Below are 278814 nucleotides of genomic sequence, written 5' to 3'. Positions count from 1 at the left end.
TCCCTCTGGCTCTGTGCCCAGGGCAATCCCTGCGGGCTCTAGAGCCGCTGACCTAGGATTGGGCGGAGCTCCTGAGTGGCTCGTTTTTCCCTCCTCACTCCGCCCACCCGCACTTGACCCATCTCAGGGAGGCACTAGGGGTCAAGTGAGGCAGGCAGCAATGGCCTGAAGGAAGCCTGGGCTTGTCAGCACTTTCCATGCTGGCTGGAGCCTGTCAGGAACCGGAATCCCCCCTGGCAGGATTAGACCTGGCTGCTGGTCTACCAGAGGCCCAAGGGAGAGGCACTGCGGGGGTGGGGGTGGGGGGGACACAGGAGTCTGGCTCCCAGTGGTGAGGCCTCTTCCAGGGCCTCCACCTCTAGGGGAACCCTGTGTCCCATCTGTGGAATGGGAAAGGGTAATAAGTATGATACTGGCAGGAGATTTCCCTCCAGGGAACACTACTCTCAAGCCAAACTCCTCCCCCCCCCACCCCCCAGCTCCATTAGAAATGGTTGAGAGGTCCCCACAGAGCCACCAAGAGTTTTCCCTGCTGCTGGCTATTTTGGTCCAAATACCGTGGAATTGATAAGCTCCCACGGAACCAAAATAACCCAAGGAACAGCTGTTGGGCAACGGGCCCCCAGAGACCCTGCCCTGGTCCCTGGCCCCCACACAGATGGGTAAAGGCTCAGATTCTAAAACCATAAGAGCTAAGCCTCAGCTTTTTTCCAAAGGTACATGCAGTTTCGATGCCTTCCGATGGATCAAAAACCTGAGCCTCTGGGACCGAGCCAACAGCTCAATAGATGACAGGTGTTTGCAGAAGACCGGGGTGGGGGGTGGGGAGGAGGGTAGGTGGAGAGTTCCAGGGAACAGCTCCTGGGGTCCTCCAGCCCATTTCCTGCTTCTTCTCTGAGCCACCATGCCAGACCTTCGGAATCCTCTATCTGTGCCCCTACTTTCCCAGGGTCCCCCGCTTGCCTTTATCATCCCCAGGTGCAGAGGATCCACCCCGACTCTGGCATCATCCCCTTGAAGTGGCAGATGCGGGAGCGGGGGGGATCATCTCAATCCTCCTAGAGTGGGGGAGCGTACCCCAGGCTGCATACATGATGTGTTACTTCAGTCTCAGACAAAGCACAGGCAGGTGGCAGAATAAAAAGGTCCCCCTGTTGCAGCTCTCCAGGAGTGCCCCGCACCCATCTGTGACACTCTCCACCTCTCCAGTCTCAGGCTTGGTTTCGGCTGCTCACTCCGGTACTGAGGAGAGCCTCTTTATCCCTGGCTTGGGCCCTCAGGATCACAGCTTCATGGCATCTGTGTTTGACTGGGTTCCCAGCTCACACGTGCGGACCCGTGCCCCTGTGTGCCTTTGTGGGCACCAGCTCTTCCTGCCAAGGAGTCTGGCTGGCTGCGGCCCTGGCCTGGGAGTCAGGCTCCTGAACCTGGTCCTGGCCCCACTGCTAGTCACAGAAACGTTCATGGGCTACCTGATCTCCCCTGGGAAACATTTCTTAGCCTGGGGTCCCTGGACTCCTTGGCAATGAACACTTTTCTGAATTTAAAAAAAAAAAAAAAAAATCAGGTGAAACCGGGCCTTTATCTGCAAGGAGGCCACCCAGAGTAAATGCTGCAATTTTTGGTAATGGACTTGATGGTAGCCCTGATTCTTTTGTGCTGTGCAGAAGCTGGCATTCACGGATGACTTTGATTAATGAAAACGGAGATGCGTTTCTACGTAATAAATGCAAAGGGTTTAGCAAGGGCTTTCAAAACAGGGGTGCTTGGTGGTAAAGTAAGGAAAGGGACTTCTGCTAATGAAACTGTTGAGAAATACCACTCCTGGCCTGGATCTTTCTCATCTTGAAACTTGGGAGAAAATACTAGCTCTCCTCTCTTCCACAGACTACGTAAGACCCACATGGGGAAATACTGGTAGGAAACGTGATCTGAAGAGAATTTAGAGAAACTGCTTATAAAAGTGGCTCTAAGTCCTGTTATGACAAGAACGCCTTGTTTCTTGCTTTGAGTGTCCCCCAAAGTCCCTCAAATACAAATCTAAGCATTTTTCATTAATATCAGCAGGAGAAGACTCAGTTGGGGTTCACGGGGAGCTGGGAGGGGCCCCCCATGTTCCAGGACTCCTATCCCTTGGGAAAATGCAAACTTTGTCACCTCTGATTTTCCCCAGGCAAGGAAAACATAGCTCTGACCTCAGCAAGGTCACACCATGAGTCAGTGATAGCTGCTGGAAATAGAACACAGGCATCCTGACTCCCCAGCTGCTCCAATCACCCTGCTCCCCCCCACCCCCAGGAAGGGGGCCTCTTACAGCCGGATGGGAAAATGTCGCAGGTGACAGGGACAGACTTTCGGAGATCATGTGTCAGCACCTTCTTTGTGATTCCTATTCAAGAGGCTCAGAACCCGATGTGGCAAATACCCAAGGTATTCTGATGTTTTCAAAACCCAGGGTCACGCCTTCCCCAACTGGCCAAGCAGAGCTCCCCACTCCCCCGGTGTTCCCCGAGCTATAGCTACGTGGCCCTTCTCGTCTTGTTTCATAAGTGGCATGTCTTTCTCCCTGCGAAGTTGGGTTTTGGGAAGCTACGTGGACAGTGGCCCCCAGAAAATCCCCTCGTGGGCCCTGCTTCCTGTATGCAGAAACAGTCCTTAGTCAGGAGGTTTTCCCCCTTTGGTTGGCAGACTGACCACTAAATTAGCCAAAATCCTAGGCCCTACGTTGTACACAAGATTGTTTCAGTATGGGCTGTGCAGAAGTCTGCACTTAGGAGCCGATGCTGGGTTTGAATGATGAACGTGGCTGGTGTTGGTGATGTCATTTGGGTTACGGGTGTGTATTGCCTCTGATGAGCAAAACTGTTTGGGCAGGAGGCAGGAGGACACCCAAGAGCCCTAGGAAAGGAGACATGTTCTGGCCCTTTGCTTGGGACAGCCTGAGTTCATGGAGCCGGCTCTCTGCTCCGTGGGCACTGCTGTGAGTCTGTCCCCCAATTAACGGGCCAACTCCAAGCTCCTCTGTTCTCATCTACGGCCCTTTCTCATCTTCACCACCAGGGAGCACTATCTGCCGCCTGCAAGGTGGGGGGGGGCGGCCAAACCCAGCTCCATCTCTCCTAACCTCTAGGTCTCTGGCAAGCCTGGACCCACTTAGAAGAAAAGCTCCTGCTTTTAGCTTCTTCCCTGGAGCCAGGAAACGAATCTTCAACCAGCTTAAATGAGAGGCAGTGAGAGCGTAATGGTTAGGAACGTGGGTTTGGAGAACAGGACAGAACAGGATCAAACCCTGGCTCTCCCATTCATGAGCTCTGTCACCTTGGGCAAATTGCTTACCTTCTCAAAGCCTCAGTTTTCCCATCTGTGAAATGGGATAATCCTAGTACATGGGGTTGTTAGGAGGATTAAATGAGGCATCTATCAAGAGCTTGGTGGTGAGACTGTCACAGCAAAAGGCAGCCCCATAGTTACCTAACTTCTTTACTTTTCACCCAGGTGTTCTTCAGGCAAAGTCCTAAAATGCTTGTTTGTCTGGAATTTATTTGTTCAGAATGCCCTAAAATTCTAGGGTCAGTTTTCAGAAGTCTTCCTTCCTTGAACCATATTCTCCACTCCAACCGTAGATCATCTGAGGGACAGAGAAACACGTATGCACACGCGCATACACGTATGCAGGCATGCATGCCTACCTTCACTCTCTCTAGCTCTGGCTGACTTTGCGAGCATGGCTATAGGTGAGTGGCTCCCCAACCACACCCCCGGTTCACTGGCTTGATTGGTCTGAGCGTGGGCAGCTTAATAAGAGGAAGGATGTGGGGACAGTCCCTCAGTCCTGCGCAAGGAGACATCTGTTCTCTGCTCGTGGCTGGCGCTCCTAATTCTAGCTAGCCATCCAGCAAATGGGTGACCTTGGGTAGAGCCAGAGGACGTTGCGATGGTCTTTCCCTGGAGGAAAAAAATGCAGAGCACATGTCCCAAGAGTCAAAGGCACCCTCATGCCATGATGTCACAGCCAACTCAGAGGAGTCATCCCCGGTTCCTCTTCACTTGTCCCCACCCCCTCCTATCCATTGGCAAGGCCACCTTGGCTGTCCTTCTCTGCCTTTCCAATGTTACCTCCTTAGCCCAAACCAGCATCATCTGGTACAGAAGTCCCCACTGGCCTTCCTGCTTTCACTTTGCACAACCCCCACCCACACTCCCAATACTTGAGGAAGCCAAAGTGATCCTTTGAAGTTATGCCTTAGACCATCTCACTCCCTGTTTAGACACCTCCGATGGCTTTCTGTGTGTGTTCAACAGACTTTTAAAATGACACACACCCCCTAGTCTGTGACCTCCCCCCACCCACCTAAGTATTTTTTGACTTGGGACAAGACCTGTGATCTACATCTAATGAATAGAATACAGCCAAGGTGATAGAGGTCATTTCTAAGGTTCTGTTACAAGAGACAGTGACTTCTGTCTTGCTACCAGACCCTCTCTGTTCCTTCTTTGGCTTGGGCGTTCCGATGAAGCAAGCTGCTGCGCTGGAATGGCCCGTATGGTCGGGAAGTGAGGACGACCTCTGATCAGTAGCCCGTGAAGAACCATATCTCCCCAATAACCACGTGAGCTTCAAGCCAGCTCTTGAGCCCAGCCAACAGCTTGATGGCAGTCTAGGAGAGCCCTGAAGTAGAGGACACAGTGAAGGCAAACCCAGATTCCTGACCTACAGAAACGGTGAGATAAAAAATGTGCTCTGTTTTAAAACATTACATTTTGCGGTAATTTGTTACACAGCAATATCTAGCTAATGCACTATAGCGCTTAAAATAAAATCCTACCAGACCCTGTGCAGTCTTGGTCCCAGGTGCCTCTCCTGACCCATTTGGGACCTCTCTCACCTTGGCTCACCACCCTCCAGCCACTCTGGTCCTTTGTACCTCTAATTCATCATGTTCATTTCCACCCCTGAACTTTGCACGTTCTGTGCACTCTGGCTGGAACTCTTCCCTCTGTTCTTAGCATGGTTGGTGCCATGTGGTCATCAGGTTTTCTTTTCTGTTTTTTTTTAGAGAGAGAGAGAGCTCATGTGCCTGAACCTGAGCATTGGGGAGGGGTAGGGGAGAGGGAGAGAGAGAATCCCACGCATGGAGCCAGACTCGGGGCTTGATCCCATGACCCTGACATCATGACAGCCCAAATCAAGAGTTGGACGCTGAACGGACTGAGTCACCCGGGCATCCTGGTCATTAGATTTACTCAGTCCAAATGTCACCTACTTAGACTGGCCTTCACTGACTTCCTCTCTCCCAAGTTGCTCTCTCTGCTACCCTTTTGTTTTCTTTTCTACCTAGCTTGATAGTTAGTTTACTTATCCACTCTACCTTCTGCCACCAAATGGAGCTCCTATGAGGGCCATAATGTTGATCCAGTTCCTAGAATCAGCCCCAGAACATGGGAGGCACTCAAAAATGTTTAATTATGTTAATTGCTACATGCAAGTGACGCTTCTCAACCAACCTACCAGTTTCTCAGTAGCTTCCGATGGCGTCTCACCTGAAGATGTCCATGCAGCTCTTCTGGGCAGGAAGGGCCTTCATCCCTCCAAAGCCGGCCTCGACTCTGGCCTCATGGAGGGAAAGGCGTCTGTGTCAGGGGCACAAGGAGTTCCAGCGACACCTCTACAGTAGCCTGGGAGTCTGGGACTCCTCCAACCGCATTACTAGTTCCTCTCCACTCCATCCAAAGCCTGCAGCAACCCACAAACGGATTTATGGATTTATCACATCTACTTTCCAGCCTTCACAATACCCTCTTTCCGCCTCGGATCTCAAGTTTGGCTCAAAGAAACTTGGCCTCCTCCAGGGAGTCCTTCCAGGATTGCCCTGGACAATTCCCTGGTCCTTATTCTCCATCCTGGGAGAACAGGTGCCGCGCTGGGTAGGGCGATACACAGACAGAGCAGGCACAGCCTTATGCTTAAGGGGCCCGTGGCTTAGGAAGCAGCCGTGAGAAGAAATAACCTCAGTTTGGTTAGAGCTCAGGACTTATACTGACATGTAAGTCTAGAAAACTCTAAGTCATACTGTTTTATTAAGCACACCACATGGGGTCAGTAAAGTTGGGTAGAGTCAGAGCTAAAAGCATTGGCCCCTGGGCCGGTCAGCTGCATTCAGATCCTCATTCACCATTTCTAGACTGTTTCTCTTCTGCAAGTAATCTCGCAAAACCTCAATTGCTTCATCTGTAAAATGGGGATTCATGGTAGCCCCCGCCCAGGGTTATTGAGAAGATTAAATGAGATAGTGTAGAAATCAGCACGGGGCACAACATCTCAAAAGTAACAGTGTTTCGACACTGTCATCCAGACACTTCCTGTAACAAACATCTGTCCTTGCCTGATATTCACAAGAAAGACACCGACCTGGGTCCCGGAGAGACAAAGATGGAGTAGACAACGTCCGTTCTCAGATGACTCACAATCTCCTTGAAGAGACGGGATGCAGCAGGAGCAGACAGCAAACAGTCCAAGGACTCGCTGTCTAGGGTAACCGCCAAGAAAATCTCATGGGTTCCTAAATGTCACAGAGGAGTTAGGGATGCATGAGTGGGGAAAGGTACGTCTGGACACTGTTGGCCGTATTTTCCGAATCAGACCATGGAGCACATGGCCATGTGGCTTCATGCTTCTGTACCCAGGCACACAGCCTTCCCTCTGCCAGCCCACCTGGCAGGCTCCTGCTCACCCTTGAAGACACCATGCATTTTTCCAAGTGGCCTTGACCTTCCCAGGTGCTGCCAAATATTTCCTTCTCTGCGTCTCTTGCTCTCCGGGCTTCTGTTATTGTTCCTTGCATGCAATGTGACATTTATTGATGATACGCTTGTCTCCCCTGCCGGATGGTTAGTGAGCTCGGGTGTGAGAAGAAAAGAGGTCCTTGTGAGCAAGGACAGCAGAAAAAGGTCCTTGTGAGCAAAGATCGTGTCTGTTCCATTTTTTTAAATCTTGGGACTCAGCATAGGGTAGGACCCTCCCTGGGACACTACACCCAGCTCAGTGTCTTTGCTGAAAGAGTGAATGAGGGCAGACTGGGATGAATGATGGTTCTGCCGGATGGAACGACCGTCGGACAAAGCATCTGAAGCCTGAGCTGCTTTGGAGAGCTCAAGAGGTAGGGGTCTCTGTAATCATGCTACCAAACTATTTGTTGAACCCCGCAAATCCTGCAGCGTGCCCCATGGCCCCATAGCTTCCGCTCCTTGCTCACACCCTTCCTCACAAGCATAATCACGGCCAATCCAAGAATCCAAGCACACACATTAACCATTTATAAGACTGCAAAACAGCCCCTTGCACCCATGATCTTAGTGGGCCCTTAAAGCAACGGTCAGGTGTGCAGGCCGTGGGTCCTTGTGTCCGTTTTACAGAAATCAAGACTCCGGTGACTCCACTGTTCACAGCCGGTGAGCTCTTCAAACCAGGAACAGGCTTCCCGGGTTCCCTTTGTGCCTCCCGTGTCCTCCAGTGTGGTTCTGTAATAATGCGAGACGAGTCCGTGGCTGTCGAGTGGAGGCGCTGATGGGATGCAGGCCCTCAGAGCCTGGCGTTTCAAGGTTTATTTTGGACCAGCCACACATCTCTGATTGCACAGCGGTGTTTAAGCCGTCCGCGTGAGCCTCCCTGAGCCTCCCAGGCCTCCCCGCACCAGAGCGCACACAGCCTTGCGCGTGCCCCACGTGCGCACCTCCGCGTGCCTGTGCGCACTTCCCTCCTCCCAGGTGTGTCTTTCTGAGACAAATGGTATAAAGCCTCCAGAATTCTTTCTAGTAAATGCGGAGGCACAGGGGAGGCTATTTTTATGTGGATTTGTATGTGATTTGCATAAATCTGCATGTATCTCCCCAAACCGACACACTGAGCTCGTGAAGCAAACCGTTAAGGGGTGAATCCACCTTCATTCATGCCAGCCGATGGCAGAAGTTGATTCGTCCGCTGTCTTAGCTGCCCTGGCTATTTTTCCCCCCTAAAATTTCTTAATTTAGCATGAAATCATTTTCAGGGGGTGCCTGGGTGGCTCAGTCCATCGGGCACCTGCCTTCGGCTTGGGTCATGATCCCAGGGTCCTGGGATCAAGCCCCATGTCAGACTCCCAGCCCGGCGGGGAACATGCTTCTCCCTCTCCCCCTGCCTCTCCCCCTGCCTCTCCCACCTGTCCCTCTTCTCTCTCTAGCTATCTCCCCCTCTCAAATAAATAAAATCTTAAAAAAAAAAAAGAAAAGAAATCATTTTCAGTATTACTGAAGACCTCAAGGGTGCAAAAAACATGACATTTATACAATAATAATAATTAATAATAATGGCCCCTAACAGGGAGCTCTTGCTACATGTTAAGCATTGCTCTGTGAGTTGTAACTATATTATCTTTTTGGTTTCGTAACTATAATCTTCTCAGTAATCCAAATGGTGAGTCCCATCACTATCCCTATGCTACAGGTGAGAAAACTGAGGTCCACGGGGTTAGGGTGACATGCTTGTCACTGATTCAAACACGGGCATCCAGCTTCATTTATTTATACAGCAAATTCTAGCTCAAGCCCCTACTAGGAGCCAGGCATAATTCCAGGCACTGGAAACACTTCGGCGAACAACAAAAAAAGAAAGTCCCAGCTGTCACAAAGCATTAGGGTGCATTAGTTAGGGCGAGGTTGGGTCGCTGTAACAAAGAGACCCTAAAATTTATTAAATCAAAGAACAAAGAAGTGAAGTTCTCTCTTGAGTAGTAACTCAAGGTGTGTTTCCCAGGTCGGTGGGCTGCCCTGCTCCGCCTGGTCCCTGGGGGAGAACCCAGGCTCCTTCCAAGCCTCCACTTCTCCACCTGGTTGGGTGGAGCATGGCGCCGTCACACTGTGTCGCTAGCAAGAAGATGGGGTGGGGCACAGAGGGGCTAGCTCGGTGTGCTAAAGCCTAGGCCTGGGGGCAGAGGCAACAATCCTTTCTGTTTCTTTGCTGTGAGTGAAACCTAGCCCCGTGGCCACCTCCAACTTCATGAGGGGCTGGGGAACGGGGTCCCGTGGGGGGCCAAGGAGGATTGGAGAGTGGACCCGGGTAGGCAACCAGCAGCACGACAATCACCACGCAGATAACTCTATTGCATGACGTCACATAGCGATAAGGGCAGTGAGGAAAGATGAAACAAGAGAAGGGACCAGAGGGAGATGGGGCCGGATTTGTCGACGGTCACGGGCTCTTTATCACGGTGCTGAACAGACCACCAACCACAACCAGGTTCACAGCCCTGGTGCAAGCTTAGGAGAGCCCCAGGCACTTCCCGAACCAAATAGGGCCAAGTCATGTCCCGCTGAGTAACCAGAGACTCTGGCCAAGCCACAGGTTACTGGACTTGACCTTCATGGAGTCTCTCGTGCCTTTTTTCAAGGTGTTTTTGTTTATTAGACATGTTATTCTCATTTTTAAAAATTGCTTACGGTGGCTAGGCAAGTATCGTCATTCCCCTTGACGTTGGGGGAACTTGAAGCTTGAGCGTGTTTAGTTCAGTTAAAAAATAAACTGTGGGCACCTGGGTGGCTCAGTTGGTTAAGCGACTGCCTTCAGCTCAGTTCATGATACTGGAGTCCTGGGATCGAGTTCTGCCTCAGGCTCCCTGCTTGGCAGGGAGTCTGCTTCTCTCTCTGACCCTCTCACTTCTCATGCTCTCTCTTTCTCTCATTCTCTCTCACAAATAAATAAATAAAACCTTAAAAACAAAAACTGTATCCAGCTCCTGTGTGCCAAGAACTGGGATAAGAAGGCAAGTGGGATATAATCCCCCCCAAGATGCCAGGGAGGGGGTTTGGTGTGGTATAAGACATGTAAGCAAATAATATATAAAACGTGCTGTGATCCAAGTGTGTACAAAATACAGTGACATCAAAGAGATAGGTATGAAGATAAGAGGAAATAATTCTGCACCAATGGGAGGGATCAGGCAAGGTATCGTAGAAGAGGTGACGGCTTACAAAGTTTTGAAGGATGAGTAGGAGTTCTTCAAGCAGATGGTGAATCTGTTGTTCTAGAGAGAAGAACCATATAAATAAAGGCACAGAATTATTACCAAATGCTTCAGAATTTAGCCATCAATGTTTGGGAAAGGGCTCACTGAAATTGTGAAATCAATGCTGGAGAAATCAATGCTCCTGGCTCCTAATCCTACACTACTGTTTGACCTTTGCTAGCATATGTCCCAGGGTCTGGTGGTCCAATGCCTGGAGGTTGAATAAGTATTTGAAAAGCTCTGATCACAGGGCTACCAGTCCCATGCTTTTATCCAATAACAGTAACCAAGTGTCTTCTAAATGGACTTGGGCACTGGGGATACGATGACATTCCTGGGTGGCCTGATCCCCAATGTGAGATGATGACCGGACAGGCGCTGGCGGGCTACACCAGGGAGACCATTGCATATTCTGAGGTCAGGAGTCTGGGCTTAATTCTGAGCTCTTGTAAGGTTTTATGCTGATGAAAGCCATAACCGGGTGTGCCTTTCAGAGACAGGACTATGGGGACAGTGTAGGGCTTGAACTGGAGGGAGGCAAGTGTGGAGTCAGAAGAGAGGGTTCTAGAAGAATTTCACAAAAATTCAAGGGGGAGGTGATGTCACCAGCACTCCTAATAATCTACCCAAGACAATGGAGGTCCACCCCAAACCATCTAGCCTCAGGGTCCCAGCAGCATTATTCACAAGTGCCCTAAACTGAAAACAATCCAAATGTCCACCAACGGGAGACTGATCAACAAAGGTGGCATGTCCATTCAACTAATTAGCAATAAAAATGAATACTACTTAGCAATAAAAAAAAAGAAGGAACTACTGATCTATAGCATAACATGAACAACTTTAGAAACATTATGCTCAGTGAAAGAAGCCAGACAGGAAAGACCATCTATACTATAGGACTACATGACATGTCCAGAATAAGAAAATCTACAGAAACAGAGAAAACATCTGCCCATAGAAAACAGTGTCTGTGAGGACTAACACACAGGAGGATGCTTTTTGTGATGCAGTGTTCTGAAGCTGGACCATGGTGATGGTGGCACAGCTCTATAAATTCATTAGAAATCACTGAGTTGTACATTTACAATAAATGAATTTTGTGGCATGTGAATTATATTTGAATAACATTATTTAAAACAAGGCGGATGACGGGGTTCGGTGATGGTGGGGTCTGGACAGTGGGGCATGAGAAGCTGGAAATCTCTCAAGGAGCCGATGTGAGAGACAGGGTTGGAGTGGAGGACTTGCCCACCCTGGGTCCCACTGACCTGCCTTTGGGACCCCAAAACCCACTGCCCTGCCTTTTCTTATCCTCACTGCTCAATGCTTCATCTTCAGATGGGAGCCTTGGATGAAACGAGCAGGAGTTAGTGCTGGGGGACACCATGCAGCCAAGAGGGCTGTAGAGAAGAGGGAGGTATATTTCTAGGGACTTGGCCTTAACCTCAAATGGACTTTGGGCTGGTGCGCAGCTCTGGGCTGAGTAGAGACCCTGAGACCCTGTCATGTGGACCATCCACAGTCCCCACCTCTTCCCAGGAGACCACGTGGTACTGGAGTGCCATTTACTAGCTGTAGACTAGCTGAGACTGCAAGCCTTCGTCTTCTCACCCACGAAATGGGCCAACATCCCTCCCTCATAGGACTGTTGTAAGGACTAAGTTCTCAGGAGGTGCCACATTTGGACTTCTCATTTTCCGGCTACTCTTAGCAACAGCCACCATCCCCCCCGCCAGGCACCTGTCTTCATGGGTCACCAGAGACCTCAGAGGTGCTGGCTTTCCTAGGTCTGCTGGTGGCCGTGGAAGCTCTGGGAGTGCCCAGCATGGCTCCCGTTCTCCAGCTTTCTCGCCACGGCCACCCTCCATTCCCACCTATGGAATATACCAGTCCCTGCTTTTTCGGAGGACCCACTCATTTTTGAATCCTGCTATGGGTAAAATTGGATTAATAAGCTTCCCTTAGCAGGAAATGCCTTTGCCACAGATGTGTTTATGGAGATGCTGACCAGACGGTGTGTCCTGGCACCAGCTGACCCCCTGCAGAACCAACCCGGGGGTCTGCAGGACAGCCACATGGCGTGGTAAGCTCTTCCTGCTTACCACAAAGCAGAAGTCTATGGGGATGGCCACTCCTGACGGTGGCGAGGAGCAGCGTGAGCGTGGGAAGCAGCATGGTCGCGGACACAGTGGAGGATTTAAGTCAGTGGGGGATGGAGACTGAGCAGCCATGGGGCTGGCAGGGCAGATTTGGGGCTGGGGGCTTCTGGGTGTCCCTCGAGGTCCCTGCACTTCCAATGACTGCCTATTCCCTCCTATCTATGGCTGAGGCCTTCCCTGGCAGAGGATAGGATGGGCAAAGGAAGGCAAACATTCAAGGAGACATTGAAGTTATTTGGTAAACAGCCAGTTGGTGGTATTTTCTACCTGTGGTGTCCCATTCGGGCTGCCATTAGGGTGAGAGCCACGACCCTGGTCAGCCAAACACGGGCTGCCGGTCCAGGGGGACTCAGCGGATGGGGCTCTGCAGCTACGTTCAGACCCCACAAACCAAGTAAGCAGCCCAGCTGGTCCCAGTCACCTCCAGCAGCGCCCAGCTTCCAGGCAGAGCCTCCTCTCCTGGATCACAGGGCCCTGTCTTCATTGGGCAAATCTTTACTTCCTACCTATTGTGCAAACCTCCAGGTGCTAAGCAGCGCTCTGCGAGCACAAACGGGTCTCCCACGGGGCTCTTTGGGGCCCCAGAGACTTTGTGTTCCTTTCAGAGATAAAATGGTCACAGATCTGCTCTGCCCATGTCTCCCCACTCGTGCAAGCAGGACCATCAGCCCCCATGCTGTGGTCCAGGCTGCGAGGGCAGGCGGGGACTGTGAGCCCCCAGCTCTCTCCCCTCTCTGTCACCTGCCAGTTACATGAACTTGAGGCAAATTATTTAAAGGGTCTGGGCTTCATTCTCCTCCTCCATAAATTGGGAGCCGTAGTACCCCCTCCAAGGGTTGTGTGGGGATGAGAAAAAAATCATACAAGCTTCGAACCGCACTTGGTAAGTCTGAGTTCTAATGTTATAATCATTCTTCACCATTACCATTATTGTGTCTCTGACTGCTGCCACTTCTCCCACATTCTCTGACACCGAGACCCCGCGCTCCTTTGCTGTGTTTCTTGTGTCCCGATCCCCTTCCTCAGCTGACCGCAGCCGTGGTCTGGGAGCACGTGCCTCATGGTCCTGGCGGTGACAGGACGTTTCTTCTAGCCGGTTTCCTGTCTCCAGTCTTTGCCTCCACCTAAATCTCACCCAGCGCTCTGACCCCCATGATCTTCCAAGGAGAGATCTGATGTTTGCCTAAAGCCTTCTAATGACCAGAAATGTGCACAAGGATGTTCACCACGTTATTTATAATTGAAAAAAAAAAAAAAAAAACGAGAGAGAGAGAGAAAGGAAGGAAGGAAAAGCAAAGAAAAGACAAAAACACAACCAGAAATATTGTCTTCGTCCATTCAAACTGCTATAAACAAATTGCTTATGTTTTACAGAAAACAGAAGTTTATTTCTCCCAGTTTGGGAGGCTAGAAGTCGGCGGTCAGTTGGTATCTGGTGAGCGCTTGCCTTCTGGTTCCTGAGTGGCCATCTTCCTGCTGTGTGCCCCCAGGATGGAGGAGCTCCGCGGGGTCTCTTTGATAAGGGCGCCAACCCCATGCGTGAGGGCTGCACTCTCATGACCTAATTCGCTCCCAAAGGTCCCACCTCTTAGCTGCCATCTGCTTGGGGATAAGGGTCCCAACATATGAATCTGCTGGGACCTCCTCCTCTCCCTGATCTGTCGCCCCCTTCCTGGGTTCCCCGCACACCACGGCTCCCGGGGGCCACAGCGAACCTCTGTGAATGCAACTCAAGCCTCACTGAGTAACGAGTATTGGCTTGCCGGTCTGTCTCCCACTTGAAACCTGTACAGAGAGAGATCCTAGGTGCCCGTGATCACCGTGGCGCTCAGGAAAGGCCCCTTGTTTTACTATGTAGGGCGCCCCAGTTAGAAGCCCGGACTACATGTCAAGGGTTCCGTGGTGTCAAAAGCAAAGAAGTGCCGTCCTGTAAACTGCAGTAATTGTATGACACATTCAGCCTCTGCTGGTCCTTCTCAAATAACATTAAAGGGGATTCAGGTAACGAGCCAAGGCGACCCTTGACAACTCCGTCTCTGGCCAGTTCTCTCGAATCTGCACAGCTATTCCAGAACACCCCTGGCCCACTTCCCTCCTCTGTTCTCCCCTGTCCTGTTGCCTGTTTCCGCCACTCCTCGTCCCCGTCTGGTATCTCAAGAGCTGAGAAATGACAGCTCGCTCCCAAGAAGGCGAAGAAGAGGGAGAAGGTGAGCAGGGGAGACAGAGTGTTCCTTAGCTCCCGGGGCCCTGGGGATGGGGAGGGGCTCTGGCTCCCGGAGAGCACATTACAAGCTATGGGTTAAACACAGATTCAGCACTGGTTTAGAAAGGGGCACGCTCACCTTCCTGATTCCGTCACAGGGTGTGCGCTCACATTTAAGCCGTCTTTCTCTTAAGTCAGCTTTCTTAGCAATAAAGAGAAGGAATGTTCCATTCCTCTGGCTACTGATGGATCTCTTATCCTCAGGTGATTCAGAACCCTGGTTGGGGTGCAGGAAGGTATTTTTCTGACCTCCACGAACCCCATTATCTCCTGCTCATGCCTCCTCCTTTGTCTGTCTGTTCCCTGCAACCTTGACCAGGACACACTGCGACCCTTCCTTCCTTTCTTCTCTAAGCTGTTCGGGTGTCCGTTCAAAAACCATCACTCCCCAAAGCAACCCTCTTCCTCTCTGGGCAGTGGTAAGAGTTAGGAAATCCCTGGTGTTATCTCCTTCCTACTTTTATCAGTTGGCTCTTGCTTGTTTTCCAGCTGAGTTCCAATCTGGCTTTGCCTGAAGCTGTAAGGCTAGCCAGCGGTCTCTCTGACTGAGTGCAGGGCTTGCTTAGGAGTTCAGGAACACTGTCTTCTCAAGTTTGCTGCAACGATCAGATGGAGTGATCCCTTGAAGCTTCTGGTAAATTCTCCAACGCTTTGCATATGCGAGGTCCTCTTTCTCCCGCGCCTCTGAAGCCCATGTCACACCCATCCTTCAGTCAAGTATGAAAGAGCAGAAAATTTAGACGCATCTGTTTTCCACCGATAATGTTCCCTTTTTCAGATATCATAATAAATCAGAGGAGTTCCAAGTTCTCTGGGGTTTGAGGAAAGTGCACTTTATACCAGTGCTTTCGTGAAAATCCTATCAGATGACTTACCCAGAAGATTATGTGTGTTTCTTGGCCAGCCTGCAAGGAATTCTTGGGTTATGTGTGTGCCAAGAGGTTTTGTTCTGAATTTTCTGCAAGGTACTCTAAACAAGTGTCATTTTGTTTATTCTTTCAAACATCAAACATCCTGGTTGCCTGACTGGACTCTGGGGAACAAGAAGATTTGAAGTCTATGCTGCAGGCTAGTCTCTGAGCGGGGAAAATGAATTCATTTCCACAGCAGATGGAAATAAATTACACCAGCTCCAAGCAAGAAGTCTCTTGCTCATTTATCCTGCTTTTTCCACGAAGTGCCAGTCCCCCTTACCTGCAATGCTGCCAAAATTCTGTTTCTGGGTCTTGATGATAATTTATGGCATTTCTAGCAGGATGGTCCCATTTGGGGGGGAATCTTTGAAGCAATTTACCCAATTAAGTTAGGCCCCATCATGCTTGATGTGCTGCTAAGTGTGAATCATCTGGGTCTCCAGAAAAATCACTCCACGACTTGGACACATAAATAAGCAAAATATTTTGCTGACATAAAGGAGGTATAGCACACATCTTACAAATAGCAAATCCCACAAGACTTCTTGTAAATTCCATACAGCCAACTGATTGTTACAAAATGTTTTCACTGATTTTTGTAGAACTCTTGATCTGTAGCAAACCTCTAGTTGCAATGCAACCATGGTGGCAAAATTCCTGGTTGACCTGACTCAGCAAAGAAGTTGCTTATGTTGTTGATGATGGACGGGCGATCCAACATAATGCCTATTAATTGATCTCTTTATTTGCATTAGCGAGAGAAATAAGAGTAAAGCAAAGCACAGGTGTTGAAACTTCATTTAATGATGCAAGAGACTTCCTTTCCGAATCGGTTCTCAAATACTAGAATATTTCCTCAGTACTTTGTGTGAGTCTCAATATAATAATCACAGACAGAACACGCTTTTCAGTTTATCAGTTTGTTGATTGATTAATTGATTGATTGATTAGGGCAGGGAGGGGCAGAAGGAGAGGGAGAGAGTCTCAAGCAGTCTGCATGCCTGGCACAGAGCTCGATGCAGAGCTCAGTCTCAGGGCCCCGAGATTACGACTTGAGCAGAAATCCAGAGTCACCAACTGAGCCCCCAGGCACCCCTGTTTTTTCCATCACTTTTAAAAGTCTATACAATTTAGGGGCACCTGTGTGGCTCAGTGGGTTAAAGCCTCTACCTTCGGCTTGGGTCATGATCTCAGGGTCCTGGGATCGAACCCTGCTTCAGGCTCTCTGCTCAGTGGGGTGCCTGCTTCCCCCCCCCCTCCGCCTGCCTCTCTGCCTACTTGTGATCTCTCTCTTTCTGTCAAATAAATAAATAAAATCTTTTAAAAAATAAAAGTGTATACAATTTTAAAAGAAGAAAGTAAGTCTGAATTTGTAGAGTTTTCCAATTTCTTCGGTGGAAATATTCACATCACAGCTGAGGTCAAGCTACCAACGTGTCCTCACTAGGCATGGAATTGAGAGGAAATGTGCAAGAGTACGACATTTAATAGACTTTCTACCGTGTAGACTCAGTAGATGCAAATAACCCCAAGAGGACAGATAATAGTAAGTAGTGAAATCATTAGACAATGATGAGTTTTAAATATTTATTACCTTTTCTTTCTTTCTTTTTTATTTATTTTTATTTATTATTATCTTGGAGGGGAGAGTGATCAAGTGAGGGAGGGAGAAAGGGCCAGAGGGAAAGAATCTCAAACAGACTCCTTTCTAAGCGTGGATCCTGATGTGGGGCTCGATCTCACCACCCTGAGATCATGACCCGAGCTGAAATCAAGAGTCGGATGCCCAACCGACTGAGCCACCCAGGCGCTTCTCTTTTCGTTTTGTTTTGTTTTAAATCATTTTAACCATTTTAATGTTACATGCCAATAGCATGAAGAACATTCACGGTGTTGTACAACCAGCATTACAATTCAGTTCCAGAACTTTCTCATGGCCCCAGATGGAAACTTCATACCCAGTAAGCAGCCATTCTCCACCCCCTCCACTAGTCTGCTCTCTGTCTCTGTGGATTTGCTGACTCTGGATACTTCTGGCTTCTTCTTCTTCTTCTTTTTTTTTTTTTAATTTGATAGATATCATAAGTAGGCAGAGATGCAGATGGGGGACAGGGAAGCAGGCTCCCCGGTGAGCAGAAAGCCCTATGCGGGGCTCGATCCCAGGACCCTGGGATCATGATCTGGGTCGAAGACAGAGGCTCAACCCACTGAGCCACCCAGGAACCCCTTTCTGGCTTCTTTCACTTAGGATGATGTTTTCAAAGTTCATCCATACTGTATTGTGGATCAGTAGTTCATTCTTTTCATGGCTGACTAATATTCCACTGTTCAGATAGACCACATTCCATGTATCCCTTCATCCACTGATGGACCTTTGGGGTGTTTCCACCTTTTAGCTCTTCTGAATATCATTGCTATGAACATTTGTGATGGCATTCATTTTTAATATAATTTACTTAATTATAAATTTATATAATTTCATGTTAATCATGGTTTTGTGAGACACCTGTGTTGGGGCACCTGGTAGAGCATGTGACTCTTCATCTCAGGGTCATGAGTTCTAGTCCCATGTTGGGCATGAAGTCTACTTAAAATAATAATAATAGTGATGATGATGATGATGGAGATGGTGATGATGGTTGTGTTGCCAACCAACCTGCAACATTCTTGAACACTTAAAGATTGGCCCTTGGGTGTGGGCAGGAGCTGGCCCCAGTGTTCTGCTGGTTGTCACCATCTACCAGCCTATCTGTATTCTGGGATCAGTGCAACCTTTTCTTTGCTTTGTCATTCTAAGCAGGTCACTACACTCTCTTGTCTTTGGTCTCCTCTCTAGAATGAGCCTCTTAGCTAGGTGATGTCTAAGGTCCCTGCCTGGGGTAGCTTCTCTCTAATTAGCAGCCATGCCAGGTAAACAAGTGAAATGAACCCACAGTAACCTACCCCCGCAGTTCAGGGGCTGAGCAATGTGCTTCTGCAGGTTAGGGTCATCGGCTACATGCCCCTGAGGGACGGGTTTTGACGATCACCCCTCCAACCTGTTTTCCTGTTGGTGGATTCTGCCCCTTCCCATTCTCAACCCAGTGTTTTGGGTACTGACCTAATGAACATTCTCTTCTTCACCAAACTCTACTCAGACTCCTCGGAGCTCTCCTTCTGCTGAGTCCTTGGGCATGTTGTCAAGGGTCCAACTGGAACAAGAATCCTGCTCCATCAGCTTAGCCAGAATCCCTACCCTCAGTCTCTGCCCAAATTCCGCACCCCCTTCTTCATTCCCCAGGTGACTTGTGACCACCCTGGCCTGCCTTCAGTAAGAATCCTGCTGGGTCAATCTAGCCAGAATTTCCCCTTAACCCTGATGTTTCCTCTTGGCAATTTTCCATCCACTGACAACACCCCCCACCCCCCACACACCCCTGCTGCTCCTTGGCTATAAATTCCCACTTCTTGTTGTATGGGGAGTCAAGTCCCACTTCTCTCCCCTACTGCAAGGCCCCATTGGAGCTGTCCTGATGCTTATTTCTATAGTCTCGAACAAATTCTGCCTTACCATGTTAACAAGTGTCATGGCTTTTTTTTCTTTAACATATCCCTTCCCATCGCAGGTAATGGGGCCAGATCTAAACACATGACCCAGCTGCAAGGAGATGCCAGCAGCTGTTTCGATGGGGCTTTTGAGAAAGAAAGCCTCTTCTCCCTCCGCTGAGATACTATGATGTGAGGGGATGGTGCTTGCTGTTGCTGGGGCCATTTTGTGGCCATGATAAGCATTTCCTAAGCACCTCCTGTGTGCAGGACCCTGAACCAGTGTGGAGCCTGTGAGCAAAGGGAAAGAAGCAGAGTGGAGGGGCCCCTGGGTGGCTCCGTCGGTTAAGCATCTGCCAAAAGCATCTGCCTTTGGCTCAGGTCATGATCCCAGGGGTTGAGTCCTGAGCCGGGCTCCTGGTTCAGTGGGGAGCCTGCTTCTCCCTCTCCCTCAATCCCTCCCCCTGCTTGTGCTCTCTCTTGCACTCTCTCTCTCTATCTCTCCAATGAATAAATTTTTAAAAATCTTTAAAAAAAGAAAAAGAAAGAAAGAAGCAGCAGAGTGGAGGGTCCTATGAAAAGGCATGTGGTCCCTCTGGACTTCGCAGTTACACAAGCCAGTAAAATCCTGTTTTTTTTCCTTGGGCCAATTTCCGGTTTAAGCTGGGTTTTCTTTCTCATGCAACTTGAAAAAAAAAATGCAATCAAAGGATACCACCTCCATGAGAATGAGAGCTTCACTACTGCTTCCATCTCAGACCAGCTGTGGTCAGTGCCTTTGATCTGAAGAGATGCTGGGGATTCCCACTGGTTCTGGGGATTCCCACTGGGAATATTAGAAAGCCCATCCCCTGTGTAACCCGAAGGATCATCTCTGGATACTGTGGTGTAATTAATAAACATTAATATAATATGATTAATATGTAATTCATATAAAAATATATTTGGTCTTTGTCCCTGATTCCTGGCACAGTGCTCCTAAACCTTTGGCATTTCCTGAATGATAGGAGTGTATTTGGTTACTCATTACTAACCCCTTTAAATCCCACCTGTGTTTGTGCCAATGCAATGACTCACGGTGGGGCTCCGAGATAGCCTCAGCATGGGACCAGTCACCAGAAAGACCGAGAACTTTCAGCCCCAAGCCTGAACTCTGGAGAGGAGAGGAAGGCTGAAGATTGAGCTCTGTAGGAACTCATGGACAATGTGAATCACAGAGCTTTGGGGCTGGGGAGCATATGGAGGTGCTGGGAGGGCCGTGCCCCAAAACAAGGCTTTGTTCTCATGTCAATGGTACTTTCTTTTCTCCCCAGCCTTGCATCGCTGCCTCATTGCAGGCTCATGCATTTTTCCCAGCCCTTCTTTGAAGCAGATAACCTTCTCAAAGCTTGGAAGAGACAATGATTCATGGCTTCTCCTGTGGCCAAGAGACTAGCTCTCTCCCCAGCACTTTACAGATGAGGTGCATTTCAGTTTGTTGATGAATGGGACAGAGCATGACCTCAGAAGTACTCGGGTGGTGGAATGGAACGGTGAGTGAGCACAGGTAAACCTAAAATCACTCAAGGAAAGGAACAGATTCAACTAAATAAACTAATTTTGCATGTAAAGAACTATGCCAGCAAGAATACAGAATGGGGAAAAGGCAGTGTCTTTAGTAAGTGGTGTTGGGAAAACTTGGACAGCTACATGCAAAAGGAGGAACTGGACCTCTTACATTTTCATATACCAAAAAAAAAAACTTAAAATGGATTAAAAACTTAACATGTAAAACCTGAAACTATTAAACTTTTAGGGGAAAACATAGGTAGTAAGCTGTTAGACATCAGTCTTAGCAGTATTCTCTTGGATCTGCCTCCTTAGGCAAGAATTACAAAAGCAAAAATAAACAATTGGGACCACATCATAATAGAAAGCTTTTGCACAGTGAAGGAAAGCATCAACAGAATGAAAGGCAACTTACTGAATGGGAGAAGATATTCACCTATGATGTATCTAGTAAGGGGTTAACATCTAAAATATATAAAGATCTTCTACAACTCAATATCCAAAAATAAAAATGAAAGACAGTCCTACTAAGAAATGGGCAGAGGACCTGAATAGACATTTTCCCTCAGAAGACACCAAGATGGCCAACAGGCACATGAAAAGGTGCTCAGCATCACTCATCATCTGATGAGATACCACATCCCACCTGTGAGAACAGCTATTTCCAGAAAGACAGGACACAAATGTTGGTGAGGATGCAGAGAAAAGGGAACCCTTGTGCACTGCTGATGAAAATTTACATTGAGGCAGCCACTGGGGGCTCCAGTAGCGCAATCGGTTAGCGCGCGGTACTTATACGAGGCAGCCACTATGGAAAAGAGTATGGAAGTATCTACCAGGGCACCTGGGTGGCTCAGTGGGTTAAAGCCTCTGCCTTCGGCTTGGATCATGATCCCAGGGGTCTGGGATCAAGCCCCGCATCGGGCTCTCTGCTCAGCAAGGAGCCTGCTTCCCCGCCTCTCTCTCCTGCCTCTCTGCCGACTTGTGATCTCTGTCTGTCCAATAAATAAATAAAATCTTTTTTAAAAATTAAAAAATAAAACTACCATACTCTCCAGAAATTCCACTTCTAGGTATTTATCCAAAGAAAATGAAAACACTAATTCAAGAAGACATATAGGGGCACCTGGGTGGCTCAGTTGGTTAAGCATCTGACTTTTGATTTCCGCTCAGGTCATGACCTCAGGATCATGAGATAAAGCCCTACACTCAGCTCCATGCTCAGCACTGACTCTGTTTGAGAGTCTCTCTCCTTCTCCCTCTTCCCAGCCCCTCTAAAATAAATAAATAAAACCAAGTTAGAGAAGCAACTTAAAGGTCCACCAATAGGTGAGTGGACAAAGAAGATGTGATATACACACACGTATACACACAACAGAATATTAAAGGAAAATGAAGAATGAAATCTTGCCATTTGCAACAACATAGATGGACCCAGAGGGTATTATGTTGAGAGAAATAAGTCAGACAGAGAAAAACAAATCCTATATGATTTCACCTATATGTGGAATCTAAAAAACAAAACAAACAGAAAGTGGCTCATAGATACAGAGAACAAACTGGTGTTACCATATGGAAGAGGTTGGTGGGTTGGTGAAAGAGGTAAGGGGGATTAAGAGTGCAAACTTCCAGCTATAAAATAAATAAGACACTGAGATGTACAGCATAAGGAACATAGTCAATAACACTGTAACAACTTTGTATGGTGACAGATGGTAACTAGACTTATGGTGGCAACAATTTCATAATGTCTATAAATCTCAGTTACTGTGTTGTATACCTGAAACTAAAACATTGTATGTCAATTATTCTTCTATAAAAATACAGAAAACATGTCAGTAAGTCAGTATTTATTGAACACCTCCTGTGTGCACACTAGAGTCCTGCCCCAGCCCTGGACCCGGTACCTGGGGTAGAAGATGGTGTGGAAGGCATAATTCCGGACCACAGGCATGAGTTCTTGGCTCTCAGCAGTCACTAAACCCTAATCTTCTCATGGCTGGCTCATCATGGAAATGCTCTTAATCATCACCGGGTTTAAGGGAGAAGCACTTAGGCAGAGCCACTCAAATCAGATTGGAGATGCTGAATTTGGAAACTCTCCAGTATCTATTAGGAGGCTAACTGTCTAACTCTTTAGAGAGCAAATGACCTCAGGGGACGGTATATCTCACCACCTGAGAGGGTGGGAAGAGGTGACGGGGGAATGTCTCATAGGAAGTGACACCTAACTACCCATTTCCTATCCTGTTTCCCAGCCTGAGGGGCAAACTCCCTCTGGGCATCTGGTCTACCCTTCACCGGCAAACGCCAGGCTCAAGTTCGCACACGTACGCACAGAGGGTGAATCGAGGCCTTTTGCTCAGCTTAATCACAGGCCCTGTAAGAGCAGAAAATGAGTGTTCTGCATTGTGATTCTCCATCTCCCACTCCTGATTAGTTATTCGGGAGCTGTTGATGGGTGACACTTGCCTTGAAGTTGGGGCGACTTTCAGTATCCTGAGATGTGGAACGTAGGGAGAGAGCTCTCTGCACAGAATAACAATGCATATTGAAAAAAGAAAATAGCACCACTGCTGCCTTGGAAATAGGAACGTATCTTTGATGAGAAAGCACTTTGCAGATGAGGCTCTCAGGAGAAGAAGTTTTGCGATGATTATTTCTGAGAATGTACCTGCAGGCAAGCAGCTATTTTGCCAAAAGACTCTCATTGTCTGATTATGAAGGAATGAATGAACAGGAAGGGGACAAGGGGACCTCTTGTCTCATCTGGATATGCAGACCCCTCACTTTAGGGAAGAGATGTGTTCCTGAAAAGTCAATGGCAAACTGGAATTTTTATAGCCTGAATGATTTTTTTTTCCATTACTTGCCTTGCAAAATGGGTCCTCGGAATATTCTAAAACTCTAGGATGTGTTAAAACCACAGCTAAGACTGCAGCAAATCTTCGAACATCATCACTTTTATACTTGGAACTGACCATTTTCTTATATTAAAAAAATACATTTTGAAAAACTAAAAAAAACATGAAATAAGATGCTAGGGTTATTTCTCCATATGGTACAATAACTTCCATGTCAACCACCATTTCTTGAGCAGTTTCTAAGTTTGGGGCGCCAGGAGAGACATTTTTACGTTGTATCTAAATTAATTCCCAGCACAACCTGTGAGCTAGATATTATTATTATTTTCCTTTTCTTTTCTTTTCTTTTTTCTTTTTCTTTCTTTCTTTCTTTCTTTCTTTCTTTTTTTTTTTTTTTTTTTTTTTTTTTTTTTTGGATGCAGTAATGAAGTTTACAGAGCATAAGTCACTTACCTATGTTCATGCACCGAAAATGACGAAGCTAGAATTCAACCCAGGTCTGGCCGCTCTGGGATTGATGTATTTTCCCCTCCACTGCTGGTATGTAGTTTAAAGGTCTAAAGTAGAACACTGGAGCGCCTAGGGGGCTCAGTCATTGAGCAGCTGCCTTCGGCTCAGGTCATGAACCCAGGGTCCTGGGATCGAGCCCCACATCGGGCTCTCTGCTCTGCAAGGAGCCTGCTTCTCTCTCTCCCATTCCCCCTGCTTGTGTTCCCTCTCCCGCTGTTTCTCACTGTCGAATAAATACAAAAAATCCTTTTTAAAAAAATAAAATAGAACACCGAATAAAATGACCCCAACAACAACCTCAACTGCTAAATGAAACAGATCTCAGCCCCATATTCAAACAAGCTTCTTTCATAAGAGTCCTTTAGAAGGGTAAGAAAGCAGCCCCACATTTTGTTGCTCAGATCTCGAGTCCAAACCATGCATGAAATCTTTTGCCTTTCCTAACAGCTTGGGCAATACTGAATGGGTGATGGGACAAAGACCCCACCACTCAAAGCTCAGCTGGAAAGGAACAAGAGGGGGCCATATCTGCAGAGCCGATATCAGAAGTCAAAGTCTCTACAGCTAAAACCCGAAGGGCTGCAGAGTCTGGGAAGCCCAAGCTGGTGGATCCAGTCACTGGCTTTGCAATGTGACTTTCTAAGGGTGTCAGTGTTCCCACTTGGCCATCGTGGGACAGCTGGCCTCCAAGACGGCCCCCAGCAGCTCGCCTCCAACCATCCTGGGATTCATACCCTGGTGTAGTCCTCTCCCACACTCTACCGAGGTGTTCTATGCGACCAATAACTTACGGCATGTCAGTTCCTGTACTTGGTTAAGAAAAGACTGAAATTTCTGTTTCGGGCACTCACTCTTGCTCTCTGTCTCAAATCCTTCTTTCTGGGGAAGCCAGCTGCCAGGCAATGAGGCCACGAAGTCAGGCTACACAGAAGACCCCGTGGCAAAGAGCTGAGGTCTCCTGAAAGAAAAGCCTCCGGCCAACAACCACAGAAGTGAGCTTGGACGCCCCAGCCCCAGGTGGCCAAAGCCCCATCTGATCTTGACTATAACCTGCAGAGAGGTCTTGAGCCAGAACCACCCAGCTAAGTCTCTCCTGGATTCCTGATCCACAGAACCTGTGAGATAATAAACATTGGTTGTCCAAAGCTGCTAAGTTTGGGGCTAATTTGTTTTGCAACCAAAGAAAACTAATACAGGTTGTTCTCTTTCAAGAGCTTGCCCATCGCCTACATCAGGGAACAGCTGTCTGGTGAATGGCGTCCCTTTGCGGTGGGGTATAAAACCCACACAGCTCTATGGGGGTTCCTGCCAGGCCTGAACCAGAAAATGGCCTGATGCCAGGGTTTTCTGCTGGGCGAAGTGAATGTGGCAGTCTCTCCGAAGATTACAAGGGACAGAGGTGGTGGTACAGCGGCTGGTTTTCTTTTTTAAAGATATTTTATTTATCTGACAGAGAGAGAGAGAGAGAGAGAGCAGAGGTAGGCAGAGAGGTAGGCAGAGAGAAAGGGGGAAGTGGGCTCCCCGCTGAGCAGAGAGCCCGACGCAGGGCTCAATCTCAGGACCCTGGGATCATGACCTGAGCCAAAGGCAGAGGCTTAACCCATTAAGCCACCCAGGTGCCCCCGATGGCTGGTTTTCACTGGGGCTGGTGGACTGGGGCTGGGTTGCAGGCAAAGCTCCAGGGTTTAGGTCATCCTCTCTCTTCCTGTCTCGGGGAAGTACCTGCAGGGCATGAGGGTGTGTGGTGGTCAAGAGTTTGGGCACAGGAGGGGCGCCTGGGGGACTCGGTTGAGCATCCGACCCTGGATTTCAGCTCAGATCATGGTCTTGGGATCGTGGGATGGAGCCTCGGTGGGGAGTCTGCTGGAGATCCTCTCTCCCTCTGCGCCTCCCCACACTTGAGTGCGTGCTTTCCCTCTCTCTGAAATAAATAAATGAATCTTAAAGAGAGAGGAAAAAAAAAAAAAAGAGCTTGGTCACGGGAGTGGCACAGCCAGGTCTGGTCCATGTCATTAGGGAGTGAGCCGGTGGGTAGTTTCCTCTCCCTCTGGGACTCCCATTCCTCAGCTGTCACATGGGAGTCATCGTGGCACCCCCCACCCCCCAGAGTGGCTGGAGCTCACAGTGAGTTCACACACACACACATATTGTACCGAGTTGAGTCTGGCACCTACACAACAGCAGGTACCATCTTTCTGTTCACCCAGGTGAGCCCCCCCAGCCCCCACTTGTCACAAGAGCAGGTGCTCAACAAGGATTCTCCAATGCATTGAGTGAGAGGCTCCATTTCTCCCAAGAGGGAGACAGCCCTGCCCTCCAGTTCCGGGCAAATCAACCAACAACAAACAGTAAGAATAATCATGGTAATACAGCCATCTTTTAACTGAACAGGACAAAGCACTCAGACCAGTTGGGACCCTTAGTCTCACAAACCAGCGCCTTAATTCAGACATTTTTTTTTTTCCCCACACTGGAGAAATTTCAGAAGAAAATTCTTGACCCCAACCCTCAGCAAAATATAGAATCAGAGGCAGCATCTGTGCCGTTCCAGATACTGTTGGAAGGTTCTGGATGATTCCAACCCAGAGTCGCACATGCATACATTTGGCCAGTAACTTAAGCCTGTCTTAACTGGAATCAAGCTGCCGAGTGCCCAGAAGCTATCAGTTGGCTTGTCTGGACGGTAGGCCCTCCCCCTACATCAGGGATCACCTCGGACAGGTGCCAAGGGGAAGAGAAAATGCCGCACATTCCTCCTCTTCTCCGGCTTCTGGACACAGGGCAGATCAACCTCTGACTTCAGAGGGGAGTTCACGCCCCTTGTTCTGGAATTTCACATTGACCATGCCTTGGACAGAGTGGGCCCCAAGATGGACACACAGTGCTGGCTGGGTAGGGGAGCTTGCTGGCCCAGCCTGCACTCGAGCACCCAGGGTAGCTTTAAAAAGAACAGAGACTTACCCACCTCCTCCCAACTCCTGTACCACTGTGCCTTCCTTCACTAAAACCCACGGGCCGCGGCGCCCACAGAGCCGGCTCTGCGCTCTGAGCCGGGGCACACCTGAGGGCAGACGGCGTGAAAAGAAGAGACAGACAACAAACTCAGAGAGAACAAAACCATCAGGTCCTTTCAGGCACGGAGGGTGTCATGAGAGAAATTCAACAGTTCCAGGAACAAGAAAGACCAAAGGCGGGGCTCTTTGGACAGGTGGCCTGGGAAGGCCTCTCTGAGGAGGTGACACCTGAGCCAGGAAGACTCCAGCCACTAAAGGAGACAGACGTGCCAGGAGCAGAGGGTTGTAGCTAGAGGCAGGACCCGCCACATGATATAGGGGACCCGGGGCGAAATGAGAACGTGGGGCTTGGTTCCAAACTTATGAAGCATTTCAAGATGGTGACAGCAGAGCATTAAACGAACCGTGGAGCCCCTCTAAGCTCGGGCCATGTGACTGCATGGTCACTGGCCTGAGCAATGGGCCCTGAGAGAAGGAATACCAGTGTGAGAGCCCCAAGGCTTGGCAGGCGGCCATACCTTATGGTCCTCACTCATCCCCAGCGCTCCCCCTGACCCCAGCACACCTGGTGTCCTCGTGACCTTTCCCTTGCACACTCACACCCTTCTCTGCTCCATCTGGAAGGCCACCTCTTCCCTGAGGCCCCCTGCAGGCGCCCCCCCCCCCCCACCCCCCCCCCCCCCCCCCCCGCCCCGCAGCATCCCCCATTCCCAGCACCTGCCCCTGGGTAGCCTCCCCAGCGGGAGGAGGGCATCCTTTGTGTTGCTCATGTCCTGCAGAGGGCCCTGCACGTGGTGCTCGAGCGTGGTCACTAGTGGTCGACTGAGTGAATGAGTTTATTAATTTAGAAGAAAGAGGGCCCTCCTTGAGCCCAGCAAATCTGAGCCCAGACCTTGACCTGAAACAGGAGGTTCTATTTCCAAATTTGGAACGCTTCCCTCTCATTTGATGTCTTAAAAAAAAAAAAAAAAAAAAAAAGTCAAAAAAAGAAAAAGAAGCGGCTGTCATCGGAGGCAAATTACAGCCTCCAACGCTTGTTTACGCTATATTTGTCCTGTCTCCAGGCGTCGTTCTGGGGGGACAGGAACCGGCCAAACGCGTCCTCCCGGCGTGTTGCGCTGCGGCGCCCTCTCGTGGCCAGGACGGACATTGCAGAAGCCCAGAAGCGATTTTGCCAGACTGAGGGAGACAGGGGATGGCTCCGATGATGGGAGATTTAGCCAAGAGGATGGGTGAGTTGCCAGGGAGGCTTGGGATGCTGAGGGCCTCTTGGGCTAGTGGCCTCCATTAACCTGGGCTCCTATTTATCCTGGATCGTCCCAAACCAGGACTGCCAAACTGCACAAGGATAGCTCTCCTGGACAGGAGACTGGCAGCCCTTGCCAGGGGAGGACAGAACACTGGGCCTTTACAAGGCTTTTTATGGTCCCTTCACAGGGCTGTTTTATTTACCTGCTGCTTGGATGAGGCCTAAGAAAAACCCAGAGCCACCATATAATTTAGAGCTGAGTACATGATGGATGCCCAGAGATTTAAAATTAGCCAAGTAAACTTAATACCGGGCATTATGCTTGCTTTCAAGCGCCTGGATGTCTGTTAGGGAGACATCACTTGAGAAGGACTCTTGATAAAATAATCAGACTCTATCCTCCCTAAAGGAAAAAAAAAAAAAAAAAAGACCAGTTCTGAAGGTGAACAGTTATCCCAAATATCTTCCAACCAAATCAGTGACTAGAGCTGCGTGTCTGTGTGCATTCACGTCCTGTGTGTGACATTATTTTGTGGTTGCACAAATTAAAGTGAAGTGTGGGGTGATTTCCAACAGGCAAATAAGTGTTTGTAATTTTATAAATGCATCTCACTTAGCTTGTAAAACCAAGGTCTTCCTCCCTCCCCCCCTCTATGATAGGTGAATGGTAGGTGGCAGGGGGCAATGAAGAGGCATGTCCTTCAGCACCTCTTGCAAGTTCATGATAAGAAAAGAGATGACATGAATTCACAGGAATAGTTAGCACATGAGGGGATGCCTGCCCTTATGCTCTTTACCTGCGTTATTTCATTTCATTCTTAACAACTTTACAAGGTAGCCACTACCTCTATTGACTAAATGAAGAGGCTGAGGCTTTGCATGGTTAAAGGAGTTGCCCGTGATCACGCGGGAGGGACCAGGATTCAAACTCTGGTCTGCCTGATGTGCGCTCAAGCTGCCTGCACTGTTTCCTCCCAAAGTAGAGCTGAGTCTACTGGGGTATTACCCCGCAGAACCTGTCATCTATTGGAATTGTAGGCAGTCAATCCAGAACACCTCTTACTTCCCTCAGGAGTGTGCAAACAATTGAGAAATAGACTATATTACTGATCTGTTCCTGTGTGACAAATTTTCCTCACATTTAGCAGCTTCAAACAACTATACACATGTGTTGCTCACAGCTTTGGAGGGTCAGGAGTCAGAGAGTAGGTTAGCTGGGTGATTATGAGACAGGGTCTCTAAAGAGATTTCGGTCAAGATGGCAGCCAGGGCTGCGGTCAGCTCAAAGCTCGGCTGAACCTAGAGGATCTGCTTTGAAGCTTAATTCATTGGTGTTGATGGGAGGCTTCATTCCCTGCCCCATGGGCTTCTCTCAAAGGGGGGCTCATGATACGGACTTCTGTATTTGGGCTTTTCCCAAAATAACTGATGAGAGGGGGGAGAGAGAAAGTAAGTCCCGGAGTGACACCACCATTTGTACCATATGCTAGTGGTTACGTAGATGGCCCCCTGATACAACATGGCACTCCAACAGAGCGTGAAGACCAGCAGCCAGGGATTACTGGCGCCATCTTGGAGGCTGCCTACCAGTGCACAGAGAAATTGGAAAGATGGAGAACACAATGATGGCTTTAAAACTAAAAAAGTGGGTGCCTCGATGGTTCAGTTGGTTGAGCCACTGCCTTCAGCTCAGGTCATGATCCTGGAATCCCAGGATCGAATCCCACATCGGGGTCCCTGCTCAGCGGAGAGGTATGCTTCTCCCTCAGCCACTCTGCCTGCTTGTGCTCTCTTTCTCTCAAATAAATAAATACAATCTTTAAAAAAAAATAAATAAATAAAGTGAAAAAAAAACCTTTAAAAGTGCATCAGAGGATGTGGCATAAGATGTGTGGCCCAAGGGGACTTTGTACTTCATCCTCCCTGAAGCAGACACACATAGTGAGCCTCCTGTCACAGCCGTGGCTCCCCCTGCGGGGGTGCAACAGGTCAGGTAGGCTTACTATGCGGAGAAGCAGAGGACACACCTTCAGAGCAGGACATTCTGCAGAGAGAACGGGCAGTTGCAGCAGCTTCTGCCAGCTGCCCGGCCCAGGCCACGTCTCCTCTCCCAAGAGGCTGGGAATTTGCCTCTCACAGACCTGCCCTCACCTGAACCTATGGCCAGGCAATGGATTTCTCACTAACACCATCCATGTTCCAGACCATTAGCTGTTCCACCCCTGCCTAGTACATCTGATGAGTGTTCTGAGAAGCCCTGTGGGCAGGGGATGTTTCTCTCTGTTGCTGACATCCCCAGAATCTGATGTGGTACACAACACATGCCACCATCATCAGCACCATTCTCCTACATCACTAAGTGCCCAGCATGTGCCAAGCAGCATGCTAATGCCTTCACAGCAGTGATCCCATCCATCCCCATAACCCTCTGCAACAGGTACTACTAGTATCCCTACTTAGTGGGGAAGGCAAGTCAGCCTCAGAGAAGTGTCTGTGTCTGTGGTCACCCATTTAGCAGGTGGCAGAAACCAGGCATTCTAATTCCACAGCCTTGCTCTTTTTAAAATTTTGTTCTTGAAATTCAATTAATTAACATACAATGTATTATTAGTTTCAGAGAATTCAGTAATTCATCAGTCTTATATAGTAATTTAGTTGGTTGAGCCACAAGACTCAGCCAACTGAATTACTATATAAGACTGAGTAATTTATCAGTCTTATATAATACCCAGTGCTCATGATATTACATGCCCTCATTAATCCCCATCACCCTGTTACCCCATCCCCCTAACTCCCTCCACCAGTAACCCTCAGTTTATTTCCTATGATTAAGAGTCTCTTATGGTTTGTCTCCCTCTCTGATTTTGTCTTGTTTTATTTTACCTTCCCTTCCCCTATGACACTCTGTTTTGTTTCTTAAATTCCACGTATGAGTGAGATCATATGATAATTGCCTTTCTCTGATTGACTTATTCCACTTAGCATACTACCCTCTACTCCCATCCAGTTGGTTGCAAATGGCAAGATTTCTGTATTTTGATGACTGAACATTTCATTGTATTTATAGACCACATCTTCTTTATCCATTCATCTGTCGATGGACATCTGGGCTCTTTGCATAGTTTGGCTATTGTGGACACTGCTGTAATAAACATTGGGGTGCAGGTGCCCCTTTGGATCACTACATTTTTATCTTTGGGGTAAAGACCCAGTAGTGCAATTGCTGGGTCTTAGAGTAGCTCTATTTTTAAGTTTCTGAGGCCCCCTGATACTGTTTTCCAGATTGGGTGCCCTAGCTTGCATTCCCACCAACAGTGTAGGAGGGCTCCCTTTTCTCTGCATCCTCGCCAACATCTGTCCTTTCCCGACTCATTAATTTTAGCCATTCTGACTGGTGTGAGGTGGTATCTCATTGTGGTTTTGATCTGTATTTCCCTACTGCCGAGTGAGGTTGAACATTTTTTCATGTGTCTGTTGGCCATTTGTAGGTCTTCTTTGGAGAAATGGCTGTTCATGTCTTCTGCCCATTTCTTAATTGGATGATTTGTTCTTTGAGTGTTGAGTTTGATAAGTTCTTTATAGATTTTGGATACTGGTGCTTTATCTGATAAGACATTTGCAAGTACTTTCTCCCATTCTGTTGGTTGACTTTTGGTTTTATCAACTGTTTCCTTTGCTGTCTAAAAGCTTTTTATCTTGATGAAGTCCCAATAGTTCATTTTGCCTTTGTTTCCCTTGCCTCTGGAGATGTGTCTAGCAAGAAGTTGGCCAGGGTCACAGAGGTTGCTGCCTATGTTCTGCTCTAGGATTTTGATGGGTTCTTATCTCACATTGAGGTCTTCCATCCATTTTGAGCCTATTTTTTTTTGTGTATGGTGTAAGGAAATGGTCCGGTTTCATTCATCTGAATGTGGCTGTCCAAGTTTCCCAATACCATTTGTTGAAGAGACTGTCTTTTTTCCATTGGACATTCTTTCCTGCTTTAGCTAAGATTAGTTGACCATAGAGCTGAGGGTCCATTTCTGGGTTCTCTATTCTGTTGCATTGATCTGTGTGTCTGCTTTTGTGCCAGTACCATACTGTCCTGATGATTATAGCTTTGTAATAGAGCATGAAGTCCGGCAGTGTGATGCCACCAGCTTCAGTTTTCTTTTTCAACATTCCTTTGACTATTTGGGGTCTTTTCTCATTCCTTATAAATTTTAGGATTATTTTTTCCAGCTCTCAGAAAAATATTGATGATATTTTGATAGGGATTGCACTGAATGTATAGATTGCTCTAGGTAGTACAGACATTTTAACAATATTTGTTCTTCTAATCCATGAGCACAGAACGTTTTTCCATTTCTTTGTGTCTTCTTCCATTACTTTCATGAGTATTCTATAGTTTTCTGAGTACATAATCTTTGTCTCTTTGGCTAGGTTTATTCTTAGGTATCTTATGGTTTTGGGTGCAGTTGTAAATGGGATTGACGCTTCACAGAGGACACGATACATATGTGGAAAGCCCAAAAGATTCTACCCCCAAATTATTAGAACTCCTACAGGACTTTAGCAAAGTGGCAGGATATAAAATCAATGCACAGAAATCAGTTGCGTTTCTATCCACAGCTTTGCTTTTAAGCTCTAAGCCAAAGAGGCTGTCAGTAAATATTTGTTGAAATACATGAATTCAAAAACAACTATGACTTGAAAAAAGGAAAGAAAGTCTAAAGAAGTAAAGTTGTTGAACCATAGCAAATTATAGAAAAAACCCAATGCCCATAGTACTTCTCCGAGTTCCTAGGAATAGACTTAAAGTGGAAAAAGGAACAACATCTTACAAAATAAATAATTAGTTTCCAATAGGCAGAAGCATGCACCAGGAGGTATCTTCCTTTTCAGATTGGAGCTTCCTCTTACTCCCACTCGCTTCTGTAAGTACTGCGTCCATGGTTGAAACAAGGTTGCTTGTTTCAGGCCTTAGCAAAGCAGGAGTAGGTAGGAACATATCCCCCCCCCCACCCTCCCCAAGTGCCCACTGGAGGCAGCTAGCACAGCGGTCAGTACAGATGGCTTGCTGGCAATGAGCACTAGGAAATTAGAATGTGTTTGTACTGACTTCCCAAGAAACAGAAGCCCCAAGTTTGTTTGCTTATGAGACAAACAAATGAAAGGCCAAGAGACAAGCTGTTTAGGGTCTTAAGGCCTTCACTCCAGTTGTTGGCCTGCCTGGGAACAAAAGGCCATTTACTGTTACCACCGGTGTCTTGTTTGCCTCTTATGACCCCACACCCCCTTCCAGCTGTGTCCCTCTGGTTACATCAACCTGTTTCCGTGTACACACAAAACCACAAGGTTTTGTGGGAGACGAGGTCTTATGGGAGGACATGGGGAGATATGGGGAGATGAGATCTCATGGAGAGACACAAGGAGATAAGAGCTCATGAGGCAATGTGTAGAGATGCGATCTCCTTGGGGAGACGTGGAGAGACAAGTTTTTGTGGGGAGCTGTGGGGAGATGAGGACTCACAGAGAGATGAGGTTTTGTGAGGAGACAAGTTCTTATTGGGGAGATGAGGTCTTGTTGGGGGATATGGGGAGAGGTGGGGACATGAACTGATCTCATGGAGAGACAAGAGAAGATAAGGGCTCATGAGGGGGCACGGGAAAATGAGGTCTCCTGGGGAGACAAAGAAGCATAAGAGATACTTACTCTGTGGTGAGTTGGGTTTGGATTTTGGTTTTGGATTTGTTTGTTTGTTTTTTGTTTTTTGTTTTGTTTTGACTGTCCTCAAAGAGCTTGTTTGAGTTTTGGAGTGAGTTAAGGCTTATGATTCAGAATACAGAGGTAAGTAGGGGAGAGATGTTGAAAGGCACTGGCCCCAGGGCTTTCATCACTGGGAGGAGGAAGGAAGCACTTGGGGCTGGCCTGAGAAGGAAAGCTTTCAGGGAGGACGTGGATCTGAGGAACCAGGAAGACACAATCAAGTGTTTCCCAACCCTCATTCTCTTATGATTTTTGTGACATTTGGTTACAGCCTGTCTCCTGTTTACTTAACATCTTCTTTAAATTGAATCATTTTTCATATATAAATCAATTCTTTTTTTTAAAAAAGATTTTATTTATTTATTTGACAGAGAGAGATCACAAGTAGGCGGAGAGGCAGGCAGAGAGAGAGGAGGAAGCAGGCTCCCTGCTGAGCAGAGAGCCCGATGTGGGACTCGATCCCAGGACTCTGAGATCATGACCTGAGCCGAAGGCAGCGGCCCAACCCACTGAGCCACCCAGGCGCCCTATAAATCAATTCTTTAAAAAAAAAAAAAACTTTAGGGGCATCTGGGTGGCTCAGTGGGTTAAGCATCTGCCTTCAGCTTAGGCCATGATCTCAGGTTCCTGGGATCAAGCCCTGTGTCGGGCTCCCCGCTCAGTAGGGAGTCTGCTTCTCCCTCTCCCTCTGGTACTCTCCCTGCTTGTGCACTCTCTCTTTCTCTCTTTCCCTCTCCCTCTTTCTGACAAATAAATAAAATCTTAAAAAAAAAAAAAGAGGTTACATGGGGCTCCATGCTCAGCACAGTCATCTTGTTCCTCTGCCTCCCCCTCTGCCTCTCCCTGCTCTCTTTCTAAAATAAATAAATAAAATCATTAAAAAAAAAAAAAAAGAATGAGTGAACGAAGATAGATCTGAAAAAAGTAATCAGAATGCCAAACAGACAAGGAGATGGAAAATATGAATGATAAGGAAGATGTAATGAGAAAGTGTTATATACGCCCAATTAAATTAGTTAATAAAGTTAAAACACTTAGAACAGTGACTGGCAATTAGTATCAACAAAGCCAAATGTTGGTTCTTCAAAAAGATTGATAAAAAACATTGTAAAATCTCTGGCAAGATAATTTTCAAGGAAAAGTCAAGGAAAAAAGAGACTTCCTAAATAAATAAAATCTGACATAGGAAACTGTAGATGCAGCTGAGATTAAGAAAATAATTGGAGTACACAGTAAGTATTATGCCAATTAATTGGAAAATATAGTTAGAATGGTCAAGCTAATAGAAATCATAACTTATCAAACTGACTAAAGGAGAACTAGAAAATGTAAGCAATCATATAATTATTAAGGATATAGAAGTTTGAATTAATAGTTAAAAATTGATCCAAAGATATTACACCAGTCCTGGAGACATTTGTAGGTAAAGCTTACCAAACTTTTGTTTTTGTTTTTTGTTTGGGTTTTTTTTTTTTTAAAGATTTTATTTATTTATTTGACAGAGAGAGAGAGATCACAAGTAGGCAGAGGCAGGCAGGGAGAAAGGGGGAAGCAGGCTCCCCGCTGAGCAGAGAGCCCGATGCGGGGCTAATCCCAGGACCCTGAGATCACCACCTGGGTGAAGGCAGAGGCTTAACCATCTGAGCCACCCAGGACCCCCCCCTTTTTTAAATTATGCTTTATACCCAACGTGGGGTTTGGATTCAAGGACTCCCAAGATCAAGTTACATACTCTACCAACTGAGCCAGCCAGGGGCCAAAGCTTACCAAACTTTCATAGAACAGATTATTGGAAGAAATATTTTCTAATTTATTCTAGAAGGCAAACAAAACATATTAAAGCCAGACAAGAATAAAGCTAGAAAGGAAAATTATAGAGCTGTTTCATTTAGGAACATCGATGCAAAAATTATAATTCAAACATTACCCATCTCAATCCAACAATCTACAAGAGGGTAAGGAAGACCAAATTGGGTGAAATTTAAAAAGAAAGCATAGATTAACATGAGAAGGATGTATAAACACAATTTGTCACGTTAACAAATTAAAGGATAGAATCATATCATCTTAGTAGATGCAAAAAATCATTTGAAAAAGTTAATACACATTCATATTAAGAATAGAAGGGAAGGGGCGCCTGGGTGGCTCAGTGGGTTAAAGCCTCTGCCTTTGGCTCAGGTTATGATCTTAGGATCCTTAGAGCCCCGCATCAGGCTCTCTGCTCAGCAGGGAGTCTGCTCCCCCACCCTTTTCTCTCTGCCTGCCTCTCTGCCTACTTGTGATCTCTCTCTGTCAAATAAATAAATAAAAATCTTTTTAAAAATATATTTTAAAAAATAGAAAGGAATTGGGGCTCCTGGCTGACATATTCAGTGAAGCTTGCAACTTTTTTTTTTTTTAAGATTTTTTTTTATTTGACACACAGAGAGAGATCACAAGTAGGCAGAGAGGCAGGCAGAGGGAGAGGAGGAAGCAGGCTTCCCGCTGACCAGAGAGCCTGACGTAGGGCTTGATCCCAGGACCCTAAGACCATGACCTGAGCCAAAGGCAGAGGTTTAACCCACCGAGCATGCAAATTTTGATCTTGGGCTTCTAAGTTAGAGCCCCATAGTGGAGGTATAGACAATTTTTTAAAATGAAATCTTAAGGGTGCCTGCGTGGCTCAGCTAAACATCTGCCTTTGGCTCAGGTCATGATCCTAGGGTCCTGGGATCAAGCCCATGTGAGGCTCCCAGGAAGCCTGCTTCTCTTTCTCCTTTTGCCCCTCTCCCCCACTCCTGTTCTCTTTCTCTCTCATGCTCTCTCTGTGTCTCTCAAGAAATAAGTAATTTCTTTTTAAAGGAAAATCTTTTAAAAAATAATAACGAATAGAAGGGAATTGCCAACAGCAAACATCATTCAAAATGGAGAAACATCAGAAACATTTCCTCTTACAACTGAACCAGACAAGGATGTCCACCATCCCTGTTTCTATTCCACTAGGGGTACTAGTCGGGGCAATAAGGCAAGAAGAAGAAACAAGAGCTTAAGGGTTAGAAAGCAAAAGTGTGGGTGCCTGAGTGGCTCAGTGGGTTAAGCTGCTGCCTTCAGCTCGGGTCATGATCTCAGGGTCCTGGGATCGAGTCCCGCATCGGGATCTCTGCTCAGCAGGGAGCCTGCTTCCCTCTATCTCTCTCTCTGCCTGCCTCTCCGTCTACTTGTGATCTCTGTCTGTCAAATAAATAAATAAAATCTTTAAAAAAAAAAAAGAAAGAAAGCAAAAGTGTCAGTATTCCTAGATGATATGATTTATCTGCAAAGATAGAGCCAAAAAGATTTTCAGATCTGATTGTTAGAATTAATAAAAAGTGTTTAGCAAAGTGGCTGTAAATGAGATCAATATACACAAATCAATTGCATCTTTATATACAAGCGACAAATAAAAACGTAGTATTTTAGAAGATGTTATTTACAATAGCAACAAAAGAGAACGTTCTGAGGAATAAATATAACAAAAGATGAGCAAAAAGTTGATAGAGAAAATTTTAAAACTTTCTTAAAAGATATTTTTAAAGCCTAAATACCGTGTTTAGCTAGAAATATGCAATACAAAGTTATCAGTTCTCTCCAATCTGATCTATAGAGTCAGTGTGATTTCAGTCATAATTCCAACAGTTCCAACAAAACTGGTTTTTGGTGTGTTTTTTTTGGCATTTGTTTGCTTTTGGTTGACAAATTTGAGAAGCTGATTCCAAAACGTATATGAAAGGGGACAGTGGGCTCAGTACAGCCTTTCTCAGTAGAGTTACTCCTGTAACACAGAAAATCAGTAATTATGTTCTCAATCTTCCTAAGGATAAGGGTAACCAATTCTATCCTAGAGGCCTAGGGAAGAAGTTATTGTACATATAACAGGCGTTTTAAGGCATTAGGTGAAGAAAAGCCGACTGAAAGGTGAGGGGGAGGAATTTGCCTAATCCCATATCGAGGTGTGTTATGAAGTTAAAGTAATTAAGACAGTGTGATATTTATGCAATTACAGACATACTAGCCAATGTAGCAGAGCAGATCCTCAATTTTTTGCAAATCCGATACATAAAGAGGACATGCAGCAGTTCTGTGCGTCAAGGATGGATTAGGCAACAAATCCTGAGACAACTGATTACCCACCTGGGGTGGGGATGGGGGATCCCCGACCTCACACAACCTACAAAATCCATTCCGTGTAGGACACCTGAGTGGCTCAGTCGGTTAAGCATCTGACTCTTGATTTCAGCTCAGGTCATGGAGCTCAGGGTTGAGAGATCAAGCCCTGCATTGGGCTCAGTGCTCAGCACAGAGTCTGCTTGAGTTTCTCTCTCTCCCTCTCCCTCTGCCCATTCCCCCCCTTGCACTCTTTAAATACATACATGCACATATACATACATACATAAAATCTTTTTAAAATCCATTCCACATGGGTCAGCAACATAAATCACATAAATGTGAAAACAAAAATTTGAAACCTCAGAAGAAAATATCAAAGAGTATTTTTATGACCTTGGAATAATGAAAGATTTTTTTTAATATAAGACTTAAAAAGAAAAACTTGACACAGTGAGCTACATTAACATTATTCCTTTCTGTTCACCAAAAGACATCATAAAGAGAAAGCCAGCGACAAATTGGGGGATATATTTGCACACATATCAGCACAAAGGACTAGTAGCATAGACAGAAAACATACATCTATTAAATTCCTACAAATCGATAAGAGAAAGGTGAACAACCTAATAATAAAATGGGCAAAAGAGGGACGCCTGGGTGGCTCAGTTGCTTAAACTGCCTTCAGCTCAGGTCATGATCCCAGGGTGCTAGGATGAGTCCCGCAATGGGGCCGGGGTGGGGGGGTTCCTTACTCAGCGGGGAGCCTGCTTCTCCCTCTGCCTGTTGCTCTCCCTGCTTGGGCTCTCTCTCACTCTCTGTCAAATAAATAAATAAAATCTTTTTTTTAATGGGCAAAAGATACAAACAGGAGTTTTACAGAAGAAAAATGTATATGATGGATAAACATAATCGGGTACTAATTTGCATATAGAACCCTAGTGAACTGTGCTATTTTACACCATCTAGATCCGCATTGTACAGGAGGTAAAAGAGCACAGACCTTAGAGCCACACTGGCTCTTCCAAGCCTTGAGAAGGCACCCACTTCTTCATGCCTCAATTTCCTCCATGTAAAATGGAACGTTAGCCCAGTAAAGCCTTATTGAAAATTGGCTCCCAAGCTGGTGCAACCACTCTGGAAAACAGCATGGAGGTTCCTCAAAAAGTTGAAAATAGAGCTACCCTATGACCCAGCAATCATACTACTGGGTATTTACCCTAAAGATACAAATGTAGTGATCTGAAGGGGCACGTGCACCCGAATGTTTATAGCAGCAATGTCCACAATAGATGTCCATCAACAGATGAATGGATAAAGCAGATGTGGTGTATCTATACAATGGAATACTCTGCAGCCATCAAAAGAAATGAAATCTTGCCATTTGCAATGACATTGAAGAACTAGAGGGTATTATGCTGAGCGAAATAAGTCAATCAGAGAAAGACAATTATCATCTGATCTCCCTGATATGAGGAAGTAGAGAGGCAGGGTAGGGGGTTGTGGGGGGCAGGGAAGGAAAAAATGAAACAAGATGGAATCAGGAGGGAGACAAACCATAAGAAACCCTTAATCTCACAAAGCAAACTGAGAATTGCCAGGGGGAGGCGGAGAGGGTGGTTATGGACATTGGGGAAGGTATGTGCGATGGTGAGTGCTGTGAAATGTGTAAACCTGGCGATTCACAGACCTGTACCCCTGGGGCTAATAATACATTATATGTGAATAAAAAAATTAAAAATCATTTAAAAAGAAAAGAAAAGAAAAGAAAACTGGCTCCCATCATCTACCCAGCCCTTGAGTCCGTTCCACTAACCTCACACTAATGCCATCTAATATCTTAAACAAGTGTGTTTTGGGGACCTCGTTTATGAAGTTACAGCAGGCTTTTACTGTAGTACCCAATTCCTAAGTTTGTGAAGGTTGCATGAAAATTGGTTTATGTAAAATACGGAATAATGCCGGACACACAGTATTATGTAAGGATTAGCTGTAGTATTGAAACATTTGACATTAAGTGATGGGGGTGTGGTTTGGAAACTGGCAGGGCTGCTGGAGTTAGTGGGTCCAGTGTCAATTAGAACAACGAATTACTTTGGAAAACAATGTAGCATTATCTTACAAAGTTAATGTCTTTGTCCTTTCTGGCTGCTATAACAAAACACCACATACCAGGTGGCTTATTCTCAATGAAAGTTTATCCCTTACAGTTGCAGAGTCTAGGAAGTCCAAGGTCAAGGCACAGGCAGGTTCAGTGTCTGGTGAGAGCCCACATCTTGGTTTGCCAATGGCTCTCTTTTCACTGTGTCCTCACATGACAGAAGGGTCAAGGCAACTCTCTGGGGTCTCTTTTATAAGAATGCTAATCCTATTCATGACCTAATGACCTCGCAAAGGCCCCAGACAAACACCTTCACATTGAGGGAATAGGTTTCGACACAGGAATTTGGGGGACACAGAGACATTAAGTCTATGGCAGTTAGCTGTGCCTATGCATGTGCACATTCCTTATAATTAGCAATTTCACTCTTAGATGTATGCTAGTGGTTCTCAAATTGTCATGGGCATCAGAATTGCCTGGGGGTGGGGGTCACTGGGTGGCTCAGTGGGTTAAGCCTCTGCCTTCACTCAGGTCATGATCTCAGGGTTCTGGGATTGAGCCCCACATCGGGCTCTCTGCTCAGCAGGGAGCCTGCTTCCCCCTTCTCTCTATGCCTGTCTCTCTGCCTATCTATGACCTCTGTCTGTCAAATAAATAAATAAAATATTAAAAAAAAAAAAAAGAATTGCCCTGGGGGTGTCTGTTAAAACGCAGATTGGTAGGTCCTACTCTCAGGTTTCCTGGTTCAATAGGTGTGGAGTGGGGCCCCCAAATTTGCAGTTCTAACAAGTTCCCAGGTGATAGTGATGCTGGTCCAGAGCTAACGTTTTAAGAGTAATTGGCTTAGAGAGATTCTCCAAAGTGGGGTCCAAGAGACGTGTACAGAAATGTTCATAGTAGTTCTGTTCACAATAGCAAAAACCAAAAACCCAACCCAAAAGTCCATCAACAAGAAATGAAAAAACAGTGATATTGCCTTACAGTGGAATATTACACAGCACTGAAAAACAATGACCTCTGTTACACACAGCAATAGAGATGAATATTAGCAACCTAATTTTAAATGAAAAAAGCAAGTTGCAGAGAAATACATACCTTTGGGAAACTTTTTTTGGGTTCAAAAACAAACAAATTAATCAGTGTTTAGATATATATACATATGTGATAAAACTATTTTAAGAAAATCAAGGGAAAGGTAAGTACCAAATTTGTGATGGTGTTAGCTTTGGAGGTTGGCAGAAAGGCTTTGGGGGGGAAATCCTATAGCGCTGGTGATGTTTTTTGTTCTTAAGTTGTGCAGTTCATTTGATTATAGTGCTTTATAATTCATGTTTATGTTACCTATTTTTCGCACATGTCCCTTATTCAATAATTTTTATAAAGGCAAATTGAAATGAGAATAACTTTCTCACTGTGATTCATCATTATTTAATGTAATGGAAAACACTTTGTGTGGGTATGAAAAATTACACACTTCTTGGCAGGGATGTGGAGAATGAGGAATTCTTTTTTCTTTTCTTTTCTTTTTTTTTTTAAGATTTTATTTATTCATTTGACAGGCAGAGATCACAAGTAGGCAGAGAGGCAGGCAGAGAGAGCAGAGAGCCCGATACAGGGCTCAACCCCAGGACCCTGAGATCATGACCTGAGCCGAAGGCAGAGGCTTTAACCCACTGAGCCACCCAGGTGCCCCGAGGAATTCTTTTATAGATGTTTTCACAGTTGTCTTCACTTTGATCCAGATATTGGGTATTAGAGAAACTTAACCCCTCTCAGTATCCCTCACTTGATCTCTTCTGGTTTAGAACAGTCCCCTAACATCAATTCCAAAAAGAGAAACGTTTAGGGTGCCTGGGTGGCTCTGTCAGTTTAATGTCTGGCTTCTGCTTGGGTTATGGTCTCAGGGTCTTGGGATCGGCCCGCGTGAGGCTCCCCACTCAGGGGGTGAGTCTGCTTGTCCCTCTCCCTCTGCCCCTCCACCCCAAATAAATAAAATCTTTAAAAGAGAGAGAGAGAGAGAGAGAGTGAGAAATAGAAAGGCTTAGTTCTTCAGGATCTTTCTTCCTAAACAATGTCTGCATACAGGGGAGATCTTCTCATGGGAGTAATGGTGAAAGGCTATACTTATTAGACAGAGTATGACAGCTCTGGCTTTGTCCTTGGGCATCTACCTTGCTTTTGGGCTTGACCTCTGTCCTTGCTGAATTGCCTGGTGATGCCATTGGTGCTGCCTGCTCTTAAGCCATGAGCTGGCATCTGCTATCATCACTGATTCTCAGCTCTGCTATTTGCTCTGATCTAAGATCGTTGCTGTGTGAGGTCTCCCTGTCAGGCTTCTATTAAGACCTGTGATCCTCTTAGCATCTCTCTCCCCTCTGGGAAGATATAAGGGACTTCCCACCGTGGGGCGCCAACTGTGCCATTTCATAGTCACCTCTCTGGAACCTGGACACCTCCCTCCACTGTGCCACACTTCTTCCTCCTCGCCATGTTGTTGGTTCTGGAAGCAGAAACTGATCCATGTGTTCTTGGGATGTGCCCTCGACTTGTCTGGGGTTTCTGTCTTCTTGCTGTCACCCCCAACCTTAGACAGAGCCCCAAGGGACCCAGGCAACATCTTCTCTCCCTTTCTCCTCCTTCTGCGTGCCTTGAATCTTCTGTCTCACGTCAGAAACATCCATCATGTCCTCGTGGCCTCCACTCTTTCTTTTTGTCTTCTCTTTGCATGGCTCTCCCATGAGCTCTCCCTCAGAGCCATGCATCTGGGTCAAGAGCCAAAGTATGGAAGAGGCCGGGCCATACAACCAAATGGTCGTCACTCGCCATAACTGAATTCAGAATAACCCAACCCGGGTCCAAATACCCCAGTTCTAAAACTAGATTTCACTTTTCACAGAGATATCCATATGATAAAAAAGACAGAAAGCCCTCCTTGCTTAAAGGAGGCTGCTTATACACCCCCGTTTGGAGTTGTCACCTCCTCGCCCTTGGAGGGGTTCTACAGCCCATAGACAGTGCACCGTCGTACAATTAAGGGTGATTAAGAGATCGTCTTTCCCCGCAAAGTGGAAGAAAAACAACAAACAGGGCAGTAGAGTCACGTTAGCCAAGAGAGCTCAAGTGAGCTAAGAATTTGAAAATTGATGTTCTTTAAACTTTGCTGCCCATGTCTGTCACCCGAGGGTCAACACCTCTCCAATCCCCATGCAAGATTGTCCCTCTGCTCCACTGACATCTTTTATCATTTTTATAACCCTTCCCACAACCTCCACATACCGCATTTACCTCTGTGCCTATCATCCGTCTCCCCCACAGAACGTGAGAGGCTCAGAAACGGCCACCCAGTTGCCTTAGACCCTGCCGTGTCCCTGGAGCCCAGGACACCGCCTGGCACACAGTCGCAGGTCCCATAGGTGGTTGTTGAACTAAAGAATACATCATCCGTATTGTAACTGCCTGCTGTTGGGGGCAGTCATTAAAAGGTGATCAGGTTCCCTAGCTCTGCTAAGGAAAACAGTTAAATCCCTCCAATAGGGGCGCCTGGGTGGCTCAGTGGGTTAAGCCGCTGCCCTCGGCTCGGGTCATGATCTCAGGGTCCTGGGATCGAGCCCCGCATCGGACTCTCTGCTTAGCAGGGAGCCTGCTTCCTCCTTTCTCTCTGCCTGCCTCTCTGCCTACTTGTGATCTCTCTCTGTCAAATAAATAAATAAAATCTTAAAAAAAAAAAAAATCCCTCCAATAACATCTCCCGGAAACTGTTTTGTGCCTCTCACACACCTCGGGATGCCCGCTTACATGCTGCTCTGATGCAAGAAAAGTCCTTGCTCTGTCGGAAGGCAGTTGAGGACAGGGTGGGGGGGGCGGGGCTCTGGGTATTGGACTGCTAACATTAAAGCTGTTTTCTTCCAGCTTTATTAAGTTTTAAGTCCTTTCCTGTTTTTCTATCACGGACAGACCCACCTCTTGGCAGAAACTAATGTCTGAATTTTTTGAATTAGATTCCCGAATGGTGATGAAAACAGATTTGGGACCTCAACAAAAGATTTCAAAATACCAGCAAAATCCAGGCTGTTCCATAGGGAAGCTAACTATTGGAGGGAGGCGGTGGGGGCGGGGGAGGCCTATCCTCTGGGCCTCTTGACCTCATCCTTGGGGAAGGCACTAGCAGTTCTGGGCAGGGAATTCCAGGCTGGGACAACACAAGGTCTGTGGTTGGGGGTTTGCTGTCATTGCCCTCAGCGTGCAAGCAGGAGCTGGTGGGATGCAGGAGGAGGTTGCTCAAGGCTTCAGCACACAGCCATGCCTCACAGGTCATTGATCTCATTGACACACAGGGGCCTCATCACTGACATTTCCACAAGCCCAGCTTTGGTTTCCACCCAGGGACACTGAGGGAGAGAAAGTGGGAAATGGATGTCTTCAAGGCCACCAGCCTTAGAGAGAGCAGTAAGATCAACACTGGCTTCTCAGGCCTGTCCCTACTCGACTTCACAGCCTCCCACACTGAGACGCATTCATTCAGATTGTTTTCCAAGCAGTACTGAGTCTCCATAATGAAGGGCTCTCTGAGCACACCAATGAAAGGAGCTTTCTGTGTGTCTCGGTCAGAATTGAAAAAAAAATGTCGCCCTCCCTCCTCCCCAGTGGTTGTCTGTCCATTAAAAACTCAGTGTTGATTAAAAAAAAACAAAAAACAAACATATAAAACAAAACAAAACACAAAACAAAAAACTGACTATGCTCCCAACCCATAAAAGCAATCGGTGACCGTCTCCTCCCAACCACCCCACAGACCGGAATTCAAATCAGTTGGTGGATTCAGCATTTTTTTCTTTGTTTGGGGGGTGGGGGGTGAGCAGGATGCAAATAAGTGATTTGTTGTGGTGGAAAAAAAAAATTACCAGTGGCCTGAGTGAGTCCTTTCTGCATTTCTTGTTGTGATGTGGAAGCAGCAGCCGATTTAGTCGATGAAATGGGGCGTTTCACCTCCCCGCGGAAGGGGACGTTCACACCCTTGGCCAGGGCAGAGCTCGGTGTTCTCCCAGCGTCTGAGGACCTCACCCTGCACCCAGCAGAGAGGCCCAAGGCTCCCCCAGGACAACAAAGCGCCCAGAAGCCTGTCAATCCACAGAGTTGAATGTTTTCCTTTTTGCTTCAAGCAAACGCCTGATGCTTTTAATAGACCCATGAAACATGGACCAACACACCTGGTTCCTTGTCCTCAGAAGGCACAGGGCCCTGCCCCGCCCATGAAGAGTCAAGGCTCCCATACCAAAATGAGGAGTGAATGTGGACCTTTGGCCCCGGGGGAGCAGATGGCATTGGGTGTCTGTCGGCCGGAGGACAGCCAGCTCCCGCCAAACAAACCCAGGAGATGTGGCAGGCGTGCCACACCCCGCATGTGCCAATGGCAGAGCTGACTAGGCTGTACTCATCCGTGTGTGTTTTTTGAATGAGGGAGTCAGTGAGTTACGATAGTAAATGAGCAATGGCATCCCGAGTGCTGTTAGACCGAATAAAATGACGAAATGGGTAAAATGTGTCTTTACCATCCCAAGGCTTCCTCCTTCCTGGCAAATTCCAAGAAACCAGTCCCCTGGATGCACAAGCAAGACCTGCTCTTGGTTTTGTCTTCACAAAGACAGGCTGGCCTGTGGCGTATCATGTGCCATTGATTCAGTCTCTGGGCTGGGCTGGAGCGGGTTGTGTTTGTACCCCAATCTCTGGGCTGGGCTGGAGTGGGGTGTGTGCATGTGCGTGTGTGTGTGTGTCCTGGATGGTGAGAATCTTCCAGCAGGCCAGATAAAATCTCTTTCCTTTTGCAACAATTTATGAAGCACAAACTGGAGGCGAGGGCTACAAAGATGAATGGATCAGTAAGCCCCTGGCTTCGGGGACTCCAGATAGCCTCGGGGAGGTGGGCACCATCGCTTAGAAGACGTTGGGCTCAGTCCTTTACAGCGGGATGGGGTTGGGTGGTCCTAATGCTGGGAGGAGGTCCAGCCAGGCAGAGGGACAGGGCAGGGTCTTTAAATTGGGGACACACACAGATTTCCCCAGGGGCATGCCAGCAAGGGAGCAATTTCTCAAATCCTCAACATCCATAAATGTTCCTCTAAAACCGTAGGGACAGATGAATCAGCATCTTCACAAATAACCCCTCTCCTGTTTACAAAAGACAGGCAGCTCCTTATGCAATCCCCAGTTTTATTATGGAGAATTTTCTGGGATGAAAAAAATCCGCTTTAGCTCTGGGGGCCCATTGTATACACTGGTTTTCCCTGTTTTCGCATGCATCCTGTTAAGGGTAGAGGATGGCCCAGGCTGGCTCATCCTAAACTCCAGATCAGAATGCCTTATACGGGGATCAAAGTTAACACTTGCCTGTGCTGGGACCTGCCATTCTGAGCTTCCTCCATGATGCACTGAAAAAAACTCTGGTCATTTCTGCCTCCTCTATCCAAAAATGCATACCTGAATCTAATCACGAGGAAAGATCAGATAAACCCAGACTGAAGGACGTTCTACAAAGTAACTAGCCTGTCATCTTCGGAAAGCATCAAGCTCAAGCAAGACAAAGAAAGGCAGTGTTTTCACGTCTCCTGGGGACGTGACAGCCAAGTGCAATGTGTGGCCTTGGATTTGATTCTGGAAAAAAAAAGAAAAAAGTCTATGAAGGATACAACTGGGACAGCCATCAAAATTTGAATACGGATTGTGGATTAGATAATAGTATTGTATTCATATTCAATTCTGTGCTTTGGCCATCCCACAACACTTACAAAAGAAAAGGTCTTTGTCTTTAGGGAATTCAGGTCCAAGTGTTTAAGGCTACAGGGCAGAACCTCCATTACTCTCAAGCGATTCCGATCAAAACCCATAAGCAAACATTTTAGATCCAGAGGTAACAACGACAAAGAAGCAAATAAGGCAAAACACAAAGAGGCGAATTCAGGTAAATCTGAAGTTAGGTCAAAAGAAAAAAAAATGCAAACACACAAGGAAATCCGGACACATAAAAAATTTTCTATTTTCCTGGTTTCCGCATTTTCTTTAATGAATATATACTTTTATAATGAAAAATTGATAAATGCACACCATTTTTTAAAAAAAGAATTTCTGGGAGTGCCTGGTTGGCTCAGACAGTAAAGAATGAGACTGTGCCTCTCAGGGTCGTAAGTTCAAGCCCCATGGTGGGTATAGAGTTTCTATATCAAAAAATTTAATAAATAGATAAAAATAATTTAAAAATAAAAATAAATTTTAGAAAAGAGTATCTGTTAGGGAGGCTCACTCTCTTAAGCATAACTGGAAAGTTTTCTAGATCTTCTATCAAAAAATAACCATATGAATGGATTAAAACTCATAGATAAAGTTTTCATGTAACTTTTTCACGGTCAGCACTTATTCAATGTTAACAAATTGTATCGTGGAGTATTTTTTCCAATGACAGTTCGTCTTCACCTTATTCCTTTTTATGAAGTAGTTAATATGTCCTACCTCCTGCTAAGCATATACTTACTTAACTCTGTGATTAAAGATGTCTGGTATCTTGTTTCTCAAAATTCTCTTTGGGGGTCTGCAAGGTCTGCAAAATCATGTGCACCCCAATGAAATGGGCATGAGTTGGATTCTGACTGTTGGAAGGGGCAGTCAGCCTTGGGGAGACCCCTAGGGGAGTTCTGGCAAATAGAAATCCAAGCCAGTTCTCCATCATTTTTGGAATGGCAGGATCCAGCCTCCAGGTAGGGTCCTGGTGCCGAGCACTCGTTCCCACATAGAACTAGGACATAATCCGGCTTCCCAGAGGGGTCCTTGAGGGACCCTGGACAGGGATCCTGAATAAGGATCCCAGGGATAAGGCCCGAGGTGAGGGCTGGACCTAACAGAGGACAAGCTGATGCCAAGTCCTCATGTACCGGACCAGCTGGGTGTCCTAAGGAGGAAAGGAACCAGTTCCACTGGGCCCATGCTGAGAACCTCTGACAGAGGGACTGGCTGAGGATTCCCGTGGGCACAGGGGGGCACAGGTGAGCGCTGGAGGATTCAAGAGGCTGAGAACCAGACAGGGCCCGGCAGAAACAACCATCCTAGCAATCATGGCAATTACAGTGTTGGTTGTGCACAGAGTCCTTCCAATTAGGAATAGCACGCCCATTTTAAAGATGCAGAAACTGAGACTTGCATTGCCCGAGGCCACCATGGAGCTGAACTGTTGAAGTTGTCTTAGAACTGATTCTAAAACACTCAGGTTCCTTCCAGCAAACCAAGCTGCTGTGAGTTCCTACAGCCCCACACCACTCCCCACCTGTCTTCCCCACTCTCCGCCTCATCCCATTCCTGCTAAATACATTTTGGACCCAGCTGTACACCTAAGTGCATGATTTACTCCCGAGTCACAGAGCTCACTCACCTTGACACCAGGTGCCATCTGGAGCAGTGTGTGTTGAGAAGTAAGAGAAGAGGCTTGAGAAAGCTTCCCGGAGAGCATGGGGAAGCTCTCGGACTCTGTGGGGGCCCCCAGAGCAGGCAGGGAGAATGAGAGATCCCGACTTCTACTCTCCAGCATCCCTCCACAGGGAGGCTCTCAGGTAAGCTCTGTGTCTTCTCCTTCTGCAGCCTGGTCCCCCACCCACAGGGGCTTCCTGCTCCCAAAAAGCAACTTAGAGACCTCTCCCTCTACATCTTTAAGCAAAACAGAGCCCTATCAATAGGCTTGAGTTGTGCAATAAAAGGACCTGCCACTCACTTCCGATGACCCTGGAATGTTTGCGTTGTCTCTAAACCAGTGATTCTCCAAGTAGGGCCCCGGGGCCAGTGTGTCACTTGGGAACTGGTTAGAAATGCAAACCCTCGGAGTCGACTCTTGATCTATAATCAGAAATTCAGTGTCTTAATTTAAAAAAAATTTGGGGGGGCGCCTGGGTGGCTCAGTGGGTTAAGCCTCTGCCTTCGGCTCAGGTCATGATCCTGGGGTCCTGGGATCGAGCCCTGCATCAGACTCTCAACTCAGCAGGGAGCCTGCTTCCCCCTCTCTCTCTGCCTGCCTCTCTGCCTACTTGTGATCTCTGTCAAATAAATAAATAAAATCTTAAAAAAAAATTTTTTTTAAAGAAGTTCTATGCCCACTGTGGGACTCGAACTCAAGATCCTGGGCTCAAGAGTTGCATGCTCCACGGCTCCACCAAATGAACCGGCCAGAAGTCCCTCGAGGTCTTAATTCTAACCAGCCAGTCCTCCACACAAATTTGGTACACACTTGCTTTGGAAACCACTTTGGGAACCCGTTTCCTTATGTAACGGGTTTTATCAGTGTTCTTACCCCAGGGATTATTTTGAAGATTAAATGAGATGGTGTTAGAGTTCCTGGTGAATGGGGTGAATATCACTGTTACCTTACCAGTCGCTGTTTTGGGGGGTCCAAACGCAAAGAATGGAGGAATCTCCTGGCAAATCCTCTCTGCTTGTTTCCTTCTTCCTCTCATCTGGGCTGCTCTCAGGCTTCCAAATCTGACACGCTTTATCAAAGGCTCTTTAGCCTAACCTCGAGTCACTCAGAGGCATCCCGGCTCCGACCCCTTTGCGGAGACCGAGACCAGCATCACTTCTCTCTCCTCTGATGTTTGCATTACTGAGGAAGGTCCATCCACTAGGTTCCTCCAGCCTCTCTCCCGTTACTCAAGCCAACAGCATCTGGACCATGTCCACAGACTCCTTTGGTCCTGTCCCTCCCCCCCTGCCCAGGATGGCCTCCAACACGACGAGGCAACTCCCTATGCCCTCCCCCTCCTCCATCCTCTACCAGAAGGTCCAGTAACAAACCTTGTAGAATTTAGACTCATTCCCCAACCCCCAGCCCCCCAGCCCCCACAGGCAGGTGCCTGGTTTTGGAGGTGGGGAGAGGGGCATTTCCTTGAGTAATAACCTAGCCCCAAGCGCCCCTCCAGATTAGCTGATTTTAACCCATTCTCTCCCACCCAGGCTTCCTTCCATCCCCGTTTCCAAGTGAAGAGAGTATCTTTATCTTTCTTTTATTCAACCTTTTTTTTTTTTTTTTACTTTAGAATGGATTTGCAACGTTTCTCCATCTAACAGGTTGTATCATTCCATCTGTGAACAAACATTCCTGATAATGCAGTAATAAGCTACTAAAAGATGGGGGAGGCAGCCTGATTATCTTCTCTGTTTTATCTCTACACTTTCGACCCCTTGACCCTGGGGGCCCTTTAGGTCAGATGTCAGCTCCTATCTTGTAGCTCCAAGATAAAACATTGTCTAGATCTTCAAAAATGCAGACTCTCCCCACCCAGACCCACAGGAGTGCACCTGCACTAACCACACCGTGGTGTTTCACATGCGGTTCGAGAAGCAAGGCCAGTGGATAGAGTTTATTAAATACCCCTGTGGACAAGTTCTCCTGTGATCCTGACTTAACACGTAAATTCCCAAAGGGCCTGATTTAAGGAGTTGGGGGTGGAGCCCAGAAATCTGAGCCTTTAAAGCAACCAACCCCTTGTGATTTTTATGACACAATACATTTGGAATCAGGGTCTGGGATGAGGATCTGAAAATAACGAATTTTCATTCCAGCCAGGAGTTTGGGGCTTTACGTCTTCAGGTTCTTTCTGTGGAATGGAATTTATGGCATCTGGGAAGGGGCAGAGACCACAACCCTATCGCCTCTTCTCAAAAAATTTTCTTTTTGGGACACCTGGGTGCCTCAGTCAGTTAAGCAGCTGCCTTTGGCTCTGGTTATGATCCCAGGGTCCTGGGGATCAAAGCCCCCAGCATGGCATCGGGCTCTGTGCTCAGCCAGGAGCCTGCTTCTTCCTCTCCCTCTCTCTCTGCCGCTCCCCCTGCTTATGCTCTCTTGTGCTCTGTCAAATAAATAAAACCTTTAAAAATTTTTTCTTTTTAAAAGAATTCCAACAGTTCAGAAGAAAAGATAAAAAAAAAAAACAAAAACAAAACCCACAAGTTTATCTGTTGCTAACACCCGGTACCTGAGATCAGGGCAAGATTGCTTAAAGCAGTAAAGTGGGGGCCACATTCCAGGATTAAAAGGGATGGAAGCAAACACAGATTTGGTGATCAGGTGGGTCCTTGGCCATCCCTGGGTTGTGGCACCTCACTCACTGCCCATGGCTGTCCGTCTGCTCGTCCATCTGTCCATCTGTCTGTTCGTCCATTCAGCACCGCAGCGCGGCATCCAAAGTGAGGAGAAGCCCATCTCCAACAACCTTTTTCTAAAACAGTCAGAGCTGGGGAGTCCGCCAAACTCCCCACCAGCTCTCAGGGGCAGCCCCCCACCCCCACCCCCGAGCCACTCTACCAGCCCGATCCGCCCCTGGCCCACCCAGATGAGGACAGACACTTAAAAAAAAAAAAAAAATCAAATTCAATATTTACAGGAACAATCCCAGGCTCGGTTGTAAAATTACTGGCCACACAAGGAAGAGTTTACTTCTCCTAACAAACAAACAAAAAGCCTTGTGACTACTCTTTAGAAAAAAAAAACACACACACACACAAAAAAACAAAAAACAAAACCCAAGAATAATTAAGTAAAATATTTTTAAAAAATAAAATAAATTGCTCACTGAGGCTCCCCCTTCCCCTGCTGTTGGGGCTCAGGGCTCTTCCCAAGCCCCGGGGCAGCCCGGCAGCTGTGGCCCTGTAACTTTAAACCTGGCCTGAGGTCATCATTTTAGCGCTAGCCAAACAGAGGCAGAGGGCGGTCCTAGTGAGCCCCAGACGGAGACCACCTTAGGGCCAGCAGCTCCCCGCCCTCCTAGGGAGAGATAAATGCTGACTCCTCGCAAAGTTTCCAATTGCAAAGTTTGCTCCTCAGCCGCGGAGGGAGAAGGAAGCTTGGGAATCCCTCCTGTGCTGGGTTTTGCTTTTATTTTTTTAATTAATTTTTTTTTTTTTTTTGCTCCCCGCCTCCCGGCCCCTGTTCTCTGGCCCCACTGGGCCTCTGACTACAAAGCTTTTTCATCTAACCCCCCAGCACAGAAACCAAGGGCTCGGCCCCACAGAGAGCAAGTCCACCGAGAAGATGTGGAAGGTGCCAGTTCTGCTCTTGGTTTTGGGAAGCTCGTGGCTCTGGGATCCAGCAGAAGGAGGTAAGACCCAGCAGAATGGCTCCCTGCCACCACTGCTGGCGGAGATGAGCGAGCTGAGACTTGCTGGAATGCCTGGGCCTGGTATTTGAAGTTGCCTGGGAGAGCTGAAGGGAGCTGGGAAGTGTGTGCGTGCCCCTGAGTCCAGGAGACCTGGAGAAGGAGAGACAGTGGTGTGGCTGGTGCCGGGGGCCAAAGCAATGGCTGAGTGGGGGTGGGAGGAGGGCCCACGCATCTCATCCACAGGCAGCAAGGGAGGGAAGCAGAAGGGACCTCCCTCCGGGGCAGCCCCCCTCCGCAGCCCCCTACTCAGCTCGTGAGACATAGGGTAGAAGGATAGAGACCAGGAGCCTTCCCCTGGCTGGACCGGGCTTTCCTATGGGGCTGTGTTTTGGAGGAATGCAGAAAGGCCTCAGAAGAAGTTGGCCCCCTGTATGGAGGTGAGGGGCCTTCAGCGATCGTTTCCCTATGGGGGCCGCCAGGTCTTACACCCTGCGCACCAACACTGGAAAACCTCAGGGCCCCATCCATGGGATGGTCTGGAAGAGGCCTCCGTTATCTTCCCTGGAGAGAATAGTGTGCACAGAAGGACTGGAGTGGGGGGGCTCCTGAGTATCGGGAAGCGGGGGAGGATGGTTGTGAACCTTGCCGTGTAAGTTGGTTTCGGGCCGTGTGTTGTGTTGAACTTGGCCAACATCAGTGACTGAATGAGTGTTCGCGTCTACCTTAGACCGTTCCTGTATTAGATCTGATGGTGGGGGCTCCCCTGGCCCTTTCCCCTTCCTGACTCCTACCTCCCCTTCCCATCTTGCTTCCTTCTGTTGTCCGTCAGCATTTGATTTGATTTTTCTTGGGCTTTTATTTTGATCTGTTTCCCCAACAGAATATAAGCTCCCAACAACGGAGCTGTCTTAGCCTTGATCCCCAGGGTCAGAAGAGTATCGGGCACATAGTATTTGCTCACTAAATACGGTGGAAGGAACTGTAAGCTCACTAGTGATCTTGGGGGTTGGAGGCTGCTGAAAGGTAAACTTCTACATTTTCCAAATTGAGGATAGAGGTGGGTCGAGTACCAGGCAAATCCTTCTTGGAGGGAGTGATTGTGTCTACCCCCTTCTTGAGGGGTAGACAATAATACCCAGCCCTGGGGAAATTACACAGGGCGTATGACTCTCTGCCGGGCTGTAGGCTTCCGAGGGACTCGAGCAACTATCTTTATAGGGCCATGGGCTATTCGTGGCCGTCCTATCTTTGGAACTTCTCTTTCCCTTGGAACACCCACAGCTCTGCACTTAACATTTCCCTTTTGGCGAGACCGTATGCAGATGATACCATTCTGTGCTCCCTGGGGCAAGGTGTGGGAGACCCCCAGACTAAGCCACATCCCAGGTCAGCTAAGGAGAGGCAGGCAGCATCCTCTGTTTGCTCCTAGGAAAGGGCTGACTGTAATTATCATTAAGCCAGTGTTTGAAAGTCAGAGGTCCTCTATCTGGAATGGTTTGCAGGAGGGGGAAAACTGACCTTAGGCATCTATAAATCTGGTCTGGAAAAAAACCAACCAAACAACCAAACAAAACCATCAGCTGCTAGTCGCTGCTAGAAACGGGCTGTTAAAGACAGAGCCAGCCCCCCATCTCCCACCCCCACCTCCCCAGGCTGTGGGGGGTGCTGGCCGTGTGTGGATGCTGAGTTGCTGGGCTGGCAGCAAGCATCTGAGGCGCAGGAGGGGTTTTGTCTGAGGATAATGACTGCAGCGCAGGGAATACGGATGAATAACTTCATTGAGCTGAGCTATTGTGGCTCCTGGGGCTGGGGGTAATTATGGTGATGAATTTTATTATCCTTCTCCCAGGATCCTACTCCCCCACTGGGTTTCCCTCATCTCGTGTATAATCTGGTTCGGTTTTGTAATCTGGTCCCATGTGTCTGTCTCTTTGGAACGGAGTGGATTCAAAGGAGCTCTGTTGTCCACACATCTGGCATTTTCCTCAATTGTCAGGCCCCCGCCCTCGTTCTGAACTTCCATCCAAAACGCCGACATCGGGGCCTCTCCGTGAGTTGGTTTATTTTGTAAAATTCTGCAGGCAGCCGCTTGCTGCGAGCCCGCACGTGATTTTCCGGGATGAGTCCACCCAGGATTCATCATGCGGCGAACAAATTTCCCTGTGATTTCCCCGAAATTCTTGGCAGTCAGTTTCGGTGTTCCTGAGGTCTTCAGGAGTTGCTAAGGGTTTTTGTTGCTCTGAAGGCATCTACCAAGCCTTGAATAAACACCAGGTCCATTCGAGTCTTTGGGAGGGAGGTCTATCCATTACACTGGTATATGAGATTCAAAATAGCATTTAACGGAGTAAAAGCACATTTTTAAGAAGTATCCAAGTGTGAGAAGGTGAAGTCCGGACATGGTGAGTAAGGCAGAATGCTGGCCGAGCTTTCTCTCTTTCTCTGGTCTCTGACGTGTGTGGTCCATGAGTCCGTCCAGACCAGAGAATTATAAGGACCCCAAACCTTGGCATGATGGAGTGTGGTCTGGCCGAGTAGGGAGGACACCACCTTACTCCCATTTCCACCCCCACCATGTGCTAGGAAAGTCACCGTTCCCTCATTTAATCATCTCCTTCAATTATATATCATAATCTTCAGAATATGCCAGAACTAGGATTCAAAAATAAGTCTAACTCCAAACCCCAAGCTCTTTCCAATATAGGACAAAGCCTCATGAAAAACTAAAGGTTGCACTTGAAATTAAAGATTAATGTCACTTTAAGCTCCTTACACATGAAAACAAAAAAAAGTTGGGGTGCCTCAGTGGCTCGGTGGGTTGAGCATCTGTCTCCGGCGAGGGCTTGATCCTGGGGTCCTGGGTACAAGCCCCCGCGTTAGGCTCCCTACTCAGCAGGGAGCCTGCCTCTCCCTCTGCTCCCTGCTTGTGCTCTTTCTTGCTATCTCGGTCTCTCTCTCTCAAATAAATGAATAAAGTTAAAAAAAAAAAAAGAGGAAAAATGTTAAAGGTATTTAAAAAGTCCTTTATGTTAAATATCTGCCGTGTTATTCCTGTAAGTGAAGATGTCATAGTGCATTAAAATAGGGTTCATTAATTCATTCCCCCAAAGGTAACCCAGCATCTCCTGAGCTCTTGGTACAGAGCCCGGGGCAGGATTTGAGCTGTGTGTGCTCTGGAGAGAGACACGCCTAACTTTACAAAGCATTCCCTGAAGTCTTCACCAGCAGAGCAACGGACCTGTGCTTTACATTCCGTTGGCTTATCTGAATATTTGTCATATTTCTGGCTCTAAGAACAGACACGCCAGGCTACAATGTATGGAAGTGGTTCAGGGGAGGACGTAGGAAGACGGGAGGCTCAGATACCTAGCTGTGCCCTTCTGAGACTCATTGGAGCGATCTCAGGAAGATTCTGCAGGGCTCTCCAAGGAAGTCCCTCAAGGAAATTCCCAGTGGGGCGATATGTTGGAAGAGAATCCAGTGATTGTGGGGATGGGGTGGAGAGCATTTCTATAGATAAGTCAACAGTTACGGAGATAAGTCTTAGTTAGGATTCCCGCAGGGGTGGGCAAGAGATAAAAGCAACTCTGGATAGAAATCTTGAATCCTTTCCTTGTCGATTTCATCAAACTTTTTGGGAAAGGAAAGAGATCAGGCATTTTCTCCGCAGGCTAAGAGATGGAGCAGGGTTAGGGAACAACGGGAGTTCTGCCAACTTCATCCGGGCAGAGAAAACAAGGTGGCTGCTTCTGTCCTTGCGGCACCCCAGGCCCCACCAACCACTGGCTCCCGGCGGGCTGGCCAGTCCCAGGCAAGCATTCCCTGGAGCTTCAAAGATAGGGGTGAGCAGGCTCTCCCTTCATTTTGTCTGGCCAGGTGCTTTTCCCCAGGGAACTGCTCAGAGGAGGTGGGTTTGCTGTTTGAGGGGAATCTCGCTTAAGTCCAGAAGGAAACCTGCAGACCTAACCCCCTCATTCACTAGTTATCAGAGGACCTGCAAACTGACATTGTTTAGGGCAACCCTCAATTTCAGGCAGGGAGAAAGAAAAAACAAAAATCAGCAAGCATAGGAAGATGGGCTCTCCACCTGTATCCAGGCGGATAAGGCTACCAGTGGCCCCCCACGCCACAGTATCACTGTGGACACAGTGGACACAGTATCACTGCAGACATGGGGTCATAATTGACATTGTTAGTGTTTGAAACCTGCAGGGGGATGTCAGTTACACAGACTACAGATGGGAAGTGGGGGAAAGGCGCCACAAGATAAGTAAACACATTATTGATGAGAATGCAGTATTTCCTGCAATTCATTACAATGTCTCCATTCAGGAGAATAAAACATGACTATAACTGACAGAAAAAGCTGTTATCTAATGAATAGTATCCTGCCTGAGGAAGAAAGGTGTCTGTTTGCATAGAATCCAGAAAGGGAGAGAAAAGGGATGAGGATTTGATGACGGTAAAGCTGCCCTGCCCAAGGAATTCATTTATTTAGCAAGTACATACTGAGTGACTGATTTGTGAGTCAGGCAAGGTACATGTTATCCCAGCTTACAGCTAGTATGCGAGATGTCCTACAGGGTGGCCTTGGGTGTTCTGATCTCAGTCACGGTGACTGTTCTACGATGAATCAGGGAGCTCTGTTCCATCACAGTCTGGAAATAATTCCATCTAAGAGCCCCACCCTTTGCCTTGTATATACACCAGGTATTTCAATCTTTCGAAGGGCAGTGCCTTGCTTAGCAAATGCGTCCAACATTGGAAACACATTTCCTGTTATAAATAAACTATTGGGTTTCCTGGCCTCTTGTAAGTTTGGCTAATGTGAAACAGCATCATGTGAGCTGGATCACCCGGTAATAAGATTAAATTTCTGAAACTATAAAGCCAAGGGAACTAGATTCTGCATGCGTGATGTTAACAGTAGTAACTATAATGGCTAACATCCACTGGCTTAGCACATTTCCAGCACTTTCCAAGCCCAGGTTCATTTAATCTGTGCAACAGACCTACGAAGCAGGAACTATTTGTATTTTATAGACCAGTGTAGAGGCTCAGAGAGGTTCAGGAACTTACAGGCAGACACAGGTAGTAAGCAGGAATGGTGTGACTGTTGAATCCAGGCAGCTCAACCCCAAAGCCCATGCTCCTAACCACTCAGCACGACGACCTCCTGTGCCCTGGCCTCAAGGCTTCCAAGGACACCCAGAAAAGTCGGTCAATTGATTTCTTCAAGTACCTCTTACAGCAGCAATACCACGGTTGTTAGATGCGTACTTCAGACTGAAGAAGGAGGCTGGCATTGGGGCACCGAACTGAAGCACATGGGCCTGCCCCCTTACGCATATACAGGGCATATACACGTTAGTAAGAACTTTAAGAGGTAGAGAAGCATTAAGTGGAATCGCAGCTCACAGAGAGAGGCAAAACAGGTGTGTGTGGTGTACGTGTATAAAGAACATAGAGACAACATAAAATGGCATGTCCTGAGCGGCAAGGGCCATTTTTGCTGCCCAGAGTTTGGCAATGAGATTTTTAGGCCATTGTTGGCTGGAGAAGGTCTTGGGGAGCAGATGGGGCTTGATCTTGGCTGTGAAAAATGGTGGAATTGGTTGGACACGGTGGCAGGGAAGGGCAGTCCAGGCAGGAGAGATTGCTTGAACAAAGGCACAGAAGTTAGAACAATCTGGAGTTTGTATGAGAAGATTCATGCCGGCTCGCTGGTGTTGGAGTGGGAGTAGTTGGGAAGAAGGATGAGTCCCTGCTAAGGGGGAGAGCTGAGCCTTTTTCTGTAGGCAAGAGGCAATAATAGCACATGGGAGTAAGGGGGGGGCCATGAATGGCAGTTGTTGGGGAAAAAAATGATGACAAGAACCATACGGGATTGAATCTAGTTTAGGGGATCACTGGGGTGGGGGTGTGGGGGTCAGGAGATGAGCAACTACGTGTGGTGATCACATAATGGGGGATGAGATCCGATTTGGGGGAATCCTAGCCAGCATGACTTAGAGCTTGGAATTTCCTGATTTCTTATTCTCTCATTTCTTGAGTCCCTACTATTCACCTCTTACAACATAACGTTATTAATTTTTTTTATTAGTAGATAATTCACAGATCATAAAATTAGCTGTTCGAAATTGAATAGGCAGGGGCACCTGGTGGGCTCAGTCAGTGGAGCATGCGACTCTTGATCTTGGGGTTGTGAGTTCAAGCCCCACGTTGGGTGTAGAGAAGACTTAAAAATAAAATCTTAAACGGAGAAATAAATTGAATATCAAACCATTAGAAGTTGCCCCACTTTCCCCTCTCCCCCATTTCTGGCAGCCACAGAGCTACTTTTTGTCTGTCTGGATTTGCCCATTCTAGACATTTCACGTGAATGGAATCTGACAATATATGGCCTTCTGTGTGTTGTTTCTTTCACCCGGCATGATTTCAAGGTTCATTCTTGATGTAGTGTGTGTGTCAGAATTTTATTAAACTCCAATGGCTGAATAATACTCAATCTGTTATTTGTCTATTCATGACCGATTGATGGATATTTGGCTTGCTTCTGCTCTGGGGCTATATGAATAGTGTGGCTAGGAGCATTCATGTACAAATCTTTATGTGGATTGATGTTTTCGTCTCTCTCAGGTATATCCCTAGGAATATAATTGGCCAATCATATGGTAACTATGTGTAACTTTTTGAGGAACTGCCCAGCTGTTTTCCAAAGTAGCTACATTATTTTACATTCCTACCAATGATGCAGAAGGGTTCCAATTTATCCACATCCTTGCCAGCACTGGTTATTTTCATGTTGTTTTGTTTCTTTTCATTTTTTGATGGTAGCCATCCTAATGGGTGTGAAGGGGTATCTCATTGTGATTTTGATTAGTATTTCTTTAATGACTGACAATGCTCAGTATTCTTTTCATGTACTTGTTGGCCATTTACATATCTTCTTTTTAAAAAATATTTAGTTTTAAGTACTCTCTACACCCAGCGTGGGGCTTGAACTCACAACCCGGAGATGAGGAGTCACATACTCCACCAACTGAGCCAGCCAGGTGCCCCCACATTTTCTTTCGAGCAGTGTCTATTCAAATCCTATTCCCCCTTTAAAATTGAGTCGTCTGTTTATTGTTGAAGTCTTTATATATTATGGATACCAGACCCTTATCAGACACAGGAATTGCAAATATTCTTCCCATTAAATTTCTTGATGGTGTCCACTGAAGCAAAAATTTTAAAATTTTTGAAGTCCCATTTATCTGTTTTTTTTTTTTTCTCTTTTATTGCCTGTATGGTTTGTATCATATCTAAGAACCCATTGCCTCATCTAAGGTCACAAAGGTTTACTCTTAGTTTACTTCCAAAAGTTGTGTAGTTTTAGATCTTACATTTAGTTCTTTGACTCATTTGAAGTTCCTTCGTACATGTGATATGAAGTCGAGGGCCCACTCTTTTCTTTTGCATGGGGCTGTCCGGGTGTCCCAGAACCATTAGTTGAAAAGGTAGCTTTTTCCCAGCAAGTTATCCTGGCACCTTTGTCAAAAATCAACTGCCCATAAACGGAAGGGCTTATTTCTGGACCCTCAAATCTATTCCGTTTTTCTAAACATCTATCCCTATGCCAATGCTACACAGTCTTGATTATTGTAGTTTTGTAGTAAGTTTCGAAGTTGGGAAGTGCGAGTCCTCCTACTTTGTTCTTTTTCAAGATTGCTGCGCACTTGATCTTAGCCAAAAGGCCGAGATTGCTTCAATTAATCACTGATACTCAAAGAGATATTTGCGTATCTCTTGCCCATTAGACAAGAGGGCGGTACCCATGTCTTACTCCGCACTTGAAAGGACACACGATTGGTACATAGTAAACATTCATCAGGAGGAAGAGAGAGGAAGCACAAAGATCCCAGTCTTGGGGCAGAAACAACAGAGGCAGGTGGTAGAAATATAAAAATCAGGTTGGAGGGATGATAGGTTTGGAACCAGTGTTAGAAGGAGGAGTTCAAGTTCAGGCACTCCGTTTTAGATGCAGGGACTTGGAGGTAATAGTAGGACATCCAATTTGATGTATTTGATGGGTACCTGGAAAGATCATCAAAAGGACATCAGAGGTACACCTAGAGACACAGTTTGCTGCCTGAACTCCTCCCCATTTATCGGATCAAGGGGAAAAACAAGGCAAGGAGGGTCAGAAGAGATTCACCCCAGCTAAGAACGATTGTTTTTTTTTTTACAATCTACCGAAGCACACTTCAGACTCCCCAGCCAGGCCCAGGATCAAGGCCAAGGGCAGCTAATGGAAACACGGCCACATTCTGCACATTCCTGTAAGGCCTCGTCCTCCTCCGTGCACAGCTGGGCTGTCTGTGAGCTACATGGGTGGATGGTGAGGTCAGAGCCAAAGGGGCTTCTCTTCACTCTTGCAACATCAGGGCCTGCTCAGCTGACAGCGCCGAGTGAATCAGAAGCTCGGTTTCCGAGCAGATGGCGAGCGATTTCCCAAACACTCTGCCACCCCGTTGAGATGCTCTGCTCCGGGGCAGGACTTCTAAAACAGGTTTTAGTCGTTTGGTTTTTCATGTACAAAACCGTCCTCTCTGTGAGGTGACCTTTCCAAAGGGCCGCTGGACGCAGTAAGTTCCAGAAAAGTTGTTAGCGAGGTGTTGACTGCAGTTTACAAAGCTGAACTTATTTCCTCTTTTCCTGAGAACATTCTGCTCTTGGTCAACAGAAAAAACCTCTCCCCAGGTTGAGTAATCTTGGTAGAGGTTGTAATCAGCAGCCTTGAGTTTTAACACTTGAGGAGTTCTGAGCCCCAAGATTGTGGTTGCGGCGGGGGTTGGGGGGGGAGCGGGGAAGCTGATCTGTGAATGCTGAGAAGTGTGACTGTCCGTGCGTTCATTCATTCCGCTCTCGGAGGCCATGCCGGAGGCTGGGCTGCAAACCTATAGCAGAATGGGATGCTGCTCCCAGGAAGCTTATGGACGCTAGCAGAGCAAAAGGAGTCAGTGTTGGTGCTATCAAGCCTCGCTCAAGTTTAGGGGGATTGCTTTCTCTTGGCATCCTGGGAAGGCGCGGAGGGAAGAATGTCTCACCTGGGCCAGGTAGACGAGTAGGTAGGGTTTAGATGGGCAGTGGAGTTCGAAGGATGAAACTGCAGGTGACCTTGGCATCCAGAAGCCCACAGGGCAACTTTGGTACCATCCCAGCCCTGGCCACGTGGCATAGAGAGCCTATGAGGGGAGCTGCAGAAAACTGACAGGCATAAATACAGCCTGCGTGACACAGTGGTTCGAGCGGGGTTAGGCGTCTAAGAGGCCCGATGTCTAATCCCTGCGTCACCACTTTCTGGCTATGTGGGCGATTTACTCTCAGCCTCGTGGTCCTTGGTTTCAATATGAGAATGACTTGAGCATGTAAGGCTTTTGTAAAGAGTGCTTGGCACCATGTTTTGGACATTCTCCAATAAATTCAAAATAACAACCATTTTTACAATACCCGCCTCCTTAGAAATGCAAAGTGGTACAGCCACTCTGGAAAACAGTGTGGATGTTCCTCAAAAAATTAAAAATAGAACAACATGGGCACCTGGGTGGCTCAGTTGGTTAAGCGTCCGACTCTTGATGACAGCTCAGGTCATGATCTCAGGGTCCTGAGATCAAGCCCTAGGTGGGGCTCTCTGCTAGGCATGGAGCCTGCTTGGGACTCTCTCTCTCTCCCTCTACCTTTGCCCCTTCCCCTCTTCCCTGCTTCCACTCTTGCTCTCTAAAAAAAGAAAGGAAGAAAAGAAAGAAAGAAAGAAAGAAAGAAAGAAAGAAAGAAAGAGAGAAAATAATAAGAACTACCACATGATCCAGTAATTCCACTGCTGGGTGTTGATCCAAAGAAAATGAAAATACTAACTTGAAAAGATACATACATCCCTGTGTTTATTGCAACATTATTTACAATAGCCAAGATACAGATGCAACTCAAATGTCCATCCACAGATGAATGAATAGAGAAGAATGGTAGATATAGACAATAGACTATTACTCAGCCCTGAAAAAGAATGAGATCTTGCCACTTGCAACGACATGGTTGGAGCTAGAGAGTCTAATGCTAAGTAAAATAAGTCAGAGAAAGACAAATACTATATGATTTCACTGCTCTGTGGAGCTGAAGAAACAAAACAAAGGAAAAAAGAGAGAAACCAAAAAATAGACTCCTAACTATAGAGAACGAACTTGTGGTTGCCAGAGGGGTGGTGGGTGTGGGGGGATGGGGGAAGTAGGTGAAGGGGACTAAGGGTGTCCTTGTTGTGACGAGCACTGACGAATGTGTAGAATTATGAGCCGCTATATTGTGCACCTAAAACTAGTGTAACATTGTTATAATTATAGTGGACTTGAAAAAAATTAAATAATAAGATAAAATACAATACCTCCTTGTTGGGTGGTCATGGAAAATAACCTTGAAGATTTGTGAAAGGCACACAGCAGGCCTCAGTTGACAGGTGGCTGGGAAGCCTGGTGTCCTGTCGAGAGGACTCCGTGTCCTGCTCCCTCCACCTGCTGGTGGCCTGTTGGGAGGTCTTGCTAGGGACCTGAAAGCTGAGTCCCCAGCCACATGGCCCTTCTCCTTTCTTTACTGCTCATGTTCAGTGACAGAGACCTTCAGAATGCTGTGTCTTTGGGGCATGGCATCTAATCCCCCCTCTTTGAAGTCCGGGAACACGGCTCCAAATCTTTTTTTTTTTTTTTAAGATTTTATTTATTCATTTGACAGACAGAGATCACAAGTAGGCAGAGAAGCAGGCAGAGAGAGAGAGGGGAGGGGGAAGCAGGCTCCCTGCTGAGCAGAGACCCTGAGATCATGACCTGAGCTGAAGGCAGAGGCTTTAACCCCCTGAGCCACCCAGGCACCCGTTCATGGCTCCAAATCTTAATCTGCAACATTTCTCCTGATTTTCTCTCTCTTGAGTTTCATGGAAGAGGCACACGTCCCCAGTGTTGACAGTGGGTGATCGCAGCTCAGTATCAGCCTGGGCCTGCAGGGGCTGCCAGGATGGGACACGCGAGTGGACAGGCTGCTGATCACTACACCTTGAACAGCAACACCACGGAGCTCATCCACAGAGGGGATTGTCCTATTATCAGCCAAGTTCAGGGGAAACTATTTAATAACCCTGAGTGCAGCCCAGTGGACAGCAGCAAGAATATTGCAACATAAGGGATAATTCAAAAGAAGTGTCAGAGTGTTCATTCAGTCGTTCAACAAACATCTGCTAACTACTTACCATGCTGCCAAGCACTGGGAATATGGGGCGGTTGTGGGCTTTAGGGTAACACTGTGCCCTGGAGGAAAACTATGGATACTGTAGGATACTGAGTGGCCAGGCCGAGCCCTCAAGAAGCCGCCTCAATTTTCCATGGCCACACTTTTGATCCGGTAAGCAATTTACCAAGAGCCACGGGAAGGGTGGGTGTCGAGGGGAACTCACTGGCCACATCAGTGATCATACTGGCCGCAGCCCAGTGTCTGCCAGGAGTTGAAGGCCGGCACACAGCTCTGGGTCAGCAAGTGGTTTTCAAAATTCCAAGGAAAGACTTCCTCACAAGGTCAGAGGATGGGCCAGCCTGTAGGCAAGAGGATTGATTCAAAAGATGTGGTAAATAAAAGCAAAGGTCCTAACACCTTTCTTCTGGTTGCAGAAGCCTACTTGCTGGTAACTAAGGGAGCAGCATCAAACAGCTAAATTTGGGCCATTTGAATTGAGATGAAGGACCCTATGAAGATCTTAGCATCAACGTGGGTGGTCTGCGGGGTGCTAGGAAATGTTGGAGCTGGCACCTTCCCACTGCTCTAGGTGTGTTTGTTTTCAGCCTTCTGAGAGCAAGGTTGAGACATGATAGAAGGGTGATAAGCACAAGCCTGTGTTGGGGCAAAGGCATAAAAGCAGGCACTTCTGCTTGTGTTTTCCAAACAGATGTTTTGACCTCTCTCCAAAAGCATTGCTTCATCCCAAATGTAACTGGGAGGCCAAGGGGGTGGAAATGCTAGGATCAATTATTTATTAATTATCCTACAGTTACTCCTACAGGGGAAAACCAGAACTTCCTAGGATGTCGTAAGAAAAAAAAAAAAAAAAAGAGCATTCTCTTTCTCAACGGTCCCAAAACCCATTCCATGGCCATGTAGTCATCCGTCTTCAAAGCTTATCTGGGCAGTGAGATGCCGGAGCGCTGAAGATGCTGGAAAACCTCAGGCAACACGAAAGATTGCCTCAATCAGTTGGCTGATGCCGCAGGTTTTCTTTGAAAATCCCGAGGATAACTCAGCTTGTGACTTCTTTATTTCTAAAATCAACTTTCTTCTTTTTTAAAAAAATATTTTATTTGTTTATTTGACAGAGAGAGAGATCACAAGTAGACAGAGAGAGAGGGGGAAGCAGGCTCCCCACTGAGCAGAGAGCCCAATGCGGGGCTTGATCCCAGGACCCCAAGATCATGACCCAAGCCAAAGGCAGAGGCTTAACCCACTGAGCCACGCAGGCACCCCTAAAATCAGCTTTCATAAGACAAAATCAGAGAGGCATGCAAAGCACAAGAGACTCTTAAGTATATAGGAAACAGAGTGAGGGTTGTTGGAGGGGAAGGCATTGGAGGGAGGGGGTAACTGGGGAAGGGGCTGTAAGGACGGCCTGTGATGAAATGAGTTCTGGGTGTTACAGGGAACTGATGAATCACTAAACTCTACCCCTGAAGCTAATCATACCCTCTATGTTAATTAATTGATTTATTTTATTTTATTTTATTTTTTAATATTTGACAGACAGAGATCACAAGTAGTCAGAGAGGCAGACAGAGAGAGGAGGAAGCAGGCTCCCTGCTGAGCAGAGAGCCCGATGTGGGGCTCGATCCCAGGACCCTGAGATCATGACCTGAGCTGAAGGCAGAGACTTTAACCCACTGAGCCACCCAGGTGCCCCCCCCTTTTTTTTTAAAGATTTATTTATTTATTTGACAGACAGAGATCACAAGTCGGCAGAGGCAGACAGAGAGAGAGGAGGAATTAATTGATTTTAAATTTTAAAATGTTGAAGTATATCTTTAAAAAGGTATAAAAAAAAAAGTATGGTTAAAAGTATATTATCTGAAAAAAAAAGTATATTATCTGAAAAACTACAGTTAATTTTAGAACTAAACATCAAAAGGTAAAACATAAAAATAAAATCAACTTTTCTGTTTTAAGATAAAATGCTTATTTTATGGAAGCTTCTCCTGCTGTCTGATTTTTGAGGCTTCGAGTCAGCAGAAAGAGGACAGCAGGGAGCTTCTCCCTCACGTGGACATGGAAACAGCAGAGGCTCTTCAACTTAGGGAGGGGACTTTCGTGGCTCTCTTCAGGAAACAAGGGGGAAGTCCAGGAAAGGACTCGGTGTCATAGTCCCAGTACATCCCTTCATACCCTGAATGTTGTATCTCCGCGGAGCTGTAGCAGGTTGGAAAATGAATTTTCAGGTCCAAGGTTTGGTATTTCTTTTCCTTTTTCTTTTTCTTTTTTCTTTTTTTTTTAAGATTTTATTTATTTATTTGACAGGGAGAGAGAGCTCAAGCGGGGGAGAGGTAGGGAGAAGGAGAGGGAGAAACAGGCTTCCTGCTGAGCGGGGAGCCTGATGCAGGACTCCATTCCCAGGACCCTGGGATCGTGACTTGAGCCAAAGGCAGGCGCTTGGCCTTCTGAGCCACCCAGGTGCCCCTGGTATTTATTTCTGATGGTTGGTGGGTGATGAATTCAGACATATCCTGATCAATACTTGTCTGTTTATTTGTTTGTTTGTTTTCCCCTTGCCACCTCACTGTCCTGGTGCAAGCGTCAGCTGCTCCGGCCAGGACAGCAGGGTAGCCTGGGTGGTCCCCCTGCTTCTGTCTAATCCCAGCGCCCTCCCCGATACACACACCCCATTCGCATGGCACTCCGAGGTGACGTCATCTCCTAGCTCCCCTTCACACACTCCAGTTGAAAGGAGAACCCCACCCGACGGGCCCTCCACACCTCCATCTCGCTTCTTCCATCCAGCCCCACCCCCCACTCTCTGTTTCTTTCTTTTATTTTTTTAAGATTTTATTTATTTATTTGACAGAGAGATCACAAGTAGGCAGAAAGGCAGGCGGGGGTGGGGGGGAAGCAAGCTCTCTGCCAAGCAGAGAGCCCGATGCGGGGCTCGATCCCAAGACTCTGAGATCATGACCTGAGCCGAAGGCAGAGGCTTTACCCACTGAGCCACCCAGGTGCCCCCACCACTCTCTGTTTCTTGAATGTACACTGCCCCAAGCTCATTCTGGGCTTCCGGGTTCGTTAGGTCATTTCTTCCCATCTGGAGTTCATTGCTCATTCATCAGCTACTTAGTGTATCCTATGGGCCAAGTATTTTAGGGAGAAGCCAAGTAGGGAAGATACAGCACAATGAGTGGTTGAGGGGGCACCTGGGTGGCTCAATGGGTTAAAGCCTTTGCCTTCGGCTCAGGTCATGATCCCAGGGTCCTGGGATCGAGACCCGCATTGGGCTCTCTGCTCAGCAGGGAGCCTGCTTCCTCCTTTCTGTCTGCTTGTGATCTCTGTCTGTCAAATAAATAAATAAAATCTTAAAAAAAAAAATGAGTGGTTGAATATTCTGCCACGTGTTTGAGGGTGTATAGGGGAGGTACTGATTTCAGTTATGGGGAGGGGGAAGGCCACTGCAAGGAAGTGCCCTTTGAGGACAGATCTAAGGGGGTAAAAGAGTGCTATCTTGAGATTTTTCTTGTTTGCTTATTGTGAGAAACACCCCCCACCCCCAACAACAGTACCTAAAATCACGAGACATCTCACCTCTGTCTCTAGTGCCCAGAATGGGGCCCAGCACTTAGGTGAACAGGGACTATTTGGGGATATAGAGATGAGCCTTGGGAAGGTTCTAGTCTTGATCGTTGCTGCTGCTTTAATTTGCAGAGCCAAGGAGAGCTGCTGCTGAAAGAGAAGGAAGCATGCTCTTAGAAAGCAGGTCACACCTGCCTTCTATAATCTACTATGTTGGAAAGCTTAGTCCCTAGAAGGGGCTCGCTTAAGGAACCTGAGATTCTGGTTCCTAAATAATTGGACTGGAAGATTCTAACCAGGTGGGATTTCATAAAGGAGGACACATGATGCAAGAAGAAGCAGTTGCTTCTGACAACCAGGATTATAATTTATGAAAGGGTGAGGTGGTGAAGCGGAAGGATGTCAGAACCCAGGAAGGGGCCAGCAGGTATTCTGGCTCATGGGGACACAAAGATGTCTTTTGTGTGTTGGTGAGTACATGGATGAGCCATTAAAACACTTGGCTTTGTGTCCACTCACTGACCAGGTGAACTAGGCAAATCATTAAGTTTCCAATGTTCGACAACTATTCTGACACTTGATAAAACAGTTGGAAGATTTTATTTAAGACTATTGCAATAGGGGAGAGAGATGGTTCAAAATACAGCAACGATAGCTGGGGAATTATAACCAAGGAACAGAATATGGGGGAGGGGAGATGAAAAAGTACAGAGAGAACACATCAAGGGTAGCAAGGGTTCTTGCTAAAGGCGAGCCTTCCACTTGGACATCAAAGGTGTGGAATGGGGAACTTGGTCAGGTGGAAGCATTCTCTCTCAGCTGACTTAGCAGGGTTCTTGCTGAAACTAGACTCTTGTAAGGATGGACAAAGAAACCCAACTAGAATTTGGTCAAGGAGAGATCTTTGTTGGCCTCACTTTCCAAATCTGATAAAGGGGACATTGATGCCAATGCAACTCACCCACGTGGCCATTTTGAAATGAAGTCAGTCAAAGGGTAATAAACAAATAAACCCTATGCGGTCCCCATGAGGGGGGTTGTTATAAAGCTGGGCCTCCCATGCGAAGTAGAACCTACGACTTGGGAAGACCTCAGTGCACTTCTGTTCAAGTGGCCTACCTACTCTTCCTGCTCAGTCTCTATACACACCTACACCCATGGTGCTGAATTCACGCGGCGGCGGTTAGTGGACTTGAGGAGGAAGGGGGACCAGACGGTGAGGGGAGCACAGAGTTAGAAATCAGTTCTGGAAAGGTATGGAAGAGGTATGGAAGTGAGGGCAGAAGGTAGTGCGCGGGCCATCTGAGCTGGTCCTCGTGCTGAAGGTTTACTCCCATGGCCGCGGCATGGTATTTGAAAGAAGACGTTTGTCTCAATGAGAGCTAGTTCTGAAGCAGTGGGGGAGAGAGGGTTTATTGGGAATTAACTGCTCAGTCTTTTGGGGGGAAGTCAACATATTACATTTTACATTTACATCATACTTCAAAAGAAACACAAGACAAGGAGAAATATTCAGTGTGAGAACAAAACCATAGGGACAATCTAGTGAGTATTCACAGAGGCTTGAGTTAGGGTTTGTAAGTTTCACGTCCAAGGGGAAAACAAGCTTAATGTTTGATTGGCGATGGAGCTCAGGACTTATAAGAGTGATGTAAATGCCAGCTCATCCAAAAAAAAAAAAAAAAAAAGGGGGGGTTTGTTGCAGCTCTTACAAAGAATATTTCCTAAGGTATAAACATACGAAACTGTAAAAGAGATGAATGCCATCAGAGAAAAATGGTCACAGAAGAAGACCTTTCTAATGGCCAAAAAATTAATGGAACAACACACCACCATTAACCAGGAATGTAAATAAAACCAGAAGATTGCAAACACTTAGCCACCTGGGTGGGTCAGTGGGTTAAAGCCTCTGCCTTCAGCTCAGGCCATGATCTCAGGGTCCTGGGATCGAGCCCCGCATCAGGCTCTCTGCTCAGCAGGGAGCCTGCTTCCTCCTCTCTCTCTCTGCCTGCCTTGTGATCTCCGTCTGTTAAATAAATAAATAAAATCTTAAAAAAAATTTTTTTTTCCTTGAGACCTTGGGACTATTACTATTCTAGTAACAGTTCTAAACTCTAAAATATTTTAAAAGGAAAGGATACCATAAAAATAGGTAAACTGGAATAATTTCTTTTTTTTTTTTTAAGATTTTATTTATTTATTTGACAGAGAGAGATCACAGTAGACAGAGAGGCAGGCAGAGAGAGAGCGAGGGAAGCAGACTCCCTGCTGAGCAGAGAGCCCGATGTGGGACTCGACCCCAGGACCCTGAGATCATGACCTGAGCCGAAGGCAGCGGCTTAACCCACTGAGCCACCCAGGTGCCCCTGGAATAATTTCTTTAGAGAGATCGGGCTTCAATGCAAAGAGGAAAGTGGTTCCCAATTAGCACTTTCAGGCGATAAACATCTCTTCAGTTCTTGCATGTTCTTAAGCTTGAGAAGCTGAAGGTAAAATTGATTTGTCCCATCTTTTCACGGTTAACGAAGAGGTTGGCCCAGCTTTTGAAAGAATAACACCTACACACAAATTACAAAGCAGATGGATGGATTGACACCTTATTTGGAAACTTCCATTGGTTCTCACCCCCAGGCTGGGTGAGGCTGGGTGAGACAGGAAAAGGTGTTCACGTGAGCCTGAGGGCACTGGGGCCAGAAGGGACACTGTTATTGTAGGTTCGTCACTGTGCTTATGTAAACAGCTGCGTGTGTGCCCTGTGCACATGCACGTGTCTTCAGAGGGAAAGAGAATCCGAGGATGGAGGCTTCAATGCACAATTTGAATTTCACTGGCCAAGGGAACAAGGCGTCCATCGGTGGCTGGAAACTCCGGGCAGCTGAGCTCGTAGGAGCTCTTCACCCGGGAAAGCCTTCAACCAAAAAAATAAGACAGACAATTGAAGATCTCTTGTTAGAGATCAGCTTTCCCATGGAGCAAAAAGAATGCCAGGGCAGTGTGACAAAAGCTATGCATCTTAATCATGACTGCCATTCTTCCTTAAAACACCCTTTGTCTACTCACGGTGAGGTTAGTCCTTGGCTCAGGGGGCCAAGTAAAGGAAGGAATTTTTATCAAATTACGTTTTTGGTGAGCTGAATGCTGTATGAAATAATTCAAACCAGCTTTACTCAGCACTTGATTTTTTTTTTTTTTTTTTTAAGCAAGGATGTTTTGTTTCGTTTTGTAAAGTTGGAGAAAGCCATGTAATACATGGTTTTGCTGAGCCGCCTCCAGAAAACGTTGCTAAAATTGATGATTTACTAACGGTTCAAACCAGGAGGGGAAGAAAAGAAAAACGGGATGTGGGTTGTGTGTGTGTGTGTGTGTGTGTGTGTGTTTAATAAGGACTACTTCCCTGGCAAAGGAATATTTCCCCCTTGAGCTCAGTAAATACATTCAACATTTGCCTAACATCACAGTCATAAATCCTGATGCGAGCCCCTCGCTACCCACCCCCACCCCAGCGAGCCACTAGGAGGGGAGGCAACACTTTGCATGCACTGAAGTATTCAGTTATTCCTAACTGGTGAAAGCCACTTTCCCCCAGATGAAAAAAGAAATGCATTTGCTTAGGGAGCTCATCCAAAGCTGTTGATCGATATCACTGGATCAGGGCTTCAGAGGCGAAGAGAAGGCTCCCAGAACCAGTGAATTTACTCTTAAGGCTTTCTCTATGCATCAGCACAGAAGTTGTGATCAAATATTTATTAGCTGTGCCTTTGGCTGGGCTTTCTAAGCACAGGGAGAAATAAGGTATCGGAAGGCGAGGACGGGATTGCTGACTTGAACACTGCCCGGACACAAACATCTACTTTTCAATTACACAACGAGGTCTCCAAGCATGCCCCCACCTCCCCCAGTCTCGCCCCTGGGACTTGTATGCTTGCTTAGTTTGCAAGTGTATTTAGTCATGGAATTTCCAGAGGATGGGGAGGGGGCCCATGACCAATGACTCAGATTTTGAATTCGTGAAAAAGGTTATTTGATGAGCTGAGAAGATGTCCCGGCTTGGTCGTGATTCATTTGGATCATTGCGACAGAGGTGAAAGAAAAGGCCACTGCTGCTCTCTGTCCTGCTCCCCTCACTCCTCCTTCGTGTGGAATTCAACCTGCCACTTCCACTCCAGCCATCCCCTGATCCTCTGGAAACCTTTCTCATGGGTACAACAGGGTCATTCATTCAGTGTTAATGCAGAAAAGCCCAGGCAAGGGACACTGAGTTCCCTTATTAGCATAGCTCTCCACGTACTAAGACTTCTGTTGGATATCTCAGCACCATTATGTACTTTACTGATTTTCCCCATAGATAGTAACCTCGACTATAAAATCAGAGGTTGACCGTACCTGTGAGGTCTATGGTCAGAACCAACGGTTCTCATCATTCAAGAAAACATCAGGCTCAAAATTAAATGGAAAGCAAGCTTGACTTTTAAGAGATTGGGATCTGCTTTTGGACATTCCGATTTGATATGTTTAAGATGGAGCCAGCAAATCGGAATTTTTAGAAATCTTTCCAGGGACTCTAATTTAGAATGTTTCCAGGTCTAAATGATATATTATTTTAAGATTTTATTTATTTTTGTGAGAGAGAAAGAGAGAGAGCACGAGTGGGACAGGGGACTGGGGAGGGGCAGAGGGAGAAGCAGGCTCCCTGCTGAGCAGGGAGTCCCATGTGGGAGTTGATCCCAGAACCCTGGGATCATGACCTGAGCGGAAGGCAGATGCTTAACCAACTGAGCCACCTAGGCATCCTTCAATGGTGTTCTGTTAACCTGAATGCACTATTGTATGACTTGTGCAAAATGGCATTAGGAGAAATCTGGTTCCTTACCGAAAAGGCGAAGCATACATCCCTTTGTCACCCTGCCATGGCAGAGGCGGGGGATGGGAGAAGCTTCATTGTTTTGCATTTTTATCCCTCTTTGCTTTGCTATGGAGACCACCAGGCCATTTTATGCGATGGAGGTACAGCAAGGAGAATGGTTTGTGGTAAGCTGCAAAGGTGACCCCCCCAAAAAAAATTCCTAAAAGAAATGGTAAAGAAAATAATCTAATTGTAGCTGGCCAGTTAGGTCTGGCCACACTATTTCTACCTTAAGCCCTGACCTAGTCTTTCTTTTTCAGCCAGCACAGTCCGGCCAGAAGATGACATAACAGTCCGGCCAGAAGATGACACGACACCAGCTGTAGAAAACAGCATGGTGACCCAAGGTGTCGAAGATAACGTGATGACCACAGGCACCAGCGAGGACCCTTATGAGTCTGGCTTAACAGCTCTGGTGAGTGTTCCAAGAAGAGTGGAATTTGCTCCGTAGGCATGTGATCATATGCAAGGATTTTTATGACTGTCTTATTTCACTTAGCATAATATCCTTATGGTTGTAACACTTGTGACAATGTCCTTCCTTTTCAAGGCTGGTAATTCCATGGTATGTGCCAAGCACATGTTGTGAATCCGTTCATTGGTCATTAGATGTTCGGGTTTCTTCCAACTCTTGACTCTTGTGAATAGTGCTACTGTAAAAATGGGTGTGCAAATACCTCTCCCAGACCTTGCTTTGAGTCAGGTATATACCCAGAACGGGGATGGATGTGTCCTATGGTAATTTTATTTTTAATCATTTTGAGGAACCTCCATCTTGTTTTCCATAGTAGTTGCACCATTTTATAATCGCAGAGTGCACAATGCTTTCGGTTTCTCTACCTTCTTGCCACTACGTTATTTTCTATACTTTTGAGAGTAGCCATCCTAACGGGTATGAGGTGATAATCTCATTGTGGTTTTAATGTGTATTTCTCTGATGACTAGGGGGTACTGAGCATCTTTCATATGCTTATTGACTGGATATCATCTTTGGGGAAAGGTCTAGGCCAGTCCTTTTGCTCATTTTTGGTTTTTTGTTTGTTTCATTTTTAGTTTTGATTTTTTTGAGAGAGAGCAAGCGAGTGAGCGTGCACGTGTATAAGCTGGGGGGAGGGGCAGAGGGAGAGGGAGAGAATCTCAAGCAGGCTCCACTCTTAGCATGCAGCCCAATGCAGGGCTTGATCTCATGACCCTGAGATCATGACCTGAGCCAAAACCAAGAGTTGGACCAACTTAACCAACTGAGCCACCCAGATGTCTCCTTTTTGCCCATTTTTGAATCAGGCTATTCGATTCTTTGTTGTTAAGTTGTAGGCGTTGTTCATATCCTTGTAAGTTGTGGGAGTTGTTCATAACCTTATCAGGTATATGATAGGCAGATATTATCTCCCATTCCATAGGTTGCTTTTTGACTCCGTTGATTGTATCCTGTGAGGCATAAAGTTTTTAAATTTAAGTGGTCTCATTCATCTAATTTTGGGTTTGTTGCCTGTGCTCACTGACATATTTGTTGAATGCTACATCGGCATGAACTTTGGAGTCAACAGAATCACTTCCAAGTCTTCTTGCTTGTTGGCTGTGTGATTTGGGGCATGTTGTCTAATCTCTCTAGGTCTCATTCAGACTATAGAACTATTAATAGGATTAATAGGAACTATTACAGGATTGTTTATAGACTAAATGAGAAGGTCTTTAAAGGGCCTAGCTACAGTAAGCTCTCCATAAATGCAAGTTATTGCACTAATTGGAGGAGGGAAGGCACTGAAAGATGATACAACATAATATGTACCAAATAAATCTTACAGGGAAAAAAATGTCATTCACTTTCAAGGGAGAGAAAGAATTAAAGCCCAGTGAATTGGTATTTTTTGAAGAATTAAAACCCTAGGAAGTCAACTTTTTAGATTAGATTAGATTAGTCAATTTAGTCATGCTAAATATTTAGTATTTATTTCTGGAGTACATTTGGTTTCATTCCTGTCCCCAGTCTCTCACTTCTGTTTGTTTGTTTTCTTGTTTCCACTTTAAATTTATGTCCTCATATATTTTATATATTCACGCTGCTTTAAATCTTCTATTATAAGGTTGAGTATATATTTGAAAACATTAGATCTTATTTCTTTTTTGCCTCATTTCCTTCTCTAATAGGTGCCAACAAATCCAACAAATACAGAGAGCGTAACAGACCTACGCATAGAGGATGGGCCAACTCAAGAAAGCACAGTTCATGCCAAAGAAGAAAGCCAGAGCACCACAACTGTATTGAATGTAGTGACTAGTCATTCCATAGGTAAGAAACTCCATAGGTCAAGTCTATAGGTTGATCTTCTTTTGTATAATCAGTATATACAAATATCCACGAACAAAGCTAGTGATTAGTAGTATTGGAATGCCAAGAGCGAGTTCTGAACCAAGCCTTATGTGCTAGGTTCAGATTCAATGTATAGAGTTGCTAAATTGAATTTGGTTTATTGAGTTGCTGAACAAAGCTCTCCCCTTTCAATGACAGCTAGTGATCATGTCCCCACAGGGACAAGTTAGCTACTGGCGTCATGTTGGGGATAGTAAGTTGATACAATGTTACACTAAGAACTTGGTGTTGATACTCAAGAGCAGGAACCTTGACCAACCTACGTAAGTTGTAATAGATTCTATACTAATATTTACCATCTCACCCTGAGTTCATGTCTGCACACACACTAAAAGAATCTATTCTTGGGGGCTGCACTTTGATTCATAGTTGGCACCTCCAGCTGTGTCAAAGACCACTGCCTTGGGTATTTGTCATTATTTGAGGTGTAGACCATCACTGAGAATGAGGAAAAATCATTGCCATTACAACTTAGCAATGGAAAGAAAGAGAGCCTTCTATTTCTAGAGCTTTCTTATGAGAAATGTGGCTATTTGGGATTTTTATTTTAAATTTTTTAAATTAAAATTTAAAATTGCCTTATTTTGTAATAAATAGTGTGGGAGAGGGAGAGGGGAAAAAACTAATCCTTCTATAACTGCAATGAGTGCTTGTTAATGAGCAATTTTAAAGATTTTATTTATTTACCTGAGAGAGAGAGTGATAGCCTGGAAGGGTGGAGGGAGGGGGAGAAGCAGTGGGGAGCCCGATATGGGTCTCAACCCCAGGATCCCAAGATCATGACCTGAGCTGAAGGTAGACACTTAACCAACTGAGCCACCCAGGCGCCCCGTTAATGAAAAATTTTATATAGATTATTTTATATAGATGGGTATTTCTTCCTTTCTTTCTTTCTTCCTTTCTTTCTTCCTTTCTTTCTTCCTTTCTTTCTTTCTTCCTTTCTTTCTTTCTTTCTTTCTTTCTTTCTTTCTTTCTTTCTTTCTTTCTTTCTTTTTTAAGATTTTATTTATTTATTTGACACAGAGAGAGAGACAGTAAGAGAGGGGACACAAGCAGGGGGAGTGGAGAGGGAGAAGCAGGCTTCCCACTGAACAGGGATCCTGATGCTGGTCTCAATCCCAGGACCCTGGGATCATGACCTGAGCTGAAAGCAGACCCTTAATGACTGAGCCACGCAGTGCCCCTAGGTACGTATTTCCATTTAAACACTTAGAAAGTTACTTTGTTGTTCAATACATATTTCTAGACCCAACCACCACTCTGGTTTTATTTTTTTTTTTAAGATTTTATTTATTTGTTTGACAGATAGAGATCACAAGTAGGCAGAGAGAGAGAGAGAGAGAGGAGGAGGAGGAAGCAGGCTCCCCGCTGAGCAGACAGCCCGATGTGGGGCTCGATCCCAGGACCTTGGGATCATTACCTGAGCCAAAAGCAGAGGCTTTAATTCACTGAGCCACCCAGGCACCCCACCACTTTGGTTTTAAAAACTCTATTGCACTTCTGAGGTTTTTTTAAGAATTGCTTTATATTTGGAGCACCTGGCTGGTTCAGTTGGCGGTGCATGAGACTCTTGATCTCAGGGTCACGAGTTCGAGTCCTTCATTGGACATGGAGCCTATTTAAAATTTTTTTTAATTGTGTTACATTTGTACACACAGTGTCCATAGCAGCATTATTCACATTAGCTAAAACATAAGAGCATCTCAGATGTCCATCAACAGAGACATGAGTAAACAAAACGTAGTATATCTATTTCATTCAGCCTTTAAAAGGAAGCACATCCTGATACCTGCTACGATATGGATAAACCTTGAGGACATTATGCTACGTGGAATAAACCAGTCACCCAAAGAAAACTATTGTAGAATTCCACTTAGAAGAGTCAAATTCATAGAGACAGAAAGTAGGATGGTGGGTGCCAGGGGTCGGGGGGAAAAATGGCTGGGGACTTGGTGTTTAATGGGGATGGGGTGTCGATTTTGTGAGACAGGAAGAGTCCTGGAGATGGACAGTGGTGATGGTTGCCCAAGACTGAATGTACTTAATGCCACTCAACTGTCTACTTAAAAATGATGAGGACAGTAAGTTTTATGTTACGTGTATTTGACCACAATGGCGGGAATGGGGGGGGCTCTTTATGAAGTACTTTGAAAATAAAGCCTAAATAAAGGTCACTCTGAAATGACAAAGAAACGGTGAACATTTAAACACCCGATAGAACCAAATAGGGCTAAGCAAAGAAAGAATCATTGATATAATTTGTCACTGGAAAACATTTCAAAATTTTGGAGAAGAATTGATCATTTGTTAAATAAGCTGACAGCTCATTAGCTGCCGAAAATGGAGTGTCCCAAGTTGAGTATTCTTCCCATCACACGAGGATACCTCTCCTATCCTTCAAAACAACATTCTCAGTTTTCTGGAAAATACTCATGATTCTCCTCCTATCCTGTCTCCTGCCCCACCCTGTCACAAAAAGTGTGACTTATGGCCCATTTCCACATAATACATCAGTGTCCCAAGAAATTTTCACATATGAGTTTAAATGTCATTATAAGCACTTGGTTTTTTAAGAGGTGATTTTATTAGGGCAGCAGATGTCTTTCCCATGAAACACCCAAGTACGATGATGTTCACATACGTGACACACTCTCATGACTACAGTCAGTATAATTGGGCTGGAGCTAGGGAGGATAGAACTAATAAGTTCTAATTTGGTAATGAATCTTCCACATTTTTTGGTAATATGTTTTCTGACCAATGGTGTCACTGATGTGAGAATGATGTGTTAGAGAATTCTGGAACTCAACAGCCACCATGTTAGGACACGATAAACAAACAGTTGACTTTTTCTACTGGTAGTTGGCAGCCAAATGGATGACCTTTTAGGAGCGATTCTGTGATACATTTGTTCCAGGCTGGCCTCAGACCCACCAGTCTTTGAGCCATCTGTGTGTGTGTGTGTGTGTGTGTGTGTGTGTGTGTGTGTGTGTGTGTGTGTGATGGGACAACACCATCAGCTTGAGCTCCATGTAAATGCCCCAGAGCCATGGCTTCAGCTTATGCTGGCAGAAGTGGGTTCAGAGACCCCTGTCCTAGGGCCATCTTGAAAAGGTGCCCTTTTTTAAAGAGTCTTGGTACAAAGACTTCTTTCAAACCCACACATTAGAAAAAGGAAGCATTTGTAGATGATGCTTTCACCTTTGATTGGAAAAGCTCTTGGTTATCTGCGGTATTTGCAAGTTATGAACTGCAGTACTTTTTTTTTTTTTTTTGAACTGCAGTTCTAAGGTGGGACCTGATTGATTGACTTCTCTCCTTTGTCTCAGTAAAGGAAAGCCCTTTGACTTTTCCTCTGTTGGCAAACCTGGTAAATGACCACCACCCAAAAGAGTTAAAGACTTGGTACGAAAAGAAGGTGATGGGAAAAACAAAACCAAACCAAAAACATTTACTCTTAAATTAGACATTGTGTAAAATTATCTGAAAGAAACTCACAACTTTATTGTTTACTTGCTGTGAGTTCACTCAAACCCATGCTATAGGTAAATGGGAGTAGTTACGTTGTAACTATTGGACTAGGTCTGGCTGCAGAGAGAAATCCTAACATAATAGTAACATAAACACAAAGAGTAATTCCTTAATTAAACTTGGCTGGGTATGTTGCTGCCCTATAAGGCATGGGTTTTGCTACTAAAGATAAAAACAGGGAATTGCTGTCAAAAGACAAATCAGTCTTCTAGAACTAGAAGAATCCCACCTTTTAGAACTAGAGTCTATTGCTCTCAAAATAAAATCCTTCAAAATAAACTTTATAACAATGGATGAGTTTTCTATGGTCTTGATATTAGACCAAGAATCAACAGCTTTGGTTTCTTTGGTTACCCAAACCCCATTTCTGTGGGCCAATTTCCCTGACTCTGTTCCCTAAAGTCGATGAGAAAACAGGAAGTTACACCAAAGTACTATGTACACATAGGTGTGAAGAGCGTTCATAAATTCAGTAATAACAGTTTTGAAGACAAGATCATGTCAGAACTTGCTTAAAAATCCTCTGATCCAATTTATTTAAGAAATTACATTCTTTACTTCTGTCGTGCTACCTTCCACTTAAGGTAAATTCATCTTTTGCCAATTGTTAAATTATAGTTATTATATCCTAATAATTCTGTATCATTACATCTCTTTCTTTACAGAGAAAGTAGGCACAGAGACAACAGTTCACACAGAGACAACAGTTGAAAAAGGTGGGTGAGATTTTGTTATCAAAATATTTTTATAGGAGTTTTTAAAAAGAAGCTTCTCTGAAACTAATCTTGTGATGAATTACATTCTTTCCTAGATTGTAGTCAACAAGAGAGGAATACAGGGGGCGTCTGGGTGGCTCGGTGGGTTAAAGACTGCCTTCTGCTGGGTCATGATCCCAGGGTCCTGGGATCGAGCCCCACATCCGGCTCTCTGCTCAGCGGGGAGCCTGCTTCCCTTCCTCTCTCTCTCTGCCTGCCTCTCTACCTACGTGTGATCTCTGTCTGTCAAATAAATCTTTAAAATAAAAGAGAGAGAGAGGAATACAGAACCCTCTGAGGACAGGTTTCAAACTTCTTTAAAGAGAGAAAAGAAAATTGCCTGTATTTGAAAACACGCAAACCACAAATGAGTCTCATCACTTAAGGACAACCATGGAGAATGGTGTCCTGTCACAATTTATTGTGATGAAGAATGAAAGTAGGGGCTCATTTAATCCCAACGCTACCTCGTAATTCACAGTGAAGCCATCCATTATGAATGGTATGCTGGGCAGATGAGAGCCAGGAACCTTTCCGTTCATATGGGGGAATGAGAGAAGCCCAGAGTTTCATCTCCTTCAGGTCAACTTCCACTGAAAAAGCAGAAGCAAATTAGAACCTCATTTGCTGTCTTCAGTGGGGCGGTGGTATTGTCAATAAATGACACATTTTATCACAGGCCTATCATTTATCTTGGTCTCGTGCTTTTTTTCCCCCCCTCCTCATTCAGATGGTCTGGCGACAGTGACCCTGGTTGGAATTATAGTTGGAGTCTTACTAGCCATTGGATTCGTTGGTGGGGTCATCATTGTGGTTGCTCGAAAAATGTCAGGAAGGTACTCGTAAGTAAATACTTTACAGGCCTGTGGTAGGTAAATGAGAGCGGGCATATCCAGATCTCCAAATCTTAGAGCTAATTGAAATCTCTAACTAGAGATCATGTTCGTGGATGTCTAGCTGACCAGTGGTTGGAGCATACAACTCTTGATCCCAGGGTTGTGAGTTTGAGCCCCACGTGGGGTGTAGAGTTTACTTTTTTAAAAAGTCAATTTCAGCAGCCCCTTACCTCCGTGAGGACTACATCTGAAGTTTTCCCCAGGAGAACAGGCATCTACTTGGCCCTTCTAAGTTTCCAAGAAAAGAGAGGTAGAGCCAAAGATGGCTATTTAATTGACTCCCATTGAGATCTAACCAAATTTGGCCTCTTGTCCTAGTTTTTCAACAAACTGAACTTGAAAGAAAACCCCAACCAAGTTTCAACTTGATACCTAATTGCCTTGCCCCAGTCATCAGAGGGAGGGAGGTGGCTTTCAGAAGAACGGCCACTGCAGAGCCCCGGCACCATGCAGACGAGAATTCTCCTGCTGTAGGGGTCCCCTCCCTCCACTTCTGCCCTGCACATACCCACACGTGGTACTGAACTCCTAGCAGTGATTATGGGTGAAGGGTAGGAGTTCTTCTCTCTATGAAAATTCAGAAGATTCAAACTCCTAACCAGGGGAACACTTTTTCTTATTTCTGTTGGGGAGATGATATATAATGGGAATTGGGGGTGGCAGAGAGGACAAGTGAGGGTTGAGGGATATGTCCCACAATATAGTCTCAGATTGATGTGCTTGGAAATGCCTGGGAACCTGCCCCTGGCGGTGTGAGGGCCAGGCATGCAAGAGGAATGAGCAGGGACAGGAGAACAGGTCCAGGTTCCAGAACTCCCAGATTTATACGAAAGGACAATAGGACCATGACTCACAGGATTACTATTCACAGTGCCAGTAAGAGAAGTGACAGTCACCTTTTTCTTTGTTTTCACAGGCCCTAAAGAGCTGAAGAGTTGTGCCCTTCTACCAACACGTTTGAAAGAGAATTTCCGACTTCCCCGTCCCCGGGCGCGTGGGAGAAGATGACCCATGGAAATCACTTGGCGGTCCCATTCCAAATCCATGGTGATCCCTCCGCTTACCAAAAGTAACCCAAGGAAAGACATTTCACGAGACTCGCTCCTCTAGGCATTTGTCTTCTGAAAATATTTTTAAATACAAATTTTGTAAAAGATGATTAAAAAGACAAAATGCATAGAAAATGGAGAAAAGCCATGTAAACTGATTTTTAACTAAGACAATATAATTTAATCGATGTTAGAAATTAGAATCCTGTCTCCGTTCTGACCATTCTCTGGTATTGTTAAAATGCAATCAAGTCTGGAAATATTTATACCGATGGAGTCCCTGAGATCGGTGGGTGCCATGCTCGTCAATGGCATAAAGCATTGTGCAATTTCCGCTCTGTTGAAATGTACACATTCCAGTCTAGTCTGGTCTGTTTTAAAAGCCTTAATTTCATGTGAATAATCAAGTAGAAAATCTAAACTTGTTTAATGTCGTGAGTAACTGCCTTTCACTGGTCCAGACAAATCATTTCCAAGGCACCCGTGTTAGGTTATAAACAGGAAGTCTATAGTCTGGAGAAGGGATTTTTGTTTCTCACAGTAAGTTCATCGGGCAGGCTCTAGGCTGGCGTATTGCCTTCTCCAGCGATGACTTGGTGACTCAGATTTGCTCCTACCTGCCATCTTCTCTTCCTTCAGAGGACCAGGAGCCAGAGCTCCAGGAGCAGACTTTTCTCTTCCCATGACCTAAGCCCTCCAGATTGGCTGCTTTGTTCTGGAATATGGAAGTCCAGACTGTGGAGACTGATGGAGGTTCAGTGGTGCCTGAGGCTCAGATGTTCCAGAAGCCAAGAACCATGGTCCCCAAACAGAAGGAAACCCTGTGCATGCCTCTGGCCTCATTACCTTCCGCCTCAGAGGAAACCTGTGGGACACGAAAATAGTACTGTAAGATAGTGATTTTAAGAAAGCATGTGGGTTTAAAGACTGGACGTAAACATAAAAGAAATTCTTAGTCTTTGTGACACATAGCACGCATTTCCGTGGGGTCATCACTGAAAAGGTCCTCAAGGTAAAGGAGCCCACGTTGCCATCTGGGGCAGGCACCATTTGCTCAGTACATTTCTTCCCGTAGGTCAGCTGCTTTCTTTCCCTCCAAACACCAAGTTTTTATACTGAGCAGACGAGCTCAGTCATGATGGTGGCTGTGCAGGCTTCTATCTTCTCAACTTGTACGAAAAAGTAAACTGTCCTTTGGAAAAGCACCTCCCATTCCTCTCTTTCTTGCAATAACGCAGTGATGTTCTCTTAAACAGCATGCCCTTCTGTTACCCAAGTCCGGCTGGTCACCAACCCAAGGTCCGTATTTAAACATCTGCTGATGGAGAGAAGGGGCTTTAGAAGGGCTTTGTGTGCTTCCGTATCTGTCTGTTTCAACGCTCAGATTCCTGAACGGGAGTCGGGGACAAAGTCCGTTTTGTCTTGCGTGTCCTTTCTTTTTTTCCTCTCACTGTGAACAACAACCGTCCACCCCAAGTCATACACTGGACCCGCTGCCTGCTGGGACAGGACCGTGGGTTTCTTGGTCACATCTGCGTTGGTGCTCCCCGCAGTGTAGACCTGTTTTAAAATAAAACAGATGATTGCGTATAACCATGAGTCAGACCTCTGATTGGAAAGATCCCTTCTGGGTCACGCTTTCGAAAATTTCTAGAGACTCTTATCAGCTGTGGAAACCTTTGCCTCTTCACTTGATGGGGTGCGAATTATAAGTGGTTACGGGAAATACATCCACTGGAAAGAAATAGAACTATGTCTTTCATGGAGGGCTCTGCCCAAGTGGAGAGGTGAAAGTCAAGCTGAGGCATGGGATGAGATAAGGTGGCACCGTGGCACTTATTTTGCTCTCCGGTCACCAAGGGTGGAAAAGTCCTGCCTGGCTCCTGATTTCCCTGCCCTGGATGGGAGCCGGGTCAGGGAGCCATTACACCTGCTCCTGCCAGTCCTGGCAGCCTGTCCCTCCAGAATTCCTGCTCCTGGGACATCTCATGGCTCCACGGCCCTCGGCTACAAGAGCTCTGCCTGGTCTGGAGACCGTAGTGGCCAGGCACTCAGCCTTTTTGCCCCTCTGTCCCTCTCTGGCCATCTATCTGTGGCTTCCCCACCTACCCTGTTCCACATGGACTCCCGGGCCACACCCTCGGTCTTCTCCCAGCCAACCCCATCCCTGCTCCTAAATGTTGGATGCCGGGAGCAGGAGAGCCCTTAGCAGCATGCCGTCCCCATAGTGCTCCATTTCTGTTATAAGTCAGGATTGTTGAATTTGGCAGACATCAGGAATTCTGAGTGCCTGTCTCCTAACTGGTGGAGCATAGCAGAAATTTACATATATATAAACAGGATTTGAGTGCCATTCTCTAGTTAACAACAGTCATCCCTGGGGTGACCTTTTCGGGCTAGAGTTTCTTCCTAAGAATGGCCATGAGATGGTTGAAAAAGCATTCCTTTTCTGACAGAAAACTAGCGATGTCCACCCAGCCCCAGAGACCGAGAAAGAGATACGGGAGGGCTCTTAGCTAGCTCACGTGTGCAGTCCCAGTCCCTTACCCGCTCCGGGCCCAGGAGAAACGCCCACTCACGGAGCTGCCAGGGCTGCTGGAAGTTCAAGGGAACCGCGTGCACTCTCCCATCAGAGGCGCCTGGGAGCAAGGCACGCTTCAGTGAACCGCCCCCCATGAAAGCCTGGTTTTACCCCCTGCCCTGCCCCCTTCTTTGTTTCAAGCAGGGAGAGCCAGTTGCAAACCAGGACTTAGTTCTGCCTCATGGGGCACCTTAATGACCGGGGAGAGAACAAGCCACTGGATTCCTGGCTGCGTCTATCTGCATTTTCACTCGTATTTACTTCGTATTCAGGGCATGGGGCTGCTTGGGACAAATGCTTCCATGGGGAAAATTGTGTAATCGGACATGAAACCTTTTTTTTTTTTTTTGACTAATTAAAAGTCCAGTGGAAGTGGGGCAAGCGGTTCCCCGGAACGTGGCTGGATTGGGCACCTACTTGGAACACACCGTTGTCCGCTTGTGTGTCAGAAGACTTGCTTTCCCTAAGAGATGGCACTTCTCCGTCCTCTTCCCGAAGCTTAACATGCGGTTAGACTGTGTCGTAGATTCTGGGTCCTTAAATTTAATACATGTAAATGACGTGGACACAGTTAATGGACAATGACACAGGATAAATTTAAAATTTCCGAGTTGGGGGCACCTGGGTGGTGCAGTCTGCTAAGCGACGGGCTCATGGTTTCGGCTCAGGGCATGATCTCAGAGTCCTGAGATCAAGCCCCATGTTGGGCTCAGTGTTCAGCAAGGAGCCTACTGGAGAGTCCCTCTCCATCTCTAAAATAAATAAATAAAGTCTTTTAAAAAAATAAAAAATAGGGGCACCTGGGTGGCTCAATGGGTTGAGCCTCTGCCATCGACTCGGGTCATGATCTCAGGGTCTTAGGATCGAGCCCCACATCGGGCTTTCTGCTCGGCGGGGAGCCCCCCCCCCACCTGCCTCTCTGCCTGCTTGTGATCTCTGTCTGTCAAATAAATAAATAATAAAAATCTTTTAAAAACATAAAAAAATAAAATCTCGGTGTTGAGGCATGAAGACAGACCTACTGCTGTGAAGAAAGTGAGATTTTTTTTTAAATTTTTTATATTTTGTTTTGGCTGGTCGGTCCAGAGTATGTGATGTGCCAGCCTGGATTCCTCACTACCCCCCCAATTATTCCCCATCACTTCCGCTCTCTCTGGGGCTCATCTTATCAGACCCTGACGGAAAACTCAATATGTTCTACCCCGGTATCCAAGGGCTCCAACAACCTGCAGGCAATCCGGTCCGCAACCCTGACACCGTGCTCTGCCCAACTGTTTCTTCCTGCTCCCATCTCTGATTGAGAACTGGTCGATTAAAAAGCCCGTGTGATGGGGCACCTGGTTGGTTCAGTTGGTAGAAGGTGTAACTCTTGATCTCAGTGTTGTGAGCTCAAGCCCCATATTGGTGCAGAGATTACTTAAATCCTTCTTTTTTTTTTTTTTAAAGCCAGTGTGATCATCCGAGCTCAGGATACTGGTGGCTCAGACCAGATGGCTATCGTGGACGCAGCATGAGGTGGTCTGGTTCTGGTTGTAATTGAATACAATGTCAACAGAGTTATCTGACAGGTTGGACATGGGATAAGAAAAAGTCAGAGAAGTCAAAGGAATCTTAAGGAGGACTTTGCCCTGGGCAACTGGAAAGTGGAGTTGCCATCGAGTCACTGGGGAAGGCGGTAGGTGTTGTAGGTTTGAAAGGAAAGAATAGGACTTCTGTCCGGGACATCTAGAATTCCCCTCCTGTGGTTCCTATGCATCACCAGCCAACACCACCCTATTTCCTGGCCTCAGCTGATAAACAACTTCCACAAATTCCCAACTTAATCACAGATGGGCCAGTGGTGTCCCCTAGACACTTCCAGCCTGCCGAAGCAGCCTCTCTCAACTTGGGTTTCTGCCCACACTGGCCCGATTGACTCTGCATTTCCAAGGCGTCACTGCCCGTTCCCTCTGGGCAGGGGTTGGTTCTGGAGGAAAGAGCAGGGGAAAACCATCTGCCTTGGAGCCTTACTATTTTTTCTACATGAAAAATAAAACCCGTAGAAAATAATACCTACCTCATAGAGCTCTTATCAGCCTTAAAATCATGAATGTTTACTGCCTGTTTGAAAAGAGTCACTGCTCAGTCATTAGCAGCAATTACTCCAACCCTTTTTGCTTCAGTTATTACAGCCTCATTTACTCTCCCTACCTCCCTGTGAAGTAGGCAGGAGATTACCCCCATTTTACAGATGAGGACATTGAGGTTCAAACAGGTGCCTAAAATTACAGAGTCACGCACGATGTGCCTGAAGCATAACCGAGGTGCAGGTATCTTGATTCATTCTCTGGATCTCCTTTGTTGGGTCCACATGGCTCGTTCCTTTTTCTTTCTTTCTTTCTTTTTTAAGTAATCTCTCCACCCAGCTTGGGGCTCAAACTCATGACCCTGAGATCAAGAGTCACTGGCTCCATCAAAGAGTCAGCCAGGAGCCCCCACATATCATCTTCCAAAATCAGTTGTTTCCCTTTCAGCTCAACGGTAGTGTATTTTGAAGACACAGTTTCCACAGCCAGTGGAAAAGAGGGAACTCATTTTTTAAATCATGAACTATTTTAAACATACAGAAAAATGCAGGAATGAGAGCAAAGCCCCACACGCCCACCATTCCGCTCTAGCAAATCCTAACTTTTTCTCATATTGTCTACATATTTTTTTTTTCCGAGAAGTAAATCCCCTGCACATACTGTCCCCGGGGTCCCTCCTGACATCAGTTCCTTCCTGTTCCCTTTCCCAGATGGCCCGTTCTCCTGAATCGGGTGTATTGCATTTGGAAACATGTCTATTTTCCCACTACTCTCCTTATCTTATAGGTAGGCATCCAGAATCAAGATACAGCATTGTGGTGCATGTTTTCAGCTTTAAATGCACGGAATCCTTCCCTGCAGCTTGCTTACTGGTCTGGAGGCCACAGATTTGAAATCAAGGCATTGGCAGGCATCAACATTGTGAGATGGATCCTTGTGGAGCACGGGGCTCCAGTGCGTCTCTGCAGCTGGTGGGGAGCACGGGAGCACGGGAGCACGACTAGATCAGCATTTACTCATGCTTCTCCTGCCAGTGGATAGTTAGGATGTTTCCAGATTTTTGTGTGTCTTTTTTGTTTTTTTAATTTTAGTTTATTTATTTATTCAACAGAGATCACAAGTAGGCAGAGAGACAGGCAGAGACAGAGAGGGGGAAGCAGGCTCCCTGCTGAGCCCAATGCGATGCGGGGCTCCAGCTCAGAACCCTGGGATCATGACCTGAAGGCAGAGGCTTTAACCCACTGAGCCACCCAGGCGCCCCAGTTTCTAAATTTTTGAATTGCAACCATGCTCTGACAAATGGGGTCATAATAAAATAATTTCCATGTTCCTAGGCACTGGGATTTTTGTCCCTAAGGAACAATAAAAGTAAAAGTGGGTTCATGTTTTGGATATTTAATTATCCAGATTTGACTAGGAATTATTTAGCATCTCTTAGAAGTGTGATGCTCAGAGGAAGAAGGTCTAGGCTAATTGGATTTAAGTGGGTAATAACTTCAAAATGATCTTTCATCCCTGTTCATCTCTTTTCTTGCCTGACCTCCTGATATTCTCTCCCGTAGGAAAACATTTTAATAAATTACATTCATTGTTTCTTTTTGAAATGATAGCAATGTCTCGCCCACCTTCCATAACAACATTTTTAGAGCTAGTCAATTACTTCTAATAAAAACAGAACTTCCTGAATTTAAAAATTAACTTTTTTTTTTTAAGTACAATGTGATATATCCGACGTTGGAAGAGGTTTTCTAATAGGTAGCAGAAAAGGAGTTTAAAGATGTGAAATTGGCTCCTGAGAAAAATCCTTCTGGGGACCCAGAGTCCGAATTCTTTCTGGGGAAGTTGTCAAAAATAGAAAGGTTTCTTGATAGTCACCTTCTCTGAAATGAAAAAGAAACTTCCAGGCACACAAAATTAAATTGCACATTTTCCTCATTGCCAGCAGAAAACCAGGAGTACGCTTGGTACCAACAGGGAAATTCTCCACAATTGTTTTATGAGCGCCACCTTCAGAAAGCAACTGGGGCCAACCCCACCTGGAGTGGTCGAATTGTGGTCCCCAAGATGGGAAGTCCAAGTCCCAACCCCAGGCGAAGCGTGGTCCCTGTGAAGGTGACCTTATCTGGACAAAGGGTCTTTGCAGCTGTAAGATGAGATCGTATTGGACTAACTGGGTGAACTCTAAATCCTATAACGAGGGTTCTTTTAAGAAGAGAAGACACAGAAGAGGAGAAACAGAGGACGAAAGGCCATGGGAAGACATAGGTAGGTTGGAGTGATGCCGTTACAAGCCGACGAACATACACCCCCACCCCAACCCAGAACTATCAGAAGCTGGAAGACACTGGAAGTCTCCCCTAGAGCCTTCAGAGGAAGATGTGCCTGCCAACGCCTTGATTTCAAATTTGTGGCCTCCAGACCAGTAAGAAAATAAATTTCTGTTGTTTTAAGCCACCCAGTTTGCAGTAATTTGTCACAGCCACGCTAGGAAATTAACACACCCCCTGAGTAGCCCCTCTGGGGAGGCAGTTCCCCACTGCCTATCCAGCCCATCCCAGATGGAAAGCAACCCTGACCTCTTCCTCTCTGACCTTGAGCCATTCCCTCGATTCTTCCAAACAATGGGATGGCAGCTATCATGCTTCCTTTGTGACAGACAGATGTTACTAGACCTTCCCATGCTGTCATTCCAATTTTTCACTCACATTGGAGGAATCCATGGTGAAAGAAATATGTAACCTAGAACAATAGGGAAAGCCAACTCCTGCCTGATGAGCGGAATTAAAGGCAGACCCAATGGCACTGATTTTCTCCACCCTTCGTGATGACTAACCTTCCAATGCCTCCCTCACTCAACACTCACCCTGCGTGATCCGAGATATTTTAATGAAATAAAACACCCACGGCGACTGAGGGAGCGTCCCGCAAACCTTCATGGCGCACTTCCCTGTGAGTCAGGTGCTGCCATAGACGTTCACAGCGAGAAGTATTATTCGAACAATTCATAAAGCGTGCCAATAAAAATACCCCTTTTTTTTCTGTGGCTAAAAGAAAAACTTTGTTTTCATAGGTCTTCATTCATAGATCTCCAATGGGATTAACTTTCAATGGCCAAGGTGTTGATGGAGTTACTGTCAGACAGCCGAGCACACAGCGCGGCAGAGATGGCGGCGGCCACCTTAGGAACTTCTGTGGTGTCCTCCCATCTCCCCTTTGTTCAGTCCTCTCCCCGAGGCTCCTTGTCTACGCTCCATTGTCATGGGCCTGCCCTCAGTAGGTTGCCAACCGAGTCACTGACAACGGCTGAAAAAAACCATGGTAAAGCGAAGCACGGGGTTCAAGTTGGCCTGCCTGGCTTACAGTCCATGTACAGCACATTACCTGTCTGTTTCCTCATCTGAGAAGATAGAAATGATGGCAGTCCACACGTTGTTGGCTTCTGGAACACATCCCTAGTATGCATGGAAGTGCTTTATAAATGCAAAGCAATGGGGGCTCCTGGCTGGCTTGGATGGTGGAGCACGAGACTCTTGATGTCGGGGTCATGTGTTCAAGCCCTACATTGGGTGTAGAGATGACTTAAAAATAAAATCTTTTTTTTTTAAGATTTTATTTATTTATTTGATAGAGATCACAAGTAGGCAGAGAGGCAGGCAGAGAGAGAAGGTGGGGAAGCAGGCTCCCCATTGAGCAAAGAGCCCGATATGGGGCTCGATCCCAGGACCCTGAGATCATGACCTGAGCTGAAGGCAGAGGCTTAACCCACGGAGTCACCCGGGCACCCCTTAAAAATAAAATCTTAAAAAAAAAAATACAAAGCAATACACAGGAGCAACAGGAGTTGCTGTTTCTTTAGCGGCCACTATGTCCTGGCACGTGCTGGACTCCCTACACGTGTTGCGACGAGTCGTGAATGTGGGTACCGTTATTGCTCTTTTCCAGGTGAGAAGGCCAAGTGTGGTCGAATCACCCAAGGCCACCCAATAGGAGGGGAAGGAGCTGGTGCCCCAAATCCACGGCTCCTTCCCTGGGCCACTGTGCCCAGGATATAAGTCACCATATCTAAAACAGGCTCACTGAGATGAAGATTTTTGTCTTGTCTAGAGAGATAAATTGGTCGAAAAATTTAAGGAACAAGTTATGTAACTCCCTCTCTCTTCTGGAAAACTTCACCTCACCGCCTAGATAGCTACTAGATTTGTTTTCCTTGTATCGTGGTCCATCATCTTCTTTAAGGGACTACGCATGTTGGGAATAGAATACTTAGGTGTAGTGGGTTCTATTTGGTGCCCCAAAAGATCAGTCCACGTCCAAGTTCTGTGAGTGGGATCTAATTTGGAAAAGGGGTCTTTGCAAATGCAGTTAATTTAAGGATTTTTATTTCTTTACTTTTTAAAAAGATTTTATTTATTTATTTGACAGAGAGAGAGAGACAGCAAGGGGAATACAAGCATGGGGAGTGGGAGAGGGAGAAGCAGGCTTCCCGCTGAGCAGGGAGCCCAGGGCAGGGCTCCATCCCAGGACCCTGGGATCATGACCTGAGCCAAAGACAGATGCTTAACCGACTGAGCCACCCAGGTGCCCCAATTTAAGGAATTTTAGTTGAGCTCATCCTGGATTACCCTGTGGGCCCTAAATCCATTGTGTCCATATAATACACAGAAGAGGAGACGTCACAGGAAGAAGAGGAGGAAGCAATGTGACCCCAGAAGCAGAGGATAGAGTGACCAGGACACAAGGCAAGAGACGCCAGCAGTCACCAGAAGCTGGCAGAGGCAAAGAGCAGATTCTCCCCTGCAGCCTCCGGAGGTAGTGGAGACTTCCACCTCCGTGCCTTGGGACTCGTGGTCTCCAGAACCGTGAGGGAGTAAATTTCCATTGTTTTAAACCACCATGTTTGCTGTAGCTCGTGATGGCCTCTGCAGGAAACCAACACACTAACCCAGTGTCCTCCAGCCCCCAGGACTAAGGGTCTCTGCCATGACCCTGTGAAGGTAAAACCAGTGGGGACAGAGACCCATCTTCGAATGGCCCCCAAACCCTCCCCTGGGGTCCCTCCAAAATGCGGTCATCAAGCTTCTGATGGAAGCCAGCTGCTTCTCTTCCCTGAGCCCTGCACAGAGAACATGGCTATTTATCGAGGAAAGCTGGGCTCACGGGGATCAGGCCGTCCTCAGCGGCCCAGCTAACCTGAACTCAGCCCCCCAGCTAACCCCGGGTCATCAGCCTGTGGGTTCTGAAGGGCTGCCACAGTGAGCAACAAGATGGGGAGCACGCAGTCTGGGGGGCCAAGCAGAGGGAGTGCCTACAGTGACAGGCGTCTGAGTCACAGATCTGTGCTGTCCTCCGGCTGCAGCCCAAGCCCACTTGGTAAATAAACCCCTCATGGCACCAGCTATGGGTCTCTCTGTCTGCGTCTGTGGGTCTAGGCATCGGACCAAACCCACAGACCCTCTGGTAACAAACAGCTGGGGCAAAGTACAAAGATCTCCATTCAACCTCCTGGCTTGTTACTCTCTCCATGCTGAGGAGACCAAGACTTAAAACCTTGGGCAAATCAAATCTGAGGGCATTTGAATAGGCCGGGCTCTTTCCATGTCACCCATTATCATAAGGATTCATAATCGGGGGAGTGGCTCACTCATTTTTATCAGAAGCCATCTTCGGGGCGCCTGGCGGGCTCCGTTGTTGGAGCATGTGACTCTTGATCTGAGTGTAGGGAGTTCGAGCCTCGTATTGGGTGTAGAAGCTACTCGAAAAAATAAAACCTAAAAAGAAAAAAGCCACCTGCAGAGGGAAAGCCAGTCACATGACAAATTTCCCGAAGTTCTTAGTAGGACACGGGAGATTAAATATCTCTTCCACAAGCATGTGCTCAGGCCTGTCACACTCCCAGGCCCTGAGCCAACACAGGTACTCCCAGGATGTCAAAGCCCTGGGCCCAGCATCTTTTCCCAGCCTGTCTCCGAGTCCCACCCCGCACCTCCTCCCCCTGCCCGTTCTGTCTAGCCAGCCGTGCTGGCTCACCCTGTGGACCTCAACCTAAATGGGATAATCGTAGCAAAAACGCATGCAGCCCTTGTCCCAGGCTGGACATCGTTCTAGGTGCTTTACATATCCTCAACACCCCAGGAGGTGCCTGCTTTATTCATCCTCTTTCACAGCAGGGAAACTGAGGCTTGGAGAAGTCAAATGTCCTCAACGTACTCACTGTACTTGGCAAAGCTGAGATCTGAGGTCTTAGCCTCCTGCTCTGCTGCCTCTCGGTGTCCCCACACCCTAATCCCAGACCAGGCTAGTCATCGGTGCGCCCCCCCCTTCATATAGTCATCCCTGCTGTGCACCATACCTATCTCTGGGATTAGTCTTTAATGTCCGTCTCCTCTGCTGGGCTGGAAACTCCCATTCTAGTTTCCTTAGGCCGATGGGACAGATCACCCTAAACTGGAGGCTAGAAGTCCACGACCAAGTTTTGGTCATGCCCCCACTTCCAACCACCCAGAAGCTTCAGGGAAGAGTCTGTTTCTTGCCCCTTGCAGATTCTGGTGGCTGCCAGCGTTCCTTGGCTTGTGGCCGCCTCCCTCTAACCTCTGTGTCCGTGTTCACATGGCCTTTCCTCCTTGTGTCTCTCCTCTGTGTGTCTGTTCCCAAACTCCCTCTGCCTCTCTCTTATTTGGATACATGGGATTGCCCTGAGGCTCCACCTGGCCAGTGGAGGATAAACCCCTCCTCTCAAGATCTATTACTTAATCACAGCTGTGGCCAGATAAGGTTTCCAGGGATTAAGACATGGACCTATTTGTTGGGGGTGGGGAGGTGCTATCCTTTCATGGATCCACTATGATTCTTAAAGAGCAGGAAGAGGATGCCCTGATCCCCAGCTGTACTCCAGTGATGCTAGGGCTCCCTTAGGATTCTGGGTCCTCCAGTACATTTCTGTAAGCCTGCCAATAGCCCCAGCTCTCTGTATAAGGGAAAGCTAGGGCTGCAGTGTGTACAAATTATTTTTCCTGTCTCTTTGGCAGCACTATCATTACCCCTCTGGGCTGAATCTGCAGCAGTTGTTCCTACAGGAAAGGAAAGCAGAAAACCTCTCCTCTCCAGGACTCCCTTCTTGCTGAACCCCATCAGTCAGTGTGTATTTGTGAAGGTCACCCATGTCCCCAGGAGGGATGAGTTGATTCAGAACTGCATGTTTCCCAGACACACTGGCCAACCTCACAGGGAATGAGTGAGGCTGGTGTGTTTTCTGAACCACAAGTTTTCCAAGGAGAGTGTGTTAGGTGTGTACTGGTGTGGTTGATCTACCAGCTCCAGGACTTGATGTGCAGTGGGAAACATCGGGATCCCCATGCCTGATGGATACGGAATCCTTTGGAAATGTGGGTTTGCCCCTCCCCAAACACTCCTCCTTTCTGAGAACACACAGAACCCAACTCCTTTCCACAGAACTTTCCCAGGCCAATAAACTCCCTTCTTTAAAACTTGAATGAGTCTTGTTTGCTAAGGAATTCACTGTGAAGACTGGTTCTGGAAACTGAAGGTCCCAGACTGCCACCCAAGGGGAGACCGTACTTGGACTTCTGAACGCTCTGAGAACCAGAAGCAAGAAGCAAGAAGCAGAACATTGAGCAACATCAAGGCAAGGTGGCAGCCGCAAGAATGAATAAAGAATTTCTTCACTGCTTTGTGGACTTCAGGCAGAAGCCCCCACACAAAGAGCTCCTTACCTCCCTTCCCATGAGTGGTGAGTTCCACAAGGATGAACACAGTCCAGTTCTAATTCACGGATGGCAGAACGTCGATAAAAACCAATGATTACAAGATAGAGCGTGGACACTTTGATGGCTTCAAAGAGACTGAAAATTATGTTTAAAACGTTATACATGTAGGATAATCTCATTTTCAAGACCAGCTTGAGAAAATACAACTTTGCATCCAAATACAACAGTCCAAGGAAGTGTCTCAGAGTCTCTCTCTCTCTCTTTTTTTTTAAAGAGAGGATGTGAATGAACAAGGGGAGGGATAGAGGGAGAGGGAGAGAGGGAATCTCAAGCAGACTCCACACACATCATGGAGCCCCACACAAGGCTCGATCTCACAACCCTGAGATCATGGCCAGAGCCAAAATCTGGAGTTGGACGCTCAACCAGCTGAGCCACCCAGGCACCCCTCAAAGTCTCTTTTGTTGGTACATAATATATCCTTGCATATCACTGAAACCTGGACTTTGTTTTCTGGGCTCTCCAGTTGTAATGGTTTTATACAACGGTTCTACCACCTCATTATTTGAGGAGAAAAATAAAGTCTTAACCTGCACCTTGGAAGTTAGTGTCCTGCATTGAAGAGTGGAGCAGAGTACACGCTTCTATGTAAAGAGGAAAGTTCAGGGCACTGATTTTATTTCAAATGAAATAAGTGATAACGATATTTTCAGAATTCATCTGTCACCATTTATCCTGAAGAGCTGCAATTGCACTTAAATAATTTTTCAGTGAAAGAAATGCAATCTGAATTTTATATGCATTGGGGTCATCGCTGACAAACTAATTTTAAAATGCCATCCATTTCAACATGGTCTCATTGTCGATGACTACCCAGCAGCACGTGGCACCCCAGGTAAGTTCAACACCACCAACGTGGTCTACTGTAGTGACCGTCTACTTGCTTCAACAGGGTTGGTCCCTGATGGGGAGCTTGGATGTCACAGCAAGGTCAGATTGCCATTAAATGTTCTCGGTGTTTGCTCTGGATCTCTGAACTTTCTGTCCATGAACCAGTAACAGCTCTCAGACCAGCACCAATCTGCTCACCGATCCGGTCCAATCCCCTCTTGGTACAGATTTATTCATTTGCTTATTCATTTGTTCAGCAAAGAGAAGTAGAGCATCAAGCACATACCAGGTGCTGGAGCCAAAATAGGGAAAACTCCTGATACAGCCCCACCCTCACAGCATTTACACCGCTGTCGGGGAGACTAACTACCAACACAAATACATGATATAATTTTAGGTTGTGACCGTTGCTGTTCAGAAACACAAAGTGAAGGAAACAGGGAGAGAGTGAAGGGCTGGAGAGGGTCATGGAAGCCTCTCTGAGGTGGGAGAGGTGGGCCTCTGAGCCTAAAAATGAGAGGAAGCTCGGGAGGTGGCCATATGATGTTCTGGGAGAGGATGTTTCCAGATAAAACAGCAAAGGCAAAGGACCTAGGAGGGGAGGAGCTTGGTGGTTTTTGGAAAGAAAAAAAAGCCATTTGGCTGGGGAGGAGTGAGTGCAAGAGAGAGGGGTCAGGAGGGGAAGGTGGAAAGTTGTAGGAGCTAGATCACATAGGGCTGTGGGGTCAGAAGATTGGTAAGGACTGTACATTTCACGTTATGGGAGACAGACAGTGGGTTTTGAGCAGAATAAGTTTGATGTCAAAATGAGGAGTAAGGTGAATTAAAGTTGAGTGAGACTATAGCAATGGCTCCCAATGACCCTTACTTTGTGGTACTCACACCCTTTTGCAGACCCTCTCAACATTAACCTGTGTAACTAATAGAATATTACAGAAATATTGCAGAAATGGAAGAGGTCAGCTTACAAAAGGCGGTGTGGCTTCCTCCTTGCTTTCACTCTCAGATCACTTGTCTGGTGGAAGTCGGCGGCCATGTTGGCAGGGTGCTCACACTCCTCCCGGTGGAGAAGTCCATGTGACGAAGAACTGAGTCCTCCTAACAATGACCACACTGACGAGGCAGTCACGTGAGCAAGCTGTCTTGGAAGTCGATCATCCAGCTTCAATCATCCAATGCCTCAGCTGATCGCAGCCCAGCCCGCCATCTTGACTGCAGCCTCGCAAGAGACCCCAAACCAAGCTCTGGCTGAGCTGCTGCCAAATTCCCCATCCACAGAAACTGCGAGATAGTAAGTGTTGATGGTTCTTCGAAGATGCTAACCTTTGGAGTAACTTGTTTGCAGCCGTAGATAGATCACACAGGAAATGTTTTTAGAATCCTGGAGACTCATTTATCAATGCATCTTGCAGGAGAATGAGGGGATCCTACAAGGGAAGTGTCCCACTACACAAATGTGCAAAGTGTTTGGAAATGAGTATTAATCCTGACCTGTGTCAGTGAGAATTCCAGAAAGCGGAATGAAAAGTGCATCAGGCAAAGTGGAGAAGAATATTCAGTCTGACCATCACATGAACACTTGGCACAGCTCAGTGAGGATCCACTCTCACTGACTCATTTTTGTGTCTTCTTCCCAGAAGGGTAACGCATCCATGTGGAACATCTGCCATGTCCTAAAATGAGAAGACTGTTGGTTGATGATGGTAGAAGCTAGCTCCAGGAGGATCCTTCCTTGTTTCCCTCTGCTTGCCGATCAGTGTGTGCTCTGAATTCCCAATGCCACAGCTCCTCCACAAACAACACTGTGAGAAGTCTGGGAGAAGAAATTTGTGGCAGGGCAGAATTGCTCTGGCTTGGAGCTTTGGGTGAGATTCAGTACCCCAATCACTATTCCAAAGAGGCTCCTTGAGAATAAGTGTCTCCAGCCTTAGCATTGAGCCCCAAGAACCCAAACAAACATTTGCATGTATTAACTTTCCTAAATTTGTCAGATGACTTTCAGTACAACCCATGATTGATGCTAATTTTTCTTCAAAGTGAACACGGTTTTCTTGTCCCCGAATGTGCGTTCGGGAAGTGGAAACCAATGGCTCCTTTAACAAACTGGTGCTCTGGAAAATTACAAACTTTCCTGCACTGTGGGGATAGTCAACCGCTATAGACTTGCATGTCAACAGCAGTGACATCAAGAAATCAGTTCGAGTTATAGCAAAAGGACTTTGATGTTGCCAGCACTGGTCAAAGCGCCACGCCCAGCTGTTCAAAAAGACAGAAGAACACAGAGGGTGTACTATAGGGCTCCCCGGGACTATTGCCCCTGACTCCCACGGTCTTGGTGATTCAGACCCCGAGAGTTAACCCCATGGGCTGACCATTGTTGTAACCACTGGGAATAGTCTGATTCATAATGAGATACTGCGCTTTTCTCTGGCCATTTCACTGTACAGACTTGTCATTTATACAGGGAATGGACAATCTGTGGTTGACACCCCAACATCCATTATCCCTAAGCAACCCATCTAAATCAATCACGGATCTCATTCTCCTTTCCAGTGATTGATTTAGAACCAGTGAGGGAACTACTTCTGACTTCTAAGCAGACAGGGCAAGTCTGCTGGGGCCAAGAGACTCTGGAAAAGGTGCTTTACCGCTAAGACTCCATCCTTCATCTGTGCCTTCCCTTCAAGAGCTGTTGCAAAGATTAAGTTTCATCCTTATTAAGAAGAGGCTAGAAGTAAAATGAGGTCAGATTTTTCTAGAGCAGCGGTTCTTAAGCTTTTTGATCCTGGGATTTCTTTACACTCAAATATGATGTAGGACCGCCAAGAGTTTTTGTTTATGTGACAGATCTACCAATATTCACCATATTTGAAATTAAAACTGGGAAAGTTTAAGAATACCGATTTACTTAAATGTATTCTTTATCTATTTTATCTATCTACTTTATTTATTTATTTATTTATTTATTTATCTATTTATTTAAAATGTAATCATAATCCCATATCTACATTACCCTAAATAGTACATTTTTAGTGGAAAACAACTACATATTCCAAAACAAACCAGTTTCCTGAGAAGAGTGGCATTGTTTCCCAGGTCTGCTGATCTCCTTCATGTCTAGCATAACTGAGGACAGTTGGGTTCCCATACCTGCTTCTGCATCCCATCAGTTGGGTTTTGGTTCAAGTATGTGAAGAAAATCCTGCCTCACGCAGACAGGTTACAAAGGGAGAACAGCCAGAAAGGGCTACCAGGATCCCTCAGGAATTCTCGTATCACACTCACTAGGTCATACCAGAAACACTGTCTAGGAAACCAAACATGGACCTGTGGATCCAGAAACAAGCTATTGTGTTTCATTGAAGACAGGCTCTCCAGCCAGAGGGAAGGTGGCTGATGGATCCCCACAACAGGAGTCTGGAGCTTCTTTTATTTACCTGTGAACACACTTCCAGGTGTGAGAGCCTTTGGCTGATAAGATTTTATTTATTTATCAGAGAGAGAGAGGGAGAGAGCGAGCACAGGCAGACAGAATGGCAGGCAGAGGCAGAGGGAGAAGCAGGCTCCCTGCCAAGCAAGGAGCCCGATGTGGGACTCGATCCCAGGACGCTGGGATCATGACCTGAGCCGAAGGCAGCTGCCTAACCAACTGAGCCACCCAGGCGTCCCTACATTTGACATTCTGATGGACAACTTGTGTGCTCAGCTGGCAATGGGTTCCAAACATCCCAAAGGATCTCAAGAGTCAGACGGGAGCTCAGAATTATCTCCTGGCTCCTGTTCTGTTCATGCCACACCTGCGAGCAGACATGCACTACCTCGTGAGATGCCGTGTTCACAGAAGCACGGAACTGGGGATCCCTTGGACACTCTCTGACACACTTTAAGCGACTTGCTACAGATCCTACAGTTCATGACCAGTACAACCAGACTCTTCTCATTCTTGACCCAGTATATCTCTTCACCTCCTTACTTAAATTTTTTGAGTTCAGATCACAAAAACATTTGTCCTTTCGTGTGCTTATACTGAAGAAGCACTTCTTCCTGGGAATGAATGAACCACATCATTTGGTTTTATACAGTGTATGTTTTGGATCCGTGCGGCACTTTTTGCTAAATGAGCCGTTTGAATCAGCCTGATCAGTTCAAGGATAGGAAGGTTTCGAAGTAAAATGTTTCTTTTAGGGGACAGTGAAGACACAGCAGCTCTCATGGCCTCTTGGAGCACCTCTCACTCCCGTCTTTGTACGCATTTCTTCTTCGGGCTACCTGGGGAGGTCGCCATCAGCGCCTGTGTGCAGGAAACTTATGGACCAGAAGGTCTACCCTAGGTGATCCGCTCAACATCTTATGTCTTTTTAGCAAAGTGCGCAATGATCGTTGTTTCATCTTTTATGCTTTATTGTGAACATTTTTATGGCAAAAGTACAGCAAATAAGATAACCCGTTTCTCTGAATTAGCAATGCCAACATTTTTATTTTGTCACACTGGCTTTAAGTAGCCAGTCCTTACCCCTCTCTTTCCTTTCTTTTTCTTCTGTCTTCCCTTGCCCCCCGCCCCATCAATAACTTAAAGCATATCCTGAACACCATGTGGTTTCACCTTGAAATGTTTCTGTAGCTATTTCTAAACTATAAGGCCATTACCCACAATAGCATCATCTCATGTAACTTAGATTTAAAAATCCTGGGGTGCCTGGGTGGCTCAGTTGGTTAAGCATTTGACTCTTGATTTGGCTCAGGTCATGAGAGAGTCTGAGATCAGGGTTGTAAGGTGAAATCTTACATCAGGCTCTGTGCTCAGCGTGGAGTCTGCTTGGGATTCTCTTTCTCCCTTTCCCTCTACCCCTCTATTCTCTCTCTCTCTCTCTCTCCCTCATTAAATAAATAAATAAATAAATAAATAAAATCTTTTAAAAATAAAATAAAATACAAAATAAAAATGATAATTCCTTAGTAAGAATGATTAGTTCATACTTTAATTTTCCACTCATTACATTTGATGATTGATTATTATGGCTCTTTTTTTTATCACCTGGGACATCTTCCTGCCTTTTCCACCCTATTTTCCTTATGCCCTTGACTTTTTTAGAAACTGGATCTGTTTTCTACAGGACGTCCCACATTCTGCACGTGTTGGGTGACTTTCTTCCAGAGTCATTTAAATTGCTCATTTGTCCCTTCTTTGTTCTGTAAACTACAACTGAAGTTTTTTTTTTTTTAATTCAATTAACCAACATACAGTCCATCATTAGTTTCAGATGTAGAGTTCAGTAATTCATCAGGTGCATATAACACCCAGGGCTCATCACATTAGAAGTGAGGCTTAAAGGGGCCCCTGGGTGGCTCAGTGGGTGAAAGCCTCTGCCTTCGGCTCAGGTCATGATCTCAGGGTCTTGGGATCAAGCCCCACATCGGGCTCTCTGCTCAGTGGAGAGCCTGCTTCCTCCTCTCTCTCTGCCTGCCTCTCTGCCTACTTGTGATCTCTGCTGTCAAATAAATAAATAAAATTTGAAAAAAAAAAAAGTGAGGCTTAAAGGCTTGATTGGATTCTCTGGGAAGAATACATCACAGTGGGACTTTCTACTGGACTCTGTTTACAGGTGCACTTTCTCTGGCTTCTCATCAACGGGCCCGTAGTTTGGTTTGGTTGGTCTACCTGTAGTGATGCTGAGACGGGCCAGTGGGTTCAGGTGACGGCAATCTGATCCCTCCTTAGACATATCCCTGCCAACCAACATCCATTAGGTTTTGCATCCATCGAATCGCTGGACCAGTGACTTAATTTGGAGTTGAAAACAGTGAATGGTGATTTTTCCTCCTGTTTTTATTCTATTTATTAGCTGGAATTTCTACATTTCTTAGCTGGGATTTTCTCGCAAAGAAGAACTTTTCCTTTTCGACTAGAACTATTTAATCACCTAAAACTACAGTCCACTTAGAACAAGCAGGATGAATGCTTAATTCTTTCCCTTCGATCACCAATTCTCAGGGTCAACAGTCAGTCTTAGTTGAGGCTTCCAGCGCAAGATACCCCACACTGGGTGCCTTCAATAATGTTTTTGGCTGCAGAGTCCAAGATCCAGGCACTGGCAGACTCAGGATCTGGTGAGAGCCCTCCTCCCAGCTTGGAGACGGCCACCGTCCTGCTGTGTCCTCATGGGGTGGGGAGACAGAGAGAGAGCTCCAAAGGCCCCACCTCTGACCACCTTCACTTCGGAGCTGGGGTTTCAGCATTTGAATCTGGAGGGGATACAAACATTCCCTCTGTAGCTGACTTCCCACAGTCGGCTTCGATAGTGCCCAGTGGATTTTTTTAGCTAGTGCAGCCATTCCTCTCTTCTTCCTGTTCTCACTCTGATTATCACTGTGAACTCACGATCTTATATATTCGTTATGTGTTGATCAGTTACAGTCATTACAGTTACAGTTACAGTCGTTACAGTTACAGTTGATCAGTTACAGTCGTTACAGTTACAGTTGATCAGTTACAGCCGTTACTCTTGATGCTCGAAGTGTCCCATCGTAGGCCATGGCGGCCCGACATGTCGGCTTTCCGACGTGACCCCATTAATCTTTGCTTCCTTGCTTTCTGGCGCAACAGGAGCCCCCGGGATCCACTCATACATTTCCTGCCTCCCATTTGGACTGCTATTTCTCTAAAAAAACAAAAACAAAAACAAAACACAAAACCTTTTTAGTTTCAATGGGGGAACAGTGTGTTCGCTGCTATCGAGTTCTTACTCTTCTAGCAACCAATTCAGAAAATACATATTTTTCCAAAAGCAGTAACCTAGGGGCACCTGGGTGGCTCAGTGGGTTAAGCCTCTACCTTCAGCTCAGGTCATGATCCCAGAGTCCTGGGATCGAGCCCGGCATCGGGCTCTCTGCTCAGCGGGGAAGCCTGCTTCCTCCTCTCTCTCTGTCTGCTTCTCTGCCTACTTGTGATCTCTGTCTGTCGAATAAATAAGTAAATAAATAATTTTTTTTTAAAAAGTAGTAACCTAAAGTATTCGCTGTGATATTTCTACTTCAAATTTAACATCATGGGGTTTAAATTCTTTAATTTCATGCTCGAGTGTCTTTTCTGTCGTATTACAAATCTTGATTTCTTTTTTTTTTTTTTTTGAGTTTGGGTTTTTTTTTTATTCAGTATAATTCTCTGAAGATTCATCCTAGCTTTTATTATATCAATAGTTCTTTTTATAAACATATAATATATTTTTATATCCCCAGGGGTACAGGTCTGTTAATCACCAGGTTTACACACTCCACAGTAAATCTTGATTTCTAACAAGAATTGCAGTACTAGAACGACATATTCACCTACAATACACATATGATAATTTCAAAATGTTGACATTCGTTCTCACATACGACGACCAAATGACGTTCAAATTTTCTTTATAGTCCTCATCAATCTTAGGATATTCTACGAAAGATATGCGGTCCGAATGCTGCCTCCCCGAGTCCCTTGACATGGCTCCTTTATCCTTGTGGTTCGACATCAGTTTGATACATAATTTACTACTTGGATTTGTTTTTTGATTTTTTTTTTTTAAAGATTTATTTATTTATTCGACAGAGAGAAATAACAAGTAGATGGAGAGGCAAGCAGAGAGACAGAGAGGGAAGCAGGCTCCCTGCTGAGCAGAGAGCCCGATGCGGGACTCGATCCCAGGACCCTGAGATCATGACCTGAGCCGAAGGCAGCGGCTTAACCCACTGAGCCACCCAGGCGCCCTGTTTTTTGATTTTAAGGAATGCTTCCCACCCTCACCCCCCACCCCGGCCTTTTGATTTAATTTTCTTTTTGGAATATGTAAAATATTTTCTGATTCCAAAGTCAAGGCTATATAGTAAGATTTATTCAGAGAAATCTCATTTCTATTTCTGCTTCGCCTCACAGTCTCTCCCTCTCCTTCCCAGTATTTTTCCCTCCTGGCTTATCCTTCTTGTATTTCCTTTTGGAAATATGAGAAGGTGTGTGTGCTAGTATCCCTCTCTCCCTTTACTCAGAAGGTGGTGCTCTATATGTGGTGTTTTGTGGGTGGTCTGTTCTTTTACCAATATATCCTGTATATCACTCCATTTAAGAATATGGAAGTAGGGGTGCCTGGGTGCCTCAGTGGGTTGGGGCCTCTGCCTTCGGCTCAGGTCATGGTCCCAGGAGTCGGGCTCTCTGCTCAGTGGGGAGCCTGCTTCCCCGCCCCTTCTCTGCCTGCCTCTCTGTCTACTTGTGATCTCTGTCTGTCAAATAAATAGATAAAATCTTTTAAAAAAGAGATAAATTAGAATAAGCTTTAAAAAAAATTATTATAGGGCTCCTGGCTGGCTCAGTGGGTTGGGCTCTGCCTTTGGCTCGGGTCATGGTCTCAGGGTCCTGGGATCGAGCCCCGCATTGGGCTCTCTGCTCAGCGGGGGGCCTGCTTCCCTTCCTCTCTCTCTGCCTGCCTCTCTGCCTATTTGTGATCTCTGTCTGTCAAATAAATAAATAGAAATCTTAAAAAAAAATTATTATAGCAACTTCATGTGCACTAACAGGATGTCCTTAAAAAAAAAAAAAAAAAAAAAAGAGAATCTGGAAATATCCCACATTCCTTTTTACAACACAGCGTGCTCCATCATGTGGCTTTTTCATACTTTATTCAACTATTTCCCCACGGATCGTGATCTGATCTGTTTCCAGTGTTTCACCATTACAAGTTAACGTTGCTGTGAGTACCCAGATGCATATGAGTAATGAATACATCCTTCTGTAGTTCAATTGTTGGTTTGCAGATGTTCCGCTGGGATGTTTCCTAGAAAGGGGATCTCAGCGTCAAAGGAAAAGTGCAAATGGGATTTTGCTAGATATTGCCAAAGATCCATTATTAGTAGGAATCCAAAATAACATAGGGGTTATGTTATTTTGGATACCTACTAATAATGGATGAGAATTCCTATTTCCTCCCCACCCTCACCTATGGCATTTGGCGCCAAGGTTTTGAATGTTGCTCTGATAGGTAAAAAATAGAGTTTGAGAGCAGTTTTCCCATTTCCCCTATTGTGAGTGAAGATGAACATCTTCTTATTTTTAAAAACTGTTTGCTTCTCATTTTCAAGGATGTGTTTGTAAGTTTCATCCATTAAAAAAACAACACTTTTTCTTCTTGACTTTTAGAGGCGTTGTCTATAAATTCCTTCTCTTGCAAATACAGGGCGCCAGGGTGGCTTAGTTGTTTAAGCGGCTGCCTTTGGCTCAGGTCATGATCCCAGTGTCCTGGGATCAAGCTCTGCATTAGGCTCCTGCTCTGCAGAGACCCTGCTTCTCCCTCTCCCTATGCCTACCACTCTGCCTACTTGCACTCTTTAGCTCTCTGTCAAATAAATAAATTAAATCTTAAAAAAAAAAAGTTACAAATACTTTTCCCTCTTTATTATTTGTCTTTTGCCTTTGCGTATAGTAGTTTCATCATTTAAAAGGACTTTGGTGTGTTTTGCTTGCTTATTTGTTTATTTATTTATTTTTCAGATTTTATTTTTAAGTCATCTCTACACCCGCCGTGGGGTTCAAAACCACAATCCCGAGACCAAGAGTCATACACTCCACCAACTGAGCCAGCCAGGCTCCCCTGTTTCGTTTTATTTGGGGGAGTTAAATTCACAATCTCTTTTCCTATTGCTTCTGGATTTCAAGTCATAATTACTGAGGTTTTTCTCCACTCCTATATTACAAAGGAATTTACCCATTTTTTTTCTAGTACTTCTATAATACCATTTATAAAATTTAGATCTTTGGTCCATTTAGAAATCATGTTTTCTTCTTCTTTTTCTTTTAAGGAATCTCTACACCAAATTGGGGCTCAAACTCACGACCCCTAGATCAAGAGTCACACGCTCCCACCGACTGAGTCATCTTAACATACTGTGTGAGGGACAGACTTTTTCCAACTGGAATTGTGATTAATTGTGGTTTTGACACAGTTAGCTGAAATAACTCCTCCTCTGGTTCATTGGCCAGCCTTAGTTAGAGTAAGATAATATCTATCTCACATTTTCAGCACCTTATCACTGATGGGCTAAAACTCAAGACTACTTTAAAAGTTACAAGTCAAGGGCACCTGGGTGGGTGGCTCAGCGGGTTAAGCCTCTGCCTTCAGCTCAGGTCATGATCTCAGGGTCCTGGGACCGAGCCCCACATCGGGCTCTCTGCTCAGCAGGGAGCCTGCTTCCCCCTCTCTCTCTGCCTGCTTGTGATCTCTGTCTGTTAAATAAATAAGTAAATAAATAAAAATCTTTTTTTAAAAAGTTACAAGTCAAGGGGTGCCTCAGTGGCTCAGTTGTTAAGTGTCTGCCTTTAGCTCTGGCCATGATCCCAGCATCTTGGAATCAAGCCCTGCATCGGGCAGGGAGCCTGCTTCCGCCCCTGCTTGTGTTCTCTCTCTTACTGTGTCTCTCTCTGTCAAATGAATACATTAAAAATCTTTAAAAATAAATAAATAGAAGAATTCTATTTTTTAAAAAGTTACAAGTCAAAAAAAATTTAAAAATTACAAAAATAAGAGTCATCAGTCGATACTATAAGAAAGGCTGTTACCTTCATTCCACCTGTTGTTTTAGGTTTTCTAACGACTCTGCTCACCTTCGTGTCTCAACAACAGCGCAGCTCGCGACCTTCCGCGGGAAGCCAGGAGGAGTAAGCTCTTCTTGCTGGCCGAGCTGCCCACTTCCTCTGTTTCCGGTGAGATATTGCACACCAGCTACAGCTGGGGAGAGGAGACTGTCACGCTTGTGGACAAACACCTGCGGCTGGTTCACGTGTGTCACAAAACATCGCCCTCGAGAACACTTTCCATCCTTGATCCCCCCAGGGGGGAGGAACCACTCTAAGTGATCTTCAGAAATGCCAGAGTTAACACTTCAGATGCCTGAATTCAGAGAATTGCAAATAATGACATTTCTGACTAATTTCAATGGCTTTTAGAGGTTTTTTTTTTTTTTTTAAGGGTCTCTCTACACCCACCATGGGGCTCGAACTCACAGCCCCGAGATCAAGGGTCACGTGCTTTTCCGACTGAGCCAGCCATAAGCCCCTATTTCAATGACTTTTAGAAGCAGAACTTATAATGATGATAGTATAATAAAATGAAACTCAACTGGTGAAAATTTCTTGAATGTCTTGAAAGGCGATATGTATATCAAACTTAACCAGGAATTAAAAAATAAGAATAATAAATAAATAAATAAATAAATAACTTAACCAGAAATAGAATTGTCGGCATATTTTCATCCACAGACGAACCTTTTTGTCTTTGCCTTTTCCATCTTTCTGTTGTCATAAAATCTGCTCTTTTTCCCTTGTTGACGATAACAGAAGTGAACAGCGGACAGTGGGATGTGAACCTTGTATTGTTTTTCCCATAATGGGAAAGACCGCACATTTGCAAAGAGGCTTTCAGACCTCTGGAAGGCAGTCTTCAGCATATATATAAATGATCCAGTGTAAAATTGTAAAATAAAAAGAGAGTTCTGCCTACCTATCTAGCTCCGTTGCTTCCTTGGAGGAGGACTTTCAACAACACAATTTTGAGGATTTATATTTTTATTAGGATGCCTCTCTTTAAAATCGCTGGCCCCCAGATGCACCATGTATATGATAAGACTCAAGAATAACCCAACTAGGGCACCTGGGTGGCTCAGTGGGTTAAGCCTCTGCCTTTGGCTCAGGTCATGATCTCAGGGTCCTGGGATCGAACTCCCTATCGGGCTCTCTGCTCAGCGGGGAGCCTGCTTCCTTCTCTCTCTCTCTCTCTGCCTGCCTCTCTGCCTACTTGTGACCTCTCTCTCTGTCAAATAAATAAATAATCTTTTTTAAAAATAGAATTAAAAAAAAAGAAGAATCCTACTAGCTTTATGTGTTGGAAGTGACAATAAAACCAGAAAACCTTGGTGCTGAAATTTTCATTTTTAAAAACTTTTAAATTTATTTTTTATTTTCAATTTTATTTATTTATTTAAATAGATTATTTATTTATTTAATTGAGAGAGAGAGAGAGAGCGAGTGCAAGTGGTGAGTGGAGGGGCAGAGGGAGAAGACTCCCTGCTGAGCAGAGAGCCGGATGCAGGACTCAATCCCAAGACCCTGGGATCATGATCTGAGCCAAAGGCAGATGCTCAATGACTGAGCCATCCAGGCACCCAAAAGAGACTTTAAAGCTCCTCTCATTCAAAAGGAAATCTCTTCGATCTTTGTAAGTGCAGCTGTGCGGCGGCAAGATTGGGGGGCTGCTTTCCTCCACGTCGATAAACTAGCGTGGAAATGACATAAGGGCATGTCATCCAGCAAAGAGGAATGACCCACTTAGGGTGACTAATCGGGGCAGAGTCGATGTAATCGAATGCTTACTAGCAGTATCCTAGCACCAGCTAGTGGCAAGAATTAATGAATACATTGCATGCCAGGAAAAATAGAATATTTGCATTAAGGACATTGTACATCTCAATTTCTCAACCACTTTTTTTTTTAAGATTTTATTTATTTACAGGGAGAGAGAGACAGTAAGAGAGGGAACACAAGCAGGGGGAGTGGGAGAGGGAGAAGCAGGCTTCCTGCCGAGCAGGGAACCCGATGTGGGGCTGGATTCTAGGACCCCGGGATCATGATCTGAGCTGAAGGCAAAGGCTTAATGACTGAGCAACCCTGGTGCCCCTCTCAACCACTTTTTAGGCACCTTCAACAGTACATAATTTTTATCCTCTTGACTAAGCAGTAGAGACATCTTTATTTAAAATGCTAAAGGATGCTGTTTAGCTGGAAAAACTATGAGCAGCTTGTCTGATACGGTTGTCAGAATCCTGGGAGGAGGGTCCAGGATGGGGTTAGGAAAGAAGAAAATAGAAATATCTTTGTGCTTGGCAAAAACAAACAAACAAACAAACAAAAAAACCACCCTTGAATATGTACAGCTTTCCCAGAGCTAGTATGTAGCAATTTCTTGGTCGTTCACTATAATTCAGCCTGAAGCGTACTCTAGCTGTCCTTGAGAACACTCATTCACCATCAGACCAGCCCATTTATCATATCCAACACTCTGACGGAAACTGGAATTTCAAGCAGATTCACCACTCACATTCTGAGCCAGCTCTGACAATGTCTTGCTGGGTCTGTATAGACAAACGAGAATTAAGGACTTGGACGGCAAATGCGACATGGGTAGCTACCTTGCTTTGCCATGGACAGTGCAGCACTTTTGCACATCCAAAAAGTCAAGGGAGTCCACACAAGTACATGTAGCATTAATTCCTGGTGATCGTGAGATGATGAAATGGAATGCAACAGCTATCTTGTGGGGCTATAGAGAAAAAACTGGAAAACGCACCCTTGTTATCCAAGGAAAGTTTCTTTAGGACTAGAAGTCACAGGAATAAGTATTATCTTGTTGGGGTTAAAACACATTTGAAAAGATCGTAATCAAAGAATAAAAACCTGGGGGCGCCTGGGTGGCTCAATAGGTTGGGCCTCTACCTTCAGCTCGGTTTATGGTCTCAGGGTCCTGAGATCGAGCCCCATGTCAGGCTCTCTGCTTGGTGGGGAGCCTGCTTCCCCCTCTCTCTCTGCCTGCCTCTCTGCCTACTTATGATCTCTCTCTGTGTGTCAAGTGAATAAATAAAATCTTAAAAAAAAAAAAGAATAAAAACCTGGGGCTCTAGGTCCTGGGATCGAGCCCCGCATCAGGCTCCCTGGTCAGTGGTAAGCCTGCTTCTCCCTCTCCCCTCCCCATCACTCATGCTCATGCTCTCTGTCTCTCTCTCTTTCTCACTTGCTCTCTCTCTCTCTCAAGTAAATAAATAAAATCTTAAACAAAAACAAAAACAAAGAGTAAAAATATTACTGGAAGAGCCTACCATAGTCCTAAGAAATCACATATATTTCAAAAACAATACACAAACCCACTGGGTAATTTGTTTATATTAAGAAGTTGTATATGTGGGGCGCCTGGTTGACTCTGTGGGTTAAAGCCGCTGCCTTCGGCTCAGGTCATGATCTCAGGGTCCTGGGATCGAGCCCCACATCGGGCTCTCTGCTCAGCGGGGAGCCTGCTTCTTCCTCTCTCTCTGCCTGCCTCTCTGCCTACTTGTGATCTCTGCCTGTCAAATAAATAAATAAAATCTTTAAAAAAAAAAAAAGAAGTTGTATATGTGTTTATATATGGACATATTTACAACAACCAGACACAATGGAGTCCTTACTGGTGTGCTTTTAGCTGCCGAAAGGTAGCTGGCTCAAAGTATATTCATTATTTCCCAAACAACATCCTTTTTTTTTTTTTTTTTAAGTAAACTCTACCCAAAATGTAGTGTTCTAACTCACGACCCCAAGATCAAGAATGGGGTCTATCAAAGCCAGCAGGGCACCCCATGGAATAATGTCCTTTCATGGCTGTGGCTTCTGTACCCTACAACTGGGAGTACCCCTTATTGGACTCCTTCGTGGCAGCAAGCTCTTCCCAGCTCACATGCTACTCAAAGGCGGAAAGAAGCAGCTCACAGACTCTCCATCTCCACAAGTCAGATGGGTGGGACCTCGGTAACCTGCGTGCCTCCTTCCAAAACAGAAATAGTCAAGAGAATTACCAAACATGTCCAGACCCAAAGTCTGAGAGTCTTAAACCAGCTGCTGCCTCCCCTCCTGCCCCATTCCCCTTGCTTCACACCAGGACTCCCAGTCCATAGATACGGCGGTCTGCAGCCACAGTTCCCATCTCGTCCACACAAACCTTCATTCCCTGGCTCACGCAGCTGTTCAACACAGACTTATTTGAAACCACATGGGATGGATGCTGATATTTCAGCGATGAAGGAGCCAGTCCCTGCCCTTACAGACCTCGCAGTTTAGCGGCAAGAAGATGTCACCTGACAAATAATACAGAGGAGGAAATAAAAGTTTTTAAATTCCTAAATTGTGCCAGCACCATGCAAAGAGACTAATAGCAAACATCTCATGTAATCCTCACACAATGATGAAGAGGAAACCCTTCCTATCTTCACTTTACTTATGAAAAAAAAAAAAAAACCCCAAAAACCAAAAACCAAAAAACAAAAAACGAGGCTTTGGAGAGACGAGCAGTTTGTCCATGATGATTCCACTGGAAGTGGCAGAGGTAAAAGGAAGTCACTCTGTCTCCAGAGTCTAGAAGCTAGTGCATCTCTAAAGGCGTCTTCAAAAAATACAGCAAAAAAGCTTTCTTATCCTCCAACCCAGAATAGATTTATTTATTCTTCCCCATTTATTTATATTATTAGGGACTCACTGATAGCCATTTTATTCTTCTGTTTACAATCCACTACCACCTTGTTTTATTGCTCAGGTTGTTCCAGCGATGACCACTGGGAGGCGCTCTTGCAGCTGACTCACGTGCTTCTTTTTTTTAAAAAAAGGTTTTATTTATTTATTTGACAGAGAGAGACACAGTCAGAGAGAGAACACAAGCAGGTTGAGAGGGAGAGAGAGAAGCAAGCTTCCCGCAGAGCAGGGAGCCCGACACGGGGCTCGATTCCAGGACTCTGGGATCATGACCCCAGCCGAAGGCAGATGCCCAGCGACTGAGTCACCCAGGCACCCCTTACATGTCTCTTTGACATGTCTCCATCGTTGTTAATTTTTATGTGAGCACTTTTTAATTTTCTGGCACTACAAGACTAGTCAATTTCCTTGTTGGCTATGATGAGCAATGAAATTAATGGTATCAGTTTGGGCAAACTATCAGCCCCTGTGTGGAGATGAGCACAGATCTGTGGCGACAGACTGAGTTTCCACAATATTTTAGTTTGGTGTTTCTACCATTCTTTTGGATGGCATTGGTAGCCCTCTGGATCTGACCACAAACCTATGATCCTGACTTTGAACCCTTGACCCAAAGTCCCTGATCTGTACTGATTGACACACGTAGAGTTCGGTCCCTTCTTTCCATCGTGCCCAGTAAATGGATGAAATTTATCAGCCTCTTCACATCACGCTGTATTCTCTGTTCTGCTTTTGTTGAACATTTCTGGGAAAGTGTGGAGGCCATTCCACGACAGCAACACGAACATAAAAATCAGTTGTTTCTCCTCCGGTTGGAGAAAAAGGAGGGCAGAAGAGCCTCCGCCACCCTGGCATTCTTGACATCTGGGGCTGATTTCTTCCTCGTCCTGGGCGGCTTCCTGTCCTTGCAGGTTACTTAGCAGGATCCCTGTCCCCACCTACTAGATCCCAGTAGTACTCACCAAGTTGTGAAAGCCACACCGTCTCCAGACATTGTCAAATGCCTCCCCTGGGGGAGAAGGGAAGGGCGAAATCACGCCCAGTGGAAAATCATCGTTGTGTAATAATAAACCAAGAAGGTTTTCTTAGCAGCATTTTCTTAGCAGTTTCTTAGCAGCAACAAGAGAAAGGGGACTGGGACATCTTGGAGTAAACACCCTGGCCCTTTTAAACCCTGTCATCTGGGGGCGCCTGGGTGGCTCAGTGCATTAAGCCAGGGTGGCTCTGTGGGTTAAGCCTTTGCCTTTGGCTCAGGTTGTGATCTCAGGGTCCTGGGATCATGCCCCACATTGGGCTCTCTGCTCAGTGGGGAGCCTGCTTCCTCCTCTCTCTCTGCCTGCCTCTCTGCCTGCTTGTGATCTCTGTCTGTCAAATAAATAAATACAATCTTTTAAAATAAATAAATAGGGGCGCCTGGGTGGCTCAGTGGGTTAAAGCCGCTGCCTTCGGCTCGGGTCATAATCTCAGGGTCCTGGGATCAAGCCCCACATCAGACTCTCTGCTCAGCAGGGAGCCTGCTTCCTCCTCTCTCTCCGCCTGCCTCTCTGCCTACTTGTGATCTCTCTCTGTCAAATAAATAAATAAATAAAATCTTAAAAAAATAAAAATAAAAATTAAAAAATAAATAAATAGAATAAACCCTGTCGTCTGATCAGCTTTAATTCCCTGGGCAGGACTGACCTGGGCAAGCCTTTGCAAAGGAGACCTCCAAGAACCAACCAGGGTGGAATTTGGGTAATTTGATAAGTGACTTAAAAGGTCGGAAGGTCGCTCCGGTTCATTCACTGGAACACCTGCCCCTAAGTACTGAGTTAACTGTGTGGTCCTGGCCCTTTTCCAGTCCAGGTGATTGCAAATTACCTTCTGCAGCGTTCCTTCCAATTTCCGGGGCGCATGGTCCCTTTCTTTACTTCTGCGCCACACAGCATGACTAAACCGTAATTATTCTCTTAGCTTCTAGAGATTAGTTAGGGGATATTAATTTGTGATTTGTTTGTTAATGTTTAAGTTGGCAAAGCACTGGCGGATGGAAAGGACAACTTGAAGTTTCTCATTCTGGCTCTGTGGGATGTAATAATGGAGAGAGAAACCTCCCTTAAGCTATCTTGCCAAAAGAAAAAAATAATTATCCAATTGTTCATAAATCTGCAAAAGGCTTTCTTTGATGAACACCAGTCCTAGAGAAAGTAGAGAAGAAGCCAGATCACAGTGTCACGCACTTTGCTGTGTAGACACAGTTGAAGGACCTCGGGTCTTTGTGTATAACTTCCCCCAAACCTGCCCCTCCCCTACCCCTAGTCTCTGATCTGATGTCTTACTTACACCTGACCTTTAGGGAAAGTATGCCACCCTCCGGGATTTTCTCACTCCTTGTTCCCATTTAAACCACCAGCCCTGGGCACCTGAGTGGCTCAGTAAGTTAAGCAGCTGCCTTCAGCTCAGGCCTTGATCCCAGGGTCCTGGGATGGACCCCACATCTCGCTCCTTGCTCAGCAGGAAACCTGCTTCTCCCTCTCCCTCTGCCTTCTTCTCCTCCTGCTGGTGTTCTTTCTCTTTCTCTGTCAAATTAATAAATAATCTTTTTTAAATGTTTAAAAAATAAAAAGATAAACCACCAGCCCTGTAAATGGACTCCAGTAGAGGCCTGGCCTTAGCGCAGCAACAGAACCAGCAAGATAAACCTGGGGTAGGGGGCTGGGAGCGACATGTCCTGGTTTGTCCAGGAGAGGCTCAAATTGTGGAAGTCCATGTCCCAGGCTACCTACCGTTCAGTCCGGGACAACCCGACAGTTGGTTACTCTAACTCCTTAAGAGCACCCACCAGAGTTCATCTCCTGTAACCTCACACCTGTCCTAACAACTCCCAGAGCCTGGGTCAGGACGTGATTTTGCATCTTTTTAAAAAAAGGGCTGGAAAGAGAGACCCGGAAATTAACCGCAACTCTCCGATCGGCCACGAGGGGGAGCGTTCTCCCACGTATTGTGCAGTTCAGCCTGGCAAGGGGAGGAGGAACCATCCCGGTTAGGAGAGACCAAGTTAAGCTCTGGTGTGAGAGTCAGGGACTGTGGGAGGGATAGAAATAAAAAGGGACAGTCCAGTCAGTGTCATTTCTGTCCTTAAAGCACACACACACACACACACACACACACACACACACACACACACCCCTTATGAAATTAACCTTCCGTGCCAGTACCACCAGGTTCCAGGAGCCTTATACCCCTTATTCTCAACCCTCACCATGACCTTGCAAAGTGGGAGCAGCGGTTAACTAGCCTAAAGTCACAATACTGGGTGAAACTTCAAAGACCATCATCTTTTCACTATACCACATCACCATTTTTAAGAACCATGAAATGGCAGAGTTACAAACTGTTTCCTTGGCTTAGGGCAGGGGTTGGGACACAGGTGGGGGCAGGGAAGGCCATGAGATTGATGCCTAATGGAGACCTTGATCCATGCCCATCATGGGGAACCGGGGGGAGCTAAGGGCACTGCTTCACTGGATAGACACCAGTAGGGGGTCTGGGTGGGAAATGGGAACACACCAGCCGCAGAGTGATGGGGAGGCAGGAACTTGCAGCCTTAGATCCTTTTCGTTTCCAAGACAGCTGAAGACCATCACTGCTGCACCACATGAGGAAGCTCAGCGAGAGAAGCAGATGTTATTTAGGCACCGTGTAGGGGTCCCTCGACCTGAGTACTAACCGGGAAGTCCTTCATCGAAACCTGGGCTAGGCAAGACTGAAGGTACCCCAAGCGCCAAGCCACCTGTGAATGCCACCTGCCAAAAGGAGCTGGTGAAGCCAAACCAAACTCAATTCAGAACTGAAATTCCGAAAATACTCATAGAAGAAAAGCATCTGACGTTCATCGTCAAAGCAAAGGAAAAGGAAGGCTTTGGCGATTCTACTAAAGAGTTGTCAGATGTCTTAACCCTGGGGTTGGTGCAACAGACACGCAATGTTCTAGAAAAGGGTAAGGTGGTTGGCGGGGGTGTTAAGGCAGTGTGGGGGGACTCTTTTAGAAGAGAAATCTTTAAATTTGGTTTAATTTAGATTCCTCTGCTGCTTTTCACACTTTACAGATCTACTGTGGGGTCCTGGGTTTCCATTGTAATTTTCTCTCTTTTAATAAAAAAACCTCAGCAATGGGTTTCATAGACTAGATTTTTTTTTTTTTTTTGGTCAGTGTCTATCATTTTGACAATTATAGCTGCTGAGCTGTCAGGAAAAGGACTCATCTTCACATTACTTTAACCAAAACAGTTATGGATTTTAAAACTATAAATTAGATTCCTATATCTGTCCCAAGTTACTTGGCTGCCACCAGACGAACTAGGCTAACATTCCTGAATTGCAAATAATCCTTTCCCCATGGATATTTTTATCCAGGGCAATATCCCTCTAATTCACGGCTTGAAAAATGATGCCCACGTGATTTCAAGAAGATGAGCACTTTTCAGTTGTGAAGCATGTTGTAGCTTAAAAAAGAAAAAAAAAAAAACAACATAACCTTTCAGGAGAATTATCTCTCTGGTAACAACAAAGAACAAAACAAAACAAAAACAACAACCAAAAAAAAAACTACAAAAAACCCAAAAACAACAACATAAAACAAACTTGATGGAGACAGCTCTTTTCAAGTGCAAATGAGAGAATGACAGCAAGAAGAGGTTTGGGGGCGCCTGGGTGGCCCAGTGGGTTAAAGCCTCTGCCTTCAGCTCAGGTCATGATCTCAGGGTCCTGGGATCAAGTTCCGCATCGGGCTCTCTGCTCAGCAGAGAGCCTGGTTCCCCCCCTTTCTCTGCCTGCCTCTCTGCCTACTTGGGATCTCTGTCTGTCAAATAAATAAATAAAATCTTAAAAAAAAAAAAAGAAGAAGAAGAGGTTTGAAATCTTTACTCATTTGGATGGTACCTTTGCTCTTTTAGTGTAAATATTGATATGTAATCCGGTTTTCCCTGTCGAAAATCACTCGCGCATACAAACATGCTCAGAATTTAATACACATATTTTCTGTTCCTTTCCTAAATCCTATATTCTTTTCTTTATAACACCCTTCCCAGAAGAGCAGAGAGTGTGATTTACAGCCAATTTTTAAGATCTCAGCTCTGAAGAGCACCCAAAAAATTTGCTCATAAACCAGCAAAGGAGCCAGTATGTTTACATAAGCAAAGGTCTCAACACGTTCCAGTCCAGTTGCATTTTTTTCAAGAGGATTTTCTTACATTTTTTTTAAAGATTTTATTTATTTATATTTGTCAGGGAGAGAGAGCGAGCACAGGCAGACAGAATGGCAGGCAGAGGCAGAGGAAGAAGCAGGCTCCCTGCTGAGCAAAAAGCCTGATGTGGGACTCGATCCCAGGATGCTGGGATCACGACCTGAGCCGAAGGCAGCGGCTTAACCAGCTGAACCACCCAGGCGTCCCTGGAGAGGCTTTTTTAAAAAAGAGTCCTGGGAGTCTTGGGTGGCTCAGTCAGTTGAACATCTGACTCTTGATTTTGGATCAGATCATGATCACAGGGCACGAGGTGGTGCCCCATCTTGGGCTCCATGCTCAGTGGGGAGTCTGCTTGGGATTCTTTCTCTTTATCTCGCTCTGCCCCTCTCCCTTCTCTCTCTCTCTCTCTCTCAATTAACAAACAAATAAATATTTTTAAAAAGAGTCTCAAGACCTACTTCCATACAGAACTGGACTGTGTAAATATGTTGTGGAAGACAGGATGGGAAGGAGGGATGATCCTCAGTCAGGGCTCCTCAAGCCAACAATATCAGCAGAGCATATAATGGGGTTTTAGTGTACAGGCAACTCCAAATTGATTTTAAAATTCTACGTATTTGGGGGGGTCTGGCTGGTTCAGTAGGAAGAGCATGCAACTCTTGATCTCTGGGTTGTGAGTTTGAGCCCCACGTTGGGTGCAGGGATTATCTAAATAAATAGATAAACTTAAAAAGAAAATAAAATTCAACATATTTTATAATTCATTACAATTCTTTTTCTTTTTTTTTTTAAGATTTTATTTATTTATTTGACAGACAGAGATCACAAGTAGGCAGAGAGGCAGACAGAGAGAGGAGGAAGCAGACTCCCCGCTGAGCAGAGAGCCCGATGTGGGGCTCGATCCCAGGACCCTGGGATCATGACCTGAGCCGAAAGCAGAGGCTTTAACCCACTGAGCCACCCAGGCGCCCCTACAATTCTTTTTCTTTAAAGATTTTATTTTTTCAAGATTTTTTAGTTATGTATTTGTTAGAGAGGCAGCAGAAGCACAGAGAACTACAGGCAGAGCAGGCAGAGGGAGAAGCAAGCTCCCTGCTGAACGAGGAGCCCGATGTGGGACTCGATCCCAGGACCCAGGGATCACGACCGGAGCCAAAGGCAGACACTTAACAGACTGAGCCACACATGCATCCTTCATTATAATTCTTTACTATATAAACAAATAAAACATATTTTAAATAAAGAATAATAGTTGTTTATATTAGTGAATAGGATAATGCTGTTTCTTCTCTTTTCTTTCTTTTTTTAAAAAATATTTTATTTATTTCTTTGGCAGAGACAGATCACAAGTAGGCAGAGAGGCAGGCAGAGAGAGAGGAGGAAGCAGGCTTCCTGCTGAACAGAGAGCCCGATGTGGGGCTCGATCCCAGGACCCCGAGATCATGACCTGAGCTGAAGGCAGAAGCTTTAACCCACTGAGCCACGCAGGCACCCCTCTTCTTTTTTCTTAAAAGAAAAGTCTATGGATGATGGATCAGTTGAACCAAAAGTATGGCTCCAATTCCAAGTGGTTTTGTTGTCTACAGCCATACCACCCTGCACGTGCCTGGTCTTGTCTGATCTTGGAAGCGAAGCAGAGCTGGGCATGGTTAGTACTTGGATGGGAGACCCATTGGTTTTGTTTTATATTTATTAGTTGCTTTCTTTCTCTTGAAGTGATAAATATCAAATTCGCTTAATTTTTCAAAAGAACCTACTGGTTGAGACAATCAGAAAGTTCAAGGATACTGCTAATTTTAGACATGGCTGGATCTAGGTGCTCAAATGATACCATCAAGAACATGCCCCTTTTCATCTCTTGGATCTGGGTTTTGGGTTTTGTTGTTGTTTTTGTTGATTTTGGTTTTTTGTTTTGTTTTTTGCTTCCAATCTAGTCCTTCTGTCCATGTGGCAGCAAAGATGATCCCAAGCTATTTCACACGTATATACCTTATTGCCTATGCTCTCAAAAGAACTGGGAGTGTCTCCTTCAACAAAAACCCTGTGAAAATCTCCCAAAGGGCAGATTGATTACAAATCCATCTGCCCAGATATAAACCAATCACTGTGCCCAGGAAATGCCAGAATCACTGGACAGGCCCAGACTTGTTTCCATCCCTCAGACTTTGGTTGGCATCCACTTGGACCACACAGCCTGAGAGGAGGAAAGAGATAATTTCCTGAAGAAAATTTAGAATTCTGTTATCAAAGAAGTGGAGCATATGTCTGCTGGGGAAACACAACATTTGTCCACTTCATACACTAAATTCCTCTTGGAGAATGGGAGCGAACATTTGGTGGCTCAGATAGTTATGAATATGCAGCTAGCAGAAAGGCCAGAAATTATGGGCAGGTCTCCCAGGGAAGTCTCTTTTCCAGGGCTCCATCCCCGGCAAACCCAACCAGCATGTCACACATGTTCTGGAAGTTTCCATTTCCATTTGGGTAGGAACCGAGTGCGAATTCTGGTTTCCTGTTTACTTGTTGCTGGCATGGATGGTATTTCTTCATCTTGTGTAAAACATTTGGATGTGGTCTTAAGATTGTTGAGTTAGGTCTTCATTGAGGATAGAAAATTATCGATTCTCGGGGGGTAAAAAAGGAAATGATTGGACCATGGGCACCAAAGTTTGGTCTCCTAAAAAATCCAAAACCTTTGTGGACTCTGTGAAAAACTGTGCAGTCTCACCCTTAAGTGAGAGATTCTAGCTTGTGGGATGCACCCCTTGAACCCAGCCCCAGTCACGGCAGAAATGTTCTTTGCTGGATGGTCAGTGTCATGGACAAACACAATCACTATCCTTCAAGTCTAAGAATTTCTTAATTTCCCTTTTTTATTTCCTTTGCAACCATGGGTTCTTCCTCAATATTTCGTGTTTCAGACATATGGCATTTTTGTGGTCATCCTTCCATATTAAATTCTAATTTTCTTACACGATAGTCAAAGAACACGGTCAATATGGCGTATGTGATCCTGTTCCTGTGGAATTTATTGAGGTCTCTTTTATGACCTGATTGACGGTCTACTTTTCTGCTATATTCTTCATATGGACCCAAAAGTGTGCAGAAAAAGATGGTGTGTTCTGCTGTTTGGTACATAAACTTTCCTCTCTCTCACTACACATATACATAGCAAAACTCTGAAAAATACGATTAATATGTTCAAGCGATATAAAAATGTGTACATATGTGCATATAATATACACATATGTATACATTGCGTATGCATGTAGGGCCCACATACACTAATGTGTATCAACGCCTCAGCCCAGCAGGGAATCGTGGTGCCTTCAGACACCAATGACCTGGGATTTCTGTGATAAAGGGGGAGAGGCAGTTTGGGGATGAAACAAGAGGAGAACTTAAGATATTTTGAAGTGTACTTACTGCTCATTTCCTTTTCCATTATGCTCAAAGTACGTAATTCCAGCATAGAGATTTGACTGCCTTTGCAATTTAAAAAAATGAATGGAGGGTGCCTGGGTGGCTCAGTGGGTTAAGCCACTGCCTTCAGCTCAGGTCATGATCTCAGGGTCCTGGGATCGAGTCCCGCATCGGGCTCTCTGCTCAGCGGGGAGCCTGCTTCCCCCTCTCTCTCTCTGCCTGCCTCTCTGTCTACTTGTGATCTCTCTCTGTGAAATAAATAAATAAAAAATCTTTAAAAAAAAAAAAAAAAAATGAATGGATAACCCACCTACCATAAAATTCACTCTTTTAAATTCACACTATTCAATGACTTTTAGCCCATTCCCAGAGTTGTGCAACCATCACCAACAATGAATTCCAGGTAATTGTCATCACCCCAAAAGGAAACCTTATACTCATCACCCTCTCCTCTAGCAACCACTAACCTGCTTCTTGACTTATGGGTTTGATTCACCTATTCTGGGTTTCTATCATCAATGAAATCTTACAATATGTGGTCTTTTGCATTTGGCTTTTTGCACCCAGTGTGATGTTTTCAAGGTTCAGGCTTGTTGAAGCATTATTCATACTGAAGCACAAAGCGTTCTTTGAAAAGCAGCGCTGTATCCTATTTTGTGAATGAAGAGTGTTCCATTGCATGGATATAGCACTATTGTTTATCCATTCATCCACTGATGGGCTGTTTGCACCTTGGGATATTGTAAGTCATGGTGTATTGAATATTTGAATAGACATTTTTGCGTGGACATATGTTTTCCATACTCTCGGATAGATATCTAAGAGTGAAATCACTGGGTCTTATGGCAACTCTACTTTTTACTTCTGGAGAAACAGCCTGCCTGTTTTCCAAAGCCACTGTGCCATGTTATATTCCTACCAGCATTGAAGGAAAGTTCCAGTTGTTTTCATCATTCTTTGCCAACATTTGTTTTTTGTCTGCCTTTCTGATGAAAGCCATTCTGGCCGGTATGAAGTGGTATCTTGCCCATCATTCTCATTTGCATTTCCCTATGATTAACAACATAAAACACTTTTTCACTTGTTTACTGGCCCTTTGGATATCTTGTTTGGAGGGAAAACCTATTCAAATCCTCTGCCCTTCTAAAAAAAACTTAACTATTTTTCTTTTTATTGTTGAGTTGTAAGTGTTCTTTACATATTTTGAATATTAGGCTCTTATCAGATATATGGTTTGCAAATATTTTCTCCCATTGTCTGAGTTGCCTTGCACTCTCTTAATAATGTCCTTTGAGGCACCAATGTTTTAAATTTGTGACTCATGCTGCCTGCATAGAATATTCAAATAAACACATCATAGTCTTGAAAAAATAGAAGTAAGCTCATACTTCTTGATGTCAAAACTTGCTACAAAGCGACAGCACTCAAAAGTGTGATGCCTGCCTAAGGACAGAGACTGATAGGATAGAATTCCGAGTCTGGAAATAAAGCCATATTGAGGAAGGGTGTGACCTATAAGTTGATATGCCCAGGCAAGGAGCTACAGCAGAGCAGGGAAGTGGGAGCAGATCCATGAGTATGAAGTCATCAGAAGAACCTCAGAGAAGGGGAGAGTTTGGGATGGGGGGGGAAGGGGACCAGGAGGGACAGATGTCCAAGATGTCCACGCATGAGGAAGATGACGGTCAGGGTTGACAGCCACTTCATTATTGTCTTCCTGAAAGTCATCAGGGTCTGGAGAAGCAGGGACCAAGGGCCAGTAATGCTTACTCTGCACCCTTTCCGTTCAAGGCTATGGACCCAAACTTCTACATACGACTGAAGTATGGTTAATCAGAACCTTAAGTATTTACAGGAAAACAGGACGAAAAATTGTCATTGCAAACATTTACACCCCAACACACTTGGCAGATCAGACTCAATGAAGTAAGTGACTTGCCCAAACAAATCACTAATTCATTAAGTTCTTCATTCCGTAAGCTGCATCTACGGTGCGCAGGGCACTCTGAAAGGTGTGATCACAGAAATAAATAGCCTTGGACCCTGTCCTCAACTAAATTAACAGTCTACTTAGAGAGGTAAGATGTGGGTACAAATAATGAGAATTCTAAGGCAGAAAGTTCAAAATGCAGTAAAAGAGGCTAATAAGCTCTAGGAAGGATACGGAACTCTGGGAGTATAAGAGGAGGAGGAAATTCTCCCCACCGCAGGAGGTGGAATGGCAAGGGAGGGGCTCCCTTGACAAGGGGACAGATGAGGAGTGGTTGTGAATGACCACTGGGACAAGTGGATAAGGGACTTCTTGGGGAAAGCAGAAGTTAGGGGAAAGCCAGTCTGCCGGGGCAAGGGTGAGACATGGGGAATAAAGGTAGACGAAGCTGAGAGGTAAGTTAATGGGGTGGGCTACAAGGCCTCGACTTTGCGGCAGAACTGATGGTGCTTGGTCAGCAGACTATCAGTCCTAATCCCAGGAAGCCCAGGTCATGCTCTGTCTTGCTCATACTCAACCTCCCAAAGCTTCATCTGTGCGGAGAGACTGGGCAAATCCAGACTAACCGAACCTTCCCTTGACTCCAACTCAGCTTAGTGATCCAGACAGCCATATTGTCACAATTTGGGATCAATGAATCTGAACATGAACGAGGAAGTGAAAACCGGTGAAGAAGGAAAGACGAAAGGAAAAATACGAAGGTAAGGTACAGCAGGTTCTGTTCCTACAGAACTCTCAGGGGAAAGGGGTTGTTTAAGGGAGAAAATCATTTTTACGCTTGATGTCATATTTGTATATTTTACTTTTAGGTCATCTCTATACCCAACGTGGGGCTTGAAGCCACAACTCCGAGATCAAGAGTCGCACGCTGCACCAAATGAGCCAGCCAGGACCCCGAACTTAAATTTGTATTCTTATTTTTTGCTTTCAAATTTAACCTCATGTGATATTTTTCCCAGTACGTGCTCTGTGTGTGTGTGTGTGTGTGTGTGTGCTTACGTGTGTTTGTTGGAACAACAACGTATTTTCCTCTAAGAATATGGAGGTGCTTTAGTAGAAATACGTTTCTTTCTATTGGTTGATAATGTTCTTTAAAGATGTTTATATTAAGACTAAATGATATATGTTATAAAGCAGTACCGAAGCAGTGACAGAAGTTCTCGGACTTCGGGTCAGGACTTGCCCAAATGCCACACATTAATCTACAGCTAAAGACACGGAAATATAAAAGATCTATAAACACGATTGAGCTTGTATTTTCTTTGCCTAAGTACATCTTTTTTCCTTTCCATAAGATTAGTCTTCACTCAGAAGTTCACATGCACAGAAAAAGTACAATCAAATGCGGAAGACTCAACAGCATTTAGTGCTACCCTTTAAGGGGAATTACTGTACATTTGTGAAAATCCAAGTTTACCCAAAGGCACGGCCTCTTACACAAAAGTCGCTGACAGAAAAAAAGAATTCTATCTGAATGTTCTAATTAAGATGACTATAAAAATACTTAGGTACTAATGCTACATTGCCATTAATATTAGTTTTATGAAGATCCGATTCTTTTTTATAGTATTACTCTATCTTTGTGATGGTTTATTGTATGTATCAACTTGGATGAGATTCTTTTGGATGAGAGTAACATTTAAACAGGTAAACTTTGGTGGTGCCTGGGTGGCTCAGCGCGTTAAGCTGCTGCCTTCGGCTTAGGTCATGATCTCAGAGTCCTGGGATGGAGCCCCGCATGGGGCTCTCTGCTCAGCGGGGAGCCTGCTTCCCACTCTCTCTCTCTGCCTGCCTCTCTGTCTACTTGTGATCTCTCTCTCTCAAATAAATAAATAAAATCTTAAAAAAAAAATAAATAAACTGGTGAACTTTGGGTAAAGCAGACTGCCCTCCACGAGGGAGGGTCTTATGGAATGGGTGGGTCTAAGAATGGGTGGGCCTCGTCCAACCAGTTGATGGCCTGAATAGAAAAAGACTGGTCTCCACAAAGAAGAAGAAATTCCTCGGCAGACTGCTGTCAGATTTCATCTGGATCATAGGTTTTTCTGGATTTCCTGCCTATTGGCTCACACTGTAGGGAGATATATACCTATGAATACATATGTGTGTGTGTGTGTATTTACATATTTGTTTATTTATATCAGGTGTAGGAGATGCTCTATGTTTCTACCATAAAGATGTTGAGGTATTCTCACAGCAACTTCTGTTACACTCATCTCTTTTTTTTCCTTCCACCTTGTTTTCTTTATCCATTTTTAACTCTATGCACTAGTGTCACCCACCTGTATTATTTTAAAAAGTGAGGTGGAATAGAAATACATAAATGAATCCATTAATGGCATTCCTTTTATATATTTTTCTCAGAAATCTTAACAGGAAAGAATTCAGTGAACCCAGAAAAGATTAAAACACCATTACAATATTTACTAATCCTGTACATACCATTCTTATAATTTTGTTTTTAGAATAAAAACTTCTTTTAAAATAGACATTGCAGATTTAGAGAACATTATTTTTCTTGCTATTTCCAAGTCAACTCCTATTCTATTATTCAGAAATCTTCCATGGGACGCCTGGGTGGCTCAGTTGGTTAAGCAGCTGCCTTCGGCTCAGGTCATGATCCCAGGGTCCTGGGATCGAGTCCCACATCGGGCTCCTTGCTCGGCAGGGAGCCTGCTTCTCCCTCTGCCTCTGCCTGCCTCTCTGTCTGCCTGTGCTCGCTCGTGCTCTCTCCCTCTGTCTCTGAAAAATAAATAAAATCTTTAAAAAAAAAAAAAAAAAGAAAAGAAATCTTCCAACTCCAGGGGAGAATTTGTAACAATTTCTTTTTTTTTTTAAGATTTTTTTTTTTTAAGATTTATTTGACAGAGAGAAAGAGACAGCAAGAGAAGGAATACAAACAGGGGGAGTGGGAGGGGGAGAAGCAGGCTTCCCACTGAACAAGGAGCTCAATGTGGGGCTGGATCCCAGAACCCTGGGATCATGACCTGAGCCTAAGGCAGACACTTAATGACTGAGCCACCCTGGCACCCCAAGGTCACATAGATTCTTAAAAAAAAAAAATCCTTAACCACAAATTCTTAAAAACAAAGACAAAATACTAAAATAACTTCAGAGACTAAAACAAATATTTTTAAAAGGAACCTAGGAGTCAAGTTTACATGTAGGACCCACGTATTACCTTGCACAACGCATTATTTTATTCCCTGCTAAAACATTTGTTTGCTCACCTGCAACTATTGTCATAATCTTCCATCACACTCAACTATAAAAAGTGGCTGAGGTTTATGGTTTGTGATTCCACCTGGTTAAGTAAGAAACAACTCATAGGAATGTCTTTTGCTAATTTCAGTCGTATCAGAAGAGAAAGTTTGAAAAATATTGCCTGGGGCATGCTGTGCCTTCATGCTTGGTTCTGTTTGGCATAAAAAGATATTAATGAAGCTTCAGTCTTGCTAGTAAACGTTTTTGAACATTTGCTCTCAGAGTAGTATACACAAAAAGAGTATGATTAATATTAAGCTTTCCATATTGCTATCTTTATGCCTTCCATCAGGAGATACATTTAGAAAGAGGGAAGGTGCCTCTCTGGTCCAAATGCAGCCTGAGTTTGTTGATATGTTTAGATTAGGTCATCAAAGTACGAGGAAGTGGAGCTTTGGTTTTCTCCTTTTGGGAGCTTTATTTTTTTTTTAATTTTATTTATTTATTTGACAAAGAGAGACACAACGAGAGACGGAACACAAGCAGGGGGAGTGGGAGAGGGAGAATCAGGCTTCCCACGGATCAGGGAGCCCGATGGTGGGCTCGATCCCAGGTATTAAAGGCAAATGCCTAACAACAGAGCCACCCAGGTGCCCCTTCTTTTTGGGGGTTTTAGTTCATTTTTGGGCATGCTGTCTCTTTGGATCTAATAAAGCACAATCCCGATCTTATAATGAAAAGCAATTTGGCATGAACAACATTCATTAGTAAAACTAATTGGGGAAATGATATCTTATGGATACAACAGCCCTATTTTAATCAATGTATTCAGCCTTTCTACTAGTGAAATTTTTTTCTCATAATCAGGATATTATTAGTTTGAGTTACACATTCTCTATAGGGGCAAAAATTGGTTCTGGTGGGATATAGAATCTTAACTATAAAACATTTAAAAATTATTGGCCATAAATTCTTTTTTTTTTTTTAAAGATTTTATTTATTTTTCAGAGACAGAGGGAGAGAGCGCGAGCGAGCACAGGCAGACAGAGAGGCAGGCAGAGGCAGAGGGAGAAGCAGGCTCCCTGCCGAGCAAGGAGCCCGATGTGGGACTCGATCCCAGGACCCTGGGATCATGACCTGAGCCGAAGGCAGCTGCTTAACCAACTGAGCCACCCAGGCGTCCCGGCCATAAATTCTTAACAACAAAACAGAACACCCCAAAATTTCCAAGGCTGAAACAGATACATGGGATCTGAGTTGATATTTAAAAGCTATTTATATGCCCAGAAGTAAACCCTCACAGATCTGACCAAGTGGTTTTCAACAAGGGTGCCAAGACCATTCAATAGGGAAAAGCCAAATGGTGTTGGAAAAACTGGTTATCCACATGCAAAAGAAGAAGAAGGAAGAGGAGGAGGAGGAAGAGGAAAGGGAGAAGAAGTTGTTGAATCTTTTCCTTATACCATACACAAAATTAAGTCAGATGGCTCAGAGCTCTAAACATAAGAGCTGAAACCACAAAACTCTTAGAAGAAAACAGAGGGCACTGGGGTGGCTCAGTCGGTTAAGTGTCTGCCTTCGGCTCAGGTCATGATCCCACGGTCCTGGGATTGAGTCCTGCATCAGGCTCCCTCCTCTGCAGGGAGCCTGCTTCTCCTTCTGCCTCTGCCTCTCTCTCTTTCTCCGTCTCTCATGAATGAATGAATGAATGAATGAATGAATGAATGAATCTTTTTAAAAGAAGAAGAAGAAAACATGGGGGGGGGAACTCCATGATACTGGATGTGGCACTGATTTCTTGGCTATAACACCTAAAGCACACACACACACACACACACACACAAAACAAATTGGACCACATCAAGATTAAAAACGTTTATGCATTAGGGGCACCTGGGTGGCTCAGTGGGTTAAGCCGCTGCCTTCAGCTCGGGTCGTAATCTCAGGTCCTGGGATCCAGCCCCGCGTCGGGCTCTCTGCTCAGCGGGGAGCCTGCTTCCTCCTCTCTCTCTGCCTGCCTCTCTGCTTACTTGTGATCTCTGTCTGTCAAATAAATAAATAAAATCTTAAAAAACACACACACAAAAAAACCAAAAAACTTTTATGCATTAAAAGATACAGATGTACAGAGTCAAATGATGTACAGAGTCAAAGGAACCCATGAATAGGAAGAAATATCTGCAAATCATGTATCTGATAAGACGTCAATGTTCAGAATATACACCAATTCTTACGACTCAATAGCCAGCACAATTAAACATTGAGCAATGAAGCAAAGGGGGAGAAAAGAGAAAAAGAAAGAGAGACAAATAAAAAACCAGACACTTAACTATGGAGAATAAACTGATGGTTATCAGAGGGGAGCGGGTGGGGTGATGGGAGAACTAGGGGGTGGGGATTAAGGGGGGGCACTTGTCACGATGAGCACTGCGTGATGTACAGAAGTGCTGAGTCTCTCTACTGCACACCTGAAACGAACATGGCACTGTCTGGTGTTCTTTAAGATTTTATTTATTTATTTGACAGACAGAGATCACAAGAAGGTAGAGAGGCAGAGAGAGAGAGGAGGAAGCAGGCTCCCTGCTGAGAAGAGAGCACGATGCGGGGCTCGATCCCAGGACCCTGGGATCACAACCGGAGCTGAAGGCAGAGGCTTTAACCCACTGAGCCACCCAGGCGCCCCTGACATGGTATGTTAACTGTACTGGAATTTAAATGAAAACTTCTAAAAAATGAGCAATGAACTTGAACAGACATCTCTTCAAAGAAAATATACAAACACCCGATAGACACATGAAAAGATGTTCAATATCCCTAATCACTGGGGAAATGCAAATCAGAACCACATTGAGATACCACTCGTGACCATTATGATGGCTGCTACCCAAGAAACAGAAAATAATAAGTTTTGGCAAGGTGCAGAGAAATTGGAACTCTTGTGCACTTGGAAGGAACGTAAAATGGTGCAGCTACTATATAAAGTTGGGGGGCTCAGTCAGTTAAGCATCCAACTCTTGAGCCTGCTTAAGAGTCTCTCTCTTTCTCTCTCTCCCTCTGCCCTTCTGCCCCCTCACTCTCTCAAATTCTCTTTCTCTTTAGGAAAAAAAAAAAAAACAAAAACAAACAAACAAAAAAACCAGGATGGCAATTCCTCAAAAACTTAAAAATGAAACATCCAGGATCACCCCCCTGGGTGTCTATCCCCAAAAGAACTGAAAGCAGGATCTTGAACAGGTGTTTATACACCTGTGTTTGGAGCAGCATCTCCCAATAGCCAAAAAGGGAAAGCAACCCTCTGACAGATGAACGGACAAACAAAATGTGGTCCATACACACAATGGGCTATTACTCAGCCTTAAAAAGGAAAGGAATTCTGACACCTGGATGAACCCTGAGGCGGTGACACCCCGGGGCATAAGCCAGGCACAGATAGACAAATGCTGTCTGATTCTTCCAATTACAGGAGGGGCATAGAGCTGTCAAATTAACAAAGAGAATAGAATGGAGGTTTCCAGGGGACCAGGGGAGAGGCAGAAAGGGAGTGATATTTTCAAGGATGCAGAGTTCTGGTTTGGGACCAAGAGAAGAGTTCTGGAGGTGAATGGATGGCGGAGATGCCTGCACACCGGCGCGAATGTTCTTACTATCACGGAGCCAGACACTTAAAACCAGGTGAAATGGTGAATTTTATGTCATGGGTATTTTAACTTTAAATTTTTAAAAAGCTGTTTATAGGGGCGCCTGGGTGGCTCCGTGGGTTAAAGCCTCTGTCTTCAGCTCAGGTCATGATCCCAGGATCCTGGGATCGAGCCCTGCATCAGGCTCTCTGCTCAGCGGGGAGCCTGCTTCCTCCTCTCTCTGCCTACTCTCTGCCTACTTGTGATCTGTCTGTCAAATAAATAAATAAATAAATAAAAATCTTAAAAAAAAAAAAAAGCTGTTTATAATCTTCTCTAAAAGATGAGTTTATTCTCGGCTAAAACACGTGTTTGCTCTTTCGTGACCATGGCTATAGTACTTCCGCAGAGTACAAAGCACCGATATACAAGCAGAACAAAAACAGACAGACGGGGATATTAACACTTCATGGTGAGGGGGGCAATTTGAAAGAAATGTCTAAAGAGGCTTTTGGGATAGGAGATGTAACAACAACAAGAACAGTTGAGATGGGGCGCCTGGGTGGCTCAGTTGGTTAAGGGTCTGCCTTTGGCCAGGTCATGATCCTGGGGGCCTGGGATTGCGCCCTGAGTCCAGCTCCCTGCTCTGTGGGGAGACTGCTTCTCCCTCTGCCTCTGTCCCACCCCACTGCTTCTGCTCTTTCTTTCACTCTATCTCAAATAAATAAATAAAATCTTAAAAAAAAAAAAAAGGAGTTGGACTAAAAATCACTAACACATGATCCCTAACAAAGAAAAAGAAAAAGAAAAGTAAAGAAAGAAAAAGAAAAAGATGACCACGGGAGCATGGAGGCAGGTTTGGAGGGATGTGTCTACAAGCCAAGGCACACCAAGATAATCAGCAGACTCTAGGAGAGAGGCGTGGGGGAGATTGTCCCTCAGAGCCCCTGGCAGGAACCAACCATCTTTGCCAGACCTTTGATTTCAGAGATCCGGCCTCCGGAGCTGTGCATTACATGTCTGTTGCTTGGAGGAATCGTGTCTGCGGTACTCTGTTGTTAAGGCAGCCCTGGGAATCTGCTATGATTCCTAATGGAAAATTTTATCACAACACCAGCTTCCGAGAAGACCCAAAATTCAGATGGAGGAGACGAAGGGTGATGGGTAAATTCCAGAGAAAGAGCAAGCTGGGGAAAAACAGAGAGCAAGCCATTTCCAGAACAGGGGTGGGGGCAGTGAGAAGCGTGGCACCTGGTTCAGGCGGCAGATGAAGGGGTACCGTCTGCACAGGGAGGATGGGCCAACCTGTCCATAGACAACCCCGTAAAGGGGCACACAGGAGCTTCAATTTGGGGAAGCAAAGGCAGGCTTGGGGCTTCGCCGCCTCCATGCTTTCTGCCTATTTCTGTACCCGATGTATCTTCTATTCCTTCGTGTACTGCTTGCTATTTCCAGCTGAAAAATATTTTCCCTCTGTGTTTTTGCTGCCAACCTAGATGTTTTATTCATGGTCTCATGGTGGTGTATTAGTGAATTAATTCTGCCTTCAAGGAAAATGAAGACTGTAATAAACCTCCCTTTGTAATCTCTAGGACAAAACGGCATCGGCCTTTGAGCTTGTTATACAGGGGCTCAGAAACAGGAGCGGACGCCGCCACTTGGGGACCTCGGCACAGCACATTCTGAACTTTTAAACAGATTTATTGGTAAGTTTGGGTCTAAAGGTGTGGTGTAAGAAGTACGATGAAAAAATCTAGAAACAGCACTCTGAATTTTCTTATAGGATAGAATACACGTATTTGGAGGGGATCATGAGTTTGACTTGGTTAGAAATGTTGGTATCTTGGCATCGGGGTTTTTTTCCTCTTCTTTTTCTTCGTACATGATTCTTTGTTGTTTCATTCTAGGACAGGTTATTAGACAAACCACAATTGTTTTAAAATCTCAATTCATTTGCTTTTGTCCGGCCCCTCCCCAACACTCCATGTTTTTAAAAATAAAGATTTGGTATTTTTAAAAAAGGTTATTTATTTACTTGAGGCAGAGAGAGAGAGAGAGAGAGCATGCATGAGCAGGACAGAGGCACAGACACAAGTGGACTTCCTGTTGAGCGGGGAACCTGATATGAGACTCAATCCCAGGACCCTGAGATCATGACCTGAGCCGAAGGCAGAGGTTTACCCCTCTGGGCCACCCAGACTCCCCTGAACTGATATTTGTATACACTGTGAAATGATCACCACAATGTCTGATTGACCTCCATCAACCATACATAGTTACAGACCTTTTTTCTTGTGATGAGAACCTTTAAGATTTATCTACCTACCTATCTATCTATAACTCTGTCTATATATTATGTTATATAACATATTGTTATATATAATGTCTAACATTATATATAACATATACTATGTTACATATACTACGTAATAGAGATACAGAAAGAATGTGGTATATGTATCATACACTAATGAAATAGGTAGATACCCAAATGTATTCACTCATCCACTGATGGACACTTTGGTTGCTTCCATGTCTTGGTGATTGTAAATAATGCTGCAATAAATATGAGAGGGCATCTGTTTTTTCAAGTTAGTGTTTTCATGTTCTTTGAATAAATACCCAGAAGGAGAATTGCAGCATCATATAGTAGTTTTAATTTTAATTTTTTTGAGGAACCTCCACAATATTTTGAGGAACCTCCACAATGATTTACCTTCTTACCAACAGTGCACAAGGGTTCCCTTTTCTCCATATCCTCACCAACACTTGTTATTTCTTGTTTTTTCTGATAATAGCCATTCTCAGTGGTTTTCTTTGCATTTCCCTGATGACCAGGGATGCTGAGTATCTTTTCATGCACCTGTTGGCTGTTTTTTAATGTTTTCTTTGTGAAGATGTCTATTCGGATCTCTATCTCAAATAAATTGTTTTTAATTTTCTTTTCTCTTCATTGGTTTTAATTTTCTTTTCTCTTCAGTTGTATGAGTTCTTTATATATTTTGCATACTAATCCCTTATCAGATGTATGATTTGCAGATATTTTCTTGCACTCAGTAGGTTGCCTTAAAGTAATATCGATAAAAGAAGAATGGGACTCAAGCCCAGACGGAGCACACAGGGAGCAGCATAACGATGTTGTTCTGCTCTCACACTGTGCTCTGCAGTGCTTTTGTAAGCAGGCTCAGACTGCTCCACTAGAGTCGAGTTCTTGGAGGGCAGGGATGGTGGCTCTGTCCCTTTGTGTTCTCTGCAGTGCCCAGAGACTGTAGTGCTAAGGGCTCCTCGGTGACTGGGAAGCAACAGCCAGTAGAAGATCACGGACTTTGACACAGGACAGGTTCTTGAGTCTTGTCTCTGGAAGTGACCAGCTATGCCCCTCTACTATCTGTGCTTTTGCTTCTTAGTCTGCAAAATGGCTGCTGTTGTTTGTCTCATTGGAAACCATTTGTACCAGGAAAGGAGATGCAGGTGTGGGTTTTTTTGTTTTTGTTTTTTGGTGTTTTTTGTTTGTTTGAAGTAAATGATGTGTTTCTTGGACAAATGTGAGTTCATCTGATGCCATTGCCCTAGACACCCAGTTCTCTTTCCCCGTGATCATGAAATGCTCTTGCCTGACAGTCCCGGGGGACTACTTAGAATGGTCTCCTTATGCTGATACTGAAAAGACACATCCCAATTCCTACCACAAGTATCTGGGTTTGGGAACAACTAGTTGAAACCATCTAGTGGGAGAGTTACCCGAACCAGCTCTCGGGCTTTCCAGTGTGTGCACATGTGTGTAGGGATTAGAGTTTATTTGGTAAATCTGCAGCTTAAGAGGTGGCTAAACTGTCTAGGTTGAAAACCTGGCTTTGTGACTCACTGGGCAGATTCTTGAACTTTTGCTGGCCTCGGTGTCCTCAGTTGTAAAATGAGGATAGTTCTCACCCCACAGGGTTGACCGGAGGCTGAATAAGACAGTCTATGCAAAATACCTCGAGTAGAAGCCGGTAGAGAATCACTATTGTTATCATTCAAGGAATTTTAAGCCCACTGACATTCCCATTGGTGATGTGTTGTAAATTCTTTAATCTTGGTTGTAAAATCTTTCATCTTTTTAGGAGCACTGCTGTAGGTCTTCTGGCTGCTCTGCTGAGCAGAAGTTCTGTGGTTCCTATTATAACCATATGCTGTCTTTTTAATGCACTGTCTTTGGTCCACACATACTTGCTGTAACCCAGCCAATTCAGAAGAGCCAGAGAGAAGACTTTTCCTGTTAAAAACATCTATCTAGTGTTTACCATGTGCCAGACAGTTCTGCGACCTGGGATGTTGTGGTGAATGACGATATGTCCCCTGGAAGGGTACCGCACCCCCAAATACAAAACAGGTCAGAACCTACACTAGATGTACCTGCAGACAGTAGAGCTTCTTTCATGTTATTGATTTAGACAAAGAGTGCATTTTATACTTCCATCCCAATATAGAAATTGTCCATGAGACATGATGAAAATGTCTGAATTTCCTTCCCTCATCTTTTAGCAATATATTTTATGTTTTCAACAAGGCAAGAGTAATATTTAGCACATCAGACAGATAATAAACACTCATGAAACTACATTGTGTTCTTGACAGCATCTTTTTTCAGTTAAGTTGGTAAAATAAATGTAATATCTATCCTGAAAAGTAGTGCAGGTTGAAGAATATTAACACGCTCAAGAAAAATACAGAGGGAAAATACGCAGCGGTTGATTAGGGGGTAATTTAGGAGAGCGGAGGATATACCCAGTGTGGCAGGCTAAATAATGCTCCCAAAGGTTTGTTCACATCCTAATTCCCATATGGAAAGAAGTCTTTGCAGAGGTGATTATGTGAAAGATTTTGAGATGGAGAGATTATCCTGGATTATCTGGGTGGATCCGAAATGCAATCACATATATCCTCATAGGAGGGACACAGATGGAAATCTGAGCTCAAGTGATAGATGAGAAGGTGATGTGGAGCTGGAGCAGAGAGATTTAGAGATGCTGGCCTCAAAGACTGGAGGGATGTGGCCATAGCCTGTGAATGCTGGCAGCCACCCGAAGCTGGAAGAGGCAAGGAACCATTCTCCCTTAGAGCCTCCAGCAGGAATGTGGCCCTGCCGACACCTTGATTTTGGTCCAGTGATACTGATGTTGGACTCCTGGCCTCTAGAACTGTGAGAGAATCCATTTCTGGTGTTTAGAGCTGCACAGCTTACGGTAACTTGTTCAAGAGCAACTGAAAACTAATACACCCAGTCATTTCAGATTAACGACGGATGGAGCCCACTGACTACTCTGTCAAACACCTCTTGGCATGATGTTATCTAATGTATGTCTACTATATGTCACTGTGTTCCTTCTAACCTGATGTTCCTTTATTTTCCTTTGCATTCTGTTGAATGCCAGACGGCACGGAGATTGTTTTTTTAAATTTTGATTTGTATGTCAGTGTTTTCATTGTGGATGAAACGGGGGCATCTCTCATCTCTCTCTCTCTTTTTTTGCAGATACTCCAGATAATTTTAATGCATGGATCCTGTTGCAGGGCATTGATTTAGGTAAGAAATAGAAAGTCTGATGTCTGCTTTAGTAACATGCATAGGAGTATCTCCCAGATTAGGCTCTCTTTCCCTCTAATGATAGCAGAGGGAAAGAGAGCCTAAGGCTCTCCTTAGGCTCTGTGCTGACCCTGTCACTTTTTAAGGCCTTGATGAAATTTACTCTGATGAAGTTATCTTGATTTTTTTTTTTTTTTAAGATTTTATTTGTCAGAGAGAGTGAGCACAAGCAGACAGAGTGGCAGGCAGAGGCAGAGGGAGAAGCAGGCTCCCCGCAAGCAAGGAGCGGGATGTGGGACTCGATCCCACGACGCTGGGATCATGACCTGAGCCGAAGGCAGCCGCTTAACCAACTGAGCCACCCAGGCGTCCTTAACTTGATTTTTTTTTTTTTTTTTTAAACTATACGGACTGGGTCATTGGCTTTATCAACCCTTTGCAATATTAACATGGTATATGTTACATACATCATGTTTTCTTAAGATTAAACCCCAGTTACCTAAATGGACTTGCACACCTGCCTCTCAATGTCTCTTCTTTAGGATGGGTCCTTTCCACGGAGGCCTAATGTTACCCATTACATTTTCATTCTTCCCGATTTCATTCTCAGGCATAAATTTATTTTCAAGCGCTCATGGGCCTTCGATACCACCCATTCGTGAGACCCCCACCCCCCAACTCTCCCTCTCCCAGACTCCAGACTCCTTTCCAGCCGCCTGCCAGCCAATCTCCCCATTCAACGCTGTCCTCCTCCGCGGCAGGGGTTATTCCGAGCCACCCAAGCCACCGATGTGCTCCCTTGTTTGTTCACAGTTTAGGGACAAGGACAAGGTCCCGTTCTGGGTCTGACGTGGCTGGGGCACCGAGAACAGGGCCAGGCACAGGGTGGGAGGGGGCAGTCCATACTCGTGCGCCCTCAAGAAGCAAATAACACCAGGTGCATCTGCCCTTTTGGCGCTTGAGCTTTTTGGGTGACGCTAGACTGGTCCTTCGAGGATGAGCCAAGAATGGGACGTATGTCTATCTGACAGGAGCTCAGAGATGAGCCCATTTTTCTTCTTCCTCCGAAGGCTGCGGATTCCCGCAGTAACTTTGAGCCGCTCAGAATTCCAAGCCCTCGGTGCGGTCAGGCTGGTCGCTGCGAGCCGCGGGCGCCTGCCGCCGGGGTCCGCGGAGTCCCCGCCAGCGCAGCTCGGCCAGCGCGAGTCTCAGGGGCGGCGGCGCGGCCCGGGGGCTTCCGGGCGTGTGCGACCCGGGGGTGGGGGCCCGCGCGCCCTGGGGTCGCGGCCCTGGGCGACGGTGCGGGCCGTGCGGGGTCCCGGGGCCGCGGCCGGCGCCGCCCGACGTCACTTCCGACCGGAGCCAAGATGGCGTCGGCGCGGCCGCGGACGCCGGGGCGGGCGGAGCGGCGGCAGCGGCGGCGCGGGCGGCGGCTCTCGGCGCTCTGAGGCGCGGGGCGCGGCGGGCGCAGGTAAGGGGCGGCCGGGACGGGCGGCTTCCGGGACGGCGGCGGGCTCGGCGCCGGGACGCCCGTCGCTGCCCGCGAAGAGCGAGGAGGCGGCGGCGGCGGCGACCCGTGGGGACCGGGCGCGCAGGGCCGGGCGGGCGGGCGGACGCGCCCCCTCCGAGGACCCGGCGTCCCGGGCGGGCGGGGCTCCCGGAGCCGGGCGCGGGCCGCCGGGGCTCCCCGCTCCTCCTTCCCGCGCCCGAGCCCCCGGGCCGAGCTTGGGGCCCGCCGCGGCGAAGTTGTGTGCGGTTCGCTTTGTGGCCGTTGGATCGCCGCGCGCCCCGCCAGGGGGACGCGTGTGCGCGGCGAGGCCGGGCGGCGGCTGCGGGTCCACCCGGTCCCCGTGTCCCCGGACGGCGAGGGCGCACGCGGGGTCCCAGGGCCGCGCCAGTTTGCAGCCGTTGATGCTCTTCTCTTTTGTGTTCCGCCCGAGTGTGTCTCTCACCCTCGCATTCTTAATTTGTTTTGTGTCTTGCGTCTTTGTGTTTCCTAAATAGTTTTTGTGCGGTTCCCACCTGGAAATGGTCTCCTTTAGTGTTTCCATCGCAGACCCACCGGTGTTTTTGTTTTTAGCAGACGTCGCACTTATGTATTAATTTTGCTCCCAAAGACACCTACGGACCTGTTTTTGAGGGTGCCAAGGGAGACGCGAAGTATCCCTAAGAGGTCAAGGGTATGCCCAGACCTCGGTGCTTCTCTCCGACCCACGCGTGAACCGCGGAGCCGCGACTGGGCGCCTTCTGTCCGGCTGGGAGCTTCGGGAACAACCCCGCGATTTTAACCGGGAAGCCCAAATTCCTTGAGCTACGCAGCTGTAATTTCCCCTAAGAAAGGGGATTCGTGCTGGCCCCTCATTTTCCATTCAGTGTTGTATTGGGGTTTTGGTTTTATTTCACAAGTGGAACGCCTTTTGGTGACTTCCAGTCGGTCTTTGGGCCCCCGTTCATCAGACCTTTGAAAGGGTCGCCCGCAGAACACGACTAAAATATTTCATAAAGTTTTTGTTTATTACAGGTTTCTTGTTAAAAGGAACGATAACTGAGCCAGAAGCGCAACCTTTCCGTGAAATCTTTTACGTCCCTTACAAGACTTCCTATCCCATCGATCAGTTATGGCCACGTATTGGGAAAATGTGGGCCTCCAACATTTTTTTTTTTTAACATGTCATGAAATTTGTTGTACAAATATTGAGGAGGAACCGAGACATGTAATTATGTTTTTTTTTTTTTAGAGGGTTTTGTGTTTGAGATGGCTTGCAGCTGCCCCATCATTCTCTAGAAGCTTCCTTACAAACACTTCCTCAACCGTATTCGTCATTTGTAGACTCTCATTGTAGCCTGGAGAGGACCTTCAAAGATGACGGTATTAAACCCCCTCGTTTCAGTCTGTAGAAACTGCGATTGCAATTCACAGTGAGACGGAGATGGTTCACAGCTTCCCTCATTCCTTCCAGGGCTCTTTTTCCGTGTCCTTTTTGGTTTGATTTAAATAAGTTAATATGCTGTAGTGTTTAGGAAAATAACAGACACACAATAATAACACTCAGTGAAACTTCGCTTTTCTTGATTCGGAAGGTGGTTTCTTTAATTGAAAAGTTGGCACATTCAGATGTGTTTTTTCTAATTTCGTGGACAGTTCCGGAAACAGTATAGTTTAAATTTAATAATCTCTTCGTTTTGTGAGTACAGAACACAACATGATTCTCACTGTAGGACGATATGAACATGGAGAAGAGCAGAGAGAAGGGGAGAAATCAGCCCTGATCTTCCCAGTGCTCAGATCACCACCGTTACCGTTTTGGCATACCTCCTTCGCCTGCATGTCTGTCTTGTGCGTGTGTGTATTTCTTATGTAAATTTACTCACTTCTATGTGTTTATATTTTATACAGGATTGATATCATTGTGTGTATTATTCATACCTATCTTCTTACTATATTCTTACTTCTTACTATATTACTATATATTGGGGGTATATATTCATGCCCTGAAGTGTTCGTCAATATGATTTTTAGTGGCTGTGTAATATATATGGGTGGGCCATTATTTGCCAATTCCATATTGATCAGTAAGGTTTCTATAGCCTGAAATTCTCTTTTCATTAAGATCTGTTTAGGTTTTCCTGTTGTGTATTATAAAGTTTTGTAATTAAAAAAAAAATACGTGGACATGTAAATTCTGTCTCTTAGCGTTTAAATATGTATTTTTTCTGTCAGTGCAGTTCTAAGAAGCAGCAGTCAATTTCAGCTCCTTTTATTCTCTTCTCCCTGAGCCGGGTCTGTGCAGTTCCATATACATATATATCTATTTGCACACATACTCTTTTGATGGTTATTTTACGTTAGATGTTTATTTATTCACGGGACTGTTTCTTTAAGCTGCCGAGCTCTTTTCAAGTTCCAGATCTGATTTACAAACCTTTTAAGTCCTGTTAAATCATAGACTTTCCGGGATGGAAAGCACCTCAGGTTATTTACTATTTTCACATCTTCCAACTTGCTTTTCATGCTATTTTTAATACTCAGGCAGAGGAAAGGAAAGCCTGTGGGCTGCACGAGAGAACTCCATAGTGGGAGTGAAAAGGGAGTAGGCGGACAGTGGGGGAAGATCATCAGACTCGTGTGGCGATGTATAGATACGGGGAGTTTCCAGATGATGGGGACATTACCTGACAGTCATTATTACTGATACTGCTGACGTGTGGCCAGCAGTCTGTGGCTTGTGTGGTGCCCATACGTTGCGCTGTCACTCCTAGCATTTGGTTAGAGGTCTGGCTCTCTCCTTTTGAAGTTAGAAGTTTATAATTAGAGCTGCTAAAATCATCTTCCTAGAGCAACTGAAGGCTATGGACTCCATTACTGAAAGCATTATTTAGGTTCTATTAAAGTAGATTTCTTAGCCTTGGCACGATGAACATTTGGGGCTGTGTAATTCTTTGTTTGGGGGCTATCCTGTACACTGTAGGGTTTTTGGCAGTGTCCCTTATCTCTACCTGTGAGATCCCCCCCAGTCTGCACAACTGAGAAAGTCTCCAGACATTGCCAGATGTCCCCTGGTGGGGACCCAGTTCTCAACCACTGCATTAAAGGAAGGCCCATCTGACCGGATGGTGGACTCAGTGAAGCAGTCTGTGGACTCTCTTTAGTCAAAGAACTGTAAGACTAGACTCTATGGTTTACATGAAGTCCACCTTGAAGGGGGAGAATGGACTTAACTGGTCTGTTTTGGTCTCTTCCTCTGTGTGTGTCTTTTTTTTAAGATTTTTTTTTATTTATTTGATAGAGAGATGGAGAGCACAAGTAGGCAGAATGGCAGGCAGAGGGAGAGGGAGAAGCAGACTCCTGCCTGAGCAAGGGAGCCCACATGGGGCTTGATTCCAGGGCCCTGGGATCATGACCTGAGCCAAAGGCAGCTGCTTAACCGGCTGAGCCACCCGGCGCCCCACGGTGTGTGTCTTTATGATATTTTTGAGTCGTCTACTTTCAGCACTTCTGTGGCAAGCGATAAAGCAAGTTGAGATAACCTGGAGACTATGAAGGTGTTTACATGGCATAGGATCAACGTTGCCTGTATTTGGTTAAATTATTACGGATTTAAATAAATTTGTATAGAGTTGATGCGTGGTGACTCACGTAAGCTTGTGGCCTATTATACTTGAATAGCACAGAAACAACTGTCTTCTGGAAAATGATACTCCTTGAAGCAACCCGTTGAAGATTGGTGGTAGAGACCAGACTAGTTTTTCTAAGATCTTTTCTTTTTTTTTTCTTCTTTCTCTCTCCCTCACTCCCTTTCTTTCTTTCTCCCTTTATTTCCCTCTCGCTCTCTCTCGCTCTTTCTCCCACCTCCCTCCCTTTTTCACTTCCTTCTTCCTTCCTTTTCTTCCTACCAATTCACTGAAAGTGATGCATTTGTCCCGGGGAAATAGTGTCCTTTTGAAGGCTTATCTAACTTTTAACTTTATGATAAGTTTATAACTGAAAGATCACTCTTGATCTTTGTGGCACACGTGCATCATTAACACAACTTCCTGTGGGCTAAGGAAATGTAGGCTGTCACATCTTTCTTTGTAGTCTTTGAAAGTATAGATAGTGTGGATTGAATTTTTATTGTGGATTAAGTGATCTATAGTTAGAAGTTAGTAGATAAGTAGAACATAGGAAAAGAGATGTGCTGTTGGACCACATTTGGTAATGGGGTGGCTTTCTCAGTTACGGAATACCTGCAGAATTTCACTGGAATGAATGTATGTGTCATTTAAATATTCTTTCGGAAAGGGAATGCCTTTCATTCCCTGCCCCCACTTCCCCGGAGCATGAATTAGTTATTGTATGTAGTAAATCTGGTTCATTTGGAGTGAAATACGCTTAGAATATTTTTCTCAGTACTGTGTAGTATTTATTCTTGGAGTCTTGGTTCAAGTCATACCTATACTGTGTTTCATTTATTAGTCTTTTGGAACATGCAATAAAGGAGGTTTCACTGAATTACTTATATGTTTGCCAGCCATTTTGGTGAAAAGAATATTTTGTAGCTCTTGCAATAAATCATCTGATAGGCTTTGCTTTGAAAGAGCTAAATTACTTCTTGGCACAGCTTGCCTGAAATATGTAAAGCTAAGTGCAACTGTTAGTTTGATTACTGTGGGCAGCCTTTCTGGGAATTGGTAAAACCTACAGCTTTTACATGTGCATATAAGTAGTTCCACGAAGACTACATTAAACTCTGGTGGGAAAACTCTATGGCATTTTCAAGTAATTTAAATGATGCTGTTAAAACTGAAAAGAAATCGGAGATTCACCAAACCCTTACATACTTCAGTACGAATCCTGCGCATTACCCAAGGGGTTATTAAGACAGTATAAATTAAGCACAATTTGGAATAACAATGTAAATATGACATTCTAAGCATTTCTCACTCGGTGAGGCTTATTTTAGGGACTTCACTGTAATTCCCAAAGACCTTAGTTTTAAAGTACATCAGGGGGTCCCTGGGATAAATTTAGGTTTTTCATTGTGAAGCTCTGTTAGTCTTTGTTAGAGGACGTTGAGCAAGTCAGTTTACTTGTTTTGGGAGGTAAGTATTGTGTCTGTGCAATCCCATAGTAATTTAATCGAGCCCTGCCTCAGTGTACGGAATAATGCATATCACAGATCACCACAGGGGCTGAATTATTTCTGGCAGTGGTGAGGGGTGGCTCAGTTATCCTCTCCTCTTCCTGTTTGTAAAGTGGGGACAATGATTACTTCTTTCTTTCACCAGGATGTTTTGTGACGGATCGATAAAGAATATGAAAGCAATTGATACTTGTAGGTTTCTTCAAAAATATTAATAGCATTTTTCTTAGCTACTTCTCTTAATACAGGAAGTCCTGAGGGATAGTGTGGCAAAATTATTGCTGAGAGAAAGCCCTCCAAATCACCTCTGAGTCCTTAAGGTTTTTGGTCCCCCTGCCCCCGCAAGGTGGTGGAGGGCGCATGGTTTTTTCTAGTCCCTTCCATGACTGTCACAAAGCCAAATCCTTAGTCTTCTCTCTGGGTATTTTTGCCTTTGGCAGTTTCCCTAGGCACCCCCTTGCGGCTGCAGACTTCTGAATCTCCGTCCCTAGCTTTGAAGGCAGTCTGTGCTAGGACTGTTTTTTTCCATTTGATGGATGCAGCTTTCCGTGTGGATGTCTGTTCTCCCCAAAGTCTAAAATGGAGCTCACCGCCGTCCACTTAAATACCATGCCTGCTCCTGGCTGCTCTATCTTGAAAGTACATTCCTTCTTGCAGTCACATTCCCTGTATTGGACTCCTCTTCACCATCTCTTTTTACTGCATGCTCAGTTGCAACACGTGCTTTCCATTCTTCCCTTGTGTAGTGTCCGTCATTTTGTTTTTTGTTTCTTTTCAGCTGTTACCTGTGGTTCACACCCCTATACCCCTATCGCTCATCAGCTCATCATCTCGAATTCTTAACGGACTTGCCTGGTCTCTCTGGTCTCTCTGCCTTCCCTTTTCACACCTCACTCTTTCCTGTCAATTTCATCTTTTTAAATTGTTAGACATTGTTTCATTTGTGGCATTCCTTAGTCAGAAGCTCCCTGTGGCTCTGTGTTGCTCATCCTAAGTGGCCAAAGCTGCTTTCCTAAGGGGCGGTCGGGAAATCAGGCTCCTGCCCTGGTCTCCCAGCTGCATGTGCTCATGGGCTCTGCCTTTAAGTAAGTCCTCTTGCCTCTTTCCCTAAAGACCTTTGGGGCTTTTGTGGTGGGTCCGGAGCGGGGATGGGTGGAATAATGACTGCTCGTATGACAACTGGGGAGCCCAGCCGGCAAGTTTGCATTTAACCTGGGACTCAGACTCCTCTAGAACTGACCTGTTTAACCTCCTGCTGCTCTGCACGGACCCTCACTTGAGTCACGCTCTCTGGTTTACCACTGCTGATGGTACCAAGAGATAGCCTTTCAATCTTTTTTCGTAAGTGGGGAGGCATGTATCTTTACCTTGAAACAAGAACTGCAAATTCTTTATTTGGAATCCTGCTTTCCTTTAAAAAATAAAAACTCGCATAGGTTCTAGAGCTACTAAAACTGCCGAGCAACACATGGACAGTGCTGAACAGGCCGTGGGTGTTGCTGTTATGTTAAAATGCTCTTGAGGACAGAAGGACTTGCATATTTAGATGGTGGACCCTACACCTCAGACTTCAGTTAGAGTGAGTCATTCCCTACCAAGATAATAAATACCTTAATAAACTCTTGGGAGAAGACCTTGAATCTTGGAGCGACAGAAGTGGGATGGGATCTTAGCAAAATATAGTTGAAGTTGTTATTCTGTCTGGGATAACTTCCAGTTTTGCTTTAGGTTCTTTACTTGTGAATTCAGGAAGCCTTGTCATTTATGTATGGTTTGTGGAGGTTGAGTTTTCTTACGTATTTTATCCTGTAGGCAAGAATCAAAAAAGCTCTGAACAGCCAGACGCTGGTAAGGTGACTCTGTTGATTCTTAGAGAGTCTTTGTCTGAGAAAATGAATACTTGAGTGCCCAGAGCTGGGCGCCATGTTGCAGAAGTTTTCTTTCTTTCTTTCTTTTTTTTTTTTTTAAGGAAATTCGGAATTTCAGAATTTCAGATTTTCAGGAATTTTTTTCAGATTTTCAGAATCTCAGGAAATCTCTGAATTTCAGAAATTCAGAATTGTAGGCTTCCTGAAAATCTCTCAGTTTTAAATGTTTAATCACAAAGGTGACACCTGTATTGGCAACGCCAGTGGAGAAACATTAACTCAAAGGGGTCAACTGAGAATTTATTTTATTTTGGTGGATTGTGAAATGAATGACCATGTGGTGTCTTGCTTTAGAAATTTTGTGTTTGAGTTGGAAACTTGACATTTGAGTGTTAGGAAAGAACTGACTTAATTTTCCTTTTAAAATAGTTTGAAGTTTTTGCATGTCTAACATGGGAAAATATCGGAAAAGTATCATTTTATCATTTTATCATTTTATAGAAGTTCTTTGATTTGAATGCCCTTTGGCAGAATGTATAGTCAGCGGTTGGTTAAGCCGAACTGGGAGGGAGGGGAGTTGAGCTGTACTACAGCTCCTGAGTGGGGCAGTTTTCTTCATGGAGCCGGGACTGGCTGGAGAGCATTCGTGTTCCTGCCCACCCAGCTTTTCATGTGGATTTTTACATCTCTACTTTTTGCCAACTACTCTTGAAAATAAAGAAAGGAAATTAACTTCTTCTTTTTTTTTTTTTTTTTTAAGATTTTATTTATTTATCAGAGAGAGAGAGGGGGAGAGAGCAAGCACAGGCAGACAGAATGGCAGGCAGAGGGAGAAGGAGAAGCAGGCTCCCCGCCGAGCAAGGAGCCCGATGTGGGACTCGATCCCAGGATGCTGGGATCATGACCTGAGCCGAAGGCAGCTGCTTAACCAACTGAGCCACCCAGGCGTCCCGGAAATTAACTTCTTAATTGAAGGGTATTTTGATTGGATGGAATTACTTCAAGAAAATTGACAGTGATTTTTTTTTTTTTAAGATTTTATTTGAGACAGGGAGCGCATGCGCATGGGGGGCAGTGAGCAGAAGAAAAGGGACAAGCAGATTCCCTGCTGAGCAGAGAGTGCCACTTGGGCCTCCATCCCAGAACCCTGGGATCATGACCTGAACCAAGGCAGACACTTAACGGACTGAGTCCTTCCTGGCGCCCCGACAGTGGTACTTTTGTTTTTAGTGCCCTGAGGAAGAGTATCAGAGTAACATGTTAACATGAGAGTAATATGTTTTAATTTCTTTAGAGAAACTCGAGTATTTTTAATTGTGGGGTTAATTGAGGGGAATTTTTATAGGAACCCTAAACAAAACCTGAAATTTATGATGTAATAAGTTCTGTGTTCAGTGCAATATAATGACATAGATGCGTAAATTTAATCAGAAGAAAGGAGAGCATTTTTTAAATAGATGTCCATAACGAACCACGTAAATGGTAAATAATCAGCATTTGCTATACATTGATTGCTAAGCCAGTTCTTTGTTAATGGCTGCTTGAAGCAGTATTACGTGAAAAAGTTTTTTTTTTTTTTTCTCTGTAGAGATATTCTAAGGGAAGGAAAAAAACCCCTAGAATGCCAGTCTAACTTTGGGTTTATAGTACTTTCCTAGTCCGCAGATCTCTTATTTCACATTCTTTTTTCATGTAAACTTACATATGTATTTCCTTTAAGATTTATTTATTTATTCATGGGGGGGATGGATAGAGGAAGGGGGGGTCCTGATGCAGACTTTGTGCTGAGGGCCAGGGGTGGGCACTGCATTTTAAACAGAAGTTCTAACCAACCTCATTTTCTCATTGGATTTCTGCACCTCTGAAGCCATTCAGAACAATCTACTTTCTGTTTTTTTGCCTCCATCGTGTGGAAACTGTTGTCAGGATCAGATTCTCCCACCTGGAGTAAATTTGCTGGACTCTGCTTCCTTATTCAGGTTTGTGTCAGGACACCCGGTTCCAAGAATTTGGAGAACCGGGCCCTGGGATATTTGTCCGTGGTGTTCTGGGCTGCTGGGGGGAAAGTGCTGTATTGAAGTGGGAGAAATGATGGGTTTATGTGTGAGCTTTCTATTCTTCGGATCCCCTCACGTACTTTGCAGGCAGGGAAATTCCTCTGTGTGATACATTCTGCCGTACAGTCGCCTTTTTGCCTGGGTGGAAATCATTCTAGAGCGGGGGAGACGTGAGTGTCGGGTTTTGAGAAGCGAGAGATCACACCCTCCAAATCTTTGCTGTATTCTCAGTCTCTTTCTCTTTATACACACACACACACACACACACACACACACACACAAGCACACGATGTTTATTCTTAAAATGATAAACATAACAGGTTTGATTTTGCCCTTACGCTTATTTGGTTTGGTAATACCGTCTGCCTTTTAACTGACTGAGCCACCCAGGCACCCCTATAGTCTGTCTTTTACAAGGGGACTTGGGGTATATTTTTTAGTGTGAAACTAGATGTTCGAGATTATTTTTGTGAAATTGTATTTGTTATTTTAGAAAAGGAAAATGAATGATTTTGCATTTAACAAATTCCTGTGTAGATTCCGTATTCATGAATTACATGTTTTTGCTTAATCTGAGTAAGTGCTAAATGTTTTCATTATTCATCTCTAGAGTTTATAGATTGTAGTTTGGTGATTCCATTCTTCTGGTAGGAGTTATGAATGGTAGTTTTTAATCACAAATATGCTATCTGTGTTTGTAAGTTAATAAAAACTGCTTTTGAGAAGTTGGCGTAGTTTAGATATTTTTACTATTTTTCTAGAGGTTTCTGGATTGCAAAATTCTTTTGGTCAGAGTAAGTTATGATCAGTGTTAAACACTGTACAGCTGCTCCACTAAAAGCTTAATCATCTCTGTGATTGCTATAAAGATGCTTCTTTACCATAAAAGATCTACTCTGCGCTGTGATTCGTTTCAGAATATTTTTCTTTTCTTATGTAGGCTATAAACTTTCTAAGAATTCTTTCACAGATTGGTATTTTAAAAATTTCTTTGCATCTAGTCCATTTTTTTTTTTAAGATTTTATTTATTTATTTGACAGACAAATCACAAGTAGGGATAGAGGCAGGCAGAGAGAGAGGAGGAAGCAGGCTCCGTGCTGAGCAGAGAGACCGATGTGGGGCTCAATCCCAGGACCCCGAGACCATGACCCGAGCCGAAGGCAGAGGCTTTAACCCACTGAGCCACCCAGGCGCCCCACATCTAGTCCATGTTTTTAGTACATTTATGATCTGTTACATTTTGATTTACCATACCAGTTCTCTTATTTCCAGTGACTCTGAATTTGCAAATTTAAGTATTTTCCAGAAAGCTCCAAAAGAGCTTAACTGACCCAGAAGAATAATTGGAAAATAATATCAGTGACTTATAAGTGAATATACAAATCAGATCAAATAATTATCTTCCCAATTCTCTCCCTTCCTTCTAGATTTAAACTAATCTTAAAGAATCTGCTGTTGCTTTTACTTTGCCTCTCATACAGTTGTGTAGATTTTACAGGTCTGCAAAGGGCAGATGTGACAGTTTATTTAACCTGTTATGTGTATTGCATTCATGTTACCTTGTGTCTGTCCTTAGTTTGATCTGCCTTATCTCAGAGGATGAGTGATAGAGAGATGCGGGGGGCTCCTGGAAGGTTCTGACTCGGGCTGCGGTATCCTGTGTATCTCTCTCCATTCTCTGGTCTCTGGAGCTCCATGTCAGGAGACAGCAGCCTCGCAGTAGTTGAGGTTGTCTTGACACTTTAAGAAACCAGTATTGGAATAAAGACCCTTATTATTGTTGCTGTATCGATACTGGTCATGTATAATCAAATCATTTTTATGATATTATTAACTTAAATATTTGTAAGGATGATTTGTCCTAGAATTTGGAAGTAATATCTTGAAAAGTTAAGTATGTACATATTACTGAAGCCACAGATATGTAAAATCAGGACCATGCTCTTAGTTTTCTAAGAATGTGTGCTATATTGGGGTACCTGGGTGGCTCAGTCAGTTAAGTGGCTCCTTTTGGCTTGGGTTTTGGTCTCAGGGTCTTTAGATCCCACCCCGCATCAGGCTTCTTGCTCAGTGGGGGACCTGCTTCTCCCTCTCCCACTCTCCCTGCCTGTGCTCTCCTGTTCTCTTTCTGTCAAATAAATAATAAAATCTAAAAAAAAAAAAAAAAAAAAAGAATGCTATTAGCTAAGTGTAGTAGGTGATAAAAATTCGCATGCTCTAAATTTGTGTATCTGCCTACTGTACTTTATCTGATAAATGTCAGCAAGCTGGAATGGAACGGATGTGTAGAAATAGTCAAGGCAGTTTGGTCAGGTATAGAAATTGAAAAAAGAAACTAAGGCATAAGCCAGGATAGAAGTCTTGGTGATTTTAAGATTTTCAATATTTGCTATTGGAAAACCAGAGGCACTTAACTGTTTAGCATTTTTTTTTTTTTTTAATTTTGATGGCATTATTAAGTTTCAGTGATAGGTTTGGAAAGATTCCTCCCTGCCTCCACACTAATAGGATTGTTAGTTTTCGTTCTCACATGTGATAAAACTTGGACCTTGAGTATATTAGTTAAGTAGGTATGTGAAAACAGTGCTGTTGAGGTCAACACTTAATATGAAAATATGTAGGATTCTAGGCGGCTTTCACAGGGGGTTTGCACTGCCGGTGGGATCTTCGGGAAGTTCCTTGAGTAACAGCTTTTAGAATCTGGAGTTGCCGTAAAATATATTGTGGTATCCCAGTAAGTTACATGATTATTGTAGTTCAGAGGTTCTCAGCTGGGAAGTTATTTGGGGAGGTGTTTAGGTATTTTTGATTTTCAAAATTACCAGAGGCACTGCAGGCCGTGACTTTTCAGGGCCGTGCTGGGTGGCTGTCATAGAAGGGACAGGCGAGGAGTGGTCGCGTGTCCTAAAGGTAGTGGTCGTCTCTTGAGAGGCACTGCCAGGTTCTCAGTTCTTGTGTTTAACATCCCTTGTTTTTAATATAGTTTAATAAAGGATTTAATTTTTTAAAATAACGTCTGAGAAGTCAGTGTTGGATTTGCAGTGCTTTTGACATTGCAAAATATTTTAGATAAATAATTTGACAATGTTGTGAGTCAAGAGAGGGAAAAAAAAATGACGCGCTGGAGACTGGTTTTTGGCAGTTGGGATTAGTTAGAAGTGATGGAGAGAAGAGTCCAAGCATACATGTATGTAGTGAACCGTTGAAAAAAAAAGATGGTAAGACCATTTTCTGTGGAAAGAAATGGTGAGTGTGTTCTAGTAGAACAAAGAGGGAACAGACAGTACAGAAAGTCAGAGAAGTTATTAATTATTTAACAAGTTGAATTATTTGTTGTAACTTTTTATTAAGGAAAGACGAGATTCCCTGGGATAACAAATGAAAAACTAAAATGTTGTAAGTACTTTAATTTTTGAGTTCTTTGGGATTAGAGGCCAGATGCCACGGTATCTCAGTTGTTTGACTTGTGCCTGTGAGCCAGCAACCACGAAAGGGGAGGAAGGAAAGGAGGAAGGTGTTAAGTGAAGGGGAAAAAGCAATGACAAGCAGATGGGAAGAAGGAGGCAGTATCTGCTTTGATGAAAGAAATGGCAGCTCCATCCTTTGGTGTTCCTAGGATAAAAGTCTTGGTGTCCTCTCGGACTTCCTCCTTCATACCTAACACCTACTGTGGCAGCAAATCTTGGGGGCTCTGTGTATAAAGTATATCCAGGATCTGATTACTTCTCCCCTCTCTTCTACTGTATGGGCCAAGTTGCCACCATCTCTTGCCTAGTTGGGGGCATTGGCCTCCTGAGAGGTCTGCTTGCTCCCACCCTGCTCCCTTATGGTCTCTTTTAAACCGAAGTCACATCAGGTGGGCCACCTTGAGCCTCCCAGTGGCTTTCCATCCCTGATGGAAAAGCTCTAGCTATTTTGGTGAACAGTGTTTACCTTGTAAAATCCATACTTTATCTGTCTCCCCCCTCACCAATCCCTACTTCACCCCCACACCTTTCTGAATCACCTCCTCTACTTTCCTTTTCATTCACTGTGCCCGTCACCTTCCTTGCCCTCCCGCAAACACCCAGGCACACCGCCGGATAGGGTTTCTCACTTCCTTATGATGCTCCTTCCTCAGACCCTCCCTGGCCCACAGCTCTTCTTCTGGCTTTTATGCAGATGTCCCTTTCTTTTCTTTCTTTCTTTTTCTTTTCTTTTTTTTTTTTTTTTAAGATTTTATTTATTCACTTGACAGAGATCACAAGTAGGCAGAGAGGCAGGCAGAGAGAGAGAGGAAGGGAGGAAGGGAAGCAGTCTCCCTTCCGAGCAGAGAGCCCGATGCGGGGCTCGATCCCAGGAGCCTGAGATCATGACCCGAGCCGAAGGCAGAGGCTGTAACCCACTGAGCCACCAAGGTGCCCCGCAGATGTCCCTTTCTTACTGAGGTCCTCTCTGACCACAGTGTTGGAGTCCCAGGTAGGGAGACAGAGACTGTATTTCCTATCTCCCTCTTTCCCTACCACTTCTATTTTTCCCTAAAGCACTTTTGCTACCTGACCTGCCCATTTTACTGATTTGTTTATTGCTGTCTCTCCCCGTCAGAGGGCTGGGATTGTTCTGCTCACTTTAGAGTGGCTCCTGACCACCTTGAACTTGTCTTGTTAGTTGAGGATGCTAGTACTACCTCTGTAAAACTCAGCTGGGCTGATTTCCGTGAAGGTGTAGCACGGTTCCTGCTGGTCTTAGAAGACACCTCACAAATGAGAGCTGCGATGATGATACCGATGATGCTTGTGGGAAGAGGAAGACAAGCCGAAGGAAATGGTAAAGCATCATAGCTTTTTCCAAAGATCTTTCAGACAGCATTTGCATTTTACTGCGGGTTTTTAGTTATGTTCCTGAAAGAGGACTGACTCCCTGTGGCCAATGTTAGTAAATCCATCCGTAAAAGCTCAGTAAGAGGGCAAGTGAAACCGTTGACATTTCATTCACTTCTGGGTGCCACGTTGTCCCTCATGGTCCTCCTGGCGGACTGTGTGGCATTCAGTAGGCACTGATGACAGAGGAGGCAGAGGGGCGCACACCTTGGCATGTGACAACCGGATACACAGCTTAATTCCACGACGATTTCAAGTCTCAGAAAAGGATCGATTCTGCTCAGTAGGAGATGTATATACACTAAGGAAAGGCGTGTTCAGTATATATGAGAGAGATGTTCAGTATGAAAATTTAAAGGGATGGACCTCATGGGTTGTTAATCTTCAGTTTTCTGAAATCCTATTCATGGAGTATTTCCTTACTCAGAGCGTATACGGGTCCACCTAGCACCGAGCTCTCCAAGAAGATGTAAGTTACACCCCTGTGCCACTTGTGAGTAAAAACTAGTTCAGATGACCAGGTCCTGACTTACATATAGTGCCTTTGATGGCTAAAGGTGATCAGGTGAGTGTTGTTAAATAGCCCAAGGGGGAAAAAATCCCCCCAAACTGTCCTTATTAGTGAACTGGGGTAAAATGTCAAAGTACTGTTTTTTTAATGATAAGTGGGTAGGCTGCATGTTCTTCTAAGATGAAGAATGTCATGAAGTCACACGTTCCTTTGTTTTATTAGCAATTAGAACGTAAAAGTCCTACAATGTGAGTGGAGTCTTGTGCGTGTGGGAAGGAAGGAGAATCTACTAAAGCAAGTTCACAAAGAAATAGGACATTATGCCTGACAGTGTGTGTGCGTATGTGTACCTGCTGGAAGTGTTTAGGACATCACTGTGGAAAGGCCACTTCAAGTGGTATGGCTTTCACTTGTGAGTGACTTCAGTGACTTCCGGGATGTCCATGACAGAAAGGACCATCTTCACAGATTGTCATTTAGAATCAAGTATGTCATATGCATTTATAAGAAATGATTTTGTCTCAACGTTTCAGGGTACTATGAATATACCGAATGAAAATTTTAAAGGGATAACTGCGGTTCTTTCCAAACAGCCTTTATTAAAACGTTTGCCTTTTACTACAAGGGTTCTGTTTTGTTCTTCAAAGACCAACTCCCTGTGGGAATGTCAGCCAGTCTGCTTTTCTACTTCAGGAGTGTGAAAAACTACCTAATGTAAAGGGTCTAATTGTGTTTGCCTTCGACACAGTATTGATATAAGTGAAAGAAGGACATTTATTTCGATTGCATAATAAATTGCTCAGCACTGCTTTGTGTTTCTGACTATTGACAGAGCTAATCTGTTTCTTCGTAGGAATGATGCAATTTCACAGCAAAATTTTGATGTCATTCTTATGAGTCTGCTTCGATTGTAGAGTACAATGAAGGGCTAGTAAAGATTATTAAGAAATCTATTTTATTGTAGATAATAAATCTGCAAAGTAAGCTCTCAGCATAGATGGAAGTTGAGCTGGCACGGGGCTGCTTTATGAATAGCCCTTTGAACAAACTCTGCAGTTCTGTATGTGGTTTTAAATCACTGTCAAATTGTAGGCAGGTACATATTACAATTGTCTGTTTTTCTTTTTAGGGCTCATGTAATCAAAGAAGTTTCTTTGTTGTGTGTATCTTTTCAGAACACAACAGGAATTGAAAATGAATCAGGTGAGTTTAAAAATAAGAATTTATACAAATACATTACCTAGATGTTAGACCAGTTCTTGGTTTTTAAAAGATCAAAACACACACATTCATTTCTCCCAGATTTTCTTTTTTGTTTCTTAGTACCATTAACTAGTTCATCACTTTCATAGTGGGCATTTGTTCGCGGAGTGGCGTGTGCACTGTTGTGGTGGGGTCGGCGTTTCTGTGGAACCCTGCGCGGGGGGCTGGTTTTTGGAGACCTTGTGTCTCTGCCTTTCCCCTGCCACACTGTAGTGTTGATTTTTGTTTTCGTTTTGGAACTTACTGAGCTTTCATTTTTTAATACTTTTTATTTTGTCAATTATCCATTGGCTGAAAAGGGAAGATTAAAATTTATTTAATTTATTTTTACAGACTGAAACTGATCAAATGGGAGACTTTATAAGCATTCTGTCCTTGAAAACCTGTGGACAGAATAAAAACAAGAAGGCAGATATTAAAATATAAGATGTGTTTCTTGGTGGAGGGTGTGGGACTACCTGGGGATTAAACAGTTCTGCTGGGGAGATTTCTGCAGCCTCAGGGGTGTTCTGATAAGTAAAATCAGTTATGTGGACTTAACGTATTCTAGAGGATTCTAAGGATTCTTATTTCCTGGTCTTAATATCATTTCACTTGTAGTTGCAGAAATTCATGGGTGTTAGAAACACTCTCTTATGAGATCATAATAAACATTTAAAACATATGAAAGGCAGAACTTAAAAATGTGAAGTCTAATTTGTTGTGCTTAGCTTTAAACTATCAGACTTGAAAACATTTTGTGTCCCTCCTTTTCTGAAATTTTGGACACCTTTTCATCATTTACAGGTGCTTCTAACTGGAGTCCCAGTTTTATTAGGGTGGCCATGCTTAGTAAGTTCAGTCCCGTGTTGCATTGAGAGATGTGTGATTTTTGGAATGGATTCGATTTCTTTTCATTACTTTCCTTTATCAAAAATACGTTTATTTTAATGCAGAGGACCATACATCATAAAAGATGAATCTGGCGAACACATGGGGCACGTGGTTTCTATTATTTGACAACTTGCAGATTTACTGACATGCTTTTGAAGCCAAATTAGTTTTGAAGTGGTGAGGTGGGGGAGGGGAAAGGCGAACAGAGTGGAGTTTCATAGTCCTTGTTCATCAAAGTTGGGTGCCTATGTATGTCATACATTTCATTTATTTTTCTATCTGAAGACTGATTCCACATATCTGTGAACCTGTTCACCCAAAGGAACTTGCTCTTTTCCTGCCGAGAACTGCTCTCAGAAGAGCCTTGGGATTCTGGATGAGAACGACTGTGAATGCTTCCAGAGTGGAATCCAGATATTGACCTTGCTTTTGGGGCATCACTGTTCAGCAGTCAGTTATTTCAGGTGGCTACAAGGTTACCCATAGGCTTAGTCAGGCTTTAATTCTCACACTGTATTCAGCTACTCAGATTTTTATTTCTAACGTCTTTTGACCTGTTTTGACACCTCATACTTTCACTTTTTTGTTCCTTTTATATCAGGTGACCTTGTGTTTAGAGAAAGTCCACATGCCGTTCAAAAGAGTTGTAGCCATAACCTTTTCTTTTTTTGGCTCTTTCACAATTTCATTTTGTTTTTGACAAGTTTTAATATCAGATTTGCAGAGGACTGCCTTTGATGCCAAATGCCAAATATCGGTGGAAAAGTGTCCTCTTATGTTTCTAATGGTTAGCACATTTCTGATTTGGATGTAATTTAAGTGGTCTGGTAGTAATGAAACTTTTATTTGGATTATAAGAATTGTCCACTTTTTATGAGTAGAATTTTCAGCGTCTTTAGTTATATTTTCCTTATTGGAGGGATTTTACTTGCATGATGTTTTTATGTCATGGCATAAAATCGATGAGTGTTTTTCAACAACTCAGTAATTTTTAAAAATTAAGAATTGTTTCAGGACATTTTACGTTTTTCCCCTCTTATATTTATCGTTCTCATTTTCAGCCAGTGAAAATGAGCAATCAGTGCTTCAGAAACTTGAAAGTAACCACACAAAAATTTGGATATTAAAGAAGTTTTAACTTGAACCAGATTGATTTTTTTTAAGCTTATTTATTTAAGCAATCTCTCTACCCACATGGGCCTCGAACTCATGACCCTGAGATCAAGAGCCGTATGCTTCACTGACTGAAACAGCCAACCAGGCGTCGCTGAACCAGATTGATTTTTAATTAAAATCTTTATGGTGATGTTAGGGTCAGATTATTCTCTCTAGGGACTCAGCAAGTCCCTAGATGAATTTTAGCAGTTAGCATTCAGGTCTGTCTCTTACAGTGGGCATGGTCTGGATGATAGTAGCACAGTATCATTCATTCATATATGTCTGCTGGTGGAGCTTTGGGGACTGAAGTTTCCCCAGAGTGAGCAGACCTTATTGTGCACAAACGGGCTCTTTAGAGGAAACAGCAGATGTGGGAGTCTCACAGTGTTTTAAGAGCTGACTACTGCACCAGTGATCTGAACCGCTCAGTCTTAGACCAGTGTCCAAGTGGCTTATGGTGCGGTGGCTCCCCAGGCTCTCTCCCCCTCCAGCTCTGGGCTCTGCAAAGCCTCTAGACCCACATATTCTGTGTCCTTTCTCTTCCAGTTTGTTCTCTACTCAACACTTACCCCTTCTCTTCTCTTCCCAGCTCGGAACTCCGCTTGTGTTTTGCCTGTGAGTGTTTGTTTCTTCCTGCCTGGTCCAGGCCCTTTGGCAGGCAAGGGGGCGGAGCCGCTCTGCTCCTTGTTTCATTCTTGCATTTTCTTTTCTCTCCATTGTAAATCCCAGATACCCTCTGCTTGCTTCATCAGCATCAAGTTTGCAGATGTTCCGCTGTTTTCCTCCTTTTCTCCCCCCGGATGTATCTAGGAGATTACAAACTTTATAAGAGAATTTTTCATTGAGTAAAGAGTTTAGAGAGCTTCTGTAAAACAGAATATCAAGGGTGAGCTCAGTTCCCTAATTGGAATATGCTTATGGTAGTTTAAAATCCATATGCTGGAGTTTACTACCACGTCCTGTCGTCCTGTCTACTGACGGCTAGAGCAACACGCCAGGCACTCTGTTAAGTCTCGTGCACATTGTTTTCTCACTCACTTAGTCTTTGTGGACATTCTGTGAAGTGTAGGTATTATCTCCATTTTATGGATGAAGGCCTTAAAGCCCAGAGAGGTGGCCATGGCTTGCCCATGACCGCTCACACAGGAAGTGGTAAGAGCTCTGAATCACACCCTTGCTAGTCCAGAGCTCGGGTTCTTGGCCACCATGCCTTACTGATGCATCAGTCAGGACAAGCCGTGAGATGCTGTGCTGACAGACCGCTCCGGAATCTCGGGGAATTAACGCGCCACCTTTAATTTCTCGTGCTGGGCTGCGCGTCCTGTGTGGGTTCACTGTGGCGGTGGCTCAAGATCCAGATATGATGGGGGCTTGGTCTTGATACACATCACTTCTACTCCTATGTAATTCGTCTGAGGTAGTCATTGGCCACATCTAACTGAAAACAAGGGTGTTAGGGGCTGGCTGGTGGGGAGGGCAGTGCGGTCCGTCAGGTGCCTGGAGGAGAGGAGAGCGGTGGTATTTGGGGATAGCGTCGCTCACTTTGCCCCAGCTTTACTGAGACATAGTTGACGCGGAGCCTGGTGTAAGTTTTAGCTCTAATGAAGTACTACAACTGCCTTGATTTCTGGTTTACTGAGTCACGGTTAGGGTTTTTTTTTTTTTTTTCTTTTAACGAATCTTTGGGTAACTCAAGTTTTTCTTGATAACTTGAACCTTTCTGTGAACATAGTAGCTTATGACTGCGGCATCTCTCCGTCCTGATCACTAATCTACGGTATTGCCCGCAGCCTATAGCAAAACTTAGGTTAGCCACTTAGCCTTCCAGACTTTTTTTTTTTTTTTGCCTTCCAGACTTTTAAAAAAAGTTTTATATAGTAAAATAACAAAAGCAGCCTTTAATCACTGGATGCTGCAGCTCCAACCCCGAGAGCAGCTCTAACCCCGAGAGCAGCTCCAACCCCGAGAGCAGCTCCAACCCCGAGAGCCATCCGTAGTTGCATTATTTTCGCTGTTCTGGATGTTCTTTCTTTGCCTCGTTTGTCCTGCGCACACTGCCTGCCCCCCAGCGTGTTGTGGATTCTGCAGTGAACCAGACAGGCAAGGGCTCTGCTCTGCAGCTTACCTAGTCAGAGAGAGACGGTTGAAAAGCGGAACACGAGACCATTTCAGGTGGTAGAAAATGTCGTGCAGACAGTGAAACCCCGTAATACAGTTAAGAATGATGCGTGAAGGCAGGGGGAGGCTCTTCGGATTCCATGGTCAGGGAAGGCTGTTCTGGACAAGTGACTGACAATTAAAACAGAGACTCAGGTGATCACCAAGAATCAGATACCTGAAGATCCAGTGAAGAAAGAGATCTCAGTAGTGATGAGCCAGTAGTGATGAGCCAGTAGTGAGCGCAAAGGCCCTGAGTTGGGAGTGAGCTTGCTGGTTCAAGGACCCAGACAGAACAGGCTGGGGGCTGGGCTTGGCAAGCATCAGGGACTCTGGGACAAGGTGAAGCTGGGGAGAGGCAGGGGTCAGATTCGTAGAACCTTAAGGGCCATAGAAAGAATTTGTTTTTTTCTTGGAAGTGCAGTGGAAAGCCACTGGACATTGACATGATCTCTATTCCGTTTTTTAGAACATCACCTGTGTCTTTGTTGGCAAGAGGATAGCAATATGCTCACTTACTATTGAGATTAACACCGTATTTGAGGATAGTTTCTTCATTTGGGCAATTTAATGGTCCTGCCAGCTTTTTGCAAGAGCGTACTTTCTTATGTGATTCAGAGCTATTTGACGACTGTTGTTTTCCAGAGACCATCTGAAGGTTTTCTTGTTCTGTGTCCTCATCTCTTTATTGTTGTTACAGTCATAGTCATTCCTTAACCAAACACAATTTAATGCTGTTTCAGTGAGCTGAAGCTTGTTTCATCCCCTCCCCCATTGTTTGCTCCCAGAATAGTAGCTAAGAGTCTTGTTTGCAAGTTTAAACAAAGAAGCGCAGTTCATAGAATTTAAAGTATTAGCACTCTGCTTCTCGGATGTCTTTTGCCGCTAACAGCAATTAACTGTGGTGATTATCATTAGTCTGTTGCAGAATAATACGCATCTTAGTGTGAATGTACTGTGACATATTCTCAGTGCGAAGTGATGTTCAATCTAATCTCTTCTGCCAGCCACTGCTGTTGCTCTCCAGTGTTTTGATTAAGTTGAATTTTTAAGAAACTAGGTGCCTTAATTAAATAGATTAAAACATGTATAATCGTCTATGGTCGTTTTCTGGGTGGAGTATGTAAAAAGACTGACTGGTATGGATTTAAATAAAATACCAGTAAAACCTGCTTATGTTTATATTTTGAAAAATAAAGACATTTGTGTGTACGGCCTGTCTCAGCTACGTGGTGCTGTGTAGCGGAGTTACCTGCCCGGTTCCCCGGGTATCTGTCTAAGAGGTGTGTGTGTGGGGGGGTGGTTGCAGGGAGTGGAGCAGGCTGTTGCCATGGCTACCTTGTGCCTGGAGCAGAGCAGGTGAGGGAGGAATGAATGGGCAGGGAAGTGTGGGTTCAGCTCCATGGTCATCCTAAAGATAAGAGTAGACTTTGGGAGATGGGAAACTTGGAGGGTTTTGAGCAGAGGAGTGCTTGAGTTGGGTCAGAAAAAAATTTTGAAAGAAAAAAAGGTTTTTTCTTGGCATCAGTATTTTTATACTTCATTTTCTGGGACCATTAAAGTTTCATTTGAACATGATCTAAAGAGAAGAGTGTAGAAGTCACTTATTTTACTTTATAGATTTTATTTATTTATTTGAGAGAGGGAGAGGGAGAGAGAATCGGAAGCAGACTCCATGCGGAGCGCAGAGCCTGATGTGGGGCTCGATTCCACGACTGCAAGATTGTGACCTGAACTGAAGCCGAGAGTTGAATGCTTAAATGACTAAGCCAACTGCATGCTCCTATTTTATTTTAAAAACCAACCTTGAGGTATAATTTTTGTGTATTAAAATGTGCTCATTTGAAGTGTATAGGTCTTAAGTTTGATAAGGACTTGCCTATATCCACTGCTCTCAACGATGTAGAATACTTCCACCACCCCAACAGACCCCAACAGTGCTTTCTTGCTGATCTGCCGTTAGTATTCCCCGCCCAGGCCCTGCCCCTGGCAAGCACCGATTGGCTTTCTGTCCCTGTAGGTTTGGTTTTTCCTGCATTTCACATGAGTGGAATCGTCAGTACCTGCCCTTTTGTGTTTGTCTCCTTTTTTTTTTTTTTTTTTTTTAAAGATTTTTGTTTATCTATCTATTTATTTATTTATTTATTTATTTATTTTTTGAAGAGTTTATTTATTTATTTTTACAGAGAGAGATCACAAGTAGGCAGAGAGGCAGGCTGAGAGAGAGAGAGGAGGAAGCAGGCTCCCTGCTGAGCAGAGAGCCCGATGCGGGACTTGATCCCAGGACCCCGAGATCATGACCTGAGCCGAAGGCAGCGGCTTAACCCACTGAGCCACCCAGGCGCCCCTTGTTTATTTATTTGACACAGAAATCACAAGTAGGCAGAGCAGCAGGCAGAGAGAGGGGGGGAAGCAGGCTCCCTGCTGAGCAGAGAGGCCGATGTGGGGCTCGATCCCAGGACCCTGGAATCATGACTTGAGCCGAAGGAAGAGGCTTCCACCCACTGAGCCACCCGGGTGCCCCTTTTGGTCTACTCTTGAGCAGCAGTATTGTTTAGATCCATCATGCTGTTGTCTGTATCGGTAATTTTTTCCTTTCATAGAGGACATTTTTGGGGGGACATCTGACCATGCAGATAAATCTTGCATATTGCTTTGTTTTCTATAATTGTATTTCTTTTTCTTCTTTACCTTTCTTTCTTTCTTTTTTTTTTTTAAAGATTTGTTTATTTATTTGACACAGAGAGAGATAGCACAAGCAGGGTGAGCAGGAGGCAGAGGGAGAGGGAGAAGCAGGCTCCCCTCAGAGCAGGGAGCCCGATGTGGGGCTCGATCCCAAGACCCTGGGATCATGACCTGAGCCAAAGGCAGCCAGCCGCTCAAGGACTGAGCCACCCACGCGCCCCTGTAATTGCATTTCTAAAGACTTGATGAAACCTTGGCTGGCTTTCTCTCCTTCATTTTAGGTTATCTTCCCCTTTTCTCCTAGTCCTAGATACGTATACACAGACAGATGCACACACAAGGTGTAAAAAATTGAAACCACTTTTTCTGTTTTAGAATGTTAATCATATAGAATTACATTTATATAGGTAATTATAAATGCAAACTTGATTTTTCAGACCTCTTAAAAAGAGACTTCCAAGTAAGATGATTGTTGTGTGTGAGGACTTAAACCTCAATTAATGAATGTATAGTTTGGAAAATTAATATGTTTAATGGTGGTGGCACTTAAATCTCATTTTGAATCATGTGTTCTAACAGATAAAGTAGCAATTTTTATGAGGTCTAGGGACCTTGTCTTTCTGAATGAAATATTATTTCTTTTTTTTTTTAAGATTTTATTTATTTATTTGACAGAGAAATCACAAGTAGGCAGAGCAGCAGGCAGAGAGAGAGGGGGAAGCAGGCTCCCCCCGAGCAGAGAGCCTGATATGGGGCTTGATCCTAGGACCCTGGGATCATGACCTGAGCCAAAGGCAGAGGCTTAACCCACTGAGCCACCCAGGCGCCCCGAAAATATATTATTTCTGAAATTTGAAAAAGAACTAGCAACTTGGATGACATTTCCTTATATAACTGTGGAAGGAACTATGGCAAGAAGGATTATATTTTTCATTATTCTGATATTAATGCTTTGGTAGAGAAAAAGGTTGTAGGATTGTTTAGCTCTTCTGTACCTTTGCTGTCTGGTGACTCACATTCCACCTCCAGTCTTGGCTTGGCCACTCCTGTTGTGTGACCTTGGGCAAGTCACTTGACCCCTTAGTATTTGCTCTCTTACATGTTACGTAGACCGAGTAGAGGTGCCCACCCCATGCGGTTGTGGTCAAGAGTAAATAAATTCATAAAAGTAAAGGCCAGTGCCTGGCATGTAGGAAACACTGTGCAAGTGTCGTCGTCGTCATCATCATCATCATCATCATCATCATCATCATTTTCAGCTAGTAACCAGGTGTGGATTCTGCCCTATAGCATACTTGTCAAGCACTGTTAGTGGGTTAGTTCAGACCAAGGCATTGCTTGTTTGGACTATGAGAGAAACCCCCTCATTGATTGCTTTGCTGACTGTCTCTCTCCCCTTGGGACCATTCTCTACAGGCCTTGAGTTCTGTATTCATATAACATAAACCTGACCATATAGGATGTCAGAAAAGTGGGCAGTTACGAGTTGTTTGGAACATCTTCCTGGATGAACTGGGGTTTTAACTTGACCTAGAAGGATGTAGAAGATACTGACTGCTCAGCAGAATTGAGGGCAAGAAGGATCAGTGGTCTGGGAGCCCATCATCTGGAAGCCTGCCTTGTGAAAGACCCCAAGGATAGGAGGACCTCCAGAGAGTGGTGCCTGAAGGGACCAGGGAGGAACTTTAAGAGTAAAATTGGGATTTTTCTGTGATTTCTTCCAATAGAATCCCTACCACCCCCCAAAGCTGTAGATAGACCAAACACACTCCATTGGACTTGAAAGACTGTGGCTCCATAGTTCTGCTGCCTTGGAGGAAGGTAGGTCGAGATTTGGTCGCTGGCTCAGCAGTAACACACTCACTAGGAGGCAGTAGAACTCTCCTTCTGGACAAAGGGAAGGATTATGTTAGGTTGAGAAGAGCTCTCCGGTACCTAATTTGCTTTGCCTCTCTCGAACCTTAAAAGACTCTAAAACCAGTAGAGTAAAGGTTGAGTTTTATTTAGAAAGTTTTTAAAAAGAATTCTGAACCAGATGCTTTTTTGAATGATTGATCAGGAAGGCAGAGGGGTTTAGAGAAGTTGATGATAGAAGAGACTGGAAAGCAGAAAACCTTCCCATCACATCACACTGGTCTCCTGCCTGAAGCCCTCCAGTGGTGTCCCGCTGCGCTCCAGAGGCATCCCCATGTCTGTGCCCTGGCCTTCAAGCTTTGCAGGTTCTGCTTGCTCCCTGGCTCACTCTGACCCAGCCACAGTTTTGTTCCTGAACATGCCAAGTTGTCTCCTCAGGATGTTTCCCTGGAATGCCCAGTCCTTAACACTTGGCCATTCTCATCTCTCAAGTCCAAGTGCCTGTGTCTGTGATCTTCTCTAAGATGCCCCTTGCCCCCATCCCCATGGCTACCCTAAGTAGGATAGTGTCCCTTCCTTATCTGTTTCTTACACTCTTTATTTCATGGGTCCCAGTGGGATACCCTGTCAGATGGGCAGAACCCGTCTTGTCTTCGCTGCTGCTTTCCTCAGGTGGCTCCATGCTGGCTCGTGGGGCTCATATTGGACATGTGTAGGATGAGGAGTTTGCTGGGTTATTTCAGATTGGAAGGATGATGGAAGCGGTGGGAATTGGGGAAAGGGATAGGATACGGCAGTACCACGAGCTCCCCGGTTGCGTGACTGTTGACCTCTCCCCCTCCTTGAACCTTTTCCCTGGCTTTTCTGATATCATGTTCTTGGTGCCCCTTCTGCCTCTGTGACGTCGCTCCTGGCCTTGTCTTCCATTCTTAGTGGCATCCCGAGGGCTTTGTCCTGGCTTGTGTCTCATTCTCTGATCTCATCCGCCCTCCTGTTGAGTCTGCCCCTCTTTTAGCCATCCCTGTGCACCCAGACTTGGTGGCACTTGTCTACGGATACGTGTGTGTTGTTTCCAGCAACCACTGCTCGGAGCGAGGCATCCCCGATCAGGCACCAGGTGCGGTGACAAGTGACAGAACCTGCCCCCTGTGTCTGCAGCCTAAACTTGCCCCGGTGGAGGGGCCATTAAACGAGCCAAGCAGTAAGTGCGGACAAAGTGCAGAGTGCCCTGAGAGGGGAGAGTGTGCTAATGGAGACTTGGCGGGGAGATCCTGCTCTGGACGACAGTGGAACAGACTTCCTTAGGGTAGGGCGGAGGCCTCCACCACGCCTCGTGGCTCCCTGATGGGTCTGGCCTTGTTGGTCTCAACCAAGCAGGTGCTTCAAGGAAAGGCGAGAACTCTCTGCAGCTTTCCTTTCCCTTCCCTGTGCAGGAGCTTGAAGGGGGCACAGACAAGAAGTTGCCTTTAATTGCCTTTGAAGCTACTTATCCCAGTTTATATTTTGCTTGTTCTCTTAGCCGATGCACAGTGAAACCCTTACCATGAACACCCACCCTCGTGCCCGTAGGGAGCAGCCTCTCCCGTCCCGGTGGAGAAGGAAGGGAGGCAGGACGCGGTCGTGTGGGCCCGGCCCTCCTTCCTTGCTTTCCTCTGCTCTCTCCATCATACGGTCCCTCAGAGTCTCTCTTGTTCTCTGCTTGGCAGGGCCGAGTTGGGAGGTGCCCAAGGAGCGGAGGTGGTGTGTTTAGTGTAGCAGTCCGCCAGCTTTTTGTCTCTGTGGGTTAGATTGGTGGATATTTCCCATGTCAGAAATTGAAACACATTTTTTTTAAAGCTTAACTTGGGGCTTGAACTCCGAGGCCCCTTGAAACAAAAATGTTAATTGGTGGTGAGGATTCACAGGAAGTTGCAAGTAGTCCTTGGACTCTTACTCAGCCTTACCCAGCGGTGTAACATTTTCCCTTATTACAGGATCAGGACCAGGAAATAGACCTAGTTCAGGAGTTAGACTACAGGCTTTATTTGTAAACCAGAAAATTAAAAAAAACACAAGATCAGAAGCTACTTACCCCAGCTACCTCACATCCATTAGCTAGTGGAATTGATGACATCATCACTTGTCATGACCCCTGGAAAACTCCCCTCTTCACACTGGCGGATGAAAAGGGCAGGTGACATCTCAGTGTCATTGTAAAAGTAGCGCTGAACTTGGGGACTCCTGGCAGGTGGCCCTCAATGATCGTGCGAGGCCCCACTGATTTAGTGGTTGGAACGTGGGCTCTGGAATCCACCTGGATTTTGTTTGGGCTCCGCTGCTTTAAAACCACGTAGCTTGGGACCATTACTCCCATTACTTGACAGGACAGCTCTGGAGCAGAGTATTTGAGAGTCCAGACCCTGAAGCCTGACCGCCTGGGTTTGAATCCTGGCGGGGCCACTTACTAGCTGGGACTGGGGGCAGGTTTCAGTTTCGTCTGGAAAGTGAAATTACCCACACCCGGAGTGGTGTAAAGATGACAAGAAGTGACGTGCAGAAAGCTTGGCTCAGAGGAAGCCGTGATGTCCTGCTCCTGAGCTGCTCTACCGTCCAGCATGGGGAGGTCATCCTGGCCACAGGGAAGATACTCAGTATTAGGGAAAGGAAAAGAGGGCTCGTCTAAAGAGCTCTGTGAGGGCGGGGCCTGGATCAGCTTTATTGACCTTCATATCTTCACTGCGCAGCCCAGAGCCAGCCTGGGGCAGGCTCCCGGGAAGTATTTGTTAGTCCAGTGACGGACTGAAGGAATGAAGAACTGCTCCTGCTCTGAATCGGGGAGGGGAAGGGAGGGGAGGGGCTGCTGACTTTCTTTGGGTTTGAGTTAGGAAGTTGGAGACATTGATTTAATGAGCTTAGTTGATAATAACTGAGTAATTTACTAAATTAGCTGCTTAAATGTAATGCATCCAATTTAACCTGTATAGCTCGAGATCAGTTAGTTCACTGATACATGTTTGGGAGCTATCCCTCACTAGGCCGTGTTTCCTGTTACATAACAGGAAAGCAGGGAAGTCCTTCTAACGTCCCCTATGCTTACCACAGTGATCAGTGTCAGAAACCCTTGACACGGGAACATGCCTTTATTCTGGGGTTCAGCAAGGATGGGGTGCTGGTTGCTGTTGGCCACCCCAGAGGAAGGAGCAGCCAAGGTTTTGTGGAGTTTGCAGTTTGGCCTCTGGTTGGTTGCCTTCTACTCCTCCCGAGTCTGTGCAGTCCAGCAGGTGATTCATCTCTCCTAGGGTACTACCCCTGCCTGCCTCTCCCACCTCCGCTCCAGCGGCTTTCCCCTTACTTTCTCTGCTCCGGACACATGGGTCTTTTTGCCTGTCTGTTCTGTGAGCACGCAAAGCTCGCTGGATCACCCGTGTCCTTGCTGGTTGCCTTTCTGGGTGTGTTTGCCCCCCATCTCTCGTACGATGCCCTTCCCAGTTCTAGAGATGCTGCTTCTTGAAGCGCTTGTCTAAAAGAGCACGCTCTCCATCTCTGTCACCGTGTCCCCTTCTTGTGCTTGAGTTTTCTTCAGACCGTCAAGAAGTTGCAGGCATTGTCTATCCTTGCTTTATTTTGTCTGTCTTCCTCACCAGAGTGACACATTGTGAAGGCAAATGAGATAGCTTACAACGTCGGCTGGCTCTTCGAAGGGACTCAGACATTGAGTAGATGCTGCAGTTTCTTTTAGAAAGAAATTAATCTGGGAAATAGTCCCAGGATCAAGTTGTGATCTTTAGTGTAAGAACGAAGATGACCTTATTTAGAGTGTGATATTATATCTAATACTATAAGGATATTCATATGTGTATATATATGTGTGTGTGTGTGTGTGTGTGTGTGTGTAAATGAGATCCCTGTTTATAAAAGTGTGTGGAGGAGAGAAATTTTCTTTTAAATATTCTTTTGTTCCAAAGATTTACTTATAAATTGACTGCTTGGAATTGAGAGCATATATCACACTTTCTAAAAAAGAATTATTTTATTGATCTAGAAATATACCTACCTCAAATTCAAGAAATTCAGGCACACATGGAAAAAATGCTTTCTGATTGATGACCCTTCTATTTTATTTATTTCTAGCCCTCCTTTTTCTAAAAAAGGGTTAAGTCCATTTACAGGAATTATTTATTCATTCAAGTATTTAAGTGACAACAAACATGTAGTGTGTACTGCTCAGCCCTGGGAATACAACATTGAATAAGATAGACACCATCTGTCTTCATTGTGGTTTATCAGGGGAGGTACATTAAACACATAATTTTACAAATAATTACTTAAAATTGTGGTAAGAGCTACGAAGGAAAAACAAGGAAAAGGAGAGGCAATTTCCAGCCATAGGCACTGCAGCTGGAAAGGAGAGAGGAAGTTCTTAGAGCTGGCCAGGGTTGACTTGGTGTGGTTTGAGGTTCCTGAAATTTAGTTGAGTCTAGTGCAAAGGACACTAAAATAAACAGAAAAGAAGCTTTCCTCTACTAGTTAAATGAGCCTAAATTTAAAAACTTGGGTTCAGGGGCACCTGGGTGGCTCAGTGGGTTAAAGCCTCTGCCTTCCACTCAGGTCATGATACCGGTCCTGGGATCAAGCCCCACATCGGGCTCTCTGCTCTGCGGGGAGCCTGCTTCCTCCTCTCTCTCTGCCTACTTGTGATCTCTGTCTGTCAAATAAATAAATAAAATCTTAAGAAACAAATGGGTTCACTGAAAGCAGATAAAATAGATGCACAGGAATTTGTGTTATGTTTCTTGCAGTGGCAGCTCTGCTGAGGTCTTTTATATTCATAGATGTATCAGCAATGTAAACTTGCATGGTCTCCATATTATACTCAAGTTACAAATTCCCTGTGGGAATGACCATTTCCCATTCCTTTTTCCTTAGGAGCTGTCTCCTGTGGACACTTCCATGAAAGATTGGAGGTTTTAGGGTACAGGTTCTCAGATTTTTTTTTCCAGCACAATCTTTTCTTTTTTTTTCCAGTTTCATGGAGGTATAATTGACAAATTAAAAGATATTTAAAGTGTACGTCATGGTATTTTGATATATGTATAACCATCTAGTTAATTAACATATCCATCATCGCTCATATTTATTTGTCTTTGGGGAGAACATTTAAGTCCTACTCTCTTAGCAAATTTCATTTCTATAATACAGTGCTATCAGCTGTAGTTAACCATGTTTTACATTAGATCTTTAGACTGTATCAAGGAGAATCTTAACTGGAAATGGCACGGTGGATATGAACTTGGGCTCAGGGTCAGACAGGCAGAGGTTCAGATCCTGGCCTTGAGGAATTTAGACAACTTCCCTAAGCTTCAGTTTCTTCCATTGTTTGGGCTGGGGGCTAGGTGATGGTTGGGGAGAAGCTGGGGGAGGGGGCTGCAGTGACAGTCCCTTCCCCTTGAGCTGTTTGGAGTAAATGCCATCATGCGTGGAAGACTGTTAGTACAGTGCCTTGCACTGAGGCCTGGAGGAGTTTCTCAGGAAATATCTGCTTGTTAGTATTATTGTCATAGTGCTTAGGAGGATCAGTTAGAGTAGCTGACACACTGTCTTTTCAGAGCTCTCAGGGAAGTTAAATGGGGTCAAATGCTTTTAAATCTTAGGCTAGGGACTCATCTGAGGAAGGAGAGGAAAACTCTCTCACACTGCTTTTTAATGTTGGCTAAGTACTTCTTAATATTGCTTAATTTATCAGTGCTAAAAATAATCATTATGTAGCCTAGGATACCAACTTCCAATTTAATACCTTTTCCTCCACTGGAAAAAAAAAGGTTTTTGTTGTTGTTGCCAAAATAACTGTTTATAGATCAAAAATTGAAAAGTGGGGGTATTATATTTAGAAATGAGAAATTTGTGTGTTAAATTTATTCACATTTTAGCTAATTAAAAATACCATAAGACCCATTCTCTGGGGGCAGTTTTGATATTCCCGTGTTTTGGAAGGCATTTAACTTGTGCTTGGTGATACTGTCAGGACCATGCCGTGGACAGCAGGATCAAAGCATTTGTGCTTCTGAAGGGTCTGTACTGTCGGCGTTGCTCTTCTGGAGAAATGGATCTCAGTCTGTAGATGCCCACTTGTGTGCATTCCTACTCAGAGCAGACCAGAGAGGAGACCTTCATAATGAGTTGCTCACTGCCGCGGGATTTGTTTCTCTGGAAGCAGCTTGATACTTTAAAAAAAAAAAAAATTGAAATGTTGGGAGTACACACATTTCTATGATATTCTCATCTTTGCACAAAACATTCTTAAAAGCTATAAAAGCTTCACTGTGGGAAGAGTAACCTCTTTAGGTTGGAGTTTGCTTTTTGCCTACTTTGATTTCTTTGAAAGTCCTTTAGAAACGATTCCCTTGCAGTGAAATACACCTAGACTATAGAACCCTTCATTCTTAGTGGTGGTGTGATCAGTTCTTGGAGTATATGGGGTAACAGTGAAAAGGCACTTGATTTTCCTTTGACTGAATGTTATTTTTACAGTAACAGTCGTGTTTTACCAGTGGGCTCAGATTTCCCCTTTCTGTTTCCTTATATTCATACCTAATAGTAATCTTATTTCTTAAGATTAAAGTGAAAACTGGGTGGTAATGTATAAAATTCTGTTTCTTAAGACTGATATTCTGGCGACTTCGTTAATTAGTGACTTGAGAGAAGTGGTAAATTACAGTTTCCTAGAAAGGTCACATTTCCATTGAGGGCCCAGAAAAAGTTGGAGTGTTCTGGTTGGAATTTTGAAGGCTCCGTGAAAGCGGGTGTTGTTCCCGGAGGGATGAAAGCGTAGACAGGGCAGGGGCCAGCGGACGGGCAGGTCCTTCACGATGTGTGCCGAAAGTGTTAAGTAGGGAGTATTGATTTTTATTTTTTAAATGTCCTAAAATGCTGATGGTAGCCTTTAACTTCAAAGTAAGCTTAAGCTGTATTTTACTTCCAGATTCCGTGGGAGTGTAAAATAGTATGTTGCCAGATATTTACATAGTTTGAAAATGACTGTAGGTGGCTGGAGCGAAGTAGGTTGACACAGATGTGCTTGAAGGGGGTAGTCGTTTCCTTCAAGACGCAGGAGCCACAGTGACTGCAGCTCCTGAGATCCACCACAGCTCCGTTTTCTTGTGTCAGGTGTCAGTTGCATTTTTGCATATTTGCTTATTGGACCAGAAAAGAAAGAAAACACTAACCGGGTCTGCTTCCCTCTGCTCTGATCCTTCTGTTTCTTGACTTGCAGAACACTGAGCCTGTTGTAGCTGCTGAGAGCCTGGCCGAGGTACCTGAACACGTGCTCCGAGGACTTCCGGAGGAAGTGAGGCTTTTCCCGTCTGCTGTGGACAGGACTCGGATTGGTGAGGACCAGGGTCCCGGAAGGAGATGGGGAGGGGAGGGAGAGCTGCCTGTATCTAGGCATCCTTTGGGAGCATGTAAGGTAGGGAGGTCATCATCAAAGTGACAGATTTACACTTAGACTCAGAAAATCATGGTGGAATTTCTGCATTTTCCAGTAAAGAATCCAGGGTGCACAGAGATTATAAAACTAAACCAGAAATATCCGCACGCCCGCCCGCTGTCCTTTGTGACTTCGCCTGAGTATTCCCTCCCACTGTCTCCTCGGGGCTCTTCTTCTACTGAGTGTGCTGGTCCCTCCTCTCTGATTTCACTGGGACTTGAGTGTGAGTGCGCTGTTAGATTTAATTTCATTGTTTTGTATTGGTTTTCCCATCTGCCCCCTTCATTGATAGCGAGTGCCTTCGTTTCTTTCCTCTCTCTGTCTCCAGTACCCGACACGTTCTGGACCTTAGTAGTACTTGAATGAATGACGACCTGAGTGGATCTGAATGCTTCTAGCTGGAATTTACCATTGAATGCAAACCCAGCTTTTACTGGTTTTTTTCAATGTTGTTTTTGTGCCCTAATCTTTAGACAGAAGGCTAATAAGGAAGCAAATTATAAAAATTTAGTCAAAGTATAGTTTTGGAATAGATCATGTTTGTATCCCTTTTTGTTTTTTTAAGGTGTATTTCTGAGATTCCTGTTTATGTGTATGTGTGTGTGAATAAAGTGTTAAAATGCTTTTCCTAATTCTCACTGAGGAATTTTTCAGTAAATTACTTGAGCAGTTATATATATTTTTTTAATTTTTAATTTTTAATTTTTTATAAACATATAATAATTTTTATCCCCAGGGGTACAGGTCTGTGAATCGCCAGGTTTGAGCAGTTATATTCTATCATTCACATGAAGGTGGTTGACTGTTCGCTCCACTAACTGACTGTTAGCTTTGTTAGAAACTGGATTCATAGACCTGCAGAAGAGGGACATTTGAACCTCCTAGCTGGACAGGACTGGCTCAGCCTCCACCTTCCTTCTGTGCATCCTCTGAGAGCAGAAGATGCAGGAACGTGTCCAAAGGGTTCTTGTCCGTGAGCATCACCCTGGGTGCTGGTTCCCTTGACGCCAGGGCTGTCTCCCGCCGTTTGGCCCGCTGCTGCTTCAGCTCGTCCGCCTGCCTTCCGGCTAGTGCCCGGAACCCAGGAACCGCCGAGGACGACGGCGGGACAGCGGCAGGAGTAGCTCTGGGCTGTTGGAAGCTCTGCCGAGGGCGTTGTTAGAGCAGCTTAGGTTTCAGGAGACTTAGCTGGAGGGGAGAGGGTGTTCCACTTTGAGCAAACAAACTTCAAAAATACCATTCATAAATTGGCATTTCCAAGCCTTTATAAAAGCAATTCATGTTCATTGGAGACCATTTGAAAGCCATAGAAAAGTAGAAAGAGGAGTTTTGAATTATTTCTAGTTTCACTCCTTTCTCATCTTTTTCTCTTTATTTGTGACTGTGCTGTTCTCTGGGGATTTGTGATTGTACCGTCTGGGTAATTTTACATGTGAAAAATAGAAACAAATATAAACCATTTCTTTCCTACTGATAAAACAATGTAGGTTCTTACAGACTATTTGGGAACTACAGAAGAATATAAAGAAGAAAAATAAAAATCTTTGTGGAAGACTTGATTTCTTCTGACTTGACTTGCTCCCCTTTGACCTGACATTATCTTGCTAATTGCTAGCCTTTTAACTAATTTGTGAAACAGAATTGACTTTAACGCTTCAATCTTTAAAATAGCTACAATAACATTATAAAAATATTGCTTTTATTTTCCAGGTGTCTGGGCCACTAAGCCAATTTTAAAAGGCAAAAAGTTTGGGCCATTTGTTGGTGATAAGAAAAAAAGATCTCAGGTTAAGAATAATGTGTACATGTGGGAGGTAAGAATTCTGGCTCTTTATCAGTGTTCTGTACATTTTTTGAGAAATCGTTTTATTCTCTAAGGATTTGACATTGTGAAATTAAAAGTCATCTTAGTATGTGCTTTAAAATCAAGAATATGTATTTTTCATTACACTTGATCTTAACCAAAAGGCTGAGAAGCGAAGAATATATATTTTTTGGAAGATTTATTTATTTTAGGGAGAGAGCCAGAGAGAGGGGGGAGGGGCGGGACGGGAGGAAGAAGGGATGCAGACTCCCTGCTGAGCCGGGAGCTGACCTGGGCTTGATCCCACAACCCGCTCCCCCAAGATCATGACCAGAGCCAAACCAAGAGCGGGGTGCTCCACTGACTGAGTCACCCAGGGGCCCCTCAAGAATATTTTTATTAAAGAGAAAATGTGTTTCTTTGGACACAGCTGCTGTTGACATTTGTCTTTTGAAGATGCTTGGCTGTCCTCAACAATAAATGTCAGACCTACTTTTGAACATTACCTTGTTCAGGGTGTTCCACTGAGGGCTGAGACTTTGGTCTGTCACTTTGCAGGCTTGCAGACAGACACCGTAAAAGGCACTCCAAGGTGGCCACAAATAGAGCACTGCTAGGGTCTTCTCTGTGTTTTAGGAAATGATCTCTGTGTTGCTGGAATATTCCGAGCTGGATATATTTAGCACGTGGCATATTTATATTTAGTGCTTCGGACTCCACAGAAGACTTTCAGTTTTGTTGATTTCACGTTCTGTCGAGGATGCTGGAGGAGCGCGGCGCAATAGCGTGTTCCTTACCGAGGCGAAGCTGTCAGAAGCGGAGGTGCCCTGCTCCTCCCGGGTTCTGGGCGGCTCGTGCAGAGCCAGAACCCCTGCCTCCTGCCTGGCAGCAAGGCGTTGGCTTCAGATCCTCCCTTTAGCTTTGTGATTCTCTGGAGTACTTAACCTCTGGGCCCCAAACCCTCAATTTAAAGATGGGGTTAAGGGGCACCTGGGTGGCTCAGTGGGTTAAAGCCTCTGCCTTCAGCTCAGATCATGATCTCAGGGTTCTGGGATCGAGCCTCACATCAGGCTCTCTGATCAGCACGGAGCCTGCTTCCTCCTCTCTCTGTGCCTGCCTCTCTGTCTACTTGTGATCTCTGTCTGTCAAATAAATAAATAAAAAATCTTAAAAAAAAAAATGATGGGGTTAATAAAAAATACCCAGGATAGCCAGGAAGATAAAGCCGGTTCTAGCTATTTCCTGGAGCGCTGTGTGCAAGTTCAGCATTTACGTGCAATTTAGTTCAGATCAGGTGCTCCGGGGAAACTGCTCTTGTTCTGATAGGATCTCAGCTGGTGTGGCTCCTTTTCAAAACAAGGGAAGTTTTTTGGCGATTAGAAAAGCATTTCTATCAGATGGTCTCGAATTGACTCACATCTCTTTCACACGTAAACATATACAGGCCTAAATATAAAATCTGCCCAGGAAATGTCTGGATACTTTCCATCGAGAAGTTCTGTGACATTTGTACATCTGAGGTATTTTGCTGTTGTGTTCAGTGTGACCAGCAGTGTTTCTTAACTTGAAGATTTCCTGCAGTTTCTTCCAGTAATTTTGAGTTTGTTTGTTGTGAGTCCCTTGCAGTAAATCTGATGACAGTTAACGCCCGGGGGCCTTAGGAAATGAGGATTTAGCATGAGAATAATCACATTATGCTGTTTCACTATTTCTGAGGTAGAAGAGTGCTGTATTTGTAGAAGAACTGCCCAGCCAAAAATGATACTAATTACTCAAGATAACGCCTGAATGATTAAAAATGTCTTGACCACAAAATTATGCCCCCAAGTAAATGACATTTTTAATTTTAGAAATTTCCCAAGGGAACTGACAAATGTGTTCCCCCAGGTTACTGTCTGGAAACCAGGAAATGCATTGCTTAGTTCTGTGTGTATAATGCTAAGCTTAAACAAATGTCATGAATATTAATATTACCCTAAGTTTATTGTATCTGTTTTACCCAACATAACGATTGGGAGATTTTGGGCATAGTATGTAAATGATTAATACTACGCTTTGTAGATTAAGCTTCATTTGTATTGAAATTCGTGTGTAGTATGAGTTCATACTCAGCTTGGTGAACATTGTAATTTAGAGCCATGACCTATTAGCTGTTGTATTTCTACTTAGAAGTACGTTAATACTGCCTTGCTAACTTAAGGTACTCTGTTTGTTATACTACAGTTTGTGAATCCTACGACATGGCCAGTTCTTGTTAGTTTTAAAGATTTAGTTCTTGTCATGGCTGACTTTTCCTTCTTAAAGTTAAAAAAAACAACTGGATGTCATTCAGGTAATTCAGACTACAGGGTATGTATTCCATAGAGAAACCTGTAAGCCTTCTGTTCTGTTAAAATAGAAGTAGATAGGATCTGACTTGTATGTAGAGATATGTGTTAGGCAAAGTATAGAAAGCATCAGTTAGAATGTATATATTTCTTCTAGAGAAAAAGAAATGCCAAGTAAAATTTAGTATATCCCCATTAATTTATTCCAACCTTGGTCTTAGCCTCAGACTTGCATCAGAATGCCTCTTATTAACTAACAAGAACTGCTTATCATTAAAATCTCATCTTGGCATTTGTTCTTCCATTAAAGCCCCTTTAAAACCGGCTTATCTTTTAGCAGCCTGGTCTCTTGCCCCAGCTAGAACTCCATTTTCAAGCTAATCTAAGACAAAGTGTTAAATTGCTTTTCTTGAGCCCTTGATTATCTAACACAGTCTTAAGTCCTCTAAGCTTTCACTGAAAACATTCTATTAAATCAGAAACAACAGAAGAGAGACAAGTATCCTCAGGGTGAATGCACAAAACAGTCAGATTCTCCTAAGAGGAGAGCATTCTTTGAGCAGTTTCTGGGGAGGAACTGCTAGCTAGCCAGGGTAGCTCCGGTGAGTGCCGGCCCCCCCCCACCCCCCACCGAGCCATCTGCACTATTCTAACCACTTCTGACAAAAGCCTTTCAGATTCACTTCATGGGTCTCAGATCGCTTCCCATGAGATGAACTTCTGGGTGGTTTGCCTATGAATTGTTCTAGTAAGTCTTTATTTTTTAGAGTACTTTTAGGTTCAGGGCAAAACTGAGCTGCAAGTACAGAGAGTTCCCCACACCACCGTCTCCCCCGCTACGGCAGCAGACTGGTGCCTCTGTTAGTCATTCGATGGACCCGCACTCACGCCCCGTTATCACTCAAGATCCCTCGTTTTCATTAGGGTTCCTTCTTGGTGTACATTCCAATAAGTCTTTTTAAAATTATAAATGTAATACATTCTCAGTGTAGAGTAATGTAAATAATACCGTAAGCTATAAACAAGAAAGTAAAAATCATCTGTGAATATTTTGGTGAACATTCTTCTAAGTCTCTGCTCCTCTGTTTTTCTTCTGTCTGTCCCCTGCACTGGTGGGTACACAAACACCATATATAGACACCGCACGCCACTGAGATCAAACAGCGCAAATGGCTTTGTGTCGCGCTTTTCTCTTTCAGTATGTAGTGGACATACCCATGTCAGATTGTTTCATCTCTGTCATTATTTCTTACGGCCCCCTGGAATTCCATTGCATTCCTTCCACTGTTGAACCTTTAAATAGTTTTAATCTTTTCATGATATTACCGGTTCTTCTGAGTATGAAACTCACTGTTTTATACGTGGCTGCTTGGCTCCATAGCTCAGGGGTTAGAGCACTGGTCTTGTATACATGGCTGCTCACTTGTTTGGTTATCTTCTTAAGATAAATTTCTGGAAGTATAATTCTTAAGTCCAAAGTTATGTACATTTTCATATCTGGTGAATTCTGCTAATAGACCTCCAGAAGGATTCCACTAATTTACATAACCACCAAAAGTACATATTTTTCGCTAGCTTTTGAAAACCTAGTATTGTTAATCTTTTTTATAGTGTTCCCTCCCCGTCCTGCCCCTGGCCTCATTCTTACAAATGAAAACTGATAGTTTTTTTTTTTTTTTTAAGATTTTATTTATTTATTTGATAGAGGTCAAGAGAGTGAGCACAAGCAGGGACAACAGCAGGCGGAGGCAGAAGCAGGCTCCCCGCTGAGCAGAGAGCCCAATGCGGGGCTCCATCCCAGGACCCTGGGATCATGACCTGAGCCAAAGGCAGGTGCTTAAACAACTGATCCACCCATGTGTCCCGAAAACCGATAGTTCCCTGGTTCTATTTGCATGACATTCATGTAGGCAACAACTTTTGAGTCGGGAATGGCAGGAAGATGTAGAATTGTGTTTCAACTAAAATTGGTAAGTTTTTTCTGTATAACGAGAGGACTTTAATTGTCTGTACCGTTAGCATTTGATGTTAGCAAGTGCATCCCCTCGTCTTTGCTAGCTCAACGCTTCTAATTTCGGATTATTTCTAAGTTAAAAATGGAGGCAAGAAGAGAAAGGAGAGTAGAAAAGTCAGTCAGCTGATCCTGTAGAACATTTTTTCCAGAAAGTACTATTCAGCTCTTCTTTCCAGCTTCTAAGCCGCACGAGGGTAGTACTAGAGAAAAAGCCCGGGGTCACATGGACGTGCAGGCTGCCACCTGTTCTTTACAGCCCTGCAGCTACGAGTGGTTTTTACATTTTTTTAAACAAAAAATCAAATGTTTCATGACACATGGAAATGATAGGAAACGGAGATGTCAGCTGATGAATTGAGTTATATTAGGACATAGCTGCATTCATTCACTTGCATGTTATCGATGGCTGCTGTGGCCCTGTGCTGGCAGAATTGACTAGTTCTGACAGGGACCGCGTAGCCTGCCGAGCCGAAAATATTTATTGCTGCTTGTTTACCAGGTTTGAGAAGTGCATCTGTTTAATTTTTAAATTTGTATTTTAGGATTGCCTTCAAGTTTGCTTATTGTAGTAAAATGTGCCACCACCCATTGGATTCCCCTATGTTTCTCTTATTCTAGAATATTCAGAATATTTCAGATACAGTAATGTATTTAAATAGTTCTAAAAAGAAGCCTTTGGTTTTCTAAAGCAATCTGAGCAGTGAAGTAGTTGGTGCTAAAGATCCATTTTCGTCTGTAGCCTCCAGGGAGTTATTTCTGTGGGGTGGCAGTTTTGTTTGTTTAATTAATTAATTAATTAATTGATTTGACAGACCAGACAGAGATCACAAGTAGGCAGAGAGGCAGGCAGAGAAAGAGGGGGAAGTGGCTTCCCACTGAGCAGAGCCCCATGCGGGGCTCGATCCCAGGACCCCCGAGATCATGACCTGAGCCGAAGGCAGAGGCCCAACCCACTGAGCCACCCACGTGCCCCGTGGGGTGGCAGTTTTAAAGGTCCTTAACAAGCTCTCCAACTATCTAATTCTGTAGCTCAAGAATGGCTGGAATGTGAACATACCAAGAAGAAGGTGTGGTATTTTGCAGGTAGCAGTGTTAATAACTTAGGAAGATGTAACTTTCACTAAATATTTTCACTGAAATGCTCATATACCAAGTGAGGCTGTCCTTTTCTTTTTTGTCTTACTTTTCGATAAGGATAGCAAGCTCCTTATAGGTTTATTTGGCCCAACATAAGAAGGCGTTTATGAAATTACTTGATAGAGATGAATATGGCTCAGTAAATATTAGTTGAACTTGAACATAAGAGAAAAACACTTGTATGATCTTACAGAGGACTAAAAACATTTGTAATATGTATTTGTAGTTGAGTACTTTTTAAAAAGATTACTGGTCTTCATTTTTGCTTAGAATTTCTTTCCCTTCTAATGTTAGAGAGCATGGGCTGTATTTTGAACCAAAAACCTAGAATAACTGTGGGGGCGGAAACCCTAAAACTGACTTCTGCAAGCTGAGTTGCTGTTTACTTACAGAGACGCTCTGCCTGTTGGGCTTGTAGAGATGTGAGCCTCCCCTCTTCCCTTTACTCCTTTTGTTAGTCTTTACAAAAGACTTTACAAAAGTCTTTACAAAAGACTAACAAAAGGAGTAAAGGGAAGAGGGGATGGTAGTAGATACTGTCTGTCTTCCAGGAACACACGGGACAAGTGGGAAACAGTGTATAGATCAAAATATTGGAAATTCCAACAAGCTAAATCCCCAGAGAAATAAAGGTGGAAAGGAGCCTCAGGAGCGTGAGTCTTCAGGAGAGGTTCTGTCCCGCGGTTAATAACGCATTAGAGCTCTTTGAAGGGCAAGTCCAGAGAACAGCCAACAGAATGGCTTTATCTCTGTAGACTCGTAATTTTGGGGGGGCTGTTTGGATGCAGAAAAGACCTATCTCTGCCTCAGAGTTGGGTCAGTATGAGGAGGCATCCTCAGTGCCCTGTCTTAATTCCGGGGAGTGATTTCTTTCAGAGTAAGTTGGTTACTCTAGTTGAGAGCAGATAAGGACCTCACAGACCAGCAGCTGAGGATTTGAATGATGGACCTTTGCAGTAACTGAATGAGAAGTTTTTCGGTTTATGATTTTGAATTAGCGCATGTAGAGTAGAACAAGTAAATGATAAGGAAGCTAAGTGAAAACTCTGACCCCCCACCCATGAAGTCAGCGTGTTTAATAGTTTGATTTGTTCTTTGCAAAACGTCCTTTATGTGTCAGGAGGATGCATTTTTAAATTGGAGTGTGTACTGAATTTTGATTTTATGGCTATTTCACAATGACTGGATTAAATTGAATGGAAGTTGAGTGGCATGAAGATGATGTTGTGTTTGACAAAGAGTTAACATCCAGTCTGTGCTCGGTGGTTAAGGGCAGAAAGGAGGTCCGGTCTCGGTAACGGAGGGAAGGTGGAGTGTGGGAGGAAGGGTTTGGAAAGAGGAAGACTGAAATGGAGGCACAAGTGAGGGGACCAGGTTTGAATCTTGGCTCAGACTTTCAGTGACTTTAGTGTTCTAGTAAAATTACCAACCTTCCCTAGTGTCTTATTTTTAAAAAGGGGCTTCATAATGTTTCATAGGGTTCTTGCAAAGGTTAAATAAATAAAAGAACACATTAAGCATCTAGCCCTGTGCTTGAGGTGGACGAGTTCCTCCTCCTTGAGTTCTTCTTCTCCAAGTAGGGAATTTCCAGCTGAAGGTTAATGCGTAAAAATTGTCTGTATATATGTAATCAGGTATCTCTGCTTTGTTAAAAGGGACTGTTTTATAGATTGAGTCAGGAAAAATTATTGATTATATGAAAATATTTTTTGGTCGTTATAAAGATTTTGGAAATAGATTTGTTGCATATCATTTGTTGAGTCTGAGCTAGAGTGGGAGTTTTACCTGCCTTTGCATTACCTTTGAGGGAAAGGAAGGGATTCTGGTTGGTTCTCCTGGTGCTGCAGCGCATTTGAGGTCTCGTACTAGTAGTTAACACTCAGCAGAGCGCGGGCACATCTCAATGTTTGGGTTTTGTGTGTCAGGCACTGAAGTGAATTCCGATTGGGAACCAAGGTTTGACCCGCTGAAGTAGAAATTGTATAAAAACATGTTTTCATCCCCGTTCCTAATTATAAGATTAGGTTCTCAATAAATATGAGAAAGCTACATACTTTTAAAAAAAATGTGTGTGATGATAATGATGGCACGAGGAGGAGTGTCAGCCGGCCTCAGCTGCCTTCAGTCACGCTAGGGCTTCCATGCTGGAGATGGACGTGGTCTCCCCACCCACATTCATTTTTACTTAGAGATTATACTAAGCAGAGGAAAGGCAGGAAAATTCAGCAAAGCAGGAGAAAGAAAGTAAGATGATGGGTAATCCCACTTCTCAGAGAAAACCATTACTAATGGGTTCATGTATTTAGAATCAGGTAATTTTTCTCTAAATGTAGTCCTATGTTTAATTTTTTTTTTTTTAAAGATTTATTTATCTGTTTGAAGGAGAGAGACAGAGCACAAGCAAGGGGAAAGGAAGAAGCAGACTCCTTGCTGAGCTGGGAGCCTGCTACAGGACTCAGTCCCAGGACCTGGAGATCATGACATGAGTTGAAGAACCGTTTGAGCCATCCAGGTGCCCCTGTATTCTCAACAGAGGTGGTGAGGGCACTTGGGTGGCTCAGTGGGGTAAGCATATGGCATAGGCTCAGGTCATGATCTTGGGGTCCTGGGATCGAGCTCCACGTCTGGCTCCTGCTCTCTCTGCCCCTCCTCCTGCTCATGGTCTTTCTTAAATAAAATCTTTTAAAAAACCCAAAAAGAAAAAAATGGTATCATCTTAAACCATACTTTCTTTAAGTGGCTTTATTCATTTGTCAGTAGTTTTATGACTATCTTTTATACCAATAAAAATATTCCTCCAGCTTTTCGTTGGCTTTGTTTTCTTCCAATTATAGAAATAATGTGTGTTCATTGGAAAAATTCTTACGGGCTATAGAAATATGTAACAAAATAAAAGATTCCACACAAACCAACTAATTGTTTACACAAAAGTACTTTTTAATGTCTGTTTAGTATTCTGCTATGTGCATGCATTATCATCCTGAGCTAATCCATTGTATTTTCCACTTGGCAATTAATTGGAAACAGTCTGTATTAAAAGACACTGTTGTTCTTTTTTTTTTTTTTTTTTTAAGTTTTTTGTTTTTATTATTATTTTTTGTTTTTGTTTTTAAAGGTTTTATTTATTTATTTGTCAGAGAGAGAGCGAGAGCACACAAGCAGAGGGAATGGCAGGCAGAGGCAGAGGGAGAAGCAGGCTCCCCGCCGAACAAAGAGCCCCATGTCGGACTCAGTCCCAAAACCCTGGGATCATGACCTGAGCTAAAGGCAGTGGCTTAACCGACCGAGCCACCCAGGTGTCCCATACACTGTTGTTCTTGTACATATATCTTAGTATAATTGCCAGTTATGTCATGAGAATAAATTCCTATAAGTGTATATGCTAGCTAAAGTGTGTGTACATTTTAAAACTTTTTTTTGTTATGGACTACTAAATTCCATCCCAAAAATGATAACCAGTTTATTCTCTGATCAGCATTGTGTGGGGGGATGTTTGCTTTCTAATCTTTTTTTTTTTCCCTCTTAAAATCTTTTTTTACCAGTTTGATAGGTAAAAATTATTTCATTTGAAGTTATTTTTGACTATTATATTTCTAGTTTAGTTTAATGAACTAGTTTAATTAAACTAATTAAACTAATTAAATTAAATTAATTTTAACTAATTAAAGGTAAGTATAATTTTTTTTCATGAGGTTTTGGCCATGTGTGTTCCTTTTTGAATTATTTCTGTACATTTAAAAAATTGAGGTGTTCCTCTTTTTCTGTGAAATAAATGTTTTAGTTTAAGTATGACTTAACTAATGTTTTCATCCATTTTGAAACAAAATGAACCATACATAAATAAGGAATTCACACAAATGGACCAGCAGAGGTCTGTGTTGACCAGGGGGCCAGGAAATTTGGGCACAGTTGGTATTGTCATCCTCAGGTCTGTGGGCAGACTTGGTATCTCTCCCCAGCTGCCTTCTTTGACTATGTGGGGTTTTCCAGTACCATCTCTGTTCGACCTGTTGATTTCTGCATCTGTGTCAGTATGTCTGTGGGGAGTGAGTAGGACTGTGCCATCCACTGTGATAAATCGAAACAATACTTTTGGTCCCCAAGCTAATAAAAAGTAACAGAGACAGACTGCAAAGTACAGTTACTTCCTTTCTCTTCTCCTGTCATTGGCAAACATGACGGATGTCTTTTAAAGATTTTAAAGTAAAGCCCCCTTGCATTCTAAAAAAAAAAAATCTTGCATTGGGATGCTGTTTCTCTCTCTTTGTAACATGCCATTTGGGGACTTCCCTTTCTCTGAAGGGAGGGGAGTGTGTGTGCACGCACGTGTATGTGTGTGTGTGTGAGCAATTCGAAAAGGGATCTAATGTGACATGGATAACTTTTCTTTAGTGTGGTGCAGGTAGATGTTCAGCAGAGAGCTGATTTCTGAATAAACTCGGGCAACAAATAAAGGATAGTGAAAATACTCTCCTTGGCATGGCATCTGTCACCTAGCTGGTGGTCCTTGCCTGAGGGCAGCGACACATTCGTATTAACAGCATCTTTTTATCCTTTCCATACTTAACTCATTGAGAGCCCTACGCAATGCCAGGCTCCGGTCACATCTCGAGAGTGCTCCAGTGAGCGAAAAGGCTGACGTGTCTTTTCTTCACGGAGTTAATGCTCTGGTGTGAAGATGCAGTCACTAAATAAAAGAAGGAAGGAAGGAGATGATCTCATACTGTAAAAAAGTGTAAATGCTATGAAGAAAAATAAACCGGGGATATGGCTGGGGGTTGATGGGAAGAGAAGGATTTATGGTTTTAACTGGGATGGTCAAGGGAGGTGCTGTTAAGTATGGTCCAGGTCCGGCAGATTTGGTTTAAGTATGTGGGTCACTTCAGGAAAGTCCAGTTGAACTCGTAATCCTCATTTTCCCCATGTTAAAAAAAAAAAAAAAAATGAACCTGCTTCATAGGGTTAAATGAGACGATAACAGAAAACTCCTGACATCTGACTCCCACCAGGAAAGCAGAATGGTTCGTACCCAGTGAGGGGGGTGCCGCCTCCCGATAGACACAGGCTGGGCTACGCAGGCATGCTTGAAAGGGCTGAGAGTGGGGGCGCCTGGGTGGCTCAGAGGGTTAAAGCCTCTGCCTTCAGCTCAGGTCGTGATCTCAGGGTCCTGGGATCGAGCCCCGCATCAGGCTTTCTGCTCAGCAGGGAACCTGCTTCCTCCTCTCTCTCTGCCTGCCTCTCTGCCTACTTGTGATCTCTGTCTGTCAAATAAATAAAATCTTAAAAAAAAAAAAAAAAGAAAGGGCTGAGAGTGAAGAGTGAGCGCTTTGTTCCAGAGGGAAAGCTACGGTAAAGATGTGTGTGTCATGTGGGCAGGAGAGAAAAGAAGAAATGGGGGGGGGGGGGTCATGGCTTTGTATGTGGAGGGAAGAAATGGGAGCAATGAGAGTCTTTCCTCCTCAAGAAAACAGTAAGAGACGTAGTTCTTTTGCTTTATTTTTGACAGGTCTGTCAGCAATTTGTCCTGTGGTTCTATTTCAGTGCCTAATTCAGTGTTTTATAGTCTAGTTTGGGGGAAGTAAAGTACACACACACACATACACATACACATATATAATATACACATATATATGTGTACACACGTACACATATATAATATACACATATATACATACACGCAAAGTATATATGTGTATATTTAAGTATACATATATATGAGATTATATGTTTGCTTATATATGTGTGTATATAAAGATAAAAGTTAGAAATAGTTTCTAGTTAGATTTTCTGTAAAATGAGGGAATGAGAAGTGCCGGAAGCATGGCGAGGGTGGGCGGGGACATTGACTGAGAGCGGATGAGTAGGTTTGATCTGAGTCCTGAAAGAGGGGTCGCGTTACTGGTCTTCTCTTTGGAAGGACCCCGATACTTCCCGGAGTATGTTCCTTAGCGCCAGAGTCCTAACAGATGATTAGGTAGAGAAGGTTTGGGGAGGGAATCAGCTGAGGTTGCAAAAGCATCGTGTCCTGTCATCCACGTGGAGGTTCACACTGCACGTTCACTCACTGAAGCAAAGGGACCCGCTGAACCGCATAGTCCGGCAGGATGGGGCCCCCACATTCAACCCGCAGAACCACCCAGAACACTCAGGGGACTTGGGTGCTGCTGGAAGCTCACTCTCTTTACACGTTCCATTTAGGAAATAGAGGTCACACTTGTCTTCGTGTGCACATAGTATTTGCAGAGCCCCGAGAGATCATTACACATATTTGCTGTTTAGGAGAAAAAAATGACTCCAGCCCAGAGAGAGAAGTGACTTAATGAGGATTACCAGTTTTGGATCTCTGTTTTCATTTTTTCGTTTTCTTTTCTCCATTGCTTGTTTTGTTTCTGTGAAATGTAGAATATTGTGTATCTTTTTTTTAAAGATTTTATTTATTTGACAGAGAGAAATCACAAGTAGATGGAGAGGCAGGCAGAGAGAGAGAGAGGGAAGAGGGCTCCCTGCCGAGCAGAGAGCCCGATGCGGGACTCGATCCCAAGACCCTGAGATCATGACCTGAGCCGAAGGCAGTGGCTTAACCCACTGAGCCACCCAGGCGCCCCAATATTGTGTATCTTGAAGAATTGTTTTGAAAGTTGAAAATGGAAACATTTAAGAGACCCTCCTGTTTGAACAGCGGTGTTTCCTCCCTTCTTCCCCCAAGGTCTATTACCCAAATCTGGGATGGATGTGCATTGACGCCACGGACCCAGAGAAGGGGAACTGGCTGCGGTATGTGAATTGGGCTTGCTCCGGAGAAGAGCAGAATTTATTTCCGCTGGAGATCAACAGGGCCATTTATTACAAAACTTTGAAGGTAAGAGTGTTGGAGCTGGTCTGCTGTGAGTTACTCTGCTTGCATTTTTGTGACAGACAGTAATGACTCTGCCAGCCTTAAAAGGATTTATGTCTGAAAGTGGTTCATCAACACATGGCAGGGTCTTTGTTTTTAAATATACAGTTGCCACTGCTTTGTGTGTACGAAAGCATGAAGATTGGGTTAAGTAATTACATGCTGTATCCTCATAGATACTGATGAGTTAAGCGTGTGGCAGCCACTTCCCTCCTCCTAAGATACAAATGCACCAGCTACTGTCCGACTGGCAGATTTATCCAAGCGTAGGAGACCCATCGCTGGCTGCGGGGCTTCTGTGTTAACCGAAAACACATTCTTGGTCTTCAGTGTCAGTAACTGTGGATTAGCTTTTCATTTCCCTAGATTTTATTCAGAATGGAAGTTCAACAGAACGGGTTTCTTTTTGCCCAGTTTTGGTTTGGGGACATTAATCGGTGAGATGAAAAGAAGAGGAAAGTCATCTTCTAGAGTTTGTGGTGGGGTTGGAGGTCACTGGGTGCGTGCAGGGCAGTTAGCATGAGGCAAAGTTGAGTGCTCTTGCGTTCCTGCCACAAGCAAGTCCCTGGCTCTGTCCCTGTCCTCGTGTCCTCTGAGAAGGTGACTCTGCACTGATCCTGCATGGGAATGTTCTCTAAAGAATAGATACGTTTACTAAAATTGCTGCGTTCCAAGTTTCTGTTTATTTACTTCCATTTAAGAATGTCCTAGATTGGGGGACAGTCCATGGAGACACATGATGAGCAGACTTGAAGACAGTGGTCAGCCTTGCAGCATGGTGAATTTTACTAATATGGTAGCGCTGGCACTTCTGGAGATTTAGTTAATAGAGAGCAGTTTGATTTTCCTTTGCTGTGTTTTTCCTGTCATCATTAGCCAGTTGGACTGCCTTTTATTTCATATACACCCAACTTCTTGCTTCTAGATCCTCTGGGAAATATATATATTTTTTGTGGTATCTTCTCATGTAAAACACCTACTCCCTTCCTTCTCATTTTCTTTCTTCTGGATTGTAATCGCACGATCTCCTAGTAGGTATGACTGTGCAGTGCTGTTATACTGCAGTTTGAAGTTGGATTCAGAACCCGATTCAAGAATTCATTCATTGTTTCCCTGCAGTTTGAAGTTGGTTTCAGAACCTGATTCAAGAATTCATTCATTGTTTCTCAAACTGATTTAAAGGGAGAGGTACCTCTGGTTAAAATGGTGAGGCGGAATCCTGGTGGAGGTGAAATAGCAGTGAGGGGCTAAGTGGGAGAGGGGACCAAGGGAGAGCAAGCCCAGGGCGATACTCAGACGCTTTGCATTTCCTTCATCAGACTTCCAGTTAAAACATGTTCATCTCTCGTAGCAGCTCTGAGAAACACTGAGAATGGGGAGAGAATAGGGTTTGGGAGAGTGAGCTCTGAAGCCAGACTGCCAGATTAAATCTGGGCTTGCTTTTTGACCCAAGGCAAGTCACTGGGACTTTACTAGCCGTGTAACCATAGGCAAGTCACCCTTCTGTGCCTTCGTTCCCTTATTTGTAACATACAGATAATTACAGTTTTGACCTCATAGGGTTATTGCGATAGTTGCATAGGTTAGTAGAGGTAGAGCGCTAGTTCGTAATAAGGCTAAATGCTAGCTGTTATTTTTGGTGAGGTGGTACAGTCCTGTGGTTCAGAGTGGGGACTCTGGAGCAGATTGCCTTGTGAGCGAATTCTGGCTTCTGGATGTGTGACTAGGAGAAGTTATTTAACCTCTCTTAGTTTTCTCATCTGTAAAAAATGGAGGTAATAGTACAATTAATACAGTTGTGAAGGTTCAACAAGCCACTAGTTGTAAGGTTCTGTGAACAGTTCCTAGCCTAACCTGAGTACTCCCAAGTGTTAACCAGTTGTACCATTGCTATTCTTTTTACCTGTCTCTGTTTGAAATAACATAGTTCTGTCTTTGCAGATGTCCCCCAGTCCTGACCTTTGATGTTTGCTCACGTACGCACAAGGCCTTTCAGATTCCTTGCTAGTGATTATCTCAATATAATCTTCTAGATTAAGCTTTCTGTGGGTTAGGTTTTGTAAATAAATTACACGTGATGTTCCTTTGGGCTCTGTATAGCCTTCTCAACTATCACCCAGATAATTAGGAAATCTCCACACTGGCCTTGTTAAAAACTATTTTAAATTCCCAAAAGTTTGATGTTAGCCTGCCCTCCGTTCATTCATCTCTTCATTAGTTTGATAAATATTTATTGAGAGTCTGCTGTGAACTAAGTACTTCTGTTGTAGTGAGCAGAACAGACAAGATCTGTGGTCTCATGGAACTTCAATTTATGGATAATATACAATGAGTAAAATTATAATTTCACAAAATTATATAATTTTATATCTGTTCCCTGGGAAGACAAGACATATAAACCCTGTCCTTCCTACCCTGCTAGCATGGGAAGGAGTGTCACAGAAAGGTCCCCGCAGGAAGGGCAGTCTAGGAAGAGGGTCCCGGTGGAAGCAAAAGCCTTGAAGCAGTAATAAGTTAATTTTTTTTATTTTTTATTTTTTTAAGGAATGAAAAAAAGGCTAGTGTGTCTGGAGCAAGGAGAGGAATGGTAGATGAGGCTGGTGAGGTGGCTAGGAGTCAGATCAGGTGGGGCCTCGTGGCCCACAGGGAGAAAGATGAATTTCAGTCTTGAGTTCACCTCTTTGAGAGCTGAGGGTCTGACCCGTGACTTGGAAGAGTTCATGCTGGCGAATAGACTGTAGGTGGCTGAGTGTTGACGTGCTTTGTGTCTTCTTGTAATTCTAGAGTAGTTCTCTTATTTTGACCTAGTGTCAGCAATATTTATTGGAACCCTTGCCTCTTCCTAATTGGTCTGGTAAAATTGCAAGTTTATATTTACTGATATTTAGATAGGAAAGTACGCTTGGTTCTGTAAGCCTGTCAGAACTCACAGGAAAAGTTGAAAGATCTTGAAGTCATCTTGTTGTTTTGTTGAACATCACAATACAATACATAAAAAAGAGGTTGTTTGGTCTTAAACTTTATTTTTTAAGATGTGTGTTTATATTTCCTGTGTTGAAGGACATAATTTTTCTTTTCTGAAATTTGACTTACAAAATCTCAAATGGGCTAAACAGTGAAGAAGAAAAAACAATGTAGTATCGAAGCAAACAAGCACTGATTAAAAATATATATATATATTATTTTCCTCTTCATAAATGTCTCTTAGTTGTGTCACTGTTTTACTATGAAGTGGAGAAGTGATTAGCTCTGTAATACAGTGATCATCTCAGCTGCTAGCAGTTTTGAAGGTGTTCAGTAGCTAATAAATCAGGTTGCTCTTAACCTAGCTGTTGACCAGCTCCTAACCTAGCTGTTCCTTAGCTATTTCAAGATGTTATATTATGGGGCACCTGTGTGGCTCAGTTGGTGAGGCGTCTGCTTTGGCTTGGCTTGTGATCCCAGGGTCTGTGCATGAGGCTCCCGGCCCAGGGGGGAGTCTGCTTCTCCCTCTCCTTTCGCCCCTCCCCTGACTTGTTCTCACTCTGTGTCAAATAAATAAACTCGTAAGAAAAAAAAGAAATGTTACATTAAATTTAAGAACAGATCCTGTTGTTTTATATTGTGTTTTGCAACAACAAAGGAGTACCCTCCTAAGTAAAGAGTTGGTGCTGATACTTATCTTCAGGCAGTTGCTAGTACAGTCAGTACTCTGCAGAAGATTGCAGTGGAATGAACGACGAAACTAAGCTCTGAGTCTCAAGAGGTATGTTCAGAACATCCAGTGGGTGTCTTTGTGTTAACGCAAAATGCTGTTTGGGTTAACGACATATTGGGAATACATATTTTCTCTCTCCTTCCTGTGTTTCTTTTTTACTTTGGTTTTATTGAAGACATCACTTATTTCTGTGAATGCCAATCATTTCAAATGTTACAGGATACCACCATTCCATAAATATGTGACTTACAACAGAAAGAGAAGCAGAGTATACATTTGGAACTAGAAATAGTTTATTTAAATAATTAGCTCATCAGATTGCCAAAAGTTATCTGCAATAGCTATTTCAACTAAAAGTTATATATTAGATTTAGTTTTTTGGTTTAGGTGTAACTGATTCAAGAAGGGAAATAAGAGTTCACTGGTTTAAAGATAAGAAAATGGCACATTTTAGTCATCTGTGGGGCGCGGGGGAGCAAAGGAAACAATAGCTTGTTCTTTTATTTTAAAGAATTTAGACTATCTTAAAATTCGGACTACATTAACCGAGTTCTATAGAGAATGAAACAAAATAAAGTCTACTTTCAAGGGCTTTATTTAGACGAGAAGGTACCTTAAAATGAGGAATTACACTGTTTCTAAACTGGCATCTTAGGTGGAATTCACCTGCATCCAAAACCGAGGGCTTCCTCTTCCATAATCCTAGTGCAGTGATCAAAATCAGGGCGCTAGGGGCGCCTGGGTGGCTCAGTGGGTTAAGCCGCTGCCTTCGGCTCAGGTCGTGATCTCAGGGTCCTGGGATCGAGTCCCACATCGGGCTCTCTGCTCAGCAGGGAGCCTGCTTCCTCCTCTCTCTCTCTGCCTGCCTCTCTGCCTACTTGTGATCTCTCTCTGTCAAATAAATAAATAAAATATTAAAAAAAAAAAAATCAGGGCGCTAACACCGGTGCCGTATTTCATTAGCTCATATACACCTTACTCACACTTTGTCAGTTGTCCAGCCGTGTCCTTAGAGGAAGAGAAAGTTCAGTTGCATTCAGTTGTAATGTCTTATCAGTCTCTTTAGTGTGGACAGTCCGTCAGTCTTTCTCTTGTATGGCCTTTCAGTTTTGAGAGAACTGGTCAATTACTTTGTAGAATGCCCAGCAGTTTGGGTTGTTCATATGTTTCATCATGGTTAAGTTGCGGTCATGCATTTGGGGTGGAGAACTCCAGAAGTGATGATAATCTTTCCTGTGCCTTGTATCAGGAGGCACAGGGTGTTGATTTATCTCATTCTAAGGATACTGTTTTTACCTTTGTAATTCATGTTTTATGGGGAGATGTTTTGAGACCATGCTAATACTGTTACACACAAAACTTATTCCTACTAGTTGTAGCATCTGTTGAGGAATCAGTTATTACTGCTATGATTACCAAGGGGTGGTTTTCTAATTCCATAATTTGTTTTTCTTTGGTTAGTTGGGATCTACTTTAAGGAAGAGTTTTTTCCTTTTTATTTATTTACTTGTTCATTCATTACATTTATATCAGAATGGACTGATGGATTCTTATTCGCTGGGTTTTATGTGCAATTTTACTTGTGTTGTTACCCTTGGGACGTTTTGAACAGATGAGTCATTGTGAGAGAAGCCAATGAGCCATGTCCTTAAATTGTTTAGGAATGTGATCGGCCCACTCGGTTATCTTTTTCTTTAGGATCTTCTGGGTGCAATCAGCGTGGTGGCGGTCCGTGTCCTCACCACTCCTGGCTCTTTCAGAGTTAATGTTTTAGGAGCATGGTCCCTGTGTGGTATTTATAGGCACTTCCTTCTGCATTTAAAAGTTGTCCGGTACAGAGGGCAGGGCAGTGGGTTCTCCTTGGGCCCGAGCAGGCTGGCGGCGGTGCCCGAGCGCAGAGTGCGGGACCTGCCTCTTCTCCCGGCGTTCCCGTGGTGTCAGTAGCGGTGCGTGTACAGATGTGCCGTGACTTCCAGGTCCTGCATGCTGCACTCGCTCCTGGCATCCGAAACGGACGCGGGTAGTTAGCGTTCAACACTTCTCCTTGCAAGCCGCCGCCTTCTCTTACCTTGTGCTTTACGTTTCTCCTGAGCCTAGATTTCGGGGGCAAAATGGTTGCGCGTCTTATTTTTCCTGCTGCGTGGGCAGTCGTGAGGCTTGGAACAGTGAGGTTCGGTGAGGTGGGGCCCTGCGGAGTGGACAGCGGAGCCGCAGGTCCGCCCGCGCGGTCCCGGGGAGAGGAGGCGGGCCGGGAAGTGAGGTCCTCCCTCACAGCAGAGGGTCCCTGCCCGGGGCCGCCCAGCCCGGCGGCCGCCAAGGGTTAAGGAGCCCTTCCTGCCGGGCTGGCCTGGCTCGCCGCCCCAGCTGGCAGCGCCGCCCCCGCCCCGCCCCGCCCCGCCAACAACCGCCGCTCTGATTGGCCCGGCGCCTGTCTCTTCTGTCCCCGCAGCCAATCGCGCCGGGCGAGGAGCTCCTGGTCTGGTACAATGGGGAAGACAACCCCGAGATAGCAGCTGCGATTGAGGAAGAGCGAGCCAGCGCCCGGAGCAAGCGGAGCTCCCCGAAAAGCAGGAAAGGTAGGCGCCCGCGCCGCCCCGGCTCCCCCGCCGCCGCCGCCGCCGGGCCGGACCGGGGCCCCGGCGGCGCCCGCGGCTCTCGGTGACCTTCCCCGGCCCGGCCCGGGCCCGGCCCGCGATCCCGGTCCCCGGGCCCCCCTCCCCCCGGGCGGCTGCTGAATCACGGCCGGACGCCGCGCTGGGGCTCTTGGCTAACTTGGGGCCGCGGAGCCGGGCGCGCGAAAGTGAGCGGACCGAGCGCCGGGAGGCCCGGCCGAGGGCGACTTGTCACTTGGCTCGGAACCTCGGAACAGCGCGCTCCGGCTGGGAGCGGCGGCCGGTCTCTCCGGAGCCCTGCGCGCCCGGTGTGTTCTCGGCTTTTTGTGCTGTTCGCCCGCGAGCGCGTCCGGAGAGGGTTGCGACGGTGACAGTTCCAGGTCCGCAGATTCGGCGGCCTCGGCGCCGGCCGGGAGCGCGCGGGCAGGGCCGGACGCCGCCGCGCTGCCCCGGGCCGCCGCCCCGGGCCGCGCCGGGCCCTGCCCCTCCTCTGGGCGCGGGGCCGGGCCGGGACAGGCCCCGCCACTCCTCCGGCTCCGCTGCGCGCCGGGCCGGGCCGTGCTGAGCGCGATTGCAACACTCGGGGTGGGCGAAGGTCTGAGCGCGCCGGACCTTCTCGAAATTAGGCCAGGAACAAAATGGAAGTTGAAGAGTGCTGTTGGGTCACTCTTGACTCCACTCCTGCAGCTTTATTTTGTTTTACGGTGGTTTCGAACAAAAGATAAAGCGTAGTCACACTTAAAAAGGGGAGGGGATAATTTCTGGGTAGGAAAATAGTTTGGTTGGATGTATCCTATTTCCAGCTGGCATTCGGACACGTTGGGATTTTTTTTTTTTTTTAAATAAGGAATTTTAATGTGAATTCGTGAATCTTTCATCGAGCCCAGTTTGAATATATGCCAAGGCAGGGTATGGTAGTTTCTTAGTCCTGTAAATCCTTTTTTGTTCGTTTGGGTTTTTTTTTTTTTTTTTGCCTGCCTTAGGTCTTACGTAAATTTTTGTAGTCATCACAACTTAGGGGTCCGTCCTTTACTCAAAACATTGCCACGTGAGTTGTGGAAATCACTGTAAATAAAATCGTAAGGTAAAGTTAATTTTGGAAGAATGCAAAAAGAATGTTTTAGGCAAGAAGTCAATTGTGGTTTTTTTCCATTACATATTCTTTGTATTTCACAGTGTAATGCGAATACAACTAACTCATTCAAGAGAAAGTTAGTGGGGTCTTTTCCTAAATATATGTGTTCTGTTTATCAAATGTTACTTCACTGTTGTTTTAGGCCATTAAATGCTTTGCTCCTGCATCAGATGATCTGGGTCTAGAAAATTCCCAAGTGTTTCTTCTGCTGCTATAATTATTAAGGTTTTTGTTGTTTTTAGGCTTAGAACATAATTGTTGGCAAAGCGTTTACATATTTCAGTTTGTTCCTTTATTTAGTGTTCATTTGTAAGTAATGCCACCAGCCTCTCCAGGTAAGTTCTGATTTGTTTACAGGGGTGGGAGTTGTGGTTGGGGGTGGGGGAGATCTTTACTCTGCTACTAAGTATAATTAATGATATGTTTAAATATATTCATAGCTTCCTAGCAGCTTCTCTCAGGTTTTTCTCTGTTCAGCATATTTTGGTGTGTACGGTTAGAACATTTCATCACTTTGCTTTTTTTTTTTTTTTTATTGATCTCTAGATTTTTTTTCCTGCTCATTTGATTGGATGTAGAGAAAAAAAAAAACTGAAAATAAAACTTTGTGTTATTAGTGATACATGAATCTACACATTTGCATTTTTATAAACCTGCCTGGATTGCTTGGTATTTACGTTGAATTAAGTAGTTCATGTTATCCTGTTATTATTTTTGTATTTACTCTGGGAAGCATATAATCCACTGAGTCTTAGGTTTTAATGAAACCATTTGGATGAAGCTCACTCTGGGAACTTAATAGTCTGTTTTGAACAACTTACTGGTAAAGAGTCCTGAAGTTGAGCGAGTTTAAATAATGAGTCAAACCTTCTTTGCTTTCAAATTAAATACTCGGTGAACACTAATTTATAGCTTGCAAAGACCTGAAACGGAGAACTTTTTATTATAACTTGGTTCTGTTTAGGTCTTATGTGTGACCTCAGACACTTGAATATTTTTTCGGGTGGTGATATCAGAGAGTAAATCAACACACATTTCATTCAGTAGCATGTTAGCTTAGGAATTCTGAAAGCCAGATGTTGAAGACTCGCAGCTGACAGGTAGACCGACGGTGGACCCAACTTCATGTTGGTTATGAGGCAGGCAGAGAGAAACAAAGGGCCGAATTCTTCAGTGTTCTGGGCCACGGCTCCTTTGCAGGACAGCTGCTCTGCCTACAGCTGTGCCTTGCATGTGGCGCCTTTCAGAATTCATCCCGTCATGAGATCATGAGGCATGTTCTGGGCAGTCAGAAGCCCCACTTCCTTTACAAAGTGGCCTCTTCTCTCTCTGTCTGTCTCTCTTACTCTTTCATTCATTCCGTTCCTGTTTAAGTCCCTGCCGCGTGCTAGGCACTCTGCAAGGTTGAACAGTGTGGTGGTGAGCAGAAAAAAAGCAGTGACTCTTGTCGTGTCCCCTGGAGTCTAGTTGGGGAGACTGACATTAAATCAGGAAGTTCCTGGTCCGCACCTCGATGGTTGGCATGGAATAGGCCTGTGGAGTTTGTTGGCTGATTTGCAAACAAAACCCCACACAAACCTTGTAAGAAGGAAGAGAATGCAGTGCTCGGAGAACATAGTTCATACTGGCTCTGACCAGGGAGCATGCAGTTTTGCCATGGGCCAAAGATGTGCATACTTGAGGTGTTTCAGATGGGAATTTTGAATTCTCGGCTTTGTGATTCATCCCAACTTCTTACATGTCTGAGCAGCCCGTCAGGAGATGGAGCATAAAAATTTCTTGGAGGGGACGGCAGGTAGAGAAGAAGGGAGGGTTTCTTAGTGTCTGATGCTTTGGTTACTTTGATTTGCACCACAGTAAGATTGTGATTGGAGAAGTAACATAGAAAGGCCATAGAAGAATTTATCATCTTCTTGATTTGTGTCCTGTTTGTTACTGTGAGAAAATAAAGAGATCGAACTTGCTTGTTAGCAGTAAATAATGATTATTGGCAAAAGTTCTTTTAAAACACAAACTATAATAGCAAATTTGATGTTTCCCTGCTGTCTCCTGGCCACAGAAGAGCCTTACCTGAAGTTCTTTCATTCTCAAAAAACAGTAGTGGCTCGTATACCTGGACTTAGCGGAAGGAATGTAGAACACGGGATTCCTGGGTTTCTACCAGGTGTGTGACTGGGGAAGTCACATCACCTTTCTGGGGGACAGTTTCCATCACTTTAAAAACCGGTGTTTTAACATGGGAGGGTCTCTGTACTGCCTGGCCTCATGGGGTTGCTGTCAAGAGCAAACGAGATAATAAAAGAGAGTAGTTAGCGCAGTGTGTGGGTCCACGGTGACCCGGGGACAGTAAGGGCTTCCGAACGAGTGCGGCTGGCAGCTTGTCTCTTGCAGAAGAACTCTTGAGTTTGTGACTCATTTAATCAGTCGGTATTTACGGAGGATATCTGTAGGCCCAGGCAGTCAGTGGGCCTCGCCACTCGGCTCTTCTGTGGCAGAGTCTCGCCCTTTGCCAGTTCACCCTGATTTTTGGCCTACTTCTAACCTATTGACTTTTCCGTTCACAGCAAACTAGAGAGCGGAATTATTTATAGCAGCAGACAGTTTTTAGAACTGATAGCTGGCCAGAAAGGAAGGCGGTTTATGACAAAACTGGCAGTGAATTGTGAAGAGTATGTTGCTCCTTCAGCTTCCTTGAGAGGTTTAAATAATCCTTTATTAGAAACTGTAAGTAGGGACGCCTGGGTGGCTCAGTTGGTTGAGCGGCTGCCTTCAGCTCAGGTCATGATTCCAGAGTCCTGGGATCAAGTCCCGCATTGGGCTCCTTGCTCGGCAGAAAGCCTGCTTCTCTCTCTGTCTCTGCCTGCCTCTCTGTCTGCCTGTGCTCGCTCTCGCTCTCTCTCTCTGACAAATAAATAAATAAAATCTTAAAAAAAAAAGAAAGAATGAAAGAAACTGTAAGTAGCCCCTGAGAATGCCCCCTAGATTCTAGTTTCTGTCTAGGTGACTTGTAGTCATCACAGACGTTAAATTACAGTCAGCTTAAAGAGGAAATGTTTCATGTGTCTCTCTAATCAGAGTCATTCAAGTAAAAAATCGTGGTGCCGTGAAGAACACCTACGTTTTCAGTAGTTGCACGTGTTTGAGATGTTTTCTCCTCCAAAGGTGACAGAGCGTATACACACTTGGGTCAGGTGAAGGAGGTGAGAGATCCTTGTGCAAAATGATTTGGTCTGAGGCAGTTTGAGGGAAGGAAGTAAGCACTGACCCGCCTGTGTGGGCGACAAGGACCCCTGAAGCCCAGAGAAGGGAGGTCGGCTGGGCGCGCTGAAGGTGGAGAGTAGCAGGGAGGTCGTGCGCAGGGGCCTTGTGGGACTGTCAGAGCCAAGTGGCGAATGTCCGGAGGGTCTCCCCTCTGCCTCACGTGACAGGCATTTGCTGTGTCTGTGTCGGACAGTGTGGTAGATGCTGAAGTTACCGCAGAGAACTGGGACGACCAAGGTCCCTGCTTTCACGTAAGGTGTCGTTCTGGAGAGCGGGGGATGGCCAGCTGGCCGAGCAATGGTGGGACTGTTGGAACGTTAGGTGTGTGAGCTTGGGGGGCCGGGGTGAGATACGGCCAGGGATGTGTAGCCAGGGATGGCCTTTCAGAGGCTGTGACATAAAGGACACAGGGGTGGGCCCCGTCCAGTTCAGCTCCAGGAAGATGGACTGATTTGGATGTTCGGTCAGCAGTTTGGGGGAATTTATTGCCTCAGTCAGGGTGGGGGCATGGAGGGGCCACCTAGAAACCCACACAAGTGTTTTTGCATTTTTTTTTTAAGATTTTATTTATTTTTTTTGACAGAGATCACAAGTAGGCAGAGAGGCAGAGAGAGAGAGGAGGAAGCAGGCTCCCTGCTGAGCAGAGAGCCCGACGCGGGGCTCGATCCTGGGATCATGACCCGAGCCAAAGGCAGAGGCTTCAACCCACTGAGCCACCCAGGCGCCCCAGTGTTTTTGCATCTTGAAACTCTGTTCTCCAGGTGGACGTATGGACCCCTTTTCTCTCAGGCACTGCTTTCGGTGGCTGGATTGGTAGGGAAGATGAGCGAGATGAGTAAAACATTCAGGGAGGAGCCTGTTGCCTTTCTTAATGTAGCTCAGTGCAGGTCAGGCTCCCTAGGTGTTGTGGTTATGTGTGTTTGCGGTCCAGGGTGGGGGCGGGTGGTAGCCAGGATCCCTTTGGGAGAGGACATGCTGCTGCATTGTAGGGACAGCAGAGCACATGGAGAGGACTCCTGCAAAGGATGCTGAGGAGGGGAAGAAGGAAGGACCTTTCGTGAGTTGGGGAAGGAAGAACTTGGAAGGACATGGGAGGTCGCAGGCCACTGCTGGACAGCAGTTAGGAAGCAGGTGTAGCAGGAAACTCCGATGGCGGTGCAGGAAGTACTTGGGGTCAGAGGCATGCGGGTCAGGAGCCCTGAGCAGTGCTGGGCTCTCTGCTTTGGCCGAATATTCCTGTGTAGTCTCTGCCGCCTCCAGATGAGGAGATGGGCCCTTAGCCAGCTTGGCTGACCTGTCCAGACTCACTGCCGCTGGGTGTCAGAGTCAGAACTTGAATCCTGGTTTTCTGTGCCTCTGCTTCTACAGGATATACTGTTTTCCATCCGCTTGCCCACGGGATGGGCAATGGCAGCAGACGGGACAACACTGGCTCCATTTAAAGTGACCATTGAGGGTGCCCGTGATAAAAAACTGAGAACAGGGGTGCTTTGGTGGTGTTTGCTGTTCTGGTCTCCCCTAGCAGCCCTCCCTTAGCAGCCGATGGCTCTTTTAAGGCTCCCTGGCCAAAGCTGAATGGCAGAGGCCTGGCTGAATGGTGAAGCCTGGCCATGTTGCCTGAGGGTGACGGCAGATGGGCCCTGAACCTTCCGGGTGTCTGGTAGGCAGACACTTCCTTGTAGGGCGCTCCTTGGTAGCCCCTTCACAGGTGCTGGTGCTGGTGCAGGGTATGGGGCGGTGGGAGGTGGTGATGTTCCCGTGGAAATGTGGTCCCAGCGTTAACCTGTCACGTTGACCCAAGAGAGCAGTGTCCTGGCTGAGTCCCACTGTAGCTCTCACTTATTGCTGAGCGATGCCTCTGCTGAGTGTAGGGCCCCATCTCTGGTGGGTGCCTGCTACGCGGATCCATGCTGCTGTTATGCGGGCCTGTTTTTAAAAGCTTGAGACAGCTTCGATATTTTTTCAATAGTAGGAAGCAGTGTGGAGTTGTTTTGTTTTGTTTTTTTAAATTTCTAATTTTATACTTCTGCTACTGACTCGCTCCAAATTTAGGTAAGAAATTGGTGAGTAGTTGTGCCTTTTTTTTCTTTTTAAGATTTTATTCATTTATTTGAGAGAATGAGAGAGAGCATGAGATGGGAAAGGTCAGAGGGAGAAGCAGACTCCTCACTGAGCAGGGAGCCTGAAGTGGGACTCGATCCTGGGACTCCAGGATCATGACCTGAGCTGAAGGCAGTTGCCTGAGCAGCCCAGACACCTAGGTGCCCCAGTGTTGTGCCTTTCATCTTTGCTGTGTATAACTGGTTCATAGGGAAATTGTGTTGATTAACTACAAATTTTCAAAGCATTTTGCACATTTTTCAACTGTAGTTCAGTGGATGAACTTGGAAAAAATCCCAGTACATGTCCCAAGTAGGCTGTTAACACTGTTTTTCCTGTCCATATGTAAATTGGAAGGTAGGACTTGGCCTAATGCAGAAAATAGGTTTGATCATGATTAAATTTTCTAAAAGGAAAAAGGAAACGAGACCCTTAATGTGGTGAGTTCAAACTAGTTTATTTGATTTTTTAAAAATTTGGTTATAATTTGAAAATAAAAAACAAAAACAAAACTCAATTTTCTGTGCCTTCCCTAAATTGGAGTACTAGGTTCTTTTTCAGAATTACGGATTAATTGCTTTTGAAACTCAGTGAGTGCTTCCTTTCCGTAGGCAGTTTCCTGTTCTAGTTTATAGAGGGGCTTCTACACGCACGGACTTAGCAGAACTACAGAAAGGAGTGTTGTCTTGTATTAGAAGTTGCCTGTGAAGAAGCGAGGGATAGGGTGAGGCCCCCAAGGGCGTGGTGCGGCGGGTTCTGCACACAGCCTACGGGTTCTGCACACAGCCTGCGGCTGAGGGAAATGCGGCCAGTTGCCCTTGCAGGTAGACCCGCCTGGCTGTGGCGGCCCTCGTGTGACCTGTTTCTGTTGTACCTGCTGCCAAGGACAGTTCCAAAGTTTGGATTTGATTAATGTTAATAATCTGGTTGACGAGTTCAGGGACTCTGAATGGCACGGAGAAGCAAGAGTTCTTGAAAAGCTTGCTGTTGTTTCTCCAAGTGAAAAGGATGAACCCTGAAAGTAGCCAGTTTTCTTTATCTGCACTCCCATTAAACCAGTGTTCGACAGTCTGGGAGATCATGGTTCGATTCATTGCTCATAATGGGTTTTGATAGGGACGTCTGTGGTGATCTGACACTTCTCTGCACATCCTGTTCTTTTGCGATGAATCACAGCTTTTTGTTGACGGTGAGGGTGACAGCAGTGGTCAGCGGTCAGCGAGTTGCACGTGTGCCCGGCATTGTGCTTGGTTCCGGAGACAGCATTGCTGAAGGCCCTGCTGGTGGTGCTGCCGGGTCGCGAGGCTGCTTCTCCTCCTGTGTAGTTGAGGGCACTGGGGCTCTGGGGGTTATGCGGGTGGCCCAGGTTCACCTTGGCTCCGCCTTGCCTAAATCTAGTTTTTATTCAAAATGTTTCTGAGTAGGACAGTCATACTGAATAAGTAGCAGTGTTTTATAAGGCTTTACTAATTAGCCGAGATGAATGTTTGCTACTCACTGTAGAATTGCCCACTTTAATCCTAAATAATAAGGCAGTGTGATTAAGCGAAGCCTTTGGTATTAGAAAGCTCACTTATGCTGAGAACTAATGCCTTCAGTTATTCTTGCCTTGGGGGTTTATGGATTGAATAGATTTATTGTATTCCTTTGAGCACCTCAAATAAACAGTTCTTAAAAACACTAATAGATTACATTTTGTCCCTTGTTAGCCGTCATCTGTTAAGTGTTTTTTCAGTGTCATTTGTTGGTTTGGGCTTCTTCTGAATGTTTCATTTTTCCTAAGTTTTATATTCTTTTTGAAATCAGTTGGCGCACCTGCAGGAACAGAGTAAGACGTTGCCTTGGTCTGAGTCCCTCTGCAGTGCGGGCCGGTTGGGGGTGGCGGGGGTGGGGGACACTTCCAGGACCAGGGAGCTCCAGATTTCAAGAAGATGCTGATGTTCTGCTTCCTTCTCCGCACCACAGTTCTTGTGTTGGGAATGACTGGCTATTGCAGTGAATACAGCGTGATTTTGAAAGTTTTCTTAAGCTGAATGTTAGGGAGATCACGAACGTGTTTTAATTTACATACACTCCCAAGAGTTCCGTGTGGGAGCTGGGGGTATGTGCAGTGCTGATTTGTTGTAGAGTTAAATCATGCTTGTTACTTTCTTTCACTCTGAAGATGTGACACCAATGAAAAGTGGGGATTTTGTCTGTTGGGTTTTTTTGGTGGTGGTGGTGGGTCATAGTGTTTATTTGGGGGGTGGCTTTTTATCTTTTATTTGTTCCTTTAAGGGGAACTCATTTGAACTGTTGGAAGCAGCACTTTCTTAAGAGGTTTTGTTTGCTCTTAAAGCTGTTCCTGTTCTAGTGGCTTGACTCATTCAGGAGGAAAAGCGTGAAAAGAAACCAGGAGGAAGGAGCTGCCCTAACCTGCCTTTGTGCTCTAGTGAATTTTCCTCCTGAGGGGCAGAGGTTGATTTCTTAATTGTATTTACCCGCTCTAGAGTCTTTGGAATACTTAAAAAGTTCTGAAACTTTTTTTGAAATTTCCTGAATTTGTAACAAAACGTAAGATGGCCTTTTCTACCTGAAACTTTTAATAAGAGTTTTTTACTCAGTTGTTCCTTGAAGATTTGGTCATTAACTAAGGTCGTTAATGCCTCACCCCCATGCTCAAACACACACAGAAGACTGGACAGAACCTCTGCCTCTTAATCTTTGCTTTTCATTTTTTCCACAAGCAATTTCCTTTCGGTTCTGTCCTTTCCGGTAGAAATTAGGCGGTAGCTTTGTTTTAAAAGGTTAAAACTTGACAACATATATTAAGAAGAAAAAGTTCAGCAGGATTATGGGTAAGAGACAAAATTCTCAGCATTCTGAGCCCTCTGCTCTACCAATGTCCTCTTCCCATTTTTGTGGTAATGACCCTGAAATTTAGAAATATTTTTTTGATGGGAATTTTCACACTAAGCTCATACATGTATAGTTATTTTAAGTATTATGTATCAATACATTTTAGTATGCATATTTTAATATACACAATACGTTTTAAAATACAGTCTTTGAATATTTTTAGAAGCTAGTGACTTACCCTAATGATAAAATAATGATACTGTATGTGTGTGATATATAAAAATACCAGTTTCTAAAATAAGATTATGACATTCAAAATTCTTGTTAATTTGATACTTGGAAAACTTTTCCGTTTATATGTTCTTATTAATTTAATCAGTATCTGAATGACCCAAATCTGATTTCATCCTTAATAAATTAACTGTATGTTACCAGTTATGTGTGGTTGCAGAGAATTATCTTTGCTTTAGTTAAAAAGAAAACCAGTAAGTTCCCACTTAGGCTACTACCCACCCCCCCCCCCCCCCAGCCCCCGTTAAAGCTGTGGGTGATCAACAGTCTTTCCCCTTGTATTTCTAATCCGTCCTATTGGGGCAGTCTTTTGTAGGTTTCCTGAGACCGCACATGCCACAAAAATGAAGACAAACTGGTTTGTTCACCCCTGTTTAGAACCCCAAAACCAGTCGTGTGCCGTGTTTGAAGTTGCGATACAATTTAGAATGGGCAACCCTGCAAATTCCTGTGCCTGTTTTTAAATTTTAGTTTTTTCTATTGTTTGGCTTCTTAGGTTCAGTTTTCATTCTCTTGCCAGTTGGAGGGGTAGAATATGCCTTTCTGGTTCCGTATTTTTTGTTAACATAAGAGATTTTTAGACCCTGTTACTCTCTGTTACCAAGTGACTGCTGGCGTTAGGCAGAGTGTCTGAGGGTCCTTGGGAGGAGGGAGGGCTTCCACCTCCACCGCCTGCCTTGGGTACCTTCTGTGAGTAGATTGATGTCGGTGTCAGCACAGACCCAAGACCGAAGCCTCACATTCCTCTCTCCTGGGTTCAGGCAGCCGGCAGCGCGGTGCTGGCCTTGCACACGTGGAATGCTTTCCTCCTGCACTTCCACATTACGGATTGTAGTTTCTGTAGGATTGACAGTGGCGTTGAAGTTACAGTTTCCCTCTCACTGGCATTCCAGACAAATAATCAAAAGGAATAATTAGATATAGTCTCAGTCTTGGTTGGATTTTTGAACAGGGGGCTTAAAATCCCAAATTCGCTTAAGTAGTCTGATTAGTGGCTGAAAATCTATCCTCATAGGAAGTTATCTTCTTTGTTGTGTGTGATTGTGTTGTTGATAACAAGATCAAATTTGGGTGGTAAGCTTGATATTTATAGTTCGGATTCCATCAAAAATACAAATTCAAGAATTCAGAATGTAAAATGTAAATTGCTGCCTGTGTGCCAAGATAAATTCAATTTATGGTTGCACGAGAGTGTAGAAAATGTTAAATCAAGAAGTGATGCTGCACTCACGCTCTTCCTGGCCCTCTTCAGTTTTAGAGAGGCAGGATCCCCTCAGTCTCACAGGCAGTTGGCAGAAAGGGCACGGAGTTGGTAAGCTTTGTTTTCTCGGTGAACGATTATTGTGCTCCCTCCAACTTCCAGTTTCGTGCTAAAGTATATACAAGTACACTGTCTGAGCTCCATTATTGCTTCTCTGATTACAACTTGATGACTACTTGGCACATGGATAACCTGTTTAAAGTGAGCCTGAGCTGTGGGGGGGGGGGGGGGGAGAAGGGAAAAACTGCTGACCCAGCTGTACCTCTAAGTCCTGGGAGATGTACGATGTGTGGACTTTATTGTGGCATGCCAGAACATGGCCTTGGAATTAGGAGGCGGAATTAGGAGGGTTCATATCCCAGCTCCACCAGTTAATAGCATTATGATTTTAGACAGGTTACTCCACATGTTTTGCTCTTCAGTTTACCTGTCTGTAAAATGGGGATAAGATTTACCTCACAGGATTGCCGTGAGCATCCAGCGGGAGCCTTGTGGGAATATGCCCGGCACACTGAACCTTGGTCTGTGCCATTTTAATTGGGGGGCACTGGCAAAATTAGCTCTGTGGTAATTCTGTCCATCCTTCGGTTTGCTGTGGCCCTTCTGGAAAAAAATAAAGGAATAGTTGCAGCATTTTCTGATACGGCTTTCTGAAATCCATATGTTTTGGTTTGGCGACACAAAGTGAATTAAGTAGATTGAAAATTAGGTAAGAGTTAAGAGGGTCTGTAGATTTGCAACTGGATACACCTCATGGCATTCGAGAGCTCCTCATGGGCTAGAGACCTGCTTCTCTCTTAAAAGCTCTCTCGTTTTCCTGGTTACTCAAACTAGGACTCCTGTGGTTACATGGATTGTTGGATAAGATAACTCCTACAGTTTGATTTATTGTATGTGCCTGGGCAGAAGTAAACACGTTTGACTGTTTGTTGCCCAAGTGAAGGGTTTGCTGTTTTCGTGTTCTTTCTTACCTCTGTGTGGTCAACACCACTCATGACTCCTGTAGTGTTGTGACCAAATTTTGAGTGGTTGACATTCTGGATGGATTTGGGGTATGTTTTCTTAGACTTGAAATGATCAGACAGCCCCGACAGTAACTGTGTGGGAGCAGTTTCCTGGCGCACGTGACCGATGAGGAAATCTGTCATTTTACGCCTTTCTGGATGTGCAGTCAGGAAAAAAACAAGAATGTGGAAGAGCCGTTTTCTTACAGGTTACTAGGGAAGCTGACGGCAGCAGCTTTAAGGAAACAAGTGTCCTGATTTTCTGTGCAGCATTTCTGTTGAGCAGTAAGGAATGGGGTCTTTCTCCGGGGTCACACAGGTATACATACCCCTCAGTATGCATGTTTGCATGATGACGCAGAGGTCCATGAGCCTCCAAGTGTGGTTATCTCTGACTGCCAGGGGAGAGGAGCCTTAAGTGTTGGCTGATCTTAAAAGGGTCTAGGGTTTCTTTCCCACAAGATTAAGAACCACTGAGTGAACTGTTAATGTTTAGACAGTTGGTTAGAAGCAATAATAAAATCAGTAGTTTGCAGATTTAAAAAACTGAAATGTAGTCACGGCTTCTGTTCGAGCATTACTGTATATTGATAGATGTGTTAGTGAGTGTTTGCAGCACTGAAGTAAACTTCTGTCCTCGGTTGGACTTGTACCTTTCCATAGTGACATCTGGGTGGGATCGTGTGAATCACTGGGGAGCAAATGAACAGAACAAATGGATGAATTCAGAATTGTTAGTGGAAGCAGAATGTCATTGTCTTCATAAGAAGGAACATATGCTGACAATTGAGACTTGTAGGCGTAGGGTTTCTGTAATTTGTTTGGTAGAATCTACTGTGGGTAATCCTTACAATTGATTCCATTGATGGAGTCTTTGTCAGGTACTGTGCAGAGTTCTGTTTCTGCATTACCTGATTTACTCCTGATGACACTACCAGGTATTTGTCACTAGTGTGTATTATAGTTGGTTCCTATCTGCCTTAATCAGGATTACTTCTACTTAGATCATGGCCCAAGGTGGTGCTATATTGTTTGTTTTGTGAATTTTCAGTTTTTGTGGGTTTGTGCCCTTCGAGAATCTTTTTTATTCCGAGTACCACTCCCAACACACTGGGGAGGGATATGAGAGCCCGTTCCAGAGTCTTGAGTTGGGGAGCAGGAAAGATGTATGACTTTGGGGGCACAGGAACCTTTTGGGAGCAGATGAAATGGGTGGCTGGTGTGAGAGGGAGACCCTTCTCCAGCCTCAGGCACTAGCCTAGGAGGCAACTGTTGAAAATCCTAGTCCTTGGTGAGCCCTTCCCCCCAGGCTTCTTCTCTTCCTTGAGGGGTTTTATTTTATCCCTGTGTTGGTGAAAGAGAGAAGCATCAACTCAGCAAATTGTGGCATAATCCTGGGAGACCAGCACTGAGAAGATTTCGTGTTTCAGAAAGGCCGCCATGTCAGTGCTTGGGATTCCGTGGCTTCCATGCCTGAGCAGGGCCCTGGCTGCGCATGCGTCCTTGCTTTACCCAGCTGGCTGCAGATTTACTTCATCCCCGCCCTTGTCTCTTACTGGCCCTTCCCTCCCTCTCCCCGACCTCTGTGGTCTTCCCTCTTCCTGCTTTCTTCCTCCTCTTTCCTTCTCCTTCATTTTTTACTTTTAATGAGATCAGATTCTCTTGAACATCTTTTCCAATCAGCATTTGCTTCTTGTTGATATTAGGTAGGGCCTTTCTGCAAAGGGACTTGGTTTTCGCAAAGTCGGATGTAACTTCAATTTTAAGTTCCTTTGGAGCAGCCATCTTTGTAGTTATTTATATATATAATTTTCCCTGTAGCTCGTAACAAACTGTCTTGTAGGTTATAAGCATCCAAGAAAAATCAAAATACTTCTGCTTCACCGTGGTTCCAGAAACTTAGTATTTAGAAGGAAAAATTCTAATCTTGCAAGAATTGAGCTCGAGCTAAATTTGAACAGTAATCTGATACAGGCTGGTGTGTCTGAGTGTGAGATGTAATGTTAAATAGACTATAACTAGTAGGATTTAGTTTTTAGGTTCAGATCTTAAAAAAATCTCCAATATAAATGTAATTTGTGACTTAAATAATTACTTTATGAGGAGAACACATTCTAGTTCCTCCTCTGCTTGAATCTGAAACACAGCAAATTAGTGCTGGTCTGTGCGCGTGCATAATCCTCCAAAGGTCCTAGCCCTTCCTGGCGGAGCAGCGACGTGTCCATTCACAGGCTCTGGTAGAGATATGTCTGCAGGTGTGGAGGCCAGAACACGGTTGAGGTCTTGGAAAGAAGAGAACGAGATTGCTGAGCAGAGGTGACGAATAGCCTTAAAAATGATGTCGGAACAAAAGTGTCCCATGGTAGATCCAAGTGATGAGTAGCTTAGTATCTCTGTAGATTGTTTTATAACCTGTTTCTTAAACCTGTGTCAAACATGGCATATTAATTTCACATTCTTAGGAGAAGAAAAATAAAAGCCAGGAAACAGTACCCTCAAGGTGATCACCGTTGACTGCCTGCCAGCACACTGACCCTTCACTTACACCTGGGAGGCACTCAACACGGTTATTTAAATTAGATTTTTGATTTAAATAATGAGGGATAAAATAACCGAGTGCAGTGAAACAAGAAAAAGAACGCAGGCTGTGTGGCTGCTCAAAAGGAGGAGGGAAATTAACTTTCGGTTTGAAGTCACATGATGCCTGAAGTTGAAGACGACCTGCCGGAAGGTTAGCCGTGGTGATGTGAATCCGGAGCAGTGTCGGCTGCTCAGTAACGTCTCTTCTGACTCTTTTACACTCCCTTTCAGTGTGTGTCTGTTGTGAATTTTGATGTTTTTTTTCCTGGACGCTTAGACTTGGTGTTCAGGTGGGAGGTAGAAGAGAAGCTCCTGTTACTTTCTGCTGTGTAGGCAACATAGACCATTGTGATCTTTTCCAAATTGTACTTTTATAAAATGGCATATGTTAATCTCAGCCAATAGTGGCCATTTTCAGTTGGCTCATTAATTTTGCCTTTGTTAGCTGTTTCTTTCAAAAATAATGTATTCATTTGTTTTTTGCATACTGTAACTAAATGTTCATCTAGAAAAATGAGAAAATACAAACACAAGCAGGTATCCTACCTTCCTTAGTGATGAGGCTTGACCTCTGTTCCTCCGAGCATTTCTGGAAATCATTGCAGATAATGATTTTAAGTATTGTAATGGTGTCTTCTCTCAGATTTATATCTAGAATTCACTTCCTGAAAGTATTTTTAATCTAAATTTCACAGTTAATTCATCAGGATATAGTTCCGTAAAATTCATCGTAAATGAATTTCCTTTCAGCTGAGGATGAGGAATTGCCGAGGGTGTGGCTGTGCGCTCTGCTGTGGGGGGCGGTTTGCCAGGCGCAGACCACACACCCCCTCCCTACACAGCTCCAGTCCCTGTTTGTTTGGCCTCCGGGGATTGACTCTTGAACTGGAGTTAATGTAGTTGCCAACGCACTACATTAAGTCGGTTTTCCGACTTGAGAAACATTTTTTCCCCCAGTAAAACAAAAGCTACTGAAGATCCCTGAGAAAAACCAGAACCCTAGAAATTAAAATAATTATAAAGTAGAACAGACTGGTAGCTTAAGTTTCAGAGGTATTTAGTTAGTTAGTCTCTAAAATCATTTTGTTCATGCCACAAGACTTTGAGGTTCCAAAGAGTATAAGGAAATGTAATGGTTTCTCAATTTGAATTTATTTGAGTTTATTTGGGGAGTCTTTTCTGGTATTTGGGATTATGCAGGCAAAGCCACTAAAAGCCTTTTTTGGAGAAACGAAAAGCTCCCCTCAGATGTGATCCTTGCTGTTCCTCCCATGAGCCTGGCATGTGGATGAGTTGCGGGCCAGACCCTCCACAGGGTGCAAAGGCTGTGCACCCCCCCAGCGCGAGGCAAGCATCCCAGGAATTTATGCCGGGATCTGCGGCACTGAAAAATCCAGAACTTTTCCATTGTTTCTGTTGGAAGCAAAGCCTAGAGTCCTGTTTTAATACTATGAGCAACTTAAAACCAGAGAGGTTTTATTTTTACAATTTGTCTCCAGGATTATAGACAGCTCTCTTGGCGAGTGTAACTACAGAAAAAGGTTGAAATTATGCCCAAACTACTCAACAGAATAGTTTTACTATCAGGTACATTTTCAAGTTATTTTAAGTATAAAAGTTATTTTAAGTCTAAAGGAAGTGTGTAGCATATTATTTTCGTGAAAACCAGTTACTGCCCGGCATCGTGCCGGTTCAAAGTGTTTCTCTCCCAAACACTGTGGAGAGCCGGGGCTAGGCTCCGAGTGGCTCGTCTTCCCCCAATGTCACCTTGGGCAGCCGTAGTGGCCACTCTGACCATCTGATGGACACACCCCATCCTGTGTGCAGCTGGGCTGACCTTTGCTGGAGCCTTTCTGGCCGTGGTTTCAGAGGCTCTGCTCTTGCCTCAGTTCTGCTAACCAGTTCCCGCTTGTCCTCACCGTGACTTCTGCTGACTTCCCAGAGTCATCATCTTCTGGTTTTCTTTTTTAAGCATACGTTAAAATTATCGAAATGGACTGTTAATTCCTTATGGAAAACTTATCTGCATGTGTTCCAGCTTCTTTCCTCTGTACTCACCAACACTAACAGTAGAACGTTAACCAACCCCAGATAGAAAACTGCTGGGGTCTGACTCTGTTCCCTTGACCAGCCTCCACGGGAACATCTCGGTTATCATCCTTTCAGCCATGACTTTGCTGTCGTCCGTCAATGCCCTTCCTCACTACCTGGTCTGTTAGAGATGGTGTGTGTGTGTGTGTGTGTGCGCGCGCGCGTGTGTGTTTTAATGCTGTGAAGAAGTCATTTAACAAGAACTTTATGCTTTTTAACATTTTCTAATTTATTTTTTTAAGTTCACGCCCAGCCCGGGGCTTAAACTCACAACCCTGAGTTCAAGAGTCAAGTACCTTACCGACTGAGCCAGCCAGGCCTACTGAACTTTATGCTTTTCTACCAGCCAAGCCTTTCACCTTGCCTGTGGAGCTTGGACTGCGCTCTGAAGCCAGTGTTCTGAGTGCTGCTGTCAGGGCCATGCCAGCCTGCTGTCAAGAAAGCTACATCCTTGTCTTTCACAAACTTGAAAAGCTCTATACTGACTTGATGTTTTTATGATAAATTTCTCAAACTTGCCTGCAATGCAGCTGGCACCATTAATTATCTTTCATGACGGTGAAAGAATTAGGGCCCAGAAAGTGTCACTCACAGCAAGGCCTCTAGAACACGGTGGACAGAACAGTGAATCGGATGGGAATTAAAGTCCCAGTTTCGCTGCCAGCTTGCTGTGAGATTTGAGGCAACTCCTGCAACGAGCTGAAGCTTCCGAGAGGGATGTCGGTGGCGTTTGGGGAGCAGAGAAGGCCACCTTTGAGGCTCCTTCTGCTTCAAATCTTAGGTTCTTCTCTTTTCCCTTTTAACAGCCCATTATTCCCCCATCCCGTGTCCCTTCTGTGTGCCCTCGGCTCAGCCTTTTTAAATCCTTGTACGAAAGCCTCCCGTCTTCAGATTTCTTAGGAGGGACCCTCTTGGCCGAGGCCGGGGAGAAGAGGAAAACTGTGCGAAGGAATGCTTGCAAAAGGAGATGTCTCAAGGCCAGGGAGAGGAATCTTAGGAATGTCAGACCCGTGAAACCCTGGGAAGCAGAGGGGAAACCTGAGGCAAATGAAGCCCAAGGAAATGGGGGGTTTTGTAATCACGACATCAGAGGTAACCATGCAAAGTGGGGGCTCCGGTGGAGGCGAGTAGATGGAGGCACGTGGCCAAGGGGAAAGGCTCAGTGAGATGCAAGGCCCTGGAGGTGGCAGGCGCAGCCCATCCTTAGGGCGCTCCTTCCAGGGGTTCCTCTGGGGGAGTCTGGAGGCCCCTGTTCAGGGCAGCTCATGTTCTTGATGACCTTTCCTGGTAAGTGCTCAGAGATGGAGCCTCACCTTGTATGGAATCAGCTGTGGATGTGAGTAAGATGGTGAGCTCCCGAGCCCTGCTTCTCTGCACCAGTACTGAGTTCTGATGTTGTACCTAGGAGCTGGGTAGCTCCCCAGTGAGGAGGCGGTGCATGCAGAGTTCTATAGGGTTCTAAATTTAGTTCACTTAAATCACGAAGTGCATGAGCCTTCGCTGTTGTGATGAATTTTTAATGGAACTTGAACACGCCTTCCAGAATTTGGTGTTTTCTCTGAAGCCTGCACATTTTAAGTGAAACATTATTCTCTAGAATTTGCTAGGGTTTGACCAGTTTTATTAGACTAGTAGAACACAGTCCAGACCTAGGTTAAACTATTTATGTGATGCTTTAGGCAATGTTGATTTTGCAACTTGCATCTGAGACACCAGAGGTATAATGCTAGACATTATCTTTAAAGAGTAGTCATTATGACTGTTGACTTCTCTACATGGTAGCTATTTCACTAGAAACCCCAGTGTTACTGATACTGTTTAATGGTGAATCATATTTGCTTAGGTTGAGGTTCTGTGCTATTGACTGATGAGCGTTTCTGGCATCAGATGAAATTGAAATGGAAAAAAAAAATCTGCCTTTTCTATAAACGGCAGTGGATGTCTTTGTCACTTTTTCTTTCATTTACCTTTGAAACCAAGTGAGATAGTGCATAGAGAGTGCTTTGTAGGGGCGCCTGGGTGGCTTGGTCGGTTGTGTGTCTGACTCTTGGTTTCAGCTCAGGTCATGATCTCAGGGTTGTGGGATCGAGCCTCAAGTGGGGCCCCACACTCAGCCAGGCGTCTGCTTGGGTTTCTCTTTCTCTCTCTGTCCACTCCACTCCTGCTGATGCACATGCTCTCTCTCTAATAAATAAAATCTTTAAAAAAAAAGTGCTTTATACAGCATATGATGTTTTTATTATGTCATTACTGGTCTTAAGAAACGTAGTAACAAGAACACTTTTAGCCTCATCATCCTTGCTGGTGCATTCTGGCTCTAGAGCTGATTTAGTTGCGTGACCTTGGGCATGTGACTTCACGTCTCTGGTCCTTGGGTCTCTGCAGGATGAGAGGTGCGGATGGGGCCTTTGGCGAAGAGGGGTCAGAGCGTCTGTTTTGCAGCGGGGATGTGGTGCGGGCCTGAGAGTAAGTATACCGAGTGGGCCCTCCTATCTGTGGCTGAGAACACAGTTACAGATTAATTTATTTTTATCTGCGTGTGTGTGTGCGTGCGTGCGCGTGCCTGAGAACGCTGATGCAGTAGGTGACTGCTCTTTTCCTTCTGCTTCATTCAGTTTCCTTTATAACTATGTGTCTTTTCCTTACACGCACGAAGTTTGTCCTGTCCTCCATTGTGATCTGTCGGTGTTTCCATTTCACTTTCCTTGTGTTTCATTCCTGTGTCTTTCTTGTTTAGACCAAGTGGAGCGCGCAGCTGGCAGTAGCTTCTATGTAGGACCCTTCAGGACCCCGATGGTAAGTGCACACGTGTGCTTACCAGGCTCCCAGCGGGCTCTGCCGGACCCGTTCCCGGGACCCGTTCCCGAGGCCCGTCCCGCCTCACAGACACCAAGAAGTCCCTGCACCCTTGTGTAAGCGTCCTTAGAGGTGGTTTTTGGTTATAGGCTTATTTTTATTTTCTCTTTTAGTTTGATTACAAGTAGAACAGAAACCAAAGTACCAGGAAAAGAAATTTACTTACTTAAGGAAATGTAGCAGGTTCCCCCACCTGTTACGGCAGTATTTGGCTTTGTGAGTGACCCCAAGCCTGCCTAAATGTGAGTTGGGACACCTGGACCCTAATTTCTGTTCTCTCGTAGACTGGTTAGCTGGTCCCTCTGGGGCCCTGGCCTTCATTTTTCTCTCAGAAGAGCAGGTAGGGCAGGTGGTTTTGATAGCCCCTTCATCTCTGGTCTGCGGCCCTAATGGGAAGTAACTCAAGTGTTAGATGGTTCTGATTAAGATTATATCATTTCATGTGTCTGGGAATCTCTGTCTCACCAACAAATGATAATTAGATTCATGATAGGCTCATTTCTATGGTAAATTAAGTCTGTCGGTGTTCACCAAAGATACTTAGGAGTACATTTAATTGTTCTTTAGTTTTTACTAGTGGTTTATTAGTAGTATTCGCATACTTTTAAAATTCTTAAATATATAGACTGCAGAGCCCCATTATGTCTTTGGTGACCTGTATTGTATTGGTTCAGCCCAGTGGTTCTTAACCTGGGGAGACCTCCCACCCCCATCCCGGACATTGGCCATGTCTGGGGACTTCGGCTTGTCACCGTTCAAAGTGGGGGTGCCGCTGGCATGTAGTGGGTGGAGGCCCGGGGTGCTGCCGAGCGTCCTCCAGTGCGTGGGACAGCCCCCCAGGGAGAGTGTGATTCGTGGGATGCCCAGGCAGCCTGTGGCCCTCTCAGTAGGATGCACATGTCCCTGCTTCAAGTGGTTTCTCTTCATAGGGCATCAAGGTTACCTGGTCTTGTTTTTTAAAGAGGACCCCTGGAGGGGGGCGGGGGGCACTTCTCACTGATTAGGTTTGCGGAGGCCAGAAGCAGACATGGACATTATCAGCTAGGTGTTTTAATATTCTTTCAGGCCGGGAATGAAACTTAAAGTGGTACTTTTGACTTTTAGATAGTCGTGTGATTTCAGTCTGAATATGTATTAGTGAGTGATGTTATTAAGGTTGTGCTGTTCTATTATAAATCTAGGAACGTCACGTATTTAATACTCTTGTGTACATATAGGCCAGTTTTTTTGTATGACCTGCTAACCAGCTTTGTATAGCGCTTGAGAGGCTGCAGAAAATCTCTGAATTGCTTTTTTAAGGGATTCTATTACAGTAAAGGATATCTGTTTTTCTGTTAAATTCACAGTGTGACTTGTTTTAATGTCCCTAAGCTTCCTGTGTACCAGACAAAGTGTACACTGTACCTTCACCTTTACTTACTGCAAAAGCTCAGGCCTATGCAAAGTAGAGAGTAGGAGGTAAGAAAGGGTCATTCCTTGGGCTCTCTGGGGTACATGAGGTGGTATGTGATGTGATGTCTTAAAACATTTTTGTGTTAGGGATGGAGGGAAAAACTTTCCTGAATCTAACTTCGAATTAAGCACTCTGCAGCTCAGGAGTCCTCCCGGGGGTCTCAGCAGACAGGAACTGCGGCATTAGAGGAACTTAGTAGCCGGGAATCATTTCTACCTGTGTTGTTTGTGCCCAGGGATCTGATAGGGATTGGGCATCGCACATAGGGACGGGCGTCTGTCGTCGGGAGGATAAGAAAATTGTCTGGAAGCAGATGGATTGTAGGCGTCCTGAAGCACAGCCGGATTCCTCAGGAGCCTTGTCGTCATCACATTCGGGCTTCGTGCCCTTCAGTTGACCAAGGGAGAGAGAATTACAAGAGGATCTTCCGTCTTCTGCTGTGGAGAGGGGTCCTTTGTGTCCTTGCCCTTTACAGGGGGGGATTGCTTTGTAATCCTCCCCCTGCACGCTCGTGGCTTCTGTTCCCACCAGAATGTGGTTTCAGGGAAGTGCTTGCTTGGGTCCTGAGTCCCATTTTAGGTGCCTTTGGAAATGAGGGATGGAGGTGTTACCAGGAACTTATTTGCACAGACTGTTACCTTATTTCTTGGCAGAAAGCATCAAAGCATTTTTTTTTTCATGGACCAAAGAATTAGGGATTTAAAACCGTATTGGCCAATTATTGAGTATATTGTACCCCCCCCCCCCCCGTTTCATCTCTTAATTATTTATCAAAATGTGGTGGTGTTTTTTAGGATTATTTGATTCATATTATAATGGATGTTTCCATTTTTTAACCGTTAGGAACTTTTCAGTGTTATTTGTATCTCTCACCTCATTTTTGTTTGTTGTCTGTAGTTCAGTTAATGCTGCTCCGTAGTGATCCCTTTCCAGGAGCAGTGAGTGGTTTCCACTCGTCATTTTGCCAGTTCAGACAAAAAGGTCTCACGAACCTTGTTTTGAAAGAGGAAGGACCGCCCTGCATTGCAGAAGGAGAGGGAAGGAGTGTTTGGGGAGGATGAAGAGGAACCTGTTCTGAATCTGAAAACTGAAAAGCAGGAGCTACCAGGACAAACTCGGAATTTAAAAAAATACCAAAGAAGGGCCACAGATTCTGGTTAAGTCCCAAAGAGACTGAGCTTCCAAACGTTCGGTACTGGTACTTTTCTGGAGAATTGCTTATCCGTATTGAGTATCTTGGTGACCTGAGCTCCTTGTTCTAGCTTGTCAGAAGTGCTTTGCATTTTAATCTTACCTCCTGAGCTGTGGTCGCGGTTGGAATCCAGTTAGTGTTTCCTGAATTCCATTCTTCCCGTTGTTGAGGGAATCCTGAATTGTACTGGACCCGGAGTCCAGTCCGTGGGCACCCTCAGGATTCATGCCAGCTCGACAGTGAGTTATTTCTAATTACTCTGCATTTGGTATTGGAGCCTCTGTGCATAGGCGTGCGTCCTTGGCAGTTCAGCGGAGCCTCCTCCTGCCATTTCGCTTCACAGTTATGGAAACGTATGTCTTAACTAAAAAGAGCCCAGGTTCGACTGTCTTGTTTTTCCCCAGTGTGCTTCTTACAGACTTGCCCGTCCTTATTTGTGTGGTATTGAAACTCGATGTTAGTTATCGCTCTCATTTCCCTCCAACATCAATATTTTTAACTTTTCTGGAATAGATGATCTGTTAGTTTGGTAGGGGAACTCATGCCCAAGAATACAGGATTATGGGTTTCTTTTTTTTTTTCTGACACGACTTAAAAGTATTCTGATCATCGTCTGTTCCTTTCTTTAGAAATCTGATACAGTCGCCTAGAAATCTGCCATTTGCTGTCACTGGATTAGTAATTGTCTTTTTCGAGAATTCAGGGTAATAGTGAGTGCGTAAATAAGTAAATAAATAAATGTTGTGTTTTAGGGAAGAAAAAATCCCAGGAAAGTAAAAACAAAGCAAACAAAACCGAAGACCTACAGCTGAAGACAAGTGAGCCAGATTCTGCTTCTGCAAATATGAGAGATTCTGCGGAAGGTAAGCTTGGAAGTTGGCCTTGTATAATTTAGGTATGTATGAGAAGTTATTGTAAATCTCCTTGGGATGCCCTTCTGAGACTTCACCCAAGAACTGGAAAGGGTTAACAGCAGAAGGCTGCCTGAATTTAACATGGCGAACCGAGCCTTCCACATCCCACTTCCCTTAAAAATATTACTAAAGACCTTCTTTGTTGAAAACGGAATTACTCCCTGGTTAAAATGAAATGAAACATATACTGTATGATGACACTTTATAATAAAGTTCAGAACCATCAAAAACAAATCTCTGGTGATTGAAGTGAGACTGGCAGGGGCTTGAGAAGACTTCGGGGACACTGGCACTAGTCCATCCCTGAGCTGCGTGGGGGCGTGTCAGTGTGTTTACTCCAAAGTATTTTATCCAGCTATATGCTTATGATTTATATCCTTATATTATGTTTGCACTTCAGTTAAAAGCTTACTTGAAATATCGTACACCTTTGATTTTATATATCAGCATGAAAAGTGTGCAGAGTGAAGAGTATTCTTGTTTTTGTGTGTGGTTTTTTTTTTAAGATTTATTTGAGAGAGAAAGAGGGAGGGTGAGTGGGGGTGGAGGGGCTCAGAGGGAACTGTGGGGCTCATCCTAGGACCCCGGGATCATGCCCCTTGTTTTTTGTTAGAAATTAAATTCCTATTTTATTTCTGTGTGTTTCTCCATACCAGATTTTCTTATCATCCCTTCTGAGGATTGATATTCTAGGTCCTCCACGAGGTGAGAATTCAGAGAGAGAGGCATGGATTGCAAATTCATCAGAAAGGCAGATTGCTCTGTGCTCCTTGCAGCTGAGCGACCATATTGAGACCTTTGATAATAGAAATGAAGGAGGCCTGTCATAATTTGTTATGTGGCAAATATGTGCAGACTGGAGCTTTCTAAGAAGTGTCTGTAGTGACCCAAACAGGCAAATTTCAAAATGTAGGCTTGTGACTCTTCCAAGAAATATTTGTAGAGGAAAAAACCCAGCAAAATATTTCGGATGCCTTTTAAAAAGGGCGAAAAATTGATGTGATCTGAAGAGAAACCAGAGTATTTGGATACCTTTTAATAAACCACTTTATTAGCACTGTTTGCGATGATGACATTCATAAAGGATTAAATCCTGTGGCATTTTATGAAGCAAGAACAGACAGGTTGATTTCCTAGAGCCTTGTGACACCAAGTTCTGTGTGCTGATAGCAGATTTGCTAATTAAGACTTTTGTTTGAACGAAGGCACAGATACTAAAGAACCGCAGTGCCTTTTGTGACAGAATTAAAGAAAATCCACCAGCTGTCTCTCACCTTCAGTAATTGAAGACAGGTTATTTATTCCTGACATGATGTTTGGTCCTATGAGGAAAAGTACCTAATACTTAACCTGTTTGTGGAGTAGCTGATCCAAGTGTGATTGGTTCCTCACAGGCTAGCTGTCAGCTTCTCCTGAATGTTCGGCATTGTCCTCAGCAAGCAGTCTGTGTACTGAGCAAACAGTCCTGACTCTTCTTTGTGTTCCCCAAACCTTCCTTTATTTTTAAAACTCAGCAGACCTCATTGGGTGTGTGGATACACGTTGGTGTGGGCCTTACTAGTTAATTAATAGAGCTCTGAGTGTTTTGCTCCATATGACTTTGGACAGTTTTAAGTCTGGCACTGTTTACCAATCAAAGGGAAAGAATCCCCCCCCCCCCATAACAAAACCACAGATTTTGGCTAAAAATGGACTCTAAAATTACTAAGCCTTAGAGATGTTATTTTCATTTTCTGTTGTCTCATTTGGATTTTTTTTTAGCAAGATGCTGAGTCTTTGTTGAAAATGTATGTGGAAAGGGAGTTAGCTCCTGCCACCATCAAATGACTGGTGTCCCTGTCTGTGGGGGAATCGTGGGATTAATGAAGTTTGTGAGAGGAGTTTGGGAGAGAAGGCTGGTCTGTTGGGAGAGAGGTAGTGGACAGAAAAGTGAGACTGAATTCCCCGGGGAGGGGTGGGGGGGGCAGGGCTGAACAGGTGAGCTTGTCGGGAATACCTGGTGTTTGCCGAGCTAGGAATGGTTGGCCTTGTTAGCCCCCCACCCCCCCATCCAGGTGGTCACCGGGTCTGCGGACAGGTGTCTTCTCCTGACAGTCTGGCTGCTCTTTTCTCTGTCCATTGCTTCCTTCCATTTCCATCTTTTAGTCTCTCCCTTCTGATACCCTCTCCTTGGAACCAGTCTCGAGCCTTCAGGACTGTCCTCCTCCCAATCCCATAAGCCATCTTGCTGCCAAATCTCCCATATGACACTCTGCTGCTTTCAAATACCTTAGTGGAGCCCCATCGCCCCCAAGTAAGTCCACACTGATTCCCAGTGTGCGACATGTTTTCATTCCTCCTGTTTGCTTTTCCTTTTCTTTTTTTTTTTTTTTTTAAGTCTTTTTTTTTTTTTTTAAAGATTTTATTTATTTATTTGACAGAGAGAAATTACAAGTACACTGAGAGGCAGGCAGAGAGAGAGAGAGAGAAGGAAGCAGGCTCCCTGCCGAGCAGAGAGCCCGATGCGGGACTCGATCCCAGGACTCTGAGATCATGACCTGAGCCGAAGGCAGCGGCTTAACCCACTGAGCCACCCAGGCGCCCTGCTTTTCCTTTTCTGTCCTTGACCTCCAGGTTCAGCCTGCTCAGTCCTTTCTCTAAGATGCATTCCTTCCCTGATGAGCGAAGTAGTTGTTGGGTGTTTCTCCTCCGTGCTTCCGTAGCAGCCCGTACTAACCCCAAAGCATGGCCGGTCATTCATGATAGTCTTGGTGCCCGCCTACTCGTCCGAGGCTGGAGGTGAAGCTCTGTGAGGATAAGGGTCTGGACAGTCACGTGCACCAGTACAGGCATGTAGTAAATGCCGGCGCAGTGAGGAGCCAGCGGTCAGAGTGGCTCTGCGTCCTTTACAGAGCTTTTCTTAACGCGTATTCCGTTTTCTTAAAAGGGGCCTCATTCAGCAGGGACTGGGGTGGGACTGTGCCGAGAGCAGCGCTGTCAGCTTTAAATGGGCTCGTGACAGGACCTGGCTTCGAGTCCCTTGCTGTCCCTGTGATTCTTCCCAGCCAGTTCTCCGCTTCTCTGCTTTCCTTGATAGCTTCACTATAGTCTCCCTGTCTCCCCGCTCTGTCCCTTCTCTTAGGAACTCCATTAGGCGTTTGTCCCCACTGTTGTCTCCGCCCCCACACCTCCACCTTGGTCAATTGGATGTTCAGCCCTGTCCTTTTCTTAGCCAAACCCCTTCGTAGTTCCGGACACAGCTGATTGCTCCCTCCTTTTGGAACTTTCTTTACACTTCTCGGCTCTCCAGATAACCTCGCTGGCCATTCTTCTGACCTGTAAGTACTGGAGTCCTCTGGGGGACCATTTTCCCACCCTTCTGTCTGCATTCGTTCTCCAGGTGGCCGCGCGCAGTCCTTGCTCCAAATACCACTTGTAGTTGGAGAATTTATACAGTCTGGGCTCAGCCTCTTTGTTGAACTTGAGTCCTACAAAACAGATGACTTAATATCTTGACTCAGGTGTGTGTGTCAGTGTGTTTGTGTCTCCAAAGTAACTCTTGACTCCCCCTCAACACACACACTCAAGGCGGGGCGGGGGGGGGGGGGGGGGCATTGCCTAGACCTACTTTCCCTCAGTCTTTTTAGTAAATAGGATTATTCCAGTTGCTGTGGAATCCTCCTTGGCTCCTCCCTCCCTCTCCCCCTCCCCTCCCCTCCCCATCACAGCCAGTCAGCAATCTTGTTAGCCTTTCATCTTCAAAATACATCTGTCCCGGGGCACGGGGTGGCTCAGTGGGTTAAGCCTCTGCCTTCGGCTTGGGTCATGGTCTCAGGGTCCTGGGATTGAGCCCCACATCAGGCTCTCTGCTCAGCGGGCAATCTGCTTCCCTCTCTCTCTCTCTGCCTCCCTCTCTGTCTACTTGTGATGTCTGTCTGTCAAATAAATAAATAAAATCTTAAAGCAAAACAAAATGCATCTGTGCAGTGTCTGACCGCTTCCCGCCGCCTCTCCCTGCCTTCATCCTTGTCCACCTACAGTCACCTCGAGTTCTCTTTTGTTTAATTTCTCAGTTCCTTCTCACCCCAGACCTTCTGACTTCTTGCTGGTTGTGTTTGTTTGTTTGTTTGTTTGTTTGTTTGAACACATCTAACCTGTTGACTCAGAGCTTGTGCATCCGCTGTTTCCTCTGTCTGGAGGGCTTCCCTCCCCCAGATATTTGCATAACTCATTTTCTTTAGACTTATGCTCCGCTGTCCTCGTACTAGTGAGTCCCTCCCTGAGTCCCTCCCTGACCACCTGTCTGGGCTCAGGTGGGTTTCTTCTTTTTTCTTTTTATTGAGTTTTTACTTTAATTCCAGTGTCGTTAACATCCAGTGTGACACTGGTTTCATATAGTTAACATACAGTTAACCTCCAGTGTGACACTTCTCATCGCAAGCAGAGGCCTGTACAGAACTACTGAATCACTACACTACTCTTAATCCCATCTCCTGTTTCACCTGTGGCCCCCCCAACCCCCCGTAACTACCAGTTTGTTCTTGGTAGTTAAGAGATGTCCTTTATTTGGTTTGTCTTTTTCTGTTTTCCCCTTTGCTCATTTGTTTTTTTTTTTAATTGCACACTTGAGTGAGATCATACGGTATTCGTCTTTCTCTGACTGACCAACTTTGCTTAGCACTAGACTCTCTCGTTCCATCCATGTTGTTGCAAATGGCAAGATCTTATACTTTTTTACGGTTGAGTAATATTCATGTGTGTGCATACCACATCGTCTTTATCCATTCAACTGTCGGTGGGCACTTGGGCTGCTTCCACAGCTTGGCTGTTGTAAATAATGCTGCAGTAAACATAGGGGTGCGTATATCCTTTTGAATTCGTGTTTGTATTTTGGGGGGTAAAAACCCGGTAGTGCTAGATTGTCCTAGATTGTGGGTAGTTCTATTTTTTTACTTTTTACTTTTTTGAGGAACCTCCAATACTGTCTTGCACAGTGGCTGTACCAGTTTGCATTCCCACCAACAGTGCATGAGGGTTCCTTTTCTCCACAGCTCCTGAGTTTTTAATAATTTGATTTGTCTTGGGAAACGTCTTAGCTTCTAAATATATAGTTTTGGTCGGGAAGGAGGGAGAGAATCATTCTGTTCCAGACAACCTATGAAGAACCTAACCTGGTGATGCGATTTACAATTTCCTAGTTTCAGTTTGGAATCAAGAGGAATTAGAATTCACGACCAGACTCCTGATATCATTATCAGTATCATTGCATACTGGATCCAAATCCCGTATTGTGTCAGTATCAGATGCCGGTGGATTTTTTTGTTTGTTTGTTTTTTTAGAGGTTTTATTTATTTGAGAGAGAGGGTACATGTGAGATAGAACAGGCATGAGGAGGGCAGAGGGAGAGGGACCAGCAGGGAGCCCAGTGTAGGACTCAACCCTAGAACCTTGGGATCATGACCTGAGCCTAAGGCAGACACTTAACTGACTGAACCACCCGGGCTCCCCTCCAGCACGGTTTTACATAATACACTTTCTGTCAACAAAATTGAATTTATATGTGTGTGACTGAACACAGAAGAGATTCGGAGCTCCCCGTGGGCATACCGTGTTTCGTACACGTATCCTCACCACACGGCGTGTTGCCTGGTGTGTGGCAGGGGCTCAGTGAGTGTTTGTTGAATTAATGAACAGAATGGATTCCTGTCCACTGTAGCTTCATACACGAGGAGGTAGAGCGTTCGGTTGCTGGTCATAGTCTCCCGCACCCATCTTCGGTGATAAGAGGAATCGTTTGAATACTAAGAACTGATCCTCAAGTGACTAGTTTTCGTCCTCACGCCCATGCTTCTGCTTCCCTGTGCCTTCTAGGTCCCAAAGAAGAGGACGAGAAGCCCTCAGCCTCAGCCGCGGAGCAGACCGCCGTTCTGCAGGAGGCGGTCAGTCAGGATGTGCTTCCAGAGCTGGTAGCTCCCCCCACTGCCTGTGAGCCCCACACAGAACCAGACGAGAAGCCAGAAGCCACGAACTGTGAGGGGAATGATTTGGAGGAAGAGGAGGAAGAGGAAGAAGATGAGGACGACGAGCTGGAGGAAGAGGGGGAGGAGGAAGCGGACATGCCAAATGAAAGCTCTGCGAAAGAGCCAGAAATACGCTGTGATGAGAAGCCAGAAGATTTATTAGAAGAACCAAAAAATGTTTCAAAAGAAATGCTTGCGGGCTCTCTGGAGGTTCCACCTGTTCCCAGAACTCCCAAAACTAAAGAAGAGGCCAACGGCGATCTGTTCGAGACGTTTCTGTTTCCGTGTCAGCATTGTGAGAGGAAGTTCACGACCAAACAGGGGCTCGAACGGCACATGCACATTCACATATCCACGGTCAATCATGCTTTCAAGTGCAAGTACTGCGGAAAGGCGTTTGGCACGCAGATCAACCGGAGGCGGCACGAGCGGCGCCACGAGGCGGGGCTGAAGCGGAAGCCCAGTGTCGCGCCACAGCCGCCCGAAGAGCCGACCGACGGCAGGGCGCCTGGGGACGGGGCTGCCGCGAAGGATGACTCGCCGCCGTCCGGGCTCGGGCAGGACTCGCTGCTCGCGCATCCAGAGAAGGCCCCCCAAGAGACCATCCAGTCTTCTGTTGGAGAAGAAAATGGGGAAGTCAAAGAGCTTCATCCGTGCAAATACTGTAAGAAGGTTTTCGGGACGCACACCAACATGAGACGGCATCAGCGCAGGGTGCACGAGCGTCACCTGATTCCCAAGGGCGTGCGGCGGAAAGGGGGCCTCCTGGAGGAGCCGCGCCCTCCCGCGGAGCCCGCCCCGCCCGCCCCCAGTGTCTACGTGCCCAGCACGGAGCCCGAGGAGGACGGGGAGGCAGACGATGTGTACATCATGGATATCTCCAGCAATATCTCGGAAAACCTGAAGTTCTATATTGATGGCAAAATTCAGACCAGCAGCAGCACGAGTAACTGTGACGTCATCGAGATGGAGTCAGGCTCGGCAGACTTGTACGGGATAAATTGTCTGCTTACTCCGGTCACGGTGGAGATCACCCAAAGCGTCAAGACTGCGCAGGCCTCCTTAGCAGATGATCTTCCTAAAGAGCCTTCCAGCGGCACAAACAGTGAGTCCAAGAAACGGAGAACCGCGAGTCCTCCCACACTACCTAAAATCAAAGCCGAGACGGAGCCTGACCCCTCGGTGGCCTCGTGTTCCTTATTGCCTCTCACCATAGCCACGTCAGAGGCCGTGTCTTTCCACAAAGAGAAAAGCGTGTACTTGTCATCGAAGCTCAAACAACTTCTTCAGACCCAGGACAAGCTAACTCCTCCTGCAGGCATTTCCACGACCGAAATCCCGAAGTTAGGGCCCGTTTGTGTGTCCGCTCCCGCGTCGATGCTCCCCGGGACCTCGAGCAGGTTTAAGCGGCGGACCAGTTCTCCTCCCAGTTCCCCGCAGCACAGTCCCGCCCTTCGGGACTTTGCGAAGCAGAGCGACGGCAAAGCGGCGTGGACTGATGGAGTTCTAGGTTCCAAAAAGCCCAAATTAGAAAGCCACAGCAGCTCACCGGCGTGGAGTTTATCCGGGAGAGAGGAGAGAGAAGCCGGGAGCCCGCCGTGCTTTGACGAATATCCAGTATCCAAGGAGTGGGCAGCCAGTTCTACTTTCAGCAATGTGTGCAACCAGCAGCCGCTCGATTTATCCAGCGGTGTCAAACAGAAGGCTGAGGGCACAGGCAAGACTCCCGTCCAGTGGGAATCCGTATTGGATCTCAGCGTGCATAAGAAGCCGTGTGGCGACTCGGAAGGCAAGGAGTTCAAAGAAAACCATCTGGTGCAGCAAGCCTGCAATGCTGTAAAGAAAAAGAAACCAACCACGTGCATGCTGCAGAAGGTTCTGCTCAATGAGTACAATGGCCTCGATTTACCGGTAGAGAGCGCTGCAGATGTGACGCGGAGCCCGAGTCCTTGTCAGTCCCTGGATCCCCAGCCAGACGCTGGCCTTGGCCCGGATTCCAGTTTACCGGCCCCTGTGGTTGAGTCCCCACCCGACGTCTCTCCTTCCTCACCTGCCCTGCAGACCTCTTCCCTTTCTTCTGGGCAGCTGCCTCCTCTCTTGATCCCAACACACCCCTCTTCCCCCCCAGCCTGCCCTCCGGTGTTGACTGTTGCCACGCCACCGCCTCCACTCCTTCCTACTGTCCCTCTTCCGGTCCCTTCTTCCGGGGCTTCTCCCCGTCCTTGTCCCTCTCCTCTCTCGAATGCCACCGTGCAGTCCCCGCTTCCCATTCTCTCCCCTACAGTGTCTCCGTCACCATCTCCCGTCCCTTCCGTGGAGCCGCTCACGTCTGCTGCCTCGCCCGGACCCCCCACCCTTTCCTCGTCTTCTTCCTCCTCGTCTTCCTCCTCTTCCTTCTCCTCTTCGTCTTCCTCCTCTTCCCCCTCGCCGCCACCGCTCTCAGCAGTCTCCTCTGTTGTTTCCTCCGGGGATAATCTGGAAGCTTCTCTCCCCATGATAACCTTCAAGCAGGAGGAACTAGAGAATGACGATCCGAAGCCCAGGGAAGAAGCCCAGTCTGCAGTTGAACAGGAGATTGTTCAAGAAACATTCAACAAAAACTTCGTCTGCAATGTCTGTGAATCACCTTTTCTTTCCATTAAAGATCTAACCAAACATTTATCTGTCCATGCTGAAGAATGGCCCTTCAAATGTGAATTTTGTGTGCAGCTCTTTAAGGCTAAAACTGATCTGTCAGAACATCGCTTTTTGCTTCATGGCGTTGGGAATATCTTTGTGTGTTCAGTTTGTAAAAAAGAATTTGCTTTTCTGTGCAATTTGCAGCAGCACCAGCGAGATCTCCACCCAGACAAGGTGTGCACCCACCATGAGTTTGAAAGCGGCACCCTGAGGCCCCAGAACTTCACTGACCCCAGCAAGGCCCATCGGGAGCACATGCAGAATTTGCCAGAAGATCCTTTAGAGGCGTCGAAAGAAGAAGAAGAGCTGAATGATTCCTCCGAAGAGCTTTACACAACCATAAAAATAATGGCTTCTGGCATAAAGACGAAAGACCCGGATGTCCGACTGGGGCTCAATCAGCATTACCCGAGCTTTAAACCACCCCCATTTCAGTACCATCACCGGAACCCCATGGGCATCGGTGTGACGGCCACAAATTTCACTACACACAATATTCCACAGACGTTCACCACTGCCATCCGCTGCACAAAGTGCGGGAAGGGTGTTGACAACATGCCGGAGTTGCATAGACACATCCTGGCGTGTGCTTCGGCCAGTGACAAGAAGAGGTATACCCCTAAGAAAAACCCAGTGCCCTTGAAGCAGACTGTCCAGCCCAAAAACGGTGTGGTGGTTCTCGATAACTCCGGGAAGAACGCCTTCAGACGAATGGGACAGCCCAAAAGACTGAACTTTAGCGTCGAGCTCAGCAAAATGTCCTCGAACAAGCTCAAACTAAACGCATTGAAGAAAAAAAACCAGCTGGTCCAGAAAGCAATCCTTCAGAAAAACAAATCTGCGAAGCAGAAGGCCGACTTCAAAACCGCCTGTGAGTCGTCCTCGCACATCTGCCCGTACTGTAACAGGGAGTTCACGTACATCGGGAGCCTGAACAAACACGCTGCCTTCAGCTGTCCCAAAAAACCGCTCTCTCCTTCCAAAAAAAAAGTTTCCCACTCATCCAAGAAAGGCGGACACTCCTCACCTGCAAGTAGCGACAAAAACAGCAGCAGCCACCGGCGACGGACGGCGGACGCGGAGATTAAGATGCAGAGCACGCAGGCTCCTCTGGGCAAGACCAGAGCGCGCAGCTCGGGCCCCGCCCCGGTCCCGCTGCCCTCCTCGTCCTTCAGGTCCAAGCAGAATGTCAAATTCGCGGCTTCGGTCAAGTCCAAAAAGCCAAGCTCCTCCTTAAGGAACTCGAGCCCGATCAGAATGGCCAAAATAACTCACGTTGAGGGGAAAAAGCCCAAAGCTGTGGCCAAGAATCATTCTGCTCCGCTTGCGAGCAAGACGGCCCGCGGCCTGCACGTGCGGGTGCAGAAGAGCAAAGCCGTCCTGCAGAGCAAATCCGCTTTGGCCAGTAAGAAAAGAACAGACCGGTTCAATGTAAAATCTAGAGAACGAAGTGGGGGGCCGGTCACCCGAAGCCTCCAGCTGGCAGCTGCTGCCGACCCGGGGGACAGCAGGAGGGAGGACAGCGGTGGCAAGCAGGAGCTGAAGGACTTCAGGTAAGCGGAGTCTTCCAGGGCCGGAGGAAGTCCGAGCTGACCAGTGCTGGGGGGGGAAGACGGTTGGAAGAACACAATATTCTTGCCCAATGGCTATTTTTTCCTGTAGAATTTTGACATAAGTGTTTAAAGGAAGTAGCTGTTGGTTCAGTTGGAGGCATGAAGAAGGGTCACGCTGCTTTGACTGCCTCAGACCTGAATTCCCAGCTTTTGTGTCAGATCTAGGACTCACCAAGTGGTACCGTTTCTTTGACAGGGCCGGTTATGAATTGAATTTGAAACCATGAAAAAGCTCTCAAAAGTACCCTATTACGAAAAGATGAAATGCTTTCACGCTTCCTTCATATCTTGGGTCATATCTCAGTGTCACATTGTGTTATTTTTGGACCATAGATCATCGCTCATGGTTAAGGTTGTTGGATCACCGAGTTCATTGAAACCACATTGTAGTCTTGTTTAATATTTCTATGACTGGAGCATAGTTACAGTAATGAGCATGCTTTTATCATTCATGCTTTCTTTTATCGTGTTTTAATTTGAAAAAGTTGCCCCATTGGTTAAAAGAAACACACGACACCGTACTCCTTTTAAGATGCCTTATGTCTCCCCACCCATTCCCCTCTCCAGACAGAGGATAAGAAACGGGCCAGATTCCGAAGAGAGGAGGGAGCGCTGAGAGCCTTGCATGGGGGCGCAGAGCCTGGCAGGTCCCTCAGGCGGGGGTGTCCGTGCCTTTGTTCCCCCCAATAATGGCAGAAGAATTCATCTTAGGGTGGAGGTGACGTCACCGTTTTATTCTGTGTCCTCCCTGTATTAAGAACTGTTCTCAGTGACACATTAAAGACACAGGGCAGTGGTTAAATTTGTCATACTGACTTTCAGACTTTCCAAGTTACTCAGGTAACCTGAGCTGATGTGTGGTCTCCGAATCCCTGCTCCTGGGTGATTCCTCCGGGTGAATCCCATGTGACATAGGCAACATCAGATAGAATTGCTGCAAAATAACTTCCAAATCTTGTCCTTTCAGAGTGACAAGCTGCTCGGCTCTAGGCTTTCTTGGCTGTAACTTTGAGTGTCTGAAAACTCTGGTGTTTCAGGCAAAGCATTAGTATGAATTCTGAGGAGTGAAAGCGTTAGAATGAATTCTGGGGCGTGACTGCCATTTCAGAGAGTCCTGAGGATGCCGAGGTGCTGTGGTCACTGCACAGTTGATGAGCAGAGTCCTTGGTGCAGGTGTGCCTTAAGTCATGGCTGAAGAACGGTGTAGAGAAGGGTCATCAGCCAAGGCTGATGGGAATAATTTACTGTAGGAAGGAAGGGTCACAGTTTTAAAGAGCGACTTTCATGAGTGAACTAAATAATCTGTCACAGTAGTTCCAGATCGGCATCTGGTCTCCGGCCATGGCATATGCCTAACATAGCATCTTGGAGTTTAGCCTCAGCAACAATGCACACCTGTTCCTCAGCTCTTCAAGCTGCCTGCCTGTGGCAGTTTAACTGTGTACCTGTTTGTACCCCGTCTGTGTTCTGGAAGTTCCACAGCAACAGGATGTTCTTGAACCGAGTCCTTTTCAAGGTTAAAGAACCAGAAAATGCCATCATTTTCATAGACTGTACTGAAAACGCCTCCCAGGTGGTTGATGCTCTAGAATGTACTATGCATCCCTTTTTGTCTGCAGTGTTACCTGAAAGCATCACTCATTTTATACCGGATCCCAATTTATACAGTTCAAGGGTGAGGTTATGAAAAATTAAAGTACAATGAAGGTAAACTCTCTGAGTGACAATACATGTATGAAGTTCATTCACTTGGCCTCTTACTCATCCAGTGCTTTTTTTTTTTTTTTTAATTTTTATTTATTTATAAGAGAGTGAGGGAAGAGGAGAGAAAGAAGGGAGCACAAGTGGTGGGGAGGGGCAGACAGAGTGGAAGAAGACTCCAGACTGAGCAGTGAGCCTGAAGTGGGGCTCGATCCCAGGACCCTTGGATCATGATCTTAGCCAAAGCCAGACATTTAATCAACTGAGCCATCCAGGTGCCCAGTAAGACATTTTTAAATAGAGGTTCATTACCTGGCAGTTCTCACTCATGAAAATTTTAAAGTATGTACATAAACAAACAGAAGAAAAATAATCCCAAATAGAAATTCTGAGATGTAAGAAGAGAAGAAAAAAGTTAAATATATAGTTCAGTTTAAATGAACATTGAGACTACAATATGAAAGTTATAAAAATGTCCATTATTTTTAAAAAATACAAGACAGAAAACACAAAGCAACAATACATGTAAATTTGAAGCCAAGTAAATTGAATTAAACATATTCAAAATTCCTTGTATTAACATTATCCATGGACAGGAGAAAATCCTCACTAGGATATTAACGTATTAATAGTAGCAATGTATGAATCAAATGAATGAAATCACAACTTAATTCAGTTTTCCTGAGAAATGCAAAGTTGGTTTAAATGCAAAATTGGTTTAACATGGGCACATAATGTAATTCACCACTGACAAATTATTAAAAATATTATCTCAATATATGCAAAATAAACCTTCATTCATTTAACATTCATCCATGATAAAACTTAGAAAACTAATAGTATAAGGGATCTGTTAATATAATTGTCAAATAAAGACCCTCGGTGACCCCATAACAAATGCTGTTTGGTGTTCTCACCTTTTATAATCCTTTTCCCTTAAGTGTAGCCAAGATCTGTGACTTGACTCTAGCCATTAGAACATGGCAACTGTAAAGGAATCTTGCAGATATAATTAATTGTTAATTTCAAGTTAATCAAAAAGGGATTATTCTATGTAAGCCTGATTGAAGCAGGTGAAATCCTTACAAGACTGAGCCCTCTCTGCAGGGAAATTCTTCTTACTGGCCTCCTGAAGTAAAAAGCCATATTGGAGAGGCCTACCTGGCAAAGAAGAAGGAACAGCCTTGCTATAGACTGAATATTTCTGTCCTTCCAGCTCCCAAATTAGTGTGTTAAAATTTAGTGTTCAATGTAATTGTATTTGGAGGTGGAGACTTTGGGAAGTGATTACTCATGAAGGTGGAACCCTCATGAATGGGATTAGTGCCCTCATAAAGGAGTCCTGAGAGAGCTCCCATGGCCCTGTGCAGTACGAAGAAACAGGAGGAAGACCACTACCCATGAACCAGAAAGCAGGCCCTCACTGGACACTGAATCTGCTAGTGCCTTGAATTTGGACTTCCCAGCCGCCAGAACTGTGAGAAACAATATAATAAGATAGTTTAGCAAGATAGGTGAATCTAAGCTCAATATGCAAAATAATTTTATTTCTATAACCTAGCAACAGGAAATGAAATTGATTTTTTAAAATAATATTTATGGTAGGATCAAAAGTATCAAATAACTGGGAATAAATCTAAAAAATATCTGCAAGACTTTTATAGGAAATTTTTTAAACATTGAGAGTTAATTAAAATCGTGTTTGGAAAACTCAGTATTTTGAGAGAGAAAACACAAGCAGGGGGAGCAACAGGCAGAGGGAGAAGCAGGATCGCCAGTGAGCTAGGATCCCAATGCAAGACTCAATCTCAGAACCCTGGGATCATGGCCTAAGCCACCCAGGCATCCCTGATCTGAATTTTATCATAAGGAAACATAAAAAAAAACCTGCACTGAAAGACATTCTACATTACTGGAATTAACTCTTCAAAAGATTAAGTCATGAAAGTCCAGGAAAGACTGACTAAGTAACTGTTCAAAACTGAAGGAGACTAAGAGACACAACATCGGAATTAAATACATGGCTCTGAACAGGAACTTGCTTGCTGTACAGACAAGTGACAAAACTTAAAAAGAGCATTAGGACTAAATGATTAAATGATAGAATGTATAGGGTGCTTAGGTGGCTCAGTCGGTCAAACAACTGCCTTGGGCTCATGTCATGACCCCAGGGTCATGTGATGGTGTTCTGTATCGGTCTCTGTTTTCAGCAGGGACCCTGCTTCTCCATTTCCCTCTGCCTGCCACTCCGCCCACTAGTGCTTTCACTGTATCTCTCTCTCTCTCTCTGTCAAACAAACGAAATCCTAAAAAAAAAAAAAGAATATATAGTTGACATGGTTTGAATGGGTATAGTTATATGCAGATTTTTTCAGTAAATACAGGACAGTTTATTTTCTCTTATGATTTTTTAAAAGATCTCTATTTATTCATATGACAGAGAGAGAGAGAGATCAGAAGTAGGCAGAGAGGCAGGCAGAGAGAGAGAGAGGAGGAAGCAGGCTCCCCGCTGAGCAGAGAGCCCAATGTGGGGCTGGATCCCAGAACCCTGGAATCATGACCCGAGTCGAAGGCAGAGACTTTAACCCACTGAGCCACCCGGGCGCCCCCTCTTCCTTATGATTTTAATAAGATTTTCTTTTCTTTAGCTTACTTTATTGTAAAAGTATAGTATGGAATACATATAACACAAAACAAGTTAATTAACTGTTTTTGTACACGGAAGTTTTCTGGTCAACAGCAGATTATTAGTACTCAAGTGCTTGGGGAGTCAAAAGTTATTCACATATTTCTGACTGCAAAGGGTCTGTGCCCTTAACCCCCGCATTATTCAAGGGTCAACTGTATTAGAATTAATTGTCTGATTGTCAAGGTTGTACAGTAGTTACGCGGAATGTACTGACTTGTAGGATATAAATGCTATGGGAATCAGGCATAATTTAACAGTTGTCTTGCAAATGGTTCTTGGGTAAGAGTTCTTTTTTTTCTTCTAATTTTAAGACTGTTCTGAAAAAGTAAATAAAAAATAAACAGAAAAGGTGAAAAGCCTTAGGCAAATCTTATTGCACCATGAGGGAAGAGCTATGAAACAGTATTTATTTATTTATTTATTAAAAAAAATTTTTTTTTAAGATTTCATTCATTTATTTGACAGAGAGAGAGAGAGAGAGATCACAAGTAGGCAGAGAGGTAGATGGAGAGAAAGATGGAAGCAGGCTCCCCACTGAGCAGAGCGTCCAATGTGGGGTTCGATCCCAGGATCTTGAAACCATGATCTTAGCTGAAGGCAGAGGCCCAACCCACTGAGGCACCCAGGCACCCCAGAATCAGTATTTAAAATTAAAATTATACATAGGTTTTATGGCACTATAAAAATTAGAATACGTGTAAACATTGACAATAAACTTAGCAGCAATATATCAAAATAATGTCTGTCTAAATCTCCAGGTTCATATGTAGTAATAAAAATTGGAAAATACCAAAAAGTTATCAGTTAACATGACTGAAGTATTCATGAAAACTTGGTTGGTTGGGTGCTGTTTAGAAAGCTGGTATTTGGGCAGCCTGGAGCATGTAAAACCCATAATGCTGATTTCCACATAAAAAATCTGCTTAAAAGTTAATTAGCTGCCCAGAAACATAGCTTAAAATATTATATAAACTTTCATTACACACATGGTCCAGAAATATTTTCCTTAAAGATTTTTGCATATCATCCATTTAATAGGAAACAATTAAAATGTTGTGTAAACATCCAGTAAATAAATTTTTACATTTATCTTTCAGATGCTATCCTTTTGCTTCAGAAACTCTGAGTACTCTCTGTATGCTTTCACTACGTCATCATAATCTGTATGTCTTGCAAAAGTAGATTCTAAAGAGGTGGTCTCACCAGATGAGCCTGATTCAAATTCAGCAGCCGCTTCCTTTGCTGCTCTAGTTATAGTTTCTTCCAACTCCTTTTGCACCTTGGTGAAGTAAGTATCGATGTCATTACTTGAACGCCGTGAGTTTGAGGTACGAATCACCACGTTTTCTCTTAGAGCAACATTTCTATTGAATAGTGAACTATTGTTATTAACGTTTCTACCATAAGGCAGATCAAGGGCTGGCCTCACATTAATAGTGTCAAGCAAATTTTGCTTTTGCTGCTTCTCCACCAGAAGTTTGGTAGTGGTCTCTGCCAGCCTCTCACTAGTCTTGTTCAGTTCATTTGTCAATGACACTCGATGTGTTACTTCTTCTAGGTAGAGGTGCTTGTATCTGTCCAATTCTGTTTTAGTAAAGTCTTGACAACTTTTCATTTTGGATAATTCAGATTCCAGCTCTTTAATTCTGAGTTCCATTTGACTTCTTACTGAAGCATTATTATTTTCTCTTAACTGTGCTATGCTTTCTTGAAATGCTACTTGCGTCCCGTTGATTTCTGCACAACTTCTGAGGTTTACTACTTGTCGTTCCAGCTTCTTTTTCTTCTTCTCTAGCTTTTCACATGTCGTCTGTATTTCTTTAATAGATGGTAATTCCTGAATAAAAACCTGGTTTCTTGAAGACACAGTTTCCAGTTTTGCTATACGATCATCAACCTGATTCCTTTAAGTTTTTTACCTTTAAGTTTTTCCTTTAAGTCTTTTACCTCATCTTCTAAATTCATACGACAACGTGATGTCACCTCCAGTGAAGCCACTGACACAGATAGTTTTTTTAGGGTATTGGCCAGTTCTTCTTGAAGCTGTATCACAGCAACCTGATTGAAATTATTTCTTACAGTCCTCAATTCCATATCTAGTGCTCTAAAATTAAATTCAAGTTCTTGTTTCATTTCATCTTCTTTCTTATACTGCTCTTCTCTTTTTGTTAGTTGCTCCTGAATCTTTTCATATAAGATTTCAGCATTTATTCTTTTTTTTTTTCTTGTCTTAAAAGTAAATCTCAAACTGCAGAGTTCATGCTCCCATTCTATTTTTTGAAGCTCCAACTTAGATATCATTTCTTTTGTTTCTGATAGCTGCTTTTGTAGTGCCTTAGCCGTATTTTCCATTTTTAAATTTTTTCTTTTAAGTTGTTCACAGTGAAATTTTTTAAGTTCTATTAATCTTTCATATGAAAGAACCGCATTCTGGATTTCCAATAAACTGACAGAGTCTTTACAATCCATGTCGTGCTGTTCAGTTAGCAACATGCAAGTCATATGATTAGAGTAAGGCATGTGGAAATCCTCCGAAATTGTTTCAGATGACAGAGTTAAGTCATCGAAGTCATCCATAGAGTCAATTTGTTTTTTGACCTCTTCCACGTCACTAGATGTTTTCTTTGAAGATCTTCCTTCATCTTGATCTGTTCCACTTGAAGTGCTGTCATTATTCATTCGCAGAGGACGAGAAGTTAGAGAAGGGGCTTCCTCAAACCTTGATGTAATCACAGATTCTTTTGATGATTGTTTTCCTTTATCCTTGCTCCTTCCTTCCTTTATATCCAGAGCAGGATCACTTGAGCCAGCCGCAGGCTCGGGGAGCGCGGAGCGCGGCCGGAGGTCAGGCAGACGGGAGGAACTGGGCGCTGTTCTCTGAGGGCGCACTGAGGAGTGGGGCCCCGGGCTCTCGGCTCCTCCGGGCCGGAGACCAGGAGGCCGCAATTTTCATTCCCGTCCTCCGGAACTCTACGGAAAGTCTCATCCAGTGCTTTTTGAAGAACCCTGAAAACTTCAGAGGACCAAAGTGCCTAAGAAAATTTTGTCTCTTTTCCTTGCTTCAGTTAATCTTAATAATTTTGCTTTATTTGATAGTTAATAGAGGGTTCCATGGCTGGAATGGATTTGGCCTAAAAGGAAACACTGAAGAGTCTGATATGAAAACATTGCTGTTATTTCCAGCGGGTAGATGGTGGTGGCAGCAGGACTCCCCTTCCCGGTGGTGGCCCCGGTGGCATAAGTTGCTGGCACTGTACTGGGGGCACATCTGAAGGAAGGACGTGTGTCTTACACTGGGGTGGAGGTGTGGAGGGGGAGGGGGAGAGGGAGAGGACCACAGATTTGTGAAGTACTTTTGGGAAGTGAAAAAGTCAATATGTTCCATAGGACTTCATAGTTTAATTATCTGCACCCACAAGCGGGCATTTCTTCGGAGAGTTTGTGATCTTCTTAGCACCTTGTTGTGCATTTGCTGTAAAACTGGGATTCCTAAGCTCCGGGCTCGGGCAGTTGGGGGGTCATCACTGTCCAGCCCAGAGCTCTTAGAAAGCCAGCCTCATCCTCCCTCCGTGCTGGCTGTATTACTCTGGAAAGGAATGGTTTTAGCTGTCGTCTTCGTTCCTTCTCTGTATTTCCGCTTGCAGATTTTATTCAGGGATGATTTCATGGCACATGTTGAGAAGGAACTGCTTTGCCTTGGTTTTTTCAGTGATTTTGCTTTACTTGGTGCATTGCATATTCAAGACTTGCACCGAATTGGCCATACATCCTTTTCCTGTGTGTCTCAGCCTAACAGACTGTGATGGAGAGCTAGTCCCTAGCCCTCGGACATTTTGCATTTGAATGCCAGTTGAAGATTCCACAGTTTCTCAAGCCATGTGAATGAAGTCAGAGTTTCCCACTGACTACTGAGGGCTCAGCAGAATTTGCCAGTTGGTCATTTCCTGGAGCACAAGACATTGTGCCAGTCAGGGTGTGTAACAAAGACACGTGTTCCAAGTCTCTTCTTAGCACAGAGCCGCAGAGGACACCAGGCATACCACCCATCTTTAGATGGTCCTGGGACAGCTGTCAGCCCAGCGTGCTCTACTCTGTGTTGGGCTCCCCTCCCACGGTCAGTGGCAGGGGCCACCTGTGTGTTGCGGGACTGGAGCTAGAGCTTTTGCTAAGGGCTCACTTCCACCTGCTGTAAGGAGGAGAGACCAACATCTCTGGTCTTTGTAAATTTCAAGGTGTTCTTACTGTTCTATTTAATGCTTCTCTTAGAGCAACTTAAAAAAAAAAAATACTGTGTACCCGTTAAACACTTAAAGACTGAGAAGACCATGTTTTCCTGCTGGCCATGGATTGATTTAAAATACACGGTGATGCTAAGTTTTCACATACCTGGCTCTGCCACACACTGCTCCAAAGAGACCTGCTTGTGGTCCCTTCCAGCCTCTCCTAAGTTGGCTACCCAAGTTCCTGTGCACCTTCAGAGTCCTTCTGTTGCTGTCGTAACGACATTCGTGGAACGGTCTATGCACCGTTCAGTTAACACGGTCAAGTCATGTCAGGTGCTGGGACGGTGCCATTCATCTTCAGTTTCCTTATTTTCTAGGAGCTTCCTGTAGAAAAGCCCCCCAGACAAAGAAAACCTTAATAGGCTAAAAAAGATTGCATGCTGCACTTAAGATAAGCACTACGGCGGAGGATACGAGATCTACCACGCTCGCAAGACCAGTTGAAGCTGACTCAAAAATCCTAACACACAGGGGCACCTGGGTGGCTCAGTGGGTTAAGCCACTGCCTTTGGCTCAGGTCATGGTCTCAGGGTCCTGGGATCGAGTCCCGCATCGGGCTCTCTGCTCAGCAGGGAGCCTGCTTCCCTCTCTCTCTCTCTCTGCCTGCCTCTCTGCCTACTTGTGCTCTCTCTCTGTCAAATAAATAAATAAAATTAAAAAAAAAAAAATCCTAACACACGACTGATTGTCGGCAGGCTTCTCACTGCCCTGGTTAGGGTCTGGTCTCCACTGCTTTGCCAGAGCCCAGGCACGTGCGCTGGGCTCCCGGGCGATCGGGGCACAAGGAGGAGGGCATGTGGCCACGGTACTGGGGGCTCAGATCTAAGCACAGCCCTGGGTCTTGGTACACAACAGAGAAGGGAGTGATTGGATGGAACTTAACCTTGCAGAGCAAGTTGTGGTTTATGATTAGTTCTCTGTAGATTTCAGGGATGACATATTCTGCACACTCACTCTGAAATGTCTTGGTCACACACCAGCTCTTGATGCCATCTTTTAAATGAGTTCTGTACAGAGAGGCCTTTAGCTTCTCTCAGCTTATTGGTTCTTTTTGTTTGTTTGTTTTTGTTTTTTAAACAAGCAGATTGCCAGCATAATGGAGAGGAAACCAGATTGGATATGGACTTTTTTTTTTTTAAATACTTCTTCCACTGTCATTTTCTTATATCCAGATGGACGTTATCCTCTCCCATGATTATCTGGCACTAATTTATAACTATTATCGGAGACTATGTAGCAATATATCTGCAGCCAGGATGCACCGTAGGCCTCTATAGATGTATGTGCACACGTAAGTATAAATGAACTTACATGCCAGGTTTTACACTTCGTCTCTAAAAGAGAGCAGAAAGCCCCCAAATTGGCCTTGTCCTGAGTGGATGTAAGTGTTGCTTCTCTCTGCATTCTATGCCTTCCCCTTAATTGATGACTGAGTTGGTGGAAAATGGCTTGGTTTTATTCATGTTGTTTTTGTTCTCAACTTTAAAAGTAATCTACCTCTGAAAATGTGCAGTTCGATGCTTGTTTGGTGAATTTGTGCCACTTTAACCCTTTCGCAACCATTCCTGTTTTGTTACGTTTCTGTTATGGGGACTCTATGTTGAAATGTACAAAGCATTTGTAGCAGTTTAAAAATAAAATATTTAAAATTATTTAAAATTGTTTTGGACACTTCAATTGTACTATATGTGATTTACGTTTTACATTTTTGTTGGAGTTGTTAACCTGAAGAGTGTTCCTGTATTGAAGTTTGCTGTTAGTTATTTTATTGTTTCTTGTTGGAGAGTGATATAAAAGACTATTCTAATGAAAACATTAAAATTTACAATTTGACATACAAAAGGGGTTGTCCGTTGATTTTCACCAATATAGCCTTGAGAGAGAGAGAGAGAGAGAGAGAGAGGTTCCTTCTAGACAGACGTGTCCTTTGGTGTTCTTCCCCTTCTGGCATGAAAGAGATCGTTGGAGCTTGTTAGATGTTTTTATGCTGTTGCTGGCAAGCACTTTATAACTAGAGGGAATTCAAGTGATGAATTTTATATAATTGTAACCAATAAAAACACTTTCTAAACCTTGTGAAAGGACTGCTTTTGTATATCCTTGGGAGCAGTGAGGGAGGAAGAGGAAGGGGCCGCATACCTCGGTAGGCAGTGTGGCACGTAGGGCCCCCCCCCAGATGACCCCTCTTCACTCGTCCTTTTTGGCCTTCACCGGATGTCGGTTACACGGCTTCCATCCCAGTGAGCGGGTGGACGCGCAGTCGGGACAGTGGCGCACGGTGGTACTGAGAAGCACCTGGTGAATTACTTTGTGGAGAGGGAAATCATGCGTGGGATCTCCGCTTCCTCCTCTGTGCCTGTTAACAGTTTACTTTGGGGTCTTTTCGTTTTAAGAGTCCCCGGAAGAATGAAACCAGTCGTAACGTTTGCATTAAGCTTATGTGGAATTGCTGTGTTTTTTGTTTTTTTTTTTAATTAAAAGCGGTTGTATATAAGCAGTTCCATAATGTCCTCCACCGTAGCACTTGCTTTTCTCATACTTTGTTTCTCTGTGTGTGACTGCATCGGGGTGACAGTGGTGAAGCCGGAGGTGATTAGCCTCCCTTGGCCACATAGTCCCGTCTCTGGCTTATGGTGCTTAATGGTGCTCTGCTGTTATAGAGACTGGGGTAGAGACAGGTGTGGAGGAGGAGGATCCCTTGATTTAAATGTTGTGCTAAACTGGGCGCTCAGCTGACCCAGTGCCCTGTTGATGAGTTGGGCCTTGTGCCTTGTGAGGTCGAGATCGAGCACTGGGCTGGGGCGGAGAAGTGGCTGGGGCCGTCATGGCTCAGGTGCTCGCCATTCATCCGTCCCTTCATGTGTCAGTGAACAGGCATCTGACAGGTCCCGTCTGTGTCCCTGTTGTGGGTGGCTTCACCTTGGGCAAGTTCTTTTACTTTGTGGATCTTAGTTCCCAATCTGCTTAGCAGGGAATGGGCCAGATAGTCTCTGTGTTTTCCTGCCAGAAGGAGGTCTTTTTCTACCGGGTTTGGTTATGTGCAGACTGCGTCACTGGACTGAAAGAGCAGGGCCAGGTCTGGCTCCTTGGGATCCGGGTGCTGACAGCAGGGCTCGAGTGCAATAGGTGTGCGGACACTGACTCAGTGGCAGAGTCCCCAGGAGGTCCAGTAGCTCCCACCCCACCAGGAACAAACTGCCCCTGGTCTGGTTGCTTCTACCCTTTATGGAGTCAACATTTTAAAAAATTCAAAAGGCTAGTAATTGAAGCCTTAAGTTTCTGCTCTTTTGAAGCGCCTCTCACTGTTTCTGATTACAAACCCTTCCCTGGGCTGGCTGTTTGAATTTGGTTTATTCAGGTGCTTTCTAGCAAGATGTTGTGCAGAATCACATGAGTTTATCGAGCACCTGCCATATGCCAAGGCTGCGTTCGGGTGCCTGGGCTACGTCAGTGGACCAGAATCCCGGTCCTTGTAAGTTCTTATATTTGCTTGGTGGTCTCACCTGTTTATATGTAATATTGAAAACCTCACTCTCACAGTTCTCCAAAGGCTGGGTAGTCAAGAAGATGCCTCTGGCTTCATATTTGAGGGTGGATATCTGGAGGACTGCCATCTTGTAATACGTTCAAGTGACCCTACTGAAATGATGGCTCTTTTCCTGCATTTGATACTTGGGTGGATTTTGATTTGCTGTCATACCTTCAGACGGATTGACCTATATCCATAAAAGAAGTGTAAGTTGGCACTTATCCTTGAAAGTGGATTGCCTTGCAGGCGAGCGAGAGAAGGCTGCCTTGGATACCAAGGCCACATTTAAGGACCAGGCTGGTGGTTCGAGGAAGTGGTTTGCCATTTGCCCTAGTTTAGGAGACCCGGTGACCTGTGGCCTGTTCCTACCTCATGGCACCGGCCCTGCTGCACCCACTTCGGGATCTCATCTTTCAGTGACTGTCCTCCTGAAGCACCATGGAGGGGTTCATTCTAGAGTACAGAGAGGGATCTGGTTGTCCCGAGAGACTCTGCAGGGCATGCGGCAGTGGCTGGCGCGCTGGTTGGGCGACCCACGTGTGTCTTGCGCAGTGATTCTCTGACAGCCCAGAGCGGGGGCTGAGCTCCCAGCTCCAAAGCCTTACAACCAAGCTTCTAATTTAGACCGTGGGTGGGGCTGGGTCATCTGTAGTTGAAAGACCCCCGGTAATTTCTGTGCAAGTTGCAGACTTCCTGAAGTGAGGCGGGAGAAATGGTGATGAATGTGTGTGCCTCATGGCTCAAGCACTTGTGTGCTCCCCAAAGACTAGGTGCTGTGTTTCTGCCCCATTTTTCTGAAGGGTGGGGGGTTGGGGGTGACCTGGGAGTTGGGGGAGTAAGGGACTATTCTGAAGCCAGGCTTGAGCCCTGGGCTGTAGGAAAGCATGTGTACGTCATGGAAAGAAGAGGGGATAGGCCTTGAGGGGAAGAGGAAGCCTGGCGGTTGTGTGGATTCTTAGCCAGTATTCCAAGGTCACAGCCCCTGTTGGGTCCCTCCTTCCGGGTGCCCTGACCTTTTTCTGGGAGTTTGCCTACAAGATGCGGGACCTTTAAGTACACAGTGCTAGGAGATAAAAAATACATAGTAGGAGCAAGGTCTAGATTGGTGGGCATGATGACCTTCATATGACTGTTAAAATTCTTTTTAGACAAAATGAAAAGAGTATGAAATAAAAGATTGGATGGAACAAAGCTTGAGGTTTGAGTGGGTGCGACACTGGCCCTATGGCCCAGTCTCCTTTTCAGGGACCGCCCAGGCTTCCCCACCATGTGCCTCCCACCCGCGTCCTGCTTCCAGCCCCACGGTGCAGCCCAGCTCTTCCTTCCACCTCCCGGCCCTGTGTTCCTTTCTCTTCCAAGGGGTTTTAGAAATGACCTGATAAACCTCCTTAAGTTTGATAACAGCTTTCTAATGCTTTTTGTGCCGGGAGGGACTGTGCTAAGTAAGCATCATTCAGACTTGACTCTTGACTGTAACACCTTGAAGTTGGTATCGTGTGCAGTTGGGGACACAGACCCCTGATGGGGGGTTGGAGGGGTGATTTTTCTTTTTTTTTTGTGGGGGGGGGGTCCTACCAGTCTCAAGTAGCAAGTTGGGATTTGAGCTGCCTCCAAGCTGCGCCATCCTGTTGATCATTCTTACATATATTTCTTTCTTTCTTTCTTTCTTTCTTTTAAGATTTATTTATTTGACAGAGAAAGCACAAGTAGGCAGAGAGGCAGGCAGAGAGAGAGGGGGAAGCAGGCTCCCTGCCGAGCATAGAGCCCGATGTGGGGCTTGATCCCAGGACCCTGAGACCATGACCTGAGCTGAAGGCAGAAGCTTTAACCCACTGAGGCACCCAGGCGCCCCTTATATATATTTCTTAAAGCTTTATTTCCTCTCGATGTAGAATACAGGCCTTGATACCATCTCTGTCCAGGGTTCGTGGCTTGGGGAACAAGTAGAGTCAGCACTGTGGGAAGGGAGTCTTCTGGTGCAGCCAGGAGTGCACACGGTCAGGAGCTGGCCCGCAGACGCACCTCCGTCCGTCTTCACTCTGACCGTGGAATACGCCTCTGCCGGTTGCAGACCTTGCAGCTCTGACCGGCTTTATAGGTCAGTCTGCTTAATCACGAAAAATCTGCTTAATAGAAACCAAGCTCGTTAGAGTAATACCCTTTGGTTTTGAAAGTGGTCCTAAGGAAGGGGCTGGGGGGTCATTGGGTGTCCTCCTCAGATGTCACTTGAGAAGCTTGCCCTGTGGGGCGTTCACCCAGAAGGATAGTTGATCCGGGCTTGCCTTTCCACCCCAGCCCCGTGGAGAGCAAAGGGTTAAGTTTCTGCAGGTAGTTGTTTTTGAAGCATAGGATTAGAGCCTGGAGGGTATATGTAGGTTTTATTTACTTTCTGGATTAAGAATAAGAATTGGGGAAAACCATCATGACTGCATTACATTACTTGCAGTTGGAAAAAGGATATTCTGTTGTGAGCCATGAAGGTGGTCTCGGAAATCCTTTTTTTATAAGAGAAAATCTGCTGGAACCGTTGGGATAGTAGCATATGTACACGCTTCTGTCTTTTGCCTCACTTGGACCGGCTGGATTCCATTTCAACTGCCTCCTCTAGTTGTTAAGCTTCTGCTCTTGGCTCAGGTCATGATCCCAGGGTCCTAGGATCAAGCCCCATATCGGTCTCCCTGCTCAGCAGGAAGTCTGCTTCTCCCTCTCCCACTCCCCCTGCTTGTGTTCCCTCTGTCTGTCTGTCTCTCTGTCAAATAAATTAATAAAATCTTAAAAAAAATTTTTTTTAATAAAATAAAAAAAAAGAAAGTGACCTGAAATTGAGATGGATATTCCAGAAAAGTATTTTATGTAAGTATTTTATGGAAGAAGTTAGTGCCTAAATGTGCCTTCCTGTGTCCAGCTAGTCAGCCACCACAGGAAGGCAAAGCATCCGCCCGATGAGGGGGGCATCTCACTGATGAAAGAAAGCTACGGACGGATTTTAAAGTACGAGTTTATGGCTTGAGTCTGCGCACATTTAAGCGAGGCGTATTTTCGTATCCGTCCGTGGTTGGACACGCACCTGCAGTATAATCTGAAATTGTGCTTGGATAACTACCAAGTCCTAGTGTTAAGTCTAAATAGAAGTTTTAAATAGGAATCATTAAAAAAAGACCTGGCATCTGTGGTACAGGTAAGGTAATAACCCAAGGGGATGTAGACCTTAGGATACCAGTTGTGGCAATTTTAATTTTTAATTTAAAAGTAAGACTTTAAGATAACTGTGTGTGTTTTAGTATTTAATAATTGCCCAGAATATACTATTTTAATATTCTCAGTCTGAGTAGAGTTGTTTGACGCTCATATGGATTCGATTTTTCCCTTGTAGGAACATTCCCTCTCACTTGCTGTTCATAAGCGCTTGCAGACCTTGCCAGGCCAGCTCGAGTTTAGGAACATTTTCAGATGGCTTCTATTTCCAAGCTATTATTGGACTTGCGAACTCAGGCACATTCTCCTGTAGTGTTTTAGTGGGCCAGCCATTCAGAAAACCTCTTCAGGGGCCAGTGTGGGTCATGAGGCGTTGGGCTGCAGGTCTGACGGACTCTCCCTGTGCCCCAGGCCCCGAGAAGGACCTGGGGTATAGCTGGCCGCCTCGGGGGAGCAGGGGGCGTGGGTGCTCCTGGCCAAACTCGTGGGCCAGCCCCGTTCTGAGTGCTTTGCTGGGCTCACCTGCCTGGAGGGAGACGGGAGGGAGAGAGCATTCTCATTTACAGATACATGGACCAGACGTGAGGGGCATCCGCTCCTGGATTATGTCCCAGCACTGTAAGTGGGGTCCCCAAACTGGCCATGTGATTGCCGTCTCTTCACCACAGTGACTCCACCCACTTCATGGTGCCCCTCAGTGTTCGAGGCTGTGGTGTCTCCCAGATGACCGATGGTGACGTCGTCGCGCCAAGGGCGGTTTTGCTGCAGAGTCTGTGTACCACCGTGGCAGTAAACATTGGCCTTGAGCCCTTGTGCCCTGGGTCTTGTTTCCCCCTCGGTACCACTTGTAACCTAGGTGGGCCTACCTGACCACCTCGCCTGCACGCTCACAAATAAATCTTGGGGGGAAAAAAAAAGCAGGGGGACGGGTGCCTGAGTGACTCAGTCTAAGTGTCCAACTTTTGGTTTCAGCTCAGGTTGTGATCTCAAGGTCCTGAGACTGATCCCCACGTCGGGCTTGGTGCTGAGCGTGAAGCCTGCGCAAGATTCTCTCTCTCTCCCTGTGCCCCTCCCACACCCTCCCCTGCTCTCAAATAAATAAATCTTTAAATAAATCAACCTTTAAATCAGTCAATAAATCAATAAAATAAAAGCACAAGCAGTTTCTGCAGGAGCTCTTCCAAAAGCGCCACAGGATCACCATTCAAGTCCCACCTCTTCCACCCGGGCTGGCAGCCAGGCCGTTGGCCTCTTTCGTGGGGCGGGGAGAACTCGCCACCACCACCCCAGCCACTGGCTACTGAACCCTTATACTAAGCATACGGCCCTCCTCCTTGGGACATAGCAACCTGCATAGCAACCTTGAATTTGCCTGCAGGTTGCTCCTACTTTTAAAGGCTGTGGAAGAAAAGGATACCTTCATGGCAGCTGACAGACATCAGTTTCTGTTAGTCCTAGAACAGATGGTTTCTACCTTTGTTGAGATTAGAACGTCAGAATTTTAGAAAACTCCTAAAGCCTTTGTGGGTGGTCTTCTTCCCTCCATGGGGCCCACCCTGGCCTCCTGGAAGACCCTCATGGGAGCAGTGTGGGCCCACGTAGGGCTTCAGCCTAGAGTGGCCAGCCATGACCACGCATGAATGGAATTCAAGGTTCAGAATTCTCCAGTGCCCTCTGGCCTTCCCTGAGGGATAGTGTGGTGCAGGCTAGCAGTGGCCTGGTTTTGAGGTTTCACTGTGATTTCATTGAAGGCAGGCAGTGGGATATAGGTAAGGGCATTGAACAGCTCTGGGCCTGGAGCTGCTGAGCAGTTGTCGCCTCCTCCAAGAAGCCTTCCCAGACCATTGAATTGGAAATACTGCCCTTGGCCCTCTCCATCTCCGTACTCTGCCCTCCTGTTCTTGGGGACACTTAAGCCTAGTATACATTCTTGTTACTGGTTTGTCCCATGTGTTTACTAGAATGGACATTCTGCCTGGGAGGCTGGACCTTGGAGTCGTTCCCTGCTGCATTTCCAGCATCTGTAGCAGTGCCGGGCACATAGTAGCCACTGAATAAATACTTGACTGACTAAAAGATTTGAATCCTGGCTTTATTACTTACCAGCTCCGTAACCTTGGACAAATGACTCAAGTGCTCTGAGCCCCTGTTTTCCTTTCTGCAAAATGACAGTGGTGATCCGACAGCAAAGGCTGGTTGTGAAGACAACAGATGAGCCCATGAGGACCACCCATGCCGCCTGCCGTAGTAAGGGGCTTCGTAAACAATAGTGGCTATGCGGTTCCTGAAAGATGTCCTCTTGAATGTCCACTGTGGCCCGTGCTCAAAGGTGACGTGCCACGCAGGAGATTTTATACGCTGGCACACGTTGCAGTAGCTGGAACACTGATCGTGCCCTGCCTCTGCCCAGAGAGAAAGCTCTCCGGTGGCGAGGAGTTGCCGGTCCTGCTGCCACCGACCCCTGGGCCTTTGCTGCGTCCGAGCCAGGCCTGAGCGACTTCCTGTCCTCGTCAGGCACTCCCACATCAGAGATAAAGGGAAGGAGCTATCAGACAGGGTAGCTGTTGTTCAAATCAGGGTGAGGAAAAAGCACATTGTAATTTTATCACCTCTCCACATAATGTTATTTCTCTCGGTTTGGAATTTCAAACCCAACATGGAAATTTTTTAAAAAGTCAAGTTCAGAGGAAAACCTTCATTAGCTCTGTGTAAAATCATGAAAACCCAATCGAACCCCAGTTCGTTGAAGTAACAGTAGTGTACAAATGATCGCTGTTTACTTTCAAGGGTCTGCTAGCCATCGTTTTCAGGGCTTTTCAGCTCTTCTCCCCTGTGATCATTACGACGTCTCTACGAAGACTACCCTTTCGTGTTCTCCCATTTTACAAGTGGGGACACGTCACACACCGAGGTGAGGCCATTTGCCCGAGGTCACGGCAGTGTGGCTCCATCTCCGGCAGGAGTCTGGTCCCCCTCTTCCCCGCTGATCTGGGAGTGAGGCCCCCATGCTTCCTGCGGCTTCCTGCAATGGCTTGTCCTTTACGAAGCAGGGAGGAGACCGGCCTTACTTGCCCATGTGTTGACAAGAAGCACCTGCTACCGCAGAGGTGCTCCAGCGGAGGAGGCAGACCGAGCCGCCGACCAGGCCGGGTCCCCGGTGGTCTAGTGTGCTCCCAGGAGACAGGGCTGTGTGCTTGCAGCTAGCTAGGCCTGCGGTTTGGCCCCATCGCCACCGGAGCTGACCCGGGTGCTGACTGGTTCTGACAGTCAAACCTTGCTTCCTAGTGGCCCCTCTTGTCCCTGTCTTCCCCAGTCACGGTTAGCAAGTGGGTTTCCTTAGGTGCGTGGGAGGAGCTGCTCGGTGGGGCACAGGCTTGCCTCAGAGGTGGGGTCGCGCTTGGGGATGCAGGGCCGGGCTCAGTGCCTGGTGTCCACCTCAGAAGCAGGAAGGAGTGGCGCTGCCGGGAGTGGGCTGCCTCTGGTCCTAGCGCTCTGCCACTTCCCTGATGTTGGAGACTACACTGGGCAGAATTTCACCTCTCCAGGAAGGCTCGAGGTAACCAGGGACTTCGTCGTGAAAAGGTGATGCTCCCCGAGACAGTCCAGGCATGGACGGGAATGGGTGGCCTGTGCGCACTCCTCCCATGGCCAAGGTGTGCCGCCTCTTTCTTCTCTTGGCCTAATGGCTGCCCTCTGTGTCTGGGGATGTGCTTGATTCAGTGTGATGTACACAGTGGTGGTCGACTCGTCACGTGGCACACGGGCTGGTGCACCTACACGGTGAACTTCCTCCCTTACCTCCAGATCTTGATCCAGAAGCTTTTCAGAATTCTTTGATAACTGGTGCCTAGGATTGTAGGTGTTTATGCCTATCTTTGTCATCTATATCTAGACTCTTGATTGAAATATACTAGCAAGTTTGGTGAAAACCTATGTTAACTGCTTTGGTGTAGGAACCAGCCTTTTCTTTTTTTCTTTCTTTTTAGAGTGTGAGCAGGAGGTAGGGTCACGGGGAGGGGCAGAGGGAGATGGGAAGCCTGACCCGGGGCTCGATCTCACCACCTTAAGATATGACCTGAGCTGAAATCAAGAGCCAGATGCTTCACCCAACTGGGCCACCCGGGTGCCCCCGGAGCCAACCGTTTTGATGCATCTCAGTGAACCGGTGCCAGACACTGTCGTTGAAGTATGTGCTGTTGTAAATGATGTCATCGCCATCATTAGTATGCTTTTCGTGCTTAAAACTGTAAAGATCACAATATGGCCATTAGTGCCAGCTGACGCAAGTGTTAAGGCGATGTCTGGAATTGTGTCGGACAGGTGCTTAGGTGAGGCGGGGGAGTGTTTTGCTGGTCCCGCGGGCATCGTCTTCTTAGCGTCCGTGTGAGGGGCTGCGTTGCCTCCTGGTGTTCCCAGGTACATGAGGGGCCGGAGTCAGCCTCACCAGTGTGTTCCCTTAGTGGGCCACCTGCACCAAAACCCACTCGGGAGGCTTACTTAAAATTCCCAACCTACTAAACCCTGATCTCTAGGCTGGGTCTTTGAAATCTTTGTATTTTAGCTGCTGGGCTGCTCAGATAAGTGTTAAGCAGACTCAGGAGTTCTCTGGTTCTTAAAAAGAAAAAGCACAAGGGACATGGTATCACCCCATCTCGTTACTGAAATTGCTTCTTTTCTTCGTTTGAAATCTTTTTCTTTTGTTTATCAGCAGTGTCTATCCAAGCGGCGTCGGCCAGTTTTCAGAACACTTCATGTACATTTCTCCTTAATCCTGATAACCACCCCATGATGGGTAGGCAGCTCCCTAGGTGGGGACACTTCTGGGTGTCAGAGCCGTGGTGGAAGTGAGGATTCTCTGCCTTGGCCATGGTTGCTCTTTGTGTGTCTTTCTGGGGGTGGGGAGGGAGAGATGACCCTTGGCTCTTACCTTGCGTAGCCTCGGTGCTGTGTAGTCCTGCCAGTGCGGATTCACCGGTCCCCTGCCCCTGTGCGGCACCCGGCACGCAGTCGCTGCTCCCTCAGCGTCTGTGCGAGACAAGGGGAGAAAGCCTCCAGGAATCATAGAGTCAAAGTTAGACCACCCTGCTCAGCGGACCCTGACTTAGAGGACTTTTTGGCTTCAAGTGTGAATTTTGGGGCACTTAATTGTTGGGAACCGAATAGAGAGCATCAGTTGCATAAATAAATGACCAATTAAGATCAGGTTGAAAGAAAAGGATTAGTTATTTGGCGATAGTTAATTACAATCAGCATTAAAGCGTTGCCACCTCGGGGCACAGGCCTCAAGGTTAAGGATGAGTAAGGGAAGCCGAGCAAGAAACCAGAGAGGCAGGAGGAGGTTGTATGCTGAAGTCCCGCGTAGCCGGCGGCTCGTTAATTCAGGGAAATAGGGAAACCGCACGAGCGCCCACACAGGCCACCCGTGACTGTCATCAAGCTTCCTGAACTTCATGGGGGCTGGAACTATCGAAGTATTCCTTTACATTTTTAAACCCTTTCTTTCAGTTTTGGCTCTGAAAGTAGGGTCACCCTCCCTCCGTCACCAGATTTAATTCTGCCTCCTGATACTCGACATCTCCTAAGGGTCCCTCACTCGTAGGACCTCCAAAATACACAGCCGTGGAAAATACTCGTGTGTGTTCATATTTTTGCTCAAAATAGCAAATCCCTTACTCTCAGACGGATTTCACCATGTCCTACACTTGTTACAGGGCTGTGCTGGACCAGGCTGTTCGGCCACCAGGGCCCGGAGCTCAGTGTCACTAACCGGAGCCTTTTTCCCGCTCCCTCGTGTTCGAGCTGCAGGGTGATGTGATCCCGCCACCTGCCGAGGTCACAGGGTGGTGTGTGCTCCGTGAAGGACGCCCTGAGCTCGCCCATGTGTACGTCCGTCTCCGTGTCCAGCGCGGTCACCGCCGCCTGAGGACTAGTGTGAGCACGTCTTGCCGAGTGCCGGGTCGGCCAGGGCAGGTGCTGCCAGGAACCTTTCGGAACTTCTGGGACGATACCAACTGGGGATCAACCGAAGTACAGTTGAAGTTCAGCCAGTGTTTTGTTGACTCAACCCTCCGTGTTGACGGATGCTGTGTGTTCCCTCCGGAACGCATCCTGACGACACCCGCAGGGAGAGCCGTTGCTTTTCTATCCCCAGCGGCCAAGTTCAGGGCTGCCAGAAGTCCGCTGTATTTGTTTACAAACGGACAAAATATGAGCATGGAGTTGTTTATGAAAAACAGGTCGAATGCTTAGCAAGTCTCATGGTAATTTGCTTAAACACCTGTCATCCAGTTAGGTGTGGGTGAGAAGCCTTTAAAAATTTGCATGAAGGCTTAGGAAGATTTTGCACTGTGATCGCTTTTATAAGTGACTTAAGTTCTTGTCCCCACTTTACACAGTACCCAGAAATCATGGGCCATGCATCATGGGGACGCTTTATTTTGGGAAAGGCAGTCTAGGTCTTAGGGTTCCATCCATTCCTTCCGTTACCTAGACATTTGGATGTCGGGTGCCGTGTGCCCAGCACTGTTGAGGGTGTAGCAGTATCTGAAACTGATTTTCTAGGGTGGGGGAGACGGACTGTGAACAAGCAAGAAGCTACATGAAATGTCAGGTGGTGAGTGCTGTGGACAGAGGTAAAACAGAAAAGTGGGATAGAGAGATCTGAAATCAGAATGGGGGCTACCATTTAAAGTGGGGGTGAGGGCAGTCAGAGAAAGCCTAGCTGAAAGGGGGACGTTTAAACAAAGACTTGGAAGTGAGGAAGCAAGTGTGGGGACCTAGGGAGGAGGGTGCTTGGCAGAAGGACTAACAAGTGCAAAGGTCCTGAGGCAGAAGCATCCTTGGTGTGCTCAGGGAACACTGGGGAGGCCGGCTTGGCTGGAGGGGGATAGGGGGTGAAGTCAGGGAGGTACCTAGGAGCTGCTGCAGCCATTGTAAGGACTTTCCTTGTACTGAGTGAGTGGAAGGCATTGGAGGGCTCTGAGGGGGCTAATACGGGATGATTGGCCTTCTGGAAAAATCTCCCTTGCTGATCTGTTAAGGATCGACTAAAAGGAGCCAAGAGCAGAAATACAGCCTAGGAAGGGAATGCGGTAGCCCAGGTGAGGAATGATGGTAGCTGGATGGGTCTGTAGCAGTGGAGGTCTGAACAGCCCCGGAGTTCTGGGTGTATTTTGAAGGTGGAGCCACAAGATTTGCTGAGGATCAGCTAGGGATTGGATGGGAGAATTGGGGATGACCACAGGTTTTTGTCTTTTTGTTTTTTGCCTATGTTTTCAGCATCCAAGCACCTTCTTTTTTTTCCCCTAGTAGGTGATGAGGTGAAGACTCTGATTGGATCCAGTTTGTATGGTGCGTTTGTGCTGGGGATGCAGGTTCAATGATGCGGTCTGCGATGCTGTGAGGCCCTCATGGAGAGATGTGGACAGGGTAGATGACCGAACAGTTTGAAGTTCAGAGGGAAGGACACAGCCAGAAATGTAGATTTGGGTGTCTCACAGGACACACAGTGTTGAAAACCACAAGATTGGAGCCCCCTAAGAACGAGTGTAAATAAAGAAGAGATGCCCAGGAATTGAGTCTGAGGGCGCTCCAGCGTTGGGGAAATTTGGGAAGAGCCCGGAGGTGTTCTGGGCCGAGGGGGAACCGATGTAGCATGTGATGGCGGGGGAGGGGGGGTGGTTCAGACTGGGCTCCGTGTGCTGGGGGCACCTCTCCTGGACTTGGGGAGGCAGGCCCTGCTGTGCAGCTCTCAGAGGCTTCTCTCGGGACCCCTACGGCTCTCCTCTGGGCCTGCTCAGTGGGTGGAGATGCCCCTGACCTCCCCGGGGAGGCATCTCCACCCCAACCATCCCCACGGAGCTGTCCCGTTTCTCCAGGGCTGTTTCCTGTCTGAATCCCAACTGCAGCAAGCCAAGAGTGACCCCGTTGAAAATGCAGGGACTGTCCTCGGCTGCTCACAGATTGTCAGAACCGCTGATAGTAAAAAGCAAAAGATCCCTGTGTAGTCACAGTTCAGAAAAGGCCCAGGGTAGAGACTGGGTGGCTTCTTACCCTGGCCTTGCTCCGATTTGTCAAGTCCCCAAATCAACTTGCTCTGAGACTCAGGAGGACAGGAAGGATCTGGGGGTGTGAAATGGTAGTAACAGTTCTCGCCCCTAGCCCCTGTCCTGGAGGAGTGGCCTTCAGGGACAAGCAGGACTTCTTTGGGAAGTGCTTCCTGGGGGTAAAGTAAATTATGCATTTTCTGCTTTCTTTACCTTCCCTCCCTCCCCTTGGCCATAAAATAAAACTAAAGGCAACAAGGTAAAGAGAAACAAATCTTGAAATGAATTTCAGATGTCCCAGAGCCCAAGTGTCAGTAACAGCCCAAGTAAACAGAAACTGTGCATACACACACACGCGCGTGCGCGCGCGCACACACACACACAGTATTTCTGTGGTTCGTTCCCTTGTTCTGAGCTCTGGTAGTGTCTATTTTCCACACTTCGTGATCATGTATTTACATCTCTATTATACAAATGGTGACCTTCCCCTTCTAGGACACATGCCTCCGGGGGGCAGAGACCAGTGTGTTTGGTTTATGGCTGTGTCCCCAGGGCCGGGTATACAGTAGGTGCCTGACTGATGCATACTTCTAATCACTGGAGTGCCTGGCTTTGTTTAGTGTGGAGACAAGAAGGCTGGCACCCCAAGTCTCAAGGACATATCCCCTCGAAGGCACATGACAGCACATATGTGCAGAGCGGGGAACCCGACTCCCAGAGATTGTACTAAATCAAATTCAGGACACATTGCTTCATACAGCTGATTTTATTTTACTTTATTTTTTACTTTGTGAAGTTTTATATCTTTATTTGACAGAGCGAGAGAGCGAGCACGAGTCAGGGGCAGAGAGGCAGAGGGAGAGGGAGAAGCAGACTCCCCGCCTAGCAGGGAGCAAGACAAGGCATCAGTCCCAGGACCCCGAGATCATGACCTGAGCCAAAGGCTTAACTGACGGAGGCGCCCAGGCATCCCCTAAGTGGTTGATTTTAGAAAATTTCTGTTCAGAAAGGCTAAATTAATTTTTCTTTATTTGTGATGCTCTGCAGGGCCCTCCCCTCCCCTCCCCTCCAGAGGCTTAGCGTAGATCAGCGCCATCCCCTGGCAGAGTCTCGTGCCTTCAGCGGGCACATCGGCTCGGCTCCCCACCATGTCCTCTGTACCTAGCACAGAGCAGGCCTCCATCGCATCACTGTTACCACATCAATGAGGGCGACATAAGCTTGGGGTAAGTGACAGCCTGCGTCCTCCTCTTGGGAATTTATAAGCCGTCAGCACATTAAAGGCTCAGGAGTCCTGCAGAGACACGCCTGTTTGGCTTCGAGAGTGCGCTCGGGAGGGGAACGCCCCGGCTCTGATCCCAGCTCCGCCTCTCGCCAGCGCTGTGTTTTTGGGCGAGGTGCCGAACCTCTCTGTGCCTTTAGTTCCTCGTGTCGAACATCTAGCAGTTCCCATCTCACGAAGGTCTTGCGAGGATTAAATTTGTGATTCCAAGTCAAACACTGGGCGCGGCCCTTGGCACCTAGTAGGCATGGAATGGTTGGCGTCCAGGGTGCAGATGAGAACGCAGACACACGTGGCATCTGGGGGGACCGGTTCTACTGAACCTCGGTTTGGGAAATGCCGGGTGCATGGGAGACGCATTAGGAAGGTCTTCATTCCTCGCCTGTCACTACTTGGCTGTGGGTCTCTGGGCCCGGGGGTCTGTCCCCCGCAGGAAGGTAGCCTATTTGAATGGCCTCCCCATTAGCCTGGGTCCAAATCACCGAGGACCCTTGCCTTTTGGGCGGCATCACTGTTGTTGACCAATGTCCCTGTTCAGGCCCAGAGCAAGCGTGCCTTTCTCATGGCACAGCCAGGCCTCCTGAGATGAGCTGGTTGAGAAGCCTCCATAGCAGAGGAGCCCCCTGAGCTCCCACAAGGCCTCTCCCCTAAGGCAGCCGCCTCTTCTCGTTAGTGTCCTGGGCTGGGCACCAGCATCAAGAGGTAGAGACCCCCTTCGGAGGATGGACCCACACAGGGCTCACGAGACCCTCAGTCCCGGCGGCTACAGACCATGTGGGCCTTTGTCCCTGGGGTTGAGTCATCTCTTTCACCTTTGCCTCGTGTCAACTTTAAAAGACGGGAATGCTCATAATAATGAAGACTTAGCGTCTTTATGGAATTGTGCCGTTTAAAAAAGAGCTTTTCCATGAGGATCTCAAGGGAGGCCCGTCCGTCCCTTTCTGTCCCAAAGGAGAACCTGCTTCGTGTGTGTTCATCTTACTGACAATGCATGTATTTGCTTGGGTTTCCTTTTGGCCTCCCTCCTGGTTGTAGATGTCTCCTTGGGTGTTAGAAAGCAGCCTGTTTCTGCTCAGTGAGAGGGGAGAGGGGACAGTGTTGGGGGCGCACCGGCGCTTAGGGGGGCTGGAGCAAAGTGCGGTGCCACGTGTCCGTGCCCGAGGCTCCGCTCGTCTGTCCGTCCTGCTGGGTCCTGCTGGGGCTGCTTGGGCCTGAGCTGGGCTCGTCTGGGGCACTGGCTGTCCTTTGCCTGTGGGATGCAGCCAGACCTGAGCCTCTGCCCCGAGGGGAGCGGAGAGGGTCTGTCTGGGACCCCTGAGGCCTGTGGAGTCGCGTTGAAAGAATTGTAACCGTGGGGACCTGGTCCCCACGGGGGACCAAGGCAGGGGCCTTGGCAGTGAGAGGAAGTTACGTCCCGGCATGATTTGGTTTCTGAGTAGGGAAGACAGGCGTGTTTGGGGATCTGGGCTCTGGGTTTGCTGTTGACCTGTCCAGGAAACATTCTCCAAGCACCGCTTATGCGAGGCGGGTGGGTGAGAAATGGACACAGATCGTGCCCCTTGGGGCTTGAGTTTGGTCTCACCTGTGGGGCACCTGCCTCCCATGGCTCTTTGTCCCAAGTCTGTTGAGGCTTCACTGTGCCCTACCTCCCCATTTTCGTGTCCCCAAATAGGCAATGAGGCCACTTGTGTCCCCTTGCTGCTTCCCCAGAACAGCTTGCCATGTGACCTTGAGTGAGTGACCTTCTCGCTTGGCTCAGTTTCCTCACTGAGAAAAAGGCGCTGCTTGGCATGAGTGCGGGGGTCCCCTGCTCCTCTCCTGGCCTGGCAAGGTGGGAGGTGCCACCCTGGCAGGGATCTCCCTGCTGGCAGCTCCCTTTGGCTGAGGTCACCACAGGACGGCCCAGCCTTCCTGTTGCCTGGGCTGTGTTATGAGCTGTCACATGCTGGGTATTTGGAGTTCAAGCCAAACAGGTTTGGGGATTAATGGCCTCTGAAGACCTCAGATCCTGGCGCAAAAGCCCCGTGAGGCAGGGACACGATTGGTCTTGTGGATGCGTGGTGGCCAAATCCAGAGCCAGCATGGGCACGTGGCCGCCTTCAGAGCTGGAAAGAGGGAAGGGGAACCCGTGTGCTGAGCTGCAGACTTCAGGTCTGGATCAGATCTGTGGTCCCGGCTCCCTCCCTCACCACCCTTTCCCATCTCTCCGCATCTCTGTGTGGCTGCAGTGACTTAACACGTCTGTGTTACTGTCCCCTCCGCCAGAGAAAGGGCACAATGGCCTTTCTCATGTGGTTAGAGGGAAGAGTGAATGAAAATACTATCAGAGCACAGGGCTGCCGGGGCTGGTGATGCCCAGCGGCCCGCATTAGCTGCGTGTCCCCCCGCCCCATCGCCGGCCCCCAGCGTCTCCACTTGAAGCTCAGTGACTGTGCAGGCCAGTGGTTTCAGACCTTTGCTCCTGTCCCCCAGAGGCTACTTGCATTGTCCTCGTCTAGGCTTCAGAGTCCCTCTTAGGCACGGCCACCTAGCACGTGGCCTGCATTGACTCCCTGCTGAAGGTGTGCCCAGCCCCTGTATCCCCTGACTTCGGTGTACAGATCCCCTGTATGCTCCAGGGAGCTTGTTAAAATGCAGGTTCCTGACTCAGGAGGTCCTGGGGTCGCCGAGCAGTGGCATTTCTAACAAGCCTTAGGGGACTGCGGACCACACTCTGAGGATACAGACCTAGACCAGTGGCTCTCAGAGTTGGCTTTTATAGTTTTCAACGCCTGGCATGCAAACCAGCTCAGTTAAAATCTGTAGGGCTGAGGCACGGGCTGCAGGGTTGTTTTAATCTCTCCAGGTGACTCCAGTGAGCATTGGAGTTTGAGACCCCTGCCTCCCACCCCCCCACCCCGCCCTGCCTCTCAAGCTAGGGTTCCTCTGCACGGACATGGTTCCGGCTCCAAGCCCGCTCCTGGCCACGTGGGTGGCTGACCTGTGGGCAAACGGTTAACCCCATCTGGCTTCTTGGAATATTGAGAAACACTCTTTGGTCCCCATCACTACAAGAACTGCCTCAGGGAGGGGCACCCAGGCACTGGGCTCCTATGGGCCTGGATTCAGTTTGGCTGCACCCCTGTTGGCCAGGAGAACTTGGATGGGACACTGGGCTTCCTCACCTCTCTGAACCTCTGTTTCTTCCTTTGTAAGACACAGATCATCCTAGTTTCTGCCTTAAGGGCTGCTGGGAATATTTGGGGAGCTCCTGTATAGCACCCGAAGTAGCTCTAGGCGCATAGTAGGTTCTCGAAGTGATACTGTTGCGTAGTGTTCCTTGCTTGACATCTCATCTCACGGGTGGGATGGCTGTGGTCCAGCGAGGTGGAGGCACTCTCCTGAGGCCACGCAGCAAGTCAGCGGCAGATTCAGGGCTGAGCCTTGGGCTCCTGCATCCCAGTGTTGGGCCACTTTTCCTGCCTCTGACGCCTAGCCTGGGGACTTCATCTGAGGGGCAGGGCCTCCCTGGAATGGAAGGGGCTGTCTGCTCGCGGAAGGAAGATGCCACCCTGCCCAAGGTGGCTGGCGGCTGGCGCCAGGACTCAGGCGGTGACTCCCACAGCCCCGACGTGTGGGCTTCACCCAGCCTCCAGGGAATTCCAGCAGCATCTCCGGTTGTCCCACCTTGGCTCCGGCTCCCACACACCTGGCCTCTCCCTTCACCTCTGGCTAGACTGCAGAGCATCAGACACGGACTTCAAATGGATGGTGCTCCGAGAGTTTATAGAGAGTTGTGTAAGACTCCTGTGTGGCCGAACCAGCTCCAGGGATGACGTTCCAGGACATTGCCCTCGACTCCTGCGGAAGGAGCGACAAGGCAGGCCAGGGGACGCTACTCAGTAGGTCGTGGCATCCTGGCAGGTGGCAGGGAGACTCCTGCGGGGACCGGAGAGCCCCTGGCCGCCTCCTCTCCCAAGTCCATTCCCCTCTCGGCCTCCCTTGACCCAACTCTCCTCGAGGGAGGTCTCTGGACCCTCCTGTCTTGGATTTGCTTGGGGTTTGTTTCTGCCATGCCCTAAAGGCTGCTGTTCCCATGGTTACCAGCAGCTCTGGGCCCCTGCTGATGACCGCTGTGGTTCTCCTTCCTGGCCTCAGTGATCTTTGGCAGTGGGGGACTCCCCCGCCTGGACAGGCTTGCCTCCGCTTCCTCCCAGCTCCCTGACATCACCACCTGCCCCTCCCCATCCCGTCCTGGGTCCCTCCCCTTGCTGAGCCATCCAGGCCGCCCAGATGCTAATCAGCCCCAGACTCATCAGTTCCATTTCAGCAACCCACTTGACCTCTCTCTTGGGTCAAGTAAACACTTCACATTGAATCTTTTTCAAACTGATCTCTCCCTGAATCCTCTCCTGCTCTCTTGTCATCTTGGCTAATGGCAAGCCCTCCTGCTTTAGAGGTAGTCGAGACTCTGGTGTCTTCCTGGCCCTAGCCCCAGCCCCGACATCCAGTTTATCCACTCCTCCCCCCATTCCATTCTTGTCATCTTACCGTCTGTGCCTAACACGGTGGCCAGGTCATGTCAGTCTGCTGCCCAGAAGGACACCCTGGCTTCCGCCCCCTCAGGGCTCACAAGATGCTCTCTTCTGCCCCCTTTTCTCTGGCATTCCAGGCAAATTCCACCTCAGGCCCTTTGCACATACCATTTGCAACATGTGCAATGTGCCATGCCAATGTGCCACGCCCCCTGCCTGCAGGTTTGGCTCACATGATTCAGCTCTCCCCCTCCCCATGCATTCCCGAGCTCTCTCTCCTCTGCTTCATTTCTCTCTGTGGGGGTCACTGCGGTCTGGGAGGGTGGGGTTTTGACCCCCTTGCTCTCGCTGTGTCTGTAGCGCTCACACCGTGCTGAGCGGCAGTAAATGCTCCTCCCCGGGGCTGAGGTAAGCAGCTCTGAGAAAGGTGAGTTGAATAGGCTCTCCAGAGCAGGGGTGGGGTGCTTGGTCCTCAGAGGGTCAGGGCGTGGGGGAGCCGACCTTGACCTGGTCACATCCCCTCATCTGCGGGCACCATGTTTACGGAGCCTGTCCCCAGTCTGCCCAGTGACTGTGGTCTGTTGTGTTAATAGGCTCTTGTTGGACACCAGGATGGTGCCGTATTCATCAGCTGTATGTTTTCTTTTTTTCTTTTTTTTTTTTTTTAAAGATTTTATTTATTTATTTGATAGAGAGAAATTACAAGTACACTGACAGGCAGGCAGAGAGAGAGAGAAGGAAGCAGGCTCCCTGCTGAGCAGAGAGCCCGATGTGGGGCTCGATCCCAGGACCCTGAGATCATGACCTGAGCCGAAGGCAGCGGCTTAACCCACTGAGCCACCCAGGCGCCCAGCTGTGTGTTTTCTGTAGCGTCTCTAAATTATGTGTTCAATGATGGGATGGCCTTGGCCCGTCGTCTTACTAGTTTCGCTGTTACATCGCTCCGTCTCTGTGACTCCCGCATCCCCTGTTCTCGGAAGGCCCTGGAGAGGCTCAGGTGTGGCCGCCGCTCCGTGATGTCACTTTCCCCCCAACCCCCCTGGGCTCAGTGGTAGTGGGGCTCTAGAACCCCATGTGAGGGGACAGAGCCCCCTTCCCTGTGACCCCTTAGCTCGTGGAGACGCAAACTGACCAACCCTTGTAGGTCCCAGGGGTCCTTGGGTAGTTCCCTGCCCAGGCGTTGAACTAAGACCCGCCACTGTTGGAAACCTCCCGGGGCCCCGGACTTCACTCCTATTTCTTGTGTGTGGTTCCGCGTGCTGGTGCCTCGCTTCCCGGGGAGCCGTGGGGGCCGAACAAGAAGGTGGTCGCCAGGAGGCCCGAGTGTTGGCCTTGCACTGGTGGCAGACTTCTGCACCCAAGCGCTTTTCCTCTTGGGGCTACGTGGTGAGGGGAGAAGTGTCCGTGGTACTCCCCAGCGCCCAGCAGGTGGCGACTCCCTGCTCTGTTAGGCAGAAGGCCTGCGGTCCGGGGTCGCTCCAGAAGCCTCCGTGCAGCCAGGGGACAGCCGGGGGGACGTGGAGGGCGCTGATGGGGGCGAATACGGTGAAGTGAAGGGACCGGAGGCAGGTGGGGAGGGCGTTTGCGGTTTCCAGTGGAGTGCTGAGGGGACGCTCACGGAGAGGGAGGGGGATGCCCTTGAGCAAGAACTTGAAGGAAGGAGGGGCAGGGCCGCCCCGTGTAGACTCCCTGGAGCGCCGACAGAGGCCAGTGCCCCCTGCCGCCCCCAGAGATGCTCGTGTCATGGGTGTGGTGTGCGGACCTGGCCTCACTGTGAATGCAGAGTGTGGCCGGGGCTGAGGGCCGCGGCGGGGGAGGGCTGTGCGTGGATGCGTGTGTCATCGCCCCAGGGGCATCCCACATGTGCTGACGTCTCGGAAGGCGAAGCGCCCTCACATCCTGGTCCCTGGGCTCGGCGGGCCGGCAGGGATGGCCTCTCATTACAGACGGGGAGGCCAGGGTTCGGAGCCTAGCGGGCAGGGAGGGGCTTCCCCCCGGGCCACCCAGCCAGCGAGGACGAGGACCGGGACTGACAGCCATGCCGCCGCCGCCTTGGGATGTGTCACAGCCCCTGGCATCCCTTCAGTTGGTCGGCCCCTTGCGTCCACACCGACTGCCCCTGTGTAGACACGTGCACATGGATATACTCGCGGGCCGGCATGTCAGGTGCTGAGAGCGTCCTCTAAGTGTGTGTAATCAGCACAACTGCCCAGTGGCATTACTACTGCTCCCGTTTTGCAGATGGTGAAACCAGAGCCCAGAGAGGCCCCTGACTTGCCCAGAGAGGCCCCTGACTTGCCCAGCTCACACAGCCAGGAACCTAGAATCAGGTCTTCGTGTGGTAGCCGCGGCTGTCTGAGAAGGGGAGAAATGTCTGGGTCCGCAGATGCTGTTCCTCAGCGCCTCACATCTCTGCTCCAGGCCGCCCCTGGTCTCTCTAGAGTTCTCTGACCACAGGAAGTGTTTCATGGTCAAGGAAGGAGACTGTCCTGCTGGACATCACTGCCCTAGACACTTAAGTCGTGACCTGGTGTCTCCCCAGAGATTGTGGTCCGTGGAGCTGAAAGCCCTGGGCTCTGCTCCCCCAGGACAGTCTCCGAATCTCTGTGAGCCTCAGTGTCCTCATCTGTGAAATGGGTGTAAAATGCGTTTTCTCCTCACCTCCTGAGCTGCTGGGAGGGTGCAGTGATAACCGCCCGGAAAGTACTTGGGAATTACAAGGGCTGTGTGCATGCCAGCTGGGGTTGCCCTCACTGGGCCAGGCCGTGTGCTGAGAGGTGGTGAGAGGAGCCTGCCTAGGAGGCCTTTACCCCGACCCTAAACTCCACCAACCACTGGATGCCCAGGGATGGGGAGAAAGCCTGCCCCCTAGTGGAAGTGGCTGTGGTTGCCTCGGCTGCAGGAGCCTGTGTGCAAGGGAGCAGAGAAATGTCAGGCGGCAGGTGGCTAGAGACCAGGGGACGTAAGTTTGTTGGACTGATCTGATTTTTGAGCATTTAAAAGTTGTGAAATGCTGGTAACAGAGAGGGGGACATGGAAATAGTTGATGCAGACCCTGCCTCTCTTCAGAGCTGCTGCTCATTCTGTTCCTGTGCATTAGCGACATTTCTGCAGACGGGGGACAGTGTAGGGACCCCGGCAGGTGGCTGGGACTGTTCTTTCTTCCCCAACAGGCCCAGGGCATCCTAGATTTCCAGGCCGCCTCACAGGAGACTGTCCCTCCCACAGGCACGTCGGCCGGCTGAGGGGCTGAGTTCACACTGGGGTCCCCGCCAGCCTCCATGGCCACCTCCTGGGCTTTGGATGGTCCATCGGGGGCACAGGCTTGCCACTGAGCATAGGGTGTCCTTTAGTTTTCTGCCTTGAGTCTTGCTTGGCTAGACTCAGCTGACCGCAGACCTTGATCTCACAGTGGTAGGAGGAATCCCCACGGGGCAGCCCCTCACCTTGACCGAGAGTTAGGCCCTCGCTTGTCTGTTTACATGTTTGCTTAATACATTCAGTTACTTCGTTTATTGTAATAGGTATTTTTCGATAGCTGCCTCTGCCAACTTTGATGCGATTCACTTTTCGGATCATTCTCTGCCCCGGGGGCTGTCCTGAGCGCTGTGGAGTGTTTGACAGCATTCCCTGATGCCATCCACTAGGTGCCGCAGCAACGTCCCTCCCCTCGGAGGTGACCACCAAAAACGTCTCCAGACATTGCCAAGTGCATGTGCTTGTGCTTGTGAAGAACCACTGATCTAGGGGCGCCCGCGTGGCTCAGTCGTTAAGTGTCTGCCTTCTGCTCAGGTCATGATCCTGGGGTTCTGGGATCAAGCCCCTCATTGAGTTCCCTGCTCAGTGGGAAGCCTGCTTCTCCCTCTCCCTCTCCCCCTGCTTGTGTTCCCCTTCTCGCTGTGTTTCTCTCTCTCTCTGTCAAATAAGTAAATAAAATAAAATAAACATAACCACTGATCTAAACCCTGATGTGTCAGCTTCGAGCCTGGCCCCATTCCCATCTCTTGCTCCCTCAGGCACAGCTGTCTCTGAGCCAACACCTGACAGGGGTGAGGCTCACCCTTCCCGCTTTCCCGCCCACCCCACCTTCCTCCTCTCCTGACCGGAGGGCCTGCTCACTTCTGTCTGGGGAACACATTTGGGACCTGGGACAAGTTCCTTAGCCTCCTATGACCTGTTTCCTCATGTGCAGTTCGGGCTAGTACAGTAGGCGCCTTGCTAAGGGTACGTAGAGTAGGAGAGTTGTATGTGTAGGCACTCAGCATGTTTTCAGTGTGCATGTTGTTCTTATCGAACAGCTATTTATTTTTGCTGTGCTAAGATGGGGGTGCGTCAGTGTATAGGACAAAAGCCCCGACCTTGGGATTTCATAGCCCACGAGGGAGGCAGGTACATGATCCCGCCATTGCGATTCAGTGTAATGAGTGCTGTGGTGGGAAAGTGCGAGGGGGCCGTGGGAGCCTGCAGGAGGGCTGCCCCATGCGGGAGTTAAAGAAGGAAGGCTTCCTGGAGGAGGTGGTATCCCGGCCAGGACCTGAAAGATGAGTCTGGGTTAGCGAGGTAAAGGAATGGGGTCTAGGTTATCTCTCTTTTAAAAAATCCTTAAATGCTTTCCTGGAAAAAAAAAAAAAATCTTATTGAATGGGCTCTGGTAGTAGGAAGGGCCAGACTGTGTCATGGGATCCAGGCTCACACCCCTCAGGGATGCCCAAAATGAAAGTGCTTGGTGCAGTGAGGCTGGGATAGGGGGCCAAGTGCAGAGCTCCTGGCCTGGAGGAGACCACTGCAGGGGATGGATGTAACGTGGTACCGGAAACCTCCCCAGATGCTTCCAAGGAGGGGGCGGTGCCTGGGAGGCAGCTGGGGCACAGCACAGCTGCTGTGTCTGCACAGCTGGGCTCCATTCCCAGCTCGCCTGTCCCTCTCTGGGGCTCGTCTGGACAGCACTGTGCAGTGCAGTGTCACAGAACCCGGCTGGGGTTTGCTTCTGCTCACCCTGTCCCTTGCAAGGGGAGGGAAGGTGGTGGGCAGAGCTCGGTGGAACTCAAGTGGGTCATTAAAGCCCACATCCCGTGGGCCTTGAGGTGCCATCCGGGGCTGATGGTGTATATCGTTCCTCTCCCCAACAGCTACAGTCTCCGCCTGGCATCCCGGTGCCCTCCGCCAGCCGCCCCGTACATCACCAGGCAATGTAGGAATGTCAAGGCCACAGCGGCAGCCCAGTTCCAGGGACCCCTCTTCAAAGAGTAGACACTTCGCCTGCTCCCTGACAGGTACGAGGAGGGTGGGGAAGCTCTGGGGGTTGAGGGGCACCAGGCTTGGGTCTTGGGGTGGGCTGGGAGGCAGGGAAGAGGGCGGGCATGATCGCCTGGATGCTGGGGGGGCGGACACTGGGCCTTTCTGCAGGCAGGTGTGGACCCCAGCCCTGTCACTCCCTGGCTGTGGGACTGCCGCAAGGTACTCAAGTCTCTCTGAGCCTCAATTTCCACATCAGTAAAATGGGGAGGACAGAATTACAAGTGTCACATGTATGCAAAACAGGTAGAAAGTGCCTGGTGCACAGACAGCACTAGCAGTCACTAGCTATTTTAGGACTCGCAGTTAGCTGTGACTTTTAATTAAGAATGGCAGGGACAACCACAACAGCCAGCACTTACTCGAGACTTCTAGAGGTTTTAAGCCCACAGAAGATTGTGTGGTCTTTACTCCCACAATGTGTTTGAAAGTGAAAGTAACAGTATTCTGCAAATATAAAACGTAAACTTAATGTTGAACCTGAAGTCTCTTTCTAGATTTTCTGGTGGTAAAATCTGAATTCCATCATAGAAGCTGGACTTTCCCTCTCCAGGGGGGCTGGGCTTGGCCAGTGAGCTCTAGCGGGCCTGGACTTCTTTGTTGGTGACATGGCGTGTCTTCTGTCACTGTGTCCCTGAGACGGTGATGGGAGGACCCCATGTGCCAGGACACGGGGCCACCAGTTAAAAATACAGACCCCAACGTGCAACTCCAAACTTACTAAACAAGCATCTGGTGTGCAGGGCCTGGGAATCTGTATTAGCAGGTGGCCCCATGATTCTGGGACACATTGAGGTGTGGGGATCCCTGCTTAATGCAGCAAGGGCTGTTCAGGATGAGAACACAGTTGTTTCGGGCAAGAATGGGCTGAACTCTGAAACTTTGGGGTCTTCTGTCCTATACGTTCCTCCCTTTGCCTGTCCTGCTACCTGGTGGGCTCACTCGCTCCTCCCTTCCTGAAGCTGCGGGAGGCTCTGGGCTTTATTTCTCTGGGGATCAGGGAGCGGCATGGAAACAAAATCCGCTTTCTCCAGGGACTCTGTTGTCTTGAGCCAGAACTCAGCCTGTGTCTCCAGAACAAGGTCCAGAGAGGGCACGTGCCCCTGAGTCAGAATGCTGGGGGGCAGAGTTAAAATGTGCGCAAAACGCAGAACTGGGAGGCTCGGGAGAGGAGAGGCCCCAGGACAGTTCTGAATCCCGGCACAGCCCGGGCCCCTCCCTGTGGTGGCCGCTGCTATGTGGACGTCTGTGTTGATGGGTGCCAGGGTATAGCCTACAGCCCAGAGCAGGTGTTCTTTGTGGCCCAAGGCCGAGCCGGGCGTAGTTGGATTGATTGGGCCATGGACTGGGCCGTGACTGTCGGCCACTGCAGTCTCTGGTGGCGATGCGGGGTTTGCTGAGCACTGCTAATTCAGGCTCTGCCCCCGGGGGCCGGGGCATGACCCTGGAAGGATGCCTTCTCTTCCCTTACTAGCAGACATGTGCAGCTTCCCCAGCAAGGTGCTCAGATGAGTAGAGGCCCAAAGTAATTTTTGTCTGTGACTGATTTATTTATATTTATATATATATAATTTAAAATTATATGTGATGTAATATATGATATATGATTTATATATATATATATATAAAATATGATTTTAAAAACACCATACTTATACTCTTTGTCGTAGCTCAGGCTGCATAACAGAGTGCCGTGGACTCTGGGACTTAGACAAGACATTTACTTCTCACCGTGCTGGAGGCTAAGCCTCTGAGCATCTGAGGTCGGGGCGCCAGCATGGCTGGGTTCTGGTGAGGACCCTCTTCCTGGCTTACAGGGGCCACTGTCTTGCTGTGTCCTCAGTAGTGGAAAGAGGAGGCTCTGGTGTCTCTTGTGAGGTCACCAAACTGGTCACGGGGGCCCCTACCCTCCTGACCCCATCTAAACCTCACACCTTCCAGAGGCCCCACCTCCAGATCCCGTCACACTGCGGGTAAAGGCTTCCCTATATGAATTTGGCCGGGGAGAGGGGGCAGTTCCACATGTTTGCAGAATGATTTTTTAAGTGCTGTGACAGAGGATTTTAGCATGGGAAAGATGTGTGCGTCAAAATCCCCATTTCACAGGGAGGGAGACAGACACAGGGGCAAGTGGCAAAACTGGAGGCAGAACTGGAGGCATTTGACTCCCCGAATGGAGAGCCCTCCTCCAAGGGCTCTGTGCTGCCCCCCTCAAAGTCGTTGTGCTTATGGGGTCTGTTTTGAGGAAAGAGTGATGTCCTTGGGAGTGCCCAGGCCCTGGGACTGCGCCTTCCCTGCCGCCCTTGCCCGCTTAGAGGCTCTGGCTGGTTAACTCAACAGTCTGAACCCAGTGAGGAGCTCGCCTTTTCTCCACTGCTGACTTCTCGTGTGCCTCCCTCCTCTGGCCTTTATCAAAATTGTGGAAAGCCCAGGGCTTTCTGTTCACTTTTTGGCATAAAACACACCACCCTGTCTAGTCCTGCGAGAAAATGCCCCAGCACGTGCTCTCTGTCTCTCTCTGTTGCCTGAGGCCAGCACACTTGGGCCCTGGGGTCTTTGAAGGGGCTGTCCAGGGAAGAGCTTGGCGTCTCTCACTCATTTGGCCACTTCCCTGATCTTTCCCTTGGCTGCCGCTGGCCTTGGGTAGGCTTCCCAACACTGGTTGTCTCCTGGGGTTCTAGGGGCTGGGTGGGGTGACAAGAACCCTCCCCCTACCCGACAGCCTCTGCTCCCCTCCAGCCCCAGTGGTCCAACCCACAGCCCCTGCTGCTGGGGTCCCCACCCTGGAGGGCTGCTCCTCGGGCTGGGGATAGGCAGGCTGGCTTCTTTTGTGGATCCCACTTGATGACCTGCAGGTGACACACACCAGCCACACCAGATGGAGGAAATGCAGGCCACTCCTTCGGCTGGCCCCTCTCTCTGTGTTCTTTTTCTCCCCCGGCTCATTTGGGACACACACACAGGCCTCCAATAGGAAAGGAGGCCCCTGTTTCTTCAAGGTACCCTCATCTAGTGCCCCATCAAGAGATTTTGTGGGGGGGGGGTGGTTGGAATGGACCCAGTGTAGTGGTTTAAGTGTGCATTTTCTGGAGGTGAATCCAGCAATCCTGGTAGGTATTTCACTTCTCTGTGTTTCAGTTTGCCCATCTGCAAAATGGGTTACTAGTCATATCTGTCTCATGGGTGTACCATAAGGAGGGCACAGGTTAGTATACGAAAAGCCCTTAGGAAAGCGCCTGCCTGCTATGTCATAAGTCTGCAGTCAGTTGGCGCAGCTGTTACCGTTGTTCTCAGCCAATCATCACAGCAGTGGTAGAGTAATAATAATACTAGTTAGTGGTCAGAGTGGCAGTTCTAGCACTGATGACCAGGTCCGCGGGGCAAGAGAATGGAGCGCCTGAACTTGGCCCAGCACGATGCCAGGCTCATCTTCAGGCCCGGGCAGCAAGTGTTACTAAGTCCTGACAGCCCCCCCAACCACCTCCATTCCTGGCTCAGGGTCAGGGACTGTGGGTGGGGTGTCTGTGGCCGAGGCACGCAGGAGAAGCCGGTCCCCCGGAACCAAAAGCACTCACAGGCTCTGAAGTGGGCTTGACCCGGTTCAAGTCCCATGGCTGCCGCTTGTCATCAGCCTGACCTTGTAAAAATCACTTGTCCTCTCTGAGCCTCTGTTTTTCCGTGCCAAATGGGGATCTGGGGATCTGTGTCACCTGCGTGAGGGTTGTTGGAAGCATTAGAATGAAATCAGGTGGTGACGTAGTTGACTGTGGCAGAGTCTTTGGCAGGATTGATTGACGTGAACATCTGTGTCCCCGGATCCAGCAGTTACACCACCAGGGAGACACGCGGTGGGAATGCGTGTGCATGCCCACCAGAACCCGCGCACGGGGGAGGTCATACATTACGTGTGCACGCCCAGCACTTCTGCTCGGATGAAGTGTGCACACATGTGCCCCTGCACGTGTCCTCCGGACATAGATAAGCATGACTCAGGGTGGCCCCAGATTGGAAACTGCCCACTTGTCCTTGGCCGTGGACCAGCCAGATGAAGGAGGCACGATCCTCCCGCAGACTCCCGTAGCGAGGAGGTGGATGGGACCGCACGCACGGGCTCGGGAGGGACGGATCCCAGACATGTGCCGAAGGAGCCAGATGCAAAGTATACGGACGGATTGATTCCACTTATTTTAGTTAAAAATGGACAAAATCAGTCTATGGTGATAGAAGTCATAGTGTTTATTCTGGGGATGAGGGTTAGCGGTGGTCCTAGAAGAGAGCCTGGGATGAGGGCGAAGGGGAGGTGAGTCATGTTCGGTTTCCTACGTGGGAGCGGCTCACGCAGGCGTGTTCACAGTGAACATGCATCAGGCTGTGCTTTTCTGTGTGTCAGTGGTGTACCGCAGTCGGTCCTTTTATTTTTCATTTTTTAAAAAGATTGTATTTATTTGTCAGAGAAAGAGAGAGAGAGAAACAAGAGCAGGCACGTGAGCACAAGCGGGGGACACAGCAGCCAGAGCAGGCAGAGGGAGAAGCAGGCTCTCCACTGAGCAGGGAGCCCGAAGCGGGGCTCGATCCCAGGAGCCCGGGATCATGACCTGAGCCGAAGGCAGACACTTAACCCACTGAGCCACCCGGGTGTTCCACGGTTAGTCCTTTACTTGTAAAAATTAAGTGAGGTGATGCTTCAGCAGCCCAGGGTAGGCACTGAGGATGCGGCCACTGTTACCGTTTTTCTTTTCTTTCTCTCCTCAGCACCTGAAGTGACCTGGAATCAGTGAAGCCAAAGGGACTGGCCTTCTGCCCTACAGGGAGTACCGACCTATTCCACTTTCATGAGCCTGCGAGAGAAAGGAAGAGTGCGTGTGCGTGTGCGTGTGCGTGTGTGTGGTCTTCAGACGAGGGTCCCAAACCCCAGGGAGGCAGGAAGGCAGCTGATTCCACACCATGGACGACACTTGGGTGCAGCCGCTGGGACCGTGTTCTGCAGCTCAGCCTTCCTGCTAGGGGCGGGGGCCTCTCCTACTATGCAATTTTTCAAGAGCTCCTTGATCCTGCTTTTTGCTTCTCGAGTTGTCTTTTGCCGTGGCGGGGACTGTGGGCTGGCTCAGGGGTCGGCTCCAGTCCTGTCTGAGGAAGGCCTTCGGAGGAGGCCGAGTTTCCCTTTTAACCACCCCACCTTCCCCAGCCTTCCACCATCTCTGGGAATCAGCGGCGTGTGGACGTGTCGGACCCTCACTGATTGACCTCATTGGCCTGCGCACTTTGAAAACCTCCCTTCTTTGCCTGAGCTGCTGGCTTGAGATTTAAAATTCTACTCAGTCCATTTCCGGAGAAAGTCCCTGTCCCCATTTGCAGATCTGGCCCCTCCCTTGAGAGAGGCAGGGGATGGGACAGCATGTGGGGGGAGGAGGAGGGCTCCCCGCCCCCACGCCGCACCCCTCCCTGCTGTGCTTCTTTTGCCTCCCTTGGTGGGACCATCAACACCTTTAGTGGCTGACCTCCTCAGATTAGCTGAAAAGGGAAACAAAAATTGGGAAATGAAAAATAATTTGGAGGATTAAGAAGCACAGGGGAGAGAAGAGATTTCCAGAGGCCAGTCGCCTGCCAGGGAATGATGGAGCTGGCTCCCGCTTCGCACGGGACCACTCCGTGTCTCGGAGAAACGGGTGAGCTGAGCAGGAGTTTGGACCCAGTTCAGTGAGGGTCTTGGGTTTTGTGCCTTTGGGGCAGACCCTAGACACGGATGTCTGAGACCACTTTAGCGCTGTTCTCTCAGCTACTTTCAGTCGTGATGTGCTGAACCACAGTGGAAGGACAGCACTTGGATGGGCGTGAGTGGTCACACACAAAAAGGGACTTTTCTTTTCAGGGCTACTATGGTTGATCTTGCAACTCTGTAAATATGTACGTAGACACTTTTAAAAGCACGTATTTATGTCCCTGACTGTAAATGCCCCCTTTTTAAAGTTTTATAACTTGTGTTATTTAATTAATCAGTCGACTGGCTGCAGTGTAGGGTCTGACGATGGTCCGGGAGGAAGGTCTCACGAGACCCTCACATGGGCAGAAAAGTGCCGATCGCCGGCCTCCATTCAGTTTTCCAACTTGCCACCCAGCTCCAAACCATCGTTTGTTTTCAACTTCCATAAGCTGGCATCCTTTTGCCCACTCCGAAAATTAACCCTCACAAGCATGAAAAGCTGTGGCTGTTCCTTATCCTAACGATACGGTTTTGTCCCATAAATGTCGACACTCACGAACTGTACCCCAGCCTCTCGGTTCTGAGGGTTCCCGTTTGCAGCGGCAAGGAAGGCTCACGAATCCAAAGCTTCGAAAGTCACCTTCAACCAATGGTGAATTCCAGAAAATGTTGTGGGGGACTGGGGGACACTAATTTCTGCATGTGCAAATGTGTGGATCAGCCTTCGACCCTCTCAGACCAGCAGAAAAGGCTATGAGTGTCCCGGTCACAAAGACGGAGGCGGGGGGGTGGTCTTCTAAAGAGTGGTGTTTCCTGGTCAGTGGTGGTTTTCGGGCATGGGTGTGCATCACGGAAGAGAACGGTTCTGTATCTGCCATGTGAAGAAAATTAACAATAAAAGTGTGAAGCGCGATTGTAAGCAACAAGCCTGGGAGTGATCATGTTGGTTTCTGTGTTTTGCGTCCATTTTGGCAATTTCTGTGGGGTGGGGGTGGGTGGGTTGAGGCGGGCCCTGGAGGCCCCATTCCGACAAAGAGAGCAACGCGAGGTTTCAAGGAAGCTCACTGTGGAAATACCCTGCGGGGTGAGCAGTTTACTCTGTCCTCAGATCACTCTCCCTACCTGCCAGCCAGGAAGCTAAGCCATTTAACTGAGGCTAGACAGGACTCTGTGATTGTCAATACATGCTCCTCTTTAGCTTTATTGGGATTGCTTTTACGTACCGTACAATGAACCCACATAAGTCAGTGTACAAATCGGGGTTTATTTGTTTTGTTTTTTATATCTGGGACCGCGCAACCATCGGCGCGCCCGATTTCAGAACATCTTCAGTCATCCCCAAAAGAAATCCCGTACCCGTTAGCAGTCGCTCCCGATTTCCCCCACAGGTCTACTCTCTGTCCTTAGGTTCGCCCTTCCTGGACATTTCACGTAAATAGAATCACATGGTGTGTGATCTTTTACGACTAGCTGCTTTCATTCGGTGTTTTCGAGGCGTACCCAGGCTGCAGTACGTATCAGCACTTCATTCCTTTTTATGGCCTAATAATCCCATTGTATGCTTTTACTTGTGCAATATTTGGGACGTAGTGACACTTAAAACAAGGCATCACTCATTGTTGATCTGGAGCTCAACTGTGGCAGGTGTGCTGGATCCTACCCAGTAAGTCTGCCTGTGCATCAGTGACTCCAAGCCCACAGCTGACCTCCAAGCCACGGGACCATTTACTGTGAACTGCCATGGGCCAGATACTCCCCGCACATTCATTTTTTCCTATCAGGGCATCCCAGCAGGAAGGGTACCTCGACAGCCACTTCACAGGTGAAGGAACAGGCTAGACACCTTAAGCAATTTGTCCCGGGGTCACACAGCCGGCAGATGTAGGCTGGAACTGCATTCAGCCCTTTAGGGCCCAAAGTTCTGTGTTCCTACTTGTCTCTCGCTGCTGCCTCTGCTGCTGGTTCCTCCAGCTGTCCAGCCACCTGGCAGGTGGGAACACAACAGAGGTCAGTCCCCAGCTACCCAGAGCATAGCAGTCGGCTGCTGGACTTCGGCTCCCCCACAGGTGCCTGGCAGGATAAGAAGCATATGTTTAAAACTATGGGTTCTGTCCCAGGTGCGCGCCCTATTGGCCACGTGACCTTGCTTGGGCTTCCACTGGCCTCAGCTTGGTTCCTTGTTTGTACAAGGGGACGATCACCCAGCTTCCTGGATTCTAGCCACCACTACATTTGCTTAAAGTTAACTTATACCCCTCTGGGATCACCTGGCTGATTGTTAAAGGAGAAATCCCTGGTGTCTGCACCCCCCTCCCCGCCCATCTGTCGCATCAGAAGCCCGGGCGGGGTGGGGGGTGGGGATTGCTACCGGCCGGCCAGCTCTGCAGGGCCCAATAACTTTAACGCCCGAAGCATGTCTGGAAACAAGCATCCGGGCCTCAGGCAGACCACTGAATCAAGGGCGCCCCAGGGATTTGCATCAAGCAGGGTCTCCCGATGCTTGTTCTGAGCGTCAAGCTGTGCCTGGCGCAGGGCACCGCCAGGCCTGGGGGACGGGCTCCAGAGGCTCAACCCCGCCAGGTGCTGGGCAGGTCCTTAAGCCCGCCCGGGTGGCCCGCGGAGACCGGGGAAGCGCGGCGCTGGGGGCGGGAGCCGGCCGTAGGGAGCCCCGCACACCCTGCGCCAGCTGCCCGGGAAGGGTTAGGGCGGGGCGCGGGGTCAGGTTAGGGCGCCGAGGCGCAGACTCCAGGGCTGGCCGCGTTCCGGTTGCCCGGGCAACCGTTCCCCCGCCCTCGCCCCGGGTGCTCCTCCTTCTGACGTCGAGTGCCAGGTCAGGAGCAGCCCGACGCTGCGTCACGCTACGTCATGCGCCTCCCGCCGCCGGGTCACGTGGGCATCTCCTGGTTCACGTCATCAGGGCAAGGGGAGCGCAGGGCGGGCAGGTGGCTTGGCAGAGAGCCGGAGCGCGCACCACGTTCCCTCAGTACGTGGCTCTGACTGTCTCACGGTGTTGTGGCTTGTTACTAACCCCGCGTCGCGCGTGCTTTCTCACCGAAGCTTTCTGTCGTAATACCCCGAGCTTTCGCCTTGGTCTGTACCTGTGTGGGGAAGCGCGGGGTCTCCCCGGGACATCAGGGGACGGCTGTGCGCACCGCTGTCCAGACCCGAGGCTGGCGCCGGGGAAGCTGGGCCACCGTCCTGGGCACCTTGGCGGGAGCAGGTGGGCGTCCTCTCTTGGCCCCCTCGAGGGTGCCCCTCGTTAATGCTGATGGAGGTCGAAATGAGCCTGGAGGCCTCCGAGCCAGTTGGCAGAGCGGGTGGGTGCAGCGGGTCCCTGAGCTCCCTGCTCTGACGCGGGTGGCGTGGAGGCCGCCCCCCTGCTAAGGGGTGAGCTGAAGGCAGGCCCCGCGGTGGCAGGCCAGCTCCTGACTCGCCGGGCTCTGAGGGCGCAAGTTCTCCAGGGTGGGAGACTGGAAGCCTCAGACTGCCCCACCAGCCTTGCCATGGCTCCGCGTTGGAGACCGCGGTTCTGAGAGGGCCTCCTGGCCCGGGGTCTGCCCCTTCTGTACAAGAATTTGGCTGGTGGGGCATGAAGCATCTAGTGGAAGGTGGCCTGGGCCCCAGGGATGGAGCACGAAGTAAGTCTCTCTCTTCTGATCTGCCCTCCCACTCCCGGAGCAGGCTCAAATGAGGAGCAGGTTTGCTGGTGGGGTGAGGTAGGGGAAGGTCAGTGTCATGTGACTTCCAGTCAGTGGACTTCCATGCTGGTCCCTGGTGAGGGGGCCACTGAGAGTCAGCACTTGGAGGCCACTAAGAGTGTGGGTGTTTTTGGATTTTGCACCTTGAAGTTGTCCCATTTGTGTCTTCCGAGCCCTGGTCTTGGCAGCTTGTGATACTGTGTATTTCTCTGGACTGTGTGCCCATCTCTGAATTGATGTCACTATAAGAATCCTCTGAGGATTTCCTGTGCACTTAGGATAAAACCCAACTCCCTTCTCTGGTTTAGAAGTCTTACTGGCCCCAGCGTCACCTTACACACCACCATCTTCCTCCTTGCTCTCTCTGATCCAGCCATACCAATTGTATTTTTGCTCTGTCTTCTGCCACAGGGCCTTTGCACAAACTAATCCTCCTGCCTGCACTGAGTTTCCACCAGAAGGCATCCTTCCCTGACCATTCAGTCTAAGGTGGCCTCCCTGTCACCTGTCATTTGGCCTTATTGATTTGATTCACCACCTGGCATTTTCTAGTTTCTCAGCTTCTGTAGAATGTCAGCCCTGTAAGTGTAGATGGACCTTGGCTACTACATCCAGCGCCTAGTAGGCCTTCAGGGTTTACTGTGGGATGCACTGTAAGTCATCCCGGGGGGGAATATGACTTCAGAGAAGGTCTTGATGGGTTGGGGATTGAATGCAGCTGTAGGAGATTGGCTGGTTCGCAGCAGCCTCCGACCTGGGTGGAATTTTCAGCCATGGCCTGCTTCTGTGTAGGAGTCTCTCTGTGCAGACTGTTTTCATGGCCAGAGGGGGAAATAAGGTGGCTTTTCTTTTATACTTTTAAAAAAATGTATTTATTTATTTTAGAGAGAAAGAGAGTGTTGGGTGGAGGGGAGGAGAGATTTAGAGAGAAAGAGAGAGTTGGGAGGGAAGGAGAGAGAGACTGTCCAGCAGACTCCCCGTGAGCATGGACCCTGATGTGGGCTTGATCCCAGGACCCCGAGATTATGACCTGAGCTGAAATCAAGAGCAGACACCCAACTGACTGAGCCACCCAGGTGCCGCAGGTGGCTTTTATTTTAAATGTCACTACTGTAGACGTAGGGTTGTCAGGTAAGACCTGGCACATTTGAATTTCAGATAAACAAGGAGTGATTTCTTTTTTTAAAGTATAAATATGTACCAAGTATTGCATGGGACATGCGTCCACTAAAAAATGGTTTGTTGTGGGTCTGAAATGAACATGTAACTAAGCATACTGTGATTTTATTTGCCAAAGATGGAGACCCTCTTCAGAGGGCTAAGCCCCTGAGCTGTGCCCTTCTGGGACGTCTTGCCCGGTTCCAGCTCTTCTCTCTGAGCTTGTCAGCCAGCCCTGGCCCTCAGCCCGGCGGCTGGGGCGGCCGCTCTCCCCGCTTTTAAAAATAGCTCACGGCTTTGGATGTGAGGGCCACCAGTGTCAAGTGGGGCCCTGAGGGCTCTAAAGAGTGTTCAAGTGGCTTTGGACGCCTGCCCACATCTGGGGGTTGTGGCTCTGACTTTTGCTTGATGCCTAGGATTTTTGTTTTTTAAGCCATCATGTCTTTCTTGCCATCTGACGTGGAAGATTCTTGGACAGTGGTGCAAACAACTGGGCCAGTTTTGTCGTTGGCTGGGAGGATGTTGCCAGATGCTGTCATCCTTGGTCAAGGTACGGTTTCTACGGCTGTGCCCCCCACCTCTGTGCCTTCCCAGAGCCATGCTGGGTGAGACCTTTCATGCCAGCTGATGCATGGTTCAGACTTGCTTCACTTTACCCAAGTGCCTTCAGGTGTCGCTGGCCGGACTAAGGCACAAACTGGGAGAGCAGGGACATGGAACACTCAGGTGCTCACCTTGGAGCCCAGAGAAGTGTGGCCTGCCCTCTGGGTCATCCATCCCTTCTGTGACTTTGTAGTCCTAGGGAGTGTGCCCAGCTCCCAGTGAGCGTCTCACCTGTGTGTGCTGCCTCAGCGCCCTGGGCATGGGGCCAGTTCTCGTGTGATTCCTTAAACACCAAAATATTTAGTTTTCTCATTGGAAATCGTACGTTGAAGTAGCCTGAGAAAAATAGAATCCAAAGATCTCCCCAGATACCGACTGACCCTTCTGTGCCTAATCTGTCGGATTTTTATGTAAACAAAGATTAGCTAACTGGCTGTGCCACCAACCCACCAGTGTGACCTTGAGATGCTCTTGACCCTCCCCGTGCCTCAGTATCCTCATCTTTAACAGGGAGATTATTGCCGACCTTTCCTGCAGGTGTTTGGGGAAAGTTAAATTGATTGCTGTGTCAAAGGCACTTAGGAGAATGCTTGGCTTTGAGTATACTCGAAGGGTTCATTATGATCATACTGGGCTTTTACACTTGAAGATTTTTACGACTGCATTTCTCTTAATGATAGGAGAGGTGGCGGAGGGCACAGGTTGTAGTTAGCATTTGGATTACTTCTGCCTTTTGACGTGGGCATCCTTGTCCTTATTTGCCCACAGTATGATTTTTTTTTTTATTGGAATGGAAGTGGAATGGCCATGTTAAAAGGCAATAATTGATAATCCTTATTAAATACACACTGTGGGGGCACCTGGGTGGCTCAGTGGGTTAAAGCCTCTGCCTTCATCTCAGGTCATGATCCCAGGGTCCTGGGATTGAGCCCTGCGTCAGGCTCTCTGCTCATCAGGGAGCCTGCTTCCTTCTCTCTCTCTGCCTGCCTCTCTGCCTACCTGTGATCTCTGTCTGTCAACTAAATAAATAAAATCTTTAAAAATAAATAAATAAATAAATACACGCTGCGTACCAAGCCCTGGGTACATGTTTGCCTTATGGAAATCCCATGGAGGCAGGCTTTTTCATTTGTTCCAGTATTTATGAAGAAGCCATCTTCAAGAGGCTGAATGCCTCTAAAGTCACAAATGGTTTATTTTTTCATTTTTGTTGTGGCATAAGCTAGTGCTCCAGTTTCAGACTTCTGCATACGTGGCTGTCTGGTTTTCCCAACACCATCTATTGAAGAAACTGTCCCTTCTCTGTTGTCTCTTCTTGGCTCCTTCATTGTCACTGAATTGACCATAGATCTGTGGGTTTATTTCTGGGCACTGTACTCTGCCATTGATCTATGTATCTGTTTTTATGCCACTACCATACTGTTTTGAATACTAGAGCTTTGTAATACAGTTTGAAATCAGGAAGCATGATACCTTCAGCTCTGTTCTCTCTCAAGACTGCTGGGCCAGTATGGGGTCTTCTGTGTTTCTATGGGAATTTAGGAGTGTTCTATTTCTGCAAAAAAATGCCATTGGAATGTTGATAGGGATTGCATTGTATCTGTGGGTGGCTTCCCATGGGAATTTAATAGTATGGGTTCTTCCAGTCCATGAACACAGTGTATCTTTCCATTTATTTGTGTCTTCAGTTTTTCATCAGGATCTTACAGTTTGCAGTGTAGAGGTCTCTCACTTCCTTGGTTAAGTTTATTTCTAGGTATTTTATTCTTTTTGATACAATTGTAAATGGAATTGTTTTCTTCTCCTTTTTTTTAAGGCTTTGTTTTATTTTAGAGAGGAGAGGGAGCGTGTGTGAGCGTGGGGAGCAGGGGCAGAGAGAGAGGGACAAGCAGAGTCTGCACTGAGCGTGGAGCCCAACTTGGAGCTCGATCTCACGACCCCAAGATCAGGACCTGAGTTGAAACCAAGAGTTGGACACTCACCCAACTGTGCCACCCAGGCACCCCAGGACTGTTTTCTGAATTTCTGTTTCTAATAGTTTGTTATTAGTGTATAGAAACATAACCGATTTTTGGATCCCGATTTGGTATCCTGTAGCTTTACTGAATTTGTTGATCTGTCACGGCCGGCATGACAAATTGACCAGGAACGTGAGGGTAAGAGGATGGTGAAAAGAAATTAAGAGACAAAGAGTTGGGGGCAGGAGGAGCACGGAGGAGGATGTCCAGCAGTGCTAAGTTCATTCAAAGCATTAAGGCCATATATGTAGTGATAATAGGAGAAGCAATACACCTGTGTCTAGTTGAACAACCACGCGTTCCCATAATAAGTTTCACATTTAACTCTAAGCAGACCTCGTGACGCCAAATGGCTGATGCCAGTATAGTTGTTCTGTATTGATACAGCAAACCTGAAAGTAATTTATGGGCTGTACTAGGGCAGCAAGGACCAGCAATGAACTTTGGACCCCAACCAAATTGTTCTCATTTGTTTAGCAAGCGTGTGGGAAGTCACGTAGGCGAGCGCACAACCCACAGCACAGACCCTTTCTCAGTGCTACTCGACTTTTCCCGAACTAAGCCTTTTGTTAGGTTATTCGGACTTTAAGGGAGGCACAAGTCAGGGCCTGGTTTGGTGCTGTCTCAAGCCTTATTGCGGCCTCCCACATTGATCAGATGTGACCACTGGTCTGTTCCTAAAGGTTGAAGTGGGAGACACCCTGTGCCCCCGCCTCCATGGAACATCTTCCAGTTGCTGCAAATGTGAGAGGTCCAGGGCTCTTCCTTGGCTTCCGAAGGCTCTCTGCTTTGCCTGATGCCGCCCAAGACCTCCCACATCCATCTTCTCTAAATCAGGGGATGCCGCAGACTCCTCCTGGGAGAGAGTGGGAGGGACTTTGGGAGAGTCCGGGAGCAGGGCCCTCCTGGCACAGGGCAGGGGTTGGTGAGGGCCAGCTGCCTGGGGGTCTGTTTCCAACTCGGTTCTGCAGTCTTGAAGATCTTACATTTTTGCCAGAGTGCCGTCAGTCTCCGACAAACAGCTACGTGGCAGGGGCGGGTGGGGGGGGGGCGGAGGGGCAGAGTGATGGAGGGTGGGGAGCGCGCCAGTGCCTGCGTGCTCTCCTCCCGACCGGTGACTACCTCCCCAACCAGCTGTCCCAGGTGGGCTTCTCTGGCTCCAGCTCTGCTCACTGCAGACCCTCTGATGCTTCCCTGGCTTCCCCTGGCTTGGCATCGCCTTGTAGGTGCCAGCTGGGGACCCGAGTCCCCGGTGCGGCTGGATGTAAAAAAGGGAAGGGAGACTGCAGAAGGTGCCATCCATGGGACCCAAGAGCCATACCCTTGGATGGCCGAGGCCGGATTTACTCGCTTTAACGCGCCCCACCTCCCTCTGTCTTGCCAGCACCTGCATATACCCACTGCTCTGGGGGAAACAATTTCCAGACACGTGCCAGCTGAGACACAGTGTTCCTTGCTTCACTGTGCTGGGCTGGTGGCCGGGAGAGGACCCTGGTTTCAGCCTTCCTGCCGAGGGGCTGGCTACTGTTCCCAGGCTCCGTCCTTGCCTCCTGACACCAGGCCTGCTCTGTGCCGTGTCTCTTCTGCACCTTGTCCCTCTGTCGGTCTCCAGCGATGGCGTCAATCCACAGTCCGTGTAGAAGAGCCACTGTGAGGGGAGCCCTGGACCTTACAGGGGGAAGTGAAACTTGGTAACACGGAGAATGATTGTGATTGTGTGGCCAGAAGGAAGGGGGCACTTAGGGTGATAGAAGGGTGTACTTGTCCCCAAATGCTAAAGCTGTTTCTTCCATAACAGAACTCCAGGAGTGGACTCAGGGCAGGGCTGGGACCAGTGGCATAGAAAATGCCTCCTGTAAAGGCTGGATTGCATTTTCTTCTAGAAACACACCGCTGATCAAGTCTATGATGGGCCAGTCCTCACGCTGAGATTTCACACCTTCCTGACACCTCTCCAAGGCCGGCGCCATCACATGGCCCCTGGTGACTGGGACCAGTCCCTGCCTGGCTGTAGGATGTTGGGTGGAGCTGGGGTTGGAACCTGGGGCTGGGGAGGGTTTCGCTTGGGCTCCCCTGGGAGCAGCCACTTGCATTTCTTTTCAGCCTTTCATGTTTTGTTTTCATTTTTGTTTTAAATCTGGTTGGGTCGGCATGCAGGCTTGTTAACAGACGTGCCTTGTATCTGGGATGCTTTCAACCCTCTGAAAAGCAGAAGAACCCCTTTGCGAAGATGTGCATTTCCCAACGGCTAGACGGGTGAGGAGAGTCAGATGATGACCACTTGGGGTATGGCACGGGACTGGGCGACTTCCCTTCCGCGTCAAAGAAGGAAAGGGGGTTGAGGGTGAGTGTTCTTCCTGCGATCACACAGGGGAGACCTCCCCACGCCCCCTGCCCCCCACCAAGGTCTGGCTAACCTCCTGAGACCTTGATGGACGTAGGGGCCCCTGAAGCTTGTCAGAGCAAGCTGCGCGAGGGGCTCTCCTGGAACCCGTCTGCTTGGATGGCTCTGTGTGACATCTGGCTGCTGGGCACGGGCCATGCTAGGCCACTCTGACTCTGGACTCCAGGAGGCAGGGGGCTGCCTTTGGCTGCCCGTCCTTCACCCCTCATGGTGGGGGACCACACAGAGCCACTAGAGGGGCTCCCTGCCGGCTGAACCGCTGCCACGGGGACCCCCAGTCACGTTCTCACTCAGGCGGGGTTTTCAGAAGCGCTCCGTGCTCCCCCCAGCGTTCCCGCTCGTCTTTACACCTGTTCGCTCACGTGCTGACCCCGACGTTACCGCAGCCTGCCCCTGCGCCCCCTGCCCGTCCTGCTGGGATGGCCCGGCGAGGGTAGGCTGCAGAATGGTGACGGGCTGGACTCTGGTTGGCCCCGGGTCTGATCCTGGTTCTGCCCCTGTGTAGGACAACCCCCACCCCAGCCAGTGTGGGGGGCTCCTGGGGAGCGAGAGAAGGACGTGGAAGGTACCGGCTGGCGTCTGTCCCTTAGTGAACCCTCAGGGCCTGGGAGGCACTGCGAAGTCACTGGTCCGTTGTAGGCCATGTGCCGTCATCTGATGTTTTAGGGGCGACTTCTCTTCTGGATTGTCGTTGTCTCTGTGGCTGCGGTAAAGGACCACACACTGGGGGGCTTAACTCGTTTGTTTTCTCACAGTTCTGGAGGCTGGGAGTCCAAGGAGAAGCGGCGGGCAGGGTTGGTTTGTCCTGAGGCTTCTCCCCCTGCTCGCAGGCGGCCGCCTTCTCCCCGTCGGCGGGTGGCCTCCCCTCTGTGCACGCTCGCGTCCCTGCGGTCTGTCCTGCTCCTTGTGAGCAAGCCTGTCCTATAGGACGAGGGCTCCCCCTATGACATGTAGCCCTAACCACTGCTTTCAAGGCCCCAGGTCCACACACAGTCACAGTCTCGAGTACACCGGCAGTGAGGACTCTGTGTGAGTTTGGGGGTGTGATTCAGTCCATGAGATAAATAGTCAGATATTTTTCTGTTTTGTTGAAACTGCAAGGGAGGTCCACGGAAGAGACCTTGAGTCTGTAGTAGGTGTGGGCCTTGGGGTATAATGCAGGAAATTGGTCTGAGTCTTTGCCTTTTTTTTTTTTTTTTTAAAAGTAGGCTTCTCGCACAGTGTGGAGCCCAGTTTGGGGCTTGAACTCACGACCGTAAGATCAAGACCTGATCTGAGATCAAGAGTTGATGCTTAACAGACAGAGCCAGCCCAGCGTCCCTGAGTCTTTGTCTTTTAACCTCATGCAGCAGCCTGTTCCCCCTCCCCGAGGGTGCCGAGCATCTGTTGCTGGTTCAGTGTTGGTAATTCATCTCTGGGTCTCGGTGTCCAGACACCTTTACCTTTGTGCTCATTCTCCCACGGTGCCTGTATCCATCAGGCTGGGCTCTTTATGCTGCGGTGACCAACAGAGTCTTCGTTGCCGAAACAAATGCTTTCTTCTTGCTTATGCCACATGTGGATGGTGGATTGGTTAGGAACACTTTCCCCACGTTTGCCAACTCCTGGCTGAACACAGAGAGAACGGCTGCCGTATACACATATAGGTGAATTATATGAAGTAAACTCCTTGCTACCACCCAGGACGGGAATGGAACATCGCCGGTCCCCCAGGACCAATTACAGCTGCCCTCTTTCCCTCCCAAAGTAACTACTGTCTTAACTTCCATAGTGATCACGTCTTTGTATTTTGTTTGTTTTTAATGAAACTTTAAATTTTGAGATTAATTGTAGATTCATGTGTAGTTGTAAGAAAATAGTATAGAGATCCTGGTTGCCCTTCGCCTGGTTTCCCCTAGTGGTACCTGGAGAAGTCTGCACAATGGAATATTGACTTGGATTTGGTCAAGATACAGGACATCTCGGGGCGCCTGGGTGGCTCAGTGGTTTAAGCCTCTGCCTTCCGCTCAGGTCATGATCTCAGGGTCCTGGGATCGAGCCCCGCATCGGGCTCTCTGCTCAGTGGGGGGCCTGCTTCCCCCCTCTCTCTCTGCCTGCCTCTCTGCCTACTTGTGATCTCTCTGCCTATCAAATAAATAAATAAAAATCTTAAAAAAAAAAAAAGATACAGGACATCTCATCACCGTGGAGACCCCTCATCTGGACCTTGTGTAGCCACATCAACTTTCCTCCCTTCTCTTTAACCCTTAATCGTCTGTTCTCCATCTCTGTAATTTTGTCATTTGGAGAATGTTACACGTGGGCTCACACTATGTATAACCTTTTGGGACTGGCTTCTTTCACGTGGCATAGTTCTCTCCAGTTTCCTCCAGGCTGCTGGGGTCTTGCCACTTTGTTCCTTTTTATTGCTGCCTGCTGTTCCATGGATGCTCCCCAGCGAACACTTTCCCAGTGGGAAGGCATCTAGTTTGTTTCCAGTTTGGAGCTCCAGCGAGTAAAGCTGCTGTAGATACATTCTTGCACACATTTTTTTTTTTTTTTCCTGTTTGCACAGTTTTCATTTCTCTGGGATAAGTTCTTGGGAGTGTAGTCTTTGAGATGTATGCCTAGTTTGGTTTTATTTTTAAGAAACTGCCTGTTTTCCAGAGTGGCTCTACTGTTTTACCTTCTCCAGAGTATTAGTCATTCAGAGAATGACTTCTCTGCATCCTTGACAGCATTTAGTGTTGTCATTATTTTTTATTTTAGCCCTTGTGGTTTTAATTTGCATTTCTCTAATGGCTAATGGTACAGATCTTTTTATGTGCTTATTTGCCATCTGGGTATCCTCTTCCAAGTAATATCTGCTGTCTTTTGCTCATATTCTAATGGCATGTTAGTTTTTTACTGTTGCATTCGAGGGTTCTTCATATATTCTAGACAGTAGTTCTTCCCTAGATACATGGTTTGCAAATACTTACTTCCAGTCTGTGGTTTGTCTTTTTGTCCTTTTAACAGGAATTTTCACAAAACAACAACAGGAAGAACAAAACATTTTTTTATGAAGTCCTATTTATTCTTTTATGGATCATGCTTTTGGAGTCAAGTCTAACAACTCTTTTCATGTCCCTAGGTCCCCAGAAGTTTCTCCTGTGTTTTCTTTTCTAGAAGTTTTCTATCTTACATTTAAGCTGGTGATCCATTTTTTTTTTTAAAGATTTTATTTATTTTTTTGACAGAGACACAGTGAGAGAGGGAACACAAGGCAGGGACAGAGGGAGAGGGAGAAGCAGGCTCCCCACCAAGCAGGGAGCCTAATGTGGGGCTCGAAACTAGGACCCCGGGATCATGACCTGAGCTGAAGGTAGAAGCTTAACGACTGAGCCACCCAGGAGCCCCTGGTGATCCATTTTTTAGTTAATTTTTGAATAATGTGTGAGACTTAGGTCAGGGGTCTTCTTTCCTCTTATGAATATGTGTTTCAGTGTCATTTGTTAGAAGTCTGTTTCCTTCATTGAATTGCTTTTGTATCTTATCAGAGGCCGCATGGGCATATTTTTGGATACTCCTGGATTCCCTGTTCTGTTCCCCTGATCTGTTTGCTTTCTCCTGTCTTCCTAGGGCAACATAGTCTTGATTATTATGACTGTACATAAATTCTTGAAATTAGATAGATTAATTCTTCTAGCTTTATTCTTTTTTATTTTTATTTTCTCTTTTTTAAAATCCCAAATTGTTTCACTGTTACAGCTCCTTTGCATTTCCATATAATTTGAGAATAATTGTAGAAATTTAGGATAATCTTGTCTGTATGTGCAAAAGAAAAAAACTCACTAAGACTTTGACAGGAATTATGTCAAACCTACATGTCAATTTGGAGAGAATCGGCATTTCACTATGTTGACTCTTTCAAGCATGAACAAGATTTATGTAGACATTATTTGACTTATCTGTGTTGTATACTTTTCAGCCTAAAAGCCCTGAACGTGCTTTATTTTATTTTTTTTTAAGGATTTTATTTATTTACTTGACAGAGAGCGAGCAGGAGCACACAAGCAGGGGGTAGTGGCAGAGGGAGAGGGAGAAGTAGGCTTCCTGATGCGGGGCTTGATCCCAGGACTCTGGGATCATGACCTGAGCCGAAGGCAGACATTTAACCAACTGAGCCACCCAGGCACCTCCAACATGCTTTTTTAGACTTTATCTAAATCTTTTATCTTTTGAGTGAATATAAGTGGTATTGGATTTTTAAATTTGATGTTCACGTGTTCCTTGCAAGTGCAAGAAAATACCATTGATTTTGTGTGTAGATCTTCTATCTTGTGACTTTGATGAACTCATCTGCTAGTTCTAAGGGTTTTTGGCAGAGGCCTTGTCAAAGGATTTTCTATGTAAACAGTCACGTTATCGGCAAATAAGGACAGTTTTATTCTTTTCTGATCTGTATGCCTTTTACTTCCTTTTGTGTAAAATTGGTATTCATTCTTCTTTAAATATTTGATAGAATTCTCAAGTGAAACCAGTTGGGCCTGAAGATTTCTTTTTTGGGAGTTTTGTATTATGAATTCTGTTTCCTTAAGAGCTACAGAGCTATTCGAGTGATTTGTTTCCTTTTGGGTGAGTTGTGGTCAGTAGTCCTTTCTTACCCCTCCAGTCTTCTTGTTTCATTCCTGACGATTCTGGTTTTTCTTTGTCAGTCTTGTCGCTTCAAAGAACTAGTTCTTTGTTTCATTGATCCCCGCCCCTCCCATTGTTTTACTCTTTCTGATTGCATTGATTTCTGATCTGTAGTGTTTCCTTCCTTCTGCTTGCTTGGGATGTAATTTGCTTTTATTTTTGTAGGTTCTTGAGGTGGGAGCTTAGATTATTGATTTAAGACTTTTCCTCTTTTCTAATTATGCATTTTGGCCTCTAAATTTCCCTCTCAGTGTGTGCCTTGTGCCAAAAATTTTGATATGTGGTATTTTTATTTTCATTCTGTGTATTTTTTATTTCTCTTGAACCTTCCTCCTTGACCTATGAGTTATTCAGCAAGGTGTGGCTTAGTTTCCAAATCCTTGGAGAGTCTCCTGAGATGTTCTCTTTTAGTTTCTAGTTTGAGTCCATTTGGTCAGAGAATCGACTCTTTGTGATTTCAGTTCTTTTACATTTGCTGAGGTTTTTTCTTTTTTTCCCCCCACTTTTATGAAACTGTAATTGATGTATATCATTGTCTTTGCTTCAGACATACAACATGATGACTTACTTATATGTAGCAAATGTTTATCACAACCGTTTAGTTAGCATTCATCCCTTCCCATAGTTATACATTTTTTCTTCTGATAACTTTTTAGGTTTACTCTCTCAGTGACTTTCAAATATGCAGTACAGTGTTGTAAACTGTCATCCCCGGACCCTACATTATGTCCGCAGGGCTTTTATTTTATATCTGAAAGTCGGTACCTCTGACTGAGGTACAGTCGTTTTATCCACCCCCTTCCCCCGGCCCCTGGCAATCACGAGTCCATTCTCTGTATCTATGAGGTGAGAATTTTTAGATTCCACACAGAAGAGAGAACATACAGTATTTGTCTTTCTCTGACTTGTTTGACTTAACATAATCCCCTCAAGGGCCATCCATATTGTTGTAAGTGTCAGATTTTCCTTCTTTTTATTGGATTATATTATTATATATTAATATTATATATAATAAAATATATTATACATTATATAATATATAACTTATTGCATTGTATTATTATTATTATTTTTTTTTTTTAAATATTTTATTTATTTATTTGTCAGAGAGAGGGAGAGAGAGAGAGAGCGAGCACAGGCGGACAGAATGGCAGACAGAGGCAGAGGGAGAGGCAGGCTCCCTGCCAAGCAAGGAGCCCGATGTGGGACTCGATCCCAGGACGCTGGGATCATGACCTGAGCCGAAGGCAGCGGCTTAACCCACTGAGCCACCCAGGCGTCCCTGCATTGTATTATTATACACTGCACTGTATATGTAATCTATTCCAGTATACACACACCACATTTTCTCTATCCATTTGTCTGTCACTGGACATTTACGTGGTTTCCATCTCTTGGCTCTTGGGAATGATGCTGCAGTGAACATGGGAGGGCAGATCGCTCTTTGAGATCCTGTTTTCATTTGCGTTGGATCCATACCGAGAAGAGGAATGGCTGGATCATAGGATAGTTCTATTTTTAATTTTTTGAGGAACCCACACACTGTTTCCCATTAGTGCAGACCCATGTATAGTCCCACCAGCCGTGCATGAGAGCGCCTTGTCCAGCGTTTGCTTTCTCTTGTCGTTTTGGTAACAGCCCTTCTAACAGGCACGAGGGACATCTCAGGATGGTTTTGATTTGCGTTTCCCTGATCATTAATGACGTTGAGAACCTTCTGTGCATCTGTTGCTTGATCACATATCATGCTACTTGATGGTATTCTTGTTTTTATACCTGTTTTGTTTTTTCAGAAGTTTTTAGGATCTTTTTATCCTTGATGTTCAGAAACTTCACAGTGTGACTAAGCATTTGTTATACCTGGTGGGTACTCTTTGGGGAGTTTAACACTTTTTTTAAAAAAGATTTTATTTATTAGAGAGAGAAAGCAAGAGTGCAGGGGGAAGGGGCAGAGAGAGAGGGGGAAGTAGGCTCCCTGCTGAGCAGGGAGCCCAATATGGGACTGGATCCCAGGACTCTGGGGTCATGACCTGAGCTGAAGGCAGACGCTTAACTGACTGAGCCACCCAGGGGCCCTGGGAGTTGAAAACTTTAAAAAATATATATTATAAAATATGTGAAATCTAAACAAACAAACAAAAACAACTCAAATGAATAAACAAGCAAAGAAAAAGCAGAATCAGACGTGTAAGCACAGAGAATAAACTGACTGACGTTTGCCAGAGGGGTGGCCGGTGGGGAATGGTCAGAATGGATGAAGGGCTGTGAATCATAGGCGTTCAGTGACGGAATGAGTGAGTCACCAGAGTAAAAGGCACGGCTTAAAGAATATAGTGGTATTGCAGTAGTGTTGTGTGGTGACAGATAGTGGCTACACTTGTGATTACTTATCCAGTCCCTATGTTGTACATTTGAAACTAATGTAACATTGTGTGTTAACTCCACCGAAATAACAAAATTAAATCCTTGTCAAATTTATCCAAGTCACTCATGTCATTGATCAATGCATGGTGTTTCAACACCCATCTTTATTGTTCACTTTCCTATTAATCATTAACACTGATAGAAGTATTAGCTAAGGGGCACCTGGTGGGTGCTCAGTGGCTCAGTGGGTGGCTCAGTGGATTAGGCTTCTGCCTAATAAATAGAAATATAAATAAATAAAATTTTAAAAAAAGAAATATTAGCTAAGATTCTTGTCCAAATTATACTTGTTATTTGCATTAATTATACTTGTTATTTACATTATTTATGTTAATAGCTGCCTACAGATAAAAAGGTTTGGCAAAACCCAATGAAACATTTTGTGAGAATCAATTGACTACATAGGGTTCTCATTAAACAGTATTGTATATATATATTTTTAAAGATTTTATTAATTTATTTGACAGAGAGAGATTACAAGTAGGCAGAGGCAGGCAGAGAGAGAGGGGGAAGAAGGCTCCCCATTGAGCAGAGAGGTCAATGCGGGGCTCGATCCCAGGACCCCGAGATCATGACCTGAGCTGAAAGCAGAGGCCTTAACCCACTGAGCCACCCAGGTGCCCCATGAGTATTGCATATTTTATTACTACCTGTAAACTGTGTGCTCTCTACTCTAATAAAATGTAAAACATGTATGTGCCAAAATAAACAAACAAATAATTTGTCCCCCAGAACTTCTGTTGTTTTTATGTTAGCTCCTGGATTGATTTTTTAAAAAATTTTCTTTTTTTAAAATCTTGATCTTGATTCTTCTATATATTTGTGAGAGTCTCTTAGTACTATCACTCTTCTGTTTTTAACTTCAGTCACTTTTAAATCTTAAGAGCTATGCATTTTTCTGTACTTTTGTATTAATATCCCATGATTTTATGTGTACAAAATTATCTTCACTTTTTTCAGTCATCTTCTACATAATGCATTGCCCGACTGTTTCTACAGAACTGCTTTCTGAAGCATTTAATTAGACATTATATAGTTCTTTTATATTCTGGGCACTGTTCTACATAGTTCTACGAGAGCTTACTTAATCCTCCCACCACGGGATAGTCCTTTATCCCCAGCCCACAGCTGGCCAGGGGCAGAGCTGGGGGTTGAACCAGGGACCTCTGGCTTCAGAGCCCACTGTGCATAAGTACTAGGTGGCCCCTCTGGGGTCAGCTGTTTCGAGCTGTCTTGTCACACTTGGGTGACAATGTCTGGGTGTGCTGAGGGGATGACTTCTCCCTAGTGAGGGCGTTTTAGGTAGGAGAGGTCAAGTCCATTTTTTGCCTTCTGTTTCTTTACCAATAGGGCATGTCCCCTCTCTCACCATCCTAACCTGCGTGTGAGCCGGGGACCCAAGCTCTTCCCAGCAGATGCCCATGTCTGAGACTTTGACTCCTGAGAGAGTGAGAAAACATTAGGAAAAGGAAAAAAAAGTTAGCAGTCGTGCATCTCCGCTGTTGCTCCCTGACCAGATACCTGTGCCTTGATAAGGCTTCTGTGATTTTTTCTCCCAAGTCCCTGGAGGTCTCTTACATGTTCTTAGTACCTCTTAGAGTTTTGATAGTAAGTTATAGTACTCACTGTCTCTTTCTTCAGTAAGGAAATCTATTGGAAGGATATGGAGGGCCAGATTTGAAACATGGGTACTGACCAAGGCTGTTCTGGAGGGTTGAGAATTTGGAAGCACATAAGTCCTATTTCAGGAGAAGCAGCCCACCGGAACAGATACACGGCTGCCAAGCCCACATCCCTCCACTGCTGCCCTGGAATGATTCGTAATTGTCCCTTTGTTTCTACTCCCTCCAGATTCAAATTCTCCACTGGGTGGGTGGGGAGCCAAGCCCACATCACATACCTGCCCACCGATTGCCAGCAGCTGGAAGGAGGAAGGAAGAGGCCCCTCCCCACTTGGCTTCTATAGCTAAAGGTCAAGGCAACAAATACCACGCCTGTTGGGGATTGCCCCAGAATAAGTCAGATTCTAGACAAGCCCACCATACTGCTCATTTCCATTACAAGTTTCCCTACCTTTGGGTTTTGCAAATTTCCCATTTCTTTCCAATAAGCAGTCTTTGGTTACTCACCAGAATCCTGTGTCCTGGGAGATCCCTAAGTGAAGTACGTCCGTGGGTCCCCTAGGGATTTTGTTTGTTTGGTGCATCCCAGAAGTTTGGGGCCCTTGAGGTCTAGACACGCAATTTGTTCTTGTCTCATTAGTTCGATTAAAATGTTTAGGGGAATAAATACCCTGCAAGTCTTTTGCTGATAGGAGCTTAGTGAGGCCTGGCCCTGAAGAACATTTTCCATATTCTTGGCTCAAGAGCTCGCTGTTTTCACTGACGTGTCAA

General features: G+C 46.2%; 2 protein-coding genes across 10 annotated transcripts; both read left to right on the top strand.

Annotated features, from left to right (window-relative positions):
* The first annotated feature begins 51793 nt into the window (after nucleotides 1-51793).
* On the top strand, nucleotides 51794-82003 carry PDPN (podoplanin). Of its 2 annotated transcripts, none has more exons than XM_032302113.1 (6): nucleotides 51794-52183; nucleotides 72185-72339; nucleotides 74073-74214; nucleotides 78492-78542; nucleotides 79312-79417; nucleotides 80394-82003. In XM_032302113.1, the coding sequence occupies exons 1-6, from the start codon at nucleotides 52117-52119 to the stop codon at nucleotides 80398-80400; spliced, it is 528 nt and encodes a 175-aa protein (XP_032158004.1). In that variant the 5' UTR covers nucleotides 51794-52116; the 3' UTR covers nucleotides 80401-82003. The 2 variants fall into 2 exon arrangements, with proteins under 2 accessions (XP_032158004.1, XP_032158003.1); XM_032302112.1 differs by having other exon boundaries at nucleotides 79312-79423.
* A 51522-nt stretch (nucleotides 82004-133525) lies between these two features.
* On the top strand, nucleotides 133526-260383 carry PRDM2 (PR/SET domain 2). 8 transcript variants are annotated; one of them, XM_032303206.1, is made up of 11 exons: nucleotides 133526-133570; nucleotides 149148-149221; nucleotides 165258-165372; nucleotides 167184-167287; nucleotides 179462-179614; nucleotides 185797-185923; nucleotides 208774-208884; nucleotides 214786-219166; nucleotides 235596-235664; nucleotides 253594-253737; nucleotides 258512-260383. In XM_032303206.1, the coding sequence occupies exons 2-10, from the start codon at nucleotides 149213-149215 to the stop codon at nucleotides 253712-253714; spliced, it is 5190 nt and encodes a 1729-aa protein (XP_032159097.1). In that variant the 5' UTR covers nucleotides 133526-133570; nucleotides 149148-149212; the 3' UTR covers nucleotides 253715-253737; nucleotides 258512-260383. The 8 variants fall into 8 exon arrangements, with proteins under 8 accessions (XP_032159097.1, XP_032159101.1, XP_032159100.1 ...); XM_032303208.1 differs by lacking the exon at nucleotides 133526-133570 and adding an exon at nucleotides 134179-134195; XM_032303207.1 differs by lacking the exon at nucleotides 133526-133570 and adding an exon at nucleotides 147431-147454.
* Nucleotides 260384-278814: the final 18431 nt, after the last annotated feature.

This window comes from Mustela erminea, chromosome 10 (genome assembly GCF_009829155.1).
Source record: "Mustela erminea isolate mMusErm1 chromosome 10, mMusErm1.Pri, whole genome shotgun sequence".
NCBI lineage: Eukaryota > Metazoa > Chordata > Mammalia > Carnivora > Mustelidae > Mustela > Mustela erminea.
This window is presented reverse-complemented; position numbering and strand designations above follow the sequence as displayed.

Coding starts and splice junctions, on each gene's coding strand:
- PDPN (XM_032302112.1), top strand. CDS start 52,117: ATGTGGAAGGTGCCAGTTCTGCTCTTGGTTTTGGGAAGCTCGTGGCTC. Junction 74,215..78,491: donor AGTGACTAGTCATTCCATAG/GTAAGAAACTCC, acceptor CTTTCTTTACAG/AGAAAGTAGGCACAGAGACA. Junction 78,543..79,311: donor AGAGACAACAGTTGAAAAAG/GTGGGTGAGATT, acceptor CTCCTCATTCAG/ATGGTCTGGCGACAGTGACC.
- PRDM2 (XM_032303206.1), top strand. Junction 167,288..179,461: donor ATAATGTGTACATGTGGGAG/GTAAGAATTCTG, acceptor TCTTCCCCCAAG/GTCTATTACCCAAATCTGGG. Junction 208,885..214,785: donor TATGAGAGATTCTGCGGAAG/GTAAGCTTGGAA, acceptor TGTGCCTTCTAG/GTCCCAAAGAAGAGGACGAG.